At 51.1% G+C, this 274163-nt stretch overlaps 3 protein-coding genes and 2 long non-coding RNA genes across 11 annotated transcripts; 2 read left to right on the top strand and 3 right to left on the bottom strand.

Moving 5' to 3' along the window:
- The first annotated feature begins 305 nt into the window (after positions 1 to 305).
- Positions 306 to 13406, top strand: SHISA6 (shisa family member 6). Its single transcript, XM_039384064.1, has 2 exons — positions 306 to 934; positions 5615 to 13406. Exon 2 carries the CDS (start codon positions 7361 to 7363, stop codon positions 8027 to 8029), a length of 669 nt encoding a protein of 222 aa, XP_039239998.1. The 5' UTR covers positions 306 to 934; positions 5615 to 7360; the 3' UTR covers positions 8030 to 13406.
- Positions 13407 to 30634: 17228 nt separating this feature from the next.
- LOC120323756 lies at positions 30635 to 31071 on the bottom strand. Its single transcript, XR_005564571.1, has 2 exons — positions 30882 to 31071; positions 30635 to 30754 (listed from the first exon to the last, which is right to left on the bottom strand). It is a non-coding gene; the product is annotated as an uncharacterized LOC120323756 (long non-coding RNA).
- An 8338-nt stretch (positions 31072 to 39409) lies between these two features.
- Positions 39410 to 228801, bottom strand: DNAH9 (dynein axonemal heavy chain 9). 5 transcript variants are annotated; one of them, XM_039384055.1, is made up of 68 exons: positions 228599 to 228801; positions 227935 to 228093; positions 227084 to 227214; positions 226784 to 226995; positions 226359 to 226592; positions 224829 to 224996; positions 222681 to 222797; positions 221446 to 221596; positions 220438 to 220552; positions 219688 to 219756; positions 218374 to 218500; positions 215677 to 215932; positions 214266 to 214507; positions 213126 to 213261; positions 211891 to 212087; positions 211192 to 211610; positions 209048 to 209270; positions 206415 to 206581; positions 205212 to 206082; positions 202797 to 202927; positions 201352 to 201478; positions 198149 to 198301; positions 197091 to 197216; positions 196219 to 196458; positions 194849 to 195009; positions 192762 to 192918; positions 191513 to 191617; positions 188827 to 188984; positions 188382 to 188520; positions 186797 to 187084; positions 185849 to 186059; positions 183496 to 183623; positions 182335 to 182443; positions 181534 to 181681; positions 179425 to 179599; positions 174867 to 175040; positions 173291 to 173498; positions 168359 to 168524; positions 166607 to 166709; positions 165411 to 165650; positions 160987 to 161148; positions 160533 to 160729; positions 157194 to 157356; positions 154501 to 154624; positions 150703 to 150845; positions 150169 to 150330; positions 148671 to 148904; positions 142722 to 142982; positions 139635 to 140060; positions 135776 to 135895; positions 130382 to 130570; positions 128410 to 128645; positions 126417 to 126539; positions 123841 to 124045; positions 119157 to 119321; positions 116500 to 116640; positions 114149 to 114319; positions 111937 to 112059; positions 92539 to 92732; positions 86420 to 86568; positions 82230 to 82357; positions 64161 to 64388; positions 60366 to 60557; positions 59687 to 59878; positions 58591 to 58761; positions 55466 to 55648; positions 46994 to 47383; positions 39410 to 41669 (listed from the first exon to the last, which is right to left on the bottom strand). In XM_039384055.1, the coding sequence occupies exons 1-68, from the start codon at positions 228688 to 228690 to the stop codon at positions 41442 to 41444; spliced, it is 12933 nt and encodes a 4310-aa protein (XP_039239989.1). In that variant the 5' UTR covers positions 228691 to 228801; the 3' UTR covers positions 39410 to 41441. The 5 variants fall into 5 exon arrangements, with proteins under 5 accessions (XP_039239989.1, XP_039239990.1, XP_039239991.1 ...); XM_039384056.1 differs by lacking the exons at positions 213126 to 213261; positions 214266 to 214507; positions 215677 to 215932; ... (9 more) ...; positions 227935 to 228093; positions 228599 to 228801 and having other exon boundaries at positions 211192 to 211606; positions 211891 to 211974; XM_039384057.1 differs by lacking the exons at positions 205212 to 206082; positions 206415 to 206581; positions 209048 to 209270; ... (14 more) ...; positions 227935 to 228093; positions 228599 to 228801 and having other exon boundaries at positions 202786 to 202848.
- Positions 228802 to 233142: 4341 nt separating this feature from the next.
- On the bottom strand, positions 233143 to 246480 carry ELAC2 (elaC ribonuclease Z 2). Of its 3 annotated transcripts, none has more exons than XM_039384065.1 (24): positions 246174 to 246480; positions 245879 to 245929; positions 245730 to 245800; positions 245044 to 245108; positions 244360 to 244417; positions 243798 to 243866; positions 243161 to 243316; positions 242582 to 242640; positions 241677 to 241735; positions 241516 to 241588; positions 240574 to 240686; positions 239865 to 239963; positions 239538 to 239676; positions 239368 to 239453; positions 238286 to 238395; positions 237932 to 238028; positions 237441 to 237513; positions 236729 to 236767; positions 236459 to 236568; positions 235896 to 235995; positions 235696 to 235816; positions 235451 to 235529; positions 234612 to 234756; positions 233143 to 234001 (listed from the first exon to the last, which is right to left on the bottom strand). In XM_039384065.1, exons 1-24 carry the CDS (start codon positions 246362 to 246364, stop codon positions 233759 to 233761), a joined length of 2406 nt encoding a protein of 801 aa, XP_039239999.1. In that variant the 5' UTR covers positions 246365 to 246480; the 3' UTR covers positions 233143 to 233758. The 3 variants fall into 3 exon arrangements, with proteins under 3 accessions (XP_039239999.1, XP_027580159.1, XP_027580158.1); XM_027724358.2 differs by having other exon boundaries at positions 237375 to 237513; positions 246198 to 246480; XM_027724357.2 differs by having other exon boundaries at positions 237375 to 237513; positions 246174 to 246401.
- A 235-nt stretch (positions 246481 to 246715) lies between these two features.
- On the top strand, positions 246716 to 249366 carry LOC113989604. The gene is made up of 2 exons (XR_005564570.1): positions 246716 to 247330; positions 248244 to 249366. It is a non-coding gene; the product is annotated as an uncharacterized LOC113989604 (long non-coding RNA).
- Positions 249367 to 274163: the final 24797 nt, after the last annotated feature.

Here is a 274163-nt window from a genome sequence, read left to right as displayed (position 1 = left end):
GGTGTAATATCTGATACTGGAAACCCCTTGAAATCGTGGCACTGTAATATTACTGCTTCAAAATATCCCCGTTTTGAGGTGAGAATTTATTTTCATTTCTCAGCTGAAATAAAAATTTCCCAACACACGAAATATACCCCCTGGAGACACAGGAACAGGTTGCCCAGAGAAATTGTGGCTGCCCCATCCCTGGAAGTGTCCAAGGCCAGGTTGGACAGGGCTTGGAGCAACCTGGGCAAGTGGAAAGTGTCCCTGCCCATGGCAGGGGGTGGAACTGGATGAGCTTTAAGGTCCCTTGTAACCCAAACCATTCTGGAATTTTACAATATCATTCTATGGTTTCACAAACATTTGTCTAAAACGACAAAAGTTGTGTTAAGCTGCCAAGATTGAATGTTCTCAACAGTGTACTGAGCAGTCAGTGCTCCTCTCCTGAGCTTTTCCTGACTCTCTGGGCCATTCCTGTCCTTGTTACTGTTCACTGGATCCCTGAGAGTCAACATGAATCCAAGAACATCAGAGTTTGTCTTTGGCCATTGCCTTGAGTGGGGTTCAGTGACCCCCTTAAATATTCAGCACCATCGAGCCTAGAAGTGGAAACACCAACTATTCCCCCTCCAGGGCAGGTGTGGACAGAGCTCAGGGATCTTTGCAAGGCACCAACGCCTCCTCTTGCAGAGCACCTGGTAAATGCCAAACCAAGTGCTTGGCACTGTGTTTTTGAGTAACTAAATAGACAGTTTGGACTCTGAAAGTGCCAAGCACTCCCAGCTCCCACTGGGATTGAATACATTCAGCACCTCCAGAATCACTGAATCACTTTCTTACAGCTGCTCTACCCCAGAGCCAAAGGAAAACAGGCACAGAGCTCCCAGAACTTCCCTTGGAAAATACCAGCAATATAATTTTCTTATTCCATGTGAAGGAGCTAAAGGTAACACAAAGAATGTAATATTTAAATGCTGGAGTTTGAAAATTATTTATTAGGAGCTCATTGTTCATATTTAAAATTATTTCTTTCCAATGAACTCCCTGTTAGGGTTAAAAAAATAATAAAAAAAAAGTTAATGAAGAGCTCCTTAACAAATAAAATATTTCTGTTTAAGTAAAATAAAAGGCATTAGATACTTTTTAAATCTATGTTTCAGCTGTTGGTCTGCATTTCTTTGGGTTTGCCAGGCAGGTTAATGTTACTTATTTTCCTCCAGTTAGCAGAGACAGGTAGTGAAAGACAATTTCTGCCCAAGAATATTGAATAATCAATTAAGAAAAAAATAAAATTTAGTATCTCTTTGCCAGAGATAAGGACAGAGCTCAGCAATGGCACGGTCAGCTCCACCTCAGCCACCTTGGCCACAGAGCCATCAGGGATCCTGTGTCTGTTCAGTGCCGGGATCAGGGAAGGACAGTCCCCTGTGACCCCTCGGAGGGTCCCAGTGTCTCTGACACCAGAGCTACTCTCAGGGGCTGCCCAGCTCTTTGCTGGATAATAACCCCAGTTTACGATGCCCAGGGGGGCCAACCCAGTCCTGGGGGCATCAGGCCCAGCATGGCCAGGGAGGGGATTGTCCCGCTCTGCTCTGCCCTGGGGCGGCCTCACCTCAACATTGGGGCAGTTTGGGGGGACACAATGGAAGGAAGAGATTGAGCCATTAGAGAGTGTCCAAAGGAGGGAAGGAGGATGGGGAAGGGCCTTGATTTGAAGGTGTGTGAGGACACTGAGGGCACTTGGTGTGTTCAGCTGGAGCAGAGGAGACTGAGGGGAGACCTCAGTGCAGTTCCACCTTCCTGGGCAGGGGCAGAGGAGGGGCAGGGACTGAGCTCTGCTCTGGGGGGACCAGGGACAGCAGCCAGGGAAGGGCTGGAGCTGTGTCAGGGCAGGCTCAGGTTGGATCTCAGCCAAAGGTTCTTCCCCCAGAGGCTGGTTGGGCACTGCCCAGGCTCCCCAGGGCAGTGGGCACAGCCCCAAGGCTGCCAGAGCTCAGGAGGGTTTGGATGATCCTCTGGGGCACAGGGGGTGACTCTTGGGGATGGGCCTGTGCAGGGCTGAGGGTTGGACTGGAAGATCCTTGTGGGCCCAGCACATTCTGGACTCTGTGGGCTCCCTGCTGTGTCCCTGGGCAGTGGCACTGCACTGAGAAGGGAGCTTCCACCTCTGGGCACTCACCTCTCCTGCCACTGCACTGAGAAAGCAGCACCGTGGCTTCTCCTCCTTCCAAAGCAAAGGCTTGAAGGTGCCCCAGACCTTTTAGGAGCAGTAGGAACAGGTTGCTGACTGCATGGAAGCCACTCAGAACCAAGTCCCATGGGAGCTTTCTGCTTCCAGGGCTCTTTACTTCCCCAGCTCTTCCTTCAGGGCACAGACAACAGGAAACCCCACCCGGTGTTTGCTCCCAGAGGGAGGAAGGTCTCTGAGGGGCTGGGTACCCCCTCCATGGGAAGACCTACTCCAGCCCTGCCCTGGCAGCCCTGCAAGGTGGGAAAAGCAGTGGTGGGTGGGTGTGGGAACCCCTGCCTGAGCAAGAGCTGCCCTATTAATTCCATCCTGCCCAGAGCTCCAGGGAATTGCTCTTTCCAGCTAAGTGAGAAAGGTCAGTCAGGAAGGAAGGTGATATTTTCAGGCATATTAAACCACTTGGTTTTGGCTAAAGAATCTTCACAAATGACTAGGCAGCTTCAAAATGTTAAGGCCAATTAGAACAGGAGGTACAAGCCAGAAGAGAGAATATGTTGGAGCTGCAGAGAAAGAAAAACAGAGGAACTGCCTTTAAGAAAAGTAAAGGAATTACTCTAATGGCCTCACACACACACATACACACGTGCACCTACTTTCACCACGCTAACTACAACCACAGGAAGCAAAAATCCCCTTGGCTTTTCCATATTCTCTTCCCAGACCACCAAAAATATTCCTTGTTTCTCTAATTCCAGTGTCAGAGGAGCTGTGCTCTGCCTTAGACATATTGAAGTGTAATGTGTGAGTAAGAGCACTTAGAGAGCATTTATTTGGGGATTTCCCCACAAATGGGAGAAAAAAAAACCCAAAAAGCAGTCTAAGGGAAAATCAGTTTATCCTAAAATCAAGGCAGTTGAAGCACTCAAATATTCCTGAAATTTGGTGAGATCAGCCCTGGTCAATGTTCCTGAAACTGCCAAAGGAGGAAAGAAAGGGCAGGAAAAAACCCAATTAAAACCAATGAAAAAAGCCCAGAAAGTGTGCAGAAAACATGATTTCCAGTTTCAAATGTTTGCAAAACACAAGTGATGACCCAGAACAATGGGATTGACTTAAAAAAAAAGAGAAATTTTTGTCAATCAATACACCAGTGATTTCTTTTTGTCTGCTCATAATTTCTGGCCTTTTGGAATCCACTTTTTTGAATTTTTAAGCACATCCTTGATGGAGAAACATATGGGATTGTGCAGAGTCTCCATCTCCCTGATGGAGAAACATACTGGTAGTTTTATTTTGTCTGAAACTACAGTTGTCTGTTCTCATACCAATGACAAGATAAGGAGCAGTGGTATGAGAGCCTCAGTGTCCCAGTATAATGAGGATGAGATGGATCAGGCTGGAAGGTGACCCTGCCCGTGGTAGGGGGTGGAATGAGCTGATCTTTAAGGTCCCTTCCAATCCAAACCATTCTGTGATTCTGTGGTTTCTGTTCCCGGGGAGAATTTGGTTTTGGCCAACTATGAAACCAAACGTCTCCAGTTCCCGCCCCAATCCACTGGAGCCTCCAGTCTCCAAAGCCTGGGGCTGTGTTTGGTTCCTGGCTGTCCCTGGGTGCACAAACACTGTGGTTACAGAGCTGTGCTGAGCTTGTCTCTTGTCTCTTGGCACGTGTGTGCTGCAGAACCTTGGCCTCCTGTCAGGCTCCGTTCTCCACCACTGGCTCACACTGACACCACCTTTCAGAGGCAACAGCCTGGTAAAAGTCTGTCTGGTGCCTGCCTAAACCAGCTTGTTGTTCATGAGAAACTGCTGTTTCAGCTTTGATTCCTTTGAGGTGGAGATGTGAAGCTTGTCTACACCAGGAAACCTTCCCAGCGTAGCTGTGCCAACATCCACACATGTCCCTCAGCATCGTGGGGGGCACAGCCTGTGTGAGCTTAGAATAACCTTTGAAATGAAATCAGCTCCCTAAAAGGTTTAACCATGGCCAGCAAAAGGCTGTACAGAGTTGTACATGGGATGGGAGAGGGGAAAAAAGGATATTTTTAATGCTACTAATGGGAAAAACAAATTTAAGGTGTAGAAATGCTGGGGGTTTAATCTAAATTAGCAAGGAACAACTTCAAACCACTTTTCATCAGCTGATTCACCTCACTAAAGCAGCCTCAGACGCTGCAAACCTCACATAAGCTGGTTTAGCTCCTGCTGGCAATTACCACAGCCAGGTATGGGCATCCAAGCACATCTCCATTTGGGATGTTCTCTGCTTTAATTACATCTATTTAGAGCCACTTGGGCAAATCCAGTGGAACTCCTCTCATCCAGAGCAGAGGCCAAGTGCCAGAGTTGTAATTGCTTCATTTCTATTCTGCAGCCAGCCCCGAGCACCAGTACCAAGCCTGTGCACACAAAGTGGGGCATTTCTATAGAAATAAACTGTGGAATAAAAACGCCTACACTTACTGTGGCCATATGGAATTTCCCCAGTCCTTCTCAGGCTTCCTCAAGGGTGATTTTAAAGACACAAGTGTTTGAGACCAGGGGAGCTGCTGTCTGATATTTACCATGAGATATTCTTCCAAGAAGTTTTTGATTGCAAAAAACAAAGACTCATTCCTCCAACATGTGCTCTGGAGAGCAAATCCCAGCAGCAGGAAGTGTGCCAGAGCAGGAGAGCTGTGGGTGACCTCAGCCTTGGTGGTGTGTGGGCTGCAGAGAAGAGGTTGGCAGCAGTGATGGTGCCAACAGGCCCTTGCACGTGTTCTCAGCTTGTAAATTTGTGTGCTGAGATGGGAACCAACCACCCTGCTCACAGATCTTCTGGACTGTGCAAGGGCCCATGAGGAGCAGGGTCCAGGGAACAGTGAAGAGCATGTCTAGGAGAGGAGATGAGTGTCACACATAAGTGACATCATCCAGCACAGGGTGCTGACAGCTCTCCAGGGCTGGAGAAGACATTCAGGCACCATTGGGTAACTGTGGTCTTCTCTGTGGGGACCAGTGACAGGACCTGAGGGAGTACTCTGAAGTTGTGTCAGGGCAGGCTCAGGTTGGATCTCAGGCAAAGGTTCTTCCCCCAGAGGCTGGTTGGGCACTGCCCAGGCTCCCCAGGGCAGTGGGCACAGCCCCAAGGCTGCCAGAGCTCCAGGAGGGTTTGGCTGATCCTCTGGGGCACAGGGGGTGACTCTTGGGGATGGGCCTGTGCAGGGCTGAGGGTTGGACTGGATGATCCTTGTGGGTTCCCTCTAACTCAGCAGATTCTGTGATTTTTGTGAGCAAACTCTGGGATGGTGTCAGCACCCCCTGTGCCACCTGAGCTCTGCCTCATGGGACACCAGCCAACTGTCTTCAACTCTCAGCCAACGTGGTGCATCAAACCAACAGATTTATGGCTATTTCAGAGGAGAGAGGAAATTTCCACCTATATTTCACTTCTAGGCCTGTTGGATGCCTACAGAAAGTGGGACCACCTCCCTTACCCAATTCTGGATTGCCCAGACTGTCCTGCAGCAGAGCTTTGCTCTTTTTGTCACTCAAACAACGTTCAGAATCTCCATGCATGTGAAATTCTCCTCTTCTACCATCTGATACTTTCCCATCTCACATCACCTACTACAGAATGAAATATTGAGATGAGAAAATCAATGGTGTCCCTCTTTATTATCATTATCATATATCTTTATCATACTTGTCTTATAAGCAAAAGACTTTCCAAAGGAATTTCATGTCAGGTCCCAGGAGCTGGCCAAGGACGTGTAGGACAGGATGTCTTTGCCAATCAACACTTAGCTCAAGTTGGTAGGGAAAGTGCACACTGGGTCGTGTGGGTGTGTGTTCCCAGCTCTGTGATCTCCATCCCAAGATGCTCCTATGAGGTTACTTCTCAAGAAGATTGTTTCCTCTGGAAGGTGGAGAAACTTGCTGTACCTGTCCATGTGGTACCCCTTCCTACACACCAGTGAGGGTTGTGTTGTCTTCTCCAAGGAGAGGAGGGCTGCCTGCTAGGTGTCTGGGGTGGGGCTCACTCTAGGGTCTTCTGGAGCCAGAAAGGATGGAGGTGCTTCTGGACACACCAAGGAAACATCTCAGACAAAGAAATGAGGAAGGAGGCTCGTAGAGGTGATCAGTGTTGAGCATTAAACATTCTCCATCCCCTGACAGAGGCCAATGTTGTGCTCTTCTCCTTGTGACAGAGACCATTCTGGTGAGGGACTGATGTCCTGTGCTTTCATCTCTGCAGCCACAGGCACAGAGGGAAGTTCTCCCTCCCCTTAAGTACCTCTCACCTCCTGACCTTAATGACATTACCTTACAGGCTGCACTGGGCTTGAAGCCCAAGAACTGCTAAGCCTCCTTCCAGGTAAGTAATCCCAGTTTACAGCATATGAACATCAAAGGGGTTAACCAGGAAGTTTTTGTGTTTCTGTTGTTTAAAAAAAAAAAATCTGAAACAGTTGTGGAATTGCTTCTTTTAATCAAATGTTGGTTGAATCAGGTCATTCCAGCTATAGGATTTAAGTGACCTAACATGGTACAGCTGCAGGAGCCAACACTGAGTCTCTAGTGTTTCTCTGAAAGCCAAAGAGAGGAGGGTGAGTGTGTGGAGGGGGGTGATGAGTTTCTGAGCAAAAGAGATCATTTAAGATGCAGAAACAGCAAATTGAGCACGAAACATTCCATGGGATAAATTCTATCAAACGAAGGTGTCTGAGAAAATGGAAACTGAAACCTTAGGCAGGTGTTTCAGTTTCTCAGTGAGAACATCCAGTGACTACCAAACCTGTTTTGTGATCACGTTTACAACTATTCAAAAATGGTAATTAAAAATGTGATGATGTCACTCATGGACTCCAGGGAACATCCAGAGATGAGCTGTGCATTCCTTCAAATGGGGGACTGTCCTTCTCAGCTCACCTGCCCTGTACTTGCTTTAGAAGTGTATTGAGAAGGTGACATTTGCTACTTTCTCCATAACTCGCCTTTTGTGTAAATCACCTCATACCAAGTCTGGACTGGATGGCATGTGGGATCTGTTGTTTCATGGTGCAGGAAGGTGGGTGTTTGCACAGGGACTCCCCCCATCCCCATGCAATTCAAACTCCTTCCCCTGCCACAGGCCCGTGGTGACATGACCCACACGGGGCTGGGGTCTCTCTGACGGGCAGCTCCTGACGTGGGTGGTTGATGGTCCCTGAGGTGTCCCCAGGAGGCCGCTCCAGGGCTGTGTGCTGTGCACAGTTCCCTTTCCCCCTGTGGAACAGCACTGTGACATTCCTAAACCACTCCCTTTCCCTCCCCACAGCTGACAAGGAGGCTGACGAGTACTACATGAGGAGGAGGCACCTGCCCGACCTGGCGGCGCGGGGGACGCTCCCCATCAACGTCATCAAGATGTCCCAACAGACCAACCACCGGGACAGGCCCCGCCGCCCCATCCGGGCCATGTCCCAGGACAGGGTGCTGTCCCCTGAGAGGATCATGCCCGAGGAGTTCAGCATGTCCTACGAACGGATCCTCTCAGACGAGCAGCTGCTGTCGGCCGAGCGCCTGCACTCCCAGGACCCGCTGCTGTCCCCGGAGCGCTCGGGGTACCCCGAGCAGTCCATGTCCCGGGCACTGTCCCACACGGATGTCTTTGTGTCCACACCCGTCTTGGATCGCTACAGGATGTCAAAAATGCACTCCCATCCCAGTGCCTCAAATAACTTGTACAACACTCTGGGGATGACCCCCACCTCGGCCAAGCGCCAGGCCTTCGCCTCGCGCCGCCACAACACCGTGGAGCAACTGCATTACATCCCCGGCCACCACCACCACTATCGCACGGCCAGCAAGACTGAGGTGACTGTGTGATAGGACCTCGGGCCTTGTACATACTCTGTAAGGACTGGGGGTGGCCACAGCACCCCACACTGCAGTGGCCTTATAGGCCAAGGTAACCTCTACTAACTCAGTGTCTGCAAAGACTTCTCTGACAGTCCCATCCATGTTGTTTTTAAAGCCACCCCTCCATCGGTGACATGAGAAGAACCCAAGCAAGCCAACAGACAATAGTGAGGGATAATAGAGGAAATTTTCCTGATGTGCATCAGTTTCTGTCAAAGAAAGCCATAGTAATCGATGGCTCCTTCCAAGGGCTCACCTGCATCATCTCATTGTTCCCATGAATTTAGGACTTTTCCGTTGCTCCAGGTAGAAGCAGTCCCATGCAGCCCGAGGTAGAGAGGAGGAAACACAGCACCCCATCCTGTCAGGAAGGGGCTTGTCCTCATATTTGGTCTTTCTGTAGCAAGGAGGGAAGTTCTGGCTGCTGGGGGGTCACCCCCAGGCTGCTCGACACCAGTCAGCACCCACGCATCTGTTCCTTGTCACCCTTGGAGCAAGTTCAAGGGCAGACTTTCCTTGGGGACTGGCAGATCTAGGGACAAGAATAGCCTGGCTGAGAAATAAACTTTTAGTATATATTAAATATACTCATAAGATACAAACATACTAGTGCCTACAAATCGCCTGCTCTCTCAGTGTAGGAAGTAGTGGGGTTGATGTGTTCAATAAGCACAAATACGCTGAAATGCTTGTTTCCCTTTCCTCCACTCATCACTCTAATATCTTGGTGTCTCCAACATGTAAATAGGAAGGAGGAATAGGGTTTCTCTTCCTCCAGCTTCTTGCCACTGCTGAACCTAAAGCACCAGAGTTTGTTCAGCTTCACCCTGCTGAGCCGTGCTGGGGAGGTCCCAACTGCACCGAGAGCCCTGCAAGGCCAGGCTTCCACCCCTGCCCCCGAGCCTGGATCTCTCCTCAGAATCTTTTCCTGACAGCATTTTCCACTGGCCCAGGTCCCCTGTTTCTGAACACATTTTCTCCTCTCAGTTACAACCCAGAACTCCTTATGTAGCAAATCTTTCCCCAGCCCTCAGCAGAAGCACAAGACTGGGGGTGTCTCTGCCCAAAAGCAGGTCGGTAACTTTCCATGATTTTCTCTCCATGTGATGGCCTCCCAAGAAAACCTTCCAAATTCCAATTCCACTGAGTACCAATCCTAACCATGAAGACAGTTACATTTCATGCATATAAATTATATATCCAGCATAATTATAATTAATGGGCATGTTGTATATCTGATATAATGCTAATTAGATACTGTATATTTGTAAAATCTTTAAAACAGAGACTCGTGGGTCCAGAATTTGTGAGGGTTTTATCCTTGGCTTTCCAGCCAGATTGGGCTTTGCTTTGGTTTTTTTTTTGTTTTGGTTTTGGTTTGGTTTTGGTTTGTTGTTGTTGTTGGATTTGGGTTTGGTTTTGCTTTATTATTTTTTTCCCTTTTATTTGTGTTCCTATCAAATTCTGTAGAACTAACTCACATCAGAACACACTTCTGTGACCGGGAAAGGGTCTCAGAGGTTTGGAAGGCCAGCCAGACCCAGTGCTGTAACTCCTGGTGCTGGACCCTGTCCATGGTGTGCCCTGGGGGTCCCACCACATGCTGTCCACGCTGCCCGTCCCACCGGCAGCCACGCTCCCTCCTCTGGGTGACATGACTGATTCAGGCTGTAAGAACATTCCTGGACACTTCTCCTCATGTCCTACATTTCCAATTAAATCTTTTCCTACATTAAACCTCACTGAACTCAGCTCTGCCCTGGTCCCTCCCCTCAAATACCTCCCACCTCCCGGCCTTAATGATGCTCCCAGCTCCACATGCCAAGTCCTGTAGCAAACAATGACTGGGAGCTTGAGTCTCCTCTGGAGGTTTATGAGTCTCCTGTGGAGGTTTCTGATGCAGCACCAGGTTTGTCAGGGTAGGCAGGAGGAGCACATGTCCTTATCCCAGTGGGATTTAGAGGCAGGCCTTGGTGGGGTGGCCACATGGGCCTGTTGGTATGAGTTCCAGAGCTTTATTCTGCCCCATCAGATGGAGACCGTGCTGAGAAGGATCCATCAGTGAGAGGTGCTGGGGCTTTGTTTGACGGAAACTGAGCTGGGAAGGAATAAATAACAGTCTCCATGGTTCAGATTTGGCAAAATCATTCTGGGCAACAACCAGAACTGTCTGTGGATCAGAGTGGCAGTTCATGGCATGGGAGGGATGAGAGAGAAAAGGCTCACACCTCCTCTCCTGACCCTTCCCCTGAGGGACACCACTCTCCCCTGACTACCTCCAAGCTCCTCAGCTCAGTCACTGGATATTTCCTCCCAGAAGACAATCCCTGGGACAATATTGCCCTGTGCTGACCTTCCCACAGACCAGTTTGTGACTCTTGTGAGGGCAAGAGACACTAAGAGGGCTGATGGGGAGTCAGTCCCTGATTAGGTTCTGGGGCTCTTCCTTTCACTCTTGGCCTAAGAAAGGCCAGGATTTCCCCTTTTCAGGCAGGGAGACATGAACACTGTGGGAGAGGAGAGGCCACCCCAGAGTCTGCGGGAGCTGTGGTGGCAGAGCCAGAGGAGCAGAGGTGGCAGTGTGAGGCCATGGGTAGGTGAACACTCCTCTCTTTCCATTCCCATAGCTGTCTGTCTCAAGCTCTAGTCCTTGTCTAAATGTTCCATTTATGAGCTAAGAAGTTGCTGGACCAGATGCAGATTTGGGAATTTTTCCCTCAAGCAGCCCATGCAGATGCTGAACTGTGCCCGTGTCATTTGACCTCGGTGTCTTCTCTTATTCTGCTTGGCAAATATCACCAAGCCCTCTGCCAATTGTCCTATCTGGGCAACAACCCTCCAAAGAAAATTAAGCCCCATTTCCTTGTCTTTTCCACCCACTCAACTGTTTTAAGCAGATGTGTCCCACCCTTTTTGGGCTAAATCTCTTCAGGGACTCTGCCACCACCACAGAAAGTTTTCAGCAAATTTTCTTGGGAAGGAATAATGCCCTTGATACCAGTGGGGCACACTGTGCTCCCATGGCTTGCTTTGTGTGCTGGGCTGGGTTGGGAGATGGGGCAGTGATGTTCCAGCACACACAGGTGTTCTTTGGTTATTTTTTTTCCTTATTCCTCACTCTGGGAGTTTGTCACTGAACAAATACTTGCTCTGGGACCGGGTGTCGTGTCCCACAGCCTGATCCCAGCACTTCAGTTCCCTGTGATGATAATGGGAACACCTTCCAATTCCACAGAGGCTTCAGACCATGGTGTGAAGGGCTTTGAGACCCTCTCACAGCAGAAACTGTAGAGCAGCAAAGTGTTTTTATGACTATTGTTTGTCATTGTCCTGACACATCGTGTGTGATGTGTTACAATCCTGTCTGCCCAGAAAGGGAGTGCTGGGGTGGGCAGATGCCGCATCCCAGATTTCCCATTGCTCTCTTTCTGGCCAGGGTCCCTGGGAGGCACAGCTCCAAGGGGTGATGCCACCTGCACTGGGACCTCTCTGCTTTCTCCTCCTCATGTCTGAGTCACCACGACATCCTGCACTCAGGAGAAAGGCAGGAAGCAGCCACATTCCTCTGTACAGTGAAATAGAATCTGCCTTGATTAATCCAATATACTCTGAAGAATTGAGCTTTTTCTTCAACCCACAGGTGGAAACACCCCTGTGGAGTGTCCAGTTCCCTGAGTGCATGTGCAGGGACCAGGAGACGGGGTATAGAAAAGTTTATATTATTTCCTAAAAACTGATCATTATTTGCATTCCCTGAGCAGCAACAAAACCCAGTGCTCTGCACTGGGATTTATACACAATTCTCATGTGTGTGTATGTATATGGACACAAATATATATACACATACACACTGCAAAATGCAATCAGTAATTCTGACTGACCCTGTATCAATGTAAGCTTCAAACTACATCAAATCACTCTTTGAAATGTGGCAATCTACTTTTAATGAACGACACAGAGCACCACATGGAACAGAATTTTGACATAAAAAGTCTTCTAATGCCAGTGACTCATGTTTTAAGGAAAAATGAAATATTTTTCAATGTTTTAACGTTCCTTTTATAAATGATGATCTGTTATTTGGATATGGGAGTGGGTGGGAAGAAACAGGGACAGTTTTCTGGTAGTAAGCTCTCCTTTCCTGGCCTAGATTTCATTTCTGTCTGCTGTTCTGGAACCTGGCTGGCTACAAAGCTGGTCCCATGAACCTGGGCTTCCTGCATGCATCTTTCTGTTCCTGTATCCATCAGAGGCATTCCCACCAGGAATCTGCAAGAAACTGGTATGTTTTTTGTAAGAGATGGACAGTTCCTGGGAGCTGGGACATGTCTTCACCTTCTTCCACCACTGCAACCAAACTCATCATGAAACAGGGTAACTTTAATTGTGTTTGAAATATGTGTTCTACTTTGTGATCAATTTATCATCTTCAGTTCATGTGATGGAGAAACAGCTTGTGTTGGTTTTATTTCAGATTTAGTGTTCATGTGGAAGGAGGGACTCTGCTGAAATATATCTCACACGTACAGGTCTCGTGTCGGGGTATATTTCCAATGAGTGAAAAGTAAGGGGAATATGTGAGAAAGGGGCTGAAATATTTTCATACCAAGTGTTGTAGCAATAAGGCTGTGCTGGGGCTGCTCCTCAAAGAGCAGCCACTTTGTGCTGTCTGCCAACAGACGGGAGAAGGGATCATTCCCAGTTCCCAGAGTCGGCTCTTGGGGTGCCCTCACCAAAACCCAGCTGAGAAAGCCCCTGTGGCAGCCCAGGGGTGAGGGGAGAGCTGCAGGGTCCCTTTGGGGCGTGGTGGTGTCGATGTGAACGAGTTCTGTGCCCTCAGCACCCCCTGTCTCCATGGCCACACGATGTCCGGGAGGTCTCCATCCCACTGCCCCCCTGACCCTCTGCCCCCTGTGCCCCCCTGCCAACCCCTGAGACATTTTTGTAGCAAGAATTTCTTGGCTCTGAGAAAGACACTTCTTACTGTAATATTTTTAGTTTCGGGGGACAATATTTCCTAAGAGGGGTTAAGTGGATATTTTTGTGCTTTAGCCCAGTTTATGGATTCCATGTTTATTATACAGTAGTACTGAAGAGGAAGTACATTTGTATCTGTAATTTGCACAGACTCTTGGTTAACCATTAAACAAGCTTCAAGATGAGCAGTATTTGACTGTTTTTCTCTGTATTATTCTTGTTGTTATACTTACCTGTAAAAGCACATTCTGTATGTACTGTAAACAAAAATATTATCAGTTTAGTAAAATTTAGAGTCTTAAGGATTTTTCCACTTTTGTCAGTAACAAATATTTATGGATTAAAAAATAAAGGCAATTTCAACATAGAAGTTGTTTCTTTTTGATATCTATTGGGGGGAAATAAAAGCCATTTTCTTGGCGGCCTTCCCAATATTTGTAACCAGCGTTTGAAAGGTAGATATCTGTGATTCTGTGTGTAGTTAAATAGCATCTATTAAAATGAATGCTGCAAGGTCTGCAGGAGTCATTATTTTTATGTATTTATTTACTGCATTTAATCATCAAACCAGAAAAAGAAGCAGGGAAGAAACAAGACATTAGCATTTGCTGTAAAATTCTGTCTTGCAAGCCTTAAAGATTTTATTTTAAAGTTGCCCTTCTCTAAGTTTGCATCCATAAACTGTGATATTCTCTCCATCTTTGCCTTGAATTGCAAAGTTGGGACTTCTGGAATGTCTGGAGGCTTCGACATGGGCTTTACTTCACTTTTGAACACACAGGAGTTTCCCCATCTTTCTTCTGAGATGTGAAACGTGCTGAGGAGACATTTGTGTGTCTGACTGAACAGCCCCCCGTGCTACCAGAGGGTCAAACTGTATTTTAATTTCTCCCAGCTCTGAATTTGGGATTCCTTCCTATTCTGGCTGGCTGGGAAACCTGGTGGGGATTTTCTCTTGCCTTTTGTGAAGGAAGAGTAAAATTTCATATTTCCCTTTTCACATTCATTTGCCTTCAGCATCGTGAGGATTTGCTTACATGGAAAAATGGGAGAGTTGGGAATTGGGAAGGATTGCTGGAAATAAAACTGTTGAGACATCAGTGCCCTTTCCCAGCACAGCTCTGGGGTGCAGGGAGGGCACTGCTTCCCTCACAGCCCATCCTTGCACTGCAGGGCTTTGGGAGAAGCTCTTCTCACCCAGCTGTGCCACATCTCTGCCCCTGTCCCTTCCCTGCCACCTGGCAGCTCTGGCACTGAGGTTCAGAGGAATTCTGCTGCCATGTCATCCCAGGACTGACACACCACAGGTCCTTTCTGCTGCTGCCTTGGTGTGGTGCAGAGGTCCTCACTTCTCCACCACTCACCTACCAAGCCCCAAGCTCTGCTCTTTGCTCAGGGATAATGGGATTGTTTAGACTGGAAAAGAAAAGACTCCAGGATGACCTGATATCCAATACCTGAAGGGAGATGACAAGAAAGATGGGAGAAACTATTTACAAGGGCCTGGAGGGACAGGACAAGAGGAATGGCTTCAAACTCACAGAGGGCAGGGTTAGATGGGATACTGGGAAGAAATTCTCCCCTGTGAGGGTGGGGAGGCCCTGGCACAGGTTACCCAGAGAAGCTGTGGCTGCCTCATCCCTGGAAGTGTCCAAGGCCAGGTTGGATGGGGCTTGGAGCAACCTGGGCTGGTGGAAGGTGTCCCTGCCCATGGCAGGAGATGGGACTGGATGAGCTTTAAGGTCCCTTCCAACCCAAACCACTCTGTTATTCTCTATCTTTCTGTTGCTTTGCTGCTCAGCTTTAGTGGACTAAAGAAGCTTTGAGGAGGAATACCCCACAATCAACTTCCAGAGGAGGTCCAGTGGGAAGACAGGGCCCTTCTCTAGCCCTTTGGCCAAGCTTGTGGTCTCCTGTGTCTGTGTGAGCAGAGCTCAATCAGTGAGACACAACCAGCACTGCCTGAGAAACACATGAACCCGGCAGAGTTAATTAAAATGCATTTTTAAGGGAGAAGTTTCGTTTTGCCTGGCAGTTCTATTCATAATTACCCAATTCTTTGTGGCACTAATAAATCAGGATGGAGCAATGGGGAATTAGCTGATTTCTCCACTTCCCATAAAAGGCATTGAGGAGAACAGCAGAATTTGTGGTGTTGAGAGTCAGTGATGACTGAGATGAGGCTGGGACCAATTCTTACCTCAAAAGACAGTGAATCCCACTGTTTCCAATCCCTATAATAATTGATTTCAGTGCAAAGCTCACACTTTGGTGACCAGCCTTCACTCAAGCCATCCCCACTGGTCCCACTAAGTGAGCTCTGCAGCTTCTCTGCTGGTGGCCCAAGGTGGCTCAGGTGGCCTGGGCACCCTGGCCCCCTGAGGAGCCCCCTCCAGGCAGGGTATGACTCCCTTGCACGACTGGAGGGACACTTTGGTGGGTGTCACAGAAGAGGATGAGCCCCTGGCCCACCCCAGCACAGTGTGTCACCCCCAGTGCCTGTCCCTGGCTGGTGCAGCTGGGATTTCCCAGGCTGAGCTGGAACCAGGTCCAGCTCATCCCCACACTGCCTGGGGAAGATCCCACCTCACCCCTGGGGGCTCCAGGGCAGGCTGAGCAGGTCCCAGTGGATCCCCTGACTGGGGGAACAGAGCACAGAAAGGGCAAGGCCAGCTCTGGGCAGGGGCTCTGCAGAGGAAAGACCTTCCTGTGGAAGGACTGAAGGATGGGAATGGTGGTGTGGGTGTGGGGTCACCTGAGGAACACTGAGGCTGGATTTTGTCAGCCACTTCTCCTTGGTGGACACAGCTCAGCCACAGGTCCCAGAGCAGAGTCCTGGTGTCACCTCCCACAGCAGGGTCCTCCTGTCACCTGGTCACACCAGTGCTGGCACAGAGCCAGAGCTGCACAGGGCCAAACATTCCATTAGAAAAGCAGCAATTCCTCCTGCCGGGAAGGCTCAGGATCCTCACATGTGAAAACAGAGAGGATTGTGTTCACTCCTGGAAAGGCCAAATCCAGTAAAACTGCTGGGAGGCCCCAAGGATGCTGTCAAAGTCAATGACAGAAGTCAAAACTCCATCAATCACATCTTCCCAGCAGCTCTCCCACTCTCCCTGGGCTTCAGCAAAACACATAGGAATGTTTCCTAAACCCAAGGATTAGCACTGCTCCCAGCTGCCTTGGAAAGACATTGGAAAATGGTGAAGAATAAGAGGACTACAGGATAATTAACACCTTTCAGCAGGGGTTTAAAAAAAGCAGATGTTGTCAAACAACCCCAAATCAATTCTCTAACGTTCTTACAATTTGGGCTGCAGGATGATGGGTATGTGCAATGTGTTTTGCCTTTTCTACAGCACTAGATCATGTGCTGCTGGATAATCTGAGGGGGATTTGTGTCACTCCACGTCCTTGAGAGAGCTGGTGTTGAAGGGCTGCAGCAGAGGGGAACTGGCAGGGCTCAGGGTGGGTTTTACCCTCTCAAGAACCACTGCAAGTGATATCTGGCAGAACTTAGGACAAGGCCACGCACTTTAGAACACTGAGCTCAGTGATCCAGAAATAAGGATGAAATTGTCACTGCTGAAAGTTTCAGAACACAGAGGGTTTGGGATGTAAAAAGCAATAAAAGAGGGAAATTCTGAGTCAAGGGTGGGCTGGAGCCTTTGAACAGAAGGTGCCCTAATGCCACAAGTTCTGCCAGACCTGCAGGACCTGGAGCAGGGCTGCTGGGGTGGCTGTGGATCTCCTGGGGGAGAAGCAACCCAACTCCAAACCGAGTTGGGGAAATGTTTTTCAGTGACATTTTTACAGAGCTCAGCATTTCAGCTTGAAGTGAGAGGCTCTGAGGTGACGTGGTCACCAGGTATAAGCACTTTTAGGGGGTGAAAAGTGTGGGGTGTTAAAAAACTCTTTAATCCAGGCTTAGAAGGAGCAGCTGCTGAAAGATGAAGCCAGGTGAGTGTCCCCAGAACAAATTTCAAGGAGACACGAAATGGGGGCTATTTCCCACTGCAATAAATGCTGGATGGCTGCCAACATTAAGTCATATTGCCACAGTAATTCTCTTAACTGGAAACCACCTTTCTCTCAGCTATTTTCACAGTCAAAACCTACAGCTCAGTGAGTCCTTCTGTGGGTCGAAGTTCCCTTCAAACCTGGGAGTGTTTTCTGCCCACAGAGCAGAGATCTGTGTCCACAAGGCATTTCCTCCCAGGCTGTAACACACTTAAAGGCATTTGATAATGAATGGAGCTTGGAAGAGCTTCCAGGAGCATCACCATTCCCTGCAGAGCAGGGAGGACTTTGGAAGGAGAGACTTTTGGAAGTGACTCACCCCACTCACAGAGTGAGTCAGGAGTAGACTGGGAATAAGATGCAGTTTCCTATTTCCCTCCTTGTTGAAATGCCAGATAACAGCTCTTCTTTTCTGCCTCTAGGTTTGGGAAGCACTTTTTATTTATTCCAGTTTGAACTTTGGGCTGCCCACAAAGCTCAGCCTCTGCCAAGAGCACAGTGAACTCCAGCTTTGCAGGAACTCCCAGGGTGCTGTGGCACAGGGGCATCCAGGGCAGGGGAGAGGACAGATCTCACAGGTCACCTGCAGCATGTGCCCATTTCACCACCCAAAACCAGCCAGAAAGGTTTTGCTGCTCATCTTGTTGCCTCTTCTTGCTTGACACAAGACTACATCAGGTCAGAAGTCAACTCAGGGCTGCCTTAGTGTCGTTCAGATAATTTAGTGTCCCACTGCTGCCTAAGAGCTCCTTGGGAGCTGGCCCTGTCCAGTGATTCTGGAGGGTTATATGGCAGTGCCTGCAGTGATCAAAATTCTGCTTGGCTGTAGTAAAGCTCAGGAGCTGCCTGAGCCCTTCTGGGCCGGGATTCCTCTGTCCCTGCTTCCAGAGCTGACAGTCCAATATCTTGCTGCAGCTGTGCCAGGTGTCTAAGACCAATTGTCCTCTGGGGAGACCCGGAGAGGGATATTTTTTCTCAGTTGAGGCATCTAATTCTGACATATTTAAAAGGTGAATGACACTGCACTGTTCAAGCTTCCCCCAGCAGTCTCCCAGGCCTGCACTTTCTCTCCAGCTGGATGGATGGATCACCCAGTCACCCAGATCCCAGAGGTTTCCCCAGCAAGGAGTATTCTCCTGCTCCAGCTGCCCTGGACACGCTGGGCCTTGGGTTGCCTCTCACCCATGACTTCACCCCCCTGCTGTGAGCTGGGATATGAGTTGTGAGAACAGTTGTGTGGCCCCCTTTGGTCACCACTGCTCCTGCCACCACAAGCAGTGATGGAGCCCAGGGGAGCCCTTGGCTCAGCCAGACCTCTGGGATTGGCAGCCCTGGCCCTGCTGGGCAGGCAGGAGGGGGTGTGAAGGCTGCTCTGCCAGGAGGTGACACCCAGCACTGCTTCATTTGGAGAGTCCTCCAAGGACACCCAAATATCACACACAGGTTTCTATTCCAAGGCACAGTGGGAAATGGCAGAAGAAGAACTGGTGCAAGTTTTCAGGGCACTGAGGGTTGTGTCTCACCACACAAGCACCTAAAACCACTTTAAAGTCTCTTTGACCCTAGCAACCAACCTGCTGCTCCTGTGCTGGCCCCTGGTCCTGTGCACTGAGCATACCTGGATCACAGGCTCAGTCATGTGGTCTTCTCGGACTAATTAAATCCAGCATTCAGTTTTTTCTGCCTCATGACTGGCCTTTAACAAGAAGGGGACTACTCTGGTGCACAGAGCTTTCTGGGGCAGCAGGAGGGGTGTCACTGTGGGACTCAGACACTCTCACAGCACACAAGGCTGGCAGCTGGGCATTGACAAACCTTTCACCAGGGAAGCTGAGTGTCTCCCATACAAGACACAGTCACAGAATTATAGAATTGTTCAGGTTGGAAAGAGCCCCTGAGATCATCAAGTCCAACCGTTCCCTCAACGCTGCCAAGGCCACCACTGACTCATGTCCCCAGGTGCCACATCCACACTGCTTTTAACTCCCTCCAGGGATGGGGACTCTACCCCTGCACTGGGCAGCTGTGCCAGGGCTTGATCAGTCTTTACATAAAGAATTTTTTCCTAATATCCAACCTAAACCTTGGCTAATGCAAATTGAGGCCATTTCCTTTCATCCTGTCTCTTGTTCCCTGGGAGCAGAGCCTGACCTCCCCCAGCTCCCCCCTCCTGTCAGGGGGTTGCAGAGCCAGAAGGTCCCCCCTGAGCCTCCTTTGCTCCAGGCTGAGCCCCCCCAGCTCCCTCAGCTGCTCCTGCTGCTCCAGCCCCTTCCCAGCTCCGTTCCCTTCCCTGCACACGCTCCAGCCCCTCAATGTCTCTCTTGTCTGAGGGCCCAGAGCTGCCCCAGCACTGGAGGTGCCCCAGCAGTGCCAGCACAGGGACAGTCCCTGCCCTGGGGCTGTGACACACCATGGCTGGCACAGCCCAGGGGCCATTGGCCTCTTGCCCCCTGGGCTCACCTGGGCTCATGTCCAGCCACTGTCACCAGCACCACTCTTGGCTACAATCCCTTGTGATCCTGGTGCCTGGACTGTTCCTCTCACCCTCTGGGTGCCCTGTTGTGTCCATGGGCAGAGGCACATCTTGTAACCTAATAATGATGATGGTGACCATCTTTATCTAAAATAGTGGAAGCTTGTGCCTTCTGGGTAGAGGTCTCTGGGCTGATTTTCTGTCTCTGAAGTCCTGGGAAATAAACCCCTTGTTCCCCTCTGTCTTCTGCAGGTCCAGTGTCACTGTCTGTCCTGAACAGGTTCAGTGCTCTCTGATGGAGCAACACCATCCATTATTGTCCTTCTTACTGACCAGCCTGGCATTCACAGCAGATGAGAGACAAATTCCCAGCCCTGGCCCTGAGAGAGGATGCCTTTTCAACCCTCCACATTTCAGGGATGACTCACTTCCAGAAGCCTTTCCCATGGCATTCATCACCAGTACAGATGAGGCTGTGGGGAGCCAAGTTTATCTCCAGACACCCAGATGAAGGGCTGGTGTCATCCTCATTGTTCAGACATAGAGCTGTGGCCTTGGAAGGCAAGAGTGAGGGCTGAGTTTACAAAAGGAACAGATTTTTAGATGATTTACTATCATACAGCACCTTTGGGCTTAAAGGAAAAGCCTCAGCTGCAGATCTGGATTTGGAGTATTCCTGCAAATCAGGTGCCACCATATCCAGGAAATGAGGCCCAGGATCAGCAAGTCTGAGCACAGAGCTGAGCTCCCAGGCAGCATCGTGCCCATGATCCAACACCAGCCAGCAGCTCTTCCCTTTTCCACACCCAAAACTGCTCCTGGATTTGAGGCAGGGCTCTACAGCCAACAGTGTCCCTCCAGCCCAGGGAAGGTCTGTTTGTGCAGTGAGGAGATGGGGCCACAGCAAATGGGATCTGCACTCATGGAATGGATCCTCAGACTGCTGCAACAGGCTCCCCAGGGCAGTGGGCACAGCCCCAAGGCTGCCAGAGCTCCAGGAGGGTTTGGCTGATCCTCTGGGGCACAGGGGGTGACTCTTGTGTGCAGGGCCAGGAGTGGACTGGATGATCCTTGTGGGTCCCTTCCAGCTCAGCATCTTGTGCGATTCTGTGATTCTTTTTGGTATTCCCTAAATGTTTTGGAGCTCTGTGTAATCACAGGGAATCACATCAGTTCATTCTTTTTAATAAATCCTCCTTAAATGCAATCCCATCCTTACTCCCAATCCTCCTCTATTTTTCTCATGTCACCTCCCTGTTTTTCAGTTTGATGCAGAATCTTTCCTGAAAAATGTCACCCTAAGTAAGGTTTGGGTATAACCATGTGGAAAGAGTCTCTCCATGTAGGACATGCTGTCACACATCACCCAAATCCTGCCTGCCATGGCAACACCAGAGCACAACACAGGCAAAACAAGCACACAGACAAACTGAGGGACCTTGAAATTGTGGGATATGACTCTGTAGACCAGAATCTAATTAGTAACAAAAGTCCCACACTGCTCACTCAGTCACCATCCTACCAAGAAATTATTACTCTGTTCCAATTACTGTGGCCTCAATTATAGGATCTTCTGCAAGGAGCCTTCTAGTAAAACAAGCCACCTTTGATATGGGGCTGCTCTGCTCCACCTCCTTTGAAGCCCATTATAAATATTAACTTAGGATTCTTTGGATCCCTGATGCAGTTCTCTAACAGGCAGGATCTCAGGCAGGAGGCTGGGTTAGCCTGTTGTGTTGTGCTCAGGTCAGGGCTGGAGGCAAATTCACTCCTGCAGTTCATTCATCTATTCAGTAAAACCAAGCACTTCAGGAAAAGAGAAATGCAGTTATCACCAAGGTATAACTGTGCCTTTTTTGGTGTGTAGAGAGAGGCAGAGAAAATAGTTCAAGCAGCAGGATGACAGACAACAGGGATTGTCAGTGTAGCCCCTTGCCTGGCCTGTGAAAAGGATGCATGAAACTTTATATCCCTTATTTGTGAGATGGGATTAGAGCAGGCTGGGTGAGAACTCCAGCTGTTTTCTTATTTACAAGTGTTGATTTTTATACTTTGAGAAGGTTTTAGACCAACAAATATTATTTTTACTTGAGTGGAACTGACTTTAAGACCATCTGAAGATCCCAATGTGAACACCTCTGACCTGCACCAAGTGTTGTCTCTGAGCATTTCTCTGATTGTGTGAGTGGCCAAAAGCCTGCTCAGCTCAGCCCACACTCATTCCCAAGGCTGTGTCCATGGGGTCAATGATTGGATGCTGTCCTGGATTTGCAGAATGCCCAACAAAAGCTCCTCAAACACTCATTATCAATTCTCCAGGAACCTCTAGGCAGTGTCCCTGCAGGGATTGTCCGAAAGCTGATGGAAATCTTAAGCAAAGAGGGACAGATGCCTGTCCACCAGTATCCAGGGCCAGTGATTTTTTCTGCCACAGAAAACATGGGGCTGAGCTGCACCCCAAAACCTACTGCCCATCTGTGTAGGCTCCATGAAGGAAAGAGTTGCCAGTTCAGGGCCCCAGCTTGTCTCTCCACCCTGTGGCAACCTGTGCTCACCCATCAGTGCAGCTGCAGCAGCCAAATCCTGCCACTGGTGCTTCAAGCTGAAGGGGAACCCATTCCCCTGAGGAGAGAAACTTGAAGTCACAGAATCAGAGAATCCCAGAATGTGCTGAGCTGGAAGGGACCCACAAGGAACATCCAGTCCAACCCTCAGCCCTTGTCATGGTTTGAGATAGCCCCAACATCCAATTCCCTAGCTCCATTCCCCCTCCCACATCTCAACCTAATGTGAGATGGGTTTTTCCAGACAAAACACACCAGACTCAAAGTGGGGGAAAGGGAATATATTACAATGACTGTACAAATAAATACCATATCACATTATACACACGATCACAAACTATCTCTACCATGACATATGTATTTACAATAGATCAGATCTCTTCTCCCCTCCAAATAAAGGTCCAGGAGGGAAAGAAGGACAGATCCCTTCCAGTCTCTGAACAGCAGCATCTTCTAAGGCAGCAGGTTTCTTCTCACGCATGCAGCAGCTGTGGCTGGCTTTCTGCCAGCATCCACGAGGGAGGTATCCAAGCCCCTCTCTCGGCCCCATCGCCTCACAACCGAGGGGTCTTCCGTGGGCTTCGTAACCCCAGACAAGGTCGTATCACCACGTCATATCACGAAGACACAGGGGGGTCTTCGTGACGGTCTGGTATCTCTTGCAGGGCCTCTGTGCCCTGTCTCTCAGGCTGCCACCGTGGCAGCAGTGCAAGGGGGGGGAAAGCCAAGGTCAACTCCCCCTGCATTCCTCTCGGAGCTCTCTAGCTCCTTTCTACAGTGCATGTCGCACTTCAAGGCTCTTTCAAGTAAGAGTCCATCATCTTCCTCCTTCCAGGAGGTCTCAAAGGAGTTTTGGGGATCTGGTATCAGTCTTACCCCCAAGAACTCTGTAGCTCTCAGCTGCTGGCTCTCCTTTCCTCGACTCTCCTTCCAGGAGTCTCCTCTGCAGTGCTGCATGTTGCTTCTGCTGCTTCTTCAGTTCAGGTTCTTATCTCTGGCTCTCTGCCACCGTTTCTCTGGTCAGTGTCGGCTGCTGCTCTGTGCCCATGGAGAAAACATCTCCCGGCATAACTACAGGCACCTAGCCCAGCTTTATGCTGTTCCAGGTCCCTGCAGCCCCCAGCCAGGGGCTGGGAGGGGGCCAGAGGCCCCAAGGGGCTCAGAGCCCCTACCTCGTGGCTCTACAACATGGCCACCTCTCCTACAACAACCAAACTACAACTCTTCTTTTCCGGTCTGGTTGTGGTATGTTTACATTTCTGCAGGAGCGTCCATTGGGCAGAACTTCAAAACTTCCAGGGGTTTCCACCCCTTGGGGTCTACCACTTCTCTTAGCTTCTGGGGAGAACAAGGTTCAAACCACTACAGCCCTGCACAGGCCCATCCCCAAGAGTCACCCCCTGTGCCCCAGAGGATCAGCCAAACCCTCCTGGAGCTCTGGCAGCCTTGGGGCTGTGCCCACTGCCCTGGGGAGCCTGGGCAGTGCCCAACCAGCCTCTGGGGGAAGAACCTTTGCCTGAGATCCAACCTGAGCCTGCCCTGACACAGCTCCAGCCATTGCCTGGCTGCTGTCCCTGGTCCCCCCAGAGCAGAGCTCAGTCCCTGCCCCTCCTCTGCCCCTGCCCAGGAAGGTGGAACTGCACTGAGGTCTCCCCTCAGTCTCCTCTGCTCCAGCTGAACACACCAAGTGCCCTCAGTGTCCTCACACGCCTTCAAGGCCCTTCCCCATCCTCCTTCCCTCCTTTGGACACTCTCTAATGGCTTCAGATCCTCCTTATATTGTGGTGCCCCAAACTGCCCCAATATTCAATGTCCCCATGCCATGTCCTGGTTGCTGTGTCACATTCAGCCATTGACTGACCCCTTTATGCAGCGTGGCCTGGTCACAGTGTCCATCAGGAGCTGCCACTCAGGGTCTGCTGTGACACAGGCTGTTCCCTGGATATCCCAGCTGTTCCCTGGATATCCCAGCTCTCTGTGTGCAGCCAGTGAGTCCAGAGTAATTGCAGTGAGTGATGGCAGGAGAGTGTGTTCGTGCTCATTAGAGACAAATTGAGCTGCCTGCTGAGAGGGAAATAAAGAGGCATTTACCAGCCTTTCTCAGTGGCTGTGTTTGCACAGAAACATCCCTTCTATGGGCTTCAAGAGCTGCTTTTACTGGAGTCTCCAAGGAGTGAGTGGTAAACGAGGACTGCCTGGGAACGGTGGATGGGGATGAGGATGAGGTGGTCGCTCTGATCTGCCCATGTTTTAGACAGCTTGGCCTGGGGACATGCAGAGCTGGCTTTAAAAATATAGAGAATCAGCCAACCATGCTGGAAAAGCTTTACCACCAGGGGAATCTGGCTTGGGTTTTGGTTTAATCTCCTCCACTAACTCGGGCCCCTCAGGCTGTTTACATCAGTTTACTGCAGAGAGGTCACCCACTAAGCTCCCTCTGTCCCTCCAGGTTGGACTGGTTTCCACAGAGCACAAACCACTTGGTGCCACCTTTATGTGCAAGTTTGTTGGTAGGAAAAGAGCACATTTGTGCTTTGGATGAAGAGGGTGTAATAAATAAGAAATAGTAAAATTATTTGCTCATCAAATCCTATGTGCTTATTATGTAATATTGTAGTTAATGCTTAGCTAAGGCTGGGGAGCTGTGGGTTGCAGAATAGTTAACTGCCATGTTACTACTATAAGTTGGCTGTTCTGCAGTTGGTAGTTCTCTAGCTGGCAAAGATAAAGTATTATGCTTTGTTGAACACGTATGCTATATCCTGTTTTTCTAAAAGCATGTTGTCTAAGTGTACTCATTAGATGAAGAAGAAGAGAACAAGGATCAGGAGGTCAAGAACAAGGATGATAAAGAAGGGCCAGAACGGACATCTGGAGAGCAGTCCCCCACACCAGGCCTCAAGGACTCAGAACTAATTAAAGCTATCAATGGAAAGTACCTGGCAGCTGAAACGGACCTGCAAAAAGACCAACCAGAACCAAGTCTGCGAACTCAAGCCCAATGAAGAGCTAACAAGTGACTATGGGAGGGGAATTGATAAGAGTATAAAAGTTACTGTTTATACCCCTTGCGCTTGCGGGCCGTTGGTGGAGCGAGGGTCTCCCCAGGCCGCCCAGCGCTGTTGGGCTTATTTGCACTTTATATAAATCTTACAATAAATTTTGCTGCTATATTTCAATCTGGTTTATTTACCTATAACAAGGGAAAGGAACCAAAATATCTTAGGATCTAGTTGAGTTCAACTGCCTGTGGGACTGGCAGTTTCCAGTCTCTGCTCCCAGGGCACGGTGGTGCTGCAGCCATTGCAAAGCAGAGGCTGGACACAGAATCCCAGAATCCCAGGACATGCTGAGCTGGAAGGGACCCACAAGGATCATGGAGTCCAACCCTCAGCCCTGCACAGGCCCATCCCCTGTGCCCCAGAGGATCAGCCAAACCCTCCTGGAGCTCTGGCAGCCTTGGGGCTGTGCCCACTGCCCTGGGGAGCCTGGGCAGTGCCCAACCAGCCTCTGGGGGAAGAACCTTTGGCTGAGATCCAACCTAAACCTCCCCTACCGTTTGGGGGGAGTGTTGATTTACTGAAAACCCAGCCCTGCCTCTCACAGTGTCCTGTCCCTGCAGTCTGTGCAGTGAGTCCCATCCCAGCATCCCTACCCAGAGACTCCAGGATTATCTTTGATAGTCAAATGATTTTGCTGCTTGGTATTCAAGGCCAGCCCCCTGGAGCAGCCCTCTCCTGCACCTTCTCTTCTCTCACACCAGCAGGGAACAACTTCTAACCCAAGGAAGACAATTGGAGATATTTCGAGGCCAGGTTGGACGGGGCTTGGAGCAACCCAGGACCGTGGAAGGTGTCCCTGCCCATGGCAGGGGATGGAACAGGATGAGCTTTAAGGTCCCTTCCAACCCAAACCACTCTCTGGTTCTATGATTTGCCTGTCAGTGATGATGCAATGCAGACTGAACCAGAGAAAGGGGGCCAAGTGTTTCAGGTGTCTGCTGGCAGAGGGGCACAGGTTGCACATTTGGCTCTAGAGACAGAGCTCTTTGGCTGGACAGCTTGTCCAGGAGCCCTGCAGGGTGCTGGCCACATATGGCCTGGCTCTGTCCCCAAAGAGCTCTGACTGCAGGGCCTCTGCTCATTCACTCCAACCATTTGTAAGCGCTCAGGGATGCCCTGACTTTGTAAGGCACAGCTCTGTAAAGTCACGTAAATGGCTCCTTTTTGCTTCCTACTGGGACAGCATAAGCTGGGAGTGGCCTTCACCCATGTCCCTGCTCCTGGGCCCCTCTGTCACTTTGCCAGGAATTGTCCAAGGCCAGGTTGCTGTTCTGAGGTGGAACAAGATGAATTTTAAGGTCCATTTCAACCCAAATCAACCCATGATTCCATGATTCTAATAAATTCACTCACAACATAGTACACTTGGATTTACTCATTGCATGTGTATGTAGGGAATCCTCACACTGAAGGACCATTTTTGTGGAGATTGGGGTGTCCCCTGGAGCTGGATGGGACATGGCACTGCTGAGTGGCCTTCAGGAGCAGCAATTCCTCCTCCCCCAGCCAGGTCAGGGTGTGACAGACCTGTTGCCCCCCTTATTGGCCCAGCTGTGAGCACTGGGGGTGCTAATTCCTGATTTTCACCCGTCCCTGTTAGGTTTGAAGGTATTTTTCCAAGGCAGCCTGGTAGCTGGTAATTGGACGGATCAAAGAGTTCAAGGAAGGGATTTAGTCAAACGTTGGATTATCTGATTAATTGCCTTTCACTTCACGTATTTTTCCCAAGGTAAATTCAAATTAGCACCTGTTGAAGAGCCCATTAGTCACTGTCTGGGCTCTGGAGCACTGCAATTCAGAGGCTTTCTGGGTTGGAATTCAAAGGTTCTCAATGTAACACCAGACAATTCCTCATTGTCCCAAAAGCCAAGACCACCTTCTTGGGTTGTAGTGAACAAAACACTACATGGCCACAACACACAGCCACCACTTCCACACGTGTCCCCAGCCTGACCCGCCTGCCCTGCTCTCCAGGACATGATGGGCACATCTTCCCATCAGCCACACATGTGGTCCAGATAATTGGATCTCCAGGTAGGCACTGCTCTCACAGAAGGGCTGTGTTGAACAGAGTAGCCCTAAACAAAGGATGAAGGATTTTGGCACAGAATGGTGATGGTTGTGGGTATGGTCCTAACACCATGTGGAAGCTCAGGCTGTGATGAACACCTTCCTAAGCCCAGACCACCTGGGCACAGCTGGATCAGGTACAGCAGGTTTTCCCCAACTGCAGTGGAGGAGACAAGTTTTTTATCCTGGCTGATTTGTCCCGGGCTGTGACTCAGATTTCCAGGAGCACTCCAAAGCCCAGCTGTTCTGAAGCTCTCCAGAAAACGAAGTTTCTCATCCTGGGCAACCAGTGACAGGACAAGAGGAAACAGGCCTCAGGGGAGGTTCAGGTGGGACATCAGGAAGAATTTCTCCCTGCAAAGGGTGGTAAGGCCTTGGCAGGGGCTGCCCAGGGAGGTTTGGAGTCCCCACCCCTGGAGGTGTCCCAGGAAGGCCTGGCCGTGGCACTCAGTGCTCTGGGCTGGGGGACAAGGTGGGGATGGGGCACAGGGGGGACTCCACGGGCTGGGAGGGCTTTTCCAATCTTAATAATTCTGGGATTCTGTGTGGAAAGCCCTGGAGGGACATCACTGACAGGTTGCAGAACACAAACTCCTCCGAGTTGGTGTGTGTGGGGAGGTGGGACCCGGTGCTGAGGATGGCCCAGGAGATGTGGTGTCACCTCAAGGGCACACAGAGTGCAGCTGACAGGCTCTACAACAGCACCACAGCTGAGCAGACTGGTAACTCCCACCTCAGGGCAGCACACAGGGAGCTGGGCTGTTCCCCCAAAGGAACTGAAAGCTCTCCAGGTCTGTGATCATGGGAGCTCAGCACCCACGTGTTTGGAGTTGTTTGAGGACATGACTTCCCAGCACATCCCCTCACCTGGCAGTACAGAGAGAGTGTAGATCCAGTGCCTTCACTTTAGTTGAATGTGTCTTTAGAGCATTTGGTCTTCCTTGATTCCTGCCAAGCAAACCTACTAAGAGCCCTGCTGAGCAGGTTTGGGAAGAGCCAGTGGCATGTCCATGTTTGTGTGCACAAATCCTGCAGGAAAGCAACAGGGCAGATGTGCTGCAGGATCAGCTGGGACTGCTGAAGGGCACAGTGATAACCAAGGTGGGATAAAACCATGGAAAAGGCACCTTCTTTCCTTTTCCCAACCTGTAACCCTCCCACTCTGCTCTCCTTGGTGTGTTCAGCTGGACAAGAGGAGCCTGAGGGGAGACCTCACTGCAGTTCCAGCTGCCTGGGCAGGGGCAGAGGAGGGGCAGGGACTGAGCTCTGCTCTGGGGGGACCAGGGACAGCAGCCAGGGAAGGGCTGGAGCTGTGTCAGGGCAGGCTCAGGTTGGATCTCAGCCAAAGGTTCTTCCCCCAGAGGATGGGGGAAAGAATCTGGAAAAAATAGGCGAGGGCAGGATTGTCCCCCCTGTCCTGTGTCCTCTCTTTGGCTCCTGCCCCTGCAGCACAGCTCCACTCGGGGTGAGCAGAGCCCTGCTGGGAGCAGGGGGTGACTGGGCACTGCAGGGCTGTGACTGTGCTGGGGCTGTTGGGGTTTGTGTCCTCCTGCAGAAGGCAGGACACTGGAGGGAGGTGTGGGCATGGTGAGTGCTCTGCCCCACGCTCAGGACTGGCAGTGCCAGCCTCGGGGGAGCTGTTGGACACTCTGCTCTGCCAAACAGAGGGGTAACAGCACCCTGGAGCAAACCCAGAGCAACTGTTTTTAAGGTGATGAGCACAGGAAAGATCAATCTCCATCTCATACATATTTTTCTGTCTCAGTTCTGCTCCCTGGTGCTCTGGCAGAGGTCTAGCTTTGCAGCTGACGCAACTGTGCCCAAAGCTGATCCCAAAAGTGCCAACATTGCCCTGGATTTAGGGGTCAGAGGAACACAGGAACTCAATGTGACTCAGCAGCAGCAAAGCCAACACTACTCTGAGATGTTCCAAGAGCAGAGAGGGCCCAGGGCAGGGAGGTGACTCCAGCCCCTGGGGATGACTGGCTGAGACCAGCACATGCATTAGAGGGATGATAAAAAGTGAGAGAGTGCAAAAAAGAGCCATAAAAATGATTTGAGGGTAGGAGAGGACACTTTGAAGTGAAGGATTTAAAACCTCAACCTGTTTAGCTAATTGAGGAGACACTTGAAAGACAATGTGCTCACAACACAGAGCAGCCTAATGTGGAAAAACACCAAGTTCTGAAAGGCTCCTCAATAGACTGGGAGAGGTAACGGGGTCAGTGTCTGGGAGCTGGAGCCAGGCATGTTCAGCGTGGGGAAAATGTGCAGATCTTTACCAAGAAAGATGACAGAGGAATAAACACTCACTGAACTAATGAACTTTCCCTCTCTCAATTATTTAAAGGATTACTTTTGGATAAGATGTGTCCTTGGTCTGGTGTGATTCTACCCACCACATTCTCTCTGGAGCAGCCCAAACTCCAGTCTGTGACACCACCCAGACCTCAGGATGATTTTGAACCAGCAGCCTCAGCTCCCACACGGGTTTTGCAGAGAGACACGTTTGTGTTTCACCTCCAGCTGACCTGTGCCAAGAGTCTGTTCATGCAAACACACATTGTCCTGGCCACTCTTTGCAAGTGGAGGTAAAAAGTTGAGTTAATCTTCTGTGGAATCTAAAAGAATTGGATAACCAAGTGTTTGTGCGGCGATGACCTGGGGAAGCACCAAAAATCCTCCTTAGGGCTTTGCACATGGTCTTCACCCCCTTCCTGGCAGCTCTGCACCTCCAGAGGCTCTCTTGCTGAGCAGGACCTTCCTCTGGGTCTGTCAGCCAACACACACTCTGCTTCCTTCCAGTACAGATGGGTCTGTGCAAGGTCTCTCTGTGGACTGCCCTTTTCTTCCCGTCTTGCTGATCCACCTCTCTGAAATCCACATTCTTCTGCTACGGGTTTAACCAATAAAGCAACTTTCTTGCAAGACTAAAAGCCTTTCTGGCTGGCTTGTCTGAAGATGGGTGTGGGCAATGCACTGTCTCGGGCTGTTCTCTGCTACCAGCAAAGAACCGGATGCATCTTGATTTCCCAGTACAACCCTTTAGGCTGCCATGATGTCTTAGAAGCCATACATTGTTAAAATAATTATAAATATTTATTATGCATGCATCTTGTGTATAACACCATGGAGAGCTGCAAGGGTTTAGCACAGATTTGAGATGGGGCCTCAAGGAGTGTTTGGAGGAACCCTCCCTACTTGTCGTACTGTGATCAGCTCATCATAGGCAAAGGTGGGTGAGGAGTGTTGGCCAGGGTGAGGAGGAAGCTCTCTTGGTGTGTCTCACATCAATCTCAGCCTATTCTTTAGGCACAGACTTAACATCAAACCAGACAATTCACTGTGCACATGGAGGCTGAGGGGAAGAGGTGGCTCCCGACAAAGCACTTCTTCACTCTCCTCCTTTGCCAGTGTTAATAGAGGTTTTTTATTGTTGTCTGCATCAGTTCATCCCAATTGTCCCATTCTCCTGCCTGGCACTGCTCCCAGATGCAGAGGTCATCTGGAGTCGAGTCTATCCCAGCTGGCAACCAAATGTCTCATTAATTTGCCGCTCGTTCCCGTCCCCACTCTCTGTGCAGGAGCCCGACACTTGGCTCCAGGAGTCCTCAGACACATGCCCAGGTCCCTGTTTATCCTGTCCCACCAACCTGGCCTGGGTCAGCACCAGATGCTGTCACTGACTCAGCCCAGATGTCCCTGAACCAAACCAGCTGGGGACAAATGACTCCTGAGAGCCACAGAGGAGGGAGGTGGCCTGGATGGCACAAACAAAGGGAGGATCAAAGACCTGTGGGCAGGTAAACCAAACCCCTGGGCTGGCTGAACACCAGGCCCTGCTGTGTCCTCTGTGACCTCAGAGCAGAGCCAGGACTGGTTCTACAGTTACCCCTGGAAACACCTTCCCTGAGGAGTTAGTTCATCCCTTGGGCTACAGCAGAGGACCGTGAGTGAAGCACACCCAGCCCAGAGGGGACGGAGCTGTCCCTGGAAATTGCCCTGAGATGACTCATCTCCAAAGATGAGGAGCAGAAGCAAAGGCAATGGCTCCACTCTCCCCGTGACTGAGGGATGAGCAGCTCTCAGCTCTGCAGTTGGGCTGTTGACTGAACTCCATGGACTGTGGGGCAGCCCTGGGAGCAGGGCCCAGCACTCAGGAATCCCCATCAGGAAAAGAGCTGTTCCCAGGTCACTGCTGTGCTCTGAACACCTTTTTCCAGCTCCACCAGGCAGATGTGTTGCCAGCACTGGTCAGATCCCCTTCCCCTGCGAGAGAACAGCAGGACCATGGTCCCTGGCTGAGTGCTTCCTCCCGATCCCTGGGGAGCAGCCACCCCCACCCACTCACTGCATTCCCCAAATGAACATTTCATTGGCATATTATGCATTATTAACTGAAATGTCTCCTGTGGACTAAGCCCATTATGTCTCTGCAGTTTATGCAGTTACCTTTGTCAGCCCAACCTGTAATTGCATCATTTGTTTGCTTGACAAGACCCACATCCTCTAAAGGCCCAAAGCCTGGCATTTAATGCAGCCTTAGAGGGATTCCACGTGGCCTTTCATTCCTGTTCTCTCCTAAGCACCTCATCTCATTTGCTTGTCCCACGTGGCCTTTTCATGGAGGAGCTTTGGAAATTCCCAGATATTCAGGTGTGAACAGCACTGGATGAGCAATGGGCTGTGCTGCCTTGGGGAGCCATGGACATGTCACTGAGCCCAGGAGACATTCACACCTCCATCTGATGGTGGGATTCACTCCCTGCTTTAGGGAACACAGAAAAATGTTTCCCAACATGCAAAATTTGCATCAGGACCACCAGACTATGGTGCCCACCTGTCCAAAGCAGGGATCTGAGGACATGTCAGGGCTCCCTGGGGGTTTCCTCCAAAACAAACAGGAGTGGATAGAGGGAGGTACTTTGGATCTGTCTTGGTCATCCCTTGACACAGGGCCAGGATGTTTTTCCACATCTGATTCCAGAAATTACACCCAGTGCCACAGTTTGGATAAAGCCTGGAGGACTTGTGTCCACACAGTCCAGGGGCCAAGCCCATGTCACAGCTGAGCAGAACCATTAAGCTCCAGAAGTCCATTAAAGCCCAACAGACTCCATCTGCCTCACTCACTGCTGCCCTTCTGCATTCCCACCAGGAGTTTTCCCCACTCTTGGACGTGGGACCCGACCCACTGGGAAGGAATCCCATGACTGATTGTAATTTTGCGTGGTACAGCCTTTCTTCCACTGTTTTCAGCTTTCCTGAGCAATTTCCCACATCTTCCAGTTCTGCTTTGTGGAGAACTCTCTTTTCTCCTTTGCAGTTCTCCTGTGTTCAGCATTATCTGCAGTTGCCAACTCCATCCACCCTCCATGCTTTTAGGCAGAGCTGCCTCTCTGCTTGTGGCTTTTTTATTTCCCAATATCTTTCTTTAAAGAATTTTTTGTTTCTCCTTCCACAATTTTCTATTCATAATTCTCATTAGTTTGGAGAACTTAGTCCCTTTGGAGAATAGATAATTAATTTCCAGGTCTGGCATCTTTCTCCACTGCAATCAGCCCCACATCCACATTCCCTCCTTCCCTGTGTGCTGTCTTCTGTGCTGGGAAGTGAGAACTGGATCTCAGGAGGCTTTCAGCTCTCTGCTTGTGGCCCCCAGCATATCTCCTGGCAGCTCCTCTCCTCTCCTCTCCCTGTGCTTTGTGCATCCCGCAGTGGGAAATGCTCCCTGGATGGGAGGATCTCCCAGGGGTGTGAGGTTAGGGGGCAGCAGTGGCAAAGGGGTGCTGGACTCTCCCATTTTGGTAACAAATGGAAGGAAACTGCCAGCAATAAACTCGTTTAGTGGTGAATCATTGATAGGTCTCAAGCTCTCAGCGTGGTCCCAGCATGGACCAGACTAAGGTTGGACTTGATGATCTTGGAGGTCTTTTTAACCTCAGTAATTCTAAAAATAATAAAAATTCTCATTTGTTTCTATGGTCCCTTCCACCACACCTCTCCTTCTTTCCGGGGATATGAGCACATCCAGTGCCTGAATCCAGCTGTGTTCTGACCTCCCTATAGAGGAGTTCACTGCTACTCTTTATCCAGTTTTGCAGGCTGCTTCAAATACTGACCATTTTGAGTCTTTTTCCCCACAAATATTCACTTTTCTGTAGCCCTGCAACTTTTCAGCTAAAGGAAGATGATTGTACTTTCAAGAAATTGCAGCTTAAAACAAAGAAACAGAAACAGTAAAAAAATCCAATGCCATTTTCTATCAACAATTTCAAGCAGCTCTTTAACTCAAAAATGTAAATTCTGCTTAATCTGCATAATTCTATGATTCTATGAGCTAAACCTTTGAATGAATTCAAAGCAACCACACATTGTTGATCATGAACCTGTGCAATGTCACAGAAGGGTGACGTTGAAGGGTCACAGAGATGTTAAAGGAGGCACAGAGACAATGCCCTTGGTTTTTCCCAAAAAATGTACCTGGCAACATCAATGCCCTGAGCCTCAGGAGTCCCCAGCTCCTCCAAAAGTCAAGCTGAGCTGTGCATGGCAAACATCTCCCTCTTTAGGGCCTCCCCCTGCCCCTTGCAGAGCTGGCCCCCAGTCAGGGGCACTCAGGGAGGGTGGCTCAGACACCTGGTGCCAGGTGTGTTCCTGGTGGGATGGTGGTGGCACAGGGGAGGACTGGAAGAGTGAAAGGCTGTGATGCATTCAGAGAACCTGGGCAGCTCAGCCCCAAACAGCTTCACCTGGGATGGGACAGGAGGGGTTTTGGCACGTTGGTGTTGCTGCCACAGCCTGTGCTGGGCAGTCACAGAACCACAGAATGTGCTGAGCTGGAAGGGACCTACAAGGGTCATTGTGTTCAACCCCTGGCCCTGCACAGGCCCATCCCCAAGAGTCACCCCCTGTGCCCCAGAGCATCAGCCAAACCCTCCTGGAGCTCTGGCAGCCTTGGGGCTGTGCCCACTGCCCTGGGGAGCCTGGGCAGTGCCCAACCAGCCTCTGGGGGAAGAACCTTTGCCTGAGATCCAACCTGAGCCTGCCCTGACACAGCTCCAGCCATTCCCTGGGACAGAAATTACAATAATGAGCAGCTCAGGGCATTGATGTTGCTCCATCAGCAGCTCCAGTCATTCCTTTAAGGTCCATGGGCCAGGCATCTCCTGCCCATCCTTCCCCCTGGCACCTCCCAAGCCACTGTCCCAGGGCAGCCCTGGTTTCTCCAGGATCTGGGGGGGAGTAGAGAGAGGGACGTGGCTGGGGCAGGTCCCCCCCTGCACTCTTGAGCCCATGAGAACTTCCTCAGGTGGGTTAACCCCAGCTGAGAAGAGGTTTGGGGGAAATAGCCCCTCTGCTTCTGGCTGAACTTCTGCCAGTGCAAAGCACTGCTGCTCCATCGGCTCCCAGGGCTGCTGGCCAGGATTAGGGTAAACCTGTCAGGCACTGTCCTCAGGCAGCCCTGAGTCCCTGGGTCTGAGTCCCCACTGATATTTTGGCAGCTCACACCTTTGCCTTTGAGGCTCAGAGCCATGGTGACAGTGAACATGTAACCAGGCACACTCAGCTCCTCCCTCACAGCAAATCCCCCCCTCTGTATCTCACCTGCCTTCTGCTGACCCTCTGCTGTCACCCCTGTGGGCCTCAGTTTCCACAGTGTCCTGTTGCACCTAAGAGAGGACTGTGATACCATTTCTTTACTGAAGGAAATTGTTAAACATTGGCAGGGGCTGCCCAGGGAGGTTTGGAGTGCCCACCCTGGAGGTGTCCCAGGAAGGCCTGGCCGTGGCACTCAGTGCTCTGGGCTGGGGGACAGGGTGGGGATGGGGCACAGGGGGGACTCCATGGGCTGGGAGGGCTTTTCCAACCAAAATGATGCTGTGATTATCATACAAATGCCCTGAATTCCAAGGTCTCCAGGGCTGCTGACCTGGACAAAACTCCCATCATGGACATGAGCTGCTTTTCCTGTGTAGCTTTCATCAAAGCTCAATCCCACAAATATTGTGATTTTTCCAAGGTAGCATTTTCAACAGTGAGCCTGGAGAACCTGAAAGAGCCCTTCCCAGGAGCTGGAAGAGCTACAGGCCCTGGTCTATCCCAGCTGACATCTCCCCCCATCCCAGCTCCTGACAGACCCTTGGAAACATTAAACCAAGACACTGAATTGAGGCTCGGGGTTTTGCCTCACGGCTTTTAATCAAAATTAATGTTGTAAAAGTGAACTTGAAGTGAATCCTAAAGTTTGCACACGGGTAAGTGGCTTTCAAGCCCTTCAGACAGTGTGTTTACAGCCTCAAACCACCCTTCTGCACTTACAGCCACCCCAGCACTCCAATTACAAGGGCTGCTTATGACTCCATGAACAGCTTCCACAGTCCAAAACCTTTTAAAATGAGGTTCACAGCCATTAACAAGGTAAATACATTTGTAGATTGGTTTGGGCAATTACAGTCATTCAAAAAACAATGCATAATAACAGACATGAGTCTAATAAGCCATTGCTAATTAAATATATTAATGCTGCTTTATAAAGTGAACGCATCCAGCTGATACATTGCAGCAAGTTTTGTGCTGTAAATACTTGAGCAGTGACACAGGCAGAATTTGCACCCCTGGGCATCCCTAGTGCCCAATTATAGCTGTAATTACTTTGCTTCAGTGGGCCCAATCTACTGCCCATGAACCAGGCTCTGCTTTTATATGTCTACTCCTCATTTTCCTTTGCTCTGTGAGCAACAGCTGCAGCAGAATGGAGCTGCTTAACCCCCAAATATGGGACACCATTCCAAAGCATTTGTGAAGACTCTACTTTGAACTGTGCTCTTCTGTCAGTTATAATTTGCAGCAGGTAAAACACTCCCAGGCTGTGGAAAAGACACTTTTCTATCCCAGGAGAGTTCAGTCAATTTTCCCTGACATTAAGTGTCCAAGAGCACAGTTTTCCTTCTTTCATCTCTTTGGAAAATGTCACCAATCTGGAGTTGACTAGTTGCCCACAGACCTTTTGAGGAGTCAGGCCCAAAGCAACCCCGTGCAGATCCAGAAAGGCTGAGCCAGTCTGGAATCCCCTGGGCAGGGAGGGGCAGCTCCAATCTCTGCTCTCCAGCAGGGGAAGGCTAGGCTGGATTTTTGTAGGAAATGATTCTTCCCCCAGAGGGTGGTTGGGCACTGGCCTTAATTAGGTCACCCCAGAGCTTTTCTCCTCCAGGTTGAACAATCCCCACACTCTCAGCCTTTCCTCCCAGCAGAGCTGCTCCATCCTCTGGCCTCGCTCCAAGAGATCCATGTTTCCTGTGCTGGGGACCCCGGAGTTGGAGGCAGCACAACCTGACTCCCTGCCCTATTGCCCACCCTGTTGGCACAGCTCCCAGCACTGCCCAAACCCCTGCCCTGCTGCAGCCCAACCTCAGATGTGCCCCAAAGTGCTCAGTCCTCAGCACCAGCTGTGCCAGCTCCTGGGATGGGGCCCTGGCCAGTCTCTCCACTCCAGGCAGGGCAGGGTGGGCAGGAAGGTGCACACTGGCAATGCCAAGTGGGCAGCTGCTTCCAAGAGCTCAGGGACAGACAATGGTGACCTTTGCCAATGCACTGCTCCCAGTGACCAGCCTGGGCAGCTGGATTTAAAGGTCTGCTTTGGGCAGATATGGCTGAAATATCTCACACCTGTCAGATGTTTTTTTCACCCCCTAAAGCACCAAATTATTCACCATCCTCTTGTAGCATTTTGCAGCCAAGTCTCCTGTGATGATTTTCAAAGGATGAGGAATGAACACCCTGATGACATTTCTAGTATCTATAAATATCTCCTCACTCCCCTGCCTGCCCAACTGGTGAATTATGCAGGGAGATGTATATAATAAATAAAACAATCCGATTAATTTTGTTGTCAACAGCCCATTCTTGTTCAGCTGGCAAGAGAACAGCCCAGGCTGTGGCTCTGTAAAGAGCAGGGAGTGCCTGGGGAGTTACTGAGCTTCTCCTTTCCTGTAGGTCTGAGGGGCAACAGTGAGCAGAGAGAGGCCCTGGTGTGCTGGAAAAAGGAGGAAAGGTTTTGAAAGAGGCAGCCTGAAATTTATGATAGTAACACTCTCCAGAACGGCAGGAAATCCCACAAACAGAGCATTGAGGATCACAGAATCACACAGAGAATCCCTGAGGTTGGAAAAGCCCTTCCAGCCCATGGAGTCCCCCCTGTGCCTGATGCCCACCTTGTCCCCCAGCCCAGAGCACTGAGTGCCACGGCCAGGCCTTCCTGGGACACCTCCAGGGTGGGCACTCCAAACCTCCCTGGGCAGCCCCTGCCAGTGCCTGACCACCCTTTCTAGGGAGAAATTCCTCCTGATGTCCAACCTGACCATCCTCTGGTGCAATTTAAGTCCATTTCCTCTCGTCCTGTCCCTTGTTCCTGGGAAGCAGAGCTCGACCCACCCTGGCTCCCCCAGTCAGGTGGTTGTAGAGAGTGAGAAGGTCCCCCATGGTAAAGAAATATTCAAGAAATACCTAAGAAGGACTAATCCAGCAGGATGGATTATCTGGAGCACGATGCACTTACTCTACATTCTGGTTCTGCTTTTCTGTGTTTAATTCAACCGTGCTCTGTTTATGCAACTGAACCTCCTGAATGGTGAAATCCACGGAGAATTTAATGTGCCCAACTTTGCAAAGCCGTGGGAAGTGACCAGTGTACATTACACATCTAATTGGCAGGTTTTAATTCAAACTGTGAGGGATTTAATTTAATAGGATAGCTTTCCCCAGCTAACAGACCTCTTCTAGCCAGGTACTCATTAAGTGGGATAGTCCACAGACTCTCATTTACGGGTTAGAGGCATTTTAAAATAGGCAGCTTAAACCAGCTCTCCCCATTGCTTTAGATATTTGCAGATGGCTTTTGCTAAGCCACAACTAACTTCTTCATCATTAATTTTTGGGGCTGTACCTTGGAGACACTGCCTGGCAATTAAACAGAGTTCTTACCAGAGAGTTTTCCCACCTTCCCTTCATCCAGAACTTTGCCATTCTCCAGGACTGCAAACCCAAGGATTTTGTATCTTCTCATTCCTGCAGGAAGAGCTGCTGTGCTGCTCAGAGCAAGAGAGTTCCTGTGGACCTCCTACAAGGCCTGAGGACTTTACCCTCCTGCAGGACTCTCAGTGGGAGGGAAGTTGATACCCTGGACTGGCAGAGAGCTGACCATGTCTTCTCCAGAGTGTGCTGAGGCCATCCATGAAGCTGCTCAGTTTGATATGAAGCTCTGAGAGACCAAACCCTGCCCACAGACACACTGTCCTGGTTTAACCCCAGTAGCAGCCAAGCCCCACACAGTCCCTGGCTCCCTCCCTCCCACAGGGATGGAGTGAGGCAAAAGGGCAAAAGTATGAAAACTGGTGGGTTGAGATAAAGAAACTCGTGGGTTGAGGTAAAGGCAGTTTAACAGGTAAAACCATAAGTGGATGGAACTTCCAGGTGCTGCAAGAGATGGAGCACAGCAGAGCTCAGAGGGGACAAATTCCTCAGGAGGGGCAGAGGAGGGGCAGGGACTGAGCTCTGCTCTGGGGGGACCAGGGACAGCAGCCAGGGAAGGGCTGGAGCTGTGTCAGGGCAGGCTCAGGTTGGATCTCAGCCAAAGGTTCTTCCCCCAGAGGCTGGTTGGGCACTGCCCAGGCTCCCCAGGGCAGTGGGCACAGCCCCAAGGCTGCCAGAGCTCCAGGAGGGTTTGGTTGATCCTCTGGGGCACAGGGGGTGACTCTTGGGGATGGGCCTGTGCAGGGCTGAGGGTTGGGTTCAATGATCCTTCCAACCCAGCACATTCTGGGATTCTGTGATTCCCAACTCCCAGGGCTCAGCCCCTGCAGTCCAGAGCGATGCTCTGTGTGTCTGGCTCACTGCCATCTGCACACCCAGCTCTGCTCTGGGAACACATCAGTTCTCAGCCACCCAGTCAGGATTAAATACCCAGGCAGGTTTGTTCCTCCCACCTGACCTCCTGTTTGCTCTCTGTGCTGTAATTAAACACATGGCACAGGCCTACAGGCAACTTCTAGAGACTAGTCCGGGAATAATGACTTTTATTAGCATGGTGGGTTGACCTTGGCTGGATGCCTGGAGCCCACCCAGCCACTCTATCACTCCCCTTTCCAGCCGGACAGGGGAGAGAGTAAGGTGGAAAAACCACTCGTGGGTCAGGATCAGGCAGTTTATTTAAAGCCAAAATAAAGCAGAAGCTTGCACGCACTAAAGCAAAGCGAAAGATAACAGGGTTTATTCTCTACTTCCCGTGAGCATCCTCTACAGTTGGTGGATCTGTGTGTGGGTAATATAATGTTACCTGACTGTTAGAATGTGACTCAAGGGTGCTTTGAACCACCTTCCTCCACATGGCCATCGTGCAATGAATATCCTCTGGGTCTTTGGGGGTGTCATCCCTTCTTAGGTTACTACAAATGATTTCCAGCAGTGCTAATTCTCTCCGGTACTGGATACTTTCATCTGCAGTGGCCTCACTTTCTCGGGGAGCTCATTAGATCTTCCTTGAATGGATACCTTTCCCTCACGCTTGAGAGGAGCCGTCTCCAAACACTGCAAATTGTTCTCTCCTTTCCAATTCCTCTTTCAATTTGGTGATCTCTGGTAAGGGATCCCAGCTGGGCTTCATGACCTTCCAGTTGTTGACTATCAGCCCTGTTGTCCCAGCATCGAGGCAGCCAGGCAGGAATCTGTTCACCAGGCTGGCAGCTGGAATCTTTCCATAAGTCCCAGAGTTCTGATGAGGTCAGGGACCAGGTAACCTCGGTTTCCTGTTTGAGCTGTCTGACTTCCTTTGTTGAAGAACCAGCTTTCTTATCTGTCCTGTCTCCTCCTTCTACTCCTTCTCCTTCTTCTTCATCCTCCTCCTCTTCCTTTGCTAAACCCTGCTATGGCCCTGTAGCTTGCCTTATCCATTTCTTCCATATATGTACATATATATATATATATATATATATATATAACTGCCTTTATCTCATCCCACATTGGGCACCAGAAAGGACTGTGGAGGGTTCACCTTGGCTGAACACCTGGAACCCACCCAGCCACTCTATCATTCCCCTTCCCAGCGGGACAGGGGAGAGAGTAAGGTGGGAAAAAAAACAACTCATGGGTTGGGATAAGGCAGTTTATTTAAAGCCAAAAGTAAAGCAGAAGCTTGCACGTGTAAAAGCAAAAGATAACAGGGTTTATTCTCTACTTCCCATGAGCAGCGATGGGCAGCCCCTCCCCAGAAGCAGGGCTTGGGTACACATGATGATTCCTCAGCCATTGGACACAATGAATGCCCCCCTTCCTGCTCCTTGCCTCAGCTTTTATATCTGAGCTGACATCATGTGGTCTGGAATATCCCTTTGCTCAGTTTGGATCAGCTGGCCCGGCTGTGTCCCTTCCCAAGATCTTCCTTTCATTGAGGAGGGAATGTTACAGTGCTGGTGCTGTGCTCAGCAGCAGCCAAAACACTGGTGTGTTACCAACACCCTTCTGGCTACCAGTGCACAGCACAGCACTGGGAGGGCTGCTGTGGGGAAATGAGCTCCAGCTCAGCCAGACCCAGTAAGTCTCTATGACCACGAAAAATTCTCTTAAATAACGCCTGTGCTCTACTTTTACAGTTGATTCCATCAAGCACATTGGATATTACCACTATTTTCAGTGTTTCTAAAATTTAGAAAGTTAGCAAGAAACAGTTTATAACCACAACATCTGCTCACCTCCCAGCTTTCAACATCACACCCATGGGAAAGAAACACAGAGAAAAAAACAAGGTCTGGAGAATTTCACAAGTCACTGGACTATCTGAGTGTTTTGGAAAAGTCCACTGATTTTAAAACTACTTTGGAATATAAAATAGAAATAAAAACTAGATTTAGATTAAGATATTTCACACCTCTGAGTGTGGATTATCAGGCTGCAGGCTGGGATCTTCCAGTGCTCCAGTGCAGCAGGGTAGGAATTACAGGATCTGGGTTTAAAGCAGCCATGAGCCTGGTCCACGTGTCCCTCTGCACCTCTGTCACCTCTCAGGCTCTGTTATGGCCATGCCTCCAGTGCTCAGAGAGAGCCCTGGGGACTGAGTCCACTGGAGAGACGGAGCTTGGGCTAAACCTCAGCATTTAGTTGTTTAAATTGCCTGAGGAAGGCAATGTTGGGATTTGCAAATGAGAGGTGTGGGGGTGCCCCTAGACCTGCAGCAGCAGGGCCACACCAGCCAGCACCCACTTGGCAGGGTTGTCCTTGGTTTTAAGGTTGAAAGTCCACACGTAAGTTGGGCCTCTCTGGCGTGTTTTGTACAGAGGACATGGGTACATGGCCCTGGTGTCCTGTTTGTCAGCAGGGATGGCCCTGATGAACAGGACAGGCATGGCTGGGGTGAGCTCCTTGAGCCTGGCATCGGTGATCAGCCCGGCCTGCAAAGGAAAGGAGACAAAGCTCAGTTAGAGTTCCAAGGTGTCCATCAGCTGCTCCATCACAGCATCATCTTCTGTGATTTTTATACAGGTTGGTCTTACTGGGGAAGTGCAAACAGCTTTCCTGAGCTCAAGGGGCTGGATGAGTCTGAGGGAAGGAGGGTCTGGATCCAACACCTGCCCTGTCTCACCATGAGCCTCTCTCAGTGCCGGTTATCTCAAGGGTACAGAGCCTGCCTCCCATCAGGTGCTCAGACCCACACACACCTGAGCAGGACTTTGTGGGGGAACAACGTTCTTGGCTCTGTCCAGCCACATTATGGGCAAAGTCTTCACTTCTCTTGTTCTGGCTTCTACTGTGGTGCAGCTTGAGGCCATTTCCTCTTGTCCTATTGCCAGGCAACAAGGGACAGGATGAGAGGACACAGCCTCAGCTGTGCCAGGGGAGGGTCAGGCTGGATATCAGAAGGAATTTCTTCCTGCAAAGGGTGCTCAGGCACTGGCAGGGTCTGCCCAGGGAGGTTTGGAGTCCCCAGCCCCGGAGGTGTCCCAGGAAGGCCTGGCCGTGGCACTCAGTGCTCCGGGCTGGGGGACAAGGTGGGCATCGGGCACAGGGGGGACTCCATGGGCTGGGAGGGCTTTTCCAACCACAAGGGTTTTGGGATTCTGGGATTATTCTCATGCAACTCTTTCTCAAGGTTTTGCCAGACCAGACTCCCCTCGTGGGAAGTGTTGCTTGTGGCAGGAGCAATGGTGGGCACCTGAACGGGGCTGGGGATGGAGAACAACATCACTAAAAGTCACCAAGTGAGGTTCCATCCCACCACCAAAATCCGAGCACTTGGCTGGGAAATGAAACGCACACAGTGGTTTGTGTGGCCCCAAAAGGCACCACAGGCTGCTTTCCCCTCTCACAGGTGCTCACACCAACAAGGAGGATTCAACAGGTCTGTTCCTGAGGGGATATTGTCACTAAATATCCCCTTCAGAGCAATGGCCTGCCCAGGCTGCCCAACACAGGACAAAGACAGTGCTCTGCCAGGGCAAGAAATCAACAGCTTGTTTCTCTCATTTGGGTTTCTCTGGGATCTTCTGTCTCCCTTTCTGACAGTAAAATGCCCTACACATCAACCCATTTACAGGGAGCTGCAAAATTGTTAATGGAGGTTAGAGAGACCAAATGAAAACAAATAGAGAAACAGAAACAAAGCTTTTCAGTGCTAGAGAAACAGCCTCTCTCTGCAGCTGGCCCTCACATATCATTATTATTTCCAGTGCTCTTACATCAGGGCTGTGGAATGAGGTTCAGCCTCTCCAGTAGTTTATTTAGTTCTGCAAATGAGTGAAGAAAAATAATCCCTCTTGCCACACACCTCAGTTTAATGGTACTAATGCCATCTGTTATACTGAACTGTGATAAATCCAGCTCTCATTTAGGATTTTATATTTTCAACGTGCTGAACAAACATTAAATAATTCTTATAAAACCTTGCAAAGTAGCTATTTATTACACATTGTTATGCACTCTTTTGAAATCTACATCTTTCAGTTCTGAGACTGGATTTTGATCAATTCTCTTTTTTTTTTTAACTGCTGGGACTGCTTCAAATCAAATTTCCAAGAGATATTCTACCTGTTTCTGGGTTACCAAGAGTTGAAAACTTCCTGAGGTACCTCCATGTAACACATCATTTTGTTATGTCTGGGCTGATTTGCATTTGCATTTTTTATCGCTCTTATGATAAGAAATTAATTCTACTCTGAAAGCAATTTTTCCTGACTACTGGCACAGCTTTTCCTGGTGCAAAGCTCGGGGAGCTCAGGCCTCAGATCCTCACAAAGCCCTTTCTGCTTGTCCTGGCTTCCCAACAGGCCATTGAGAGGGAACATGTTGATGGGCCTGAAGACACAAACCAGCTGTCACGAGGCAGGGCTGGGGAATGATGGGCTCAACTCCAGACCCAGTGAGACAACACCCAACACCCCTCACACTCTGTGCACACTGAGTTCACCAGCACAGGGGCCCTCCCAGCACAGCCCACTGGGGTCAGTTGGCCCGAGGACCCCAGCACGGCTCGGCTGCCTTTGGGACACTGGAACCTGTTTGCAGGGAGGAGGGGTTGGTGACCAGCAGAGGAGCAGCAGAAACATCACCCCAAGGGGGTCCAGAGAGTGATGGGGTTTGTGGCTTCAACTGGACCAGGGGAATGAGAAGAAATTGTTCCCTGTGAGGGTGGTGGGGCCCTGGCACAGGTTGCCCAGAGGAGCTGTGGCTGCCCCATCCCTGGAAGTGTCCAAGGCCAGGTTGGACGGGGCTTGGAGCAACCTGGGATAATGGAAGGTGTCCCTGCCCATTAGATGAGCTTTAAGGTCCCTTCCAACCCAACCCATTCCATGACTCCATGGTTCCATGACAAGGGGCTGTGCTGTCTGCACCTGGCAAGGCTTCACTTGCCACATGTGGTGTAAAAGCCACCTCTCCCCTTGGGGAGTTGCAGGGCACATTCTTGGCATCAAACTGGCCATTGCTGGGAGCAGGAAAGCCAGGAATCAGTCAGAAAGGCTCCCCTGGCTTGAGATAAAACGTCTCAGAGTGTCCCCAGTGGAAGCATCTCTCACTGAGTGCCACTGACTTGAACAGGGCTGCAGCAACACATCATTTGCACCCAAAATAATCTGCTTAGTTTCATTTCATTTAATAGCTGCCTGCTGGTTTGTAATGAATGTTTTATAAATTTAAGACACCCAAGGGCAAATATAAATGTTTAAATAAATAGAAAAATGTGTGTAGCAGAACATAGAGGGACTTTTTCCTTTTTTTGGAGGCACAACCTAAATGTGAAATATTCTTTTAAGAGTGGAGGTGTTCCCCAGAGGATGCTTCTAAATAGGGCCTGCCATTTTTATCAGAGGATTAATTTGGAAGGAGTATACAACCCAAAAGAGCTGTGCACCTGTTTTAAAAGTCCTGCATCCATTAATATACTGGTGCTCACTGGATTATAGGTGAAATGAATAGTTCCACTCAGTGGAAATGATATTTCAGTGTGAGCAGCAACCCATGAAAATATCCTTTTCCTTTCTGAAATAAATTGAAGCATGATATCAGAGATTATGAATGGTTCCATAAAGGTATTTGCTCAGTATCTTTCAATCACAAGGAAAATGTAATCAGAAAAACACAGTTCCTGGGGCTGGGATGGTCCCTGCAGACAAAGCTCATTGCTGAATGCAATCACCTGGATGAGTTATTAGGGGAAGGCAGAGGGGAGAAGCCACATGTTTCCCAAAAGATTTCTGGCTTTGCACCACCAAAACTTTTCACTCTTCCCTTCCAGCCCTGACTGGCGCTGGGTAAAACCTGGGCAAAACCTGGGCAGAACTCAGTTCTAGTAATGATGGCAAGGATGGTAAAGGAAAATGTAACACCAGTCACTGGAATTGTTTTAAAAGGGTTATTTGATATGCACGACCAGGAATTTTTCTAAACTTTCTCTGTTGTGTTGTGTCCAGTTGGTTTGTACCTGTCAGATGTCAGGGTTTGAGGGCAGCTGAAATGCAGTGCTCCCTGTGGTGAGGGCTGTGATTCCAAGGGGCTGTGTGTGGCAGCCACACCACAGACTTAGAGAAGGGAATAGTCAGGGAACTGTGGGACCAGGGCTGGGAATCAGACTGGGCTGGTTGGTCCCTGTTCTGCTGCTGGGAGCTCTGCTGGGAGCAGAGCAAAACCATGGAGGGGATCTGACATGACACCCACACGAGACCTTCACTGCAATCCCCTGACAGAGCCTTCGCCCATGTTCCTGACTGCCTGTGGCTTTCCAGACCCAGTGTACATGTCAACCCATTTCCAGAGTGAAAAAGGGCCTGGAAGTTTGACCTTCCCAAGGATTTGTGATCAAATGCACTGGATGGCATCACTCAGTGAGGTCAAAGCTTTGCTTAATTTCCTGTCCTTCAAGGCAAACCATTGCAGAGAAGGAGATGACAAATAAGTAGTGAGTGTTGGACGTGAATTGCAAGGTCAGGCTGGGATTCAGGATCTAACACACTCCTCAGCAGCCGCCCACCAGGTCCCACAGCAGATAAAGTGGGATCTTTGAGGTTAAGACTTGGAGTCTCAAGAGCTGTCTCTGGGTAAAGAGCTGTGTCTGACATAAAAGCCTCTTCTTGTGAGAGGGTAAACTTGACACAGATCAGAAGGTTTTGGGTGACCCACTTTGGTCAGTGTTCTGTCTCTCACAGATCCCTGGCAGCAGCAGCAGAGCACAGGAGGAGCTGCAGGAACCACTGTCCTTGAATTCCCACGCACAGAACAAACTGGGAATCACAGCCTCACGGGCCAGGCAACTCACAGAACCAGACCCAGTGGGAATTGTCAGTCTGAGGGCTCTGGCTCTGCAGGCTGTGCTCCTGCAGCTGACAACTGTCAGAAGGACTCACAGGGAGTGCTGTGCTCCTTGGGATGCTGCTCCAAGAGGATGCCAGAGCTCCACAGGCAGGAACAGCAAGTGCCCAAGGGGTGGGTATGGTCCTCATCTTGGCTGCCTGAGGTTGTGCTCCAGCTGAAAAGTGTCCCTCTCACCCAGAGGGGGAAAGAAGAGCAAGGGACACTCACTGTGTTCTGCTTGTCCAGGGTCAGCCCACCCCCCATCCTGAGTCAACAGCCTGAGTCCACGTGGACTATCCCGGTTAGACCTTCATCAAGCTTTATTTAAGGGAATGGATAAAGAATATGATTAATTTTTGGTCACATCCTGCAGCACCTGACAATGGAAGCACAGTGCTCTGGGTGTGGCACATCCCATCCATCCAGCCCTGAGGATGTGAGCACGTAGGAAAGCAGAGTCCTCTCCTCTCTCCCCACTGCTGCCAAACAGGTAACAGAGCAGTGACCCCAAAAAATCTGTCACTTTTGGAGGCAGCAGTGAAATCACACCATATGGAGGTGTGGGGACAGTGCAGCTCTGCCAGGACCCCATGGTGTCTGTCTGTAGCAGGACCTCGAGTACTGAGCACAGTTCAGTCAGTGAGATTCACCTGGGACACACTGGATGTGTCAGTCCAAGCTGAGCACCCTGGACTCCCTTCACAGCCATGGAGCTGAGCTCCAAAGGGTGATTCCTCTGACCACCTTAGACTCCCACTCTGGGCCGCCCAGGAGTGGCCCAGATCTCCCATCTGTCCTTCCTGAAGAGGCAGCTCCGATGACTATTTCAGATGAGAGCCTGTCCAGGCTGAGAAGTTTCCTGAGTGCAGCACCAAGGAATAAGGACATGACATCCATGGCTTCCCTCCCAACCCAAGAGCCTTGGTGAGCTCACCTGTGCATCCCAGCGTGCTCCTTCCATGAACAGGCCATGGACATAGGCCCCTTCCCGAGGGGGGCTGGCAAAATCCTCTCTGCTCTTCTTTGTCACATCACACTGCAGGGCCATCCTGTCCAAAGGCCACTTGTTCTTCCTGGCCGTGGTCTGCATGATGGCTGTCAGGATGGACTGGGGGTTGAAGAACCCACCAAGCCACACCGTGCAGGGCAGGGAGAAGTCTCCAGTCCAGGTGTCCAGCTCGTTGATGCGAGCGAGGAGGTCAGTGAACCACGTGCCCAGGCTGGCTGTGGAAGGGTAGGACTTCCTTCCCCAGGACTCAGGCACCATGTCCAAGAAGAGGGCATTCTGCAGGCTCTCCATGTCACTGGTCATGGTCAGCTCTCCCTGTGTGAGAAAGGGCACAATTAGCACTGATAACTGCTCAGCAAAGGCTGTTCAAGCAGAAGCTGGGCTGGGACGTGAGGAACAGCAGCTCACCCCACACAGTCACTGGTGGTCATGGACTGTGAAGGGCTTCAAGAGTTTGGGGCTTTCCTGAACACCTTCTGTAGCACATTCCTGCATCCTCATCTTCCCTGCTGTAAACACACTACTGGGAGGAGAAGCTGTGGGACAGTGAAAGGGGTGTCCCTCAGTTGGCCCCTTTTTTCTTCTGTTTGGACTTGTGGACTGAAGATTTGTTAGAGCCAGTTTTCAAAGGCTCAAAGGTGTTCTCATTCACTGCCAGGGCAGACACTGGGTCTCTGATGATCTACTCCAAAACTGTCCAAATGTTTGTTAAGTCAAGTCCTCTCCCCTCCTCTCCTCCACTTCCTCTCCCTCCTCTCCTCATCTATTGCTTTGGCAGTGCAAGATTTTCTTTTTAACTTCACGTGTTGTCTGCAAATGTAATCACAGTTCCTTCCATAGCAGGGAAACACACAACAAAGTAAGATATGATTCAGCCAAGTGAGAAAAAGAGAAAGGTTTGACTTATCCTTTATGCAGCAAGTAATTAGTTTTAAAGCATTTAGAAACCTGGATCACTTTTGTTCAGGCAGAAGAGCTGGAACATCATTGCCTGGCCAAAGAGGGGTTCTGCACATCAACCACACATCCCTCTTGAACTCGTGGTGCTCTGCAGAGGGTTCCCATTAAGAAATTAAGAAAATTCTTGCTGTATTCAGATGAAATCTTATGAAATCTAGATGAGAGATGTCTGGATGTTACCAAGGCTAAAGGACAGCTGGGAGAGGCTGTTCAGAGTTGCAGCAGGTTGTGCGGCAGGTTGCACCAGGGGACACACAGATGGAGCTCACCAGGGTACAGGTGGGGTGGTGACACTCCACGAGTCATTGTCCCCACCTGGGGCAGCTGACTGGCACAGCAGAGGCTCAGCTCAGGCCAAGCTGCTGACAGGGGCTGTGCCTGGGACTGCAGGCAGTGCCTGGAGCCTCTCTGAGCCTGGGATAGGTTGGAGACCATGTCCTTGTCATGGCACTGGTGAGGCCACGTCTGCTGTGCTGGGACCAGTGCTGAGGATTGCTCAGCCCCAGGGAGAGGTGGCTCAGGGGGGTTCTCAATGCCTATGAACATCTGATGGCAGGAAGCAAAGAACATGGAGCCAGACTCTTCTCAGGGGTGTCCAGTGACAGGACATGAGGCAATGGGAACCATTTGAAATACAGGACATTCCATCAAAATACAGTGTCAGAGTGGCTGAACACTGGAACAGGTTATCCAGAGAGGCTCTGAGTCTCCATCCTTGGAAATTTCCAAACCCAACTGGAGTGGGTCCCAGATAACCTGTCCCTGTTTTGGGGATGGGGTTGGACTAGACAATATCCTGAACAACTAATCCGTGATTCTGCCCCACTCAAACCAAGCAAGGCTGCAAATAAAAAACCTGCAAACACAGGCTCAGCTTCTCCTGTATGGAATGATCAGATAATGATCAGGAATGATCACTGGTTTCCATTATAAAAACTTCCTTTTATCCTCTTATCATTTCACCAGAGTTTATGTGACTTACAGTTTCTCTTTGCCTCAGGCTGAGTGTTTTTGGAAAGATCAACTGAAATCAGTTGAGCCATTGCTGAGAACAAGGGTGAGGGAATTGGGTCAGTCTATTCACATTAAAAAATTCCAACTGTTCTTTCCCAGGATGTCAGTGCCTCCAGCCATGAGGTCAGCAGAGGTGCCCTGTACTGGGGCCACAAAAATCCAGAAAGCTTTAGCAAAAGTTGAAATCTGCTCGAAGCACCTCACCCCCACACACATTTAGCAATTCTTGGCAGACCCAGCAGTTCCAAATCTTTGCAGTTTGTTCCTGGGCTGACCATGCCCTGCAGGGCTCTGACCTGCAGGCACCACTGCCAGGCTCCAGAGGGACAAGGTCACAGCTGGACACCCCCCAGAGCTTGGGACACAGGAGGGTGCCCTGGGTGATGGAACGTGGTGCATCCAACACCAACAAGTGGAAGCTCTGCATGGGGTGATCGAGGCTTAGAACCACAGAATCATGGAATGGTTAAAGCTGGAAAAGACCTTTAAGATCACCAAGTCCAACCATCAACCCACCACCACCATGTTCACCACTAAACTACGTCCTCAAGTGCCACATCCACATGTTTTTTGAACACTCCCAGGGATGGTGACTCCACCACTGCCTTGGGCAGCTGTGCCAGGGCTTTACAACCCTTTCCATGAAGAAATTTTCCCTAATATTCAATCTAAACCTTCCCTGGTGCAGCTTGAGGCTGTTTCCTCTTGTCCTGTCCCTTGTTTGCTGGGAGAAGAACCTGATCCCCACCTCTCTCCAGCCTCTTTAGGGCAAACCAGGCTTGCTCTGGGGTCAGCAAGTCCTTCTACAAAGAGCCCAGAGCCTCCACCTTGGCAGACAAGTGTCCAGGACAGGAATGCCCTGAACCAACCACAGCCCTGGGAGCTGCTGGGTGACAACTTCAACAAGGGCTTTGGACACACACCTGCCCCATACACTGTTGTGTGGGAGCAAAGAGGGCTGTCAGCTGAATTCAGGCCTTGGAAATGTCCATTCAAGCACTTCCGGCTTTTTAGAACTTGACTTACAACCCTATTTTTTTCTCTTTTTTTTCCCCTCTTTTTCTTTTTCTTTTCTTCTTCTTCTCCTCCTTTCTCTTCCTCTTTTCTTCTCCTTCTTCATATTTTTCTTCTTCTTCTTATGCTGATTCTTTTCTTCTTCATCATTTTTTCTTCTTTTTCTTCTTCTCCTTCTTTTCTTCTCCTCCTTCTCTTCTTCTCCTTCTTCATCTTTTTATTCTTCTCCTTCATCTTCATCATTGTCTTCTTCTTCATATTTTTCTCATTATTTTTTTTTCTCTTTTTCTGTTCCTGTGAAAAATTCTAAACATCCACAATAAAATCCATCTTGTCTGGCAAAAAGCAAGGGCAGGACTTCAAGGGAAAGTCCCCAGCACCCACCAATTCCAATGAGAGCTCAGAGGACTTTTGCACTGCCCCATGCCTGGACGATGCTGCAGCCCTGGGATCTCAACTCAGATTCCTCCTCCCTCCCAAGGTCTGTGGATTTCCCTGGGAAATGTTCCTGTCTCATCAGGAGGGACTGGTACAAGGCATGATTAAACCTCTGCCACACCATCTGAACCTGCTGGGTTTCCCCAAGGAGAACAGATTATGGTGGATAGAGAAAACCATGAGTACAAAGAGTTTAAGGTCTTTGAAGCCAAAAGAAACAAATGAGGTTAAATGAAAAGGTGGAAGTAGGAATATTTGCAGTTAGTACTAAAACATGAGGAACAACTGCAACCACCTTTCAAAACACGCCTCACCTGTGCCATCCCAGGGGAGTCTCTGCCTCCTCATGATTTCTAATCAATGATTTTACAACTGTGGGGAATCTCGAAATGATGGATCATGTGGTCAAAGGGCTTTGAAGTCCTGGGTAACTCCAGGCATGAGGGTCCAACACAAATGAGAGATGGCTCGTGTTGGCACTTGCCATGAAGTGACAGACACACAAGGCAGTGCAAGCCCCAGGGGTCTCCTCTTGGGCACCTGTGTTTCATTTTCTCCATAACACACTCGGAGACAATTTCCTGATCCAACATCAAAGCTCAGCCTCCAGAAGATCAGAGGGGCTGGCAGGGACCTTCTCCAGCCTGTCAGGACGGCCTGACCCCATCAGGGCAGTTGTCATGACTTTGTTACTGAACACTGGCCACAAACCCTGAAGCACCATTGCAATTCCTTCTTTGTTCATACCCTGTGGGTCACCATCTCCCATCTTAGGAGAAATTGGACATGGAAAGGAAGTATCAATGGTCTACAGCCATGACAAGACCATAGAAGAACTAAAAATAGTCTGAGGAGCAAAGTCCTGCACTGGCCACAGCAGGACACTGAGACAGGAGAATTTTGCACTTCTGGAAGGGTTTTAACATGGGAAAAAATCTTGCAAAATGTGTGCAAGCAGTCAAATTGATTTAAAGACATAACCCCCTGATCATATATCATGTCTAGTTTTACTTTCAGGAAACAAATGAATTAGCAAATGTAATTCTCAGCAAGGCTTGAGAAAAGCAATTTTTAAAACCTGTGCATCCAAGCATAATGTCAGAGCCTCCTGTGAGGGTTCAAAGCATCTACAGCAGCAATCTCATGTAGTTGTCCAAACACAATTATGCATAAATTTGCATTTCAGATGCTGAATACTAAAGTGCATCTGAAATGATTCAAGTTACTTTTTTCATTTTATTTTTCCCAAATGCTGGGAGTAATTTTCATTAAAGACACCCTTGAAGGAAACCCTAATCAGCCTGCAGCCATTTCCTCCAGATGAGCACACTATTGTCACAAATTGTTTTCTCAGTTCAGGTTATTTTATTTTCACTTGATACAGTGAAATACCCCGTTAGCCTATCGAAATTTGGTCTAATTTTGTTATTTTAGAATATATATTATCCTCATTTTGGAGGCTTATCCTTCACCTAAATTGCAAAATAAAAGATCTGCTTGCAAAGATGAGGCTGGTACAGCATTAACATGCAAGTGTTTCAGCCCAGCCTCTGGTCCCACCCAAGTCAGCCAGAACAAAGGACTTTGAAGAGCAACATGCCAGTTATTTTTGATGGCCACCAGTCTATTGCAATTTCTCTTCCTCTTAATGGGATGTCTCCTATTTTTGGACCAAACAATCACTTTCCGCTACAAAGACACAATGAATTATTCAAAAAATTCAAATTAGGCCTGACATTTCCAAATCGCCTTCTTTTGGCAGATAGTCAGTTAAAACCAGTAAGATTTGCTTCCTCTGGGCTTTATTTATTCTCTGCTGAGCTCTGAGGCTCCTGGTTTATAAAGTCTCCTCCTCTGAGAGCTGTCAGTGCAGACCCCCAGCCCCAGGGATTAACGAGCTCCAGTGGCTCTCACAGGAGCTGCTTTGGGAAGGAACCTTTGGGAAGGAACAATTAAAGTAGGATTTCTCCCCCAAACTGAGTGTGAAGACCAGCTGTCAAGTCAGGGCAGCAGAAAGAGCCATCAGCATTCCCTGGCTGCTCGACGGGCCCCGTGGCATGGGGACATGGGCAATGCTGGGCAGTGCTGAGGGTCATGCATGACATCTCTCAGCTCTTCAGGGACCCACGAGTGCCTGCAGACACAGAACTGTGCCAGAGGAGGGCTAGATTGGATATTAGGAAAAATTTCTTCACAGTATGGGTTGTAAAGCACGGGAACACGCTGTGGTGGAGCTACCATCCCTGGAAGTGTTCAAAAAACACGAGGATATGGACATGGCTTAGTGGTGATCATGGTGTTGGTGCTGGGTTGACGGTTGGACTTGATGATCTTAAAGGTCTTTTCCAACCAGAAGGATTCCATGAATTGCCCATTGGTGGTCTATCAGGCCCTTCAAATATGTCTCTTCAGCCAACAGCAGATGAAGAAATGCTGACTCAGACTGATGGTGCTGCTCATCCCGTAGAAGAGATTCACAGATTCACAGAATCCTGAGCTGGAAGGGACCCCCAAGGATCATCCAGTCCAACTCCTGGCCCTGCACAGGCCCATCCCCAAGAGTCACCCCCTGTGCCCCAGAGCATCAGCCAAACCCTCCTGCAGCTCTGGCAGCCTTGGGGCTGTGCCCACTGCCCTGGGGAGCCTGGGCAGTGCCCAACCAGCCTCTGGGGGAAGAACCTTTGGCTGAGATCCAACCTGAGCCTGCCCTGACACAGCTTCAAACCGTTCCCTTGCAGTTCTCCTCCAGTCCTGCCCTTGGGTGCCTGAATCCCCCCTCAGGTGCTGAGGCTGCTCCAGTCATTAGAGGTTCCTTTTCTGCAGGTACCACCTCCTGCCCTGCTCTGATTTATGGCAGGGTTTTGGGAGAAGTTTGCACCCTCTATTGTTGATTCTCAGCGTTTATTTTGTCTGTGCTTTATTTAAGCTTGTGCATCCCCTCATTCCCCTATCAATAGTAAACAGCATATTCTTCCCCATATTAAATCTAATTGCCACACATTGTCCAAGTTGCAATTATATCTTGTTTGCTGCTCTGGGATTGAAACATTAAATCACTTCTGTTTACCTGTCTCAGAAAACAGAATTTTCAATTCCACTGCCTTATGCTAGAAAATAAGGGAAATCTGTTTGTAATAATTGACTACATAAATATCAACCTATTTTAAAGTGGACTGTCCACACTGGCCACCACAAAGTGACTGTGATATGTCTCTCTTTAATGAAGACAATAAGCAGCAGCAGCAAATGCATTGCAGACACATGTGCAGGATTCAGGGTACAGCTCTCACAGCTGGGATTTGGGAACAGCCCAGTCCCATCCCTGCAGAGCTGCTGCCCAAATCCCTGAGCCAACCCTGCCCCTCCCCATGCCCCTGCAGGGAGGGCCTTTGGAGATCTCTCTTCCAAGCTGCCCTCAGGAGGGGGCTAGGATGTCCTTCCATCTCAGAACAGGCCCTCCCTGCCCACCCAGCAGCTCTTCCTGCCAAGGGGTTGGGTCAAAGCCGCTGCAGATCCTTCAGGCAGATGGTTCCTACACTGTGCAAACTGGTTTTGGGAGCTGAGAATTTTGGTGAAATGGGATGACAACCTGTCATTCCAGAGATGATGGAGCAGGGAATGCCCAGCAACTGCTGCCCTTAACTGTTACTTCATCCCATGGAATCTCTGCTCTGGGGGGACCAGGGACAGCAGCCAGGGAAGGGCTGGAGCTGTGTCAGGGCAGGCTCAGGTTGGATCTCAGCCAAAGGTTCTTCCCCCAGAGGCTGGTTGGGCACTGCCCAGGCTCCCCAGGGCAGTGGGCACAGCCCCAAGGCTGCCAGAGCTCCAGGAGGGTTTGGCTGATCCTCTGGGGCACAGGGGGTGACTCTTGGGGATGGGCCTGTGCAGGGCCAGGAGTTGGACTGGATGATCCTTGTGGGTCCCTTCCAGCTCAGCACACTCTGTGACTCTGTGCCATCCCCCAGGGCTGTGTGTGGTGGTACAGGGAAGGCAGCAGGGCAGTGTTGAAGCCACCAGGTTTGTGCTGCCAGCTCCAGGCTGCATCCCTGTGCTGCACTTAGGCTTTCCCAAGGGATGTACAGCACCTGACTCTGGAGGGGAGTCTTTGGGGATGACAAGGGGAACAGGAAGTGTTGTTGCAGGGCACCAGGACAGCCAGGCAGGTCCTCACTCCCTGGCAGTGCAGCCTGATCCCGGCTGATTTATCCCCCAATGGGCAACCAGAGCTGTTATATTTTGTCCCACCAACTGCCTGGGAGGGGATGCAGAAGATGATTTCTACCAGTGGATCAATTACAGCCCTCCCTCCCACCCTGCTGAACCCAGAAATCTGCATCCCAACTAGTGTGGCCAAAGGCAGCACCCAGAGGGACACAGAATCACCCTCCTGGAGCAGAGTATTGTTTCCTACCAGGGTGGAGAAGCAGCTGTGGTGGAGCATCAGGGATGGTGTCTTCCTAGGGTAGGTCTGTCCTGGCCCTCCTCCATCAGCAGGTGACTCATACCCAGCAAGGGGAGTTGTACTTCTTCCAAAACTTGCATTTTTAGGCTTTTTCTCTTACAGTTCTGAACATTTTGTGTCCTCACACACAACCAATCTATGATTTCAGCCCAGCTTGTGCCTCTAAGACACTTTGTTCCAAGTTCCCCCATACCTGGACATTTTATGAAAAGTTGTGATTTTTGGCTCACATTTAAATAGGCCACGTCCCAATTTCTGAGTGACCTGCTGTTGCTGTGCCACAATATGGGGTGGCCAGAAGTGCTTGGTCTCTGTTCCTAAAGCACAGGCAGTGCTGTGTGTGTAACCCCTCCCCATGCCTGAGGGCACCGTGCCGTTTGAAATCCATCTGTGAGCCCTTCCCACGGAGCCAAGATGGGTTTGCAGCCAGCAGCATGTGAGCACTTTTATTCCCTGTGGCCTCTTTCATTCCCTGAGCACCATTCCCCAGGATTGTCCCACAGTCCCACCTTCAGGCCCAGCTCCAGCTCCAGCAGCGAGCGCTTGATCTCCCCGGTGAGGACGTTCATGCGCTCGCACTCCTGCAGGGCAACCACGGCGTAGGGTGTCCTCTGCTCCACCCTGGCCACCAGCTCTGCCATGTTAAACTCATCGCCCAGCTTCTGCAACATCTCTTCCAGAAGGTCTTTCACCTGTGTGCCAAAGGGAGGAGAGAGGGATGGGCACGAGTGACCCCAGAACCTCCTTAGCTCAGCAGCCTGAGTGTGGCAGGAGAACTTCACCTGCCAGGCAGTGTCCTCAGAACCACCCAGGTCACCTGCACTGGGCACAGCACCTTTTTTCTGGTGCAATTTTGGGCACCACTGTATAAGAAAGATCTGAAGCCATTAGAGAGTGTCCAAAGGAGGGAAGGAGGATGGGGAGGGGCCTTGATTTGAAGCCGTGTGAGGACACTGAGGGCACTTGGTGTGTTCAGCTGGAGAAGAAGAGACTGAGGAGAGACCTCACTGCAGTTCCACCTTCCTGGGCAGGGGCAGAGGAGGGGCAGGGACTGAGCTCTGCTCTGGGGGGACCAGGGACAGCAGCCAGGCAATGGCTGGAGCTGTGTCAGGGCAGGCTCAGGTTGGATCTCAGGCAAAGGTTCTTCCCCCAGAGGCTGGTTGGGCACTGCCCAGGCTCCCCAGGGCAGTGGGCACAGCCCCAAGGCTGCCAGAGCTCCAGGAGGGTTTGGCTGATCCTCTGGGGCACAGGGGGTGACTCTTGGGGATGGGCCTGTGCAGGGATGAGGGTTGGACTGGATGATCCTTGTGGGTCCCTTCAACTCAGCACATTCTGTGATTCTGTGACTGAGAGAGCTTGCCCCACCCTATTAAAATTCAGTTGCTTACAAAGTTAATGTCAGATGAGCAGCTTTCAAAATGATGGTTTAAAAACATCCCCATGACATGTAGCAGCCTCTTCTGTGCTTGGCTTTCAAGCTTCTCTTCTTATTTCTCCTTAAGTCAAACTCAACACAAGGAGACAAATGGGGCTGTAGCCTCAGCTGAGCTTCAGGACAATGGAGCTTATGAGCTGGTTTGCTCTGGTTTATTGATATAGGGAGGTGATTATAGAAAATTGAATTTTAAGCTGACTTTGGCATTCTGGACTAATGGAGCCGTGGAAGAAAAGCATAATGAAACAAGATTATTTTCTGGTCACCATCACAGCTCCTTTGGAACTCTAAGTACAAAACAGGGAAATCTCCAATGTAACAGGATGTTTCCAGTGTCTAAAGGATTAAATAAAATAGACAAACCCTTTTGTGGCTGACAGGGAGGCATGAAGCCCCTCATCTCCATGGGATCAGCTGTATTTCCCAGGTTTCTGTGGAACATTAGACATCTTGCTGTGGAAGTCTCACACATTTCTTTGCTTTACTGCTGTGCTGGAACCTGAGCAAGACTCCTGCTTCCTGGGGATTTTTCAGGAGCGCATAACACAGTTACAACTCAACAATCCAACGTCAGAAATCTGGTTTGTGGGGGCCAGTGCCAACTGCAGAGGCAGCCAGGGGCATTTCATTGCCATGACCACCACCAGTCCTATTTTGGACTCTGTACTCCAATTTCCTCCCGTTGCTGCTCCCCCAAACCCTCCCCACTCACGTCAGCAGCGCTGATGTGTGGGCTGTTGTTCCAACACACAGGTAGCTGAAGCAAAGCTCTGCTGGAAAAGCTCTTCAGCTGCAGCTCGGGTGCAGTACAGAAATATCCTCTAATTTGAAATTCCCCTGCAAATCCCTTTGGCTCTGATTCCTTCACAACAATTACGGCTCGTTTGCTGTAATGTGGCCTCAGAAACCTGTGGGAGTAACTGGACTTGTCAGAGCCTCAGGAAAACGACAGCTTCGCAGTTCCCCTGGAAGCTCCCTAAAATCCACCTCAGCCGAAGCAGGGGCTGGATATCCTCCAGGGGAGGAGCTGAGACAGCACAACTCCCTCTCATCCAAGGACCAGGTGGACACAGGCAGTGCAGTTACAGCTCAGATCATAACAGAGATCACCCTGGGAAGAAAATGAGCAGTGGGAACATCCCTCAGATACAACACGGGGCAGTGAGGCCACACTCTGGCTGCTCTCAGGCAGATTTTATTCCCAGACAGAGCCATGAGGACTCCTGTGCTCCTGTGAGGGTCTTCTTGAGTGTCACCAGGGGTTTGCAGAGTGGCCAGGCCCTGTGACAGCACTGCTGGGGCACTCACTGATCAGTTTGCTTCTGTGGCTGAGCAGTTTAACTGCATTTCAATAGCAAATGGAATGGGAGAACAGGCAGCCACATCTGCTACCTCTGAGCATCTCCTTTGGTTTTGCTACCTCTGGATTATTACTGTCCCCTCAAATTCCAGTATGAACCAAAAATTGAACATACTGGGCACTTCTAAGAGCCCCTCAGTGGAAGGCAGTCAGTTCCCCAGCCCCACACCAAGGCAAAAGAAAGATGTGTGAAACTACAGGCTTCATATAAGCTTCCCATTAACTACTCACAATTTGCAAAGCTTGAACACAGAGCTGGGGCCTTAAGACTTCAGAAATAAAAACCTGAGTGTGTTGGCTGATTTCCGATCCTGGTGGGAATGCTTGGGCCGTGTTTTGATGAGCTCTGAGTTTCCAGAGGAAGACCAGCCTGGTACATAGGCACAGCAAAGGGGTTCAGCCGGAAATAAGGAATTACAAGGTCCCTGGGAGCCTGGGAGCTGGGTGGGACATGGTGGCAGCAGTAAGAGTTGGGCTGAGCTCTGGGTGGCACATTTAAGTGGCAGACTGTGCACTCAGGAGCCTGTTATGCCAGACACACAGGGGTGCACAGAGACTGGTGGCTCAGAGATCAGTGGAGGCCACACAAGGTTTATTTGCACACCTTCAGAGGATGATAACGAAGGCACCGCAGTGCAAGGGGTAATTAAAAGCCACTGTCCTATTACTGCCAATACTCCAGTTACACCCCACTGTGGTGATGTCCTGCATAAAACGAGGCTTTAGGCTGGGTTTGTACCCAGCACAGGCAGAACACAGTCCAATGAGCAGCTGTGAGACAGCCTGAGCTGTGCAGAACTGAGGGATGGGACAGGGATGGGATCCTCTGCCCCTCTCACCGTTTCCTCCCTGGTGCCCACTCCTCCTTCTCCAGTGCTGCTGTCCCGGGGCTGCAGCTCCAACAGCGTGTGCAGGAGCTGCTCCGAGCTCTGTGCGAGGAAGCCAAGCTCAGCGTTGGGGTGGAGCCCATACAGGTACGGAGACTCTGCAGGCAGGGCTTCATCTATGTACTGCAGAGACACAGTCAGGTCCAGGTTAGACACAGAGCCAGTTAGGGTCAGGTGAGACACAGAGACAGTCAGGTCCAGGTTAGATACAGAGCCAACCAAGTTCAGATAAGATACAGAAATATTCAGGTCCAGGTTAAATACAGACACATTCAGGTTCATGTGAGATTCAGAGACATTCAGGTTCAGGTTGGATACAGAGCCCAGGGCACTTTGCCTGCAGAGCTCACAGCACTGGAATCATCTCCCCCAGGTCAGCCCAGACTGGGCAGCTCTGCTTGGGGCTGAAACACCAGTGAACTGATGGAGGAAGGAGAGTACGTTTGTTTACAGAACTGCTTCTACTCCTGCTGGCAAAATTCAGTAATTGCTGAAGTTTGGCTTGGCTCTATATCTCAGGCTGGAACTTCTCAAGCAATTATCTGCTGTGCACTTCAGCATCAGCATCCTGAGATCTCTTATGGCAATTTAGCTTCCAGTAGTTAAGTTTTATGAACAAACCCAGCCTAATACGTCTCTCTCTGCTACTGCATTTGTGTACAAAGAACAGATGAGATCAGTAAGCAGATCAACAAGAGCCATCAGTGATTCTCATCAAAACTGATGATAAAAGAAGCTTGAAGGGGCCATTTTAGCAAACAGTATGTGGATGTAATTTTCCAGGAGCCCTGCTCAAGTCTCAAGCACCAATACAGTTGCTCTATTCATGCATGAACAGAATGAGCCCATGATGAAGTGGCAAATTACCATTAGACTGGGTCATCCAAGGAAATGCTGAGACATCTACAGAAACAGAACATAATGGGAGATAACAAAGGTGTGCAGAAACACTGCAGCCCTGTTGCTGCCTCCTAAGGCAGATTATAGGGCAGTTATGGAACACATTACATTTAGGTGTGTAAATAATACCAGAAAACAAAGAGCTTACCTGGTGATAGCCATTGTAGTCCATGTTCCCTGGGAGGGGGAATCCTGGAGCAAGGAGAAGTTCTCCCTCCAGCATTTCTGGCTTAATAAATTCTTCCAAATAGGTTTTGCAAAGCCTCCTGTCCCAGTCATCTGTGATGTGACCCCCATACATGATCTCACCCACAAGGTAGCGCAGGTCGTCATAGGGCACCTGAGGATGAACAGGGAGGGCAGGAAGGACAGACAGATTCTCATTTTACGAAACATGCAGGAGGTCAGAGAGCCAGAGCTCCAGAGGCCAGTGCTGGGCTGCAGGTTCCAGCATTGACCTGCACACTCAGTGTTTCCACCTCACTGCTTCAGTTTTCTCAGTGAACAAACATCAGGTAGTAGTTAAACTCTGCCCAAGGAGAACTGGATCACAGCAGAGACTTCCTGCAATTCCCCGCTGAAATGCAAATTTACTCTAAGCTCTGTTAAACCAAAGAGCACTGTTCTTTTCAATTAATAAAGACCACAGGCACTGTTTGCTGTGATTTCTAAGCTTCTACAGGCTCGAGTGGCACCGAGGCCTCTCATCTCCCCACAAAGGCACAGCGAACCCAAAGATCCCAAGGAAATGGTATCTCAGGAGATTTCCCAGGAGCTTCAGCACAAGCCATATCCCTGGTGGTTCAGAGCCCCAGTGAAGCACCCACCTTGGAGCTGGCCTGCAGGTAGTTGTGCAGCACAGTCACAGAGATGGTCAGGTCCCCACTGCTGAAGGGGTACGGGCGGTTCCAGCCCTGGGCGCCGAACCTGCGCCGCTCGGCCACCACGGCATGGAAATAGCACAGGGCAAACAGGATGCTCCTGAACTCCTTCTCGTGGCTGCACATCTCCAGGGTGTCCTGCAATACAGGCAGAGCCACTGCTCTCAGCCTCAGGGCCTCCAAATACATCCAACTTTGGACAGGGATGAATCACAGAATCACTAAGATTGGAAAAGAACTCTGAGATCAAGTCCAACCTTTGACCAACACCCCCATGCCCACTAAACCACATCATGAAGTGCTACTACTTGAACATTCCCAGGGATGGTGACTCCACCACCTCCCTGCCCAGCTTGTTCCAATGTTTAACCATGTTTCCAGAGAAGAAATTTTTCCCAGTATCCAACCTGGACCTCCCTTGGTGCAGCTTGTTGCCATTTCCCTGGTCCTATGGCTTCCTACCTGAAAGAAGAGGCCAATCAATTTTTCCTCCAGTTCATATTTGCATAATACACACATGTGTTAATTTTTGAAGTCAGTGGATTTGCATTGCAAATTTATTGGCAAATTCTAATGAATATTTTTGGAATTAATATTTACTATTTCCAGCTCAGAGTGGCTTTGCACAGGAACACACATTAACAGTGGAGAAGGGAAGGACACGTGCACCCACTCAATGCCCCATCACCTGCATGTGCTCAACATCCCTCACCAGAGAGATGGAGAGAGAATCCCAGAATCCCAGAGTGGTTTGGGTTGGAAAGGACCTTTAAAGTTCATCTCATCCCACCCCCTGCCATGGGCAGGGACATCTTCCTGGTCACTAGACCAGTTTGCTCCAAGCCTCATCCAACCTGGCCTTGGACACTGGCCTCCCCACCCTCACAGGGAAGAATTTCTTCCCAATATCCCATCTAACCCTGCCCCCTGGCAGTTTGGAGCCATCCCTCCTTGTTCTATCACTGCATGCCCCTGCAAAAAATCCCCCTCCAGCTCTCTTGGAGACCCTTCAGGTACTGGAAGGCCACAATTAAGTCACTCTGGAGCCTTCTCTGCTCCACACTGAGCAATCCCAATTCTCTCAGCCTTTCCTCACAGCAGAGCTGCTCCAGCCCTTGGAGCATCTTGGTGGCCTCATCTGGACTCACTTGAAGAGCTCTGTGTCATCACACTGGGCAAGGGGGCCAGCACTGGGCCTGGGACTGTGGCACCTTGCCCAGGAGGTGGAAGGGCAGGAGCCTGAGTCATTTAATCACTGAAAATGAACACGGGAACTGCTTCAAATATGTGCAGAGCACTTCCTCATTTTAGGAACCATCCCCAGACATAAAGGGACACTGCCTGAATGAACACTGAGAATCCAGTTCAGTCTCATTCGGCCCCTCTTTAGTTTTGTATTTTTCTTCAGCTACAAAGCAGAACAATATCCCCCACACAGAATAAAGAGGCTCCTTTGTAGCTTTCAGCTGAAAGCTAAATTTGAACATCCATTTGTATAAAGCGGGGAAATGAGGTGTAAAAGGGACCCCACCCACTTGCTCCAGGATTTCTGATAAGAGATGCTTTATAATACTCCAGCAATTTAGAAAATGCTAATTACTGTCTGATTGAAATGAGCAAAGGCAGGATGAAAATGTTACTTGGGGTGAAGGTTCTCCCCTTCCTTGTTCTCTGGGACATTTTGTGGAGTTCAAGATGATGAATGACAGTAGACAAAAATGGAATAATCTCTCCTGACTAGGGACATTAATCCTGGCATGGTGCCTCCCATCCCCTGCTCAGCACAGTTAGCTGCTGCTCTTGAGATTCCCTCTACTCCAAGTGCAAAATCAGCTGAGAGCTGCCCCCATCTCCCTGCCCATGGACCCATGGGGTCCACAACAGACTGGGGTGTTCTTGCCTGGTTCCAAAAGACAAGAGAATCATTAGGATCAAAGAATGGTTTGAGTCAGAAGGGACCTTACACATCATCTTATTCCAGCCCCCTGCCATGGGCAGGGACACCTTCCACCAGCCCAGGTTGCTCCAAGCCCCATCCAACCTGGCCTTGGACACTTCCAGGGATGGGGCAGCCACAGCTTCTCTGGGCAACCTGTGCCAGGGCCTCCCCACCCTCACAGGGAACAATTTCTTCCCAATAGCCAATCTAGATCTACCCTCCTTCAATTTAAAACCATTCTCCCTTGTCCTATCCCTCCAGGCCCTTGTCCCAAGTCCCTCTCCAGCTCTCTTGGAGCCTCTTCAGGCACTGGAAGGGGCTCTAACGTCTCCCTGGAGCCTTCTCTTCTCCAGGCTGAACACCTCCAACTCTTTCAACCTGTCTCCTTAGCAGAGGTGCTCCAGCTCTGTGATCAATTTAGTGCCTCCTCTGGACTCATTCCAGCTGTGTTGGACTCAGCACTGCAGGTGGGGTTACAGAAGAGCAGAGACATTTCTCACAAGAGAAAACCATCCTGCCAGACCTGCCCTGTGTGTTCCTGGTGCAGCCATCAGCTGCAAGAACTTCAGCACTACTGTTTCAAAAAGGCACTTCAAGGGTTGAGGGCACCTTCAGACCCTCCTGGTTGCTCAAGGTTCACCAGATGGGGTCCTGCTGTGAGAGCTGCGTGTGCCAAGGCAAGGGCAGTGTGTGAATGAGGGCAATGAGTGTTCAGGGCAGCAGGAGGCTGTGTCTGTGTCTCCAGGACAGGAATCATCAGCAGTGTGAATGCTCAGCTCTCAGCCTTTGTGTTATGTGGTAAACGAGGTCAGCAGGAGCGTGGATGGCTCCAGCAGTGACACACACTGGCTCCAGCCTGCCCTGGCCAGGGGCTGTTCCCTGGGGAGCCCTGTTTGATCTGTGTCCTGCTGCTCCCAGAGCCTCCTGCCTGTGGTGCCAGAGCTGTCGAGAGAGGTCACAGAGCAGAGCTCACTTAATCACCACATACCAACGGCCCTGACACTGATCTAACCCTCTGGGGCACCAAGAATATTTTCCATCATTTCCACACAATTCAGTGTCGTGTCCCCTGCACAGGAGACTCAGCTGCAGTTCCATCAGCAGGTCCAGCATCACCAGGATGGGGATTGTCCTGCTCTGCTCTGCCCTGGGGCGGCCTCACCTCAACATTGGGGCAGTTTGGGGGGACACAATGGAAGGAAGAGATGGAGCCATTAGAGAGTGTCCAAAGGAGGGAAGGAGGATGGGGAAGGGCCTTGAAGGCGTGTGAGGACACTGAGGGCACTTGGTGTGTTCAGCTGGAGAAGAAGAGACTGAGGGGAGACCTCAGTGCAGTTCCACCTTCCTGGGCAGGGGCAGAGGAGGGGCAGGGACTGAGCTCTGCTCTGGGGGGACAGGGACAGCAGCCAGGGAAGGGCTGGAGCTGTGTCAGGGCAGGCTCAGGTTGGATCTCAGGCAAAGGTTCTTCCCCCAGAGGCTGGTTGGGCACTGCCCAGGCTCCCCAGGGCAGTGGGCACAGCCCCAAGGCTGCCAGAGCTCCAGGAGGGTTTGGCTGATCCTCTGGGGCACAGGGGGTGACTCTTGGGGATGGGCCTGTGCAGGGCCAGGAGTTGGACTGGATGATCCTTGTGGGTCCCTCCAACTCAGTACATTCTGTGACTCTGGGATACATGATGGGATGCAAAGGGACTCACTCAGCTGCTGCCTGGAAGGGCAATGCCTTCCCCCATCACGCTCCATGGGGTCTCCAGCAGCTCCAGCAGCTCCAAGCCAACCTGTCACTGGTGCCCCTGAGCTCCTACCTGGCTGAAGTTGTCGAGGGCTCCGTGCAGGTTTGCCTGCATCCCAGTGGGGGCCTCGTTGGTGATTTTGATGGAGTTCTCCAGGATGCCCTGGGGAATGATGTGGCTCTCGGGGGAAGGTGCTGGCTCTGCGCTGATGAAGACACGGAAGTCCTGGTGGCTGCCCTCGCTGTGCTGCTCCAGCTTCTTCTCCAGGGAACTCAGCCACTTGGCCACCAGGTGGATGTTCTGGCAGGGACAAAGGGGAGGCTTTATCATTCCCCCATTTACACCCTTGATTTCCTGAGTAGCACTAAATCCATCCCACCCATGAACAGCCAAGGCTGCTCTAGAATTGGGTACTCGCCCCAGGAGTGCCTGTGAGCAGTTCCCCAAATATCCACTTACATCAAGTACACTTTTAAATTCAAAATAATCAATACAAACCACCAGCAGTGCAGCAAAGTCACAGCTGGGCTGGTTGGGCTCTCAGTGCTCAGACTCTCGTCGTTACAGCAATACCAGCTGACAAGGCAGAGCAGTTCCACATCCACTGAGTTCAAATGAAAACATTTGTTCATTTTTAACAGAATAACAGTGAGGACCCTCAACAGCAAAGAAGTCAAGCAGGTGGTTCCACAAAGACCTTTCACATAAAGGATTTATTTATTCATGCAACTAATTAGATGTATCTCTCAGAAAATTAAGCAGCATCGTGGGGAGATGGTGAAATCCATAAAGACAAGCCTCAGTTTTTTCCCCTCAGAGTCCTATACAGTAGTTTTCAGGCAAGAAAACAGCTTTTTGTTATATTAGGGATGGGATTTGTGAGCTAAACTCCCCTTGTTTTAGTTGGGTGTGTAATCCAAACTGGCTGTGTTCACTGTGGTGATTTATCCCATCCAAAGAAAGGACAAGGAACTTGACAACCCTAAATTAAAAACAGCCTCCAGAAAGATGAACTGCTTGGAGGTGGCAAGGAAATTACATCAAGAAACCATCTCAGAGGCTAAGAATAAATATATATCACCTATAAATGGGGCCAGAAAGGAGCTCTCATGGTTAAATAGCAGAGTAATGGAGATTATTAGGAGAAAATTACATTCTTCCAAAAGTGGAAGTTTTGTCCAAATGAGAAAAACAGAAAAGAGCACAAAATCCAGTCACAGGAAGGCCAAAAAATGTTATAAGAAGCAATATTTCAAAAACATAAAAGCTAATAATAAAGCCTTTTGCAGAGACCAGGAACGTGCCAGAGAGTCTGTAAAAGGTGATCAAGGTCTACAGGGAGTGCCCATGGAAGGCCAGGCCACCCCAAAACAGCCCATCTTTGCAGGAATAGTCTCTGAGGAGCCTGGGGAGGCTCTCACAGCCTGTGTAACACAGTGGAATCACTCAATGCTGAGGCTCAGATGCTCCTGGAGATCATCCATCCCATCCTCCTGCTCCAAGTGGGACCAGTCAGAGCAGGTTGCTCACTGTGCCCAGTTGGGTTTTTGGATATCCTAAGGCTGAAATCTCCACAACCTGTCTGGCAACATGTGGCTAGTGTTCAACAATCCTCACAGTAAAAAAAACATAAAGATAATATAGTAGACTGTATATCTAGTCTAATAGAGGCAACGAAAAAGAAAGACCAGAACAACAACGACCAACGAGAACCGCCACGCAAAAGAACCAAAAACCAGCAACGACAAGAACCGAAAACCAAACAGAAAGAAAAGAAAAGAAAAGAAAAGAAAAGAAAAGAAAAGAACAGAAAAGAAAAGAAAAGAAAAGAAAAGAAAAGAAAAGAAAAGAAAAGAAAAGAAAAGAAAAGAAAAGAAAAGAAAAGAAAAGAGTTTAAGGGAAATCTGTGTCTCAGTTTGAGTCCAGTGTCTCTGTCTGACTCCATCTTCTGCACTTCCCCTGTCATAAGGGATTTAAACCCCTCTGAGCCAAACCCCAGCTTTTGGAGGTTAAAGAATCCCAGGTCTCTCAGCCTCTCCTCATGTAACAGATACTCCAATCCCTCAGTTGTTGGAAAAGATTCTTAAACAGAAGCAGCAGATGAAGAGTTTTTTGGAAAAATTGATAAGGTGAATAATAACAGGTTATAGGAGCTGACAGTGTCCACTTGGGAAAATCCCAGATGTGGAAGGTCTGCAGGACTCCCCAGGATGCACCAGGCACCAGTAAAGCAGGAGTTACACACAAACAGGATGAGTAGGAGAAGACCAGGAATCTGAAAGTTCCAAACCATTTTAGATGAGGGAACTGAGGATATCAAAATCTGAGCTTGTGGGCTGGGCTGGGGCAGAGCTGATGTTCCCCCCCAGCGGGTCTGGGCTGTGTTTGGGGCTGTGCTGGAGCAGTGCTGGGCACACTGGGATGGCTCAGTCCCTGTGACACAGCCAAGGGCTGCTCTGCTCCTCACACGGCCCTGCCAGGACCAGCCCGGGGGGCACAGGGAGCTGGGGGGGCACAGGTGGGACAGGGGAGCCCAACTGCCCCCAGGGGTGGCCCAGACCACGGGGAGTCACGCTCAGCACACAGAGCTGGGGGAAGGAGGAGGGGGATGTTCAGATGGATGGGGTTTGCCTTCCCCAGCCCCCAGCAGGTGGGAGGGAGCCCAGGGCAGCCCTGGGATGGCTGAGCCCACGGGAAGGGGGGAGTGAACTCTTCATTTTGCTTGTGTGACTTTTGCTTTCCCTTTTAAACTGGCTGTATCTCAACCCAAGTTTCCTCGCTTTTCCCCCCAGTTCTCTGCCCCCCGACCCTCATGCAGTGAGTGATGGTGTGTGGGGTTGAGTTACATCACAAACACAGAGGGTTGTCCCCAGGGAACACTTTTGCAGGTCCTGGAGAGGTGAATTCCAGCAGACAGGTCACACATTTGTGTCAAGCATTGCCTGCTCAGAGGAGGAGTTGCCTCCATGGGGCCGATGTGCCTCCAAGCTTGCATTTTCATCAGTATGAGCCATTTCTCTTCCAGTTCCCACTATCAGTGCAGGTAAGAGGGAAGGTCTCATAAGCTACCAACCAGTCAAAAGCCAGGTAACAGGGGTGGGGAGCTACTGATGGAGCTTTAACTTCTCACCATATTCAAAAACCACCTGAAAGAGTGAATGATTAATGAGTTGACAAAATTAGTTATAAGACAAAGTTATTTCAAGTCCTCAAAATAAATTCTTCACCTGGTGGTGAAGAATTGCAAGAGGGGCCATCATTCTAAGTGAGTGGCAGTGACATTTCAGAAGAAATCCAGTGGTGATAGATGCAAAGTAATGCACTCAGAAAAACAACAACTCTGATGAGTTCAGAATTAACTATTATCACCCAGGGAAGAGACCTCTAAGTCCTCACAGTTATTTCCTGCAAATAACAGTTCAATGCAAAAACAATCAAACAATGCAAAACCAACCAAATGCCTGCAAAGGAACAGAGAATAAAACTGCAAACATTATTTTGCACTCCATAAATTCATGGGGGGCCTTCATCTTGAAAACAGCATCCAGTTCTCACTCCTCTGTCCCCAGAAGGGTTTAACTCCCCCAAAAGGAGACACAAAATGGATATACACCTGCTGTTTGGAGAGAGCAGAGCTCGGGGGGGGAGGGAGGGGGTGAAATCCAGAGTGGAGGGTGGATAGAGCAGACTGCAAGCTTTGAAAGAACAAGTGCAAGGATATTTTCATATGACATACCTAAACTGCCAATTTACTGCCTCAGGGTGTTTTGTGAGTTGAGAGAATCACAGAGTGGAGCTGAGCTTAAAGTCCCAGAGAAAAATAGAGAATGACAGAATTGTTGAGGTTGGAAAAGACCTTTAAAATCCTCAAATTCAACCCCCAACCCAGCACCACCACCATATTCACACTAAACCACGTCCTCAAGTGTGGTATCCACATGGTTTGTGCTCAGTTCCAGGGATGGGGACTCCAGCACTGCCCTGGGCACCTGTGCCGACATCACTGCACACTGTTACTGTTTCTACACCTTTTCCCCCAGGTTGTGGCTGTGCCCATCTCAGGCAGAGAGCTGGGCTGGCAGCATCTCGGGTGCCCCAGTGCAGGGATTCTCCGTTCCTCAGAACACCAAGGGAGCTCTTCCTGGCAACACAGAAACCCTCTGCTGGCTTTTCTGTCGGAGGGCTCAGGTGCCCCTTGTGAGCTACATACGGAGACATCCCAGCTGGGGCTGGAGAAGAGGAGGAACACTGCAGAAAGGAAAAGCTGAGGTCCTTTAGGCACAGGCTGGGAGGGAACAGTGGCTGCTGTCACAGAATATTAGCAGTATTTGAAAAAGCTGGAGGGATGGGCAGCACTCAGAGATGAACCAAGGGATGTGAGTCAACAGAATTCTGTCTGGGAAAGCCATGGACACCTTCCTCCCTCCAGTTCTGTTGCCCCAAATCTGATTCAAATGTCTGGGAAAAATATTTGTTATTTAGAACTGCATAAATTCAGTCTCCACCCCTGAGATGACCCAGGGATGTGCTCTCAGTATATGGGTGAAATGGAGTTTGGGCTGTGAGATGAGGAGGAGATGCCTGAGCAGAGGGATCATGTTCTGGGGAAGTCTTGTTTTCTCATAAACGGGGACCATGTGAGGAGCAGTAAAGAAAATGCAATTATAGCTGAGCTCTGCTGCACCACTGCTGGGCTGATGCATTTAGGATTTCAGGAGATGAGGTTCTCCCCAGGGTCCAGCCAACCAGCTCTCCCTAAAAACACAAGTCCAATAATCAAGTAGGAGTGGACTGAAACCTGTAACCAAAGTGCTACAAACACCATGGAGATTTAGTAACACAGGGAGAGAGCTCAACAAAATACCAAAAGAAACTCTGTGCATTAAATATCAGTTTAATCATAGTCTGCATATCTGACCTTAAGTGTTCTCATCTCTAATTGGTAGTTCCTTCCTACATCTGCTTTTCTGGTGTTAGATGGCTCAAAAATAATTGCTTTTGCTTGTGTTGACATGACACCAGTGATCATTATTTGTCGGTATCACTGCCTGCTAACAGCCAGCTGAGGGAATATTTCCAGTCCAATGATAATTGAGTGCATTTATATACTGTCCTTTTGTGATAGAAGGGATGAGAAAGAGGAATATGTGCAGCAAAACAAGGGCTGCTACTAAGAATTCATGATTCAAGTGAATATATCTGCCCAAAGCAGATGGAGGTGTTGGGGAAGGGATCCACAGGATTGAAGGAAACCTTGCAAATGAATTCCCAGCAGTCAGATAACAAAACTTGAGAGAAAATGACTAATGCCAACACACACTATTGTCACAGTAATTGAGTGATGTGTCAATTATCCAGCACAGACAGCGCTGTGTTAATACCAATTGCAGCTGAGCAAAGAACCACCTTCTCCTGCTTGTTTTGGAACTCACCTCCCACCAATTCCATGGGCTGCCTCTAGACCTTACTCAGGAGAAACAGGGGTTAATCCAGCCTGTCCACCTCCTTTTGCTCACCCTACACTCTCCTCTACCTCCCTAAACCACCCCGGGCACTTTACACTGCAGCAGTCTCACATCCTCCTCATTCCATGAACCCCCTGAAGACACATTTATTTACCCAGGACACACCAAGGTGGTGCATTGCTTTAGTATAAATTTTCTTAGCCAGATGGTTAAGGCTGTGGATGTGGCCTCCCTGGTGTTTCCCAGGCCAGGTGGTGTTGCAGACAGGAACAGGCAGTGGTAAATTCATTACCTTGCTGTACAAATGGAGAGTGGGGGACAAATACTGCTGTAAAAAAGGCAAAAAAACAACCAGAAACACCTCCCCTGCACACATCCCCACAGCACCTCAGCCTGGGGTACTTCCCCAGTGACTGAGAGCAGGGACAGGACGAGGGGCTGTGGGAAGAGCTGGGCTGGGCTACACGTGTAGGAACAAGGGAACACCAGAGGCTTTTCTTTGGAAATTCACTTCCAAGCACCTCTGTGTGTTTGTACTTCACAAAGCAGAACATATATCACAGGATGCAATTGTTGCCATGGTAGCCATCAGAAATAGTACTACATATCCATAAAGCAGCACTGACTGCCCTCCCTGTGCTGGCAGTAGTGGGGACCCTGCCCATGTCCGAGAGTGCCCCTCTCCTCCCCTCCTGCTCACAAACCACCTCCTGGAGAAACGAGAATTGGCTGTTTTCTCAAAGTCTCATCCTCTTGTGGGATCTCTCAGGAAACAGGTACTGCTGTTCTATCCATCTGCCAGGCAGGTACAGCCCAGAGCCATCCCAGCACTCCCAGTGCCCACTGCATGTGTTGGGGGAAAAAAAGGGGCAGGATTGGGCACTGCAGAGCCTCTTCCTTGGCCACACTTACTGCTGATGGTGAGGTGAGCTCTCATCCATGAGAATCACAGAATATACCGAGTTAGAAGGGACCTATGAGGATCAGAGAGTCCAACACATCCTCAGAACAGCTCCATCCTGTGAATGCTGCCCCAGGACAGGCACAGACCCCTCCACCACACCTGGTGTCCACCTATTTCTGAGCAGCAAACCTGCTGCTGCCCCACGTGCAGAGAGGCCACCTCAGAGCTGTGGCAGCACCAGGAGCTTTGCCCGATGTCTGGTACATGCTTTGCCCTCACTGAGATGTTCCAGCAGCCAAAGGAGCCCCCGGGGCAGGAGGGAGGGTGGGATCACATCTTACCCATGGGAAGTCCTGGATTTCAGCAACAGCACCCTCAGGCTTTTTCTCACCTCACCCATGAGGCCTCCAAGACACACCTGATAGAGAAGGACACACCTGATCCTGGCAGTTAGCACTACCTGAGCCCTCAATCCCCAGTGAGCCTCTCCACACATGATCACATGTCATAGTTTGAAATTGGTTCCCCCTGAGAGGCTGGGGGGGCTCAGAGGTGCTTGGGTGCCAGGGCAGTGTCCCCTGGAGAGCCGATCACCACTCGTGTTGGTCGCTTCTGCTCAAAATCACATATCACAGCACGGGAAGCTGTTGGCAGTTCTGTCTGGGTTGTTGTGCTGTTGGTGTCTGCTGCGTGCAGGTGGACAAGGCCAGGGGGTGGCTGGGTTCCCTCTCTTCCCCTCGGGGGGAAAAGGGAGCCCTGCAACCCCCCAGCTCAGCCTTTGGCTAGAGTTAGAGGCAGCATTTGGAGTGTGTGCTGTGAAAGAAGAATTTCACAGCCCCTGAGGTAAGAGGGAGGGGGCCAGGCCTTCCTTCCCCCCCCCTGCAGCTGCGGGACGCTTGGGACAGTGCAGAACTGAACCGAGCTGCCTGTGGCCAAGGCTAGGGGGCTTTCCCCCCCACTGCATTTAGGCTGGTGGGGGGTGGATTTTGAGGCTCAGCACTTGAGCAGAGCCAAGTGGACGGGCTGATAAATCAGCTCGGTGCTTGGGAGAAGAATCCCAGGCAAAACTGGAGACGGGCCAAGAGAGGCTCGGGAGCTGCCTGCCGAAGCTGAGCGGGGGCAGCCAAAAACTGACTTAGGGGAATGAAGATTCCGGGACACGTACGCTTGATAAGCTGCACTGCAGCAGCCTACGGAGCGAGGTGGGACACCGAGAGGGAGAGATCACCAGCAGCACAGGAGCAAGGACTCAAAGCTATCTTCTTGGACTTTGTGAGGACAGAAACTGCAACAAGCAGCCGGAGCTTGGTGAGGGGGGAGCGTTCAGGCCCAGAACACTCCCACAAGAGGGACTGGTTACTTTCCAGCCTTGAAAGGCTTCTTTCTGGACTAAAGTTAAAGGGGCTAAAAGGACTGACAGAAATGTAAATATATATATATATATAGTTGCTTTTAGTTTGTACAGTATATTTATTTGTGTAAATAAATGTATATACTTCCCCCTTCCCCTACAGAAGCCTCTGGTCTGAAAGTTTCTCTCCGGTGTTAGGATAAATTGTGAGAAGGGGTGGGGGGAAGCCTGGAAATTGGATTTTGGATTTCTAATGTGGTTCAAACTGCCACATCACAGAATGGTTTGGGTTGGAAGGGACTTTAAAGATCATCTCATTCTACCCCCTGCCACAGGCAGGGACACCTTCCACTAGCCCAGGTTGCTCCAAGCCCCGTCCAACCTGGCCTTGGACACTCCCAGGGATGGGGCAGCCACAGCTTCTCTGGGCAACCTGTGCCTCTGAATAAACCATTTCCTACCATCTGCTCTACCCCTGTCCTTTGCCAGTTCCAAACTATGGCCCCTTGTCCTGTCACTGTCTGCCTGTATAAAAAGTCCCTGCCCCTCCCCAGTCAGGGGAAAGAACAGCACACAAGAGCAAGTAGAATTAACTGAGCCTTCACTTCTCCTCTGAACACACTCTCTGTTCCTCTTGTGCTACTGGGCCCCATGAAGTTCCTCATCATCTACTTGTGCTGGGCCAAACTAATTAGTGCTGCCACCTCCAAAAAGGGTCACTTCCCTGCTCACTACCTGAACCACCAAGCAATTAAAGCAGGATGCCTTAATTAAGAGCAGAGTGCCTCTGCCTTTTGTGTGCTAAAAACTATGACTCTATTCAGTGTGTTTCCTCCACAACTCCCCACGTGATTTCACCAGTAGGACCCAGCAGCAGCACTGGTGCAGCTGCACAGGCCCTGCTAATGCTGAGTGAAGTCACTACAGCATCACTGGGGCTTTACATCTCTATCAGACCTCAGGATCTTCCTGGGCCACCACTGGCCCCCCAGTAAGGCTGTGCTGTAGCAGCTTGTCTTGGTCATCCAAGAGGAGACTGTGGGCAGAGCTCCTTGGGGTCTGCAGCTCCTCCTGAGGGGCAGCTCCCTCTCTGCTCCATGTGAGCAGGGACAGCAGCCAGGGAATGGCTGGAGCTGTGTCAGGGCAGGCTCAGGTTGGATCTCAGGCAAAGGTTCTTCCCCCAGAGGCTGGTTGGGCACTGACCAGGCTCCCCAGGGCAGTGGGCACAGCCCCAAGGCTGCCAGAGCTCCAGGAGGGTTTGGCTGATCCTCTGGGGCACAGGGGGTGACTCTTGGGGATGGGTCTGTGCAGGGCTGAGGGTTGGACTCAGTGATCCTTGTGGGTCCCTTCCAGCTCAGGATGTTCTGATTCTAAGATTTCTGATTCTAAGCTCTGATTCTAAGATTTAAGTTCCCAGCTCCCAGGAGCTGTACACACCCACAGCTCTGCTGTCCCTCCCCCACAGCACAACCCAGCCCTCTCGGGCCAGAAATTGAGGCTGATCCAGGATTCTTTCAAGGCACACAGAAGGCAGATGCAAGTGGAGAAAGGGAACAGAAAACAAAACCCAAAGAGGCTGCTCTGAAGCCTTCACAGCCTTTAGAACAAGCACCTGACTGTTAAGACAAATTTTGGAATGAAGTAAATTATATTTTGCATATTCTTTTAGCACAGAAATACCTTAATGTTGGTGACAGTAAATGAAAAGTGTCCAGGACTATTCTTGGGCTACTTTCTTCACTATTTGAGATGTTTATTGGGGTGTTCTGGGGTAGCCAGGAGTTGGACTCAATGATTTTTGTGGGTCCCTTCCAACTCAGGATGTCCTATGATCGTAAAATTTAACTTCACTGCTCTCAGAATTTGTATATGGCCTTTCCTCACTCCTGAACTGCCAGGGAGAGCCAGACTTCTTCATCCAACACCAGGTGCTGACAATGAGACAGGACAGACACCTGAGGTCCAGCCCCACCTCATTTGTTTGAGTGCCAAGTACAGACACGGCCTGGGGATGATGGCAGAGAAAATTTAGGTACAAAGAGATTAAATGGTGCCTGACTGAGTGAACAGAGGAGGATGAGGAGCTAATGAGAGGCTGGTAAGACCCCGGAGAAACAGAAGGTCAGTGAACTTGGCAGTCAGACAGGACAGGGCAGTCAGAGAAGATGGAAGGAAATGGCCTTACACTGTGCCAGGGAGGTTTACATTAGATATTGGGGGGGGAAAAATCATTGAAAGAAAGGTCAGACATTGGAATAAGTTGCCCAGGGAGGTGGTAGAATCACTGTCTCTGGAAGTGTACAAGGGGAGTCTGGATATGGCACTTGGAGCCATGGTTTAGGGGTGACTATGATGGTGCTGGGTTGATGGTTGGGTTGGATGATTTTGAAGGTCTCTTTTGACATTAATGATTCTGTGATTCTGTGATCAGAGCATTTATCCAAAAATCATGAATGAGAACTGGAGGCAGAGTGTGTATTTCTCCTTTTAGACTGATCTAGAAATGTGGCTGGAAGGAAAATGAGTCTGGTTTTACTGAAGTAGAGGCTTGGTGCCAATTGCCTGTGTGTGCTTGGAATAGACAATGGATCTCACACAGGACACCAGAGCAGCACAGAATAACCCCAAGTTGGGGGGGCCCTGCTGGAGAACAGCTCTGACGAGAAGGGTCTGGGGGTCCTGGGGGACAACCAGCTGTTCCTGAGCCAGCAGTGAGCCCTGGGGGCCAAGAGGCCAGTGGGATCCTGCGGGGCTGGAGGAAGGGAGGGGATCCTGCCCCTCTGCTCTGCACCTGGAGTGCTGGGTCCAGTTCTGGGCTCCCCAGTTCTAGAAAGAAAAGGAACCACTGGAGAGGGTCCAGTGAGGGCTACAAAGATGATGAGGGGACTGGAGGATCTCTCTGCTGAGGAAAGGCTGAGGGAGCTGAAGTACTTGAGCCTGGAGAAGAGACCCCTGAGAACAGATCTTAGCAATGTGTACAAACACCTCAAGGGTGGGTGTCAAGAGGATGGACCAGACTGATTTCAGTGGTGCCCAGCAACAGGACAAGGGGCAACAGGCACAGACTGACACACAGGAGGATCCATCTGAACATGAGGAAAAACTTCTTTACTTGGAGAGTGCCAGAGCCCCAGAACAGCTGCCCAGAGAGGCTGTGGGGCCTCCTTCCCTGGGGATATTCCAAACCTACCTGGGTGTGATCCTGTGCAACCTGCTCCAGGTGACCCTGCTTGAGTAGAGGGGTTGGACCAGATGATCTCCAGAGGTCCTTTCCAAGCCCAACCACTCTGGGATTCTGTGATTTATGATTCAGTAAGAAGGGCCCTGTCAGTGTCTGAATCTCCCACAGTTTTGCTCCAGGAGCTCACTGTGATTCAATTTAGTCCACGAACCTGACTCAGTGAAGCAGCAACCTATGAAAATGGGAAGATGCTCAAGAATTAAATTAACTCGATCACAAAGAGAGGGAAGTGACATTTGGGCTAATGGATGAAGACTACAATTAAACTGGGAATATCTAACATCTGAAGTTCTCCCTGCATCAGTGCATCCAGACACGCATCTGTACATGTGTAAACACATCTCATCGTGTCTCTCCATTAGGCTGATAAACACCATTTGGGGACTGTGGTGGCCACTGGCTTAGCAAAAACCTCTGGAGTGTCACAGGGAGGGAAATGGGGCAGACAGAGCTTGTTCTAACTCACAGCTCAGTGTTCTCTGGTGTGCAAAACTCCTTCCTCCCTACACAGAGGAGACAACACACATCAGGGAAACCACATTGCTGACTAACTTGGCAGCGGGAAAGCAGAGATCACGGAATCCCTGGGGCTGGAGACACGTCTGAGATCACCCAGTGCTCACCCTCTGCTCAAAGCTGGGTCAGGCAGCACGGGAAGCCCAGCAACATGCTCAGGTGGGTTTTGGATGTCTCCAAGGATGAAGACTCCACAAACTCTCTGGGCAACTTCTTCCAATGTTGGACCATTCACACAGCAAAAAGGATTGTACTTATGTTTAAATGGAATTTCCTGTATTTCAAGTTGTCCCCATTGCCCTTGTCCTGTCACCAGACACCACTGAGAAGAGTCTGGTCTTCATTCCCTACCACCGGGTATGATGATGGTGAAATCCTCAAGTCATCTCTTCCTGAGGCTGAACAATCCCCAGACGTGTCTGCTCCACTTCCAGCTGCACAGGGCAGAGCCAAGCTGCCCCTCAGAGCAGCTCCAGCTGTGGGATCCCACTGTTCCTGCTTCCCAGGATACAGACTGGCCATGAGGAACAAAGGGGCACTTCCAAACTGAGTGGTACTCCTTGGAGTGAGTGGAAGGCTTGGGAGAGGAAGGAGGTGCCTGGAGTCTGCAGGAAACTCCCTGTCTGTGCCACACCTGTATTGCCCTGCCATCCTGTCCCAGGATAACATCGTGTTTCGGACAACTTCTCCATCAATCCATCCCCAAAGTTACAGCTGGGGAGTTGGACAACACAGAGGAACCAACAGAAGGCCCAAGACGTGATTGATCCACCCTGGAGAGCCCCAGGAGGTGCTGCTGAAGCTCTGAGGTGCTGGCATCAAACAGGGTGATCTGGTTGGACCTGCACAGGTCCTGTTCCTATCAGAGGTTGTGCTTCTGCAGCTCTTGGGCACCTCTCACACACATCTGAAAAATCCAAGTGATAAAACAGGTTTTAAATAGGTGTTCAGCCCAACTGCCAAGTCTCTTCCCCCTAGAATGTGCCTCCTGTGCAATGTCCTCAGGTTTCTGCACTTCAGCTGGAGATGCTCCTCGCTGAGATGCCAGAGCCTTTCTCTGCCCACCCACTGCTGGGAGAAGTGCCCATGTGAACCCACAGGACGGGAGGTGCTTCTCATCCCTGTAACTCCACCTCACATCTTGGAAAACAAGGGAAGTTTGACTGCTCAGGGCAAAAGGAATACAGAGCAATTGAAAATTCCTGAGAAGGAAATCTGGTTTCTGACTGAATGACTCCCAGAGAATCCCACAGCTGGGGACCTGACAGACCCCACAGTTCTCCCAAACTTTTCAAGGAGAATATAAAAACTGACCAAATTTTCCTTCTAACCTGAGAGAAACATCAAGGTGGGAGGAACGAGCTACTAAGACGTGCATTTGTTCCCATCTGCATTTTTTTCTGAAGCTCTTTGTGGATTCTCAGAGTGCCAAAGCACTGGGATTGCATATTGGACAAAACCTGCCAGAAAGGAAACTTTTAGGTCTGCTCTTCATCCCCATCCTTTTCTCATGAACATGGACACTTTGAACCGTTGTTAACAGTGGTTCAGGTGTGACACCATCAGAGACCAAACAGAGACATGGCCCATGCAGAGCACAATAAAGCTGTCCAAGACATTTCTGGTACATTTTGTCTTAGGCAGAAAATGCCAATTTGTCAAAGCTGAGACCCACAAGCCAAAGACTGGCTTCTGAAACTTAGAATCACACAATGGTTTGGATTGGAAGGGACCTGAAAGCTCATCCTGTCCCAACCTCCTGCCATGGGCAGGGACACCTTTTGCTAGACCAGATTACCAGGAAAAAACTTTCTTTTTCCTGTTTCTTTTTTCTTTTCTTTGAGATATTTTGGAACAGTCAAAGACTCTTCATTGATACTTGAAGCACGAAAAACAAAATTTTGCTGTTCCCACTGCAAAAAAACCCCAAAAAACCCAACAACCCTTTTTGCTAGAATTGTTAGTTAATGAGGGAAAAAATAAAGATTAAAAAATGAAAATGAAAAAGGACCAAAAGACAAGAAACACTGACTGGTGTAGAAGAGGGAAACTGGTCATGTAAGAGCTGTGATTCCTGGAGATATTTTGTGACTTGACTCCCACTCATGGGACTTTAACACTTTCAGGAGTGGGGATGGTCAGCAGCACCTTCCCCACGTTCCCTCATACCCTCAACCTGGTGGTAGATCCATGACTGCTGCTGGTTTGAATAAAGACTTGAAAACTCCTCTCACAGCTTCAGGGTCCACTTTTCCTGCTCTTTCTGTCTTGCAGTGATGAATCAACACAATAACCAGGTATGGAACTGCAGCTCCACAGCCCTGGGATCAGCTCTGCTGGGACACGTGTTGGGACCCTGCTGCTGAGGGGCACCAAAGGTGAGCCTTGGTCTGACCTGCTCTGGAACTGCTCTGCCACCAGGCATCTGTGTCACCACAATGGAAGGAAGATCTGAAGCCATTAGAGAGTGTCCAAAGGAGGGAAGGAGGATGGGGAAGGGCCTTGATTTGAAGCCGTGTGAGGACACTGAGGGCACTTGGTGTGTTCAGCTGGAGGAGACTGAGGGGAGACCTCAGTGCAGTTCCAGCTGCCTCGGGAGGGGCAGAGGAGGGGCAGGGACTGAGCTCTGCTCTGGGGGGACCAGGGACAGCAGCCAGGCAATGGCTGGAGCTGTGTCAGGGCAGGCTCAGGTTGGATCTCAGCCAAAGGTTCTTCCCCCAGAGGCTGGTTGGGCACTGCCCAGGCTCCCCAGGTCAGTGGGCACAGCCCCAAGGCTGCCAGAGCTCCAGGAGGGTTTGGCTGATCCTCTGGGGCACAGGGGGTGACTCTTGGGGATGGGCCTGTGCAGGGCCAGGGGTTGGACTCGATGATCCTTGTGGGTCCCTTCCAGCTCAGCACATTCTGGGCTTCTGTGAATCTTCAATCAGATTGTGAACACCACAGTCAGGAAAAGGATTTACCTAAAGGCAGGTCCAAATCCTCCTGGGAACAAAAAGGGTCTTGAGAAAAATATGATACTAAAATCTATGTAAAAGTTTCTTCAGCCTTCCAAGTTGTCATTTCATTGCTGTCCTACCTCCACAGTGACCCCTTCCCACCAGTCCTGACCAACACTTCAAACTACGTCTTACAGGTGACACTGGAAGCTCAATGCTGAGTGGTTGAATGGTGCACACACCTGAAGTGAAAGTATCAGACCCAAACTCTGTGCCCTTTTTATGGCCAAAAAACTCTGCTTTCCAGCCCTCCAAGCCTATGAACTGTTTCTAAGGAGACCCAGAGGCTGGACCTGCTATCAAATGGATTTTTGTGGAGCTCAAAGATCAGCCTCCTCTTCAATGCCAACAATTTAGGGGAGAGCAGCTGCTGGGCTTGGGCTGGGTTTGTCTCTGCAGCCCTTGAGTAACAAGTTCTCTGTTACACAACTGCACTTTTGCTCCTATTCTGCAGTTGGAACATCTGTATTTGTAGAGAATAATTTTAACTGTGGGCTTCATTTTCTCCTCACCTGTGTCATCCCCAGTGTGGAGGCTGTGACGGGCTCAGCAGAGCTCCAGCTAACACACAGGTACAACTCTGGTGCTGGTCAGGCTCTGCCAGTGTGACTGATGTTCTTCCCATGGAAATGAATGATTGGGTGGCTTTCTGCTGTTTTCTCTGATAAAATCAATCACTTATAAACATCTCCATTTTCAGAGTGAGCTGAGAAACTTCACAGTTCTCAGGGCAGACATGGATGCTCTTTTCTTTATTTTACCTCCTCCCATGTCAGGCAACTTGACTGAGAAGGAACTGGCCCTGGGACAGTAGCCCTTCCCAACGCACAGCAGTGATCCTGCTTCTATATCCAATAAGAACTTCCCAACTGCCTCAATATCCCTTAACAACCAATTCCCACAAACCTAATTCCCCAACTCGTTATTGCACTTGACTCTCATTATTTCTGGTTCCAATCAAGGGCCAGTAATGCCATGTGTGTGTAAGAGCCACCAGATGATCCTCTCAAGTGTTTGCGTTGGAGAACGTGTGTGAGGTGACAGCACAAAGCCAGTTCAGGGGCTGGAAGAGGAGCTCTGCTCCACATGAGCTGGGCTATTGTCCAAGGATAGCAAAATGCAGTTGCTTTTTGTCTGCTCAAAAACAAAGGGGAAGCCTGAATAAAACCGCCCTATGGGTGGGACACAGCCTCCAAATAATGAGTTTAATTAATCTGGGTAAAATTACCCTGAGTGCCTCTTGAGATCTGCCCTGTCCTCTCCTTTATTTTCAGTGCAATGATCCACAAATCCTGGGACATTTTTGTAAGTTGAGTTGTCTGTGTCCTTCCAGATCTTGTGCAAACAACCTTGAAACTGTTTGCAAGGTATTTGTCATCAAAGGCCTTGCAGGAAAGGTTTTGCCAAATAAACTACCTGTTGGCAAAGACTTGCTATGATCCACTTCTGACTGAGGTGGCAGGAGAATCCTCTGTGGGACCCTTCCCACTGAGTTCCACTGTGATAAGTTTGGATGCAAATTTTACCACAGGTCATTTTCTCACCCTTGAGAAAATGGTTTGTCCAACCTTCTAAAACAGTTTGCTCAGAGGGTGCTTTCCTGCCAGGTGGAAGTCTGCTGGTCATAAAGGAGTTTTGTAGACCAGAGGGGTCTTGTCCACCAGTGTAGGGGACACATGTCTGGCCCCTCAGGCTGCTCTCCCTCTTTCTCATACTCCATGAAGCTCCAGGCCTTGGAAGGAGATGGGAACACACAGTGAGATACAGAGCCAGGCTCTGGAGTTGGGCAGCTTGGCCAGTCTGGGTGACAATGAAGTGCCATTGCTTTGCTGTCTGTCCCTCTACGAGCCTGATCCAGTCACCAAATGCTGAAACTGGTGCTGCCAGCCCCAAACACCTGCTGGTGTGTCCAGGGCTGTCCTGAGATCACCAAGGCATGACCCCAGCTCCCCGTGGGGCCCTCACTGCCTGGGTTGCTCAGGAGGCCTGTGACTATAAAAACAAGGCAGAAAGAGCTCTGGGCTCTGTCTTGAGTCAGTCCTGCCTGTATCCCATTATTCCAAACCAAGCACAGCAAGAACTGGAATATTTGCATATTTTGTGACCACACCAGAGGAAATGCCAGATGTCTGACTGGCCCTGAAGAGACCCAGCACTGGCACCAGGCAACCTGTCCCCATGGCCATGTGTGAGTGCTGGGCTTGTCCCACACAGTTTCCATCAGAACCTGTTGGCAGCTGAGCTCCTCTCCAAGCTCAGGGGGAACCTGCTCTGAGCCACCAGAGACAGTCACACCTGGCAGGTGTTGCTGGAAAACCAGCCAGCTCAACCTCAACATTGTTCTCTTACAGAAATCTAATTTCTGCAGTTCTTCTGGTTTAATCATAGAATCATAAAATAGTTTGGGTTGAAAGGACCTTAAAGCTCATCCAGTTCCACCCCCTGCCATGGGCAGGGACATCTCCCACTAGCCCAGGTTGCTCCAAGCCCCGTCCAACCTGGCCTTGGACACTTCCAGGGATGGGGCAGCCACAGCTTCTCTGGGCAACCTGTGCCAGGGCCTCCCCACCCTCACAGACAAGAACTTCTTCCAGTTTAACCTTCAGTATCTTACTGATTGCTCTGACCACCAGAGAAGGTGGGAATGGATGAAATAAAGACCCTTCAGTCCCTCAGTGCTCATCTGTTAGCACTGAAACAACACATGGAGGCTGACACTGCTGATGGATCCTTCACAGCATCACACTGTCACTGGAGAAAAGAACCCTTCACTTTGCATTACTGAATGGAATAGGGCTCAAAAAGTGCATATTTCCTTGTTCACCACCTCAAAGCAGATGCCACTATTGCAGCTCTCTGCATGAAAAGCTCTCGAGAAGCTCAGCATTGTTTACCTTAGAGGGAGCTTGCAGAAAAAAAAAGCAAAAATTAAGATCAAAATATCAAAGGCATTTAATTTCAATTGAAACTCAGGCCTGCAGGCTCGGATCAGGGCTCCAAGCTTTGTCTTAATCTAATTTTATGCAGAAAATTCAGTGATAAGAGAAGTTTATATAATCCACATCAAGGAAATCAGAGGGGTTCCCAGGACCTATAATGAGAGCTGACATCACTGACTGCACATTACAAACCCAGGCACTCACTAAATAATTGTGGCTCCAGAGAGTACTTGACAGAGACAGAGCTCCCTCCACACCCTCCCAGGCTCTGAAGCATTTTGTTGAGCTGTGATAAGAGCTTCAAACATTCCTCTGGTTTGGGGTGCACCAAGGAAGCAGCCCCACTGCAGAGAGGCTCTGCCTTCCCTTCAGTGAGTGGGTCCTCAGCTCGCTACAATACAGGGTGGATTTTGAGCAGCAGGCAGAGAACGAGTCCAGCTCTGAAGGACAGAGCCCTTCATGTATTCATGAACCAAATCAAGGCAGAGGGAAGTGCAGCACAACCTCCCTCAGAGGCCTCCCCACAACTGCACACCCCAGAGAGGAAAACCAGACTGACAGTGCCTGGGGAAAGCAATGGATTGCAGCAGGACACAGGGAGAAGGGGCTGCTTTGGGCACACAGGAGACACCTTGGCTCATCTCCCCGAGCCAGGAATGATGTGCCCTCACGAAGGGATCAGCATGGGACAGCCTGGCAGGAGGGCAGGGCTGGCCAACAACCCCCTACCTGAAGGATGACCCAGTGCCCCTCTTTTGCAGCCAGATCCAGAGCTTGTTCAGCAACCACCTCTTGGCCTTGTCCAAGGGACACATTGTGGAGGTTCCTGTTGTTGAACGTAAAGCCAAGTTTCTTCCCTGAAAGAAATCAAGGAGTGAGTTGAGCACTGCTGCCCGGCAGGGCTAGGCAGAGCTCCCTGGCCCCAAAACCCTCCCAGAAGAGCCCTCACACTCCTGAGAACAGTTCTCTTGTCTCGTTCCCTTGGCTCTCACCCACTCCTTGCCCAAGTGCTCAAACAGCAGCAGCTTCTTCCAAACTCTTAATTACAGCACAGCATCAACACGAAGGTACCTTGTTACAAAGTGCTTCTTGTTTTAAGAACATTATTCCCCTGCAAGCTCGTGTAAAAACACCTTTCACAGTGATAAGAAATGAACATCTTTTCCTGCTGATGAAATGGATTTTGAACACCCCCAGCTGAGTGGGGAAAGGCCCTTGTGAGGTGGGTTGGGTGCAGCAGGGAGGCTGGGAACACCTTTAGTTTTGAGAAGGCAGGTGCATGAAATCTGTGTGAGCTTCCTGTGGCCTCAGGAAAGGCCTCCCAGGTGCCTTGGATATGGAGGACAGTCAGCCCTCCAGATTCCTCATGGAGCATCCTGGGTAGGTGTGTGGGAAGGCCCAGGGTCAGTGGAGAGCAGCAAAGTCCATGGGAAGGGGAGGTCCAGGAGACACTCAGACCATTTCCCACTGCCCTTCCTACATCCCTCTGCATGTGCAGGCTGGGAATCCCAAAATCCATGTCATTTACTACCCTGCCCTGGAGGAAGGATCTAGTTATTTAGATCTTTAGATCTTCCTTTAGACTGTGATGATTCTTCAGACTCCTCTGATTTCCCTGTAGCATCCCAGTGCCAGAGATCCTTTCAGTGATCCTGGCTGAAGATCAGGTTGGTTCTGTGTCTATCTGTCACCCAGAGATGGAGGATACCACTTGCTCTTCATCTCACAGGAAAAGCAACTGCCTGGATCCAGCTCTCTCTACTGGGTGTTCCTGAGAAGACAAGTCCAAATTCATGCTGCCAGGGGGAAGCAGCCCCATGAACATCCCCACAAACATCCCACACCATCACAGGATGGATTTGGCTCAGCCAGGGAGTCAGTTCACGTGTCCCCGTGTGCTGATCCCTTGGGATTGCCTCCACTTATCTCTGCATGCAGGTTTGCCTCCCTGCAGGCAGGGCACCCTTTATTCCTGATTTCTGCTCAAAGCAGACAAGCTTTATACTAACACAAGGAAAAGATTTGTCTTGCAAGACTTAGGAACCATCTCGTGCTACAACATTGGAAACAGATGGAAAACAACCATCCAAACTCAAGCTCTCTGCTGAGCCTTCCCACAGCCCCCTGGGACACAGCTCTCCTCATTTTTAGAGTTTCCACTTGTCTTTCCCACCATCTCTGATTGCTGCCAACTTTGAAAGCCTCTGATCTCCTCCTGTGCCTTCAAGACCCAGCCACTCAAGAGGGAACGGGGCAAATCACAGAAGGCAGGACACTCCCCCAAACTTGGGGATCAATAATAAGAAATACCAGTTGTTATTTCCACTTCCCAGATGGGAACAGGACTGAGAGGGATAACAGAGGGTCTGTGCTGGCTGCAGAGGAGGGGTCAGGCACCCAGGCTGCCCCAGGATGGGGGGAAGCTTTTTGAGGCCCCAGTGTTTGCTGCAGGACCCTCACCATGTTGTCAAGGAAAGGTGCTATGAGAAGCAGCATGTGGAAGAAGCCAACTTTCATTCCCAAGGATTATCTGGCCAGACCTGCACTTTAATAAAACCTAATGAAGGACAGAGGGAATATTAAGAGTCAACCCAGCCCAGCCCCAGCTGGGCAGTGAGGGCCAGTGCAGCTGCTCTGTAGCAATGATGTTATTTCACTACGGTTATTTTTTTCCACTTTTTCTTGCTGTAGCTGTTCTGGCTGACTAACCCCAGGTGCTCAGCTATACTCAGCTTTACAATTCCAATTAAGCCACTTGTGGTTGGATTTTAGTGCTTCATTTCCCAAACAAGAAAATAACACAGAGACAGGATCACCAACATGACCCAGGGAAAGGGAAGGGAAGCCAGGACCATGATAGGAGCTTCCTCGGGTCGGTGCCTTTAATTCCCAATAATGACATGTGGTTTGGGGGCAGAAAGAGCCTGAAACACAAGGCACAGCCCAGGAACTCCCCATGAGCTGAGGTGCACGTGGCTGAAGCTCTGACAGCTGCTCGTGGCCATGTGGGTAAAGACTGACTCAAATATTATTTTGGGATGACCCAGAAGGTGCATCATAGAGAGGAAAGAGAACCCACAGGTCAGCGTTCCCACACCAATCCCCTGGGCGATGGCTGAGTTCAGAGGGACTGGTCCCTGATAGGGCTGCCAGCGTGGATGGTGTTTAGTCCTGAGACCACCCCATTAAACAGCAGCTCTACTATGGCTGGGATGTGATTCACACAGTGCCAGGAGCATCGGGGCTGGAGACCAAGTCATGGGCTTGGATATATGTGGAGCACATTGCTGGGGAAGGAGAAAAGACACCCGATGAGCAGAATGGCAATGTGGGGCAGCCCAGTGTCCAAAGGCATCTCTCCCCTCTGCTTCAGAGGGATGTTCAGGCTGAAAACTGTACTTTTTCCACAGTGGAGCTGAGATGCAGAATAAATTCTCCACATTGTGAGCTTTAAGGCACAGGCAGTGGCTGCAGCTGGAGGTGCACAGGGGGGGTCACTGCCTTCACCAGGAAGTCATCCTGCTCTGCTCTGCTCTGCCCTGGGGCAGCTTCACCTGCAATACTGGGGCAGTCTGGGGGGACACAATGGAAGGAAGAGATGGAGCCATTAGAGAGTGTCCAAAGGAGGGAAGGAGGATGGAGAAGGGCCTTGATTTGAAGCCGTGGGAGGACACTGAGGGCACTTGGTGTGTTCAGCTGGAGAAGAGGAGACTGAGGGGAGACCTCAGTGCAGTTCCACCTTCCTGGGCAGGCAAAGAGGAGGGGCAGGGACTGAGCTCTGCTCTGGGGGGACCAGGGACAGCAGCCAGGCAATGGCTGGAGCTGTGTCAGGGCAGGCTCAGGTTGGATCTCAGCCAAAGGTTCTTCCTCCAGAGGCTGGTTGGGCACTGCCCAGGCTCCCCAGGGCAGTGGGCACAGCCCCAAGGCTGCCAGAGCTGCAGGAGGGTTTGGCTGATCCTCTGGGGCACAGGGGGTGACTCCTGGGGATGGGCCTGTGCAGGGCTGAGGGTTGGACTCAATGATCCTTGTGGGTTCCTTTCAACTCAGCATATCCTGGGATTCTAGGATCCCGTGAACAGTTTGGGTTAGAAGGGACCCTAAAGACCATCTTATTCAACCCTCTGTCATGAGCAGGGACGCCTTCCATGATTCCAGGTTGCTCCAAGTCCCGTCCAACCTGGCCTTGGATGCTTCCAGGGATGGGGCAGCCACAGCTTCTCTGGGCAACCTGTGCCAGGGCCTCCCCACCCTCAGGAAGATGATCATTCACCAAACTCCTTGACAGGAAACCATATTGCAGAACTCACATTCTACAATAAACAAATCTAAACATATTCCTGAATTACTTTTTTTCCCTAGAAAACACAAATCCTTTTGGCTTTGGAGGCAGCTGACAGCTCCATATCTGACCATCCACAATGAAACCAACTCAGGAAGGATGGGGATAAAAACTGAAAACTCTGCCACTAAGCACAGTCTGTTACAGGGAGCTGCTGCTTATTTTTAGTTCTCATAAAATTGTAGAAGAGTAGGGTGGAAGGGACCTCAAGGGTGCTCTGGTTCAACCTTTCTTGGCAACAAGCAGCTCTCTGACAGTGTGTTTGATATCTCTGACGTAAATCATGGCTTGTGTACAAACCCAGCCCAGTGATCGGTGCGGCGTGAACCACACTGGGAATCCAGGCAATGCAGGAAGGTGACAAGTTTAATTTAAACTTTAGATGAAAATCCAAAATACTTTAAGAAAAAAATTCAAAACAAACAAACCCCAAAAACCTATGTTCTCACAATTGTCTATTTTTAACAGATTACTTCATTATCTACAAAAAGATGAGGAAAAAAAGCCAAAACAAAAGAGAAGTGTCATGCAGCAGATAAAAAGCAATGCTGTGCTATGCCTAGAGACAGGATTTATTTACCATGTTTTTCCACATCCTTCAGTGGGTCCACTCCTGGGGACAGGATAAAAAACATTGGGGTTGCAGGTCCTGATTCCTCAAAGGTTGTTGCAAAATCCAGGGATCTCCCAGCCACATATTTACTGCCCAGCTTTTCTTCTACAAAATCTCTGCCAGAGAGAAAAAAGTTTTGCCATCTACTATTGTTCAGAAAAAGGCAGATTCCACTGCAAATAATCAGTTAATTATCACAGAATCACAGACTCACTAAGGTTTGAAAAGCCTTCAAAGATTATCATCACCCCAGCACCACCACCGTGTTCAGCAAGTGTCCTCATGTCATATCCATTTGTTTTTTTGAACACTTCCAGGGATGGTGACTCCATCACTTCTTAGGCAACCTGTGCCAGGGCTTGATGACCCTTTAATTCCCAATATCCAACCTAAACCTCTCCTGGGGCAATTTGAGGCCATTTTCTCTGGTCTCATCACTGGGAGCAGAGCCCGACCCCCCCCGGCTGCCCCCTCCTGCCAGGGAGTTGCAGAGAGTGAGAAGGTCTCCCCTGAGCCTCCTCCTCTCCAGGCTGAGCCCCCCCCGCTCCCTCAGCTGCTCCTCACACCACTTGTGCTTCAATTAGCTGTGATTTTGCTGATTCAAATAAATTAGAAACTACATTAGGAAAATGGGCATGAAATAATTGTAGAGGGGACCTGCAGGCTGGGCTTCCAGCGTTATCCCTCAGGAGCAATGCCTGGCACTGTGGGCATGGTGGAATGACACCTGGCACCCCAATTCCTGACAAAAGAAGGGAGGTGAGAAGGGAGAACAGTGGGAGTTGCCAGCCCAGGGCTGCACTGAGAAGTGCAATACCAGCAATGGATGATTCTGACTCAGGTATCTCAACAGAGAAGAAATAAGGTACAGGAACCTGCCAAGTGCTTTGCAATCCGAGCAGCCTTCCAGAGGAAGCACCAACTCACAACAAGTCCAGATGATTCACAAAATTACTTTGATCTGGAAAGCTAAAAGAGAAGATCTCCAAGAATACCTGGTGTGTGCAGCCTTGGCATGAGAGTCACAAGGAAAAACACAATGGAGTGAACAGGAAAAGGTTCAGCTCCACAGCAGCTGCCTGAACAGAAAACAGTGTACAGAGAACATTCCCCCAGAGTGAGCTTCCCACACCACTGCTTTAGCAAAAGAGGATACACTGAACATTCATTCAAAGGTAGGAATGTTGTATTCAAACCCCAGGAATGCTGCTGGAGAGTAGATACATGAGTCAGGCTTTTTGAAGGCAGCCAAATTCCTTCTAAGAGAGCTGAGAGCCTCCTTCAAGGACTGGTGAAAGGCAGCTAGAATAGAAATGCCTAAGGGATTGCAAAAGAAAAAGCTTCCACTTTTTTTGGTAGCTCTTTCAAGTAGATTTTTCTGTTCTGGGTCAAGATTTGCTAAATTGCTGCTGGAAAGCTCCAGTTCACAAAATTTAACAAAGTCCATTGGATCCCCAAGAATCACAACATCCTTGTTTGACATCTCTATGAAATGATGCCTTGGGGACTGGAAAACACAACTGAAGTTGAGTGGGAGGCCTTGAAGTGGGACCACATGTGCAGGAGAGGGAGGGCTGCCCTCACAGAGCAACAGAATGTGCTGAGCTGGAAGGGACCCACAAGGATCATCCAGTCCAACCCTCAGCCCTGCACAGACCCATCCCCAGGAGTCACCCCCTGTGCCCCAGAGGATCAGCCAAACCCTCCTGGAGCTCTGGCAGCCTTGGGGCTGTGCCCACTGCCCTGGGGAGCCTGGGCAGTGCCCAACCAGCCTCTGGGGGAAGAACCTTTGGCTGAGATCCAACCTGAGCCTGCCCTGACACAGCTCCAGCCATTCCCTGGCTGCTGTCCCTGGTCCCCCAGAGCAGAGCTCAGTCCCTGCCCCTCCTCTTTGCCTGCCCAGGAAGGTGGAACTGCACTGAGGTCTCCCCTCAGGCTCCTCCAGCTGAACACACCAAGTGCCCTCAGTGTCCTCACACACCTTCAAATCAAGGCCCTTCTCCATCCTCCTTCCCTCCTTTGGACCCCCTCTAATGGCTCAATCTCTTCCCTCAGACAGGGTTGGAGCAGTCCCCACATGTGGTGTCTTTCAAGCAATGTCTCCACAGGGCTGGGTCACTGTATCACCAACAGGATTTGGGAAATGGTGCCAGCAGTAAAAGCAAATATCCCAGACAAAGGGCTGGCTGTCAGCTCTCCCATGGTACACAAGCCCCAGCTGCCCACCATCCCATATCCCAGGAGTACCTGTCAGTGTGTTAACCACGGCTGGAGGCACCAGCTATCAGAGCCCTCAGTCCTGCTGCTCTGTTTCCAAGGTCTGTCCCTCCTAAGGCAGAAGTACCAGTGCCTTTGAAAGGACTTCACGATGACCAAGTCATACCTTGCCAGTGGCTGCTGGACTGGTCTGACCCCATCATGGATGTGGAAGAGGGGGAGCACAAGGTCTTGTAAGAGGCTTTTTGCTGACATTCTTCACTAAGATTGGGGGATGAAACACGTATTTACAGTGGAAAATCCTTCTTGAGGAAATGATGGTTCTTGGTGCAGTGCTGGCACCGAAGCTCTAAGGAATGAGGTAAGAGTGGTTTCTCCTGACGACTCCTTAGGCTCAGGGAAGGAAACAGACTCTGCAATATCCCAGGGATCTGCTGTGAAGGGAGGCTGAAAAACCCAACTTCCTAGGCAGAGAAATGTAAGAAGCCTGTACAGAGGTGGATCATTTTAAATCCCAAAGAACTTCCTACACTATCACCATGGAGCTGGCACATATGACATGGGACTTAGGGGGTCTTAAACCTTTATGAACAGCAGCTGAAAATGATGTAAGGCACCTAAAATATCTCTGTCCACATGTGTTTAGGTTACCAAGTTACTCCTTGACTCCTAAAATGCATTCGAGTACTTGTCAAGACCCCTGGAGAGACAGGAAGGTTTGGACTGTTCATGATGTTCATTGATCACCAGTGAGGCATTGAATGTTGGTAGATTGATATATTGATATACTGACTGATATAATTGATAACAGAAGGAAGAGATCTGCAAGTTGAGAATGGCAAAACACCCTCTGGGATCCAATGACACTGCAGGTTTCTAAACTCGATGAATTTATTAACACACATGGTCTTGAACCACCACTGGCTGCAGGAGTGATGTGGAGGGTGAAGTCATAGAATCATAGAATCATAGAATAATAGAATCAGCTGGGTTGGAAGGGACCTCTGAGATCATCAAGTCCAACCCTTGATCCAACCCCGCCGTGGTTCCCAGCCCATGGCACTGATGCCACATCCAGTCTGTCCTTAAACACCTCCAGGGATGGAGAATCCACCCCCTCCCTGGGCAGCCCATTCCAATGGCTCAGCACCCTCTCTGCAAAGAAATTCTTCCTGATATCCAACCTAAACCTCCCCTGGCACAGTTGAAGACCCAGCCCTCTTGTCTTGCTGATGGTTGCCTGGGAAAAGAGACCAACCCCCCCCGGCTCCCCCCTCCTGTCAGGGAGTTGCAGAGAGTGAGAAGCTGAGCCTCCTCTTCTGCAGGCTGAACAGCCCCAGCTCCCTCAGCCTCTCCTCACAGCACTTGTGCTCCAGACCCTTCCCCAGCCTCGTTGCCCTTCTCTGGACCTGCTCCAGCCCCTCCATGTCCTTCCTGAGCTGAGGGCCCAGAACTGGACACAGCACTCCAGGGGTGGCCTCACCAGCGCTGACTCCAGGGCAAGAATCACTTCCCTGGACCTGTTGACCACCCTGTTCCTGAGCCAGGCCAGGATCCATTGGCCCTCTTGGCCACCTGGACACACTCTGGCTCCTGTTCAGCTCCCTGTCCATCCCCACTCCCAGCTCCCTTCCTGCCTGGCTGCTCTCCAGCCACTCTGTCCCCAGCCCAGGGGGCTGCAGGGGGTTGTTGTGGCCAAAGTGCAGGACCCGGCACTTGGTCTGGTTGAACCTCATCCCCTTGGAATCAGCCCAACTCTCCCTCTGCAGAGCCCTCCTGCCTTCCAGCTGATCGACACTCCCTCCCAAATTAGTGTCGTCTGCAAATTTGCTGATGGTGGACTCAATCCCCTCACCTAAATCATCAATAAAGATATTTCAAGAAGAATTTTAGTCCCATTTCCCAAGTCTTGGGGAATGTGCTGTGAATTGTTCCTGTTTGCACATGTTTGTGTCCTCACTTACTCCTAGATAAGAAACAAAACATAAAACTCATCTAAATACTCGTGTGCAAAGAGAAAAGCTTGACGTGCCCAGATCCTAAAAACATCCAAGTTTTTGAACTGGATTCCCTTTTCATAAAAGAGAGATATGAAAGGGGCTGAAATTTGATGTTCCAGTTATTTCCGAGCTGTGTGAGTAAGAAGGAAATAAATTAAACTTGCTTAATTAAATATGCACTTAAAATTTTAGAAAAACATGAGCTTATTTTACCCAAGCTAAACAACAACAAGAAAACCAATATTTCCAGCTGAGAGACACATGGAGAATCCAGTCATAAGAGTAAGAAATGAAAAAGATGGCTCAGATTATTATGATTATGATAAATTATAGTATTTATGCTAGTAAAACATAATAACATTGACCATAGGGAGACTTCACTCAGTCTTGTCTGCATTTTCCTGTGAACTCTAAAGCACAAAGAGATCTATTTCATACACTGAGCAATAACCCTGCTACACTCCCATGCCATGTGGTGCAGTAATATAAACTATTTGAGAGGCAGGAGCATGAGAGACATCTGAGAAATGTCAAAACACTGACTACCAGGACAGAGGAAAAAACAGCTCCTACTGGAGTGAAAGACCTTTAGTTTCTCCTGGAACAAGTGTGTTGCTTTTGCATACCTTGGGGAAGTTTAGCCTTGCCTAGTTACCTCCACTACATAATTTACAGCTACAAGATTCAGAACCAGCAGCACATAAATTTTGCACTTTACAGGGAAAAAAAAAAAAACCAAGAGAGAAAACGTCTCTAAGACTTTCCTTTACTTCTACACTTTATTCTGGTGTCTAAGGCACAGCCAAAAAGGAACTAAAATCAATGTTATTGAACTCTAGACCATGTGTTGATCACCCAAAGACTCCAGTAGATGTGTAACACCTGTAAGGTGATGCTCATTTCTGACTTGGCCTCTCTGCTCCTCACCCACTGCCAGTGACACTGCCCCATCCTACTGCTGATCTGGAGGTGAGATCCCCTGAAAAAGAAATTCCAAATAAATGAAATGGTTGTTGATTGCCTTACGGAGTTCAGAGATCATGGAATCACAGAACAATTCTGAGTGTCCAAAGGAAGGAATGAAGATGGGGAAGGGCTTTGATCTGAAGCCGTGTGAGGACACTGAGGGCACTTGGTGTGTTCAGATGGAGGAGCCTGAGGGGAGACCTCACTGCAGTTCCACCTTCCTGGCAGGGGCAGAGGAGGGGCAGGGACTGAGCTCTGCTCTGGGGGGACCAGGGACAGCAGCCAGGGAATGGCTGGAGCTGTGTCAGGGCAGGCTCAGGTTGGATCTCAGCCAAAGGTTCTTCCCCCAGAGGCTGGTTGGGCACTGCCCAGGCTCCCCAGGGCAGTGGGCACAGCCCCAAGGCTGCCAGAGCTCCAGGAGGGTTTGGCTGATCCTCTGGGGCACAGGGAATGGGCCTGTGCATGGCCAGGAGTTGGACTGGATGATCCTTGTGGCTCTCTTCTAACTCAGCATATTCTGTGATTTTGGGATTCTGTGAACAGTTTGGGTTGGAAGGGATCTAAAAGCTCATCTTATTCCACTCCCTGCCAAGGGCAGGGACACCTTCCATTAGCCCAGGTTGCTCCAAGACCCATCAAACCTGGCCTTGAACACTTCCAGGGATGGGGCAGCCACAGCTTCTCTGGGCAACCTGTGCCAGGGCCTCCCCACCCTCAGGAAGATGATGCTCATTCACCAGACTCCTCGACAGGAATCATATTGCACAATCAACCATAATGCAAAACTCACATTCTACAATAAACAAACCTAAACATAGTCCTGAATTACTCCTGTTCCCCAGAAAGCAACAATCCCGAGTTTCCCTCCCCGGGCAGGGGGAGCCCGGGGCAGTGCTGTCCCACCTGAGGGCGCAGGTGACGCGGTCGGGCCGCAGGGCCCTCAGGATGCACAGGCGCTGCAGGGACGACTTGTTCTTCCACTCCTGGGGGAACTTCTCCCTCTCAGGACACTCAGATTCAATAAATTTCTTCCACCTTTTTGCAGACCCTTCAATATCCCGATCCAGGTTTCTGAATTCCTCCATGGATGAGAGAGCCTGGAAAAAATCAAGGGAGGTCAAGAAGAACAATCCTACTTGCCTCTAAATTGTTTTTCTAACATTAAGGACTGCTCATGTTTTCCTCCACCAGAAGGGTCAGAGCTGGAGTCTGGGAAGCACAATCAGAAACCCACCAGGACCCCAGAAGCACAGAATATGCTGAGTGGGAAGGAACCCACAAGGAGCTTCAAGCACAACTCTTAGCCCTGACCAGGACTATCCCCAAGAGTCCGTGCCTGAGACCAGACTTTGACCATTCTCCTTCTCCCAACTCTGTGGTCATCACACGATCAGAGGACCAGGAATAAACACAGCCCATTTGCAAGGCCACAGGACAGGAGGACTGAGGGCTTTTTCATTCTTGTAGAAGGCCTTCTCTCTAGGCTGCCCTCAGAACATCAGCTCTAAAGTCATGCAGTACCTAACATGGTCCTGCCTGGCGCCCTCACCCACATCTCTGCAGTGCCCCTCCCCAGCCAGGGCAGCCACACACATTATCCAGGCCCCTGCCTGGCACCACAGACATGGGTGCTTGGAAAGGACAGCACAGGAAAGGAGGAAACATTTTGGCATCAACCACCATGTAGTCCTCCATTTCCCAGAGAGCAAATAAATCTCCTCTTCTGTTTGGAAACCAGATCTGAAGAATCTCAGCTGACAAGCACTTCTGAGTGACTGTTATCCCAGAAATCCCTGATTTGGATGGGAGCTGGAAATTTAGAGCCCATGTCTGACAGAAGAGCATATTGCTGACATTCCTGTGAGCTGCACATCCACAATCTCCTCATTGCTTCCACAGAAACAAGGAGAATTGTGCAGCAAAATCCACAAGAGCTGATGGAAAATGTGCTTTGGTATCCAGGGTGCTCGGCATCCAAAGCTAAACAGACTCAAACATACCCAGCTCACCAAAACCATTTTTTTAAAGGATTTCACAGTTGGAATATTAATTATCTTTATAGAATCACAGAATGGTTTGGGTTGGAAGGGACCTTAAAGACCATCCCACTCCAACTCCCTGCCATGAGTCAGGTCATCTCTATCCGGTTGTTTTTCTCTCTCTGTTCCCCATGCACATCCCTCTCTATCTGCACAGTCTGGTGCACACACTCTGTGACACCAAGGCCTTCCCCACACAGTCCTGGTGACCACGGGGCCAGGAATCCCAACAAACACAGTGAAACCAAATCCTCTGGTTTATTTTTGCCAAACGCACACAGCGATTAAGTTACTCAGTGCTACAAGTCTGCAGCAGAAACAGGCAGCTGAAGAATGCCCCAAAAACCAGCTGAGCAAGGCAGTCAATAAATTATAAGTTATTACAACGAAAATTAGTTAGTTAGATTTTGAAGTTAGAAAGTGGCAACTATAAATGTTATGCAGAGAAGTACAGAATCCAACTCTCTCTCATACGAGTGGTGGCAGAACACACTGCACAGCTCAGAAGGTTCTTCTGGATTTCAAGTAAAATTCTCACTGAAACAAACATCTTCAGAGTGGTTTGCATAATCTGAAGCTGTGAGTGGTTGAACATGAAGTGGAGAAGACAAGTGAAGGACAAAAGACAGTGACTGAGCTGTTTTCTACAGGAACAGAAGGGCACAGTCGGAGAGAAGCAGAAGCTTCTCGATGGGCAGAGGTGTCCCACACCCCCAGTGCTCCAGCTCACAGCCCATACAGCTTCAGATGAGAGCTCCTGAAAAAATGCTGGTGTCACACCTTGCTCAGATCAACTGAACAACCACAGCCTTGCACAGGGCTCTGAAAGGCACCCAAGTGCCCTGGCAGAGGTGTGAGAGATGGCCTTGCATACGCTGCTCTTGCAAACCAGGCAGAACACACTGAAGGCCACCCTGCTTTAAAAAAACCCTGCTTTTTCTCTAGAAGAGGGTTCCCAATGAGAAGACAAGCACTGTAAAATTTGGTCTTTCTAACAGATTGAATTTAGTCACAGAAGAGTGAAGAGAGAGAAGGAAGAAGTCAGAAAAAGGGGCTTCTGATAACAAATGAGTTCATGTTTTTAGCAGTGAATTCATAGATTCACAAAATAGTTTGGGTTGGAAGGGACCTTCAAGATCATCTTGTTCCAATCCTCTACCAGAGACACCTTCCACTATCCCAGGTTGCTCCAAGCCCCGTCCAACCTGGCCTTGAACACTGCCAGGGATGGGGCAGCCACAGCTTCTCTGGGCAACCTGTTCCCAGGTAGAATGTCTGCAGACAAAGAGGTTGCAGAGCTGTTCCCAGTGGGTGCCATGGCCCAGGACATTTGCTGTATCTCCACTCACATCACCAGCAATGGTTGGAAGAAATCTCAGGAGGGGTCCAGGCCACGCTCATGCTCAGGCTGGGCCTGTGGCCAGTGATAGAGAGAGGGGCAGCCATGGCTTTGTCTACCAAAATGCTGCCCTCCAAGATGACATTGTCTCAGCCCCTCTGGATGCTCTGCTCTAGACCTGCACTGTCCTTACAGTGAAGAAGAGAATTCACCTTTTCATATGTTCAAGCAGAATCTCCCAACCTGCAGTTCGCCGTGGCTGACACCACTTTCACCATTAAACCACATCCTCAAGTGCCACATCCACATGTTTTTGAACCCTTCCAGGGATGGTGACTCCACCACGTCCCTGGGCAGCCTGTTCCAGGGCTTGATAATCCTCTAATTGATTTTTCCCCCCTTAATATCCAATATAAACCTCCCCTGGTGCAACTCTTGTCCTGTCACTTGTTACCTGGGAGAAGAGACTGACCCCCACCTGGCTACAACCATTATTACACTGCCTAGAACATGGAGAGTTTGGCTCTGTCCTCTCATAGTTGGACAAACCTCCCAACCTTTCCTCACTCCTGTGCTCCAGGGCCAGAGAAGAACTTGGAGGTATCACCAAAAATGCTTCTGCAACAAATCAAGCCTTGCCCAAAGGCACTATTCCATCAGTACCTCCACCAAAGGCACAGAGTGTTTGCAGTGCTACAGCTCAGACTGACTCAGCCTGGCACTGCCCATTCCCATGCCAAGCTCCCAGAGAACTGGAGAATGTAGTCAGGAAGAGTGTGGGAAAAGCAGTGATTCAACAGCTGTTTTTTCCAAGTGTGGATCAGCACTAGCATGGAGAAATGTCAGATGAACTTGCTCCAAATCTAGTGCCTTACCCTGCTTTCTGTGAAAAATCAGAAACCAGAGCACAGAACAGGAGAAACTGAAATCCCCAGGAATGATGGAATATTCTGATCTGCCAAACCCTGGTCCTTGCAGCAATAAATGTACTTGATGCACCTCTCAGAGCAGAGCACAACACAATGGTAAATGTTGAATTCAGTGGATTCTCAGTGCAAGTGCTTATATAAAACATCACTGTCGACTTTTGACGTGATTCATTTAAAATATCTCTTCAGAACTTTGGCTGCTGCTGCTTCGAGAAGTCTCTTGGTTGACGTTAACAAGGGAGACTCCAAAAAATTGCTTTTTTCTTATCAAATGACAGACATGTAATCAGGGATGATAGTATCCCTCTCTCCCTGAACAACACGTTGCAAAATCAAGAAAGCTCTAATTGCAAGTAAAAAGTCTGTATTATAGAAATTAACACTAAAATTGTCATTAGTCAACAATTTTAATTGCATTTATTAAGAGTGATGGTATTAATAAGAGATGCTGCTATTTAAAAGCCAGTGGAGTGAAAGCTATCTCAATCTGTGAATATTAATTGCTTTTCAATACCTCTGTTGGGAATTTTTCCAGGAGACTTAGTCCAACACTGACACATCACTGTTTCCAAGCAGGAATGGCACGTCGGGGCAGCAGATGGGAACCTGTGCAATGTGGCTATTTTTGTCCACATAATGAACAGTACATTTGTCACTTAGAGTTGTCATGGAAATTGAGAGAGACAAAAAACATTGGACAAAATGAAATATGATCCAAAGGGCTGGAGGACTCCACTCCTGCCTTTGCAACCCACTCCAAGATCATCTCTGATGGCTGGAAGCAGGAGGGGTTTGAGTTTATATCTCAAAATGAGACTTTGCCAGCAAAACAGGGCTCTTCACACCATCAGGGCAAGGAGCATTGTTTTCTCAGAGAAAATGGGTTTTCATTCATTGAATCACAGACAAGTTGCTTTGTCACTTCAGGTTTCCTTGACAGTTTCTCTCTGTCAGAACCAGTTAATGTGGAGCTGGGGTGGCAGCAGCTCTGTGGGTTCACACCTTCACACATGCAAAGTTCTCTCATTCTCCCACAGTTGGAGGGAACACAACATTGGCTTCGGGACAGGAATCCTGGTTTCCATCACAGAGCAACACAGGAGGGTCCCTGACACACAGCCCTGAGTCAGGGAAGGGCCACAGGGAACAGGGATCTTTGGAAAGACCTGGGGGGGACAAGGAGGAGATGAAACCCTCAGAACCCAGAGCATGGGCTGAGGCTTCAGAGAAAAGAACAACTCCAAGGTTGCTACTCCACACAAGTTATTTCCTTGTGCCAGACACAGCACAACAAGCTTTTGTAAATTTATTGGAAAAAAATGCTTGCTCTTGTCACTGAAGGGAACTGTTCTAAGGACACCATCTGGTCAAACTGGCCTCAAGTTAAGGTGTTGCATCATAATTTCCTAAAAAATCCAGATAAATAATTATATTATTTCCATATTTTCTTCTCTTTGGTTCTAAAGGAATTTATTCCTTAAAAAAAAAAAAGAAAACTTGCCTTGTATTTTACAATATATCCATAGTTCAAACCCTCTGCCCCAGAGCCATAGGACTGGAGAACAGCTCTGGGGCAAGGTAGGACAAAATCACCTCATTGCTGTGCCCTGAACAGCACACATGCACAAAGAGCATGGAAAATAATCCAGAGCAAGTAAAACCAGTGCTGCCAGAACACTCCTAACATCAACTTACTTCCTCAGCAGCCATAAGACTGGTTTTTAAAAGACGTAATGAAATCGAAATAAAGGAATGTGAGGGGGTTTGTAAAAGCTATCCTTAATTTTGAGGCTTCAGGTTATACCTGGTCTGTATTTTCGGTCTTGGTCCCTTGTATATCTTGCTTTTCTTTAAAAAAATTACCCCTCTATTTAAAAAAATGAGGTTTATATGGAACACGCTGAACATCAAATGTCCCCCTATAAAAATTACACAACACTGGAAAAAAATATATTTAATATTCTCACAGTTTTAATAATCTGTGAGATGATTAAATCCTGACAGTTATTCACTATTTCATTTGCACAACTAAGGAGCTGTAGTTTTATGAATTGTGTTACACAGTTTTTAAGCAGAGCAGTAGCCACAAATGAGAAGTTCACGGTGCTCTGGGCAACTGACTCTGAGATCAACTGACCCTGATCTTCTTCTGGAAGGGCGCTGGCACCTGCCCCGAGGGTTCCTGTGGGCAGGGGTGGCCCCAGAAGCCATGGGCACATAGTGGGGGATTGGGGCAGGATGTTCTACCCCATAAGACCTAAAATGCAGTCAGAGAATGCAAACAATGCCAGTTCTCTGTGTGGAGTTACTGGCAGTGCCAGGGTGTGGGTTTTGATGTTAAACTGTGCTAAAACCAGCCTGATTCACCAAATTACAAACACACCCCCTGCTTTCGGAAGCAGGATGTGACAGATAAGCTGGGAGCTGGCCTGCAAATCTCTGACTGGCAGTCAATCAATTTGTACTATAAAAGTCCAGTCCTCTTACATCCAGTTAGGTTCTTCTGACATAACCCTTCCTGGGGTCTGTGAGTGGAGATTCCCCCCTTGGCTGGGAATGTCCCCCAGGGTCACTCCTGGAGGTAGAAAGAAAGAGATCTCCTCAAGACAGTTGGTCTGGGCGAGTTACATCGATCTCTAATTAATAATTATTTCTTTTTGCCAGCTTTAATATAATTGCTTCAATAATCATAGAATCATAGAATCAACTGGGTTGGAAAAGACCTCTGAGATCATCAAGTCCAACCCTTGATCCAACACTGCCACGGTGACCAGATCATGGCACTGATGCCACATCCAGTCTCACCTTAAAACCTCCAAGGGACGGTGACTGCATCCCCTCCCTGGGCAGCCCATTCCAAGGGTTGATCACTCTCTGGAAAAAATTTTTTCCTAATATCCATCCTAAACCTCCCCTGGCACAGCTGAAGACCATGTCCTCTTGTCCTACTGCTGGTTCCTGGGAGCAGAGCCCGACCCCCCCCGGTTCCCCCCTCCTGTCAGGGAGTTGCAGAGAGTGAGAAGGTCTCCCCTGAGCCTCCTCCTCTCCAGGCTGAGCCCCCCCAGCTCCCTCAGCCTCTCCTCACAGCACTTGTGCTCCAGTCCCTTCCCCAGCCTCGTTGCCCTTCTCTGGACCTGCTCCAGCCCCTCCATGTCCTTCCTGAGCTGAGGGCCCAGAGCTGGACACAGCACTCCAGGGGTGGCCTCATCAGCGCTGAGTCCACGGCAAGAATCACTTCCCTGGTCCTGCTGTCACACTTGGAATCAGCCCATCTCTCCAGCCTGTCCAGGTCCCTCTGCAGAGCCCTCCTGCCTTCCAGCTGATCGACACTCCCCCCCAACTTGGTGTCATCTGCAAATTTGCTGATGGTGGACTCAATTCCCTGATCATCAATAAAGATATTAAATACAACTGGGCCCAGCACTCATCCCTGGGGACACCACTGGTGACCAGATCCCAGCTGGATGCAGTTCCATTCCCCACCACTCTCTGGGCCCGACCCTCCAGCCAGTCCCTAACCCAGCACAGAGTGCCCCTGTCCAAGCCTTTTCCAGGAGTGTGCCATGGGAGACGGTGTCCAAGGCTTTGCTGAAGTCCAGGCAGACACATCCACAGCCTTCCCCTCATCCACCAGGTGGGTCACCTGATCATAAAAGGAGATCAGGTTGGTCAGACAGGACCTGCCCCTCCCAAACCCCTGCTGGCTGGGTCTGATCCCTTGTCCATCCTGTAGCTGTTGTGAGATTGCAATCACTTCAGTGCAGTGGACTGTCCTATCTTACACTATACTACTGGTAGTTTTAACTTTTATATTGTGTAATAAATAATTCTGATTAAGATCTTTTCTCTGATCATCTGTAATAATAAATGATTCATTTTATATCAATGTTCTCAGTTTGCCATCATTAAAGCCTGCGGGACAAAGTGATTAAATAAAATTAACGGTTGACAAAATCTGGGGCTCAGATTGGACTCAGCCACCCCCAGGCTCCTCTCTGAGAAGATGATCCTTTCTGCACCTCATGACTAAACAGCAGGGCTTTAATAAACTTTGTCTAAAGGCCCCCACTCCCTCCCATGACAGGGATAGACCAGCTCTTGAAAAGCCAGGATCAGCCCTTGGAATGGGCTGCCCAGGGAGGGGGTGCAGTCCCCGTCCCTGGAGGGGTTTGAGCAGAGCCTGGATGTGGCATCAGTGCCATGGGCTGGGTGACAAGGTGGGGTTGGGTCACGGGTTGGACTGGATGATCTCAGAGATCTTTTCCAACCTGGTTGATTCTGTGATTCTGTAATCACCCCAGTAACACAAAGCATCTGAGCTCTGCCCTGTCCCCATGGCTTGGCTGTGTGTTCCAGAGCTTCCCCAGCCAGAGTGACACAGCTCCCAGGCACGTGTGGGAAGGTCCCACCACAGCCCAGCCCTGCAGCTTGAGGAGTCCATGGGCTTGAGGAGTTTGAAGCAGCTCTTGGATGAACTTTTGCCCCAGGGTTAAAGCAGAGCAGCTGCAGCAATGTCAAAGGCTTGGGGACAACCTCCTGCACAGCAATCTGAGAGGAGGTTGTGGGGAGGTGGGGTTGATGTCTTCTCCCAGGCAACCAGTGATAGGAGAGGGGGAAATGGCCTCAAGTTGTGCCAGGTGAGGTTCAGGTTGGATATTAGGAAAAATTTCTTCACTGGAAGAGTGGTTAAGCACTGGAAGGGCCTGCCCAGGGAGGTGGTGGAGTCACTATCCCTGGAGATGTTCAAAAAATGAGTGGATGTGGCACTTTGTTATATGGTTTAGTGGCCATGTGGTTGTTGGTCACAGGTTGGACTTGATGATCTTGGAGGTGTTTTCCAACCTTAAAGACTCTGTGATTCTATGATCTCCCAAACACTTTGTAAAAGGTTTCACACTATTTGCACTGCTCATAAAGGTTCCTGTGAATATTCATAACTTCTTCCCTTCATTTTCTGCAGCTGGACCAAAAGTCTTTAGGAAAACCAGCATCCCCACAGCTGGAGAGTGACAGCTCCTGGAGGAATGGGAAGCCAGACCTGCACCTGGCTTCCATTGATAGATTAGATCATTCAGGAAGGAGACATACAGGCAGATGAATTGCTCCATTTGAATACTACTGTTAACTAGAAGGATTAATGCAGCAGGTGATGGATTATTTGCCATCTCTCCCATCCTAGGTTTTGGGTTGTATTATTCATTCACTGAAGGTGTTATTTTCTGTTTAGCTGCACCACCTGAATAATTTAACTCATAAGAAAAATCTCCACCAAAGGTGAAAATAAAGATTTGATGGATTTGTCAAACGTCAATCACCTCTCAACGTAAAAATTTTTTTTTGACCCTCCTCATTTCTCTCATAAAAGTTGACTGACAAGCTCATGGCACTGAATGCCCCTGTCTCCCTTTGAACTCTTCCTTGCTGCTTCTGAATTCTACTGGGGTTCAAAGGTATGTAGTGCCACAACATGGCACTGTATACAAAAACACCCCGTTTATCTGCAGGATCCTTCCTAGAGCATCACAACATGCACACACCCTGTGGCTGGACACCAGAAACAGTCTCAGGAGTGATGGGTTGGATCTCACTACCTTTCCTTGGAAAATTTCCAGCAAAACCTATATCATAAATCAGAAAACAATGGCTTCAGTTCCCTCCTGCCAGTACAGGAAAGGTCAGGGACAGAAATGAGATTTAGTCATAATCTTTGTATTCTAGTTGTTTATAACCACTCACCAAATTTGCCTCATTTTACCTGAGATGATTCCCAGCCAGGTTCATGTTGGCATTTTCCCCACATTTTCTTTTCCCTGCAAGGGTTGTTCAAGTGGGTTTGAGAGTTGGCCTTGCAAAGTCAGGCTGTTCTCCCCAAGCCTCCATCTTTCCTCTTCACTCTTCCATGCTCCTCAGCAAACTGGGGATACACAACCAGAACCAGAAGCTGGACATGGATCCCCAATGACACTGAAAGGTGGTACTTGTGTATTCCTGAAAACTTCCCTGGATTTGGCTGTCATAAGTCCCAGTTGGGTCATCACCAATGAACAGCAAAACTGAAAATCAAAATATGTCTCATGGTCCAGAAGAACTCAACTGAAGTATCTGTTCCACATGTCACCTGCTGGAAAGCTCTCAAGGTTCTGTGTCCTGATATAAAAACACACATGGACTTGTCCCTTGAGGAGGCTCCTCACAGCTCTTCACGGCCATGGTCTCATCCAAAGTTTCATGGTGGCACTGCAGCAGAACCGGCCTCAGGAACAGTCAACCAGATTAGGAGAGGGAATAAGGTGCAGAGCTGCTTCTTTGAGAGCTGGTGCCCCCAGCCCTGCCATCTTCCCCTCACGTGGTCACAGACCTGCTCAAACAACCTCAGGAATGGAAGCTGCAGCAACCTGTGCCAGCCCCTCACTGTGTCACAGAGACTTCCCACCTGTCTGCTGGGAATCTTTCCCGTGGTACTTTGAGATGGACTTTATGCTCTGCCTTTTACTGATACAGAAACCAAACTGCTTTCTCTCCTCCTCAGGATGCTGTTGGAAGATGGTACTCTCCTGTCCCCTCAATCTTTACGCCCTCAGACATTCTTCTTCTCCCTATTCTCACTCTCTCCTCACAGTCACATTTTCAGCTGTCTGACACTTCTCACTGTTCCCCTCTATCCTGTCTCTGGAAGGTCCACATCTTTCTTAGAATGCAGCACTCAAAGATTAGACCAGGCTGCAGCAGAAGCTTGGCCAGCTCAGAGTGAAGGGCAAAGCCCAGGGCTCCTGTTCAGGTCCTGTGGTCCTGATGCACTGTGATCACACAGTGGGAATGATACACAGACCATGGGAGCCTCTATGAAAGGCCAACTCCTGTGCCCCAACACAGGAAGACCTCGGTGTTACCATAAGGATTCCAGAGATGGCTCCCAGTTGAAGTCTGCAACCCTCACAGCTGTTTGAGGAAACCACCACTGCCAGGGAAAGGACACAGCTCTGGGCTCTGCTACACTAAAACCATGAGGAGCTCCAACAGGCCCTTTACCACAGAGTCAGAGAACTGTTTAGGTTAGAAATGACCTCTAAATGACCAGCACCACCATGTTCTCGAGTGCCACATCCACATGGCTTTTAAATCCCTCCGGGGATGGGGACTCCACCACCTCCCTGGGCAGCCGCTTCCAAGGCCTGACCATCCTTTGTAGGAAGAAATTTTCCCAATATTCAATCTAAACCTCCCCTGGTGCAACTTCAGGTCATGTTCTCTCCTCCTGTCCCTTGTTCCCTGGGAGCAGAGCCCGACCCCCCCCAGCTCCCCCCTCCTGTCAGGGGGTTGCAGAGCCAGAAGGTCCCGCCTGAGCCTCCTTTGCTCCAGGCTGAGCCCCCCCAGCTCCCTCAGCTGCTCCTGCTGCTCCAGCCCCTTCCCAGCTCCGTTCCCTTCCCTGCACACGCTCCAGCCCCTCAATGTCTCTCTTGTCTGAGGGGCCCAGAGCTGCCCCAGCACTGGAGGTGCCCCAGCAGTGCCAGCACAGGGACAGTCCCTGCCCTGGGGCTGTGACACACCATGGCTGGCACAGCCCAGGGGCCATTGGCCTCTTGCCCCCTGGGCTCACCTGGGCTCATGTCCAGCCCCTGTCACCAGCACCCCCAGGGCCTTTCCCACCAGCAGCTTTCCAGCTGCTCTGCCCCAAACCTGGAGCTGCAGGGGGTGGTTGTGACCCACGGGCAGGATGAAGCCATTCCTTCCCTTTTCTTCCATTTAGAGGATGAAAAAAACTTTATATCCAACATGCCCAGCTGACAGCAGGCTTTGTGTCAGGGGGCCTTGAGAGTGAAAGGCAGAGGCTGGAGAGGCATCCAGGAAAATTCAGTTTCCACTCTGCAATCAAACCACCAAAGTGTGTCTCTAAATATTTGATGTGATCCCACTCTGCTGTATTTCAGATAAGCATCAGATCATTTGCCAGAAGGTTAAAAAGGGGGGGGGAAAAGGCAGAACGTTCTTAAGTAGTGTTTCTGTGAGACACTGGGAATATTTCTCTGAGACTTGATACAGAGGACAGAAGAATGTCCTTAGGAAACTTCTAGATGAGAGCAGATAAGTGTCCATTGAAGTGTCACAATCAATGTTTTCTATCAGAGATGCACTAAAAGGCTGTACATCTGAAGCAGGGAGTTAATGGAAGATATTTAATTAAGACTATGATTTTCTGGCATACTAATAATTCTGAATGTGGAAGGGAAGCTGTGAGTGAAGCCTTTGCTGTCTGACCAGCCTGATCAAAGGCTGTTGCTTGTGCACAGAGAGCACATTGTGTCCCAATGAATCTTGGAAAAGAATGAAAAATTCCTGCATCAAAAAAGTACAAAAAGTGAAAGTTAGAAGAGAGATTTCTGCTCTTTTGTCCAAAAAATCCTGTTTTCTTAAGGGTAAAATATCTGATTCGGTGTTTTATCTCCTAAGCCACACACGCAATCCTATCATCTGCATTCTGCAGGATTATAAATATGGAGTTAATATACGACTTTGTCTAGTGCTGTTCTCCTCCTCGAGAGCTGAATTCAGTGCTTAGAGCTCATTATTCCACATCACATTTATTAAACAATGCCCTTTCAGCAGCGTTTTCATATCTACATAATGAAAATTCTTCCTCTTCAGAAAAAGATGAGGGAAGTGATTGGGATGAAGGAGCAATCCGAGCTGGCCAGGTGTGTTCTTGCTGGGTATTAACTTGCTGCACTTATCCTACAGGACACATCTGCACCAGCAAGGAAGAGGAGCTGCAGGAAATGGCACAAAGGAAATCAGGCTGGAAATATGTATCCAAAGCAAAGAGCTCCAGCACTGCCTGTGCCCAGCCCATGGGAACAGCCTGGCACAGTGACAGCCACAGGCACCCCCAGGGATCAGGGAGCTGCAGGAGGCACAGGGTAACATGGACAGAGCTCCCCAGGGCATGGAGGGAGCTGGAGCATGGGAGAACCTGACAGCAGGGGTCACTGGGGGCACTGGGAATCCCACTGAGGGATTCTGGATCAGCTTTGCCTCAGGCTGGGGAAGGGTCTGGAGCACAAGTGCTGTGAGGAGCAGCTGAGGGAGCTGGGGGGGCTCAGCCTGGAGAGGAGGAGGCTCAGGGGAGACCTTCTCACTCTCTGCAACTCCCTGACAGGAGGGGGCAGCCGGGGGGGGTCGGGCTCTGCTCCCAGGAACCAGCAGTAGGACAAGAGGGCACAGCCTTGAGCTGCACCAGGGCAGGTTTAGGTTGGACATTGGGAAGTTCTTCCCAGAGAGAGGGATCAGCCCTTGGAATGGGCTGCCCAGGGAGGGGGTGCAGTCCCCGTCCCTGGAGGGGTTTGAGCAGAGCCTGGATGTGGCATCAGTGCCATGGTCTGGGTGACAAGGTGGGGTTGGGTCATAGGTTGGACTGGATGATCTCAGAGATCTTTTCCAACCTTGTTGATTCTGTGATTCTGTGATTCTGCAGCCACTTGTGGCACATTCAGTCCCTGTATGGGCCAGTCACTGAAGAGCTGGACTCCACGATCCTTGTGAGTCCCTTCCAGCTCAGAATATTCTGTGATTGTTTGATTCATCCCACCCCCAGCTAGTCTGTGTGGCCAGAGAAAAATCCTCACTTCTCAAAAAGACTGGATTTGTCCAGAGCAACCACACCAATTAAGGCCATGAGGGCACAGCCACTGGACTTATCCATAGTGGTGAAGTTCAGGATGAGCCCTCCTCCACTCTGGGTGGGTTCAGATGGTCTTTCCCAGGCACATAAAAAGTTCAGCTCTGCTGAACCCTTTGAGACACAAGCCTGGTCTGAACAGATGTGACTGTGCCTTGTGTGAGGCTTTGCCTAAGCCAACGAGCCCCACTGATGGGCACAGGGTGTTAGTTCAGGACTAAACCATGGTCATGCATCCACAAAGCTGCTCCTGAGTTAGGCTGTCTCAGACTCTGGGGAGAAGGAGTCTCAGACCAGCACACCTGTACAGGGAGAGGAGGACACACACTGTTCTATCACCTGCTGATCTGCCCCTGGGTCTGTGGCTACAGAAGATGTCCAGGCATGAGCTCACCAGGAGCCACACAATTTGCTGGTATCTTGCTGGCTCACATTTGACTTTGGGGAACTCTCCTGCTGTCAGGAAATGCCTGGACACAGCCCAGGGGTGGGACACTGCAGGGGCTGCCCACAGGAAACAGTAGATGAGGTCACTCTGGTTTGGGAGGTGAGGGCTGTGTGGATTCACGTGCTGCCAGGGCCAGGAAACCACTGCTGACCCTTTCACTTGCTGGTCTGGACATAGTCTGGAATACCAAACAACTCTAACCCCACAGATGTAATTTTTATATCCAAGCTCAGATCAGAACGATGCAGGAGCTGTCTGTTCTAGACCTGGGGATAACAGGCTCAACAGGCAGCCTGGACTGCACCCAGGGGTGAGGAGATCACAGGACATCAATTCAGAGAATACTCAGCTCCCATCTAGATATCAACACCTTCATCTGATGAGACTGGAGACCTTCCAGTGAGGGAAAGGAGAAAAAAAAAAAGAGGAAAAACCCTCCAGAGGCCAATATCTACATGGATTCCGTGTTAATTCAGTCACAAATGAGAATATTTAAATGGCCATTTGCACATGGCTGTGGCCTGAGGGCCTGGGCAGTTCCAGCAGCAACATCTCTGTGGTCTAAGGTGTGTCCACATATTTACTGGTAAGAAAACAACCAGGCAAGTCAGGAGACAGGGATAACCTTGCATGAATACAAAAGATGTTTTCAGCAGTACCAACAGAAATAAAAACTTCCCAGCCAGGCACTGGGAACACAGAGGGGGAGGGAGGCACAACAGGCTGTAATAAAGGAAATTGAAAAGAGACAGAAAACCTCATTTAGAGTAAAAGAACACTTTTGCCTTCTCCAGAGATCACTGCTAAGGACCTGAAATGACAGCCCTTAGCACTGGAATGACCAACTCTATTGAGCACTGAAGGCAGGGACTGGCAGAAGCACTACTCTCACTAAATGGCAGGACTGTGACCCTCCCTGCTCTTAACTGACCCTGCCTGACTCAGAGGCAGTATTTGCACGATGTTAATGGCTGTGCCCTTTGCCAACACCTCCCCTGCTCCAGAGCAGCTGATTTGCCTCCACAGGGACTCCCCAGGCACCATTTCCTCCAAACACCCAGACTGATGAACACAATCAAGCCAAGCCCAGAGCAGCTGCTCTCAACCTGTACAGCTCGAATTCAATTCCTGTTCAGGCTTAAAGAAGCATCAAAGAGCCTGAAATGTAACTGTTTTCCCCCAAGTCTATCAGCACATCTAATCAAAGCTGTTGCCTTTCCTTACAAACCTTCTGGACAGGTCCGTGGGGTTCTTCATTCACGGCTAAATATTGAGCTTCCCTGCACATAAAAAATTGCTCTGTGAAACTTCAGACTAAAGTTAAAAAAAAAGCTGGAAAACTAAATCATAAACTTGTGTCAGATGCTCCAGCACCACAAGCTGAAAACAGCAGCAGAACAACATGTTGGCCTATATATATAATTAATCAACAAAAAACAATAAATAATAAGCAAGTCAGACAAGGCCACTTGCATGCCCAGAGCCCTGAACATTTAATGAGGTTCCCTTTGAAGTTAATGTGCCCAAAATGGGAGGCTCAGAATGAGCCACAAATATCAATATTGATTTCTTTTGGCACTATCTTGGCCAGAACCCCCTGGCATGGAGAGGCCTTTGGGCTGGAGCATTTTCAGTGTTTCTGTGAAAAATTAGCAGAATGCTAAATTTCATTTTGAATTTGAAATATGAATCTGAAATGTACTTTGCTCAAGCTTTGTTGAAGAAACAATTTATTATAGCACTTAATCTCCTTGATGAAAGAAAAGGAGATTTTAGCCTGCTAATAAGCTGTGTAGAAGCCATGACTAATTAACCTAATTGTAGCAGCCTGTGACAAAATGTGATTGTACTAAACCCATGCCTCAAGTAACTAGAATTGTCAAAAACTCAAAGGCTAATAAACCAACAGACATTAACAGAACATAAACACTAATAAAGTTGACACCAACCATATTATTTGTAACAAAATCTATACTACAACCATCACAAGAGACAATCTGAAGGGTATTCAGTATCTGAGAATGTAGAATTCACCATCTGAAAATCTCAAAATGCATAAAATTAGTGCAGATCATTGGCAAGTGACGCAGCTCTTGGAGCTGTGCAGCTCATGGGGCCAGGCAGGCTGGGGCTGGAGACACCCTTCCATCCTGTCCTGTCAAAGTTCAGCAGAAGGGGAAATGCAGAGAAGCATTTCTGGGCATCACACAGTTTCCATCTCAATCACAAACCCCAAAGACTCAGTGGGGATGAGGAAGCTGAGTGGGAAGGGCTCATCTTGAAGAGAATCACCTGGGAAGGGACTTGAGGTGACAGCCCCCCCCTCAATTCCTGCCCACCTTGGAATAAGCCTCCACGTACTCCCCCAAGAGAATCACAGAACCAACCAGGTTGGAAAAGACCTCTGAGATCATCCAGTCCAACCCGTGACCCAACCCCACCTTGTCACCCAGCCCATGGCACTGATGCCACATCCAGGCTCTGCTCAAACACCTCCAGGGACGGGGACTGCACCCCCTCCCTGGGCAGCCCATTCCAAGGGCTGATCCCTCTCTCTGGGAAGAACTTCTTCCCAATGTCCAAGCTAAACCTGCCCTGGTGCAACTCAAGGCTGTGCCCTCTTGTCCTACTGCTGGTTCCTGGGAGCAGAGCCCGACCCCCCCCGGCTGCCCCCTCCTGTCAGGGAGTTGCAGAGAGTGAGAAGGTCTCCCCTGAGCCTCCTCCTCTCCAGGCTGAGCCCTCCCAGCTCCCTCAGCCTCTCCTCACAGCACTTGTGCTCCAGACCCTTCCCCAGCCTCGTTGCCCTTCTCTGAACCTGCTCCAGCCCCTCCATGTCCTTCCTGAGCTGAGGGCCCAGAGCTGGACACAGCACTCGAGGTGAGGCCTCAGCAGTGCCCAGTCCAGGGGCACAATCCCTGCCCTGCTCCTGCTGCCACACTGTTCCTGAGCCAGGCCAGGCTCCATTGGACTCTTGCCCCCCTGGGCCCCCCTGGCTCCTGTTCAGCTGCTGTCAGTCAGTCCCCCCAGGGCCCTTTCTGTCCCCCCACTCTGTCCCAGCCCGTGGGGCTGCCGGGGGTTGTTGTGGCCAAAGTGCAGGACCCGGCCTGTGGCCTTGTTGAACCTCACCCCGTTGGATCCTTCCTATCTCTCCAGCCTGGCCAGGTCCCTCTGTAGAGCCCTCCTGCCTTCCATGAAATGACCACCTGATAAATACCCCCCACTGTCAGTTTGAGATGGCCCAGGGGGGATGGAGGGCAGGCTGCTGTGGGGATGGGGCTGGGGAACAGCTGATGGAAGGGATGAAGCCTTTGTTCAGTGATAACAGTCTGAGCTCTGAGGAGCAGCTCCCTGCTGGTCCCACAATGGGGGTGTGCTCAGGCACTCTGGGCACAGAGGGCCTCTTCTCCTGGGTGTGTCAGGTATCACAGAATCATGGAATAATCTGAGCTGGAAGGGACCCACAAGGATCATCCAGTCCAACTCCTGGCCCTGCACAGACTCCCCAACAATCCCACTCTGTCCTTGAAAGCGTTGTCCAAACCCTCCTGGAGCTCTGGCAGCCTTGGGGCTGTGCCCACTGCCCTGGGGAGCCTGGGCAGTGCCCAACCAGCCTCTGGGGGAAGAACCTTTGCCTGAGATCCAACCTGAGCCTGCCCTGACACAGCTCCAGCCATTCCCTGAGTCCTGTCACTGGTCACACAGAGCAGAGATGGAGCTGCCCCTCTGGGCAGGAGTGATACAACAATAAATCCTGAGGAATGAATGACTGGGAATATATGACTATTAATAATTATTTAATGACTATTCCTTCTGGTGTAGATGCCCCTGAGCTGGCACTGGACCAACTTCAGCACAGCAGTGAGGCAATGGCAAAAATCATGGTGAAGCACAAGGGGAACACAAAAGGCCATTTCACCCTCCCTGAACAGGACTGGCAGCACAGGAGGGGGCACCTCACAAAGAATACTCACTGCAAACCCAGAGGGTGTTTGCTTGGAGAAAGTACCACCTGAGGGCAGGAGGCAAAGGCACCCTGGGGCACTACAAGTGTAATAGAGAATCACAGAATCATTAAGGTTAGAAAAGACCTCTAAGATCACCAAGTCCAACCATCATCAACTCAGCACCACCACTAAACCATGTCCTCAGTGCCAAAAACCATATTTGTTTCCTAAGATGCATTAAAGGATCTCCAAAATGAGAGTCAGAGCCTGAAATCTTGAAAACCCATTGTGGAAGGAAGTTCACATTCCAGAGGAAACTCCAAGGACTGTAGTAGAGAGAAGCTTTGCTGCGCAGAACCTCCAAAGCAGTGCAGAAATCCAACCCAGAGGGGCCCAGAGAACTGAAATGCTCCATTCACCCCCTGTATTCCCAGGCTGAACATAGGCAGGGACAGAGTAGAGCTGAGAAAACCCATGATTTCAAGCAATAATATGGATGTACATCCTCACTCCACACAGCCCAAAGACACAATATGCTGTTGCAAAGCCTGTATTTCATGGGCTTGATGGTTGAGTCTTCCTGATTATGTGCATTGACCCTAAATGTCCATTTAATTTGTCTTCGAAGAAGGAACAAAAGTAAAGCTGCTGCTGTCTGAAAAAAAGATGATTAAGGAAAGGGTGTAGGATTTTTTTTAATTCCTTCATTATTATGGAAATATGCCTTTTAGAGGCTGAACAGAGCTGGTTCAGTGAGAAGTTCCAAGCTTATTTTATGGCTGAAAATGTGACTGTGACATTTAATATGAGGTAGGTCAGACAGAATGAGGCAGAGGCCGTGTCCCCAGTGCCAGTGATGAGACAGGGATGATAACTCCTGGTCAGGGCAGCCAGGAATTGTTCCATGTGGAATCACTATGGGTCACCTGTGTTAGAAATATCAACTTTATTCGACTCTTGAGCTTCACTGTGCAGCCGAACTCTATGTTACCTGAAGGACAGTGTTTGCCCAGTTAAGCCCAGCCCAGCCCAGGCTTGCCTAGAAGGCCATGTGGCACCTTATACCAGGGTTCCTGCAAGACTCTGGAGAGCCTCCAGAAACAATATAAACAGGCAAAGAATTTCAGACATGTCTTGGGCCTGGATGCAGATTTTCTGCTTGGTCATCCTGCAGGAACCACGTACATCCTCTATGCAGAATGGTGGGAGGGAGAGAAAGGGAAAAAACAATGTCCCATGCGAAAATTTGGGAACTGTCCCAATGAAACTGAGATGTCTTCACTCCCTACTTCACAGCACAGGGAAAATATCCCACAAAGGCAGCACAATGTAAATAAAACTGATCCTTAAATCAGCCCAGGTGCCAAACACTGATCAGAAGCCACGATCAAACAAGAGACACAACCTCAGCTCCAGCAAGGTGTGAATGAACATGCAAAACTTGGAGAATATTTTAACTGCTTCCAGAAAACAAATCCCACCCTGATGAACCAGGTCCAAACCCAGCACAATTCACATCTGTGGGCAAACAGGAGCAGAGATGGGATAACTCACGTCTCCTTGGGATGCTCTTCCTCCCCTCTCACTCCAAATCCATGGCAGGTGTTGGACCTGCTTATTGCCACGGCAGCGTTTTCTTGCAGATCTGGGAGCTCTCCCACCCCAGCACAGCTCTGCAGATGGTCTTATCAACCTTAAAAACTACTGTGGCATCTCCATGTCCTTTACAAACCATAACCACAAACCTCAGAGGGTGTTCTCATTCTAGAGGAGCCCCCCAAGGCAGTACCTGCAGAACTCTCTGTGTCTGTGGCCTTTCTCCTCATGTATGGTCAGAACTTTGTTTACCAAGTGCCACAAGAACCCACCTGAAGGGCAGAAAGGCTTTTAGAGGAGGTAAGGGGTGGTGATTTCCCATGGTTCAGGTACCTTGATTCCTCCCCAGGAATGGTCAGACAGGAACTCCACAGGGCTCATGACTCCAGGCTGTGTTGGGTATCTCAGTAGGAAATCCAGCTCTGCTGGGTTGATTTCTTTATTCATCAGGAGTATCTGTAATTCCAAACAGACAAGCTATCCTCGAGCAGCAACAGAATCCATCAGATTAATTGTTCAAACCAGGCACCTGCCAAATGTGTGGCTAAAATGTACTCAGAGCCCCATGTTGGAGAGGTGTGATGGACACACCATGTAGGTGCTTGGGGTCTCCCCAAAACAGGAACGGGAATGAGGATGGAGATTGGCAACAAAAGAGGAACAAAACTGGGAAAACTACGTGGCAAGTGCTATGATCCAGGTGGATGGGAGCACCCTGAGGAGCAGTCCCTGCCAGGGTGTGCTGCAGGTCCCTGGGCTGGGATCCACAGCTGGAGAGCAGAGAAATTCCTGGAGAGGAACCAGAGCATCCTTAGGGAATGCCACCAGGGGGTTGGCCATCTCTCACTGTCTTGTTCAATTTATAAACCAACTGGAGACACACTGAGAGTGCTGGGAAAAATAAACAACAAACAAACAGCAACAACAATAAAACCCAAACCAAAATCCTCACCACCCTCATGGCTCCTGCAGCAAGAGAATAAGCAGGTCCATGAGGTCTCAAATACTGAAGAGCACCTGGGACATTCCAATGTTTTTAGTACCAGTGGTGGCTTTCAGGAATAAATGGAGTAAGACTGCCAGAGCCATGGCTGAGGTCATTCTGGAAAGCCCAGCTGGGGCCACTGCTCCAGGTGCAATGCCAGAATTCTGAAATCCCAGACTCCGAAAAAATCCCCTCCAAACACCAGTTCTGGGAGGGGGGAAAACCAGTGCAGGGAGTGTGTGGTTTCCTTGTCACAGATCCTGGTTTGTATCCCAATGATGTCAAAAGGGCAGTGGCACTTAAGGTGTGCCTGGCACCTCTCCTGCCACTGAGGGCACGAGGGACTCAGCTAAAGAGCCAACTGTTTTTTTCTATGGGAGCACCTGTGCCCATCACCCAAGTGCCTCCACACACTGACACTGGGGCTGCTGCTTTTCCTGACACATAAAGGGACCCATTAATTATTTTCAGTGTTTATTGTAGTTACAAGCACCATGTGTGCTACTGAAACACTTTATTTAGAGATATATGCTAAAAAATGTATGTGTCCCGTGGGTCAGAATTATGGCTGACATTGAAAAATATAACCTGACTTTTTACACACAATTTATTAACAAAATATCCTGTTAGAGTCCATTTTTTTTCACATATACACTTTCCCTTTTACATAAAGTATTTTGTTATGTAGAATTAAAAGAAGTCTTGGCCATCCCTGGATCAAGGTTAACCAGCCCTGCAGTGTTTCAGCAGTTGGATCTTGGTTCAGATCTGCATTCTTGGAGGTATTTTCCAAACTTATTTAGTCTGTGATTCCACATGTCAGGGCATTTCCACAGTCATTCACCGCACAAACTTCATATCAACTTCACAACATCGTTCCAAGCACTATTTATTGATTAGATATACAAACGTCTCCTTGCTCAGATCATGGACTAAAAATTATACAAAATACTGGACATGGCAGAGCAGCTGTGTAGGAAGAATTTCTTCGGGATAAAAGCAATAAACCCTTCCAGGCCAGTTTGCTTTGCCCTGTTTTCCAGGTCCTGCCAGCAGGTATTACTGTCTCAAACAACCTTTGCCATCACAATTCAAATCCAACTCAGCATCTATGCCTGTTATTGGTGAGAGTCAGTCCTATAAGGAGCAGCTGAGGGAGCTGGGGGGGCTCAGCCTGGAGCAAAGGAGGCTCAGGGGGGACCTTCTGGCTCTGCAACCCCCTGACAGGAGGAGGGAGCCGGGGGGGGGGTCGGGCTCTGCTGCCAGGGAACAAGGGACAGGAGGAGATGGAACGGCCTCCAGCTGTGCCAGGGGAGGGGCAGGAGGAATTTCTTCCTGGAAAGGGTGGTCAGGCCTTGGAGGGGCTGCCCAGGGAGGTTTGGAGTGCCCACCCTGGAGGTGTCCCAGGAAGGCCTGGCCGTGGCACTCAGTGCTCTGGGCTGGGGGACAAGGTGGGCATCGGGCACAGGGGGGATTCCATGGGCTGGGAGGGCTTTTCCAACCTCAGGGATTGTGGGATTCTGAACCTTGCTCACAGAGTGCCACCCCTGGTGGTGTTACCTGGAAGGTGAGCTGGGCAGTGTAGGTCAGCCTGTCCCCCTCGAACAGCCCCCGGGCCGTGCACTGGCACACGCAGAAGGTGATGCTGTCGCTGAGGCTCCTCACGCGCTCCGTGAGCCCCTCGGCGGGAGCCGCCCTCTCCATGGCTCTCTGGAACACCTTCTGGAATGCCTGGGGGGGACACACAGTGGGACATGTGACTCTGAGATCCCCTTTGCATGGTACCCCCTGAACTGCCACAGTGAGAGATGCCAATCTCTAGGGCCACCTGGAACATGTAGAGAGCAGCCCCTGCATCTGCCTGTAGCTGCTCTTCAGGAACACAGAGTCTGGCAGTGGTGACATCCCCTGTGACACTGAGCTCTCCGGAGCCCAAGGGAGCAGCAAAGAGACAGGCAGAGGGAACTCAGACACTGGGAATACAAGAAATGATCTCTTACCAATGTGCTCCCACAGGGAGGACATGGGACACTTGCTCTGCAAATGTTGAGCCAGAAGAGAGTGGAGATCCCAGAGGACACATGGAATCACACACTGGTTTGGGTTGAAAGGGACCTAAAAGCTTATCCAGTCCCACCCCTTGCCATGGGCAGGGACACCTTCCACCAGCTCAGGTTGCTCCAAGCCCCATCCAACCTGGCCTTGGACACTCCCAGGGATGGGGCAGCCACAGGTTCTCTGGGCAACCTGTGCCAGGGCCCCACCACCCTCACAGGGAAGGATTCCTTCCCAATATCCCACCTGAATCTGCCCTCTGGCAGTGGGAAGCCATTCCCACTGGTCCTGTCCCTCCATCCCTTGTCCTCAGTCCCTCTCCAGCTCTCTTGGAGCCCCTTTGGGCACTGGAAGGGGCTCTAAGGTCTCTGTGGAGCCTTCTCTTCTCCAGTGGAACACCCCCAGCTCTCCCAGCCTGGCTCCAGAGCAGAGGGGCTCCAGCCCCGTGATCATCTCTGTGGCCTCCTCTGGACCTGCTCTAACAGATCCACATCTTTGCTGTGCTGGGGACCCCACAGCTGGACACAATATTCCATGTGGGATGTCACAACAGTGGAGCAGAGGAGGAGAACACAACTCCCACTGTGCAAATGTTTCAACTCAGAGAAAAGCAATTGCTCTAAATAATAACAATTTCAAGAAGTCTCATGAGCACTTTACTGTCTGGATCCAGACAAGGACTGGCTGAGAAGAGCAGGGAGCAGCACTGGTGGGATGGAGCAGCCAGTGAAGTCCCCTGGGGATGGGGACCTGCATCGAGAACAACCCTCTTATATAAGAGAATAAAGATTCTTGCAACAACATTTCTGATTTGAATGAGAAAAGACATAAAACTTTCAGAGCCATTCGAAGAAAAAACATTTGCAAATTATCAAATGCAACTGGAAAAAGAAAATGGAAAAGAAAATAAAACCCAAGTCCTGCTTAGCAATGCAAAGGCTCTGTAAGCTGGGCCCAGCTAAAGGAAATAACCATGGATGGCACAGACTGACCAAGGCCTGACTGTGTTGGCAGCATTATTTTAGGGGTTCTACAAAGGAAAAATGATGCCTCAACAAATTAAAGTAACATTGATACCCAATGCATTATTAATAATTGCAGAATGCATTTTCCTGCTTAACATTTCTTTAAATTCTGTTCAAACATGCTGGAGAGCAGCACATAAATCTTTGTGTTCTAATTTATAATGGGTTCCCAGCTGTGTGGCAAGTATTCTGAAATTATTTCTGTGCATCTTTACACAATGTTTTATGATCTGTCATCAAAATTTATTAGATAAAAACATTTCACCCAATAATTTTTCATGTATTTAGACACACTGCTAATATTAACTGGAAAACATAAAACAAACTAACTCTGGAAGATGCAGATTAAAGGTGAAGCCTCAGGAACCCCTGTATCTATTATGGATGTGTAGGGAATGAATCTTTCAAAAGGCACAAAAGATATTCTGTACATTTTTCTGATAAAATTACTCCAACAAACGAGTCGTGGATATAAAAAAGAAAAGCTTCTTTGGGGATCAGGCTCAACACATTGTAGTCTCTCCTCAATTCCTTTTTCCAGGTCACTCGTCAAGGTAAGAAATCGTTTGGAAGAAGTCCTAGGCTAGGACTCCAACTCATTTAACCCTCCAGCCCCCAAAGTACCTTTCTTGTGATAAAAAAAGGTCTTCCATTTATTAAAGCATTAAACTGGAACTCTTTCTAGATGGTTGGAGCAACCTGGGCTAGTGGAAGGTGCCCCTGCCCATGGCAGGGGGTGGGACCGGATGAGCTTTAAGGTCCCTTCCCACCCCAACCAGTGTGTGATTCTGTGAACCTCAGTGAGAGAGAGCAGCTCTGAGGGCACAGCACCTTCAGGGAGAACTGGTACATGGGGTGGATGTTGTGGAGCTCGTTCATGGTGAAGTAGAGCAGGGAGGCCCTCGCGGCCGCGGGCCTGTAGTGCTCCCTGGCCTCGTTAATCTTGGCTTCCGTCACCTTGAAGTCCTGCACCTGCAGGGAAACACAGGACAGGATTCATGTGGGAACACCCCTGTGCAGTGAGTGCAGCCCAGGGAAGGTGGACATGGGCCACAAAGTCCTCAGGGCAGCAGTGGGCAACCCACACATGAGCACCACAGGGAGCAGCCCCTGCCCCCAAGACACGGTGCAGCCAGGCTTGAGCTGCCCCTCCAGCATCCCCCCACTCTGGAACCTTCCCATTTAACTGCATTTCCCATTCAGTTGTCCAATCCTCCATTTTCCTGAGTCCCCTCCAGACTCCTCCCTGGATTCCCTGCTCTCCACTAACTGGAACTGTTTTTCTCAACAATGAGTTTCTCCTGCTAATTGCAGGTCATCAACAGCACAGGGCTGGACAGCCCCAGTTCTCCTCTCAGGCAGCTTCCCCAGGGCTGGGAGGTGTTCATTTATCCCAGCTCTTTGTTGCCTTTCCTCAGCAGCACTGAACACACCCCACCTTGCTGCTCAGGGCTGCAGCTGCTGTGATGGACATGTGGAAATCGTTTTTGGCAGAAACACCAGCCCATCATCGTCTCAGTTTGTTCTTTCATTCCACTTCAGCAGCACAAAGTGACGTCCTCGAGCCCCTCAGGGGTTATTTCAGGCTCTGTTTGTGCACAGACATGTCTTGTACATGGCCAGGAGCTGCTGAGCCAGAGCTGATCCAGCCAGCTCAGCAAACCATGCTGTGGGATCATAAAACCATGGAATGGTTTGTGTTGGAAGGGACCTTAAAGCCCATCCCCCATGGGAAGGGACATCTTCCACTAGCCCAGGCTGATCCAAGTCCCGTCCAACCTGGCCTTGGACACTTCCAGGGATGGGGCAGCCACTCTGGGCAACCTGTGCCAGGACCTCCCCACTCTCACAGGGAAGGATTTCTTTCTAATCTCCAACCTAAGCCTACTCATTTTCAGGTTAAAGCCATTCCCTGTTGTCCTGTCACTGCAGAAGGTCCCTCTCTGTCCCTCTCGTTGGCTTTCTGTGGCAGAGCAGGGCTCAGCAGGGCATCACACAGCCCCTGAAACACAGGCCATGGGGTCCCCTGGGCTGTCCCTGAGCTGGTGTGAGCACATCTGGCTGGGGCACCAAGCCTTCCCAAGGCAGCACAGACTGAGCCTTAATCTGCTGTGTGCAAACATCACCACACCTCAGCACCCCACAGCATCTGGGGGCTGAGCCTTTCTGCATGTGCCCATGAGCAGAGCTGGGCTGATTCATAATTCCAGTCAAATAAAAGCCGGGGGGGGCAGGCAATTGCTTTCCATAGACAGATCAGAGAGGAACTTCCATAGGAAGGAAAATGCTGCATGAACATTTTTTTTTGGTATACAGACCAAAAACAGAGCAGCAAACCTCTGACAGGGCTCTGCAAACTCCAAAACTCAACCCTGTTGGTACAGAGCTCGCACTGACCATCTGTATAACCACAGCTGGTTTAGGAGCTGGAGCCCTTCAAGAACACCCAATTCAAGAGGGAGATGCCAAGCTGGCAGGTCAAAACATCTCTTCAACATCTCCTTTGGGGGTTCAAGCAAACCCTCCTCAGACAGTAAAATACATCTGATGCACCACAAATGGCTCCCAGAAATAATTCTGATTTTTAAGGTGCAGGGAGGATCTCTTAGTTTCTTGGTCACTGAGGCTCCAACACAGGGAGGTGAAAGGCAGTTCCAGCCCAACCCCATCACGTGGGTGACTCACCCCCAGCCAGTGGGCAGGGGGAGGGCAAGTGTGGGCTGTGAAGTTGGGAGGTGGTGGAGTCCCCACCCCTGGACATGCCTAAGGAACAACTGGCCGTGACACTCAGTGCTCTGGGCTGGGTGACAAGGTGGGCATCAGGCACAGGGTGGACTCGGTGGTCTTGGAGGTCTTTTCCAGCCTAAATGATTCTGTGACTGTGGCTGCAGAGGGAAGCAGCTGACTGGCCATACCAGAGTCCTGGCACAATCCTGGCATGAGAACCACAATTCCCAAGTTCCCTCAGTGGCAGGAAAAACCACAGTGCATCTAGCTGAGCCCAGCCAGCCAGCCAGGGGAACTGGGCAGTGCTGACACTCACAGCTCATACCAACACTGATTTATACTCTAAAGAATGGAAAGGTATGAAATGCCCAAGTTCCTGCAGATTTACTCGAGATCACAAACTCACCAGACGCCAGTCCCTGGTCAGCACTAAAATCCAGCTTAGTTGAGGCAGTGTGATGTACTCAGGATTAGGCTGGCACCGTTTAAAGCTGCCTTGATACAGTGTGTAAATTTTATTGTCTTTACATCAGACACTGATGTTTTCACTTGGTCTTAAATAGGTCATTTAACACACAAAAGCTGCAAAGCACCAAATGGCCTGAAGCTCTCCAGAGTGGAGAGCACTGTAGTTTATACCCATTTCTCTTTGCTGAGCAGAAGGAGCAGAGATGGGCAGAGCAGAGGTGACATTCCACCCAGAAATCCTCAAAGATAACATCACACACACAGTTTTCTCCAGGCTATCACTGTCTTTGTACCTTCTCCTCGATTTCTGCAGCTGTCTGTTTAGTGATCTCCAAGTTCTCCACCAAGGCTGTGTCTCCCAGGAAATTCCCAGATGCTGATGACAGCCGAGAGAGCAAGTTGTCCTCTAATGTTTTCAAGGTGATCTTGAATCCATTCTGCTGCTTTGTGAGATCTGACTGCAAATGAGAAATTCAGAAAGTTTTAGCCACCAAACATGTGGTAAAGGAAGGATTAACCAACTTCCCATGGGAACAGGCTTCTCACTGAAAGCTGACATAGTCCAGTAGTGCTTATTCCTGCTCTCTGCAACTCCTGGGAGTGGGTGGAGCTCTAGGATCACTCCATATCCAACAAGCCATCAACTCAGAGAAACCTTGAACAGCACAGAAAGCACCAGGAAAGCTGAACCCTTTCACTAGGAATGTATGAAAATGCTGGGGATGAAAAAGGAACCTTTATCCCCATCTCAAACATATCTCCTATATCTTTGTTCCTGATTCAAGTCAGACTGGACAGTCCCCCCTCCTGATGAACTTGCCCCTCCACACCCCACCAGTCACACCAGCAATGGGGCCACAGGGATAAAACCTGGTGGCAAATCCAGCAGCAAAGTCCCTCAGGCCCTGAGAAGAACACGAGATGCACCTCAGGCTCAGGACTGAGGGCAAAGCTGAGGCCTCATCTATTGCTGCTCCTGTTTGTATCCTGGCCTTGAAGTCCCACAGGGACCAGTGGCTTACTGGGCTAAAGCTGTACATGCACAGAGTCCTCCTGCCAAAGGATTTGCAAACTCAGCACAAGAAGGCCAAGCAGATACAGCCCAGTACAACCATCCTGCCTCAGGGGCACATTTCTGAATCACAGAGCAAATCCTTCCCATTTCTCTGGTCCCATCTCCCTCTCCCCTGTAGAAGCACCATCATTAATGCTGTTCATGGTGGAAACAAAGACTCTCATCCATCTCCTTTCTGAACTGCTCCTCCAGAACAGGCTTTATCCCATGAAATGTGATTGCCTTATTCTATGTGTTGGCTCAGAGAAACTGCATCTCTCCTGGATTCAGGTATGTTATTCCACGATATGGCTCTATCGTGAATACCTATTTTTAGAGTTACCACAGAAAACATCCTGTGGGAAGGCTGTGCCTCTGATTGGGATGCTGCTGAAGAGCTAAGCCTGGTGACTATTCTCTGCATCAATGAAGTCAGTCACTACCACCCTGCTACATAAAGCACTACTGGGTGACAGTTTAAATCCTCAGACTGTGGTTAAGTGGCACAACCAAGAAATTCAAGTAACTTTGTGTTTTATAGCCCTGCAACCATCCAGCTCTGTAGTACAGCAGACGTGGGACACGTGGAATTGAAACAAGTTCTGAGCAACTGGCTCGTGACAGATTCAGTGTCATAAACCAAGTGATCCAAGGCTCCAAAGACAGTTTTGGGAAAACATGTCCCCCTGTAGGGTCTGGAATGAGAAATGTGACCCTTTGCCTCTCCCAGCCCCACCACGCAGGATGGAGCCTGCTCTGCTGGCAGAGGTTGCCCAGCAGATGAACTGACTGTCATTAATAACTCATCTCTCAACATTTGGGCTGAAGTTTCCTGTACTTGCTGTGCACACACTCATTCCATGTTCATGGCAATTCAGGTGCTCAGCAGGATGGGCACTGCAGTGTGTTGGTTGTTGGTATTTCAGCCGGAAAAGGCTGTTTTGAAGACTTGTTCCTGGCTTTCCACCCAGGAATTGGCCTGTGGTGGTAAATATTTTACAAGTCTTGAACCAGAAAATGAACAGAGCAAATTTTGTGTGTTTCTGCCATTCAAGCATAGCAAGCCTTGAAAAATGACATCTGCAAGCTATTATTCAACCCCTTGGATTATGAGCCTGGAGTTATTAATGAGGAGGGGGTGGATTTTTGCTCCAATAGCTTGTAATCCCCACCCAATTCTGGAAGCACCCTCAGAAGTGCAGACAGCTCTGGGTCCCCCCAGCACCTGCAGCTTTATCCTGCCATGGTTTGAAGCCGCAACAAGGTCATGGTTCCTCATTTCTGCAGTGGAGCTCATTATCTATTATTTCACAGCTGATATATAACAGTGCTACTTCTGAGAAACAGGTTATTCCCAGAGCCTTCCCCTGCCAACCCCTTCCAAGCTCAGCCAGAGCAGCCACCTTTCCTTTTCCTTTCTGTTGGTTTTGTTGTTTTATTTTAACATCACAAACCAGAGGGGAAAAATTCCCTGTGTTTTCATAGAATCACAGAATGGTTTGGGTGGGAAGGGACCTCAAAGACCATCCAGTCCCACCCCCTGCCATGGGCAGGGACACCTTCCACCAGCCCAGGTTGCTCCAAGCCCCGTCCAACCTGGCCTTGAACACTTCCAGGGATGGGGCAGCCACAGCTTCTCTGGGCAACCTGTGCCAGGGCCTCCCCACCCTCACAGGGAAGAATTCCCTCCCGATATCTAATCCTGCAGAGCACCTGAGGAAGAATCCCAACACTGTCCATCACAGCCTGGCTGTGCAAGGATTTCACACACACCGTAACCAGTGACGTCTGGAGCTGATGGGAGACACCTGAAACCAGCCCTGGTGACACAACTGGAGCAGGGCAGTGCCACCAGCACATGGAGCAGAGTCATCCCCACCAAAGGGAATTGCAGATATGACCAGATAAAGGCCAGAGGGTTTGGACTGACCTGAGAGGGAAGGTCTTGGGATTTGGCTTTGCTTGCCTTGGCCTAAACTGGTTTGAGCTTCTCTGAGCTGTGACCATCTCACAGTCAGGTCCTGCTGCCTCACCCTCGGCCAGCCTGGTTCTAATGTCCAGTGAGAGCATGGAGTTGTCCTGGACAGACTGATCTGTCCCCAGAACCACCACAGGGCAGAGTCTCAGGCTCTGCCACAGGAGTGCAACCCTGGGAAGATGGCAGAGCTTCAAAGTAAGGAGGGACAGAAAGATGGATAACTGGGAATCAATGAAGACAGAGATTATTGGATATAGGCTGTGCTGAGGAAACATTTTAAAAAGGTTGGTGTTATTGGAATTGAATCAATAATAGCTGTTTGATGGATTTGGATCAGGTTATTAACAAAAAATCCTGGGCTCCACGTATAAGGTGTGCTCTGAGATCAGTAACTGTTGTGCAGTGTTGTAGGAATCACTTCCATCTGCCCTTGAGCCAGAGCCTCAAACCTTCCCAGGACACTAACCTCTGTCCCTTTAGTCCCAGGGTGGAGAGGATGGACTAACACACAGAGAGGTGACCTCTCCTTTGGGGAACCCAAACATCCCAATCTGAGCCTCCAAGGAGCTCCCCAGTGATCAGATCCAGCCCTGGGGCAGAAGGTGCTGAGCCCCTGCCCAGCTCACCCCCAGGTCAGGGCCAGTGCCAGTCCCTCCCATGTCCAGGAGACACAGCTCTGCCTTTAGCCCAGCAGGGAAGAGATTGTCTGACTGACTGTTCACCATCCAGCAGAACATCTGGAACACCAGGCTGCCTTTCTCCTCCCTGATCCTGACCTCCCTGGGGCAGCAGGGCTGGAGCAGGATGGGAGCAGATGAGGGAGAGGAGAGATGGTAAACTCTGGTGTTATCTTGTTGTGGGGATAGAGAAAAATAGATCTTAAATATTCTTAAATATAAGGAAAATGCCATCCCACACCAACTGTGTCAGCCCAGCACAGAGCCCTCAGACCAAGGGCTTTGTGTCCTTCGTGTCCCCAGAGAGACAGTCATGGCTCACACATTAAATTTGTTTATTATGTGTTTTTGAGGCCATCTTTTGGCTCATTAGCACATGAGCCTGGTCCAAACTCAATGCATCATTAAGGCTACCCAGCTAAAGCACTTCAGAACCTCATTAAATGGAAAGATTATTACAAAACCGGCCTGGCCTGACTGAACATGTGCAGTAAATTTATTCCCACTCTCAGAAAATATTTAGTATTATACATGTTTGTTAGATGGTTATATGTGCCATTAGAACAGGGGATTTTCTTTATAAAATTATCTTGGAATTGAAGCCATACTTATTAAAAGAGAGAGAGAGAATATTTTGGCCGATTATAAAGAAGTGGGAGGAAGAACCAGGAAAGGAAAATGTCGTTACCAACTTCACAATATTTACACAGAGAATCCTATACCATAAATGCTGAAAACTGAGATTAATCCTGCCTCCAAAATTAAATCTGTGAAATCCAGAAAAACCTGATATAATGAGAATCTCAGTTTCCAGTCACAGGAGGAGGAGGAAAATAAAGTGACTCGTACCCAAATTTTGGGAGAAAAAACTTGAAATTGCAATACAAATTTTGCCAAAATACCTAGAAAACAAAAGAGTGAAGGAAAAAAACCTTCAATTCGAGGGAAATCTCCTGATTTTATGATGAGCTTAGCAATCTCGGTAACCTTCCAGGTGAAATGTTTTCTTTACATTACAATAACAATAACAATGATGATGAAGATTATAATAACAATAACAACAATAATAATAAGGAGAAGGAGAAGCAGCAGCAGAAGTAGCAGCAGCAGAAGAAGAAGAAGTGGAAGAATCAGAAACAGCAGCAGCAGAAGAAGCAGAAGAAGGAGATAATAACAATAACAATAACAATAACAATAATAATAATAATAATAATAATAATAATAATAATAATTTATTCTTGCTCCCAGTGTAAACTGCAGCTCCTGACCTTGAGCTCCTCCAGGTCAGGCCTCTCCATGCTGACCACGGCTGCCAGCAGCTGCTCCTCCAGCCCGTCCCTGGTGACAGTGAAGTTGATGAGGGTGCACTGGGCCTGCAGCTCGGGTGGGAAGTGGGGGTTTGCCAGCTTCGTGTGCAGGATGAGGCGGAAAGCAGGGCTGAACTCACACTCTTTGTCCCCAATCTTGATGTACCTGCAATTAGAAGATGGGCCAGGAGGTGGTTCACCCCAGGGTGGTTCACCCGAGGACAAATGGAGGTCTCGGTCAGTGGCACCTGCCAGGACTTGGCACTCGACACACAAATCACTATTAGAGCAAAAGTATTAAAAATTGGCAGTGCCACCTGAGTCACTTCTGATCTAGGAGAAAAGTCCCAGAAAGCTGCCCCTGCATCTTGGATTCTGTTTGAGAAGGCTCACATTTTCCAGCAGCAGCATGGCCACTCCAACCATGAACCCTCCTGGCTATTGAGAGAGGCTGAATTCTACCTTGAAGTTGGAGTTACAGGGAGGAAAAGCCTCTCAGCAATGAGGTCACGGGTTTGATACTCATATGGGCCATTCACTTAAGAGCTGGACTCAATGATCCTTGTGGGTGCCTCCCAATCCAGAATACTCTGTGATAAATCTGTGGCAACTTTTCATTGGTCACATCTAGAATTGCCCAGTCTGTTGGCTCTGATCAGGCCAACTCTGCAGTTGCACTGAGCTTGAGCAGCGAAGCCACATTTGGAGAGCAACTGGTGGGCATTCAAAGGAGGTAACATCTCCCAGGAAAACCCAATCTCCTCCTGTTTTGCACTTCTGACATGAAGACTAAAGCTCACAGCAACATGATCTGAACCCAAGTTTAACCCAGCCCAGAAAGCCAAACAAATCCTGGGCTGCACCAAAAGCAGTGTGGGCAGCAGGTCAAGGGAGGGGATTCTCCCCCTCTACTGCCCTGGTGAGACCCCACCTGAAGCACGGGGTACAGTGTTCCCGGCATGAAAACGACACAAAACTGTTGGAGTCCAGGGGAAACCATGAAGTTGATAAGAGGACTGGACACCTCCCCTGCAGAGACAGGCTGAGAGAGTTGGGGCTCTTCAGCCTGGAAGAGAGAAGGTTTTGTGAAGACCTAATTGTGTCCTTCCAGCATCTTAAAGGGCTACAGGGAAGGTGGAGAGGGACTGTTCATCAGGAACTGGAGTGACAGAATAAGGGAGAATGGTTTCAAACTAAAAGAGAGCGGGGTTAGATGGATAATAGGAGGAAATTCTTCCCTGTGAGGGTGGTGAGGCCCTGGCACAGGTTGCCCAGAGAAGCTGTGGCTGCCCCATCCCTGGAAGTGTCCAAGGCCAGGTTGGACAGAGCTTGGAGCAACCTGGGCTGGTGGAAAGTGTCCCTGCCCATGGCAGGGGGTGGGCCTGGATCATCTTTAAGATCCCTTCCAACCCAAACCATTCCGTAATTCATTTGATTAACAAAGCCCATGGGAACCAGAGACCCAAGAGAAACTAGAAATGTTTTCAGGGCTGCACTGGGACTGCTGCAGGAATGGTGATGTTGTCAGGGGAGTTTGAACACTCTTCCCAGCCAAACATCACTCACTCAGTGTCCTCTTGGCCCCTCAGTTACTTTTACAGCTGTGAAACAGAGGCAGAGAGAAACCCCCCAGTACGGGAACCACAGGGATGGTGGGACTGACAGTGTCTGTCCATGGGGTCTGGGCTCATGGCCTGGGAACACGAATCCCATGGACTTCCTATGTGATTCATAATTCATTTCCCCTTTCTTAGGAAGCACATGATCCCACAGGGAGTTCTGAGAGCAGACACATACAGCCCCAAAAGGTGTTTCCCTGGAGGGGGGATGAGGATTGGCACCCTCACTGCTGTACTCCCAACTCAACATTCTTCAGCATTTCAATCCCTTCCCTGGGACTGATTTTCCCCCTCCATCCTGCAGCCAAACCCACACTCAGCCATCCTTCTCATGGTGTTTTCCCCTGCACAGTTTGCAGACAGTTTGCCTTGCCCAGCAGTTTACAACATCCTGGGGTATTTTAGGCAAGTAAGGAAATAATCCTTAAGAACGTAAGGACAAAGGGTTGCCCCTGTCTCTGACCTCCTCTGGCTGGAGGGGCCCAGAGCTGCCACGGAGAACTTGACCTCATTAAGAAACACTTTATATCCTTAATGCTCAAACCTGGAGCTGTATTCCTGAACTCTGTGCAGTGTTTGCTAAAATTCAAGGCTACTTTTACTCCACAACAGCAAGAGCTATTTTGGTAATAATTTAGTGTCAGGGCAGTGGTCACTACACAGGGAGACAATTACAGGTCTCTCTTTTCATGTGAGGTTTGAATGACACCGTGCAATGAAATGAGAAATCCAGGTTGATTTTCAAGCCATCCTGTGTCTGAATTACCTGTGATTGCCCGATTTAAAAAGCCTTCACCCCTGAAGGCAGGATGTCACTGCTGCTGGATCTGAATAGCCACGATCTGAGGTGAGGAACAGAGAGCACAACACCCCCAGCCCCCACCCACATGTACCACCAACCCCTCCTCCCCAGCTCACCTGCCTTTCTTGATTGTTTCTCGCCCCAGTAATGGTCCCAACACTGGATCCACAGATTCCTCCAGGTTTTCAATCAAAACCAGTTCTCCTGCAGCCAGAGCTCGCTCCAGTGTGTCCAGGTACCTGTGGGGAGCAGCACTGGTAGGTACCTCCTGCAGTAGAGCAGGGTGTGACACTGTTATTGAGGAGGATCTGGGGACAGAGAGGGGTCCACACAGCTACAGGCACGTGGCAACATTTGGGGGGAGGAAGAGGGGTAAGAGGGGGTCAAGGCCTGATGCAGAAAGTGGCACTTACAGAGTCTGGGCTGTCCAAAAAAGAGAATGAGGTCTCAGAGCTCCAAGAGCAAGCAGTGATCACTATGACTTTCCCAAGAAGAGTCTGGGCATCAGTGAGCAAAGCTGGAGTTGTTTTTAGCAAATACCTTGTTTCCCCCAGAATCCATTGGTGCAGTTCACCTTATTTTGATCCCAGATCAGATCCAGTAACTCATTATTTTCTAGGAGGAAAACTGAGGAGGCACCAGCAAAACAACCTGGGCAACCACAGAGGAGGCACCGGTGAAACATGGGCAACCCCAAGGCATCTCCAAATCTACATGAATTTTCAAGCATCAGGCTTGGGCCACTCTTGGCTGTTGCCAGAGCTTTCCTCTGTATTCAAAACCAACCTCAGTGCTCGGACATCTCAGCAGGGTTTTGACTCTGGGGCTCCTCACTACTGGGCAGAGATGGGTGCAAGCTGATACAGCAAGAGAGCAGTCTGAGGGCTGACTGGAGATAAGAGCCAGGAGTGGAAAAGCCTTCCCATGAAAGATTTATCTGGATCAATGCAGGGGTGCTGCAATGAGAAAGTCCAGCTGGTGCCAAGTGGGAGCAGCATCAGCCCAGCTGGTCTGCAGGGCATGGTGACCCTCCTGGCAGCTTGGTTGTCCATGCCAAGCCCTCTCTCTCTTTCCAAGAGGTAGGAAGCCCTGCTCACCCTCCTGGATGAGACTAAACCAGGACATGACATCTACAATAAACCCGATGGAGGACACCACAGGCCTGTTGCCCAGAGGAGCTGTGGCTGCCCCACCCCTGGAAGTATTCAAGGTCAGGTTGGATGGGGCTTGGAGCAACCTGGTCTAGTGGAAGATGACCCTGACCATGGCAGGGGGTTGGAATGAGTTGAGTTTTAAGGTCCCTTCCAACCCAATCTATCCTGGGATTCTGTGCCACACAGAGCTCTCCTCAGCACACAGCACACTCCATCCTCACTTTCAGAGGAGTTTCTATGGTAACTGAGCCAAGCTCTAAACAGACCCCTTGTTTAATGAGAAATCTCCATCATTTTGGTAATGAATAGCAGATAGTTTTCTAGTGCTGTGTCCAGCTCTGGGCCCTCAGTTCAGGAAGGACATGGAGGGGCTGGAGCAGGTCCAGAGAAGGGCAACGAGGCTGGGGAAGGGTCTGGAGCAAAAGTGCTGTGAGGAGCAGCTGAGGGAGCTGGGGGGGCTCAGCCTGGAGAGGAGGAGGCTCAGGGGAGACCTTCTCACTCTCTGCAACTCCCTGACAGGAGGGGGCAGCCGGGGGGGGGTCGGGCTCTGCTCCCAGGAACCAGCAGTAGGACAAGAGGGCACAGCCTTGAGCTGCACCAGGGCAGGTTTAGGTTGGACATTGGGAAGAAGTTCTTCCCAGAGAGAGGGATCAGCCCTTGGAATGGGCTGCCCAGGGAGGGGGTGCAGTCCCCGTCCCTGGAGGTGTTTGAGCAGAGCCTGGATGTGGCATCAGTGCCATGGTCTGGGTGACAAGGTGGGGTTGGGTCATGGGTTGGACTGGATGATCTCAGAGGTCTTTTCCAACCTGGTTGCTTCTGTGATTCTGTGATAATATGAGCAAATCCAGAGTTGGATTTGCCTCAGTGTCACTGGCTCTGACAGCTCAGTCAAAGGGTCAAGCAAACACCCCAGGCAGCCCATCCCCAGTGTCACTGTGTGACGAGGCTGCTTTACCCCTTGTTCCCAGCCCGGAGCACTCGGAGCCCTGGGCCATATCTTGCTTTGATCCATTGGATGCCCTGGAGCTGGGGGTCCACCAGGAGGGGCCAGCGCTCGCAGGTGCTCAGGATGGTGGCGTTCTCGGCAGAGGTGCGGTCGGCCGGGAGCCCCTCGTTGTGCCAGCCCGCCACGGCCGCCTCGTCCGCCAGCATGGCCAGGGGGTCCAGGCACGGGCTCACAGGGATGGGCACCTGGGGGGAGAGGACAGAGGCTTCTAGTGGGTTATTTCGCAGAAAGTTAGCTTAATTAAAGACTGATAAAGCAGATTTATCAGCATCACCAGCAGCGTGAGCAGGTTGAGGGAGGGCATTTTCCCCACCTACTCCGCTTTGATGAGACCCCACGTGCAGAGCTGCCTTCAGCTCTGAAGGAACCAACATCAGAAGGATGTGGAGCAGCTGGAGAGAGTCCAAAGGAGACCATGAAGACACTCCGAGGGCTGGAGCCCCTCTGCCCTGGAGACAGGTTGGAACAGCTGGGGAAGAGAAGGCTGCAGGGAGACCTGGGAGCCCCTTCAAGGGCCTAAAGGGGCTCCAGGAGAGCTGGAGAGAGACTCTGGTCAAGGGCCTGGAGGGACAGAACAAGGGGGAATGGCTTCAAGACAGAGGGCAGGGTTAGATGGGTTACTGGGAAGAAATTCTTCCCTGTGAGGGTGGGGAGGCCCTGGCACAGGTTGCCCAGAGAAGCTGTGGCTGCCCCATCCCTGGGAGTGTCCAAGGCCAGGTTGGATGGGACTTGGAGCAACCTGGGATGGTGGAAGGTGTCCCTGCCCATGGTAGGGGTTTGGAATGAGATGTCTTTAGGGTCCCTTCCAACATAAACCATTCTATGATTCCATGATTTATCACTGGTTTTCCATTCTACAGGGTCCTTTTGATCTAGTTTTCTTTCCCTCAATCCTGTTTTAAACCAACACAAACTGTACAAGCAGTCCAAGGTTTTTGCCTGCAGAGCCCTAAACCAGCCCAAGCTCCAGATCACACTCCTCCCTGTCCCTCTCTCTGAGACAGCCTGGAAGGACATCACTAACCCCCTCATAAGGCAGCTGTTCTGCTGCAAAACAGCATTAGGAGGCCCAGAAATGCTTCTCTGACAGGGGAGGCCATTGCTGGGTGTGACAGCCAGAGTTACCTGTGCCAGATGTCTGAGCAGAGTGGGCCTTTCATTTCCTATTAGAATTTGAGGCATATCCTTGAAATTTCTAAGCACAGAGTCGGGTCATTTTTGGAACAATACTGCATTTCTTAACTAAGTTTCTGGTTTAGTATTAAAAAATGCAGAATGAATTTTTTCCTCTCTCAGGCTAAGGAACTGGCTGATTTTGTCAGCCCTTTGATTTGGCCATCACTGCCCCACTGTGATCTTACTTAAAAGATTCTTGGCATTATTTCCTGATGTATGAGAGGAACCTGCTAAAAATTAGCAAAATATTAAATGAGTTTGCAGCATGATGATCTCCATCTGGTCCTAACAGCAAGACATGGATACAACCAGCTGAGAGGCACGGCCAGCACGAACAGAGCTTGTGTCCAGCATTAAAAAAACACCTGGAGCTTTTCCAAGCCTACCAGTGAGCTGGCAGTGAGCTCTGCCTGCTCCAAGCAATTCCTTCTCCATGCAAGTCCTTCCTTCCAGGCTGTCCCTGATGGCTGGTCAGAACTGCAGAGTATCATCCTGGGCTCCAGGCTTGGAATTTTTCTCTACACGTGGAGGAATCAAGACAATTTCATGGAGCAAGGACACCACAACTGCCCCACAGAGGCATAAATCACACCTGGCTACGTCCTGCTCCCTAACCCAACTCAGCAGGGACACAGGGCTGCCCCTCATTTGAGAGATCCTCTCCCTTGGGGATCCTTGTGGACATCAGAATTCATGGCCATGTTAATCCCAGGAACAGCAGCTTTTCAGAGGAATCAGGACTTACTTTGAGCTGGTGCAGATATGGTTTCCAGACACCCTCCAGGAGGTCCTGGCGGTATTTCCTGGTGAAGTAGCCCAGGTAGGACACGAAGGCCGTGATCAGCAGGACATCCCCACACAAGGTGCTCTGCTGCTCTTTGAAGGCCTTCACAGCCTCAGCCCATCTCACGTTCTCAGAGGCCAGGCCCCCAACCTGCAAATGCCCAAATCAAATTAAACATTCATAGACCCATGGAATGGGTTGGAAGGGTGAAGGCTCATCTCATTCCACCCAATTCCACTGGCAGGGACACCTTCCACCATCCCGGGTTGCTCCAAGCCCCATCCAACCTGGCCTTGGACACTCCCAGGGATGGGGCAGCCACAGCTTCTCTGGGCAACCTGTGCCAGGGCCTCACCACCCTCACAGGGAAGAATTCCTTCCTAATATTTAACCTAATCCTGCCTTGTCAGTTAAAAGCCATTTCTGCAAACCTATTTTAATGGAAAAAAAATAACACTATTTAGGCAAGATAGTCTGGGAGATTGGGGCAGGAGGGAGGGAAGTGTTAAGAGGGATGATGGCACATGGTGTGACTCTTGGGGATGATCCTGTGCAGGGCTGAGGGTTGAATTCAGTGATCCTTGTGGGTCCCTTCCATCTCAGCACATTCTGTGACTGATCTTTGTGCTCAACAGCCACTGATGATTTTTCCCTTCATGACTGAGCCAAAGCTGCTGTGGATACCAACCAAACTTTTGGCATCTACAGCACCCTGTGGGCAGCAGATGCACAGTTCAGCTGTGCTTCCTGTAAAAAAGTACATCTCTGACGTGCTGCCTGAACTTTTCAACTGATAAAACCTGTTGGTCCAGTGGAAAACCAGTGGAACGATCCTGCTGGCACCAGCTTCTCTGCACTACTCAGTATTCCAAGCCCTCAGTACCCCTCTGCTGTCTCCTTTGGAGTTGAAGAGCTTTAGCCTCTTCAGTAATTCCTCACTCAGAAGCAGCCTTTTCATTTTCCTTGCAATCTTTATCCGTACAGAATGATGCAATCTTTATTATCCAGTTTCTTTTATTGTTCCTGTCTCTGCACCATTTCCATTCTCCTCCAGCCTTTGAGGTGCAGCAGAGGGGGCGGTGGGAATGCTGCACATTCAAGATTTATTTAGAATGTATTCATACAGAGATGGGGATTTTTCTCTGTTTTGTTCTCTCTTCTTTTCCTAATAAACCCTAACATCCAGTTTCAGATTGGTTTGGGGTTTGGTGAGGGTTTTTTGCCTCTGGGAGCACAGAGCTCACACACTCACAGAACTCTTAGCTCCAGCCTTTCATTCCAGACTGATAATAACCTGCTCAGCACCACTTACAGGGCATGCAAAGTAAAACTTGATTTTTCCAATATACACTACATTACATTTATCTACCTGATGTTTCATATCTGCATCACTTGGGATCATTTTCACAATTCTTTATAGACTGTCTACATCATCACTGTGAAACCGTGCGCCCACGCACCAGCTCATCCCGCTCGACTGTGATTCAGAGAATCACAGAATCTCAGAATGGTTTGGGTTGGAAGGGACCTTAAACCATCTCATCCCACCCCCTGCCATGGGCAGGGACACCTTCCACTAGCCCAGGTTGCTCAGGGCTCCATCCAGCCTGGCCTTGGACACTTCCAGGGATGGGGCAGCCACAGCTTCTCTGGGCAACCAGAGTGGTGAACCCAAGAACGAACACCTCTGATGGCCCTTCTGCCTTGCCAAAGCTGCCTCTTTGAATCATGGAAGACTGTCCCCTGGGCAGTCTGGCTCCTCCCAGGAACAAAAAGAGCAGCCCCAGGTTTTCGGTGCCCCATCTGACCTCAGAGCTGCTCCTAAACCTGCCCCAGCTGAGCTGCTCTGTCACAAACATGAACCACCACCCTCCTCACAGAGCTGCAGAGGTTCCCCAGTGCCTTTTGCTGATCTCAGACGGTGTCGTTGTCCCATTACCCTTGCTAGAAAGCTACTTGTGATAGGATTAGAAGCACATCTGCCTTTCTTAGGGCTACATGACAGGTAGGGCAAAGCCTGATCAAACACAATGGTCCTCACTGGTTTCTGCAATGGGCTCCTGGCTCAGAGATGAACAATCTGCTATAAATCCATAGTTACATCTGCAACTTATATCACTGAATTTCAGCCCATTCTTGTGGTTCCATATTGAGACCATCCAGTTATTTTACCTCCAGCAGTGCTTTCTCTTCATCTGGGGGAATTTCCATTTTTATGTTCTCAGTCTTATAAGGTTGTCTTACCTTGTAAATCCACATTCCTTACAGTGGAGCATATGAAGGCTGGAAAATAGCAGGGATCGGGAGCACAGCCTATACCTGCCCTGATCCTGCTCTGTTCTGGGCATTTTCTGGAGTCCACCTGAAGCTGGACAGACCCTAGTCTCAGCCCACATATCAGTCCTTACCTTATCCTGCTTGTTGAAAAAGGAGCAAAACACTACTTTTAGGCTATTGGTTAATTTTAAGGATCATACCTTAATCTCAACTACAGTTACAGTGCAGAGTCCAGTTCTTCCATCTTTCCTTTGTAGTTTTTACAGATGAAGCATCTCAAGTTCTTCCCTCCAGCCTCCTTGAGGTCAAATCCCATACTACTCCCAGAGCATCTCTAAGACCAAGAAGTCTTTATTGATCTGATTTTCCTAATTCTTGTAGAGTGGTTACATACTCCTAATTAATTTCTTCAGGTTACTTTTTATCCACTTTGGTCCTCCAGGTCTTTTCTTCTCCCTTGCTTGAATCACACACTACTGCCAGTTTTAATACGTTCCAGACATCCCAGATATCTTCCACCTCAGATCCTAGAAGTCATTGGAGTTCTTTTAATTTAGCAAGCAGCAAATTAAAAGCTACTCATGGGATTCCCTTTAGCCTTTGATAATGAGGGATAGTGAACACCCACTCCCCATTCACCTTCTGCACACCAGTCATGACTTTAGAGGCTTCTCTCACATCCATCCCCTCTACACCTTTTCCAGAACGAAGAGTCCTAATCTGTTTCCTCTCTTCTTACACAGAAGTGGTTCTATACTTGGCTGTAGCTCTTCTAAGTTGTCCCCAGCCTCCTGAGCTGGGTTAACCCCCTGCTCAGGCATGTGGGATGGAGGCACTGACAACCTGATACAATGATGTTTAACTTCTGCTTCCTGAGGTTTTTTCTACTAATTACTAATATTAAGTTTGTCTTTCTTCCTCCAGTCAAGTGCCACGTTGCTGTTCCTGAGAACTCATTTCAGCCACTCCAAGAGCTCTTCAGTGAGTGATAATAGTGCAATTAGGCCCCATCCATGTAACTGCATGATTACAGTTTGTTTTCCCTGCACACATTATTTTGCATTTGTCATCACTAAATGTCATATGCTGCATTAGCAACACCCACTCACAAACTCCAACACCAGCCAGCCTCCCTCTCTGGTGCACAGATCACTGCTCCCTGTCCCTTGGATCCTGGAGCATCTTCCTTAGGTCACGTGAAGTTCAGGAGATGCCAATCTGGCACTGTCAGGGTTGGGATTGCCTTCAGCCCCCAGGTTCATTTGTTATTCCAAAGCATCATTCTCTGTTCAGTTCTATTCTTCAGACAACCTCAAATGTGTTTATTCCAAAGTCTGGGAACTTATTTCTGCCCACAACCACACAGGTGACACATCCTGAATGTCAAATGAACTGCACAGCAGTGAGGGCTGTCAGGAGCTATTCCTAGATCAAAGCCAGGACACCACAGGAGATGGTGTGCAGTGCACAGCAGGAGGTTGGGATGAAGGTAGTTCCCTGCCTACTCTGCAAAATGATGAATTTCATCAATTCAGTATAGAATCATGGAATCGTTAAGGTTGGAAGCTGTTCCCAGGTCATGGGGTGAGGAAGAAATGGAACCAGCATGGTCTGGGATGTGGTGTCATAGAATCATAGAATGGTTTGGGTTGGAAGAGACCTTAAAGACCACCTAATTCCACCCCGTCCTATGAGCAGCAACACCTTCCACCAGCCCAGGTTGCTCCAAGCCCCGTCCAACCTGGCCTTGGACACTTCCAGGGATGGGGCAGCCACAGCTTCTCTGGGTAACCTGTGCCAGGGCCTCACAGGGAAAAATTCCTTTCATATATTGAACCTAAATTTGCCCTCTTTCAGTTTGTACCCACTCCCCCTTGTCCTGTCACTCCAGTTACTGATGAACAGCCCCCCTCCAGCTTCTCTGTAGCCCCTTCAGATCCTGAAAGGTGCTCTGAGGTCTCCACACAACCTTCTCTTCTCCAGGCTGAACACCTCCAGCTCTTCCAGCCTGTCAAATTTGGAAAGCTTCACGAATTTGTGTGTCTGGTATATTGGAAGGTGTCCTTGCCCATGGGAGGGGATTGGAATGAGATGGTGTTTAAAGTCCCTTCCAGCCCAGCCCACTCTATGGTTCTGTGAGTCTATCAAGGTTTCCAGGTGTTCTGCACCCCTCGGGTGTCTCCAGCCTCAGCTGCACCTGCTGGCCCCATGAGCTGTACAGCTCCAAGAGCTGCATCACTGGCCAATAACCTGCACTTCCCACCCCAGAGCTGCAGCAGGAGCTGTGTGGGAGTGCAGAGCCCTCAGAGAGGTCTGAACCACCACCTGCATCCTCCCTGCAGGCACAGGGGGTCAGGGAGGTCAAAGAACAGACTGGCTGGGCTCTGTTGTGCTGGGGATGAGCCTGAGCCAGCAGAGCCAGCTGCTGGAACCAGCTCCTTCCCCTCACCCCCAGGGCAGAGCTCAGCACAGACCAGGCTCCTGCAGCCCCATCCCCCTGCTTGGAGAAGAAACTGGCTCCACGTTAACAGCCAGTGCAGAGGCCAAAATATGAAGCACTGGGGGCATTTGCAGCACTGGGTGTGAGCTGGGGCTCCAGCTGATGGGGCAGTGAGGGCAGCAGACATTGCCTCCCAGCCTCTGACATCTCTTCAGTCTTGCTCTGCAGAGGATGGGGGGCTGCAGACACCACAGACTGGGTTTCTGGGTAACAGGGACAGGTGCTGCTTTTAGAGAGCTTTTCACTCTAACTTTTCTCATTTCAAAACCTGCAAAGCTGCAAGTTCCCACTTTTGTTTTTATAGCCATATAGTTTTGGCCCCTCTGTACTTGATGACACATTTAAAGCACAAAACAGGAGGTGAGAGCTGTGAAGAGAGCAGAGCCAGTCCCTTTAAAGAGCTCAGCTGCCCTGATGGATGAAAACAGCCAGTGCAAAAGCATTTTCATTACTGAAACTTGCTGCAGTGCAGGAATGTATTCCCAACAAAGGAGGGGATGGAACTGCTGTGTGCACGTGGTTCACCTCAGCACCTGGTCCCTCCCTGCGGTGCCCCCAGCTGCAGCTGTGACACTCACCAGCCGGTTGGCCAGGGCGATGGTTCTCGCTGTCGCTGCAGCCTCTTGCTGACACCTGAGCTTGTCTGAAGTGGCTTCCTCAAACTGGGCCCTGAGCCTGCCCAGGTTCTGGTCGAGGCGCTGCATGGGAAACACAGGAGAAAGCAACAGCACAGCTTGAACAACACGAGGAGGATGTGGAGCTCTTGGAGCAAGTCCAGAGGAGGCCACGAAGACACACTGAGAGCTGGAGCACCTCTGCCATGGGGAAAGGCTCAGAGAGATGGGGGTGTTCAGCCTGGGGAAGAGAAGGCTCTGGGAAGAACTTAGAGCCACTTCCAGTGCCTAAAGGCACTCCAAGAGAGCTGGAGAGGAACCTGGGGCAAGGGCCTTGAGAGAGAACAAGGAGCAGTGGCTTCAGATTGAAAGATTGGATATTAGAAGGAAATTCTTCCCTGTGAGGGTGGGGAGGCCCTGGCACAGGTTGCCCAGAGAAGCTGTGGCTGCCCCATCCCTGGAAGTGTCCAAGGCCAGGTTGGATGGGGCTTGGAGCAACCTGGGCTGGTGGAAGGTGTCCCTGCCCATGGCAGGGGGTGGAAGGAGATGAACTGTGAGGTCCCTTCAACCCAAACCATTCCAGGATTCTGTGATGCTCAGGCAAACAGAGCTGCCTGGCCCTGTGGCAGGACTGGCCAAGCCCAGCTCACCCACCCTGGCTGGCATTACGAGCCAGCACAGAGCAGGGCTGGGCTGTGTTCCTGCTGGAACTCACACCCTCAGTGCAAGGCAGAGGCAAAGGACACCCAAAACTAAGTTATTTGGGGCTCAGCCCTGGTGTGAATTTAAACTGGGTAAGGCCAGGGGTCCTTATGGCCAAGCCCCCAGGACAATGCTATGGCTGAGCAACAAGCAGGCAGCTGAGGAAATCAAATCTGATACATCCTGATGCTGCAGTCCCTTGATCTCAGAGCAGTCCTTGAGGCTCTGCTGCCTCCCCAAGCTGTGCTTAAATCCCCAAGGGGCTCCTGGAGCAGCTGGAGGCACAGCTGAACCACATCCAAGCCATACCCTCACCCTGTTTCGAGAAGGGAATATCACAAGGAAGTCAGTAAAATTGTGCTGCTCTAAAAGTTGCCGAAACCTGTACCAGGAGCCCCCAGAGAGGTGGGACCACCTCCCATGGACATCAGTGCTGGAGCTTCAGGGCTGGGAAGGGACAGAAGGGGACCAAAGCACCTGGAGAAAAAGCTGAAGAACCCTTTGCTTGGACAGAGCTGTTCACACTCTGATCTAAAACAAATCAACAGCTCCCACGAGTACTTGGAGCATTTCAGTTCTGATAAGAGAAGTAATAATTGATTTTATCTGCACCCAGTGCAGACTGCTTAAGGCTAAACTGCTTGTAAATCACTTTAACACAGAGATACACACTAGAAACAAACCTGAAAATGAAAAAGGATTATATTAGGGATCTCTTCAGCCGTCCTGGATACTGGCAAACACAAAGCAGTCTCTCCTTGACCTATGTTTGGAACTAATAACACAAAAAGTTTCTGTCCCTGTGTGCATATGGATGTATGTGCCTACAAAGCCTCATAGATCAAATCCCATTATTCAAGCACAATCTGATAATTGAGTATCTATAGAATACACACATACATCTGGTCTGAAGAACAGGCCAGACCTGCAGGACCCCACCAGACACACTCCAGAGTAACACACAAATACAGCTGTGAACACACCTCTGGCTTCTACCTCCACCCTCCCCAGGGCCACAGATCTTATTTCCCAGGCAGGCAAAGGAGAGGGAAAGGTATTTAGTGTTTCAGACAATCAGAATAGTCTCATTTATTACTAAAAATGGGTATGTGACATCTTGGGGCCCAGCTGTGAGCAGGTATGAATCAGCCCCACAGCAGTGAAGCTGCTCAAGATATCCCAGCTCGACAAGCAAGGATGTACCTCCACATCCATCCCACGCTGAGCAGCATCATTACCCATCTGCAGAGGGGAAAATGCACCTAAACCAGGCAGTTTTGTAAGTGCATGCCAGAGAGGTACCAGTAATCTCCCCAAAGATTGCAATTTGCTTTAACAAAATCCCACTCCTTTAAAAAAGAAGAAAAAAGAAAAAAGAAAAGCCCAGGCATTAAAAGCTTTTGAAAAGAGAAGCATAAAGGGATGAAAAAAGTTCCCCAGCAGTGTATTGCACATCTGAGGTGGGAGAATTAGACACTAATGCCCACTGAATCCATCCCTGCTCCTTTCATCTGCAGCAGGAAGGGGCGACCGGAGAGCTCAGCACTGGGTTTCTGTATTTCCAGGTAAAAAGTGTAGTAAGCATTTTAAGAATAATAAGCCATCAGAAACATCAAAAGAGTGATGTGTTTTCTGAGAGGAAGATGTGCTGGTGGAAAACATGAGTGCAGGGACCTGCTGCCCCTGGTAGGGCCCCTCAGGCACTCCCCAGCTGCAGTTCCAGCCATGGAGGGGATCCCACTCCCAAAGAGGGATCCCAGAGCCAAAGCAGCCTAAAACCAGGCAGGTTCTGGAGAAGCTCCTTCCCACACTCTGTTCTTAGCAGGTATCAGCCTGGAGGGACCACAGAGGAAAGCAGCATAAAGCAGGATGTGTTTTTACATAGAGATGATTTTCTGAAGGAATGATTTTCTAAAGGCCTGAAGCCACACTCTGTGGAAATGTACTTTTAATCACGCTGGAATTTCTTCTATTCAGAGAAGTTTTTTTATTTATTTATTAAGTAGGAAAAACCCAAATAAGGTACAAGATGTGCTGCCAGGAAGCTGTGCTGGGACAAATGAGGCTCCTACCAGAGCAGTTGTGATCCTGCAAATCCTGCCCATCCCCAGGGCCTGAGCACAGGGCCAGCCCAGCTCTGAATCAGCCTCCAGTGCCTCCCCTCTGCCCTGTGCACACACTGGGTACACACTTGTTTGAGATAAGGAGTTTCCTGAGGATCCATGAGAAGAAGTAAATTACGTTACAAAAATTAGGTGGGAGTAATAAAAATTCATAATTAACCTTCCTCTTCAGGTTCAAGGTTGGAGAATAATCAATGGAATTTAGAAAGCAGTCATATCCTATCATACAGTTAGAGAATCCCAGAATGGTTTGGGTAGAAAGGGAACTTAAAGACTGTCTCATTCCACCCCCTGCCATGGGCAGTGACACCTTCCATTATCCAAGGTTGCTCCAAGCCCTGTCCAACCTGGCTTTGGACACTTCCAAGCATGGGGCAGCCACAGCTTCTCTGGGCAACCTGTGCCAGGGCCTCCTCATCCTCACAGGGAAGAATTTCCTTCTAATATCCAATCTAACCTACTCTTTATCAGTTTGAAGCCACTCCCCCTTGTCCTGTCCCTCCAGGCCCTTGTCCAAAGTCCCTTTCCAGCTCTCCTGGAGCCCCTTTAGGCACTGGAAGTGGCTCCAAGTGGCTCCCTGGAACCTTCTCCTCCCCATGCTGAACACCCCCAGCTCTCCCAGTCTGTCTCCAGGGCAGGGGGGCTCCAAACCTCAGAGAGCCTTTGTGACCCCCTGGATTCATTCCAGCAGCTTCACATCCTTCTTATGTTGGTTGTCCCAGAGCTGGAGGCAGCACTGCAGGTGTGGTCTTACCAGAGTGGTGCAGAGGGGTAGAATTCCCCCCTCACCCTGCTGCCCACTCTTCCTGTGCTGCAGCCCAGGACACAGCTGCATTTCTGGGCTTCAGTGAAACACAAGGGATAGAAAACCCCACAATGGCCCAAACCTTTGGATCTCCAACCTGCCCTTAAAAAACCCACAAGTGCAGAGAAGCAGCTTTCTCCACAGCAGGGGATTTCTCCCCAGGCAGTGACGGGTCCCACCACAGGGCACTTACAGCAATTTTGGCCTTGATGGTGCCCAGCTTGTCCTGGGCTGCTGCCAGCTCGGTGTTGGCCCTGCTCAGGGCCTGCCTCTTGGGCTGCACCTCACAGAACACGCCGTGGAAGCGCACGATGTTCACCACCCAGGAGCACAGCCCGGCCGCCGCCGCCGACTTGGTGGCCACGAACTCGGGGTTGAACTTGGGGTCTTGTAAATAGGGTTGGAGGGCTTTGAGGCAGTTCTCGTGGATGTTCTCCTTGTTGAACTTGATCAGGGAGTCCAGGAAGCCATCCACCCTGGCCATGGCCACTCTGGCTGCTTTCCAGCTCCTGTCCTTGGGGATCTTCCCTCCCGGGGCCATCAGCACCATCACGGCCGCAGTGACGTTGCTGACGGCAGAAGGGGGTGACCCAAAGGATCTCAGCTCTGTCAGGTTGGTCTGGAAAGAGGAAAACAAGATTGTCAGATAAAAATGAATGGGCTTGCTTTGCACTCTGCACTAATGGAGTCAGGCTCCCAAGCCATCAGTCTGATAAACTGGGCTCCTCTCAGCCCCCACAGTGCTGCCTTTAGAGCACTGCTCTGCATCTTCCCAGCACACCTGCTCCACTCCCTGCATCCAGCTCCTGACGTCCCACCTGGCACCAGCTCAGCACACTGCTCCTCCCCACACTCCCTGCTGCCTGGGGGAGCTGGATGTTTCCTGCTCTCTCAGATGACTGGGATAAGGAAGAAAGAAATGTTTCCAAATAATAACCTCTAGAAATATCCCTCAGCCCCTCTAGAACAGCCTTCGGAGCTTCCCTTCATGCTCCCCTTCATGCTCCCTCCTCCCCAAGCTGAGATGATGATGCCAAAACACCAGATCCACTGGGTCCCATGTCCTGCTATCCTCAGGGCCCAGGGAATGCAGCTACTGGTGCTTGCCCAGGCACCCTCGCAGGGCAAGCAGCCAAACTGCACTGGAGGAGCTAAAAGGGCATTTTTGTCTCTAAACATTGATTTCTCACATTTTCAAACTCGCTAACACATCTGGGTGTGCATTTTTTTTTTCTATTGCAGGTGCTCTGCACTGCATCTCTCACAACCCATCATAGTCCATAGAATAACTACCTTAATTATCTTACAGTATATACTTTAATGAGATAGTTTTATATATATATATAATATATAAAAATTATCTCATTTATGTATATACTTATCTCTCCCTAAGTATAGCCTCTCAATTTGCCTCAGTCACTCTCACTGCCACCAACCCCTGCAAAAGGCACTAACACTAAAGCAGGGGCAGAGGGGCTGCAGAAGGTCCCCCTGGCACAGCCAAAGCTGGGCTGACTCAGTCCAGGGTCACTCTTGGCTTACACGGAAAAAAAGGAAAAGGAAAGTTTAAACTGTAAGGAACAGAATGAGAGCTAAACCCTGCCATAGGCTAAGCCTGGCCAGCCCTCCTGAGAGCAGGGTGGGTACAGAGGATTCTGAGGGCACCAAAGGGAACTATTTAAAGCATCTGAAAGATAATCCTCCCACCACAAACAAAGGAGCAGAAATCAAGCTGGGTTCAAGTTGCGGCCCATGAGCAGGTAACGCTCATGGTGTGACCCCTTCACCTACTCACACACATCCAGGGAAGTACATATGCCTGAGGGAACAGCCTGGAGCTGTGTCAGGGCAGGCTCAGGTTGGATCTCAGCCAAAGGTTCTTCCCCCAGAGGCTGGTTGGGCACTGCCCAGGCTCCCCAGGGCAGTGGGCACAGCCCCAAGGCTGCCAGAGCTCCAGGAGGGTTTGGCTGATCCTCTGGGGCACAGGGGGTGACTCCTGGGGATGGGCCTGTGCAGGGCTGAGGGTTGGACTGATGATCTTCATGGGCCCCTTCCAATTCAGCATATTCCATGATTCTGTGCTCCTTCCCCTGGATTAGTGCAAAGGCATCTGCTCTCCCCCCCTCTTCACACACTCTGCACAAGACACACATCCCTACGGCCATGGCTGCTCTTCTTTTGCACTGGCAGGTGACAGTGTCACAGGACTGTCCACAAATCCACATCCTCACTGAGCTCCCTGGGAGCTGACTATATCTGTATTACTGGATTCTCCTCACCAGCTTTGCTCACTGTTTTCCCTATTAATGTTGCATATAACTGTGCTGTCCAAGTAAGACACCTGAGATAACTGGGGAGAAACTAAATATACACACATAAACATTTCTGATTATTCATGTCAGAGAGCAGGTCAGGCTCTCTGATGCATTTCCAATCAGCAGATAAAGGAGGCCATGGCTTCCAGTGCTCTGCTACTGCTGCTTTACAGGTCCTGGAGAGAATCCCAGAAATGTCCCCACCTTTGTCTAATGAGATACTCCACAGCTCCAGCACAAAACCAAAACCAATGAGAGACAAACACCTTCCTTTTGTACAGTCCTTTGCCTTCCAGGAACCAAAGCCAAAGCACATGTCTCTGCAGCAAAACCCAAAATCCCATCTTTCCCAAAATCTAATCCAACAGAACCCCGATTCTGGATGGCTCAGAGTCACCTTCCTGCCTCCCAACAGGACTGTGACTGAGCCATGGTCTGAGGGAGGACTGTGCCATTGCTTGATGTGATCATGGCAATAACAACCCTGGATTTTCCAGCTCCTGGATTTTCCCTGTGCTTTGTGTGCAGTGGGAGTTTGGTTCTCCAGGATGCTGCATGAACTGCAGATCAAAAGAAATTGCAGGTACGTGTCTGTTGGGCTCCAAATGGGAACCCCTGGAGCAGCCTTGGAGGACAAACCTTCCAAGGTACCAAAAGTCTTTCCTAAATCAGTCAGTTGGTCTCCTGCAATCAGAGCAGTCCTTATTTCCTGGTTATACATTTCCCCAGTGGCACCTTCCTTTGGACTGGTTTTGTCTGCTCCTTTCCATGGACATGAGTAAAGGGGAACACGGTGCAGCCTCGTGGCTGCTCCGAGTTACACCAGGAACGCAGTGTGAACCAGCTGGGAAGAACCTGGAGGAGGGACAATACAATGCCCAGAAACTTGGGCCATCAGATGACACAGCCCCATTCCCCCAACACTGAAGAAAGATACTGGATCCCCCTGGAAATCCTCACCTTACCTTGTTGAGGGTGTTGAGAGCAGCCTGGGCAGCTGCCAGGGCAGGCTCAGCCTTGGCCAGATCCTCCTCACAGTCCTTCTGCTTCTGCTCCACCTCCTGGGTGATCAGTGCCACCTTCCTCTCCTCCTCGTCGGCCACGGCCTTTTTCCTGCTCACCTTCTCCGTCTCCACCCCCACCACCTGGATCAGCTTGTCAGCATCCTCACTCTTCTGCTTCAGCTCCACCTCCTGGGCTGCCAGCTTGGCCTTCAGCTCATCCACCTGGAGGGAAGACACGTGTGGAAGCAGGACAGTCCCCAGCAGCCCTGAGTGGGACTCAAAGGCAGGGAGGGCTGGTGTGTGAGGCAGAGCCCTGGGAAGCAACATTTCCAGCTGTGGAAGGACACTCCTGCTCTCCTTTGCTGCACCAAGCGGCCTGGCAGCACTGAGGAGCCCCATGAGGAACCCAGCTGGGGAGATCCCAGCACCAGCAGGATGCACTGCTATGGGAATTGTCCCACCCCTGCTCCCTGCCTCTGCTTAGAGACTGGACAGAGGGACTAAGGCAACGTGGACACTGCTTTGGGCAGGATCCAATGGGAAGTAGGAGGAAGCATTTCAGATATTCTTGGGGTGATCTTTATGCAACCCAGGAGCCCCATCACGGACCAGGCACTTGCAGGAAGCTTCTGTCATTGTAAAACCAAATACACCAGCTTTGAACATGAGCTCTGATGTCACATCTCCCCTGTCTGGAGGTCTGCAGGTGCTGTGGGCAAGTGTTTTGTGGGAGAGATGACCTGGGATACAATTCTAGAACCATAGAATCTCCAGAGTTGGAAGGGACCCACAAATATCATCACAGTCCAACTCCTGGCCCTGCCACAGGCCCATCCCCAACAATCCCACCCTTTCCCTGAGAGCGTTGTCCAAACCCTCCTGGAGCTCTGGCAGCCTTGGGGCTGTGCCCACTGCCCTGGGGAGCCTGGGCAGTGCCCAACCAGCCTCTGGGGGAAGAACCTTTTTCTAATCTCCAACCTAACCCTCCCCTGACACAGCTCCAGACATTCTCTTGGGTCCTGTCACTGGTCACCAGAGAGCAGAAATCAGTGCCTGCCCCTCCATTTTTTGTTTCACTTCTGAACCTGACACCAGCAGGATTGAGCACATGGTGGTTTTGAGGAAGACCTGTGCACCAGGAACCACAGAGTCGCAGAATCACAGAATGGTTTGGATTGGAAGGGATCTTAAAGATCATCCAGTTCCATCCCCTGCCATGGGCAGGGACACCTTCCACCAGCCCAGGTTGCTCCAAGCCTTGTCCAACCTGGCCTTGGACACTTCCAGGGATGGGGCAGCCACAGCTTCTCTGGGCAACCTGTGCCAGGGCCTCCCCACCCTCACAGGGAACAATTTCTTTCTAACATAATTTTTCACCCAGAAAGATTACAATTGGGATCTGCTGACAGGTCCAACTCCAAGGCTCAAGGGGCTTTGAATGTGATGTCAGATGAGCCTGAGAAGGGATGTCCCACTGAGCTGGTCCCCAAGAGGCACAGCCGTGGTGGCAGCTCCTCACACACTGCTCCACTGAGCAGCTGCTCCCTCCCAGGAGTGTTTGCATGGTGGGGAGGTCACACAGGCTCCCACTTGCACACAGAAAATCTCTTTCTAAAATCTCCCATGTCAGTGAAATTACCCAGGCTCTGGGCAGACCACGGAGGTTTTCACAGTCCTGATCTTCAGGCTCCTAAAGGATCATTAAGAGTTCCTGGGACACATCTTTACCTACACAGAAATATTCCCTAGAAGGGAAGTCAGACCCTTGTTTTTGGTGAGATCCATTTTGACACCAGAAGGGAGAGCACAAGTTGCAATCTCCAAACTGCAGCTGTTGACTTTGGCGTCGGCCTCACGTGGAGAGCAGTTCCTCAGGAGTCTCTGCATGCCCTTCATCCATCACCATCCCCTGCTGCTGGCACTGTGGGGCTGCTTTCACCAGGACAAAGGTAGGGTTGTAAATCCAGGCTTACAGGAGCACTTAATCCCCTCATTTGACAAACTCGGCGGCAGCTCCTTGTTCAGCTCCGGCTCTTGGGGGATTGCAGGGAATTGAAGGGGGCTTTGCTGATGGCAGATACAGCCTGGGACCTGCTGCCTGAAACCCAGCCTTTGTGTGCTGGATATACACACAAACAGCAGCTTCAGGGTTTTACATGACCAGGAAAAACAAGCAGGGGATTAAAATCCACGGGCACTCAACAGCTTTACAAAGGCAGCAGGTGTCAGCTGAGCCCAGCACAGCCCGGGGGGAACAGGCAGGGATGGAAGGGGAGATCACTGGCTACAACGTTGTCAGCATTTAAAAAATGCAGGAAGGCTGAGGAGGGACTATTTACAAGGGCCTGCACTGACGGGACATGGGATGGCTTCAAACTGAAAGAGGGGAAATTTAGGTTAAATATAGAGAAGAAATTCTTCTCTGTGAGGGAGGAGAGGCCCTGGCACAGGTTGCCCAGAGAAGCTGTGGCTGCCCCATCCCTGGAAGTATTCAAGGCCACGTTGGATGGGGTTTGGAGTAACCTGGGCTGGTGGAAGGTGTCCCTGCCCATGGAAGGTGGCTGGAATGAGATGATCCTTAAGGTCCTTCCAAACACAGCCATTCTGTGGTTCTGTGATTCTGTGATTTTATGAGAAACCTGTGAGCAGCTTCCTGAGTGCAGAACAATCAGATAAGCAATTAGTAATGGGAGGTGGAAAGGGAAAGAGCAAAGCAAATGAGAGATTCAAGGGTAATGTGCTGTGACTTCAGCAGGGGAGGGAAGGGAGAAGCAGTTGCCTACCACCAGGACAGCATGAGAAAAATTATTAAAGAACAGAAAACCTGGAGGGCAGGCTCCCAGAAGACTCATTTTATCTGATTGTCCCTGCCTGGTTTCAAGAACACAAAATACATCACAAAGGTCAGCGATTAATTGATAGCACAAGCCAGATTCAAATCGGGAATGCAGTGATGCAATATTAACCAAAGGCATCCTCAGAATTACTCAGCAGTGGGCTCTGATCTCAGTGCTGACCTCTCCATGGCAAACAGCACTCTGAAAAACAAATGACTCATCCCACACATCTTCCCGATCCATTATGTCCTAATAGGAAGGAGGCTTCTGCTTTTCTGAGTGCTGAGGACACCGCTGTCTGCAGGGAGAGAGGGCTGTAAGCTGATGGAAAGTGTTTCTGTAGAAGCAACAATACAAAGATGTACAAATCTCAGAAGAAAAAAAAAACTGGGGGGAGAGAAGAGTTAAAGGAGGCAGAGAGATTAATTTGAAACTGGAGCAGCCAAGTCAAAAAGTATCTGCAGCTCCTGGCACAACAGTCCCTCGTGCTGAGGCCACACTGCACAGTCTATAGAAACACATAAACTCATCATTAATTGTCATGCCATCCAAGCTGCAGGACTCTGGAGGACGGTGCTGGTGAGCACCAGTGCTCAGGCCCAGGGCACAACCAGGTCATACCCAGGTATCAAAACCCTCCTCCCCCCAGTGGATCAACTCCAAGCACCACCAGCACACCCGTGGATGACACACCTGAGTGAGAGTCACTTCCTCAGCCCCAAGACTGAGCATTTGGATGGGTGAATGTAAAGTTCAGGCTTTTAAATCCATATTCAAGATGGAACATACTGGCATGATTTCCAGTAGTGCTGAATATCCACACTCTGGTTTCAAATCAGGAGCACTTTAACTATTGCGCACATCTGATAATTAAGGTGTTTAATTTTAGGTCCCCAGTGCTAATTTTAGATTCAAATTTGACATATTTGTCCTCACTGCTCTGCATCTTAATCAACTTCACCATCAGGCACCTCTCCCCCCAAGCCTCACTCCAGCCAGACACAAACTTTGTGCCCTTTCACCCTTTCTGCAACAGTAAAATCTCCCAGACCTCCTGGTGCTGTGGTTTCCCATCCTTCCCACTGCCTCCCCAGTCCTCCACCACTGTCTCAGCACCTGCTGTGTGAGAACCCTGCCAGCACAGCAACCACTGAAGAGAGGCCTGAAGAACACACAAAAGACACTACAGGGACTTGTTCTCCAAAGATAAGGTTCAGATCAGTTGCTCCCAATAAAAAAGATCATCTTGTCCTCTACTGGGGAATCATCAACAACAGCAGCACCTCACGGGTCAGCAGAGCTTTGGCCTCCATGGGTGAGGGGAGGTGAGAGGGCATGTTCTCATTGCCCAGGCGGGTGTCACTGCTCTCACTGCTCTCACTGCTCTCTGCTCCTGCCTCTTCAACCTCAGCTGCTTCCAACCATGGGAAGTTCAACAAGGGGAAGTGCTGGATTCTGCCCCTGGGATGGGGCAACCCCGGATGGACAGACAGACTGGGAATGAGATGCTGGAAAGCAGAGCTGGGAAAGGGCTCTGGGGGTCCTGGTGGTGCCAGTTGTCCTGAGTCAGCAGTGCCCTGGCAGCCGGGGGGGCAACCCTGTCCTGGGGCATCAGGGAGGGGATTGTCCTGCTCTGCTCTGCCCTGGGGCAACATTCTGCACCTGCAACATTGGGACCTGAAGTTCTGTCAGGGGAGATTTAGGTTTAATATTACACAGAGTCACAGAATATTCTGAGTTAGAAAGGACACACGGGGATCATCGAATCCAGCTCTTAAGTGAATGGCCCATACAGGGGATTGAATCCATGACCTTGGCATTATTGGCAGAAAGTTTTAATCAAAGGTTCTTCCCCCAGATGCTGGTTGGGCACTGACCAGGCTCCCCAGGGCAGTGGGCACAGCCCCAAGGCTGCCAGAGCTCCAGGAGGGTTTGGCTGATCCTCTGGGGCACAGGGGGTGACTCTTGGGGATGGGCCTGTGCAGGGTCAGGAGTTGGACTGGATGATCCTTGTGGGTCCCTTCCAGCTCAGCACATTCTGTGACTCTGCAAGATGCTGAAACCTGCAAAGGGGACATGACATATGGTCCCTCCTCCTGTGTCCTCACAGACCTGTCCTGCACCATGACAAAAGCAACTGTTTGAAGTGAGATGGAAATGTCAGCACTGAGAGGCACCAGCACAGCCCATCCATCACCCTCCAGACAGGCCTGTGTCCCATGGAGTGTGACAGACATGATTTATGCCCCCAGCACTATCCAGGGCAGATATATGGAATGGAATGGACCAGCCAGTACTTCATTCACATTAGCCCCTGCTTTCCTTCAGAGAAGCTTCAGGAGAGGTGCATTTACCACTGTAGAAGTTTGTATGTTTACCATTTGTAAGAGATAATAGAATATGAAATGGAGAGAAAAATGGGAGGTGAGCAACAGATGTAAAGAGCAAAGCACTGAGAGGCAGTTTGTGTCTCTGCAGAGGTTTGGGAAATACTCAGAAAAACTTCTACTCATTACCAGGGGACAGTGCCAGTGTGGCTTTTTAGCAGGGGCATTTTGGGATGACTAATCTATATTTCAGACATGCATTAGTTTTCCTTAAAGACGGACAACACAATGCAAGGGAAAATGAACATCAGCCTTATTTTAACAGCATGCACTATTTAGTTTGAAGGAGTCTTGCTGAAGTTATTGTGGATTTCCTGGATGCAACTCTAAAAATCACTGATTGTCCCTGTATTTTATGAGCTATTTTGTCACCATAGATTAAATTTAACCATTAAAGGACGGTGACACAGCCAGCTGGATTCCAATCTCATTTTACCTACTGTGATCTTTCAGTTACCAACTAAACAGCAGAGACTGGACACACATCTCTCCATTCTCCTTTCCAGGACAGAGCATCACTTCTGCTCCTCCAGGAACCCAAAGCCAGACTAGAGCCAGGATCCAGCACCATGTTTTTTTCCCTGTACAGTCTCAGCCTGTAAAATTGTCCTTCAAACCAGGATGCAGAGATGTCTCTGACAGAGAAACAGGAAAACCATCCCCTCGGAGCCCTCAGGGGTTGTTACCTGTGCAGAGGTGCTGTTGAGCTTCTCCAGGCCGTTCTCCAGCCGCTCCGTTTTTGCCTTTAAATCCTCGTCCTTTTTCAGCAGCAGGTTCTGGTAGAGTTTGATTTGCTCCAGGAAGGACTTTGGGGTGGTGTAGTTGTAGCGGCGCTCGTTGCTCAGGTACAGCCGGGACATCTCGTTGACACTGACGTGGACATGGGCCATGAATTTGCTTATTGAATCTTTCACTGAATCCTACAGGCAAGATGAGAAGACAAGGAGAAACTATTTTAAATAGAAAACTATATATAACACAAGGCTGTGCTGAATATAAAGGAATTTGGTAACTTTTCTTTCTACTGCAGCACAGTAACACCTAAGCTGATCCCTTTTCACTGTTATCTCTAAAATAACTTTGTCTGCTTATGTACTTTATACCTCTTTTTATATCTTTTTATCTCACATATTATCTTATTCCAAGCAATTTTTCTAGCACTCAGCTCTACAAAATAACAGCCTTTTAAGTATAAATTTGGGCTTTTCTTCTGTACAAATGGGAAAAGTGCACACTCCTAAAAAGAAACATTGTAGACTTTATTCTTCCCAAATCCTTCCCAGAAAAAGTAAATAAACAGAAATTAATCTCCCTTAATCCAGTAGCATGTTGCCATCAATGAGAACTTGATATATTTTTGCCCTTGATAATTCCAGAGGCTCAGACACATGTGGGGAGAGCAGAGTGTGTGTTCCCTGCAGTGATCAGGAGCATCAGGTTATTTTCTGTGCTGGGTTGGAGCTGCCTTTGTGCTGGCAGAGCAGTCCTTCCCTGGCAATGCCATCAGTGCCCAGGAGCATGGTGCCCATGGCACTGCTGCCAACGTCCATGTCCCTCTCTGAAAAACCTGGACCTTGTTTCAAGGATAGTTTGGTTGAGTTTGATGCACTTGAGTGTTACCAGCAGTGCCCCTCTGGACAGACACCCAGGTGTCCTGGCTCTGTGTCGCAGGCCCCACCTGCAACATTGGGGCAGTTTGGGGGGACACAATGGAAGGGAGAGATGGAGCCATTAGAGAGTGTCCAAAGGAGGGAAGGAGGATGGGGAAGGGCCTTGATTTGAAGGTGTGTGAGGACACTGAGGGCACTTGGTGTGTTCAGCTGGAGGAGACTGAGGGGAGACCTCAGTGCAGTTCCACCTTCCTGGGCAGGCAAAGAGGAGGGGCAGGGACTGAGCTCTGCTCTAGGGGACCAGGGACAGCAGCCAGGGAATGGCTGGAGCTGTGTCAGGGCAGGCTCAGGTTGGATCTCAGCCAAAGGTTCTTCCCCCAGAGGCTGGTTGGGCACTGCCCAGGCTCCCCAGGGCAGTGGGCACAGCCCCAAGGCTGCCAGAGCTCCAGGAGGGTTTGGCTGATCCTCTGGGGCACGGGGGGTGACTCCTGGGGATGGGCCTGTGCAGGGCTGAGGGTTGGACTCAGTGATCCTTGTGGGTCCCTTCCAGCTCAGTAGATTGTGTGACTCTCACCTCCACAGCCCCCATGTCTCTCAGGAAGCAGAGGCTGACGGACTCCAGGGCCTCCCGTGGCCACTCCTGGAACCAGTCGATGGTGGTGCAGCTGACGAGGGCCGGGAACCTCCTGCTGCGGAGCCGCAGTTTGGAGCCGACGGGGGAAAAACACAGAGCAACCTGTGGAGCCCAGTGGAGGATCCCACAGTTACCACCCAAACAGCAGAGACTGGACACACATCTCTCCATTCTACTTGCCAGGATAGAGCATCTCTTCTGCTCCTCCGGGAACCCAGCTCAGTCCAGGTCAAACCAAGGGAGCGGCAAGCTCTGTCCTGGAGCCCTTTGAGCTTTCTAAAGGCCCAGAAGTGATGACAACAGACAGCACCCCCCACGCTTTGGAGCACTTTGCTGGGAGAATCCCAGCTCATATCATGCCCTGGCAGCAAAGCCTTTCAGGCTGCAGCCCCACGGGGCAGCCCAAGGCATCTCCACCCCACACATCTGCCCCAAGGGGGATGGGAAGGATCTGGCCTCCCCCATCCCTCTCACCTTGAGCTGCCGCCGAGCCCGCTCTGTAAAAAACTTCCAGCAGGTCTCCCTGGAGCCCACCAACCCCCGGCCTTTGACTTCATTCCTCACGCTGCTTATGATGTTCTCAACTTCCTCATCAGGGAAGAGATCTGGTATTTCCCCTAAGAGAAGAGTTTGGGGTTACTGGGTTGGGTGTTTTTGCACTCTTAGAGCAAAGGGAAGCAGCTGCCTCCCTCTCCTGGGGCCCAGGGAAATCCCTTCCTCAGGTAAAAACAGGTGCCAACAGGCCCCAGCAGCAGCAAAGGGGCACAGAAGGTCATTCTTCTAAAAAAGAAACACTTAAGAAAGCAAACTTCCTTAAAAAGCACAGGGGAGAGGGACATAAAATAGAGTCAGAGCACAGAAAGTCCATTTTTTTTAGTTCTACAGAGCTAATTAGATTACAATAAAATAATCAAATCCCTAATATGCTGTACAAGATATAAAATCATTTTAGTTCGGCAAGTGCATTAATTATATGTACAATTTCTGCAGCTGTTCAGGGCCATTTCCAGCATGGTCAAAAAATTCCCAGATCACCATAACATTTTAAAAGCTAGAAATCTAGTAAACATTTTTAAAATTTAATAGTTAAGCAATTGATTGCCAAAAATGCACCCAACCAGATATTTTTTTTAGTGCTTCTTTAATTTGTCACCTACTCGCTTCCTTTCTGGCTTCTGATTTGATTAAAATCCCCTTTATTGAGTCAGATACTATCAATATGAGCACTAATCACTTAAGAAAATACATTAATTCAGAAATCTCCTCATTTATAAGAGTGACTAAAAGCTATATTCTGTTCTGGCTTTCTAGATGATGATAAGAAGTGAAACAAGTAAGAAAACAGAGGCTGCAGAGCAGGGAGCAGCCAGAGCCATCAGCCAGCCCCCCTTGGGCAGCTCTGGCTCACCTCATGGGGAGTCTCAGTCTTCCATGTTGCCTCCCCGACCCTGGAAGGGGACCTTTGATCTGTCCCCACAGCCCCCAGAGCAACCACAGGAAAACCTGATGCCTTTCAAAGCCACCATAAGCCACAAGCTGCCAAAGGCCACCACAAAGCCAGGATGCTCAGTCCACCCCTCACTGCAGGACAAGGAATCCCAGAATCCTAGAACGCTTTGGGGTGGGAGGGACCTAAAAGCTCATCTCCTTCCACCCCCTCTCACAGGCAAGAACACCTTCCACTAGCCCAGGTTCCTCCAAGCCCCATCCAACCTGGCCTTGGACACTTCCAGAGATCCAGGGGCAGCCACAGCTTCTCTGGGCAACCTGTGCCAGGGCCTCCCCACCCTCACAGGGAACAATTCCTTCCCAGTATCCCCCCTAACCCTGCTGTCTGGCAGTGCGAAGCCATTCCCCTTGTCCTGTCCCTCCAGGTCCTTGTCCAAAGTCCCTCTCCAGCTCTCTTGGAGCTCCTTTAGGGACTAGAAGGGGCTCCCTGGACCTTCTCTTCTCCAGGTGAACACCCCCAGCTCTCTCACCTGAGCTTCACCTTCACTCATCAGGTGTTTGTGCATTTACACCAGGAGCTGGTGGGAGCTACTCCCTGCCCTCCACAACAACCCTTGTCCTTGCTCCTGGTTACAAATTCATCACAGGCAGCATTTGCTTGATGCTGAAACCATCTGGCCACCAATTTACAGCCACAAATGTCACCTCTGGAGTTATTCACAAATAACTATCAGTTGTGCTGCTGACTCCTGCTCCCTCCCCATCCCTGGAGGGCACCTGAACCAGCTGGTACCTCCCTAAGCCTGGCTCATAAACAAGGCCACAAGTGGCAGGCAGTGATTTCCCAGGGAGTGCGGGGAACATGCCCACTCTGGTTGTCCCCCACAGTCTCAGTGATGATGCCTCAAAATCTACGTTAAATAAGTTTTAATATAGCTTGCTAGTACCTTTGTACAAAATTCCTAAAAATGCTGTTTAACATTCTTTGTGGAGAATTTCAAAGACAAGGGATTTTAACAAGGTGAAGATTTCTCTCTCTGTAAAAACATACTGAGAAAGAGACATAGCACCTGATATAACCAATCAAAGCTATTCAGAACCCTGGAAACCATTCCAGAGGGCATGACAGTGTGCCAAAGACCAAGGGAAAAGATGAGGAAGATGAAGACAGAAGGGTCTTCCAGACCTCTGACTCAAATTCGGGAGGTGTGTCAGGGGTGGGACGAAGGTGGGTGTAACAGCATTAGGTAATGCTTTGAACTGTTAATTAGGTAACTAAATAAAAGCAAGAGGCTTTTGTAACTCTGGGTGCGTGCTTTGGAAGGTAAGACTCACTGATTGAGTCTTAGGGCTTTTATCTGGAGCCGGTTTTAGGCACCAGTGACACAACCTGCACTCCTAGGGAGCTGCAGCACACCCGGCACAGTGGGTGCTCACCACACATCTGTGCCACCTCCTGCAGAGAAGAAGAGTACTGGCATGGACACTGATTGCTCTGCAATGGTTTTGGTGAGCAACAACCCAGAAGCATCTGGAAAAACAAGAGAGGAAGGACTGGAATGGGCTAAGCAGCCATGTGATGCACACAGACATGGTCATCATGGCTTTGCATCATCCCCAGCTCACAGATACTCCACGGAGGAGGATACTCTGCCTTGATAGGTCTTACCTGCCTTGGGCCTCAAATCCAGTCAGAGAATCCAAACAACGTGCTGAGCTACCACTGGTGCCATGGTGCTGTTTTGGTGTGGAATTGTGCTAAAACCAGCCTGGTTCACCAGACTGCAAACACCCCCCCTGCTTTTTGAAGCAGCATTTGACAGAAAAGCTGCTGGCTGGCCTGGGAGTATGTGACTGGCAGTCAATCACTTTATAACTATAAAAGCCCAGTCCAACTTTCATATGGCAGACTCTTCCACTGGCTTTCTTGGAGTGTGTGGAGCTTCCCCTGTGAAGCAGCGACGCCTCTTCATGGTCACACCCCAGGGGCTGAGTGAAAGCGAGAGATCTGCCCAGGATCCTGGTGTGGTGAGTTACATCAATCTCTACTTAATGACTGTTTCCTTTTGCCAGCTTTGATACAATTGCTTTGATAGAACTGCTTTGATACAGTGCACTTGCCTATCTTATACTGTATCACGAGTAGTTTTTAGCTTTTATACTGTGTAGTAAATAATTCTGAGTAAGATCTTTCATCTGTTCATTTGTCTGTTCATTTCTCATAATAAATAATTCCCTTTACATAAATATATCTGATTTGACATCATTAAAACCTGTGGGACAAAGTGATTCAATCATAACTCTGTAATTCCTTAAACTGTGGACAAAATCTGAGGCTGATATTGGATCCAGCCACCCAGGCTCCTCTCTGATGAGTTTAGAAAGCTAGGGGGTCCTTTCTACACCTTGTAGCTCAATGAAGGGACTTTTCTAATAAATTTTGTCTAAGCCTTTCGCTCCCCCCAACACTCCAGTAAATTCTTCTAGCCAGGAACAACCTGCATCAGGTGGATGCATGGGATCCACAGGTGAAACTCCTCACCTGGTGATACATCCTTCAGCTGCAATATCCCAACAGACGCATCATATAACTATGTGCAGTATTCTATGATGTATGGAAAAACGGGTACAAGATATGAGGGAAAGTGAAGAAATCTCCCAGCTGATGGAGCTGCTCCCCAGGGAGGCCCCAGCACGGCTTTTACTCAAGGGCTTAAGCCATGTAACTTCCAGCTTATTCCATTCTTGCCCTTCTGTAGATTCTAGAACTCCAGGTGCTCCACTGAAGGGGGGAGAGGAGAAATCAAAGCAGGAGGGATGTACCTGATGCCAAGAAGTCATTGACCAGCACCAGGAACTGCTCGTCCGCCACCTGCACGTCCGTCAGCAGGAACACAGTGCCCGTGTTCTTCACACCAGCCTTCAGGTACAGGTTTGCCAGGTCTGCCTGGAGGTTGGAAAGCAAGAGAGGTTGTCCCTCTGCAAAGCATAGGCAGGGTATCAGAGCTACCAGCGGGATAACTCAGAACCTTCCCATGCACTGAGAACAAAGCAATTGCAATTAATTAGTGTGAAACTGCACTTGGGCCACTCTGCACCTTCCTGTCCAAGCCTTCCAGGTCCCTGTGCAGCCCATCATTGTCAGGCATTAACAGGTAAGGCTTGACATCATGTCCAGGTCTGTTTAACACAGAACTTAGAAGAAGGTCCTGGCCAGCTCTGCCAGACCAGGGCAATGCCTGTGGCTGAAACACTGACAGGTCAATGAGATGTGGCTGAAGGCACCAGTGCAACCCCTGGCTGTGGAGATTGTGATTGTTCATGTTTTCCTGCCTGCTCCCATGGAATAGCAGTTTTATTTCAAAGGGAACAGCATCCACCATCTTTGTGAAATCCAAATTTTTCATGAGTTGAATCATCACAGAATAGCTTGGGTTGGAAGAAGATGTTCATCCAGTTGAACCTCCTTCCTACCCCTCCAAGCAGGGTACCAGATGTGAGGGATCCTGAAGGACTGTGCACTGGACAAAGGTTCAGAAACTCTCTTAGAAATTCAGCAAACACACATGGTTTTTCCAAAAAAAAACCAATTTGCTTCTTTGATCACTGGAAATTTGGATTAGACGGATGATAACAGTGGGAAGGGCCAATGGCAGATGGGGGAGCTGTCATCATCTTGCTCTTCTATAGCTGAGAAAAAAAAATTACACTATATTTCACCTTAGGAAGAAATTCCTGACTGTGAGGGTGGGGAGGCCCTGGCACAGGTTGCCCAGAGATGCTGTGGCTGCCCCATCCCTGGGAGTGTCCAAGGCCAGGTTGGACGGGGCTTGGAGCAACCTGGGCTAGTGGAAGGTGTCCCTGTCCCTGGCAGAAGGGGGGACTGGGTGGTCTTTAAGATCTCTTCCAACCCAAACCAGTCTGTGATTCATAAATTTTTTGAAGATGAATACAGAGTGAAGGGAACATCAAATTATCTCCCACCTCCAGAGGCAGAGAAGCAAAGAGATGCTTTGAAACAAGTTGATTAAAGCTGGTATTGAGCTCTATTCCCAGCTGGGGGCTCAGGCTGCCACAGGAAATGGGAGGTAGGAGCTGGAAAATCCCAGGAGTTGGGCTGAAAACATAGGAGAGCTGAAAATATCCAGTGGATGGTGGGACAGGCTTGTGTGACATGATGGAAACAACCTGGACACAAACATAGGTCATCAGGCTGTGCCACTGATGGGGAAGGAACCCGGAGTCATTGGCTGTTGCATCTCCCAGCAGAAGGGAGTGAAGTTACTGTGGTGGTGGTTTTCACAACATTTGTAATGCAAATCATTTTGCCAGCAGCTATAAAACCTTAAAAACCTTCCAATGACATCCCAAAATGTTAATTTATAACTCCTAAGCTCACTGGCCTGTGCATAAATACAAGCAGGTCTTTAGTGAACCATCCACAATCCACTCAGTCCCTTCCACACAGAAAATACCAGAGGAGGAAATGGATCTGATTTGGGATTGGGATTTTCTGCTTGCTCCTTTTCCACCTCCAAATCACTCCACAACGGGCACCTCACAGATGAGCTAATTACCACACCCTGGTTTAACTAGAAATATCTAGGGTTCATTAGCCCAGCTCAGAGCTGACACTCAAGGCTGGTCTGGAATGTTCTCGGGCCTGGCCAGCTCGGAGCACTGGCAGAAGACACCAGGGGGCTGCACCCTGTGCAGACACACTTCAGCAAGGCATTAGGAGCAGCATTGCTCCTCCCCACAGGACTCTGCCTGGAGTGTTCCAGTACCTCAGGATCACAGAACCATTCAGGTTGGAAAAGCCCTCTAAGTTCATCATATCCAACTGTTCCCCCCACACTCAAGGCCACCACTGACCCACGTCCCCAAGTGCCACATTCACACGACTTTTAAATCCCTCCAGAGATGGGGACTCCACCACCTCCCTGGGCAGCTGTGCCAGGGCTGGAGAGCCCTTTCCATGAAGAATTTTTCCCCAACACCCAACCTGACCCTCCCCACAGCAGCTTGAGGCCATTTCCTCTCCTCCTGTCCCTTGTTCCCTTCAAGCAAAGCTTGACTTCCTCCCGGTTCCCCCCTCCTGTCAGGGGGTTACAGAGCCAGAAGGTCCCCCCTGAGCCTCCTTTGCCCCAGGCTGAGCCCCCCCAGCTCCCTCAGCTGCTCCTGCTGCTCCAGCCCCTTCCCAGCTCCGTTCCCTTCCCTGCACACGCTCCAGCCCCTCAATGTCTCTCTTGTCTGAGGGCCCAGAGCTGCCCCAGCACTGGAGGTGCCCCAGCAGTGCCAGCACAGGGCCAGTCCCTGCCCTGGGGCTGTGACACACCATGGCTGGCACAGCCCAGGGGCCATTGGCCTCTTGCCCCCCTGGGCTCACCTGGGCTCATGTCCAGCCCCTGTCATCTCCACAGTGCTGTTTTTCAACATTCAACAAGACAAAGTTTTCAGGGCAAGCTCTGCTCTTTATTTCCTTCCCCTCCAGCTCAGCCTTAAAAGCCACCTACCTTCAGGTTAGGGATGCCATACCCCTTCCTCAGGGTGATCTGGAAGACCTCCAGGGAGCTCAGGAATGCTGCCAGCCGGGTCAGGCTCTGCTTCCCACTGCCTCCCACGCCCACCAGGAGCGCGTTCCCTCGGGGGGACTCCAGGATGCGGTTGATGCGGCAGCTGAATTGAGGGACACAAAATCTCTCATTAATAGAAGTATTTTTCTATTTCTCTGCCCCGTGCTTTTCAATACATATTTTATTCACTAAGAAATTGTATTCTGAGTGGGATGAAAAATGTCAATCTCGAGCCATGTCAGCAATCGATCCCCAGCTCTGTTGAGACCCGCAGAGGACATTGCTGATGAAAAAACCCCAGTGTGGTGGCAATTCAGACTGTGCCCAATTTTTTTCCACCTGCCAAGTCCTGCTGGACAGAACTGTGTCAAAGTGAAGGTCTGGATATCTTTGCAGGGAGGGCAAGGGGAGAAAGGACAATCCATTGACATGCAACACCTGAGAACAGAAGTCAAAGCTCTGATACAGCTCCCCTGGAAAGGCCTCTCTTCTCCAGGCATTTGTGGTTTGTGCTTGGTGAGGAGTCCTGCTGTGCATTACAGAATATTCACATGTGCCTGGAATGGCACAAAACCTTGCTGGACAACACAGTCCTTGTTCCTTAGTTAGGCAAACCACCACTACTTCAGAGTGACATTTTCTTATTCTTAAAATGAACTTGCTGTTATTTTCTGGGTCTGGTCACTTGTCCTGCCTGAGTGTCACACAGTGAACTCTGTCTGCCTCCCTTTGGTGCTCTTTAAGCAAATTCTGACACTGCCACGTGTCAATACACCCCAGGTGAGGAGGGTCCAGAGGAATTTAGTTGTGGAACCCTCACTGTTCTGTGTCTGAAACTCAAGGACTGTTCCCCTCTTTTATTTCTGCCTTTATTCAGCACTGTCTTTATTCAGCTCTCTTCACTATTTCCCTATACTAATATAATTATTTTTCAAATAAGACTGTGAGAAACACTACATTGCTTTATTACAGCTCAAGTATTTTATGATCTATGCACAGACTCCAAATGATTTTTTTATAATTTTATAATTATAATTTAATAATATCTGTGAAATTATTCCCCTAAAAGCAATCCAACCTGTGAGGAGAGCTTTAGCATTCCTGCTCTCAATTCCCCAGGCCAGCTCTGCCCAAGGATGCCACCGTGGTCCCTGGGGTGACTCACAGGTATCTCCCATGTCCCTACACAGATAAAGTCCTCAAAATTCCTTTTTTCTTCTTTTTTTTCTCTCAACTGAAAACCTTCAGCAAATTCAAGCTGACATTCTGAAGCAGTTTGAGATGGAAGAAGTTGTGTATTTCAGCCAAATGCAACTTCCAAATGCAATTAATGGAATTCCCTGCCTCCAGTGAAATCCTGCTGGATACTCAACCCTTGCCTTCATGATTATCCCCAGAATTAACTGGAGGGATAGTGCAGTGTTTTGTGACAAATTCTAATTTATGTAAAATGCAAGAGGAGCACAGGGCTAATATTCCTGTGAGCTATCTGCAAGCAATGCAAGGGGACATCAGGGTGCATGTGACCCATTAATGCAGAAGAGTGAATGAAGGCCCAGAGTGCCAGGGAAAAGGTGCCCCAGGCCATTGGAGAAAGGGACAAGTTGGGAGCTTTGGGAACAGACATGGGTAAGCAGTTTGTTAACAGGAGTAGCACATATATAAATATATATATATGTATATATATATTTAATTTGCATGACAGCAGCCACATTAGGCTGCCAGGTCCAATGAGAACTGAACCCCCCCTCCCGGGTGTGCAGCAGGACGCTGCCTTCCCTCCAGCTTAGAGTCCCAAATCTGCACCTCTTGGGCCAATGTTTTCATACAAAATCAGTTACAACTCTGATTGTCAGGGTAGGTCCATGTTCTGAAGTGATGCAAGACCAGCTCTGCATTTCAGCACCCAGAAATGACTCTGTCTCTGCTGGGATTCCCACAGGCTGTGTTTGAAAGCTGGGGGTGCACCTCACTATACCCCAGGTATGGAAACACCTTCCTAATGATCAACAGGAGGCTTGTTATTTTCACACAGTCCCACATGCCCAATTTCCAACAGGAATCCATCTGCACCTCCAGGCACCTAAATGCAAGTGGGTTTACCAAAAGATCAAAGCAGTTTAAATGCCTCCACCCTTTCAAACTAGTAGCCTGAATGCACATAATCATACTTTATATTCATAGGAAAATCCCACTAAGAACCTGTGTAAACATGGCTCTAAACCAGTTGTCAAAGCACTTGGGGAAATCCCAGTACAACCAGTTCTGTGCTGGGTGTCAAGGGAAGACAATAAAGCCCTTGAAGGTTGTCATGTGTGATAAATGTTTGTGCCATATCAGAGCATCAAGGGCCAAAGATTCCATCACACCACACGGGCAGGTGAAGCTTCATCACACCTCCAGCTCCATCAGCTGTAATCATCACAGAATCATGGAATTGATAAGGTTGGAAAACACCTTTAAGATCATCAAGACCAACTGTCCACCCAGCACCACCACATGTTCACCACTAAACCATGTCCTCAAGTGTCATAGTCACATGTTTTTTGAACACTTCCAGAGATGGTGACTCCACCACTCCATGGGCAGCCTGTGAGAGGGCTTGACAATCCTTTCAGTGAAGAAATATTCCTTGATATCCCATCTTAACCTCTCCTGGCATAACTTGAGGCCACTTCCTCTCCTCCTGTCCCTTGTTCCCTGGGAGCAGAGCCCGACCCCCCCCGGTTCCCCCCTCCTGTCAGGGGGTTGCAGAGCCAGAAGGTCCCCCCTGAGCCTCCTTTGCCCCAGGCTGAGCCCCCCCAGCTCCCTCAGCTGCTCCTGCTGCTCCAGCCCCTTCCCAGCTCCATTCCCTTCCCTGCACACGCTCCAGCCCCTCAATGTCTCTCTTGTCTGAGGGCCCAGAGCTGCCCCAGCACTGGAGGTGCCCCAGCAGTGCCAGCACAGGGACAGTCCCTGCCCTGGGGCTGTGACACACCATGGCTGGCACAGCCCAGGGGCCATTGGCCTCTTGCCCCCCTGGGCTCACCTGGGCTCATGTCCAGCCCCTGTCACCAGCACCCCCAGGGCCTTTCCCACTAGCAGCTTTCCAGCTGCTCTGCCCCAAGCCTGGAGCATTCCATGGGGTTGTTGTGAGGACCTGGCTCTTGGGCTTGTTGAACCCCATATCATTGGCCTTGGCCCATCGATCCATCTCCCTCCATCCTCCAGGAAACTCCACGAAACAATCTGCACACACAAATGCTATGGCAAGACCATAAAGCCAGAAAATCCCCTTACACATGGCACATGGCATCCTCAAACAGCACCAGGTTCATGGCAGCGTTGACTTCATTGTAGTTATCCAAGGCTTCCACGAGGATCTGGTTCAGCTCCTCCCAGGTTGGGATTGGCCTGTACCCAGGTTCCCCAGTGCCTTTAGCAAAATGGCAAAAAATATTCATGTGCTTGGTCTGCTCTAAAGTTTCTTCCATGTCCTGTAAAAGAGAGAAAAAAATGTGTATATGAAGTATAGAAACCCCAGTGCAGCTCTGTGCCCCCTGCCAAGGGAAGTATGGCATTCCAGCCTTTCCATGTCCATACAGTTGCACCTGCAACTATAGTCTGCAAAGAGGAAAGAGGGACAAGAGAGAAAGGGGGGGGAAGGAAAATCCCTAATAGTGACTTCCTTTCAAATAAACCCATCCTGTGGTTCTATGACATGTTATCATCAGAGTTACACCTCAACACTTACATCATAGAATTTCTTCACCATCTCCCTCTGGATTTTATCAAAGGTACCATAATCGTTTGCTTCAACCATCTTATCCCGGTACACCCGGTTGGACTCGTGCAGGTAGAGCTTCACCAGGTCCTGGGGTTCCTTCAGACATCCAGGGGTAGAGAACAGGAGGCCCTGTAGAGAGCAAAGACAGTCAGGAAACCCAAGCTTGACCCAAGGGACCTCACCCATCGAGCTGGAGTGTGGCTGAGTCACCCTCACAGCAACCTGCAACTGAGCTCCCGAGTGAACAGCCTCTGGAAAACGTGCCCTTTGGTACCCAAAATCTCCCAAAGCCAATTATCATGGAATCCCAGAATGGTTTGGGTTGGAAGGGACATTAAAGATCATCCTGTCCCACTCCCTGCCGTGGGCAGGGACACCTTCCACCAGCCCAGGTTGCTCCAAGCCCCATCCAGCCTGGCCTTGGACACTTCCAGGGATGGGGCAGCCACAGCTTCTCTGGGCAACCTGTGCCAGGGCCTCCCCACCCTCACAGCCAAGAATTTCTTCCCAATATCCCATCTAACCCTGCTGTCTTTCAGTTAAAGGCCATTCCTCCTTGTTCTATCACTACACGCCCTTGTGCAAAGTCCCTCTCCATTCAGGCACTGGAAGGCTGCACCCTGTCTCCCTGGAGCCTTCTCTTCTCCAGGCTGAACAATCCTAATTCTCTCAGCCTTTCCTCACAGCAGAGCTGTTCCAGCCCTCTGATCATCTTTGTGGCCTCCTCCAGACTGGCTGCAACAGTTTTAGGTCCTTCCCATGCTGGGGACCCCAGAGCTGGACACAGTGCAACAGGTGGGGTCTTACAAAAGCAGAGGAGAGGGGTAGAATCACCTTCCTCACCTGCTGCCCACACTGTGGGGGTGCCTATTCCCCACATTCTTTTGAATATTTATACTCATCACACCCATTTTGACCCTCCTCCCAACCTCCTCCTGGCTGGGCTGGGGGTCCTGCTCTCAGCACAGGGACCATCCAAGGTCAGGCCCAGCCCAGACATGCAGCTTTTTCATCCTGACCCCACACCATGGGTGCTTTGTCAAGAAGGAAAAATAGTTTGGAAATGATAGTGGTGGTGTTTTTTTTAAATCAATTAATTTTAATTAGGTGCATTCTGCCTGCAGGAAATATCAGTTGCTGTCTGCTTAGCACAGTATGTTTACTATGAACTCTATTAAAATGCATAGAAGAATTATATTTCAAAGAGGTGTTGCCTATACTAAGCCTATTAACAGCACACAGGGTTTTCAATGGCATCAATTAAACAGACAGTTTTTATTCCTAACATCTAATTATTTTTACATTAAATATAAAATGCATTGAAAGCAATGTAAAGCAGGTCCTCTCAGCTCACTGGTCCATGGCTCAGATTGTTTGGGTTTCACATCTGTCATTACAGTTGCCAAAGTATTCTATTTATTTCAGAAAAAAAAATAGTGAGAAGAGCTGACAAATAAAAGGGAGGAAGGAGAAAACCATTGAGCCTTAAACTGGTTAAAATAAAAATTAAAATCACTCAGTCCCTCTAGAGTCCCTCTAAAGGGACTGAGTCTGAAGACCCCCCATGCCACAAAAGCTGTTGTGTTTTTGATGCAAGCACGTGTAAGGCTTCAGGGGCAAGAAAATCCACACCTCCTAAATCTGAAATCACTTACTCACTGAACATCTCCCCTTTTCTCACTCTGCAAACCCACCCTCCTCACTCCTCAACAGTGACCAGGCTCTTCCACCAACACAACCAGCTGCATCCCCTCGGAGCAATGGGGTCTTCCATGGGTGGTGAGCTTCCAGGAGAAGCCATAACATCTATGTCTGGGATGCACGAGGGACACATGGCCATGGGCCACTGCATCTGGGACGGATGTGGTGCCAACATTAAAAAGAAAACAAAGAAAAAGAGAGGGTGGAGAATCCCTTGTCCTGTGCCACGTCAGTCCAGTTATCCTGCTGCCTGGAGAGTCCTCAGGTTGCATTTCAGCCAAATCTCTCAGCTTTCAGCTTCTCCTCCTCGCCAGGAAGGCCAGAAACTGGTTACAAAGTCCTCTCTGCTGTGCTGAGGCTTCTTGAGACAATAATATCAAATATCACAGAATTCCAGAATATGCTGAGCTGGAAGGGACCCACAAGGATCATCCAGTCCAACCCCTGGCCCTGCACAGGCCCATCCCCAAGAGTCACCCCCTGTGCCCCAGAGGATCAACCAAACCCTCCTGCAGCTCTGGCAGCCTTGGGGCTGTGCCCACTGCCCTGGGGAGCCTGGGCAGTGCCCAACCAGCCTCTGGGGGAAGAATCTTTTGCTGAGATCCAACCTGCCCCTGCCCTGACACAGCTCCAGCCATTCCCTGGCTGCTGTCCCTGGTCCCCCCAGAGCAGAGCTCAGTCCCTGCCCCTCCTCTGCCCCTGCCCAGGAAGGTGGAACTGCACTGAGGTCTCCCCTCAGTCTCTTCTTCTCCAGCTGAACACACCAAGTGCCCTCAGTGTCCTCACACGCCTTCAAGGCCCTTCCCCATCCTCCTTCCCTCCTTTGGACACTCTCTAATGGCTCCATCTCTTCCTTCCATTGTGTCCCCCCAAACTGCCCCAATGTTGAGGTGAGGCCGCCCCAGGGCAGAGCAGAGCAGGACAATCCCCTCCCTGATGCCCCAGGACAGGGTTGGCCCTCCTGGCTGCCAGGGCACTGCTGACTCAGGGACAACTGGCACCACCAGGATCTGTCCCTGGTGATGACAAAGGACTCTGCAGCAGGGCCACTGTGGCTGTTGGGGTGTGGGGGGTCACACCAGGCTCTGGGAACCACCAGCCTCCACCTGGGACTCACCAGCTCTGGATTCCCTGCAGGGTAATGCTGAGTGATGGTTCCTCAGAGGCTGAACAGACACCCCAGGAGATGAGGACTATTTGGCACAGAACAGGGAATATGCTCATCATCCCAGCAGGACCCACTTGCCCTGTCACTGTCACCCATCCCTGTGCCACCAGGGACAGGCTGTGGTGGCTCTGGTAGGGCAGGACCTGACCTCAGCCTGGTTTTTTCCCATAATCTCCATGAAAAGCAGTAGAATGAGGAGCAATTCCTGTCACTGCTCCTTCTCTCTGGCGCAGCCCCAGGATCTGGCAGGACATTTTCTAACACCCCATAACCTTGGCTTCTTTCAAGCAGACAACAGTTCAGATTAAAGCTTCCCATTGAAATGCTTCTGTTCCCTCTCTGTGCCTTTCAAAGCCCAGATTAACTGGAAGCCAGGATTTAACATGACCCACATCTCACATCAGGGCTGCTGTTCAGCTGAGCACAAGTGACAGGTCTGATTCCTTTCTGACACAGTGGAGTTATTAACTTGTTCAAGGTCCTGTTCTTGGATTTCCCATGTCCTGTCATTCTTTCAGCTCTTGTCTGATGGACCAGACACAAGGCATTGAACTTCCAGCACCTGCTTTGTAAAACAGATGTTAACAAGGATAGTGACAAATTACCAGCTGGGGGTTTAGAACAGGTTATGGTGTTTCAAATCCCTTGATTTGGCTGCTGAGAAATTTCTGTAATTTCGTTAATCAGCCTGAAATTCTGAAAGGTTTTTTGAGCACTAACATCTACTGCTTCAATGCATGAGATTGCTGGGGAAAACACAAAACCAGGATCTCTCCAGTGATGGAAGAAAACATTTCTAAAGCTGGACAACTTCCCTTTGGTACAGTGGTTGGTAATTCAGTTTCAGTGATTAAGTCAAAGCTGGTTTGGAGTGATTTATCAGCTCTTTAAATGCCATCCTGCACATACAATGCTGAGCACTTGAGAGGACATGACAGTACAGGCCACCAAGCTGTCCTGGCTCTGGCAGAGCAGCTGAAGCAGACACTGCTCTCCTCTCTTCAGGGCCAGCAGCCCACAAAGTAGGCGCTGGCTGCTCCACACAGTAAATGATGTCCCTGTGTGGTGGAGAGGTGCCATTGATCCCACACTCACATGAGTGGAGCTGAGACTAACAAAGACAAGCCCAGCTCCATCACACTCACCAACAGCCACTGCATGAAGGGCTGAGACTGGGAGCCCAAAGCTCCCTCCAGATGGTTCCTTCTCCAGCCAGAGAACACTTCAACCCCCCCTAAAACCCACACCTCCCTCTGGAACTGTGCATCCCTGTCCATTGACCAGAGGAGGCTGGAAAGCAAATAAGCTTTTAACTGATGTTCCTCGAAGTCATGGGTGGTGGCTCTGGAACCCACTCAAAACCAAGCAGGAATTAGGGAACGGCCCAAGGTCATCCCTTTTACTCAGAAATTGCTGGGTGGGACACTGTGCTTTGTTCACCAAGGGCCAGAGGGACACAGGTCCACAGCCTCCCGTGGCATTGGAACAAGCTCCAAGTGCCACAGACAGGGACTGCACTTACTTGGAAGATGTTGGAGAAGTCTCTCAGATTGAAAACGTAGTGGAACTTGACAGCTGTTGGCAGGAAGGTGGCAGCCACCCTCCTGTGCAGCCCCAGGGCGAGGGCAATCAGCTGCTGGGCTGATTTTTGCACAGCCTCCGAGAAATTCCCACTGGTCAGATGCTGCACTAAAATGGTGCTGTAGATCCTGGTCAAGGCATCCTGGTCAGGGTTGGAGAGAGCGAAGACACAGAAGTGACGCTGAGGAGGAGAAAGGGAGACACGGAAAGGTCAGAGAGATGGGCAGTGAGCTCCCAACTCAAATGCCTTGTGAGGACTTGATGTGCTTGGACACAGTGCTGGATAAACTACTCCAGGCTCCACTTCCCAGGCAAGGTTGGCCCAGATGATCTTTCGAGGTCCCTTCCAACCTGGGATGCTCTATGATCCCACCAGAACTATCTCCCCCTTCCAGTTTCCCAGCAGAGGACAGTTGACAAGTGACACCTTTTGCTCACTGAACAATGAATTTCCAATGGCATTTCACAATGGCTACACTGCAAGCTCAGTCCAGTGAAGAGCTGAAAGGTCTGAAGGTCCCACTGACCCCTGATGAAGCCCAGTCTTGTCTCTGGTAGGAGCAGCCCCTGGAAGGTGCCACCTCTCAGAAGACCCTTTATTGATTTGGAACTTACAAAGAGCAAGGAGATTATAGAATCATTAATGTTGGAAAAGACCTCCAAGATCATTAAGTTCAACCTTGGACCAACTCCCAAATCCCCACTGAACCATACGGTGAAGGGCCACGTCTACTCATCTTTGGACACTTCCAGGGATGGTGACCCCATTCCCCTGGGTAGCCAGTTCCAGTGCCTGACCACCAAAAAGCTTTAATGAATTATGGCCCAGAGGTACATATCACCTTAATGAAGGTAGAATGTGCCTGTCTGAATCAGAAGGCTTCCTGAGAGTGGGTGTGGCTGGCCAGGAACCTGGGACTTCTTCCTCCCACTGAGCAGCAGAATGAGAGGAAACACAAAGAAGAGAAAAAGGCAGCAAGTTTGCTGCCTCTCCATCAGGAGTTAGTCGCTCAACAAATCCAGCATGTTTCTACTGATGAAATCACATCAGGATCTGCCAGAGGTTCTCCCTGAGCCTCATCTTGAACACTCCACCCAAAGCCAACCCCAGGGTAGTGCCATCGTGCGGGGCTTTACCTGCAGCCTGGGGTTGATGGTGAAGCTCCCTGCAGTGGGGTTCATGCAGGACACGTACTGCACATTGGTGATCTCCTTCAGGGACAGCCTGGTCCGGTCATACCTTTGGGCAAAGCAAAAGCCATGGATGGTGACCATTGCTGCCACCCCCTGGAGCTTGCTTGTGGGCTCCCAGTGTCCCCGTGGCTTCAGGGGACACATTCAGGGGAGTCACATCCTGTCCCTCACCAGGGCGGGGCCCAGAGCTGCTGCATTTCTGCACACAGAGTCACAGAATCGTGGAATATGCTGAGTTGAGGGATCCACAAGGATCATCCAGTCCAACTCCTGGCCCTGCACAGGCCCATCCCCAAGAGTCACCCCCTGTGCCCCAGAGGATCAGCCAAACCCTCCTGCAGCTCTGGCAGCCTTGGGGCTGTGCCCACTGCCCTGGGGAGCCTGGGCAGTGCCCAACCAGCCTCTGGGGGAAGAACCTTTGGCTGAGATCCAACCTGAGCCTGCCCTGACACAGCTCCAGCCATTGCCTGGCTGCTGTCCCTGGTCCCCCCAGAGCAGAGCTCAGTCCCTGCCCCTCCTCTTTGCCTGCCCAGGAAGGTGGAACTGCACTGAGGTCTCCCCTCAGTTCTGCTCTTGGAGGATATCCTGTAGCTGGTATTTCCATCAGCTGGTAACAACCACTGAGCAAAGCCCTCAGGTCAGACCCATCACTGGTGTGGAAATTGTGGGAAATCCCAGGAGTGCCTCCGGTTTGGGCCAGCCTGGGATGGGGTAGAAGGGCTGCCCAGCGCTGCCCATGGGGAAGGATGGGGGGGCTGCTGGAAGAGCTGGGGTACAGCCCCCAGAGCAGAGCTCAGGGTCACTGCTGGGCCAGGTCAGCCCAAGAGCACAGGGAGCTGTGCCCCTCTCCTTGCTCACCACCCTGGGTGAGCTGCACCCTGATGGGCTGTGAGTGGGACCACCGAGGGGGCAACACCTGAGGGGCACTGCCAAGAGGGGTTAGAGAGCTCGGGAGAGCCTGGGAGGGACAAGGGGGCACAGGGTGTCCCCCACTTGTCAGTGCTCCCATACACCCCCTAAGCTCTCTTTCTGCCCAACCTTCCCAACACCCACAACCCCAAATTTCTGCCTCCACCCCACTGTCCCTGTACTTGGGAAGCTTTTGGCCAAGGTCAGGCACACACGCAGCTGAGGAGACTTGGAATTGCTCCAAGTCCTTGCCCTGTATTCTCTGTGGGAGAGCTAGGAGTATCCCTGTCCCACACAGCACTGCTGGCTGAGGTGTCAAACGCACCAATCTCCTTCCAAAGCACTGTCAGTGGTTTTCCTTCACATTACCTGTGCCTGGAAAATGCCTGTTTGCTGCTGCCTAACTGAAAACAGCCTCAGGTGATCACAGCAGGGGTGGGTCATTCCAGCTGAGGCCAATCCATGTCCTTCCCCCACTCTCAGCACGGCAGGGCTCAGGCTGAGCCTTGCAGGCTTTGCACTGGGATCAGTCACGAGACTGAGCAGCAGTGGAGTGAAGCTCCCTCAGCCAGGCAGGGAGTGTCTTTGCTGGGGACAGGGGACACCCTGAGGGTGCACAATGGCCTGTTCACCCAGAGCCTCCCAGCAAGCTCCAGCCCAGCCCAGCCCAGCCAGATGCCGTGGCCAACATGGGATGGGAAGAGGGATACACACTGTGACTTCCTCTCAAACTCCATCCCCAACAGCAGAGCTGGATGAAAAGGTCTTGGCCCCCAAGCCTCCTACCAGTGTCCATAGTCCAGGTGCTGCCTGAGCAGGGTGTGGGGCTGCACTGTCCCATACGTGTCCACCTGGGGCATGTTGAGGTCGTCGATGAAGTACACGAGCCTCTTGGTGCCCGGGGGGCCGTAGGTCCTGCCAGCCTTCTTGTCCAGAGGCTTCTCCAGCACACCTGTTGGGCAGAGGGAAATAGAAATGATTCCTCAGCCCAGTGTGAGCAGCTCCAGCAGGAGCCCAGCTCTCTGAGGGCAGGCAGGGTCCGGGTGGGCAGAGCGGGAAGCCTGTGGCCCCCTCGGATCCATCTAGGCTGTTCGGTGCTCTCTGGGGAGGAAGAGCTGGTCTTGGCACAGGACAGTGGCTGTCCCCAGGCTGTGCTTATGGAGCACCTAGGAGCCCTTCAAGGGGCTGGCAGGATGGTGGCTGTCCCCAGACTGTGGCTGGCAGGGACCCTCAGGCAGATTTTTGTCTGACTCAACCCAAATCACAAAGTTTTCAGTTCCTCCTTGCAAACAAAACACAGCAAACGCTCTGCTACAAGCCTGGTTTACTTCAGAGCAAACAAAGCTTTTCATGCAAGATAAAGCCTTTTGAATCCCTTCTGCCCATTTTTTTAAACTCAATCCTGCTTTGTGAGTTTATTCTGATCCACAACACGGAGGCAGTGTGTCCCCTCCACTGCCCTGCCCCAGATGTACCACAGACACCCCCTGAGCCCAGGCAGAAGTGACTGGGCACTAGGATAGAACCAAGAAGGTGCTGGGGCACGAAGCCCAGGAGCAAAGCTGATTTTGTGAATGAAAATGCACTTCTTATGCTTGTTAGACAAAGGAAATGGGTGTTTTCAGGGCTAAAATCCTGAACAACTTTAGAACAATCAAAATAATATTATTTATTTGAATGTACCAGATATAATCACAGAATCACAGGATGGTTTGGGTTGGAAAGGACCTTAAAGATCATCTAGTTCCAACCCCCTGCCAAGGGCAGGGACACATTGCACTATCCCAGGTTGCTCCAAGCCTCGTCCAACCTGGCCTGGGACACTCCCAGGGATGGGACATTACATGCTCTTCTCCCAAGTCCCTCTTCAGCTCTCCTGAAGTCCCTTTAGGCACTGGAAGGTGCTAGAAGGTCTCCCTGGAGCCTTCTCTCCTCCAGGCTGAACAACCCCAAATACCAATCAGTTCTCTGATCCCCTCCCCAGCATTACCCAAACCTCCAGAAAATGCAACAAGACTCAATTGCAAAATGAGCTGTCACATTCCCACCCAGTTTTCAGTCAGGTCACCCATGAGCAAAGGACAGCGTGGAGAGAAAACTTCTCATTTCGAAGCTCTGAAAGATTTTCCTTTGTTTAGCAGAAGGCTGAGGTTATATGTTGCTCTAGACAATAACATATGGGGAATATTTATGATGCTGGGCTGATATTTAATGCAAATCACCCCACACTGCTGCACATAATATTTTACAGCTTATTGATTCCTTTCACTGCAGCCCAAAGAACCTTTCCTGCCTCAGTAAGTGGCAAAGCACATAGCAGCAACTCTCCTCTGCCCAGATCCTGGGATGATTTTCCTGCCAAGGAGCTTTCTTGGACATCAGGGAGCTCTCAGGGGCTCCCTGCTCTCCTGGGGATGGAGACAGAACTTGTTGCATTGGCTCAGTTTGGGGTTAAGCAGCATGACAAGGAACACTTTGTAATTAGGGATGACTAGGAATTTCAATAAAAATCTCCTTGTGCAAATGTTCACTTCAGCCATTGCTTACCAAGGGCCAGAGATATTTTTAAAAAAATTATATTCTGGCTTTTTGATGACAAATCTTTTAACCCCCCCACTTTTTCCCTGCAGACAGTCTGGCTTGCCCACTGCTCAGAATTCAGCTGTTTTCTTGCCATAGACACTTGCTACAAAAAGGCATGAATTGTGCTCAGAAAGATGATGGATTTTTCCTCAGCAGAGTCTCTCTCCCCCTTCAATAAAACCACAATATTTGAAATTTCTGGTGGCAAGTCAAATTAAGTGTTTCAAATAAGCATTTAATTTAAATTTAATTAAGCCTTAATTAACATATAAAATCAGCCCTTTTCGAGGTTAAACAAGGATGCAGGAGATTCATCATAGTGAAATGCAATTACTGGGGATGAAGTGACATGTTTGTGGAAGTTGCATTTTAATTCAGAGCCATATCCCACAATAATTCTGGAGGGTCCCTGTTGCTGCCTCTGAGCTCCTGACACACCCCCAGCAGCCCCTGAATGGAACACTCAGTGCACACCAGACTTGGCCAGTGTGGCTCCTCTTGCCTGCTGGCTGATGGTCAAGGGGATAAAAAATACTCATCCCCCAAAAAACAACATTTATTGTCATTTTCTTAAGGCAGATCTGGAGTGGGAAGGTGTGGAATGATATCAGGGTAGGGCTAATGGAGCAGTGAGGAGGAGCAGAGGTCCAAAAGGGCACAAAGCAGCAGATCAGGGGCCACAGAACGTGGTATTTGGTCACAATACACCAAAGAAAATCCCTAAACTGGTCCCAGGTTTGGGCACAGAGAGATTCGGGCTCCTTTTAACCTTTATGCATGTGAAATTCTGTAAGCCATAGGCCTGCAGTTATGGTTTGAATGACAACTCTGTGCTCCCCCTGAAGGATGCAGCTCTGCACCTTAAAAATCTCTGTCCCAGCAGGCACTTTGTCTAAGAATTCCTGGCTTTCAAGCTCTTTTTAAAGTAAATAAAAATAAAAAATCCCAAACTGCTTTGTATGCACATTTTACAAATCTAAAGAGGCACCTGCTCGAGCAACAAAAAAGCAGCCAACTGACAAACTCCAACAAAAGGGAAAAATTAACTCTAAAAAATGAGCGGTAGGGAAGGAGGCCAAGCTGTGTAAATCACACTTCCCAGAGCAGATCTCCCAGCCACATCTTCATCCCCGTGATGTCCTCTGCTGTGCTCTGCAGAGGAAGTCACGGGTTCAGCCCAGAGCTCAGAGCAAACAGGGACACCCAGCCAGCTCTGCCCCTATCAGCCCCCTCCCCTGCACACACCCACCTGGCCAGAGGGGCACCCACAGCACAGGTGCCCCCCAGGCAGCTCAGCCCACCCACCAACCCAAGGGCATTTCCCAGACACCCCACGCTGGGAGGAAAGGACAGGCCTGAACCCAGAGGCTGGTTGGGCACTACCCAGGCTCCCCAGGGCAGTGGGCACAGCCCCAAGGCTGCCAGAGCTCCAGGAGGGTTTGGCTGATCCTCTCAGGCAGGGCCAGGAGCTGGTCTGGATGATTCTTGTAGGTCCCTTCCAACTCAGCATATTCTGGGATTCTGTGATAACCATCACACTCCCAGGGCTGCAAGACTGGCCAAAAGGGGAGGCTTTACCCAGTTTTTGTCTTGAAGGACAAGTAAGCCAAATAATTTGCCTTCTCACTGTGTGCAGAGGCACAGACACTGCCCTGTGGGGTGATGAGCTCAGGCAGGAGGCTCCAGCAAGCCCAGAAATCCTCCCAACCTGCCCCAGGAAGCAGCTGTGGCCCCACAACACTCAGTTGGTCAGAGCATGGTGCCAATAACACCAAGGTCATGTTTGATCCCTGTATGGGCCATTCACTTAAGAGCTGGACTTGATCCTTGTGGGTCCCTTCCAACTCAGAATGTTCTGTGATTCTGCCACATGGTCCCAGCCCACAGAGCATGGGCTGGGCCTGTGTTGTCACCTCTCTACAAAACCTTTCCCAGGATGTTTGCAGTGTTGGGAGCCTGGCAGAGCAGGGACGAAGCCCAGGACACTCCCTGCCTTCAGCTCTGACCCTGGCTGGGAGGTGTCCCCACCTGGCACCCTCAGCTGGGAACAACCAAACAGGGAAGGTTAATCCTTGGTCTGCCTGGTGCTTCACATGTCATCAGAGAATCACAGAACTGTTTGGGTTGGAAGGGACTTTAAAGCTCATCTCACTCCAACCCCTGCCATGGGCAGGGACTCCTTCCACTATCCCAGGTTGCTCCAAGCCCTGTCCAGCCTGGCTTTGGACACTTCCAGGAATGGGGCAGCCACAGCTTCTCTGGGGAAGTAGAAGGATTTCAGGACTTTTGAGTCAAACCAAGCTGAATAGAGGAAGCAGTGTTATATACAGTGACTCACTGCTGTTGTTCAGCTCAAACCAGGTTGATTCATTACTGGTTAGTAAATACATGTAAAATTATTTATTTCTCTTGGGACACCATTTCGAAATGAGCCACTTTTCCAGAACTACATCCTTTCTCTTCATCTCTGAAGAGACTGCACAGCAAAACTGACCTTATCTTGGGATCAAACTTAATATTTCACTGATTTGCCAAAATCCCGATCAGAGATATCCTTATGGACATTCCCTGGGGCTCTGGATCCCCCCAGTCAGCAAGCCCTGTGCCCCTGGGGAGGGGGTGATGTGAGACCTGCTCTGTCAGGCTGCAGCAGGATGGGAGGACAGCCCCAGGATCCAGCCGTGGCTTACAGCCTGCACTTATCCATTAGCACCATCCTCTGCTTAATTGGGATGCAATTCCCATCATTGCATCCTGAGGACAGTTTGGATCCTTGTCAAGAAACTTATCCTATTCAGCATGGGCTTAAATTCCAGGACATTAAAGACACACTTCAGGTTAAGTACAAGCCATAAAAACTGCAGCAGAATGAAGCCTGTGTTTGGCACAGCCCTCAGGGTGAGGGGTTCAGGATTCAAATCCTCATGTTGGAAAACAACATCTTCCACAAAACCAGGGCTCTGCTGACCAGAGAGTTTCATTGTGGGATTTAAGGGTCTGCAGGTGCCAGTGCAGTGCCCACAAACCACACGGGCAGCCCACCTACAGGTCGACCCCTGAACTCTCCAAACCCCTATGGCTGCCCCGGGAATTCGGGAAGGTGCCAGGAGAGCTGTGACTCAGTCAGAGCCTTACCTTGCAGCATGGCAGAGGTGGTGTAGTAGTTAAACGGGACCTTCTTCACCACATACGTGTCTGTGTCCAGAGAGGAGAGTTTGTCCCCCACCAGCACAGACTTCCCTGTGCCCGCACTGCCCACCAGCATCACGGGGCGCCGGCGCTCCAGGAGCCTGTCCAGGAGGTACCGCACACGCACTGTCTCAGGGGTGGACACCAGGCAAGCCTGAGGGGCAGAAAGAGCAGGTGATTGTCCCCATCACTGCCACCACCTCACAGCCATGTCATAGACTCACAGAGTCTCAGAATGTGCTGAGCTGGAAGGGACCCACAAGGATCATCGAGTCCAACCCCTGGCCCTGCACAGGCCCATCCCCAAGAGTCACCCCCTGTGCCCCAGAGGATCAGCCAAACCCTCCTGGAGCTCTGGCAGCCTTGGGGCTGTGCCCACTGCCCTGGGGAGCCTGGGCAGTGCCCAACCAGCCTCTGGGGGAAGAACCTTTGGCTGAGATCCAACCTGAGCCTGCCCTGACACAGCTCCAGCCATTCCCTGGCTGCTGTCCCTGGTCCCCCAGAGCAGAGCTCAGTCCCTGCCCCTCCTCTGCCCCTGCCCAGGAAGGTGGAACTGCACTGAGGTCTCCCCTCAGTCTCCTCTTCTCCAGCTGAACACACCAAGTGCCCTCAGTGTCCTCACACACCTTCAAATCAAGGCCCTTCCCCATCCTCCTTCCCTCCTTTGGACACTCTCTAATGGCTCCATCTCTTCCTTCCATTGTGTCCCCCCAAACTGCCCCAATGTTGAGGTGAGGCCGCCCCAGGGCAGAGCAGAGCAGGACAATCCCCTCCCTGATGCCCCAGGACAGGGTTGCCCCCCCGGCTGCCAGGGCACTGCTGACTCAGGGACAACTGGCACCACCAGGACCCCCAGGGCCCTTTCCTGGCACTGCTCTCCAGCATCTCATTCCCAGTCTGTACAAACATGACCTGAGGAAAAGTAAAACTGGGAGAGCCAGGAATGAGTGTGGTAATCCCAGTTTCCAGGCTGCACTAGGAAGGGAAGGACACGCTGCTGCCAGCCATTAAAATCAATCTTTGCAGGTGGAACCCTGATGGCTGGTGCTGTGAGCAGCAGCTGGATCTGTCCATGAGCACACACTTTGCTAAAGCAGTGACAGTTTTTATAAGTCATCTGCTCACTGTGGCACTTCTGGAAGGACAGGGAAGCACAGCTGGCAACCCTTTTTTTGGCCAAAACATAAACCCATCTCTATTTCCAGCCAGGCAGAATGATGAGATGTTGTCTCAGGGGCTTTGTCCCTACTCTGTCTCACATCCCTTCTCTCTGCAGGCCAGTTTCCCCCATTCTGCACCCGGGGCACACCAGTTCCTGGGTCCTTGGGGTGGCCTGTCCCTGCCCTTCCTGTACATAACTCAGATTTGGGAGACAGTCAAAGCACAGTACAGAGGATGGGTAATTTAGCTGTATCCATCCTTAGTGTGCAGTGCCTGACTTTTCACCAGACTTCATTGAAACACCCCCGCGCAGTCACTAAAACACGTCCTCCCAGCCAAACAAACACCTGGGGTCACCTACCTGTAATGGCACCTCTGGATCAAATTCAAACTGGGGAATAAGTTTAGACCAAGGCTCAAACTTCTTTGTTTCTGGATCAATGTAAAAGTCAAAGACTGTGCCCTGAGAGGGAAACTTGATTGTCTTGAATTCTGCCACCCACCACTTGCTGAACTCCACTCTGTAGTCCACAAGCTGCAAGACAAAGACAGGAGAAAATATGCTAATCTGGAGAAATTCATTAGTGATGGAGAATGTTATCTATCCCTGTCCAACAGAGTGGGATTAGTCCCCAAAATATATTCCACAAGATAATGATCTTATCCTTTTTCCTATTATTAAGCCTAATTTTTCAATTTCTTCATTTCTTCTCATCACTCCTATTTATTCCCCTAAATAATTCATCCTCTGTGTTGATCACTCCTAGTCTGTCTGAGATGAAATAGATGGATCAATTTGAAAAAGAGAAATACGTGCCTATGCCTAAACAGACACTTGATTGATTCTTGGTGCCTACTTCTTCCAACAGACAAGGACACCACATCCATCTCCATCTGTGGCCATGGACAGTCAGAGCATGCATACCAAAGCCCTTCCTCATAAATCACACCACTCTGCAAACACTTGGTTGTTGTTTTCTGGCCTCTTTTCAAGCAGGAGCAGCAGCACTGCAGACACCAGTGTAACAAAGCCCTGGAGAGGGACCGTGCTCCTGTGGCTGTTTCCGTGCCTGAGAAGCACCTGCTTTCCTGCTTTTTGCCATCCTATCTTCCGCACAGAGATTTTGGAGCATCTGAATTCTTGTCAAGAGCTAGGGTGACAGTTTTGGCTTTAGATGTTGAGTCAGGACTGGCAAATTATGCTTAGTCCCCTCTCCTGCCCCAAGTTTCCTCTGTGACACTGGGCCAGTCGCTCCACCTTCCCACACAGACCATAGGGACTGCAACCTTCAGCCCTGGGTAGAAGTGGAGGAGGGAGGGGAAAAGTGCTGCTAAAAACATGTCTGTGAATGACCAGATGCATAACTGAGCCAGTTTTAGCAGCACAGGTGCTCTCCTCCCCACAGCCACCCCATGGGCCAGCACACATGGATTGCTCAGCCGCTATCAGCAATCCTGGGTTTGAACTGAGTACCCTCTGCGAAGTCCCCCGAGCCACTATCCCTCAAAAGACCAGAGGACTTGCAAAACACATTATTAGTATCCAGGATTTTGCAGTCTTGTGCTACCCAGAGGGACAATATGACTGTAATCTCCATTCTCCCGTTGTCACAACCCCCTGGCCTGGCAGTGGAGCAGCAGAGAGGGACGGGCAGCATTGCTAAAAGCTTTCTCTCAGTGCTGCCCTTACCCTGCCTGCAGAGCAGTGGGATGGGCTGCCTGCCTCCCTGAGCCCTTAAGTGGAGCAGTTCCAGCCCCAGCTCTACTGCCAGAACAGTGTCAAGCTCAAACTGCTTCCTTAACAAAAACCCCATATGGATTTCTGTTCATTTCAGAGCCTGGAAATGGCAAATCTATCATCTGTTTTTATCCAGGGCCCCTCTCCCCACCCCCAAACAGAGCAACAGGAAGCCTTCCAGCCTGTTTGTCCTGACATTTCAGCAGCAAAAGGTCAGCACGAAGGGCCCCCTCAGTGGGGAGCAATAAACAGCTTTTATATTGGCTCATTTTTCAGGAGGCTGCCCCTCTCTGGGCCGTGGTGCTGTGCTCTCCTTGCTGACATTTACAGAGCGGCACAGCGGCAGCGCCCGGCCCAGCCTCCCAGCCCAGCACCCTCCTGAGGGATGCTGTGCCTGCACGCTGTGCCACCCACCCAGCTGTGCCACGGCCTTGCTCCTGGGGAGCCAGCACAGCCAGGGACTGACTGCCATGGCGTGGGAACGCTGTGCCCATGTGCCACCCGCCCCCGCTCCAGGGAACTCAGCCCAGGAGCTGGAAGCCCCTCTGAGGAGACAGCAGCTTGTACTGCTGGTCAGGGACCAGGCGTGCTCTCCAGGTTTGGTTTGTTGGCTTTTCAACTCATCCTGCACTGACAACACTAAGGCTGAGTTTTTCCCAGCTGGCACACAGGGAATGGAGGGTTAAATCCTCCACAAGACCCAAGAAAGCTGGACTCATACAGGTCATTCCATGGCCATGAGGTGTGATGGCACCAAGGGAGCACCATGCTGAGCTTGACCAATGTTTATCCCTCCCTGAAATATCTGCTCCTTGGCTGGAAGCAAACAAAAGGAGTCCAGCAGATGTTGTTGGTTTAGCACTGAGGAACATGGACAAAACACACTGGGACCCCAGTGAGCACCTGAGCATCCCCTGAGAACAGCAGGGGGAACATCTCTGGTGTCAGGTTCATGGAGAGACCTCCACATATTCCAGACAACATGCAGCCTACCAGACACCAGGTTCGGCTCTCTGAGCCCTTGACAGCAGTGTCCTGCCACTGGGCAGACCCATAGGCAGGACAACAGGCTTTATCCTCTGACCAGGAGATGTGACCACACAGCAGGCCCCAGCAGGGACCAGGCAGGACCAGAGTGAGCAGCTCCAGCCGATGCCAAACGTGCCTCCAGCAGCAGTTTTGCAGACATTGCCACTGATCCTGTGCCACCTGCTGAAAGCCTGGGACTCCAAATCCAGGTCTTCACATACCACACGTGCCCTCAGATCCCTCTACAAGCGCTTCAGGTTTCTCCTGCCTGCCCTGAACCAATTACGTGAAAAATCTCCAGCCTTCCTAGCCATCAGTGTGGAAACAGCAATGCAAGGGAGGTTGGGAAGGCATCCTGCAAGCACAGGCAAGTACACAGCCCACTGCCCTCTTGTCTGTTATCACTGCTAACAGCTGGGAGCTATGAAACAGCAGCAGCTTTTCCAATTGCTTGGAAATCAAGAGACAGCCCTGCTGTGTCGAGGCCACGTGGCCAGAAAACAGGGCAGAATGGGACATGGGCAAAAGGAGATGCCCACTTCCCTCCTGCTTACAAGGCATCAGGGCAGAGACAGAGGCAGCAAAACAACCCTGCCTCCCCCAGGCAAGCCTAAATCTTTCCCAAGATCCCTGTTGTTCATGTGCTCCAGCTCCCACAAGGCAGCTGTGTTTCAGCCCAGCTGGGATTGCTTGTGCTTCTCCCACGTTTGAAGGACCAGGAGCTGGGAGGGGGCTGGAAACGTGCAGTATCCAGTGCTGCCTCCCAGGGATACCTCCCTGGCAGAGATCACGCCCACCTCCTCTAATGAGGACAGATGGATTCTGGGCTGACAGCTGCAATCAATCCATGGGATGGATGTGCTATGGGAAGCAGCAAGGACAGGAGGGCCCTGTTTCCCTCTGCCCCGTGGCCAAGAGAGTGCTTTGAACGTCAGAGGTGCCGCTAATGAACCACAGGCTGATTAATCCTCACAGCCCAAGAGGAGCTTGATCTCTGGATTGTGCCCTCCAGAACTCCTTTGTATCTGGACTGTGCCCTCCTGGGCTATGGGCATCCATCCACTGTTGCAGTCCAAAACTCGGATACCCGCAGAAAAAGAACTGTTAGGGTCTGTGCGGTAAACCTGGGGCAACAGAAGCTGAGAGAAATCACTTAATCTGAAGGACTTGACCTTCCTCACAAGACCTGTTGATGTACAACCATGTGGATTAACCTGGCTCCTGCAGCAGGATAAGGAAGGACTTTGAGATGAAGTTATCAAACCGTGTTGAAACCCCTTTGTTTTCTTCCCCCTCATGTAATCCTGGTTAAGGGAAATATTAAGCAATTGTGTAACTGTAGCAGAAACCTGTGTAATCCTCTAGTTAATGTAAAGCCATCCCCTAATTAACACAACTCGTCCTCCTCATTAACATGTCCAGCCCCCAAGACCCTTAAATTGCACTCGCTTGTTCAATGAAGTATTCTAGTTTTTGCCCCCATATCGGGGATCATCTTAGCTTTCTGGACCCTTATAATCCACCAACACCCCAACCAAGCCCAGCTCCTCACTGCAGAGACCCCCAACAGCTGCTCACCCAGACGGGAGGTCAACCTGAGAGCTCCAACCACCCACCTCAGCCTCACCAGCACACTCAGCCAAGGGTGTTCCACTTCAGGGGGAGCACAAAGCCCATTCTGCTCTGCCCCACTGACCACCCCTTTCTTGTGTAATTCTACCAGAAACTGAGGGCAGCCAACTCTCAGCATCCATCTAATAAGGCAGAAACAGGTTTGTGCTATACCTGCACATTTCCCTGCACAGTCAGGTGGGTGGATAAGGCTCCACTGACAGATTCATCTGATCAGTCCCTCTTAATTTGATCACATTATGCACATCCACACACCGCTATAAATTAACCGGATGTTTCTTCCCAGTGAAATGTTTCTTCATAAGCAAACATCCCCCCACCTCCATCCCATGACCCCCTAGACATTCTTTGGTGTTACCCCCTGGATAACAAGGCCTTTAGTAAAAGGGATTGTTCAGTTGAGGTTTCTGGGTCAAACACCATCACTGACACAGCATTGGGTCTAGGAAAGTAGGAAAAAAAGAAAAAAAGAAAAAAGAGATCTGTATGAAAGATGCTGATGTGGCACCTCCCTTCTTACCTGGTCCTGAAACATGGATCCACCAAAGGCCCAGACAGCAGCAAAGACAAAGTAAAGCTCATAGAGCTCCTTGGGACAGTCAGAAGGTGTGTTCTCCTCAGTCAGGAGGCATTCCAGGAGGTAACACAGCATCTGAACCATGCTCTGCTCAGGAATGGGAATAATCTTCTTAAATCTAAGGGATGAAAATTGAGAGCATGGGGAATACAACTGGGTGAAACACCAGGGTTGCTTCAGCCCAAGAAGGCAAGGCAGGAATGCTTTGTCAGAACATCCGTATTTTCCTCGTCAGCAGTGTGGGTCTCATTCCCTTTTCCTTGTCTCATTCCCCGGAACAGCACTAAGGAGAACATCCATCCCTTCCCTCTGGCACTGGCACACACACACATAATAACAGTAATCAGAAGTTTCAAGCATTTTAAAACTTTGATCCTCTTGAAAGAAGTAAAATGGAAGAGTTGCTGAAGGCAATGATTTCCTGGGAACACGAGGAGTTGAAAAGCGGTCAAATAGAGGAGTAATAAAATCAAACCTTTCATCTTGCCATTTTACATTCGTTTAAGCTACACTTACAGAATTCCAAACTAATACTGTAGCAGCACTGAAGTCCTCCATAAAGTAATTACAGCTATTTGAAAGGTTGGTTCTACAATTTCTGAATTAAGCAAGCTACCAAAATGCTCTGCTCAGGGCTGCTGCAGCTAATCCTGGGATTTCATGGGCTGACACAATGATCAGCAAAGAGGGTGGAAGGTGTCAGATGGACTTTGCTGCCAATGGCTACAGCAGCTTGGGCACCCAGAGAGCAGCTCCCTAGCAAGATTCCCAGCTCCCACTCCCAAGGAGCACTGCCTGCACTAAAGCAGCTCCTCCTGACCCCTCCCCGTTGGGGCTGACAACTGAGTTGTACTTTGACTTTTCTTCTTTTTTTACATTTTTAATGCAAATGCAGCTATGGGGAACAAGCAGAAGATGGGAGAATCATACAATCATAGACTGGATTGGGTTGGAAAGGACCTTTTAAAGGTCATCTAGTCCACCCCTCTGCTATGGGCAGGGACACCTTCCACTAGCCCAGGTTGCTCCAAACCCCGTCCGCCCTGGCCTTGAACACTTCCAGGGATGGGGCAGCCACAGCTTCTCTGGGCAACCTGTGCCAGGGCCTCACTACCCTCACAGCCAAGAATTTCTTCCTAATACCTAATCTAAATATCCTTTCTTTCAGTTTAAAACCATCACTCCTTGTCCTATTGCAACAGGCCCTGCCAAAAGGTTTGTTCCCTTCTCTCTCACAGGCCCCCTCCAAGTACCAGCTCCCTCCCTCAAGGTTTTTGGATCTCTCCTTTGGCCAGTCCTCACCACTGTGTGGGTCAGAGAGCTGTGTCCCATCATGACAAGCAAGAACTGTGGTCTTGCCCAACTTCTCTGTGGGCACTACTTTGAGTGTAACTCAAGCCAAGGAGCACCAGGACCCCTTCAAATATCCAAGATCTTCATGTTCATCAGTCTGGTGTCCAGCCAGGAAACATGCCCAGCTGGATGCTCACACAGACTGACTTGATTGTGTTCAAATGCATCAGGAAAGAAATTCAAGAGAAGACTGCCTGGAGAGCAATCCACCCTCTTCTACAAACACCAGCTTCCTTCTCATCCCCAAGGGGCAGGAAAATACATGTGGCAAGAAAAGAAGTGGGGAGAGGATAAAAGAGGACCTCTCCATCTTCCACACTGCACATGGAAAAATTCCCTTCAGCAGTGGTCTAAATCTGCTCTGCTGAAAAATAACTTGTGGAGTTAACTCGGGTCTGGGCTGACACATCAGGAGACTGGAAAGACTTCCTCTTTAGGATCTCCTGGATTAACTTTCCAAGAGATACAGAACCGATACAAGCACAGAATCAAGTCACTATCCAGTGAGGAACAGATGTGCCCAGACAAGGATGGGCAGGAGTGTCAGCTGCCCCCTCCCCCTGATGTTCCTCTGAGCTGAAGTCAACACCACTCAGGGCCCTGGGGACCAGGAGAACACTGGGCACACATTACACAGAGCACAGGCCCAGCACAGCTGGTCTGGAAAGTGGTGAGTGAGCCCCTGCCTCCAGGTGGTACCTTGTCCTGAGGGTGTCCAGGCAGACTGGCAGGTACTTGTCAAACAGGATGGTCAGGTTGGCTCTCTCAGACTCGATCTCTCGCCGGTCAATCCAGCTGCTCACCGGGGGATTCCAGCCCAGGTCCGATGGGTTGATGTACAGGATCCCTTCAGGCCCAGAGGAAGAGAGAACATACAGTGAGGACACAGTAGAGACCACAATTTCCCAGCAGAATTTCTCAGCTACTTTCACACAACTAAAACCCTGCCAGACACACCTGGTGCCCCATTACCTGCTCCCTCCTCCTGCCCCACTGCAGAGTAGAAACATTAAGAGTGAAGAGATGGAACTCAGGAAACCAGAACACTTTTCATGACTCTGCTCCAAATTTTGAGCATGATCTTGTCTGAGGCTGGTTATTGCTCTGGGCCCCAGACATGAGGAGACACCTTCATTCCCTTCTCCCATGAACCTCTCCAACGATCAGGAGCATTTTGGGATAGAGACTGGCCCTCTCCTCATCCATCAGAGCTGTGCAGGAGCACTGTCTCAGCAGTGCTGGAGCCATGGTCACACATCAGCAGTCAGAGCACTCTGGGTACATTCCCAGCATGGTGACAGGTCCCCACGTGGATCCAGGGTCAGGATCCTCAGTTTGTCCATGTGCTTCAGGAAGCGACCCTGCACACCAAGGGCAGCTGTGCTCCCAGGCTGGGAGCTTTCAGGAGGGACCAAGTTGGCCAACAAAAGGCTGACTAACAGCACTAGATTCTGCTTGCTCCGTGCAGAATCCCAGGGTGGGACTCACGCCGGGACTCACCCGCCCTGGACACGGTGGCCGGGGTGGCCGAGCGCAGGTGGCTGATCTCAAAGAGCAACCTCATCGTCGGGTTCAGAGGGATCCTCTCATTGCTGGCCAGGGTCAGCACCTGCATGTGGCACACAGACAGACAGACAGACAGACAGACTGAAGCTCGCCCAGGAACAGCCATGAAGAGCATTCAGCCCTTGGCTGCTCAGCCCAGCTTCCCGAGGAGCTCTTTGGCAAAGGGCTGCAATCCCAACACTGTGACCAGCACTTCAAGGGAGGGGATTCTGCCCCTCTGCTCTGCTCTGATGACACCCCACCTGCAGAGCTGCCTCCAGCCCTGGGGGCCCAGCACAGGAAGGACATGGAGCTGTTGGAGTGAGTCCAGAGCAGGCATCAAAATGTTCCAAGGGCTGGAGCACCACTGCTATGGGGAAAGGTTGAGAGAATTGGGGTTGTTCAACCTGGAGAAGTCTCTGGGGTGACATAATTGTGGCCTTTCAGTACTTGAAGGGGCTCCAAGAGAGCTGGAGGGGGACTTCAGACAAGGATCTGGAGTGACAGAACAAGAGGGAACAGCTTCAAACTCAAAGAGTAGGTTTGCATTAGATATTAAGAAGAAATTCTTCCCTGTGAGGGTAAGGAGGCCCTGGCACAGGTTGCCCAGAGAAGCTGTGGCTGCCCCATCCCTGGAAGTGTCCAAGGCCAGGCTGGACGGGGCTTGGAGTAACCTGGGATGGTGGAAGGTGTCCCTGCCCATGGCAGGGGGATGGAGCAAGACGAGCTTTAAGGTTTCTTCCAACTCAAACCATTCTGTGAGTCTATGATATGATTTCTAACAGGCAGTAGAATGACCCTTCTCCCTCAACCCAGAATCCACAGCACTCCCTCGGGGTCTAGAATTATGCCCCTAGTCTATTTTTAAGGGGCCTGAAGTCATGATCAGGACATTCGTTATTACTCACAAGCAACTCTCCAGAAAAGGGAAATTCCAATGAAAACAAACTCTGAGCTATTTCCCTCATGCACCATTTCCTTTATGCAATATTGTTTGGTCTACCTGAAGGAACACAATTGCATTATTCCATGAGGTGTTATTTCAGCACCTGCATTTCTCCTGGGCTGAATCACACCCGACAAGGAATACCTGCTGCTTTACCTTGTATCCATTACCTTATTGTCATCCATCACAGTATTAAGAGATTCAATCCACATTGGATCAATATCTCCATCCAGTACCATCCACTTGGGACCATCATGTGTGAGGTTGGCCAGCTCTCGCATGATTGATGAGAACAGTCCTGGGAAGGTGACAGAATATGTTGATGAACACTGAAGTTGTCACCTCCTTTAAAAGTTTTTCTAAGAAGTTACTAAAAATTATGCCTTCCTCTTAAGCTTTCATAACTCTTTACATCTGTACATAAATAATACTATATCAAGATATCTTCTTTGAAGAAAAAAGCCATTATCAGTTATTATCACTGAAAATGACTGCAGACCTACACAGGCTTCATTCCCACTGCAAATCATAAGGGATAAGAAAAATGAAGAGCAGATATTCAGAGACAAAAGAAGGCATGAATTACACAATGCAGAGAAAACCATCTGAATATGCCTTGGAAATTCTTATAATTTATTTCTTTTTTGTGATTTGAAGTGTATCAGGGAAATCAAGATGCATTAAATGCTGGGTCATGGCTTTAGTGAGATTGAGGGGAGAACAAGCACAGACTGACATTGAGTGACAGAACAAAATGTCAGTGAAATCAAGGAGACAGAGAGGATACAGTGTCTCAAGGGGAGTAAATAATGAATGTCAAGAAGAGCAAGAAGCTGGGAATAGAGCAGCAGCACTACAGGGCAAATGAGAGCTCCACAAAACCAGCCCTGACCTCCACAGGAGGAAATACCTGGGGAAAGGCTGGGCTGCATGAAGGAACAGCAGGCAAACACTAAGAACAGCCTCTCTGATGGTGAATTGTGACAAGCCCTCTCTTTTTTTTCTCCAGGACAAGCTATTCCCTTGTGATCCAGGTCAGGAATGGCCGGTGGTGTTACATGACTGAGACAAAGCTTGCGTATAACAAATGCAGAACAGCTCAGCAGACACAGGTACCTGATTCTGAGAGCAGGTCAAAAAATAACACTTCCCTGGCTCTGCCTTGACTCCATTCCTCACATTGGACACGACTTGGCAAACACTCCAACACCATTAGTGTCAGAACAGCTCCTGTCTCAGAGTATCAGTGCTTCCCTCATGGACACCACGATGGCAGTGGGGAGGGAAGTGCCCCTCTCCCAACCTTGTGCATCCACACCACAGAGTGGTCTCGGGATTTAAAAGGAGAGTTTGGTTCTACAAAAAACACTTTTAAGATTCCCTCGTGGGACCTTTTCCCACCTAACATGTACAGACTCTCCAACTGCTGGCAATGAAACGAGTGACAGGATGAACCGGGGAAGAGGAAAAGGAGGGGCTGACTCATAAGGGAACACATCCTCTTGTCAGGCTGTGGTGAAAATGGCCTGGCTGGTCTTTGACATCAAGAAACAACATTTTCAGGAATGGTTAATGCAGACAGTATGTGCCTTGAGCCCTCAGGGAGGAGTCCTGTGAGTTCTCTTGAAACATTAGAGGCTTGAGACCACTGGGCACCCACCTGCCCATGTCCCTCCTGCTTTCCAGTGACACCCACAGTCCCTGACCCTCATTCCCCAATGCAGCCCTTCTGCAGGGCTCTGTATCCCACACTTCCCTCTGTCACTTTGATTTAGGGTCCCCAGTAACAACTAAAAAGAAATTAACCCTGGCACTGGAGGAAAGCAGGGGGCAGGAGGGGCTGTGGCAGGGCCTGGGGAGGTGGTGGCAGCTCATCTCCTGGCACAGCTCTGGCCTAGGATGATTTATGGTGACATCCTCCCACCTCTCCCCCCGCCACGTCCCAAACCAGCCACATGTGGAATCAAAGCTGCCTTTCCAGATTAGTCACAACCCAACGTTTTCACTCCAGAGCTCTGTAATCTTTCAGCAGGTTTTAAATGCTCCACTTGTCCTCCTCAGGAGCAATCAGGATCAACAGCCTGGCAAATGCCATGTGCTAGAGATCAGACAGTGATAGTGCAAAAACACCACTCAAAGGTCTGTGAGCGTGCTATCGGGTGTGGAAATGTGGGGATGGCACATTTTGGGGGGCCCCAGTGCACACCATAGGGTAGGAGGGAACTCTCTTCCATCACCAGCCCAGTCCTGAAAACCAACCTGCCCCAGTTAGGAACTGGGAAGTGCTGGTGTTAATGGACAGGATAATTATCCTTATGGCAAAAGGATAAATTCCCATTTGATAACCAAAAAGCTAAACCACCCTACATGTCCTTTCAACAGCAACCCCTCACATGGTTGGAGCAGCACACAGGCCCCTGCGCTGTCAGACCTGGGTACAGAGGCCTGGCCATCCTGCTGGACTCAGAAGGTCCATTAAAAACATCCTTTTTATCCCCAGATTCAGCATGAAAAGACATTTACCATCTTTCCACTCTCTTGTTGCTGGGTTAATGATGCCAAAAAGCTCATCGTTGGTGACTGCCTTGGGGTTGAGGTCTGTCCACACAGGACGTCTCTTCATTATCTGGTGGGTCCTGTGCAGGGATCTCATCACCTGGGACTTGCCCGTGCCTGCGTTTCCCACCACGAACACGGAGTGTCGGACCATCAGCAGCTCCTCCAGCTGCACCACCTGGGAAAACACACTCCCACAGCTTAGACAAAGATGCCAAACTGAAGTTCAGATCTACAAAACCTGGTCTAGTGGAAGGTGTCCCTGCCCATGGCAGGGGGTTGGAATGAGATATCCTTGAAGGTCCCTTCCAACCCAAACTATTTGGTCTTTCTGTGATTCTACGAAATGGGCTCTCATTGGGCCTCTCCTTCAGAAAGCTGTGACCCAGAGACATAAATGGACTTGATACTGAGTTTGTTTTGCTCTGGGCACTCTAACTATGATGTGTGAAATCCTCAGTGGGCAGACAAACCTCCTGGAAATACCATCTGACAGCCATCAGCTGAGGAGCCTCTGCTCTCCAGGGTGCTCTCCACATGTGCATGAGCCTACAAGAGTCAGTTCCTTGGCCAACTCAGGGACGAGGCAGTGCTGGTTTTAGGGGCAGCTGCAACTGCATTAAACCCAGCATAGCTGACTCTGTCCTCCCTCAGGGTCTATCTGCAAGGGGAATATTGTGGCTGCTCTAACCCTGGAAGTGTTCAAGGCCAGGTGGGACAGGGCCTGGAGCAACCTGTGTCCCTGACCATGGCACGGGGGTGGGACTGGATGATCTTTAAGATCCCTTCCAACCCATCCCTTCCAAACTCTGGGATTCTGTGACTGTGCAGAGCCTTCTTTGTAGAAGCAAAGAGTGTTGAGAAAACCCAACTGATTTGGTGCTGGTGTAGGCAGAGAACATCACTTGGTCTCACTTTGAGCACAAAGTTGTCCTCAGGCTGCAGCCGCAGCTCCAGCACAGCCTGTCTCACCAACGCCTCGAAATCCAGGTCACGCTTCCGAGGCACACCCAGGGCAGGGAACAGATCCCCAATGAGCCCCATGAACACGGGCACATCGTCTGTCACGATCTTGGGGATGTTGAAGTCACGCAGGGAGCGCATCAGAACCTGCTCCTCGGGGCGCTCGGGGTCGGCGCGTTTGAGGGACCCGGCGACCACCAGCACGGACTTGATGGCACGGAGACCCCAGTCGTAGTGATCCTGCAGGGGGAAGGGAGAAATCAATTAAAAAGAGTTTATGAGCACCATGCAAGTGAGGAACCAGCAGCTCCCAGCTGCCAGACCACTCAGCTACAGAAATACTGAAAGTCAAACACACAGTCACAGAATATTCTGAGTTGGAAGGGACTCACAAGGATCTTCAAGTCCAACTCTTCAGTGAATTGCCCCTCCAGGGATTGAACCCACAACCTTGGCATTATTTGCACCAGGCTCTAACCAACTGAGCTCATCTCAGGGTTATCTGTGTTGTGGCCAGAGACCTCCACCAGCCTGAGTTACCTGATCGCCATTTAAGCAGGTGAGCTTCCCATCAGGGGCAGTATTAAAGAGTCAAATAATTCAGTTGTTCATGCCATGCCATGGGCTCAGAGCTGGCACTAAGTCAGCAGTAGGATTTGCATTCCAGAGACCTAAGCAATTTTTTTCCCCCTAGATCACAAAGCAGTTTGCTTGGCCTTTATGCAGCTTAGGCAAGGCCAGCCAGAGCCCTGGATCTGCAGGAGCTACTGAGCAGAAAGGCTTGTTAGTCCATTCTGAGGCCCCAGACACCCAAGGTTCTCCATCCTCCCCATCACGAGGCTACGAGGCACATTTGGTCCTGGGGAAAGTCCGCCAAGCAGACACTGCTCAAAAGGAATCCCAAAGGGGTCTGAGAGGAACTCAGGCCAACAAGCAACCCTTTTTATTTCTGCTCTGTTAAGACCTGCAGAGCCCAGCCTGACAGCTGAAAGCTTTGTGTAGGAGGCCATGGCTCCCATCAAGGCCTCCAGGGCACAGCACAAAGTTTCTGTGACAAGGCATCCCTCACCCAAGCTCATGCTGCAACAGCCAAGATCAGGTTTTCCGTCTGGAATCCTGATTCAAATCATTACTGGACCCAGATTTGATCTGTGCAAGGAAAAATCTGATTAGAGTTTTGCACTGCAAATGACCCTGTTATCAACACCTGACATGACAGGGAAGTGTTAGGTTGGACTCAGAGAGGGATAGTCACCATAAACCCCTTGCGGCAGGAAAATCAATAGGAGCCAAGAGCCTGGAAAGCACTGAATATCACCCCAACCATGGTGCCATTTGGGCCCTTTGAGAAATCTCTCCCACTAATGTAGTTGGTCAAGTGCTTTTGTCCCTGCAGATCCTCCAGGAAAGCAGCTTGAAGATCTGATGACCACAAACCTTCCCTTCTCCCAGCAGCTGCCACCAATGCAGTCAGTAAATCGAAGCTGTGATTCCTGATTTTGGGAATGCATAGGCCCAGGTACAGCAGTGAGCTCACCTGCTTGGACAGGAGCTCTTTGCAGAGCTGGTAGAGAGTGATGAATTTCCTGGCCAACACCCGGGCCTCGATGAACCCCTCGGCCACCAACATAATCTCACAGATCAGCTCAAAGTCTGGCACAACCATGGCACAGGGCCTGGGGAGACAGGCAACAAGAGACTGCAGAGCAAGTACTGACAACACATCTTAAGGGCAGTGGGTCTGGAGCTTTATCTTCCAGGTCTTCTCCAGGGAGGCAGGTCACACACTGCCTGTCCCAGGCACAGAGCTCCTTTGCCCTCCCCGTGTGTTCCCAGAGCCAGGCTTGGTGCACAAAGTTGAAACTATCTGTAAATCCCCAATGCAAGTGAATGTCCCAAGAAAACAAAGCCAAACCTGGATGTTCCAAAGGACAATTTCTGCCACTCTTATAACACAGGTAACAAACTTGATCTCGACTCACCTGAATAGAGCTTTCAAATTCTCAGGTAGTTCAGTTCGTCCTGCATAACCAGGGTTCATGGTGATGAAAATGCCTACTGAGGGGACCAAGTTAATGTCTTCTCCAAGAAAATTGAAGGATTTCTTCTTCTCCCGTATGGCATCCTGCACACTCTTCACCTGGGAACCAAGGCAGTGCTTAGTGCTGCTGTTCAGTTATGAAACCCCCCCAGACTGTTGTCCCTCCCGTTGGCCCATGACAACTGGGGATTATCACTGCTCTGGTTTGGTTGTTTACTGACCAAATAAAGCTTTATACACTGTTTAGAGCAAATTTGTGTGGCAATATCAGTCTCCCATCACCATCATCTCCATCAGCACATCTCATAGCAAAAACACGCCCAAAGGCTAAACCAGCTCTTCCAACTTCCCAGTGTAGCAGGAGGCCAGAGCAGAGGAGGAGATGCAGGGCTGTGCAGGCACCCACAGCACAGCCAACTCCAAATGTCACCCCAAGAGTCTCACACAACACAGTCCCTGATTCCCTCACCCACCTTCACCCCTCCCCACACTGCTCCTCATGACAGCCCAAACCCTCCTCTGCCTGCTCTGTTCCTTGAGCAGGCCCAGAAAAGGAGCTGCATTTCCCACGAAACTTGGCCACAGCTCAATTGCAAGCAGATCACTTGATATTGCTTTTAACGGCTTTGGGACATCAGATGCCTAATTTAAAACCAAACCCACAAGGCAGAAGCTGGAAGACCTCCCCTGACACCTTCGCTCACTAATATTGGCTGGTCTGCTCTATTTGCCTGATGGCAGTTTTGTTCTTCTCACTCCCCACTTTCCAAGGGAGCAAATTCACTACAGCCAGACCATCTCATTCCTCACCTTCCACTCCAATGAGAGCAAGTCCATCACAGCCAGATCACTTCATTCCCCACCTTCCAGCAGGAGAGTCCATCACAGCCAGATCACCTTGCAAACAGCACTTGAGCGAGGGAGGACTCCCTCTGTTCACTGCTCTCACCTCACTGCTGTTTGCCATCTTACAGTTAAGCAATTAATGGAGTCTCTCTGTAAGGCCCCACATGGACATTAAGCTGCATGACTAAGACAGCCAATTAACCATCTCCATGGTTACCCTCCTAAGAGCAGGCAGGAGAGGAATGATGGAATGACAGCCATGCCTCCGACACAGCTCCAGCCAGGAGCCAGGGCATCATTAGCAGTTGAGTCATATCTGGGCTTCTTTTGTTCAGCTTCCCTTTTTATTTTAAGATCCTCAAAGACGTTTTTCAATGACAACTTTAAACTAGAACCTGATGGAGGGGAAATGGAGAGGGAATGACACACAAACTCATGTACCCGCCGGGGACTTCTTTGGGACATCATGTGGGCTACAATGATGAGAGGAAGAGATGAGAGGAGTATGGAGTTCATGGAGGGGTTCAGAACAACTTCTTTGACCAAAACACAGAAGTTTAGAAACTTCTGGGTTCTAGATCTTTCTCTCTTCAGTGAGAGGGAGTCTAGGAAAAATTCATAACCCAAAACCTGCACTCAGCTAACACTTGGGTCCAGAAGAACTTGGATTCTTCACACCTCAATTTTCAGCACTGAAGTCCCCCAAGGCTCAAAACCTTCAGTTCTGCCCATGTAGGAGCTGTCTGAGTCTGGACAGTGCAGTTGCCATTACAACTCCTCTGGCAGCTGATTTATCTGGCATTTTCAGCAGATTCCCATGAGATTCAGGATCTGGACAAATCCCAGATCCAGTTCTCCTTCAAAACATGAGCCAGAAGTTGCAGCAGGGCCTGCTCTCATCCTGCTGCCCCGTGGTCATACCTGGGCTGCCCAGATTTCAGCTCCTGCCAGGAGCGACTCACACCCATGGGGCTTTCCTTGGTGCCCCCTCCTCATTTCCTGGACAGGGGAGTTTCCTCCCATAGTTCTTTCCCCTCTGTAAAACATTACCAGATTTCCCAATGGGCCAGTGAGGGGAAGGGAAGGAAGGGAATGGAAGGAAGGGAAGGAATGGAAGGAAGGGTAGGAAGGGAAGGAAAAGAAAGAAGGAAGGAAGGGAAGGAAGGGGAGGAAGGGGAGGAAGGAATGGAAGGAAGGAAGGAAGAAAGGAAGGAAAGAAGGGAGTTCCACACCCTGGGGACAAGTAAGCACTAAGAAAATGACTCTTGAGTGTATTCCTGTTTGCTGAACATGACCCACAGCCTGTACCTGACTGGAGGCAATAAGTAACCCCCAGAAGTCCAGGAGCCCATGGATCTGCCCCAAACACCATCCTCCCCTTCACAGAAACGGTTCCCCAGGTGGCATTTGCAGCAGCCATGAGTCAGGGCAGATCTCCTCCCTGCAGTGATACACTGAGATTATCCCCCAGCACATCAATGTCATGAGTGTCATGCTCAGGAGGAGCAGGTAGAGACATGGTGGGCGCTGATCTGGGGGAAAAAGCTGTAAAGAATTGCCTCCACACAAATGCTGTGACTGGAGGAAGAAAAGAAATGGCAAAAATGCTTGCAGCACATCACTGCTGCATTTTGTCCATGCTGTGACATTCATGGGATTAATCTCAGGGTATATCCCTCAGCTGCCCTCACAAACTGAGACTGGCAACAGGCACTTGCCATATTTACCCTCATGCCAAAGGCTGCAGCACAGCTCTGCCTAATTTGTATTTATTCACTTACCTGGACAGCAACCACCGAAAGCACCTCAACTGAGATCCTGTTAAATTCATCAAAACAGCCCCAAGCTCCCGTCTGGGCAAGGCCTTTGTAAATATTCCCACAAGACTGAAAAGAAAAAAAATAAAATAAAATTACAAGAGTAAAATCACAAGTGGAATCAACTCCAGCAAAAAATATATTTTATTTCCCAGCCTGTTTATTTATAGCAATTTACAGCCTATTGTGGGTATTTAGGAAAGTGCATGGGAGCAGCAGGCACAACTCAATTACAATATTTATAGCTCTGCACAGTTTGCCTCTTGATTTTCTAATTGCCCTCTCTGACATCTCTGTGTTCCAGTTCCATTTAAAGGTCAGTGGGCTGAGTTACTGATGGCCCCCCTTCAGGAGAGACCTGAGCTGGATAAAATACGATTCAAAGCCACAAACCCACTGCACCGTGGCAGAGCACAGGGCTCAGCCCCACAAACCCAGGTCAAGGTTCAGCACACTTTGGCCCTATCCCAGGAGAGGATCCTGGGAAAACCAGGAGAGGTCCTTCCCCAATGGCAGCCTGGAGTGTGCTGAGAGGAAATAGCCGGGATGGTCTCAACTGAACAGGTCAAAATTTTCAAAGCATTTCACATGGACTCTACCTCCAGAAAGGAAGGGAAGGGAGCTCAGCTTGAGTCTCTACCTCCTGAAGAATCTTGTGTAAGTCTTAGAGGAGAAAAGGGAGGAGGAGAAAAAGGTGTTTAGCAGAAAGGAACATAGCAGGGATCTGAGGAGAGAATCAATCTAAGCAAACTCAGCTGGATTACCCTCATCCTTCAGGTTTCATCAAGCCCTGAGCGCCTCCAGCCCCACATATTCAGCCTGGAGGAGACTGAGGGGAGACCTCAGTGCAGTTCCACCTTCCTGGGCAGGCAAAGAGGAGGGGCAGGGACTGAGCTCTGCTCTGGGGGGACCAGGGACAGCAGCCAGGCAATGGCTGGAGCTGTGTCAGGGCAGGCTCAGGTTGGATCTCAGCCAAAGGTTCTTCCCCCAGAGGCTGGTTGGGCACTGCCCAGGCTCCCCAGGGCAGTGGGCACAGCCCCAAGGCTGCCAGAGCTCCAGGAGGGTTTGGCTGATCCTCTGGGGCACAGGGGGTGACTCTTGAGGATGGGCCTGTGCAGGGCTGAGGGCTGGACTGATGATTCTTGTGGGTCCCTTCCAGCTCAGCACACTCTGTGACTCTGTGACACAGCCCTGTGGCCCAGGGCAGCAGTACCTGGTGGTCCATCTGCTCGGAGCAGTTGAACACGTACACCATCATGCCCAGGGCTCGGCCCAAATCCTTCGTTGTCTCCGTCTTGCCGGTGCCCGCAGGGCCCGCGGGGGCTCCGCTCATGGTCAGGTGCAGGGCCTGGGTCAGGGTGATGTAACACCTTCCAGGGTGAAGGAGGAAGGAAAAGGGAAAGAGACTGAGACTGGGTCCCACAGGTCACTGCTGGGCTGCAGGGCACTTGGGCAATGAGCTCCAGAGAGCCCTGAGCCCTTCTTGGGAAAGCTCTGCATGAGCAGGGCCCATGTACAAGCTGAAAGTCCTCTTAGGCATTAACAACCACCTCTGCCCTGCTGTGATTTCCCCACAGAATCATGGAATGGTCAAGGTTGGAAAAGCCCTCTAAGGTCGCCAAGTGCAACCATCAACCCATCATCACCACTCTGTGCAGCACTAAACCATGTCCTCAAGTGCCACATCCATGTGTTTTTTGAAACCCTTCCAGGGATGGCGATTCCACCTGTTCCAATGCTTAACAGCCCTTTCAGTGAGGAATTTTTTTCCTAAAATCCAATCTACAATTCCCACAATGCAACTTGAGGCCATTTCCTTTCATCCTTGTTACCGGGGAGAAAAGCCTGACCCCCACCTCATTACAACTTTTTTTCAGGGAATTGTAGAGAGTGAAAAGGTCCCTCCTGAGTCTCCTTTCCTTCAGGCTAAACAATCCTAGTTCCCTCAACTGTTCCTTAAATCCAAGAAATACTCATCTTCCACTGGGGTCTGCCCAACCTCTTCACCTCCAGGCTGTGCTTTCTTTGGATCCTCACACCACTCATTGACATTGGGTATGTCCCAGATAGTATAAGGAAAGATCAGCTTTCCCGAAAGACCTTTCTCTTGCTGCCCAGTGCTCTTCAGCCCAAAGGATCCCACTCCCCACTATGGTTAAATGCCTGCTCTGATGGCCTACAAATGTTCCCATCCAAGGCTGCATCAGGTCCCAAAGCTACTCTATCGGGCTGATGATGGACCCCAGAGAGGTGCCCACATGTGGGTGTCTGCACCCTCTGTACAAGCCACAGAACTGTGGTCACCATGGCCAACAAAACCTGAGAGTGCACGGGGGCTTGGTTTAGCTGACTAACGTGGGGTCTAGAGCCACCTGAGATGCTCATGGCTCCTGAAACATCACAGAGAGTGGAAAGATATGACAAGGGATCCACAGGAGACTTGCACACATCCAGACTGGCAGCTGAAATCCAGGTGGGACAACTCAGAGCATGTCACATCATCCCAGGTATCCCCACTGAGACAGGTGAACCAAGTGGTAAATGTCTCCTCAGGATGAGATGAAAGCTTCTGGACTTCACCAATCCTGCAGGGTGTGGACACCTTGCCCAGGCAGACACCCACAGTGAGCATCTGGGAGTCTAATCCCACCCTGGGATCTGAGGCACAGACATCCCAGGGGGCAACACCATAAAATCCCAAACCAGGTGTCCGGAGAAGGGCAACGAGGCTGGGGAAGGGTCTGGAGCACAAGTGCTGTGAGGAGCAGCTGAGGGAGCTGGGGGGGCTCAGCCTGGAGAGGAGGAGGCTCAGGGGAGACCTTCTCACTCTCTGCAACTCCCTGACAGGAGGGGGCAGCCGGGGGGGGTCGGGCTCTGCTCCCAGGAACCAGCAGTAGGACAAGAGGGCACAGCCTTGAGTTGCACCAGGGTAGGTTTAGGTTGGACATTGGGAAGTTCTTCCCAGAGAGAGGGATCAGCCCTTGGAATGGGCTGCCCAGGGAGGGGGTGCAGTCCCCGTCCCTGGACGTGTTTGAGCAGAGCCTGGATGTGGCATCAGTGCCATGGTCTGGGTGACAAGGTGGGGTTGGGTCATGGGTTGGACTCGATCTCAGAAGTCTTTTCCAGAATCTGGTTGATTCTGTGATTCTGTAACAACAGGTGAGAGTTGGAGCTCTGCCACAGGATTGCAGGGACACAGACAAAGAACCAGAGGGGTGTGGGTGTCCAAAATAAACCCCTCTTTAGCTGGCAGCTCTTCCTCCAGCCACGTGGCTGTGCTGGTGTTTCCCAAGGACTCACCTGTCGGTCAGGGGGGTGATCACGAGCCGAGGGGTGTTGCCAAGGTACTCATAGGAGTACAGGAACTGGGCATCACAGATGTTGGCAAAGCAGTGCTGCTCCTCGTCTGACCAGCGGTGCCGGAGCTGCGACAGCCACACGAATGCCTGGGCATTGTCCACCTGCAACGAGCCCACAGGCACCATCAGGGGGGCCACACACAGCTCAGGGACTGCAATGGAGCTGTCACTGGGGATGGACTGGTCACTGCAAAGGCAGGGGGGTGAGCAATGTCACCTCCCCACTTCCCATCAGCAGAGGGCAGGACCAAATTAGCAAGCACATCCATGGGAGAGGAAAAAGTGAATGTCCAAGAGAAAGAGCAGCACCAAGAGTCCTGGAGAGGAGATTTAAGAAGCAGCATGGCATGAAGAGGCTTCAGCAATGCAGGGTGAGCAAAGGGGACAGAGGCTGCTTAGCCAGGGAAGGGGCCTCAGACAGCACCAGGGGACAGGGGACAAGAAGCCATGGCCAGCACTCTGCACGACCAGCAGCAGCCCTGCAGGTGGACAGACAGACACCTGCATCCCAAACTGGGCCAAGGCACCATCAAGGCCAGCTGTGCCTTGAAGCTGCCTCTGGGAGGACACAAAGGAGGGTACAGCCACAACCCAGCACACCCAGGGCACCTTCCCACCCACCTGCAGAGCTGGACATGAAACAGTGTCAGGGACATTGGGATTAGATGGATGGAGCACCTCTGCTATGAGAAAAGGTTGAGAGAGTTGGGACTGTTCAGCCTGGAGAAGAGAAGGCTCCTGGGTGACCTAATTGGGGCCTTTTTGTGCCCGAAGGGGTTCCAAGGAGAGATGGAGAGAGATTTTGGACAGGGCATGTCACGTGACAGGACAGAGTGACAGGACAAGGAAGAATGGCTTCACATTGACAGAGGGCAGGGTTAGGGATATTGGGAAGAAGTTCTTCCCTGTGAGAGTGGGGAGGTCCTGGCACAGGTTGCCCAGAGAAGCTGTGGCTGCCCCATCCCTGGAAGTGTCCAAGGCCAGGTTGGACGGGGCTTGGAGCAACCTGGGCTAGTGGAAGGTGTCCCTGCCCGTGGCAGGGGATGGAATGAGAAGAGCTTTAAGGTCCTTTCCAAGCCAAATGATTCCATGATTCTCTGATGACAGGGCAGTGGGCGGGGGGAGAGCAGTGACAGACAAGGGAGTCCCAAAGGGGTCCCTCTGGCCCCACACCAGAGCAAGGGAGCTATAAAAAGAAGAGCCATGTGCCTCCCACTGTGTCAGGCAGTGATCTGTCTGTACCTGCTCTACCCCTCCATAATCCCCACTCCAATGCCCAGCACGGGACCAGCCTGAGCTGTGAACACCAACCTTCTGGGCAATCATCTTTGCCACCACATCCCGAGCGTGCACGTCGATGGTGCAGATGGTCATGATCTTCTGCCTGTCGCCCTTGGAGAGCTGCCCCAGCAGCATGGTCACCAGGCTGTTCAGCTGGGCCACCTGCTTCTTGTGGTACTCCTTCATGGCCTTCTCGTAGCCTTCCTTCATCCTGGCAAAGGCAATCCCCACCTCGGTTGTCCACCAGATCTGGGTGCAGGAGAGAGCCACCTGGAAAAATAGTCTGCCTCAGTATCAGGGAAACACCAGAGCTTCCTCACATTTGAGTCTCTGATCCACAGGGAGATCAAGGATGAAGCATCTATGACATAAGATTAAGTATTTTGTCCCACAGTGTCACAGCACACAGGACAGGGGGGGACCTGCCCCATGACATCCATTTAACACCCTGTCAGGGGCAGACACATTTAGCAGCTGCTCCTCAGGAAGTGAGTCCCTTTCCCATGTCTGACAACATGGGAGGCTGAACTGGAGACCATGAGGCTGTCAGAGGGGCATCCAAGGGGCTCTTTCCTCTCATCAGGCTTCATCCTTTGTTCTTCTGTGGCACCTCTCACCTCTCCGGGTGTACGGGCTTCCCATGACCCCCAGGATGCAGCAGCCACTGCCCAAGTCCCGGGACTGCATCCTGCCTGGAGCTCCAATCAGAGCACAGAGCTCAGCCTGGGAATCCATCAAGGGATTGCCAGGAGAAAGGAGAACTCGCCCTTCCTCCTTCCTGGACAGCACAGCAGAGGCCAGAAACATCCCCAGCCATAGCCAGAGGCCACGACTGAAAGCAGGGAAGGGCAGGATGGAAGGGGAAGCCACACCCCACCTTTCCCAGGAGCGCTGGCAGGTACCTGGGCAGGGTAGTCAAAGAGCCATTGCTCCCTCGGCTTCTCCTCGTAGGCCGTGACAGCCGCCGTCATCTCGTCCCTCACCGTGGCCCTCATGGTGTCCAGCAGGTGATTGAGCCACACCTCGACCTGCAGGAGACACGAAACCTCGGGAACAGGTTTGCTCCTCCTGGGTCATGAGTGGCCCAGAGAATGGGAGCAGCAGCTCAGCTCTGCAGTCCAACATGCCTCTGTCCTCCTTTGGACTGCAGGACTCAGCCAGTTCTGCTCCTGCAGGATCAGCATCTCTTTCCAGACACTAAGGGGACACGGTAGGTTTTGTGGAACTCCAGCTTTAGGAGGAACCAAAATGAACTCCACTGAGGAGCAATTTAGTTCAGCATGTTCCAGCTCCAGGCCATGACAGAGTCACTCGTGGGACTGAGCACAATCTGCCAGCAGCAAGAGAGAGCCTGGGAACACAATTCCTGCTGAATTTAGTATTTCACAGGCAAAGCCCTCGCTGAGAGGACAGTTTAAATGCCAAGCTCCATCACCAGGGAGCTCAGAGCTGGTATTACATACTTTAGCTTCTTATAATAGTCCATGGAGAAAAGTGCAACTACAGGGACAGAAAAGCTGAGCAGTAGTTTGATTCTTAAATTTTGCACTTCATCCTAAGAAAGAAGAAAGATCTGGAAAATGGGAAAAAACCCTTCTCTTTCCAAAGGTAGCCGTGCAGAGGCACTATGGAATAGCTTAATCTGTTTTCAATATGCTTCCCTTTTCCAACTGAGAGGGTAAGAGTAACTCTCAAAACATCTTATAACAATTAGAATAGAAAACCCCTCCTTTGCACTGTGGGCTGGGCCACCTCTGCCCCACTTAGTGAGGATCCATCCAGAGTGGGCCTAGAGCTGTGGTGTAAGGAGGGATTAAAGTTACACAGCACCTCTTCCAGATTTTCTCATTCATAATGGAAGAGCAGTGAAGCTCTACAGTGTCTTGGCCACTGATGCCACCCAAGGGGTAGAAAAGCAGATTCCACAGAGAGTTTGAACGCACAAGGCCCTCGCTCTCACCTGCCCACTGCAGTCACAGGGTTCACTGAAGGGGACATATTCCTCCTCTCTGCTGTACATTCCCAGGCCAACCTTCATTGCCTTTTGCTCAGAGTCCACTTGGAATTTCACCTTGGCCAAGCTGTCAAAAAGTTTGGAAAGATGACGTTGCACCTGCAAAAAGAATTGTATAAATAAAGTCACAGAGACAGGACAAGCAGAACTGAGGTCACCCTGCATGTGACAGACACAGCCACGTTCACAAAGCAAGGACTTGGAACAGCACTTGCCAGCACCACATCTCCTCACTCATTGCCATTATGCTGCAGTACAAGCCTCTTGCTGTCTCTCTCAGTACCTCCACCTATTTCTACCTCATTTAGATAGACATGCCTTAACAAATCCTGAAACTTCCCCCACAGGAGAAAAGCTCAGAAACCATTCAAACATCACAAAATTCTCTAGTCCCAATTTCCCTTCATGTAGTGCAGAGAGATCTCCATCCATTGCTCCACCTCAACCTGTTCTCAGCACACTGTGGAGTTTTCATTAAGAATCTTTCTGCTTTTTCCCTCCTAGAAATCAATTTTGCACTGAAGAAAAGCCCTGGATTTTCCTTCATGGAGAAACCAGATTTCTATTTCTGCGTAAGACATAGGATAAACAGCTCAACATCCCACACAAAACCCCCACCTTGACCAAAAGCACTTTTCCAGAAGGAACAGAATGATTCAGTCCTGTCCTGTTCACACCTGGATGAGTTTGCAAAGCCAAGGGGGAGACACCAGAAGTGCTGCTGAGGCTCCCAACACCAGCAGAGCAGGTCACTGGTGCTTCTTCTAGAGCAGGACATCACACCCAGCTGAATCCCTGTGTGTTACACACCACTGCAGCAAAGGCAGGTTTCTCCAGGACTGGTGTTCCCATGGGAAGGGTAGGTCCCAGAGCTGTCCCAGCCAGGTGAAGGGCCTTGATTTGAAGGCGTGTGAGGACACTGAGGGCACTTGGTGTGTTCAGCTGGAGAAGAGGAGACTGAGGGGAGAGCTCAGTGCAGTTCCACCTTCCTGGGCAGGCAAAGAGGAGGGGCAGGGACTGAGCTCTGCTCTGGGGGGACCAGGGACAGCAGCCAGGGAATGGCTGGAGCTGTGTCAGGGCAGGCTCAGGTTGGATCTCAGCCAAAGGTTCTTCCCCCAGAGGCTGGTTGGGCACTGCCCAGGCTCCCCAGGGCAGTGGGCACAGCCCCAAGGCTGCCAGAGCTCCAGGAGGGTTTGGACAACACTCTCAAGGACAGGGTGGGATTGTTGGAGTGCCCTGTGCAGGGCCAGGAATTGGACTCAATGATTCTTGTGGGTCCCTTCCAGCTCAGGTTGTTTTATGATTCTGTGACTTGTTTGTTCAATTCTCACTCACTGAGCCCCAGAGGATTCCAACCTTCCTCATGAGGTGGACACAGCTCATCAATCTTCTTACCTGTGATCAAGCAGGGCCCAATCCTGGAAGATGCAGAGTGGATCAAGAAGCAACAGGCACTCAGCCTCCTCCCAGATAAGCACATCTGCTTTCAAATCTCACATAAACCATAGAAACCTTTTCCTACATCTGGAAGTTTCTGCTCAGCAATTCCCAGTGTCCACTGCTAGCCCCTGGCCAGTCTCAGGGCTTTGGCTGTGCTCCAGTATTCGGAGCATTCCTGCCACTGGAGCCTGGAATACCCCTGACTCTGCCCCAGCTCAATATCCAGTTCAAGCGGATAAATATCATTGTGTATTTAATCCTCCTTTAGGAATTATCAGGCTTTAAAACTACAGTGAAAAGGCTGAGAGTGTATCCAGGTATGATCCCACTTGACATTTGCTTTGATTTTACTGCATATAGTTTTGAATAACAGAAAGTGCCAGGAATTTCTTCTTACTCCACAGAGCATTTCAGCACAGTAGTTTTCCTCTGCTTCCTGTGTTTTCTTTCTCTCCATTTAAAGTATCAATCAGCTGTGTATTTATGACACTCTGTGGGCTGAAATCACCCAGCAGCAGAAAACAGATCCAAGCAAAGTTAAAGTTTAGTGGCAACAACAGCATTTTTAAACCTGCCCCATTCACGTGCTCATATGAACACAGAAAATGAGGAAAAGCTTAAAGAAGGAGAGATTACTCACTACTGAAAGGTGGAATAAGGAATTGATTCCTTATCCAACAGTCTCCATTTGCTGTGAACATGTTGATTGGGTTTACACACCAATGATGCCTCCCAAACCAGGCAAGTCAGGGCACAGCATTGCCAAGAGAAGCAGCTGAGGATTCCTGGCACAGCTCCAGCAGCACCAATAACCTACCCCAACACTGCCATGCTCCATATGGAAAAGCACCCACAGGACTGAATCCTCTGAGCTCTGCCCATGGGGGATAGAGGTGCCTGACCCTTGGGAACAGCAGGAAGCCACTTCCTACAACAGGAAGGTTCCTACCAGTTCCTCCCCAGGATGGCCCAGCAATCCTCCCAAGACAGCAGCTGGAATGGTGTGTTTGGAGTGATTCCCCCCACCCGGCATTCAGGCACCATCCCAGGAGCCCAGCCTGGAGCAGAGGAGCCTGCTCAGTCAGTGGTGCAGAGGGTCAGACACACAGCCTGGCCCTGAGCCACAGCCACTGTCTGACCAGCACGTGCTTCACCCCCTCCAGGTGCTGTGCTTCCCTGCCCCTACGAGCAGGACACCCCAAAGCCCTTCGCAAGGGGGAAGGAAGAAGCAGTTACTAGCAAATGCCTTTTCTGCCCTAAGAAAGGGACCTTTCCAAGCCACCAGTGATCAACACTTCCACATTGGAATGACCAGTCTGTGGCTCTTCCAACAGCAGATGCTGTTTAGTGGCATCCCAGGTTGGGATTCAAGTTTTGGATGAGACCTTCAAGGTGGTTTCCTCCCACCTTGCTGTGTCCCAGCAGAAACAAACCCCCAGTTTTTATGGCACCAAAACCACAGCTCTGCTCAGTGCAGAGCTCCCAGAACCTTCCACAAGCAGCACCAGAGTTAGATCAGAAAACACCCAGGGCACGTGCTGCCTGTCCAGAATGACAGATGAAGATGAGCTGTGAAAGAATTGTTAATCCACATCAAGGTGGGAGAAAAAGTCCTCCAGAAAGGACACTGCAGAGTCTCAAGACTGCATTTTCCACTGTGACGCTCTTGACAGCTGCAAAATGCAAAGCTGATGCACTCCAAGGCTTACCGAGTGTGGGTTAGTGCCGTTGGAAAGAATATCCAATAAATCTGTGGAAGAAATGAAGTAAAATCTGGGAAAGGCCAACCTCTTCATGTCCAGATATTCAGCCAAAGCCTTCTCACACAGAGACAACCTGTGGAGACAAAGCAGATGAACAGAGCCCAGGACAGGGGGCTAAAGATCTTTCCATGCTTCGTGCTGCCCTTTGGCTTATCAAGCAGCTTCTCCCCACCATGGGGAAATCCAAGGCACGAGCTGAGCCTGCAGCTGCCCTCCAGTATTCCTGAACAGATCAACACAGCACTAAGTAACTCACAGTTCACTCTCTACTCCGGGGTCAAACACCCAAGAGCCAGGGCAGCCTCATAAAAAAGCAGAAACAGAGGTGGAAGAAGAGGTTGGAAAGATTTGCAGTCTGACCTACTGTTTTAGACAAGCTCTAAACTGCCACAGGTGGTTTCACACGGGGATGAGCATTTCCAGAACGGCTTTTATTCTAATGAGCCACATTTTAAAGTCTGATTCCAACCAACTCAGCTTTTTGTGTTTGCAAAGCATGAAAGGAAACCAGTTTGCTCCGATCTGCAAAATGAATCTTGCAGTGTTCACATGCTAAACTGCTGCTGAGCTTACAAAGTTCCTAAATAACATTCTCTGTGAGGAACATTGGCCTTATCCGATTGAAAATAAAATCCAATCTTTATTTGAAATGGAGAGCTGTTACTGCCAGAACAGCTCCACGGGAACTTTGAAGTGTGTTTCAGGTGCATTCATATGTTAAGTGAGCAGTGTCTCCGTCTCAGGACACTCAGGTCTTTCCCAGGGAGCTGTTACACCTTGTGTCACACACAGGGATAATTTTGTAAATTAAAGAACATGGGCTCAGCTCTGCTGCAGATATCATGGAATCATGGAATGGTTTGGGTTGGAAGGGACCTCAAAATCCATCCAGTCCCACCCCTTGCCATGGGCAGGGACACCTTCCACCAGCCCAGGTTGCTCCAAGCCCCGTCCAACCTGGCCTTGGACACTTGCAGGGATGGGGCAGCCACAGCTTCTCTGGGCAACCTGTGCCAGGGCCTCCCCACCCTCAGAGGCAGGATTTCTTCCCATTATCCAAACTAGATCCTCTTCTCACACCCTTATACAGCTATTTCAGACACTGTGTTTGGGTGGCAGTGAGGCCATGAGCTGTTCAAACCACCTGGATGGCCCTTAACGTGTGCAAATCAATAGTCAGGATGAGAATTTGCCCCTACACAAAGCCAAACTCCACTCAGGAGTTTCAGGGTGATGGGTCACAAGTAAAAAGACTTGAGAAAGGTCAGAAAGGCTGAGATTTGTGAATGCAGATAATGCACAGCCTCAGAAACAGCCTTGGAGCACAATATCAACCAACTTCTTAGAGCTGATTCCCTCTGACAAAATCCTGGGACTGACCTTCTACCTACCTCCTCTGAATGTCCTCCAGCTGTTGGGACAGACCTGGTTTATTGGTGGCCTCAACTACATTTGGGGTTTTCTGAACTTCATAGGCCAGTTCTTTAAAATCCACATCAATCCCTTCAAAGCACTTGGAGTCCTAAAAAGGGACACAAAGGACACAGTCACAGTGACACACAAATTGTGTGCTGAGGGATCCCATCCTCTGAATGTGGCTTTGGGATGAGGGAAAGCTCCTCTGCAGAGAGCCTTCTGGCCAGTGCAGAGGGGACCCCTCCTCCACTCTCCAAGGGCTCTCCCACCCATGTGCCTGGAACAAGTTCCCAATCAGGCCTTTGCCTTGTCATTGTATCCCACAGGAGCTGTGGATAAAGTGATCTGTGCAGAAGCCAATCCCTAGGACCACTCATTCCTACAGGATTGAATTCCCCTTTGAATAGTTCCTCCTGACTCTTCATCTCCCATTTTCCTGATCACAGCAGGGGAGATGCTCCCATATGGGGGAAAGGCCACCAACCTCATGGGTGTTCTGCTGCCCCCTTACGCCACACCGCCCATCCTGATGTGGGTGTGGTGGCTGGAAGAGCAGAGCCCTTCCTTGCCCTGAGTAGGGCCATGGAACCCCAGACCACCAGCAGAGGAGCTCCCTGACACCCAACAGAGACCATGAATTTCTGAAGCTAAATAGTGAAAAATAGATAAGTTATGTTCAAAATGTCCCTGCTCCCCCTTTCTTCCCAAGCTGAGCTTCCTGAGTGAGATAGGACACTGCATAAAAGTGCTCCCAGCTTTCCTGGGAACACTTCCACGCTAACCTGTGTTAAGCCCCTGTAGCAAGGCTGTGGCTGAAGTCATTCATGGAATCATAGAATAAAAGAATGGTTTGGGTTAGAAGGGATCTTAAAGATTATCCAGATCCCCCTGCCTTCACTAAACCAGGTTGCTCCAAGTCCGGTCTGGTCTTGGACACTTCCAGGGATGAGAATTCCACAACCTCTCTGGGCAACCTGTGCCAGTGCCTCAACATCCTCACAGGGAAGAATTTCTTCCCTAATATCAAAACTAAACTCGCCCTCTGTCAGTTTGAAGCCATTTCCCCTTGTCCTGTCCCTCCATCCCTTGTTCCAAGTCCCTCTCCAGCTCTCCTGGAGCTCCTTTAGGCACTGGAAGGGGCTCTAAGGTCTCCCCTGAGGTTTCACTTCTCCAGGCTGAACACCCCCAGCTCTCCCAGCCTGTCAGCCAGCTCCAGATGTGCATCCTGGCCCTGTCAGCACAGACTCCCCAGCCCTGGATGCATCCCAAGGAGGTTCAGCCTCCAGAGGATCTGAGCTTCATCCTCTGCTATGGAAGGGAACTGGCTACTGGTTCGTGGCACCTGCTGGGTGGGTGCTGAGGTGCAGAACCCTGTGAGATGCAGGTTAAACCATGCTGTGGTTTCTGACCCACCCCCAGAGAGCTGCTGGATGTCACATTATGCTGGCACACAGGACAACCCTTGGGGCTCTGGGACCAGCCCCTGGACACACAGTTTGGGAAGCCAGGTGTGCCCAGCACTCACCAGAGCAGAGGAGGAACAGCCTAAGCAGCCCAGAGGGAAGGGATGGGGACAGGGTGGGCAACTGTCAGGTGCACACCCTGTCTGGGGGCCAGTCCCCCCTCAGTGACACTGCACAGGTACAGGGACAGTGGGGACACTGCACCTACAGCTCACTCCTCAGTGAGCTCCTCCTCAGCACGGCTGCCAGGCTGGAATAACTCTGGAAGCTGGACTCAAAGCCAACCTGAGAGGTTCACCAACGACAACTCTGCTCCATTTCCCAAAGCAGGAGAGGGAGAAGAGCTGCCCTCCCCCTGCACCAGCACTGAAGGCCAGGGAGGGGATGCTGCCAGAGCTGCCTGGGCCAGCTCTGGTTTGATAAGTGGGCACAGCCCCAAGGCTGTCAGAGCTCCAGGAGGGTTTGGCTGATCCTCTGGGGCACAGGGGGTGACTCTTGGGGATGGGCCTGTGCAGGGCTGAGGGTTGGACTCGATGACCCTTGTGGGTCCCTTCCAACTCAGCACATTCTGTGATTGTGGGATTTGCAGTGCCTGAATAATTCTCCTGGTGCTCTCCCCTCCGAGGGAAGAGGGAACACACCTGCAGCACTGAAGGAACCAGCAGCCTCCTGCCCAGCCCCAGCAACTCTGTATTTGCTATGCAGCAGTGGAGGGAAGAAAATCAGCCTCTCAGCACAGCTCAGGTACAACCTGCGGCACAAAAACATCCCGTGGAACTACCACAGCACTAAGGGAGCCTCCAGGGAGAGAAGCAGCGGGAGAAAAGCCCTGCTTGGGGTAACTTGGCACTATAGATAACTCTATTTAATAATAGAGGCTCTTCTTCAATGCTTTCCAAAGAGGAAGCAGGATTTGAGGTTTCCCACCTGGGGCAGCTGTGCCCGGATATCCTCTGAGCCTATGAAGATGCCCTCCAGGTGAGACCACGTGCGCTGCACCTCGAACCAGAGGGAAAGGACAGAGTCGGCAGTGGAGAGTTGCCTCTGCCAGGCAGACACCTCCTCCAGGAAGAAAGCAATATATTTGGATGACATCAAATTCTGCAGCTGCACCTGGTTGTCTTCCAAAGTTTCAATGAGCTCCTCATCTGACTTCAGCAAGGGGATGCTGGTGCGGGAGTGAGGCTCGTACTGGAACTCCCTGGTGCTCCAAGTCGCTCTCAGCTCCTTCAGCACTTTCTCCATGCTCATTTCTCGTACTGCTTTGTCCACAATTCCATGGACCTCACCCTCAAATTTATGCAGGTTGAGCCTGAGGAGGTCAGCCAGCGTGGTGTCTGAGTCCATCACAAACCTCACACCCGTCACCTGCATCAGCTGGTTCCAGTGCCTTTCTCTGATGGCAGGGTTTTGAAGTTCTGCCACCGCCTTCAGGGCCGTCAGCATGTTCTTCACCTTGCTGTCCAGTCCAGTGAAAGCATCCCATGCCCTCATTTCTTTATCCAGATTCCGAATCTCTCTTGCAAACTTTTTACACTCCAGATCCATGTTTTCCACATTAATATCCACCCATTTGGTGGTCTGCCAGTCACTGAGGCTGGTGTTCACCAGGGAGATCATATCCCAGAGCTCTTTGAGAAGACACAGCTCCTTCCTGCACTGCTTCAGTTGTTTATATTCTGGCACCGTGACTTCAAACAGACCAGCTGATTCAGAAATCGAGGTCATGGCTGACTCCATCTGTTTAATCTCCACGTGCTTTGCATCCAGCAGTTGATAAGGCTTTTCGGTGTCAAACCTATAAATAAATGTTTGTTATTCATAAGTGATATTGTAACAACTTCTGAAGAAAACATAAACTAAACAGTGCCTCTGAGAGACATGGGAGAGATGAAAGGTCTGTAGTACACCTTGATGGTACTACATGGCACTACCGATGCCACCTTAAAGCAACGATGTGCCCTCAGCATCCAAACCACTAACACTGGACAGTGTTCCCAGGGACACCACACCCCAGGCACAGCACTGGGAGCAGGTATGGAAGGGCTCTGCATCCTCAGGACACGCAGAGATGAGCACATAGAGCTTTTTTTCCCTCAGGGCTGCCCTGATGGTATAACCTGTCCATACCTGAAGGGAGCTTCTCTCCCAAACCTCTCCCTGAAGTGGAGCTGTTGGGCGTCGAAGGCGGCGCAGCTCTGGCGCAGGGCGGTCATCTCGTTGGCCTGGAGAGGAGCCACGTGCTGCCTCACAGCCAGGGCCAGCTTCTTCACGTGGTTCCACTTCTCTGGCAGCTCCTGTGGGCAAAACAGAACTGCTGGGAGGCAGGACTTGCTGTTCAGTGTAAGATGTGCCTGGTCTGGTCATGGGTAACCACAGAACAGGAAAAGCAACAGATTCCGTGTCTAAGACTGTAAGAAAGTTTTGTTGGGCCGCCTCAAGTTGTGCCTGGGGAGGTTCAGATTGGATATTAGGAAAAAAACTCACAGAAAGGGTTGCAAAGCATTGGCACAGGCTGACCAGGGCAGTAGTGGAGTCCCCATCCCTGGAAGTATGCAAAAAATGTGTGGATGTGGCACTTGAGGACATGGTTTAGTGGTGAACATGGTGGTGGTGCTGGGGTGAGATCTTAAAGATCTTTTCCAACTTCAACAATTCTGTGATTCTATGGAAGGCTAAAGACACAATTTGGGATAAATATTCCCACTTATTCAAAATTTTGAACACTAATGAAGACCAAGACCCTACAACTGACTGTTCTGATTGTAAAAATATGTTCATAACCACTGAAGAAGATCCCAGACTCAATCCTGGGCTCACGGGATGGTTCAGTGCTCAAGAGAGAACAGTGATTCTGACATCAAGCCCATCAGGGCCTGGAACCTGCTGGGAGCAGCTGAAGGCAGGAGAATGGATGTGAATGCAAACTCCTCTGGCTTCCCAGAGCTAAAGGAACAGAGCCTGGGACGTTTACTGCCAGGAGATGTTACACTGGGAGGACTCCAGAAAGCCCTACAGGGCAAATCCCTCCAGGATGTATATACAGTATCAGTACCAAATGAGACTGGGTTCTTTCTCAGCTCTGCATCCAACTGTGAGTGCACAGCACTGCTGACAATCCCCCCTCCAGACCTGGCATTTTCTTCAGAAAGGGATTTTATTTCTCCTCACTGGGCCTCTCCAGCCATACTCTCAGCCCAGGCACTGACACCAAGGGCTCTGCTGTCCCCAAGCCCCAGTGCTGTGCTCTCCCCACTTCCCCATGTACTGTCCAAGCCTACAGGAAAGATTTTGGGTTTCTTTTCAGCCCAGTTCACATATCTGGGGAGATTAATGGAGACCCACCACCACTATGAAAAGAAGGGAAATAACTGAAGGCAGCTCTGAGGCAGCAGAGGTGACCAGAGTGGGGCTCCTGAAGGGTCTCTCCCTGGCACATCTCATTCCAAATAGAAATCACTATCCAGGACCACAGCAGGGCACACATGGAGCTGCTTCCTTTTCTCCTACTGACTACCAGCTCCACGCCCATCCATCTCCACAGCCACAGGAGCAGTACCTACAGGAACTACTGGTTTTCCCACCCTATACAGGAGCAAATCAACCATACACACACGTGTTGCTGCCACTTGCCAGAAAGGATAAGTGTTTTTTGTTATCTCCTGCATCTGCAGGGCTGCCCCACATCCTCATTTCTTCTATGAGGAAAATAAATCAGTTGTTTGAATGTACTTGCACAAACAGACACCACAGCAGCAGCTCTTGGGCAGAGGGATTAGCAGAGTCAGGTTCCAGCTTCATGCTGGACCAAGGATGCTGCAGCAGCCAGAACACCCATGCAATGCAGCCCTGCTGGTGTTCAGAGGTCTGCAGGACCCTGGGTATCTTTAGGACTCTTAACTCTTCCAGATTTGGTGACCGACCCCCCACAGATCAGGCTGCACAAGCAGAAAACCCAGGGATTGCTAACCCCCCTTCGGCTCCATCTGAGCCTGCAGCAGGGAACAGGGGCCTCTGCAAGGCAGGAACTCCTCCCCAGCGGCTCCTGCTTTAACCCTGTGCCCTGCACAGACCCCCTGCCCACAGGGGTCCACAGGGCACCCATCAGCAGGCAGCCACACACTTCTCCACTGCATCCCCTTGGCTGCTGCCAGTGCTGTCCCCAAAGCTGGTTGGGCACTTCACCATCATTACTAACCTTCATCTCACAGTCCCCTTTCCAGAAATGAAAGGAATTCCCAAAAGAAAACTTACTCATCATAGCCACATGTGAAAAGGTGCCAAAATACTTTCATAACCTGCTCTCAGTGATGCCCTCTGTGTAGGGCAGATCTGGTGGTTCAGACACAGTGGAGGTCTGAAGTCCTGTGAGAAGGCAACTGCTCTGCCAACATTATCCTTCCCATCTCCATCGTTGCTAAGAACCAGCTTATTTAAAAATAATTATAATTGAACCTAATTAACAGATGTATTTGAAAATGCATTAATTTTGTTCAAGAGTAATCGCTGGGAGTTGGAGCAGGCAATTCTATGTTTTTCATACATAACAAAAGGCTTAATCTCTGCTTTAAAAGAAAAATCTCAATATAACTCCAAAATTTAGAGCTATTAAGGCACATCCTGCAATAGCAAAATACTATCCACTGAGGCCCTCTAATGACAGGGAGCAGGGCCTTAAATATTCCTGCGATGCTCTTCGGCTCCTGCTGCCTTTGCCATCTGCTCCTTGGCAAACTGTGTGTCCACCACAAGTTCTCACCCACCTCCAGTTGCTGGTGGACTTCCCCTGGCACCTGCTGCTCGTAGGCCCTCAGCAGGTCAATGGTTTCCCTCAGGGGCTCAAACATGGCGTCGGTGGCACCGTGTCGCTCCTTCACGGCCAGGAGGTGTCCCATGACCTCCACGAGGCCGTTGTAATCCCCCTTCTCGACCTTCCTGCTCAGCCCTTTCTCAGCAGTTTGGATGAACTCCTCAAGGTCAGCCAAGCTGTGGAGCACAAAGCAGGGAGGCACAGAATCAGAGCAGTTCCTGTGGAATTAATATCCAGCCTTCCACAGGCAGCTGGGCTGGCAGGGACGGGGGCGGCCTGGCTCTCCTTGCCCACTGCATGCTAAGGGCAGCAGGACTGCAATTCATGCTCAAAAGGATCCCTGGATGTGGTACAGCTTCCTGCAAGGAACACAAAGACAGGTTGGGACTTCCCAGGTTGGGGACAGGGGAGCTGAGCAGGAGTGTCACAAAGACAGTGAGCTCAGGGGGGCTCTGGAGAGGTGCCTTTGAGAGGACAGTCTGTGCTGTGAGGGTGGCCCTGGCACAGGTTGCCCAGAGAAGCTGTGGCTGCCCCATCCCTGGAAGTGTCCAAGGCCAGGTTGGACGGGGCTTGGAGCAACGTGGGACAGTGGAAGGTGTCCCTGCCCATGGCAGGGGTGGAACTGGATGATGTCTAAGGTCTCTTCCAAACCAAACCATTCTATGATTCTGTGACAGTTTTCACCCCTTCTCTTCCAACAGAAGAATCCATTCTTCCCAGATGAACCCACCAGATTGCAAAGCTCCAACAAACAGGGATTCTCTTTCATACACTGCCTCACCTGACAAGGCAACTCCCTCCCTGCAGGCAGAGGGTGCAGGTGATACAAATTCACAGCAGTTCAGAAAAGCAACTAGACATTTGTGAGAGAGAAAAAATCCATCCAGGTCTTTAAAAACAAAGGTATGATCCCTGTCTCTCAAAGTCCTTGAGCCATAAATCATCAGAGACAAGGAGAGTGTTTGGAGGATGTTTCCATACCTGCTTACCCTGTTCTTAACCTCACCAGCTACTGGGTACTTTTAGCAGAGGCAGAATGGGCTCCCGTCTCTCTGGTCCTTCCCAGCACATCCACTGTCCACCTCTCAAAGCACTTACTTTTTAAGTGCCCACTTAAATTCTGTGGATGCAGTTGGGCCTAAATGCATCCTTAAATACTTCACCTAATAAACTGCTGAGTCAGGGACTCTCAATAACAACTCCTAAATGCTCCTTCACAGCTACACAAAAACCTCTTCGCACAGAAATTATCTAACAGAATTATGGTGCTGGAAAGACAAAGGAGATCATATCACCACCCCACGCAGCTGCCTCCTCTACAGATGTCTGTGAACACTTCTCTGGGAACAGCCAAGACCTGGGACACCCTTCACAACTACACTGAAGTTGTGACCAGTAAATCAGCTGGGGCATCATCCTACACAGCCCTGGTGGCTGAGCAGCTCTTCAGAGCAGGGAATGTGTTCTTTCTAAACTTTCAGCCCAAACTCCTCCTTTTTGTAGCCTGGAGCTACCTCCTCATGACAGGCTGCCTGAATTTCAATGCCTTCAGAAACAGAGCAAGTACCCCATGGCACTAATGCAGCTTTACTGATGGCCAACATCTAATCCTACAAAGCAGGCCCAGAGCCCCAGCAGAGATGGGATTATTTGCCTCAGGTTAAGCAGGCAAACGCATGCCCTGTTTAATGGTACATAGCAGGTCCCAGGGCCACTGCCTCAGGGATGTCAGTGGTACCAAGTCCACATCACTGATCCCAGTTTACGCGCCAGCAGAGACCAGGGGATGGAAGACACAGGGATGTGATGGAGCTGGCACGAACCATGGACCCTTCTCCTCTATTAGCTATCGTAGTGGTCACAGGCCCAGGGCTGCCAGAGATCAAGAAGCATTTGGACAACACTCTCAGACACATGGTGGGATTGTTGGGGTGTCCTGTGTAGGGCCAGGAGTTGGACTCGATGGTCCTTGTGGGTCCCTTCCAGCTCAGGGTATTCTATGACTCAACTGGTTATCAGTGTAAAACAATAAAGCCCAGTCAAGACAAGAGGAATCCCAGGGCAGGTCCCAGGAGCAGAGGCAGGAGCAGCCCTCACCTGTGTGTGACGTGCTCCAGGAGATGCTGCTTGAACACCAAGCTCCACCTTTTAATCTCATTCAGCAAGGCCGCCTTGAAAGGCCGAGCATCGACCCTCACCCAGCCCTGGAAGGTGCTGAGGGGCTCCATGTGAGTCACCTCCTCGTAGAGCCTCTCGTAGGAGTCGATGTGCTCCCTGAACTGCTGCAGCGTGGGCGGCGCCTCAGGGACCACGTCCTGGGCCTCGAGCTCTGCGGCCGTGAGGACGCGCCCGTAGAACAGGAACTGCCGGCTCAGCTCCCGCCGGTCCTCCCCGTACACATGGGAATAGCGCCCCAGGGAACCCCGGAACTCACAGCACGAGGACACCACGGCCTGGACACGGCACAGCAGCTCCTGGCGCAGCTCAGCCAGGCCAGACATGTCCTCCAGGTCTGCCTGGAGAGAGGAGAGAGCAGGGCAGGGGAGAGGAGGGAAGCAGGAGGGAGGAGGGGAGGGGAGGAAAAGGGAAAGAGGGGAGAGGAGAGAAGGGAAAAAGGGGGAAAAGGAGAGGGAAAATAGGGGAGAGGGGAGAAGTGAGAGGGGAAAGGAGAGACGAGAAGGAAGAGGGGAAAAGGGAGAGGGGTAGGACAGGAGGGGAGAGGAGAGCACAGTGAGGTGGGAGCAGTGGGCACCTTCTCACTGCCACACAGCACGAGGGAGGGCCATGGCCACAGACCTGGTAGTGGGGGAAGCCGCTGTGTGTGGCCAGCCGGGGCACCAACGAGGAGATGTGGTAGATGCTGTTCAGGAGACTTTCCACCATGTCAGAGAAGCCATCATGTGTGCCAGGGTCCAGGGATGGGTGAAATACCAAATCTGGGATCACCAAATCCAGCTGCACCTCAAACAGGGGAGCAAGCCCTGCCTTGGGATCTGGCAGGGAGGAACCAGGATCTTTCTCAAGGGGAGAAAAGGCATCTTGAGCCACCACTAACATCCTACCAGGAGATGCACACAGGGCAGCAGGGACAGCAGGCAGGTGGGAGGGAAACACTCACTCACAGAGTCCAGGGCTGTTGTGTCTGCACAACATGAGGAAATGCTGGCAAAGCAGCTGGTGTGGTGGTACCCACTAAAGACAGTGGGGAACCAATGAGACACAAGTGATTTAAGGACTGGAAAACATGGTGAGGAAAGCTTCAAAGAGACCAGGCTCTTCAGCTACTCCAAAGGGAGTCTGAGAGCTGAACAATTACAGCAAGTAAGTACTTGCAGACGAGAAAAACAACGGGAACCAAGAGGCTCTTTAATTTAGTGGAGAAAGGGATGAAAAAAAAACCCAGCAACCAGAAACTGAAGCCAGATGCAAATGTGACAATATGTGCAAGTTTTTAACAAGATGGTGAAGAACTGGATGCAATTCTCCAACTCAGTGTGCCAGGAGGGAGGCATTCCTGGAGATGTGCTTTAGTTGGACACAAGCTGCTCTCAGCAGAGGGGGTGAACCTCCCTGGCGGTCTTAGGCAGGATGTCTGATCTAGTGGCTGCTGAGCCCAGCTCGTCTCTTCACAGGACTTATGCTCAGGGACTGAGGTTTTTTGTTCATGACTTTCACGAGCAGAACCAGCTCTTGAGACTGCCCACAAATGAAAGATTGTGTCACCTTGATGCTTTGGGCATGGGAGGGTGGAAGATTGCTGAAGCCCAAGCCCAGACTTGGGAGGATGTCTCAATTTTGTCTACCCATTAATCCCTGCAAGTGATGAACATTCATCTCTATCCCTCCCCCCGAGGAATCCAGTGATGGAGTCACCCTCCCTGTCTGGAGGCTCCCCCAGAGACAGAGAAGACACCCAGTGGAAAGCCAGGAAGGAGAGAACAACTTGTGGGCATGAGGAAGAGCACAACAGGAGACCTTCCTTTGGAGAAGCTGAGCAGCCACCATGACCAGGGGACAGGAACCAGTGTCACCTGTGTTCTCCAGGAGGTACTTGAGCGAGCACTCAATGGCAGTGAAGAATCCATCCAGGACTATCTCATCCACATAATCCACATAGGCCTTCCAGGAGTCAGATGTTGGGTCTGCAAGTAAGAAGCTCTGGTTTTCCTGGAAGAAAAAGAAGTTGCCTTCAAACACAGCAGGGCTGAGTCTGTTCTCCAAGAGAGCTGCCCACAGTTAAGGACTGATGCCAGTGAGCCCACGGGAACCAGCCTCCTGGAGGGATGGGATAGATGGATGTTGCTATTGGTGGTATGGCCACAACTTGCTCCTGTCAAGGGCTGCTTTGTCACCTGGAACAACTCAAGGGGAAAATGGAGTGCAGAAGAGCCTTGGCAGCTCTGCCACTTGTTCTTCTCCCTCTTCTCTGAGGACACAGGACTCAAGACTGCTTTGCAGCCCTGGGGAAGGGAGCACTGCGGGTCTCAAAGGCTCATCCTGAGGCATGAAGACCCAGCCAGTTCTCTTCAGAGTCCAAGGCCAGACAGTGACCCTCGGGAGAGGGCTGGACATAAAACCATCTCCCTCCAGGCCAAGGGCTGTCCCTGACATGCATAACACCTGGCACCAGGCAGGTGAGGAGCTGAGCTTTGGGCCTCTACAGAGGACTCTGAGCTCTGTCAAAGATGCTGGAAAGCACCAAAGTTTGGGACAGCAGCTTTTCTCTTGTCTCTCAGCTTCTCCCTGGGCTGGCAGCATCACCTCCTGCTCCAAAGAGGGACAAGGAGTCTGAAACCGAAGGGTCAGCCCCAGCCAGCTGCCTCTGTTGGCAGGTAAGTATCTCGGAGCATATTTTTCCTTGGAGCAGGATCCCAAACCCGATGCACCACTCCCCTCTAGTGGCTCCAGCAGCCAGGGCTGCAGCCAGACCCTTCCCTGGGCTGCAGCTGCTCCCAGTCCTGTCACCAGCTGGTGCTCAGCAATGCCAGACCACAGCCCTACATCCCCAGTCCAGCTCACCCATCAGAGCCACCATTAATTAACACTGGGTAAGATTTTCAAATGACTTAAGGGAGCTCATTTAAGGTGCAGCAGCTCTGGACATTTTCACTGGCACAGGGACACACAGAGCCTGTGAGGAGCCAACAAACCCCAGGGAAGGTCCCCCTCACCTTCAGCAGGGAGTGGATCCTCTGCCCGGCCTCTCTGACAAGGCTGTAGCGCTTTTCCAGGTGATTCTGACAGTCCTCCAGGCTCAGCACTGAGTCCCTTTTACCATCCTTCCTCTCCAGGATGGGAGATGCCCACGAGCCCACAATGCTCTGGATCAACTCAACATTGTCCTTGGCTTTCTGCAGCCTCTGCTCGAGGTCATGGACACCTTCCATGACCCCAGAGATGTGATCCCACACACCTGGGGAGAAATGAGACCATTGACTCCCTGTTTTCAGAGCTGCTGGGCCAAGCTCTGGTGCATCTCCCTTCAGAGCAGCCTCTGGCTGTTTCCCCAAGGTCTCATGTATCTCTCACCCATCCTTAAGGGAAGAGACTCACCTGGACCAGCACAGCCACTTCTACCTCCCTCCTTCCCCCACAAGCCACAGTTCAGACCAGCACAGCCTCCTTCCGGCCAGGAGCACCCCCACCATGGGGATGCCTGACAGCTCCTGCTCCCCTGTACCCAGGATGATCTCCTAGTGACTGACCCCAGAGGGAAAAGTGTGGGGAGAGTGGGAACAGCAGGCTGAGTGTCCCTGCCCTCACCACCAGAGCAGGGCCCCCCAACCCCAGGCTGTGCCAGCCCCAGGTGCATTCAGGTGCGGGGAACTTAGGGTTCATCTGCAGCAAAATCCAACTTTATTGTACAGTGGAGAAAGAGTTTTTGAGCCTGAGGATTTTCTGCTTTACATGTTCCCCAGGGATTCACTTGGTCCTGCTCATACCACAAGCCTGAGGACAGAAACACACATTCCCCCCATGAGCAGTTTGCTCTCACCAAGAGGCTCCCTCTGCTCTGCTTTGCAGCTAAAGCTGCTCAAGGAAGAACTTGGTTAAATCACCCTGATGTCCCAGTGCACAAACACACCTCCAGCTGCACTATTCCATCCTGCTGGAAAAGCTAATGAGGTGGCCTGGGATGAGTTGTTCCCAGTGCCAGATGGCTGGGCCAAAGGGTTCCCACTCCCTGCACAGCTGGGTGAGGAAACAGTGACTGAGTGGCATCACTTGGGCTGGCAAGGGGGGCAGCAAGGCAGGGAGCAGATGCTTCAACCCCAGCCTTGCCAGGTCCTGCAAACCCAAATGCTGCCATTTCACTGCTCACAGGGCAGCCTCTCCTGCCCAGAGCCCAGGCTGAACCTGAGGGTAGCAGGATCCTGTCCACAACCCCAGCAGATCAAGGGAATGTGGAAAGAAGCAAGAAAGCTGGGGGCTGCTCCTCATCTCTCCAGTGCCTTCTCTGCTGGAGAGTCCTCTGTCCAACTGGGAACTGCCATTGGGAACCAGAGGACAGAGGTTGGGCACAGGGAGGAATCTGCTGAGACACAGTTCTGTGCTCTGTCCCCTCCCCCAGTACCAGCTCACCCTCCATCTTCCAGGTCAGGGTTTCTTCTGCCTCTTTCAGCTTCACATCGACCTCCTGCAGCTGCCCCTGCACCAGGGGATATTCCACCTCCAGCACTGTTCTCAGGACCTTGTTGTACCTGTTCCCCATCAGCTCCAGGCTGGCCACCAGCTGCCGGTAGGATTCCCTGGAGGAGTAGATTCCTGCTGCCGTGGGTGGGATGGCTCCTGCCCGGCTGCCCGACAGGTAACTCACCTCCCTGAGCACCGAGACCAGCTGGGGACACAAGGCACAGAGCTGAGCACGGGACAACCCTCCCCACGTCCTGGCAGACACCCTCCAACCAACCCTGAGCACCCTGGGGGCTTCCTGCTGCTTTATTCCCAACGCAGCACACTGGAAAGGGTCTGGATCCCTCCTGATCTGTACTACCTATCTCCCTTTCATCTTTGACTCTGGTTTTCTTCCCAGCCAAAGGCACAGAGCTCTGTTAACTACCCAGCCAGCAAATTCCATCCAGACTCTGGTCCTCTCAGTCATCCTCATCCATGTGGATCATCCCTCAGATGATGAGGGACTCACATCACCAGTCTCTCAGCAACACTGTTCCTGCAAACAGAGTTTGACCCTTATCTAATTGAAAGAGAAGATGCTCCAGTTCTCTTGGTTTACTGGGCTGACTGGCTTAAAAGTATAAGAAAATTAAAAAAAAGTAATACCATGGCCCCAAGCCTGGTGACTTATCTCATCCTGTGCCCACCTTCCACCAAAGACATCCAGAGGCTTCTCCTGTCCCAACCAAAGCACTCAGTGCTAGTGCATGTTTGAGGTGTGATGGGACAGGATTGAGGGAGACTATTAAATTACAAATCCAAGTATAAACAACTCCCTGCAACAAAGGGAGCAGCAGGGTCTGCCAGTGTGATACATCCCCTCTGAGACTAAAAGCCTTTGTTCAGTCCAGTGCCCAGTGAGTGGCAAAATGCTCCTGGGGTTATGCTGGCAGGGTGACAGAAACTCAGTCCATTGTGTGGGCAATGGGGGGGTGAGGAGCTCTCCTGGCTGCAGATGAGCTTGAAGTGCAGCTCCCAGAAAGTCACCTTTCCCTTAGGTTAGCAGAATGTGTTATTCCTTCCTGTGAAGGTATGGGGCAGAACTCTGTCTGATCCCATCCCACCCACACCCTCTGGTCCCAGTTTCCTGCCCCTCTTTTCCATAGGAGAACTGGAATCTGCAGGTGTGACCATAAGCAGGTGAAGCCACAAGCACAGGAACTGCATGGCCAGGAGCCTTGTCACTGCCCTGGGTGACAGGCAGGGGTGACTGAAACCTCTCCACCACTGCCTGATGTCAGCTAAACCCCAATGTCCTGCAGAACTGGCCAAGGCCCCCGGAAGCACACCCCCTCTGAAGGAATGGCACAGGGGGGATCAGGCAGTGCCTGTCAGGAGAGTCAGTCGTGATGCACTCAGAGTGTGTCAGTGAAGACAAAGATAAGAAAGAAATAAAGAAACAACGGGTGAAGAGGAGTGCAGGAGGCAGTCTGGAAAGGTGGAAGAAGTAGGATGTGGTGGGAGGAAAAGGGAAAACCAGGGGCTGAGGAAACAAGAGGGCAAATGAGGTAGAACCGAGCTCCACTCCCTTCTCTGCACTGCAATGTCTGGACACCCCCACCATGGGCTGGGGGGGTCTTCCCCTCTCTCCCCTCCTCCATGGAAGGTGACCTCTGGAATGCATTTCCATGCTTAAGAGTTGCAAGTACATCCTCCCTTCCAAGCAAAACCAGGTGCTCCTGTCTATTTTGGAGGGAACTAAGGGGTTGCTGAGCAGGCCCTGGGGGACATCAGACTGTCCTCAGTGTGCTCAGAGAAGAGCAGCAGCACTCACAGACTGGAGCTGAGGACAGGCACACTCAGCATATGCCAGGCTCCAAATCCCATCACCAGTGGGAAGGGTAGGAAACATCCCCTGGGGCCAGTTGGCTCCCAACTTAGCAAGGAGCTTTCAAGGAGATGGACAAGTCCTTTGACTGAGGGGCAAGCTGGAATGAGATTTAAAACCTAAACCCTTTCCTTGGACAGTAGCAAGCCGCAGGGATAGGGGAAGCTTGGGATGCCAGCGTTTCCAAGGCCACTGTAACTCCTCCCCTTCCCAGCAAAGGGCATTTTTACAGCCAACAGACCCTGGCTCCCACCAGGGCCCAGAAGCTCTCAGCCCATCTGTGCTCACTGCTGGCTCAGACCCTGCTCCTGCTCCAGGGGACCCAGAACAGAACTTAAATCTATCATCAGCCTCATGCTCTGCAGTGAAGGAAACACTGGAGTCACAAAACAAACCTTTGCTGGGTGTTTTACACCCTCTCAGAAGCTCAGGTTTCAGGTACACATAACATAAACCCACCTCTGGAGATGATGTCCCAACACTCCTCACACCAGTATTGACACTGGTCTAGATGGGCTGACACGTTACACACCTGGCTCCTCAGGGACTTTCTGCCACTGGTTCTGACTAGAATTTGCTCTGCTAAAACTGTGATCCTGGTATTTCTCCAGGAAACAGAGCCCATGAAGAGGATGGCAAATCCATGTCACCCACCACAGAAAGGGTCCCACAGACCTCAGAGAACAGACCTGGTACCAACCCCACCAGACCTCTGCACAGTGGGGCACAGCCTGGGGACATGCCATGAGAGGCAGGAGAGTGGCAGCAGTTCTTACCTGGGGATCAAAGTTGACAGTGATCAGTTTGGTTTCTGGGTCTCGCCGGATGAGCGGCTGAGTCAGGTTGTACTGGGATTTTTCTGAGACTGTCTGGGACCAGTCTAAATACAGTTTTTCCTGATACCTGACAGAAAAGAGAAACATCACCATGTGGTTACCAAGACAGCAGACCATGGTACGTAACTGAATGGAAGCCCTGTCCAATCTGAGGATTAAAACCATGAAGGAATATTAAAAACCCATCCATGCCATCTTCCTAAAAATCACGGCTTCCAAGACAAACACCCAAAGACCAGTGACGGCATCAAGGTAGGAGGACAAAGCTCTCTCAAGTACCAGTTTTAGCAGAGGATTCGGATTTGGAGACAGACTTTCCAAAGCATTTAAAAAGTGACAGATCAGCAGCTGATGGGCATTTCCGAAGTGTTTAAGCAGGGTGGGTGCCACAAACCCACAGGGATGCTGGGGGTGGCTGCAGCTGCCCTCACTTCTCTCAGTCAGTACAGAGAGACCTTGACACCACTGGGATAGGAACACAGAGGGCAGAACAGGGGCCTGGTACCTCACATGTCATGGACAGTCCCAACCACCCAAGTAACAAAGTCTCTTCTGAATCAAGTTGTCATCTGAGCACCTTGGTTGGGAAATGTCACCAAAAACCAGCACCTCTGTTGGGTCACCCAGACCCTCTTTGGGGCTGCTCCCTTCTGAAGGGCTGTGCTAAATTATCCATTATCCAGCCTTTGTTCTGGTACTGGGGCACAGGGCTCCCTCCATCCACCCTGCAGGACCCAGCAGCCTGGGGCCTCAGCTGCCTTCACTGCTGACAGGGATGAGGCCCTGCAGGGACCTCCTCCCTGGGGAAGAGGCTCCCCTGAAGGGTCAGCCCAGAGCAACCAGTTCAGGTTTAACACGAAACATTGAGATGCCAAGTCATGGGCAATGTCTCCCACTCCAAATTGCGGAATATAAACATTACAGCCACTGCAAACACCGTCGGTGAGTGGGCACGAGCGGGCAAAGAATTCTGCCCAGCCCAGGCCTTCTACCACAGCAGCTCCTACATCCCACAGCAGCTTTTTCCAAAGTTTCTTTGGGCTGCACAGCCCCTGTTCCTCCCATGCAGAATTCTCCTTTCAAGTCACCCCAGGAAGTCTGTGGTGCACAGTGACAGGATCCCTCCTCCTCTCCCAGCAGAAAACTCCCTCTAGCTTAGGAAGAGACATTCCCAGGGCCTGGGCTGGTAGAAGTGCTGGAAGGTAGCTTAGAGGAGGAGAAGGTTTTCTCACACAGGGCCTGAGCCCCACTTACCTGTCAAGCAGCTGGACCATTTCCTCATACTTCTGTACCACCCTCCTTCCTTGGGCAGACTCCAAGCTCCTGGAGACACAAGGGACCAGCTCAGTGCTATGTTTAGTCCTGACGGGCTGCAATCTCTATTTACCCCTTCCCAAGAAACCCCACCAGACTGCAGGCAGATCACTGCTGGGTGAATGACTGTTGGGTGATGAGAATTCCAGCACTGGTTCATTTTCTGGATCTTGGGAGACTAATGCTGAGAAAGTTGACTTCTGTCAGTACCCAAGGGTTGGGCTGCTCCCAGGGAGGTCCTGGAGACCAGGCTGAGTGGGACTGCAGTGAGAAAGATTCTCACAAAATCACAGAATATTCTGAGTTGGAAGGCACCCACAGGGATCAAGTCCAACTCTAAAATGAATGGCCCATACATCAGACCCATGACCTTGGTGTTATCAGCATCATGTTCTCATTCCAATACTTCTTTCAGTTGCAACCTAGGACTGGGTCTAAAAGCTGAAGTGCCCATCTACTACCCCACTGTGCCTCTTACCCACTTCAAAACAAACCCAATTAATGAGTTTCTTTAAAAAAAAAGATGGTAGGGAAGCAAACAGCACCAGTGCACTCACTTCACACCTCTTCCACTGAGGATTGTTCGAGCTGTAACCACTGGGTAACGTTCAACTCAGAAAGAATATTGGATTGATTGGAGACAAGATTTCAAGATGGTCATAAAGCAACTTATCTGGAGCAGACACTCACAGGTGTGGGATTTGCCTGAGGTGATCAAAAGGCCTCTGGATCCGCGCTCGCAGCTCCCGAGCCCAGCCCAGTGCTCCAGCCACGGGGGGCATGTTCTTGTGCAGGGGGGGAGACCCTGGGGGGATCATAGAGACAGCATTTCACTGAACACAGCATTGTAACCCCAAAGATAAACCAACAGGCTCTGGAACCCCAAAGATACACCAAAGATACACCAACAGGCACTGTAATCCCAAAGAGACACCAACAGGAATCCATCTGCACAAAGTGCCCTGGTTTCCCAGCTTCTTCCCTGAAATCAATCCAATGTCTGCTACATGATGTAGGTCTGGGACAAATCCCCCTGTGCCCCTGGACCCTAAATGAGGGATCACAGGAGAAGCCCAGCGTGTGGTAGAACCAGAGCTGATCGAGGCATCCTGTGCCTGGGGTGCATTCCCTGCTCCCCACAAACACCAGGGGAGGGATTTCTACCCAGGAGCTCCTTGTGACCATCCCATCTAACCCCCACAGAACAACACTCTCCAAATCCACAGCAAATTCTGGACTCATTCTCCTTTGTTAACCTGCACTGGTTCCAGCAGTGCTGCCTCTCCAGGATTTGCCTGGTTCCAGAACAGTCTTCCTGAGGCAAGGAAAAGGGCTGCTGCTCAAAAAGACACACTAATCCTCATAATCTGACAGGAGTCTCCCCATTCCCTCCTGTGCCAAAACCCTTAATTCCCAAGTCCCCCTTCCATACTCAGCATTACAAGGGAGAAGCTCAGCACATGCCCTCATTCCCACTCACACATACACCTTTAAAAAAGGATATTTCAACAGATTATTTGCTTTAATGCCAAGAACAGAGCATTCCCAGACATTTCCATTTCCACAGGAAATAGAGGCTGAAAACCTTTGCAATTTGGGAAGTCCTGATTTCCTTAGCAAAAGCAAATTATTTTCCCCCAAAATTAATGGAAATCCAATTTTCTGTAAAGTCAGTTTTCCTCAGCACAGGGCACCCACCGAGCTCGAGCCCTGCCTGGGTGTGCCTGGAGTAGATGAGCCTGGTCTGGTCCAGGGCAGTGCTGAACATGCTGATGAGAAGAGGCCATTTGTCAGCAGCAACTGCAGCGATCACCGGACGCTCCAAAAGGCTCTGGAACATGGTCAGCAACTGAGGAGGGGGAAAGAAATGGGGAAATAGTCACACCTCTGCAAAGAGACCCACTGGGATTTTCCTCACTGACCCAGATGCTTCATCTTCCTCAGTAGCCCAAAAGTCTGCACTGATGGGCACTTTGGCAAAGGGAATTTTTTTCCCCTGCTTTTCCAAGTAGTTCCTCCCTTTCATAGAATCATTAAGGTGAGAAAAGACCTCCAAGACCATTAGGTCCAACCTTTGACCGAATCCCACCGTGCCCACTAAACCACACCATGGAGAATATCTTTATGAGAGATGCTCAGACTTTCTCTGGGGGAGAACCATATTCCCACTGTCATTCTTCAAATGCTTCAAAATTTATTATTAAAAAAAAAAACCTCAGAAATATAAATACTAGCACTTCTATAACTTTCTACAGTCTTTTCTACAATTATATTGAAATTTTTCAGAAAAAACATTTACTTTCTCTGCAGCATGGATTCATTGGTAAACAAACCAGCCTTGTTTCTAAAAAAACCTCAGTTTTCAAAGTCGAAATGCATCCATATGTTAACTAAAACAACAAACTGATATTAACAATGATCATCTGGGTTCAACAGCAGTTCTCACCAGGAAATCAGAGAATCACAGAATGGTTTAGGTTGGAAGGGATTTTAAGGATCATCTCATTCCACCCCAATGACATGGGCAGGGACACCTTCCACTAGATCAGGTTACTTCAAGCCCTGTCGAACCAGGCCTTGAAAATCCTGGACAAAGCATCATTTCCTCCAGCTCACAGAGAGACCAGTAAAACTTCTGGCATCCCAAAGCCTGATTTGAGTAATTCCTTTGACTACTCTTCCTCAAACTGAGTAAAGGTCTGCTCTGTTTGTGTCTTAATGGGAAGAGCAGGAACGCTCCCAAGGTTTCCACAGCCACCCAGCTGCACAGCTCATGAGGGACCCACAGGCCTGAGCATCACTCACCAAGTCCAGCCCAGCAGCTCCAAGTGTCACTGTGCCCCTGTCCAGCCCCATGTGCCTCCAGCACTGCCTGGGACAGGCCAGTTGTCACTCCCCAAGGCAAACTGGGACAAGGGAGGGGACACACCAACCTTGAAGATGTGCTCCAAGTCCAGGGTGTCATCGAAGGCCTGGGTGAACACAGTGCCCAGCCGATGGTCGATGTCTTCTACTTTCTGCTGGAAACCCAAGGCATCCTGCTCAAACTCCTGGGGGAAGGGGGACAGTGAGCTGTGAGACACAGGGACCAGCGAGATATTTCTTCTTATTATTCACCAAGAATTAAACCGCTCCTCTGGCCAACCTCCAGCCAAGTCCCACGGAGTTGAGACACTCCTGTCCCATGGTTGGACCAGGGCCCTCCAGGATGGATCCACAGTCCAATGGGTACTAGCTTCAACCTAGATGCAAGACAGACCTTTTTCCACACTCTCTTACCCTGCACTTGATCTGAAGACCACACCATCATCCAAAAAACCCAGAGATGCACTTGCTGAGCTGCAAATCCCATCTACTTTCAAGCCAAAACATCCCCATGGTTCTGTTAGTCAGGTGACTCCAAGTGGGGCAACAACAAAGGTAGTTCCAAACCACTTGGCATGGGCTGCCCAAGGAGGCTGTGGAGTTCCCCCTCTTGGACACTTTCAGCCTTGGAGTTATTGATCTGGTTCCAGCCCTGCTCCAGCTGTGTCTGTTTGGAGCAGGGAGGTGGACCAGGTGATCTCCAGAGGTCCTCTCCAACCTCAGCAGTTCTGTGTTCCTGTGATTCCCATCAGCCTCTGGCACTGCTCTTCTTGCCCCAGTTGGAATAAATCCTTTGAAGCTCAAATGTAAAATCTAGGTTTGTTTTCCTGCAGGTAAAATAGTCCAAATCAAAGTGTGAACCTGACAAATGGGGAGACTTCAGGGCTTCTGCCCTGCCTTGGTCAAAGCCACCAAAAATGAGGCCATGTGCCTTTTTTCTGGAAGGAGAGAGCATAAGGCAACAGCTTTTGCTGGTATCACTGCTCAGCTCCAGCACCAACAGATGCCACGTTTGAGCTGAAAAAGAGGCTCTAGAGAGTAACAGAGGGTACAAAACTCAACTACTGAGAGAACAAGCACAGCTCAGAGTCACACAATACATCATAGGTTCACTGGAACCAAACCAGGTCCTGCAGAGCCACTGTCACACTGTCACCCTCCTTCAGAGCCCTCCCTCCTGAAGGAGAGGGAACATGGAGCAAGGGGCTTTCCAGCAGGATTGTCCCAGGCAGCACCAGGGATGTGGCACCCACTGCAGAGGTGGACCAGGAGCTACAGGGAGCAAAGCACGAGCCACCCATTCCCACAGCAGACAGGTCCCACCACCAAAGGAAAGACTCCCAGCCCCAGGTCCCACCCCAGCCCAGCCCCCCCTCAGCTGCCCCAGTGTAACCTGGAGCCCCTCACACAGAGCTGCCCTCAGACCACCCCAGCTCTGTCCCTCCCTCCTCCAGGTGTGGGACAGGCCTGACCATGTCCTGCTCACCAGCCACAGCAAACTGACCCCAGGGCAAACGGGGAAGCAGCAGAGGAAATCAGAGATCCTCTGAGATCCCACACAACTGTGGGACACGGATCCCTTGGGAAATGCCATTCCCACCCTTCCTGCACAGCTTCCTGCTGGTGTCACAGCCTGGGACAGGAGCTCTGAGCAGTCTGGCTGTCCATGGCACGTTGGCTTTGCCCTGTGTGTGCCACACAAGTATCTGTGACCCCCATGGCCATGAAGCCATGACCCACAGGGCAGGGAATATTCCTTTAATTAAAGCACTACTGATAATCAAACACGGAGTCCTTGAATTCTGAGAGCTGAGATGCCACATGTTTATCCAGACAGGTGCAACACATCCCCAGGGACTGTGGAGCTGGCCCACATCACAAAACCAGGCACCAAAGCAGGAAAGCAGGAAAGCAAAGGGATGAGGATGCTGGCACAGGTCAGACACACCAGCAGGGAAAGCTGGGGAAAGGCAGGGGAATTCAGGTTCCCCATCTGCACTGGTCTAAGGTCCTGAACCAGCAAGGTATACCAGACATGGAGCTGCAAGAACTCCCAAATCTCTGCAGGAAGGGCCCTGTTCCCTTCAGGGACAAATCAGATCACAAGGAATGAGCTGGGAAGGAGCCAGTAGGAGCCAGGGCTCCATCACAGAGGGAGCTGCTGCTCTGGGAACATAGATGTCCTGCTGGTGCCTCTGCAGGCTGGTCCCACCTACCGTGTTGGCCAGGTCGAGGCAGTCGTAGCTTCGCTCTGCAAACACCTTGTAGGTCTCCTGGAACTCCTCATACATGTCCAGCACCTGCTGGCCCAGGGCCCTCCCTCTAATCCCGCTGAACTCCATCTTCTCCAGCTTTGTCAGGTCCAAGGCCGTGGTCAGGAGACCCTGCAGAGCCAGAGGGGGCACACACAGGGTCAGGTGGAGACAGAGAAGATGACAACAGTTGTCACAACACTGTGCTGTGTCTGCTGCCCTGCTGAAGGACCTCCCCAGGCACACCACAGGGGAGGGACACAACTGGGAATGGGGAGCCAGGTCCCACCTGTCCTGGGCCAAGCCCTGCTCACAGCACACCCCTCCCCAGAGGGCCATGTGCTGCCACCAGCAATACACCTTCAATTGTTTTTAAGGGTGTTTAGAGGACTGAAACAAAGCAACTTGTGAGACCCTGAGACATCATCCAGCACAGCTAAGAATCCCAGTTTTAGGAATATTAACCAAGAAGGGGCCTCTGATATTTACAGGTACTTGAACTGCCCAAGGCTCCTGCTCAGCCACAGCTCCCTGTGCCCACACAGGTGTCACTGCCCCTGCCTAGATGGCCTTGTCTGCTGAAAGGAGGACACAGGTCCTTCCTTCCCAACCTCAGGCGGCAGGGGAGCAGGGCAGGGCCTGGTCCCACAGTGCCAGCTCTCAGGAGGTGCCCCACTGACCCAGCTGTGGCAGCTCTGTCCCCCACACCCCATCCATTCCTTTTGCTCAGGCTAAACAAGGTCTGCTTTCCCAGAGGAGCAGGAGAAATGCTCTGATCTCCAGCACAGGAATGTCCTGCTGGCTGTCCAGCTTGCTGTGAGCTCGGGGACAACCCCAAAAGCTGAGCTGAGCAGGTATGGAGCTTCACCCCCAGGCAGACAGCACTTGGACAGCACCTCCCAGACAGGGGCTGCCAAAGGGGTCCCAGTACAGGACACAGCTGCCCCTGTGACCACAGATACTACTCTCTGCACCAGCCAGCACAGTTTGGTTACCTACACACCAAATCCTATTGGAAACCATCAATTCCAGAGAGTTGGGATTGTTCAGCCTCAAGAAAAGAATGCTCTGGGGAGACCTTAGAGACCAAGTGGTGCCTGGGCTCAAGGGGAGCATGTGGCCTCTCCAAGTCAGACAAGACCCAGCCCTAGAGTGTCTCTGAAGGCCACAAGAGGCCCAGGAGTTTGTACTGGCTTATTTACAGCCCCAAAGTCCCCATGCCCTGCTCAACAGGAGCACGGAGTCCAAGAGGACTCTTGGGAGCACTGACCAACCTGAGCAGAAGGACACAGCAGTTTATCTGACAAATGCACTGAGCAAGACCTGGTCAAACAAGGTCCTGGCCTTGATGCAATGGGAGATGGGACAGTGCAAAGAGCAGCCCCATTCCCTGCCATCAGGGGAGGCCACAGGGAGGGAAGATACCAGCGAATGAGTTCATGGCTACAGAGTTCTCCTGATGGCTTGCAATACTCTTCAAGACCAGAGTCTCACCTTCACCACCTCCAGCCTCTCCAGGAAGCTGTCCAGCCTTGCAAACACCATCCAGGAGTGGAAGTCCCACTTCCTCACTTCCTGGCCTGGCTCATAATACATGTGCAGATTTTCCCGCCTCTCCTCAAACACCCCTTTGAAGTCATTCAGGATGTCAAGCACTGTTTGCACCTTGCCCAGGCTCTCTTCCATCTCTCCTTTCAGAAGGTCTTCTGGAGACAGGTACACCACGGCCTGGAAGAGCAAAATCACACCTGAGAGGTCACTTTGCCAGCACAGCAAACAGTGACTTCTTGCACTGAACATGTCTGACCCTGCCTCTGAAATTCAGAATCACTCTGCCAGGGAAGGATGGAGGAAAGGAGGAAAGAAGAGACTTTCATAAAGAACTTCCTGTGGCAAACACAGGTGCCACAGACACACACCTGCTGGATGAGCAGGTTGCAGATTTCCTGGAGCAGAACTATGATCCTCACAGCCACGTTGTAGTGCTTGGAAGTGACCCAGATCCAACACACCATGTGGAGCAGAGGGACCAGGAAAGGCTTCACCTTGCTGAACTCAACAGCCTCTATGTCCTCCAAGGGGCCCTGGAGGGGTGTCAGGTGCAGGTGGATGTCCTGAGCTTCGGCCAGAGCTGTGGGAAGAGATGGGAGAAGTGGTGAGAGCTGCTGAGCTGTGGGGTCAGCAGTCAGCATCATGGTGAAGCTGTCCCATCATCTCACCTGCCTCAACATCCCTGAGCATGGTTTTGAAGGCTGGGACATAGATGCTCTTCACTCTCTCCAGCACCTCCATCATGTTCCTGACCTTCCTGGATTTCAGCTGGTCATAAATGCATTCCAGCTCATCACACCTGCAGCAGCCAAGACAGGTCACCACCCATGCTGGGGTAGCACCAGCTGTCCCTCCACACCACCCACTTCCCCTGGGCCTGATCCAGGATCTCCTCCAGCTACACATGGACTGAGTCCCAGCGGTGACAGGGAACAGGACCCACCCTGCAGGACAGCCAGGGGTGCTGGGAGTGAGCATGAGAGCTGCTCTGCTGGGGGCAGGGCTCTGCTGGAAGAAGCCATGTGATGCTTCTGCAGGCACCAGTGACAGCTCTGCAGCAGGCAGGGCTTTGTCGCGGGTCAGCCTGAGCCAACATGGCACAAAGGTTTCCAAAGGGCAGGATCAAATTCCAATCCCTGGCTCATCTAACCCCACTCTGGCACCAACAGCCCAGCAGCAGCCAGCTGAGGGCACAGAAGGTGTCCATCAGCTCCACTCTGGGGCTGGTTCCCAGTAAACAGTGACGGAAAGAGCATTTCCAAAAAGCTTCCCTTATGGTGTAGCCCTGAGCTGTGCTGGGGCCCAGTTAAACCCAGCCAGCTGCCCAGCAGTTCCCAGGCACCTTGAGATCATCATTATTTCATGTGTGGGAGCAGTTTTCCTCAGCTCAGGTCTCTGCATGACCCCGAGCAGCTGCTCTCCTCAGCTCACAGCAGCAGCAGCTCTGTCTGCACCAGCAGGTCCCTCCACCCAACCCAGCACAGTGCCCACCGTGCCCTGGGCAGGGCCCACAGGGTACCTGTTCTTCCAGAATTCCAGTTCCACCTTTGGGTTCGGGTTGCTGCCTTGTAGGAGAGGCTCTGAGGACTCTTTCTTCAGGGCTCTCTGGATCTGGTGGCTCCAGTCAATGATGGCTGACTCGGTGGCATGGACGAGGGATTTATCAATCAGCTCCAGGCTGCACAAAACAAACCTCATGAATCACTTGGCTTTCCACTCATCCATGTGGATCCAGCTCAAACAACCCCTTGGGCAGCTGGATTTTGCAGTGACAGCCTAGATTCATGTTTCAAAACCACAAAACAATCAAACCCATAAGATCTTGTCTTTGTTTTAAACAGGAATTACAGCCTGAAGGAAATGGATGAAGCTCCACAGCAGAGTGGGCAACAACACACTGGTCATTAAGTGAATCCCCACAAAGAGCCAGCTGCCACCCCTGCACAGCCAGTCACTGTCACAGCAGATCCCTTTGGGTTCAGGGTCTGACCTGCAGAGCTGTACCCTCAGCAAGTCTCTCTCTTCCCACTCTGTTCTCCCTGAATCTATTCTACCTTCCCACTTGCTTAATTCATAGAGAAAGGACACAGAGTGGGAGAGGTCAGGTCACCCCCCTGCCTTGGAAGCAGTAACTCCCCATTCTATCCGGCTCAGGAGATAAAACCACACAGGGTCATACTCACAATCTCTCGTTTTCCGGATCAATGTCCTCAATTCCCTCCGAGCCAGCTGGAAGAGGCAGCAAGGTCCTGCCCTTTACTTGGCCAACAACCATGAAAACAGTTTTTTTTAGGTTGTGGACATGACGGATGATGTCCTGTGACACCACTCGTGGCCAGCCCTGGTGGTTCTTCCGGTTGGTCAGGATGGGCACAATCACCTACAGCAGGAGTCATGGAAGAGCAATGGAGAGGAGCTGAAGGAGGGCAGGGTTAGTTTGGATAGTAGGAAGAAATTCTTCCCTGTGAGGGGGTTGAGGCCCTGGCACAGGTTGCCCAGAGAAGCTGTGGCTGTCCCATCCCTGGAAGTGTCCAAGGCCAGGTTGGACAGGGCTTGGGGCAACCTGAGACAGTGGAAGGTGTCAGAACCATGGCAGAGTGTCAGAACTGGATGATATTTAAGGTCCCTTCCCAGCCAAACCATGCTGTGATTGGATGATTCTTTGAGAAAAAGTGCTGCAGAAGACAGACAGGCCACCAGGCCCCACAGTCCTGACTTGGCCAAGCCTGGAGATCCATATTCATCACTGTCCCAAGCAGTTCCCTGCCTTTAAGAAACAAGGGCAGGTGGACCTCCAGCCCACACTGTTCCTGGTGAACCCTCTCCTCTGAATCCAGGCAGCTGAGAAGGGTGGAAAGTGAGCTGACCCATCCTCAGGCTCTCCCAGCCTCTCAAACCTGCAACTACAGACAGCTCTGTGGGGTCTTGTGCTCTTCCCACATCTCCCCGTGCTGACCCCCAACCCAAGGGCTGTCCCTGCACAGAACCCCCCTGTGTGCAGAGATGGAAGGTCTTCTGGTACCTCCTGGGATCTACTGCTGCTGAGGGTTCCTCCATCCCCACCCCAACCACACTGCCAGCCTTGAGCACAGCCACTCTTTAGGTTATTTTCTGAGGTTGCAGCCCACTAAATATGATTTCTGTCTCTATCAGTGAAGTTGCAGGGTCTGCACTGACCCAGCACCATGCAGACTCATGGCTGGGCTGGGCTTGCCTGGACCTGAGCTGCTTCTGGCTTGTTTGTGATGGCAACAGTGCCTGTCACCCCCCTGGGCTGGCTCCGAGGCTGGAGTCAGGTTGTCCCTGGTGACAAACAGCCTCTGTGTGACCAGGCTTCAGGGAGGCTAAAGATATAAAACCAGATACAAATGGACATAGAATTAAAAAGGAACAAAGCAGCCCAGCACCACCAGGTGCCATCCCAGGGTGCTGAAGATTCTTTGCCTCATGCCTGAGGAAGATCAGCAGCAGCAACCACAGGGAGCCTTGGGAAGGGGAGGCACAACCCCAGGGCACACAGGCAGACCCAGAGAGCTCCCCTTCAACGGCTTCAGCTGCACTTCTAGCAGGATTTGACCCTATTACTCAAATCACGTGGACTGCTAATGAGAGTAATGTCATAACCAATCAAATAAGCTGTTCATTTTCTTTTGGATTGTTAAAATGACAACTTGGCCCGCAGTGAACCCCCAGCCCCACAGCACCAACGTGTGTCCCCTGCAGCCATCACAAGGGGTAGGTGTCACAAGCAGATGAGGTGGCCCCAGCTGTGACCCACAGACATGGTTTGGCAGGTCAGTTCCTGGTGCCTCAAACAACTCACAGATAGTTTGACACAAAATGTTTATTTCACTGAAAAATTCTTCTAAGACTGTCCTAAAAACTTGTGACAAAAGCTTCTTTCACATAGACCCACCCCAGCCCCTGGCCTGACACCATCATTCTGTTAACCATGAAAAATGAGAACAAATCCAGGCACAATCTGCTCCCTATGGAAATACCACATCTGCCTGCACAGGGGAGGGACCAAAGCCTGCAGATGCAGCTGGGATGTGCAAAACCAGGTGCTGAGGGCAGCCAGAAAGCAGCATCTAAGACCTGGGGAGTGTTCCTACCCCAGCACCTCCCTGTAGCAGATGGTGTTTGCAGTGCCCACAGTGGCTCCCAGCAGCGCCCACAGATAGAGCAGAAACTGCTGCTTGAGCCAGCTTTCCAAAACCCAGGGCTCATCCAACACCCTGGAAGAAGGGCTCCCCATGTACATAATGTGTTTACCTACAAAACCCTGAGAGCCAGCCTGGCAGCCTGCTCTTGGGAATCCAGTATCAGTCACCATCCCAATATACCAACAGCATCATCTGAGCTTTGCAAAGCAAGCAGTTCCTCTGCTATCCTGTTACAGCCTCCTGCTGGGACTTCTCCAGGCCAGGGGCCATCAGGAATAAATTCAGACAGTGCTGTCTGGGTCAGGCTACTAACACAGGAAAGAGAAAGTTCTTCAACTTCCTGAAGATCCCTTTGGAGAAACATCAGCCCACCTGAGGTAATTGTGCACTGAACAGCAGAAGGCTCTTTTGAACATCAGGGAACACTTTCTGATGGTGAGGGTGACCAGGTGCTGGCAGAGGCTGCCCAGAGACTGTGAAGTCTCCATCTGTGGAGATACTTGAAAACCACCTGGATGTGGTCCTGGGCAACTGGTTCTGGGTGGCCTGGCTTGAGGAGGGGCTTGGACCAGATGGCGCTGAGATGTCCCTTCCAACACTGACTGTCAGAACGGTTGGGTTGGAAGGGACCTTAAAGACCATCTCGTTCCACCCCCTGCCACGGGCAGGGACACCTTCCACTAGCCCAGGTTGCTCCAAGCCCCGTCCAACCTGGCCTTGAACATTTCTAGGGATGGGGCAGCCACAGCTTCTCGGATTCTCAGGAATCCATCCCGTGATTCTGTATCGCGGGTCAGTCCCACACGGACACCGCCTGGAAGCGCCGCGGGTCCGGATTTAGGGGTTTCTTTTAGGGGGCTCTACAGCCCCCGGCGCTGCCTCAGCCCCCCTTACCTCCTCCAGGAGGGCGGCGAAGTGCGCCAGGGGGTCGGCGGGCAGGTCCCCGCAGAGCAGCTCCGCGGGGCCGGCGCCGGGCGGGCGGAGGAAGAAGACGGCCTTGCTGGCGGCGGGGGGCGGCGGGGGCGGCCCGGGGCGCAGCCCCAGCTCCCCTCCGGGGCCGCGCCAGGCGAGCAGCGCCGGCCCCGCCGCGCCCCGCACGAACCCGCGCAGCGCCCGCGCCGCCCCCGCGCCGCGCTCGGCCCGCACCGCCAGCGCCCGCACCGCGCCCCGCCACAGCAGCTCGCACACGGGCTCCAGGGGCTCCGGGGGCCCCGAGGGCTCCGGCCCCCCCGCACCGGGGTCCTCCGAGGGTTCCAAGGGCTCCGGCCCCACGACCCCGCGCTCCCCGCCGGGCTCCGCCGCCTCCATCCCGCCCGCACCGCCGAGTGTTTGCGGGAGGAGCCGCCGTCGCCCGGGCAACTCCCGGGAGCGCTCCCGTGTCCCGCCGGGAAGCAGGGGCGGTCCCAGCCGCCTCCCTCCTCCTCCTCCTCCGGCCCCTTTCCCTCACCGTATCCCCGCCGCAGCCCCAGCGGTTCCCCAGCCGGGCTCGCTCCGCGGGCAGCTCAGAGCGCAGCCCGGGCAGTTTTTCCACACCGGGCACAGACAGGTCCCGTCCGTCACCCCCCGTGCTGCTCCCCGACCCCACTGGACAAACATCGACCACCTGGAGCTGGATCCCGCCTGCTGTGGGCCCTTGCCACTGCTGGATTTGCATTTTATTAATACCCAATGTGACAAGTATTTCATTGTTTTCCAAATAAAAGACCTTTCTTTCCATGAAAAGCAGCACAGGGATCCTGTGCAGGCCCAGGGCTGCTTGTCTCAGCCCAGCAGTAACCAGACCCTCTCCTGGGCACCCCAACCCACTCCTACAAAAAACCTGCCCAGTAACAGGTCCTTGCTCAGTCTTTCCCCAATCCCTGAGGGCTATTCCTAAAAGCCCAGCAGAGTTTTTCTGCAGGACCCAGCTGTCAGTTACCGTCTCTGCTTCAGACAAGCAGAATATTAAAGCTCAGCTCATCAAAAAAAAAAGGGGTTGCTTCCAGTTTGTTTCTTAATTTCACACACCTTAAAATGAAGTCTTAAGTCTTTACTATGTGCTGGCATCACTTGCTGAGCAGGGCCTGGGGGCTGTGTGACTTCAAGTTGCCTCCAAAAATGAACTCCTTAATTCAAGCAGCACAGAGGTCCCCTCCTGCTTCCAAATACAGGCAGTTGCAGCAGTGGGAAGGGAAGGAGAGGTGATCCACAGAAAACCTCAGAAAACTCCTCTTAACCACAGTCCTCCCCCCTCTCTGCCTGCTTTGCCAGCTTTCCTGTTCCCTGCACCCAGAACTGGAATCTGCTCGAGGAAACTCCCAGTCTGATCCAGTCATTCAAAAGCCACCAGTCATTGGGAACAGCTTAGGCTGACAAGCAAAGCTCCTGTTTACAGGGTAAAAGAGGCAGAGAGGATTGTTCTGGCACAAAACACAGGCATGATGCTCCAGCATGATCCAGACCTGACAGGCAAGATCTTGGTCTTTATCCCAATGCTGTAATGCAAAATCAGACAGACAAAGTCACTCTCTGGAGCAACCCAGGTGTTTGTTTCTTCGTTAGTGATCCAGATACAACACAGCTTCCTGGAGGACAGTGAGGGCTTTATTCAGACTCTAAATAAAGGGTTTGGAAAACTGATCTTTTGAAAAAAAAATCAGTGGAGAAAACCAAAATAAAATGGGAACACAGATGTATCGTCACTCCTAATTTAACCTAAAAAGTAACTGGATTCCATTTTACTGTCAATTTTCCTCCTGTCACCTGGGTTCTGATACCTGGTTACATCCCCTATCACTGAGACCTGCCCATTGTCTTCTGGCAAATCCGTGGCCCCTCAGGGCCTCTCACACCTGATCTCTTGCAAAGGTCACACCTGCTGCTGTTACATTATCAATAGCTTTTAGCATAAACCTCAAAATCAAAACAGCTCAGAGAGAAGAACTTCAGGCTGAAAGAAGAATGCCACATGGCCCGGTGAGCCCCTGGAACAGGAGCTGTGTGGCAGATCCTGTCTCCACAAGGACTGGCACTGCTGGCAGACGCTGGAGCTGCAGTCCAGGGAGGTCCATGATGACCAAGCAAGCCCAGAACCAAGGCCAGCCCCTTTCCTGCTGTGCCGGCGGCACCGCATGCTCCCGAGGCCTGTGGAGAGCAAGGAATCTCTCTCAGAGCAGAGCATTCCCAGCCGTGTCTCTCTCAGTTTACTGTTTTAAGCTTCTTGTCTGGTACTTCCTGGTGGTTCTTGGCCTGTTTGCGTTTCTGGCACGCTGCCCCCGTGTTCTCCCCCCCAGTCAGTCTGTCCAGGACCAGGGCCGTCTCCTTCAGGAGCCGCATCTCCCGCTTCTCCTTGCGTTCCTCCATTTCCACGATGTCATCTGCAAACAGAGCTTTCAGCGGCGGGATCAGCTTCGGGATGGTTGGAAAGTCACCGAAACGTACCTAACACACGAGCACAAGAGCACCTGCATGAGAACTGCTTTTTGTTTCCCTTCCTGCCCCTTGCCCGTGGCCTGTGCAGACGGCAGGACACTGCCCCTCCCTGTGTGCACACCCGCACCCAGCAGCCCTGGCTCGACAAGTTATTCACATTTTCTTCACAGAAATATCGTGAATCAGTACAAGTTCTGATTGACAGGGAGCTGCCCTCACTGCCACAACTGCCTGCAGCCCAACGGTAGCAACTTTTGCCTCCCAGATGTCTGCTGCAGAAAGCCATTGAAGCAGCACATAAATTGAGAAGGGAATCGGGATGGAAGCAAAATTAGGTTTTTGGCTGGGAGTAGCAAGCACAGACTTAAGGTGCGTGAGGGAATTACCCAGTCAGTGTGTTAAGAGTTGGATTCAAGAGCCATCAGCACCTGCCTCACCCTGTGCCACCCTTTCCCCATACTGGTGATGTCTGCTGTCAGCAGTTAAAGGAGCTGTTTCACAGGAGACTGCTCTTCAGGAGATGGAATATCGATACAACCGGAGAATTTAAATCACGAACAGCCATCCTAAAGTAACACTGCAACCTCTCCCGTGGCCTGGCCCCAAGCTCCCAACTCACCCTCATGTGGTCGAAGGCAATTCCAACCTTGTCGCTGAAGTCCTCGCTGAAGAGCGGGATCTTGGCGTACCTCTGGCTGAAGTGGTTGAGCATGATGAACTCTGCATTCATCTTCATCCCAGTCTGGATTGCCTGGGAGGTCGTGCTGCAAGGGAAGCAGGAGCACTCTCTGGTCACACACAGGCAGGGCAGGGTGCTCTGCACACAGGTCACATCACACCAAGTGACCTCACCCCTGCTGGGCCCAAGGGTCCCCACAGGCACACCTTGCTCCTTTCCCTGGGGCAGCCTGCCCTGGGGCAAGTTTCTGACTTCCAAAGGGCAGGAAAACAGGAGGTCTGTATTTAAGAGCTCCACAAGTCCCTAGGGACAGGGACTTTTTCAAACACTTGTCCCAGAGGTGCCAGCACGCCCAGCTCTCTTGCACTGTGACTTGCAGGTAATTCCATGCAGCTGCTCTCAGGTTTCCCCCTGTTTGCTGGGGGCAGGGTGAGGAATTCCTGGCTGCAGAACTCACTGGAATTGCACATTTAGTTACAAGGGCAGGATGACCCTTCTATCCCCTAAGCTTAGGTCCAAGATGTAATCAAGCAGGGGGTACTCTATCTGTAGAGTTACTACTATCTACTTGACAGCTTTCCCCATTTATTTTGAGGGATGTTGAGAGGAGCTGCAACGGTTACAGAGCTGCTGCAATTAGCAACACACCGTTTTTAGCGTGGAAAAGCTCTACACCAGAACCTTCTACAGGACTTGGGCCCTTCACCCTAGCTGCAAGAAAACACCCAGCTCAGCACATTTCCCTTCTTAACAGGGACAGACAGCAGAACACACCCCACCTGTGGGTCTTCTCTATAGCCTCTTTTTCCAGGCCATCTTCCAGCGTGGCTTCATGGATCAGCAGGGTGGCATCTTTACCTGTGTAAACCATCATATATTCAATTTTCAGTTGAAGACTGACTAGTTCAACTGCCTACATGAGCTCTCCTTGCATTGCATGGCAGGCATAGCACCAAGGGTTTGGGGTTGCCCATGTCAGATACTTTTCCAAGAGATTCTTCAAGCAGAAGGTTCTGTCACCTACCCATTCGCACTAAGGCCATGCAGGGCATTGTGTCCCCAGAGTAGACTACTTTCCAGCCAGATTTGTGGATCAATGAACATGCAAAAGCATTTTTACAGTGCTGGACTTCACAGGTCTGAAACTGAACACAGATACAAGTGTTAGAGCCCAGGTCCTCTCCTGCCCCTTGCAGCCATGGAGCCCCCAGCTCAGGAACTTACCTCAGCCAGGTCGTAGCTCTCTAACAGAGAGCTCACAAACTCCTTGGCTTTAGGTCTGATGTTCTCACAGCCTTTCACAAGAGACTGAGAAGGAATCATTCTGTGAGGGAGAGAAGAAGAGAGAACTAAGGAGAGGCACAAAGTAAAACCTGATCTAATTTTTACGTGGCTGATTTTTCCCGTTTCTCCTCCTCCGTTCAGCACCTTACAAACAAGGAAGGGTAAGGTGTGCTTTGGTGCATCTGTCTGTCATTCCTCCTGCTTTCACTGGTGCCCCAGTAACTATCCCAACCACCTCTTCCCCACTGTCAAATGCTCTCTCTCCCACTTGCCCAGCTGTCTTTTCCCACAGAGAAGGGAAGCCTGCCTGTAAGCCTCTATTAAGCAGCACAGCCGAGTAACAAACCATATCCTGCCCTCTGCAAACTGCACATCCTCATTCTACAGGCAGTGGAAGGACTCAGAGTCACCTCCAGTGAAGGGGCTGGGGAATGGATGATGGGTTTTGCCTTAAATAAGGACCCAGCAAGGACTTTTCTCCGCACACCACACAGAACACTCACCTGATGTCTCCGAGAATCTCTTCACAGTGGTTGTGGTACTCGTGTAGCCAAGGCATGATCTGCTCAGGTGCTACCAGAAACAGAGGGCTGAAAGCCTGACCAAGGGCTGCCTGGAAGAGTAAAGGTGGGGGAAAATATCAGTACTAGGTGTACACCAAATCAGAGAGAAGAAATATCTAGGGAAGTGCTGGTGCTTCTCCACTACTCAGAAGTTCCTCTCCCCTCACCCCAAGCCAAGTTCAGGAGCAGTGGAACACCAGGGCTACTCACAAAAGCTCTCCTTCGCTCCATCAGGATGTGCACCAGCCCCTGCAAAGGGAACAAACAGGACACAGGCTGCAGTCAGAAATGCCTGGGGAGGGAATGGCAACAGCGCTACCACAGCTCAGCAAGCCTGGAGTCAGAACAAACCTGCAGTCAGAAATCCTTGATTACTGCTTTTCAATAACTGCAACTTGCTGAGCTGCTGTGACACTGACGCTGCTTATGCCCCAAGCTGGTGGCCAGAAGCCCCCAGGGCCCTCAACCCTTTCCAGAAGGGTGGAGAGCAGTAAGCAGTAAGTCCCTATCCAGCTCCTCAGTGGCCAGTGTGATGGCCAGAGAACAGAGCAGCACACACCATGTCCTGCTCAGGCCCAGTCTAGAACAGATCAGCTGGTCCATCTCTGACTCTGTACTGCAAACAGTAGAGGGGGGTGGGTTGGACACTGCTAAAAAATTACAACTCTGGATGATTCCAGGGACTCCAAACGGGGAGGGAGAGGGAATTAGAAACACAGGCAGATGGAGCAGTGCCTGGGGAAGGAATGCGGAGAGAAATGCAGAGCAGGGCAGCCCACACTCATCAGCTGGAGCTCCAGCTGACCCCAAAGAGCAGAGCACACGTGCACAGAGCCCCCTCCCACACTGAACCCACCGAGTGATGGTCCGTGTGCATGTGGGACACAAACACAGCCATGAGGTTACACAGCACTTGGTCAACCTGCTCTCCATAGTGACGGCACAGCTGCCCAAAGGTTCCTTCTCCACAGTCCAGGAGCAGGGATCGGGTAGCACTGGGGAGACAAGTGACAGGGACATCTGGCAGCCACTGTATGAGCTCTGAGCAGGGCCATGCTGGGAAGGGGGATCTTTTGGGTTGGAAAACAGAGATCCCAGTGCTCTACACCCCACAGTGCTGCTCCAGCCCCACAAGCCAAGGCTTTAGAGACTGTTCTGTCTGCACACCTCACTCTGGTCTTGTGCAGATGCCGAGCACGCCCTTGGGGCAGATGGTAAAATGGAGACATTAAATGCTTGGCTTTACAGGTGGCTCTTGACTCTTCCCCACCTACAGAGAGACTGGTGCCTGAAAGTGCAGGCTCCAGGATAGGGCACTCACCCCGTGTCACCAGCACTGTTTAGATCAGCCCTTGGGCAGCACCCCCGAGACATTGAGCCTCCTCAGGCAGAATGCAGGGCACTGGGATTTACCTGGTATTCACCAGTGTGGAACTGACATTTCGGATCTTCATTGGAATTGCAGATCCTGTTCCCAGGAACACAATTTCAGGATAAGCATCCGCATTTGCTAGAGAAAACAGACAACAAGGATCTGTAAGTGTTATCCACATACTGCCCAGTCAGACACCATTCAGTTCACCAGCCCAGTAACTCCAGAGCCAACATGCCCAGCACAGTCAGTTTTCCCTCCCTCAGCAGCAGGTTTACAAGGGAAGGCAAAACAAGCACCACCACTTCACAGCTTTGTCTGGGCTCTAAAGCAGTGGGGCACCAAAAGCTCCTACTTCCCATTGCACTGATCCAAGCCAGGTTCCTGATCCACACCTGGTACAGCAGACAGGCTCTCTTTGCACTCCTTCACACGGGTCTGGAAGTCAGGGAGGTCCAAGGCTTCACTAACAAAGGTGTTGTGATCACAGACAGTCACAGCATCTCTGCAAGAACAGGCCACATATCAGAATGGGGCAGAGCAGGCACTGAAACACCCCTTCCTGTGCCACAACAGCCTTACAACAAGGGGGCAAACACTCTTTCCAAGTTCCGAGGAGAAGACATGTCCACAAGTGTGGTGTGTCCCAAAAAGGCCTAGTTGGGCTGAGCCAACCACAGTAATGATCGTTCCACCAAACTGGAGAAGCTCCTGGAATACAACCATGTCCTGATCCAGGGCTGCCAGGCACTAGAGGGCACTGCAAGGCAGCATGGAGGGTCCTGGAAGAGGAGCAGCCACCCAAAAGGGCTCCAGGCTCCACTGAAAAGCGTTAAGACACTTGTGCCCTGGGCCTGCATCAAAGCACACGCAGTACTACAGGCCTTCAGACACCTTGAGCAGAGAAACTTAAACTCTTCTTGGCACCTGGGCCCTCCTGTTCTGCCCAACAGAGCCAGAAATCTGAGCCTGGAATCCTCTTGCACCATGTGGTCCCTGGCCCTTAAGGTTCTCACTGAGCAGCTTCACCCACTTGCCCACAAGGCCAGCACAAGCAAAGCTGACAACTGTTTAACCACCTGGAGCTTTCAGCTCTGACATCAGGCTTTCTGGATCTTCAGACATTGTCTTTCACTGGGCTCCCCAAAAACTCTCTCCTTGCCCCTGTCTGCTCTGCCACAGCCACGGTTGGGTGCACAGCATGAGTCAAAGCAACGGACAGAGGACCATGAGGCTACAGGAGCGAGGGACAGAAACAACACTCCAAACCACTGGTCAGGTGTTGTTTTCAGTGGTTCACTCATCCATGCCCTACACCTTGTCCAAGACTTTCAGGGACAGGGACACAGCCCTCCAGACACAGTTGGCAGCCTGGCAGAAAGGATCTGCAAAGGATGCTGACACAGTGTCCTCCCTCACTGAAAAGCCGCTTCAAGACAAAACCCAAAAACCTGGGAAGTCAGAGATTCCCACTGACCTCTGCCACTCCTGCTGTGGCCTGAAGTGGTACTTGAGGAGGCACTCCCCTCGCACGATGGGCACCCAGCACTCGGCCTCTGCTTCCTGCGGGGAGGAGGGGACATGGAAGGGCACATGGAACACGGGCTGTGCTCAGGGCACAGGGCACATGGGCAGGGCCTGGCCTACCTTGCTCTGGTAGGTGGTGAGCAGAGGGAAGATCTCAGGGTGGATGAGGTTCAGCTGAGTTTGGATCTTGTAGCTGCGCGGGTTGTGCACGGCCGAGGAGTTTTCATTGAGCACCAGATGCTGAGTCCCGGGGCCAAATCTGTCAGAGGACAAGAACATGCACAACAGCTTCAGCCCCACATTGCGCACACGTGCACACCCGAGCTAAAGATCTCACCTGAGCCAGCAGAGACCTGCTGCCAGCCAACAGCTCTTTGTACTTCAGGAAAAACAAGAACAGGCTGCTGCCAACAGAGTCACAAACCCGGTAACCAGAGGACCACATACCTCTGCATCCACTGCTGGTAGCGGCTGTCTTGGAGCACTGACTCAGGAGTTATGTGAATAACCAAGGCCACCTGGTTCTCAGGAAGCCCCTCTTGGTACCTGGGCACATTCAAACACAGGAAAAATACCTGTGCTTCAGTCCATTCCTTGGTATACTCTCCCCTCTCACCCTGGTGCCCCCAGAGATGCCCCTCGCGGACAGAGCACAGACCTTCAGAGCACAGCCCAGGAGCTCCAGGCTCCACAGCACCAACGCACAAGGCTCAGACCCATCATCTGCTGACACCTCCACCGTCCCCACAGGCCAACTCCTCTCCTCCATCAGCAACAACATCTGCAGGGCCTCCATGAGCCCAACATGCCCCAGCACAAGCCCTACAGACTTGTTATGTGCAGTCCAGGCTTCCAGCACCCAGGGAAGCAGCAACCACCACTGCTCCCCAGCCAGACACCAGTGCACATTCCTGCTCTGGGGGCCCCTGAGGGAAGACAGGTCTATGACAGTCACAGATTCCCACAGATCCTGCCTTTCCTAAAAGCCTCAAAATGCACCACCAGTCCTTTCTTGCATATGTTGAGCTCCTTAACAGTGCCAAAGAGCTCAGCCATCAGCCATGAGAACCAGCACATCCAGACCAGGACAAGAGCTCCTCTTTGGCAGAGCTCAGCACAGGGCTCCTTCCCCAAAGCCTGCAGGTGACCCCCCTACCTGCGGAAGGTCTCGTTCTCACACACAGCATCCACAAAGCCCTCGTGGGGACACTCCAGCACCAGGAACACAGGGCCAGGATCCGTGGGGGTGCACAGCTCCTCAGGGAATAGCTGCAGGAGATACACAATGGTCACACCACAAACAATGTCTGCACACAGCCCTTCCTGCACTGCTCTGTCAGCAGTTGTTCCACCAGGCAGCCCCCCAGCAGCCCCTCTCAATGCTCAGCAAACCCAGACAGGGCAGTTCTTGTTCCCCTTCTGCTCTCATGGCACACTGTGGAACAACAAATCCCCACCCAGATCCCAGGGCAAACCACAATCAAATTTAAGGAAAGGAATTTTAGTAGCTTTTAGATTCCCATGGCAGATTCAGGAGGTAGAAAAAGCATGTTCAAGTAAAAAAAAGGCTCTGTGAAATTCTTGTGACACAAAGATATGTCAATCCTCTCTCCCAGATCAGGATCTTCATTTGAAGATCACCTGGGCCATGGCCAGAGCTGGCTCTGCCTCTCACTCCAGTGTTTGAGAGATTCAGACCCTGCACCCAGGAACCACTGAACTTCTTTTGATATAAGAAATGCAAATACAGTAAGGAGGGAGTTATGGCTACACAGGCATTCAATCCCCAGATTTAAAAAATGCAGGGATTAACTCCACTAGCTTGCTCCTAGATCTGCATCAGCTTTGGGAAGGTGAGGGGAAGAAGCTCTGCCAAACAGCAAACATCCAGCCATACCCACAAAGGTATTTATTTTGGAGTGTACTTCCTTAATCATAACTCCAACTGCCCCAGACACGCACATTCACCAACAATCCAGAGATGGAACAATCCCAGTACCTACTGGTAGGAAAACCATTCTGCACAAAAGCTTGTCACTGGGAGCCCAGTGAAGGAGGGAGGGTGGCAAAGCCACAGCAGAAGTACAGACAATCTTACCTCTTTGCCTTCAAAAGTGATGCTCTCCCCATTTTTGAGAGCTGTAATTATGGGAAGGATGGCTGGAGTTCCCCTGAAAACAAGGCCATACAAAGATTTAGCTGGACAACACCCAAGTGCCTGCTGTTGCCCTGTGCCCCAGGCTGGGATCTCCTACTCACACTGGCAGCCCCATCTCCTGGGCTTTAGCTACCAGGAATTTCCCCTTCTTTGGGTGAATCTGAAAAGAGAAAAACAGAATTATCAGCCAAATAAAGAGGGCCAGGAAACACGATCCACGTACTCCCAGTTTAAGTCTTTCCCCACAAGCCAAGGAATTTTTTTTTTTTTTCCTTTTCAGTTCCACAGCCACTGCTCTAATTTAACCCAAAAACCTTTGACCAGACTGTCTGCTTTCCAAGATCAGGCTGCTGCTTCTTGCTCCCTCCTTTAGCCAAGCGAGCAGGACAGCCTGTCCTGCTGGGAGGGTTGAGGAAGAATGGAACCTCCACACTCTTAACAGCTGCTCCACAAAGAACACATGTAAAAAACCATCTCCAATTTTACACAGTCCTACTCCTGCTACAGCAACTCCAACATCGGAAAAGCAGAAACACATTGTAGCTGCAAAGTACTACTTGAAAATGCTGCCTCCAGTTCCATCTGTCCAGCAACATGAAATGTCCTCATGGCATCAGGGAGCATCTCCTTACAGAGAGGGAGGTCAAACACTGCAACAGGCTTCCCCAAGAGGTGGTCAATACCCCAAGCCTGACAGTGTTTAAGAGATGCCCTCAATAATATGCTTTCAATTTTGAGCAGCCCAAAGTGCTCGGGCACTTGGACTGGATGGTTCAACCCTGGAAGTGTCCAAGGCCAAGTTGGACAAGGCTTGGAGCAACCTGGGCTAGTGGAAGGTGTCCCTGCCCATGGCAGGGGGGTTACAACTAGATTATCCTCAAGATCCCTTCCAACCCAAACCATTCTGGGATTTCAGGTGATCATTGTAGGGCCCTTCCCACAGAAATGCTGTTCTATTCTCCAATGTGTTCTGTGTTGGTTTAGAGACCTCTGTGCCCAAGCTTACTTTACAAAGAAAAGCCATCACCAGGTCAGTATTTCTACTTGCACACTTCCGCTCATCACCTGCAAAAGAAAGCAAAACTACTCAAAATCATCACTCACTGTCACTTTCCTTAAAACCAAAATGTGCCAATATTTGCTAAAGCATTAACAGGAGCAACACAGGAACATCATCCGCCCAACTTGGAATCCAGCAGCAAAACGTACGAGCACACAAGGCCAGAGAGCCCATGGCTTCAGCTACAAGAAACCAAACTAAAGCCAAGACTGAAAAACAATCAGCCCAACATACAGCTGTAATTAAATTACAAAGGCTGGAGCACACACCCCAGCTAGAAGCAAACTACTACAGGGACTAATCACACCCCAGCAGGAATCAAGCCCAGTTTCTAGGCCTCATGAGGTCCCTTATGAGTTCTGTGTCAGGTTCCAAAGCACAGAACACATTCTGATTCATCGAATCCTCCAGCTGAGCTTCTCTACAGACCTCCCTTCCAGACAGCAAATGGCTCGGAGGACAAATGCATACCCTTAATTCAGCTTGATCTCATTAAAGTTTAAAAGGCCATTCCATGTTTTTCACCTGTTTGCTTTGGGCTTTCATTTCCTTTGCTCTCTTCCAAGCTTTGCTGTGCAGCTCTCGGGGATCCAGGCCCTGTGTCCCCTTTAGGGCTGTTTTCACCTTGGGTTGATGCTCCAGGACTCTGGGGCGATTTACTTTCAGCAGCCAGTGGTTTTTCTGTCCCAAATCCAGTGAAAGCAGACAAAGATCACTCAATCAAAAAGGACAGACAAGAAAACCGGGAGTAGCATTTCACCTTCCATGACAGGGATGTTTAAATTGCACCAAAATACAGACCTCCAGCCCTCCAGTCACTTATTTTGGGAGCCATCCCTCATACAAGTCCTCCTCCCCAAACTGTTAAACTCTGTCAAGTCTGTGCTGCACTCGCAGTATCACAATTTTCAGCAGTAAGAACTCAGCTGGCTGAGACAGCCAAACCCAGGGATTTGGCTTTGACATCATTCCACCCACCCACACCTAAAGGAACAAGCCAAGGCCTTGACTCAGCAGGTCTTGTTTCTTTGAACAACATCCTTCTCCTTAGAAAAACACACAAATTAATGAACTTCTGCTTACTCAGGATGGCAAACAAAAGCTGCTCCTTGAACCACTTTAACTGTGCTTGCCCTGTGTCAGTGCAGCATCAGGTGCTCACCTGTCAGAGGTATCTGGTAGACTGTCATTGTCTCATCCTTGTACTCGGGCTCTGTGTGCAACTGCACAGCTAAGAAGAGATCAAACACAGCATTAACACCTTCATAAGCAGAGACTCACACTCTACAACAATGCAAATCAGAAAAGTGTCTTTTTCTTTCTTAAACACAACCTGCTGAACCTTCCCCTTGCCTTTCTCTGCCTAACTTCAAACCCCAATGAATATTTGAAGTTTTAAAAGCCCACCATCCTCAGGGAGTTGTCCATGATACCAGTGAGCAAACTCACTGGCAGACTCTGGAAGCAAATTGCCTTCACAGAGTTTTAAAACCAAATGCTGTGTGGATCAGTCAGCCTGGCAGCCCCCCAGCAGGGACAGAGCTGGAGACACTGTTGTGAGGGGTTTGAACAGTGTAGCAGAGCAAAACAGGTGTTTAAAACTTTCTCTGAGTGGATCCAAACCAGAGGCATTTACTCTGAAGTTGTTACTGTTCAATGTAACTGTGATTACAGATGAAACAAGATCTTACAAGTTCACTTGCTCACACCCCTGACCTACATACCTAAATCCATCCTTTTGAGAGGCCCCGGAAAGAGGCGAATGGCCTTCAAGTAGTTTTGCTGGAAAAGAGACAGTGTATCAGGAGGTGGCACAAGCAGTGCCAGGACAAGCACCGCTTCCAGCACCTACAGGTACTTCCAGAGAAGGGAAAGGCTCAGCGCCCAGTCAGACAAATCTGGGCAGAACCCAGGCAGCTCTGGGTAGGGGTCCCACCTCCAGCGGGCACAGCGTGTTTGGAAAGAGAAAGGATAACAAAGAACCACTGTCCCCACCCCTTCCATCTATAGAATTAGTCAGCAGAAACTGCATGGAAATAAAACAATGCTGAGGATTGCAAATTTTCAGTCCAGACGTTGCATCAGGCTGGCAAGGACCTCCTCAAGCAGGAGATCAGACTGAGTTTCTATTGACATAAAACCCAGAGGGAGCAGACAAGGGAACAAAGAACTCACTTCTCTCAAAAGATGATTTATCAGGATACAAGGTGACAGGACAGTTTTAAGGAGCAGAAGTCTTACACTGTCCTGTGATTTGGATTTTGAAGGCAGCCCTCCTGGCTGACACTTACTCACACCAGCATTTTACACCTGCACAAAGATTCACTTTGCCACCACCTCTCCCAATTACAGTGTGAACTTTAACATTTCAAGGGTTTGCTCTCCCTTCTGCACCTTCCCCTACTTACCAGCTTTGGTGGCCCCAGGAACATACATCTCTGAAGCCCTATAGCCTTTAAGGTGAGAATCATACCTAAAAACAAGCAGGGAAACAGCTTTATCACAGCCCCAGTTACTGCTGGGAGATCCCAGAAGAAAGATCCCTCTCAGTGTGCAGGAGTGCTGGACCTCAGCCTGAACTGAGCTCAGATGCAAAGTCAATTTTGCCTCAGCTTTGTCACTTACCTCTGCAGAGAAAGAAAATATCTACACATCTGGGTAGCCATCATTTGGAGCAAGGTATCTGAACATATTGTAACATCCTCTTTTCTTGGAGATTTCCAGAATTTTAATGGACAAGATCCTAAGCCATCTGTTCTAACCTCCTCCTGCTTTAAGGACAGTGGTGGCCACAAACCTTTGTCATTCCTTTGGACTCAAACCAGCCTAACTCATCAGCAGCTCCCTGCTGGCAACACAACAGTGGTAACACCTTCTGCTCTGGGAGATTTTGGGAAGATAAAGCCCTGCAGGATCGGCAGGCAAGGCCTGTCCCACCATGTGTCTGCACTGTCACAGAGCCCCACGTGCATCCCAGGCCCTGTGACTGCACCATCCCTGGTCCTGCCAGGACCTATAAAAACCCCAACCTCACCAAGCGACCACCCTCGGCCCGCAGAGCCGCCCCCGTGGCCGTGCCAGCCCCCCCGCTCACCTGGCAGCCCCCCAACATTGGCCCAGGCCACCCTGCTGAGGAAGATGCTGTCCAGGTGGGAGATCTTCAGCCTGCGAGGGGACACAGCGTGCGCGGGAGTCAGAGGGGCCGATCCAGCCTTGGGGCGTCCCCCCGGTGTCCCCACTTACTTGTGCTCCTGCATGGCCCGCTGGGTGCCCTCGCCGCAGTTGAAAAGGTACCTGGGGGGAAAAGGGGCGTCAGGGCGGGCCCGGGACGGGCGACCGGTCCCGACCCCAGGCCCATCCCCGGCCCCTACACCGGTCCCGGTTCAGGTCCCGACTCCAGCCCCATTCCCTGCCCCATCCCCATCCCCCTCTCCATCTCCATCTCCCTTCCCAGCCCCAGCCCGATTCCCTGCCCCAGACACCACACCGGTCCCCGTCCCAGTCCCGATCCCATGCCCACTCCCGGCCCGGGACTGACCGGTTGAACTCGGAGAACACGTACACGGCTGCCCCCGCGTCCCGCGTCCCGGCCGCCACCACCTGCACGTACACGGTGTTGGGCCCGGCCAGGCTCCCGCCCGCGCTGCGCCGCCGCTCGCGGGCCCACACGTGCCGCGGTACGTCCTTGGGCCGCCGAGCGGGCCGCGCCGCCGAGGGGCCCTCGGACATGGCCCAGCCGCGGGACCCGGCCCTGACGATCCCGATCCTGGCCCCGATCCCGATCCCGGCCCCGATCCCGGCCCCACTCCCCGCCCGCCCCCACACGAGCGCGCGGCCCGGCGACAGTGCCCGCACCAGCGCCCACATCCGCGCGCACCCGCCCCCGGCCAATCGCCCGCGCCGGCGTCCACGCCGCGCCGCCATGAGGGGCGGAACAGCCAATGAGAGACGAGGAATGCCCCGGCCGGCCCGCCTTCTCGCGCCACGTGATGGAGGTGAACCAATGGAGAGAGAGACTCTGCCCGGCCGCCCCGCCTCCTCAGTCGCCAGGGCCCTGCCCGGCCGTGTCACGTGGCCGCGCCGGAGCGGGGCGGGGGCCTTGGGGGCGTTCCGGGTCCTGCCACCCACGGTCCCGCCGTTCCCGGCCCTGCCATTCCACATCCTCTGCCGTCACATGCCCAGGGCCAGGCACTGTCGCTGCCGGGCCCGGACCCGGACCCGTTCGCAGCGGCGGCTCCAGTGCCCGCCGGGCCCCGCCGGACTCCTCACACCCCGCACTCCCACAGCCGGGCGCGGGTTCCTCGCCGGTCCCACCCCAGCATTCTAATGGGTGACCCGTTCCATAGAGCCACTGATTCCGGCGCAGTAACACAGCAATACCCCGAAGCCGGCGCCTCCGCGAGGAGACCCCAGCAATGAACCGCTCGCTTTTCTCCCCTCACACTCCCTCCAACCCCGCCGTGTGTCCCGGTGTCCCTCCTCGGGCTGTGCCGCCGCTCTGCTCTGCCGTGCCAAGGGTGGGCAGCTCACGGTTACCCCAGAGCTCACCCTGCCCCCGTTCACCGGCCCCGGCGGGTCCCGCTGCCTCCGCAGCCCGTCCCTGCACGGAGGAGGACGAGAAGCACATTTTGGTCAAGTGCAGGTTTCCTCGAGAACCTCTCCAGGAAATCGGTCCAGTGTTCGACCTCCCTCTCGGTAAGGAAATGCTGAGCGGAAGTGTGCAAGTAGGAATACTGACCTGGTGATGGCTTTTCTTTGTAAAGTAAGCTTGGGCACAGAGGTCTCTAAACCAACACAGAACACATTGGAGAATAGAACAGCATTTCTGTGGGAAGGGCCCTACAATGATCACCTGAAATCCCAGAATGGTTTGGGTTGGAAGGGATCTTGAGGATAATCTAGTTGTAACCCCCCTGCCATGGGCAGGGACACCTTCCACTAGCCCAGGTTGCTCCAAGCCTTGTCCAACTTGGCCTTGGACACTTCCAGGGTTGAACCATCCAGTCCAAGTGCCCGAGCACTTTGGGCTGCTCAAAATTGAAAGCATATTATTGAGGGCATCTCTTAAACACTGTCAGGCTTGGGGTATTGACCACCTCTTGGGGAAGCCTGTTGCAGTGTTTGACCTCCCTCTCTGTAAGGAGATGCTCCCTGATGCCATGAGGACATTTCATGTTGCTGGACAGATGGAACTGGAGGCAGCATTTTCAAGTAGTACTTTGCAGCTACAATGTGTTTCTGCTTTTCCGATGTTGGAGTTGCTGTAGCAGGAGTAGGACTGTGTAAAATTGGAGATGGTTTTTTACATGTGTTCTTTGTGGAGCAGCTGTTAAGAGTGTGGAGGTTCCATTCTTCCTCAACCCTCCCAGCAGGACAGGCTGTCCTGCTCGCTTGGCTAAAGGAGGGAGCAAGAAGCAGCAGCCTGATCTTGGAAAGCAGACAGTCTGGTCAAAGGTTTTTGGGTTAAATTAGAGCAGTGGCTGTGGAACTGAAAAGGAAAAAAAAAAAAATTTCCTTGGCTTGTGGGGAAAGACTTAAACTGGGAGTACGTGGATCGTGTTTCCTGGCCCTCTTTATTTGGCTGATAATTCTGTTTTTCTCTTTTCAGATTCACCCAAAGAAGGGGAAATTCCTGGTAGCTAAAGCCCAGGAGATGGGGCTGCCAGTGTGAGTAGGAGATCCCAGCCTGGGGCACAGGGCAACAGCAGGCACTTGGGTGTTGTCCAGCTAAATCTTTGTATGGCCTTGTTTTCAGGGGAACTCCAGCCATCCTTCCCATAATTACAGCTCTTAGAAGCAGGCAGAGCTGCACTGGGGCAGGCACAGGCATACACACAGCTGGGCAGTCCCTTCCTCTCCTTGGCTGCCAGGCCCAGGCTGGACACAGCCCTGAGGCCCCTGGTCTGACCTCCAGGAGCAGGTTGGACCTCTCAAGGCCCCCTCCAAGCTCCAGTCCCCCTGTGATTCTCCAGGCCTACCATTCCCTTCTGCTCCTCTCCCACAGGAGCCTGTTCAGGGCCTGTGTACAAACACCAGGCTGCAGCTCTGTTTATTTTCCAGCTCTCCAAACCCAGTGTGAGCTCTCAGGCTTTCTGTTTGCTTCAAAAAGAGCCACTAATGTTACTGTAACCAGAGTACCCCAACATAAACAGTACTGACCATCAATATCCCTTGTCTTCCTGAGTTCCAAAGGCAAACCTTATCTTTCCCAGTGCTTTGCTTTCCAAACACTATCTCCCTTTATTCTTAGTGCCAATGTTCTTCCCTTTGTCTTCCAGTGATCCAAACAGCCTTTTGAGTGAGGACCTCTCTAGACCTCCAGATCTTGTCATGGCTGTTTACAGCTGTTCTGTTAGACTTCCTTCAGACCTATAATACATCTAACATTTATCCTTCTGATTCCCATCTCTTCACACAACAGCTCAAAGTAGCACAGTAGTTTTCCCTGGGTATTCCCACTTCTGGGTTAAAGAAAAGGTTTGTTTGTTACTTTGAATGGCAAACTCTTTGTTCACACACATTTTCCACATTACAGTGCTGCAGCCTTGGCACTTGGCTCTGCACCCTGTAGCCACATGAGAAGGGAAACATCAGCTTAGATCTTAAACTCTTGTTGGGGTGTCCTGTGCAGGGCCAGGAGCTGGAGTCGATGATCCTTGTGGGTCCCTTCACTCTGTGATTCTGTGATTTTTAGAATGCTTCCCAATAAAAGCTGGAGTTTCCAAAGGCAAGTGTTCTGTCTGTGCGTTCCTGCCTGACTTCTGTATCATTCCCTCCCCCTGGAAATGTTTTTCTGCTCAGGTGAATTAGGAGGTATGAAAATACCTTTTTTTGTGTTTAATGCATTTTTTAAATACTTTGGGAGCACAAGAGTTTTCTTAGGGCTCTGACCAGCTGGCATGGGGGCTCCAGCCAGTGTTTCTTTAGTGGGTGAAGTAACTAAGGCAGTGTGTGGTATTTTTCATCGTATGAATCTTGGCAGTTCTGTCCAACCTTGCTGGCTTGGCTTTGCGTGCACAGGCAAGTGTGGAGAGCTGTGACTGCATTTCTGCCATGTGACAGAACTGCCTGTAATATCTCACTAGTCTTATGGAGATTTCACTGGAAGTACATAAGACTCTGAGCCTGATAGGAGGCTTATGCTTGATGTCAGCACGTGAGTGCCCTTGGCTGTTTGGGCTGCAGGGTGATCTGGCACCTCTCACAGGGGGAGGAATTTCAAAGACTGGATCACTGTTTAGGAGGAAATGTCTTTTGTTTCGCAGTTTGGTCCTTGTCTGGGGTGAGGGGGTCCCAGTTGAACAGATCAGTTGGTGGAGAAGTGGGGACATCCCAGAGTTCAGTCCCTGCAGCAGCTGTAAAGTGAATGACTGGGAGGGGCTCCTGCTGGTCCAGCTGGGAGGGACCATTCTGCAGCAAAGCAGCTGCTGCAACACTCTGAAGGTCCCTCCAGCTCTGGAGTCCCAGCACAGGAAGGACATGGAGCTTCTGGAGAGAGTCCAAAGGAGGCACCAAGATGGTCAGAAGGATGGAGAACCTCTGCTGTGAGGAAAGGGGAGAGAATTGGGATTGTTCAGCCTGGAGAAGAGAAGCTTCAGGGTGCCCTAATTGCAGCCTTCCAGCACCTGAAGAGAGCAAAGGGAAGATGGAGAGGGACTATTTACAGGGGCATGGAATGACAGGACAAGGGGCAATAGTTTGAAACTGAAAGAGAGCAGGGTTAAGTGGGTTATTGGGAAAAAATTCTTGGCTGTGAGAGTGGGGAGGCCCTGGCACAGGTTGCCCAGAGAAGCTGTGGCTGCCCCATCCCTGGAAGTGTCCAAGGCCAGGTTGGATGAGGCTTGGAGCAACCTGGTCTAGTGGAAGGTGTCCCTGCCCATGGCCGGGGGTTGGAACTGGATGAATCCCTTCCCACCCCAGCCATTGTGGGATTCTGTGGCACTGTCTCCTGGAACAGATCTCCCGGCCCTTTGATAGTAAATGCTAAATTACAGTCTGATTTCCTCAAATCCTCCCTCACCTTCACAGTGATCACACACAAGGATCACTCCCATCTTGGAGAGTCACCATAAACCCAGCACTGCCTCAGGGCTGTGAGGAAACACTCCCCATGTGGCCCAATAATGCTCCAATAACACAGAGTAATGCAGAGTTTGGGTAACTAACCCAGCTGCAGCAATAGCATCAGCTGTGCCACAAGGGAGATTGAAAAGTAATATCCCAACAGACCCCAGGAACAGACAAGGGAGGATCCTTATCTTTGGGACTTTCCCAAGATGATACTGATGTTTCCATTTGTTTGCTAAGAGGGACTGTGTATTATACTGATTATCATCATCCCCTGGAGTCTGGGGTTTATTAGAAGAGCAGGTTTATGTGTAGATTAAAGACAGCACAGGACAATATGAAGAGTTTATGGGGTCAGTGGCTCGTAAAGATAACCAGTCTGGTCGTGATAAGAAACAAAATTAGGGGAAAGTCGAAGACCTTGAGGGCAAAGCAATAACCAGGAAATACTGATCCCAGGCAAAAGGATTCCCACAGAGACAGCAGGGAATAGGGGAGGACACTGAGGAACAGGTCTACGAGCTGCCTGAGACTGCTCAGGGCTGCTCAGAGGTGGGGAGGTCACCCTGGGACAGGAGGCACTGGGACATGAGCACATGCAGCTGGGTACCCAGACTCGGTGCACGCTCCCTCTGTGTGGAACTGGGATAGCACTGCAGAGCATGAACAGGTCCCAGCCTCTCCCCTAAGGTGCCTCAAGGCCTGGCCCAGCACCAGAGAGGACTCTGCCACTGCAGAGTGAAAAGGATGGCCAGGAGCATCACCTCAAGAGGTGAAGGACTTCCCTGGAGTACCCGTGCCCCAGAGTGACCTTGGGGAATGGGTACTCCAGAAGGAGGCTGTCCCAGACCCCCTTTCCCACTGCCCTTTGAGCCAGACACACTCCTGCCCACTCTTCCAGCCCCTCAGAGGCAAGTCCAGCTCATGGAAACTGCACAAATTGAATCCCAAACAGACTAGTGGCTGGAATATCGTGCCCAAGCCGATCACAAGGGGTGATCCAGGAACTTGTGTGAGTGTCCCTGAACCTTTCCTCAGAGCAAGCTGTCTGCCCAGAAGGGCATGATAATATCCAATTACCCCTACAGCTTCTATTCTAACATCCCTTGTCTGGGAATTACATGTGAGCAAAGGTTCATGAGTGAGCCTTGCTTCCCATAAAACTTCCCAAACTCCCTTCCAAGCAACCAGTGTCAAAATCCCCAGTTTCCCCGATGGGTTGTGCCCCCTGCAAAAAGGGCTGCACAGGGCAGTGGCACACAGGAGGGTCTCACAGAGGTCCCCTCTTGCTCAGCAGTGCAATGTGCAGCTTCAAAAGCTCAAAGGATTTACCTTTAAATCCTGCTGAGTTTGGCTCTGCAGAGCCACAGGGGTGGGCTCACTCTGCAAACCTATTTTTCCTGAGAGATATAGTAACTGCAGTTACCAATCATATCAAGTAATCAGGAACAGACAAGGAATCCAGGAGGAGAAATCAATTTGACAATGCTGCTTTTGCCATAAATAGAAGATCTGAATGGAGGTTAGGGATAGGATTACTTTAGGAGCTGAGCTTTTGGGTGGTTTTATCCCTCAGATTAGTGGTATTTTGCTAAAAAACTCCTGTTTCTCAGTGACAAATAATGACAATACTTGACAGAGGAGTGGGGAAATTCTCACAAAGTGGCACAGGACATGACAGAGGGTGCCTTAGTAAAACAGTCAAAAAAATCCAGAAAATAATTAGACAAATAAATAGGCAGCTAATGGGAAAAGAGAAATAAACTCATTAGGCCACAGAAATACTTGAATTTAGAATGATTTCAGGGAGCCAACAGCAAGGTGTAACCCAGGGAACTTCATTAAAGAGCAGTTTACACTTCTCATCTGCAATCTCCCCCAGCCCCTCGATCCTGTGCCTGCCAGAAGAGCAGATGTGTGGACAGGCCTGGCCCCTGCAGAGCCTGGTCTCCCTCTCCCAGTCCTCCCAGTCCGGGGATATTGCTTTCTGCTCTTTCAATAAAAGGAAGGTAAACACCCTGCACCCAGCTGAGGGGCTTGTGATTGTATTCAATCTTGGCTGTCAAAGTATAAATTAAATCAATTTCTAGTGGTTCAAGAAGGATCAGGGTCCTTCTCCCTCTAATTTGCTATTTTTTCGCTGTCTGTGGCTCACAAAAACCCAGCCAGTGTCATCCAGCTGAATGTCACTGTTTTGAGGTGGGTTCAGTGAGGGACACAAAGCTTCCCCTTCCACAGTGGGACCTGGGGCAGCTCAGGTGAATGAACTGGGGCTTTTCCCAACTGCAACTGCGTGGCTGAGACGTGGGAGAGGGGGAGAGCATGAAGCACTGGAGAAACAACATTCTCAGGGCACGTGGTGTGTCACAGTCATGTCTTTTAGCTCAACATGTGCACTGGGAAGTGCCTTGTGTTCTCTGCTTTTCCAGGTCAAATTTGCATTAAACTGAACAGCACAGGCTGCAGCACAGAGGGAAAGTCTTAGAGGGGCTGATGGTAGAAATCAGGATGAGACCAGGAAGTTTACTGTGGAATCGATGCTGAGGAAATTCAAACACCTGGAAATACAACACCCAGGCAGGACATGCAGGCAGCCTCAGCTTTGGCTTCAGCAGACCCTCCACCTCTAGATCCTTGCTGTCCAGTCCATCACCACCAGGCTGTCCTGGGGCTCCGTGTGCCCAGGTCCAGCCCTTCCTTCGATAGCTTTTCCCTGGACAGCCAGGATATGGCAAACTGCCAGCACATAGAAACCAGCCCATGTCTCTGTTTCAGGAGGATTTATTGCCATGCTCTGCTTCTCTCTTCTCAAGGCACATCTGTACTCATTCCTGTGTGACCCAGGAGCTTGGTATCATCCCACCAGAGGACTGATCTGGGCCTGATCACCCTGTGCACAACCAGTGCTGTGCCTATGTGATTCGATTCCAGTCCCAGGACAGCCCTCATCAAACTGAAGCCAAACTGAGGGGCACTTCAGGGCCTGGTTTCAAATAGTGGATGAGGCTCCGTCTGCTCTGGAGGTAGTGAGGAGAAAGCCACAGCTGCATGGGCTGGGAGACTGCCTGATCTGCCCCAGGACAGGCAGGAGGTGTCACAGCACGGGGGGCCATAGGCCAGTCACTGCACTGTCATCAACACCAGTGAGCTCCTGGGAGACAGTCTGGGGACACTGACCTAAGACCTGACATACGTACCCTTGGCTTAGACGCCAAGAGTCAAGAAAGGCCCAGCTGTGCTCTGGAGCTTTTTGCCAGACCCACATTGCAGGGCAGGACAAACTCTGAGCGCTGGGACCCGCTGCCCCATCACCCACCCAGGACTAACTCAGGACCGGCCCCGTGGGGGTGCACAGGAGGAGGCGGCTCCGTCTGCTCCTGGGGACCGCACCCTCAGCCCTCGGGCCCCTCGGGCGCTGCCGGGCAGCGCTGGGCACAGTGGCCGGGACGCAGCTCCGCACGTTGCCCGAGAGGCCCCGCGGGCACCCCCGTCTGCGGCCCGGGACCCGGGTGCGGTTCGGCCCCCCGGTGTCGGGGGTCGGCTCGTGTCGAGTCCCCGCCTGTCCCCGCTGTCCCGCGGCGGCTCAGCGCGGCCCGTCACCTCCCCCGGCCCCGGGTCCACGGTGACTGCTCCCCCCGGGAGCGACGGGCCCCGCTCCGAGCTGCGCTCTGGCGTTCGGCACGGAGGGAGCGGGGGAATGCGGTGTAAGGACACGGTCCCGCCCAGTCCCGCGGCCCCGGGACCACCCGCAGAGGCAGCCGCGGCTCCACAGCCTCTTCCCGCAGCCCCGCAGTCCTATCCTGCAGCCCCATCCCGCACCCCCGGCACTGCAGCAGCCCGCACTCGGCCCTAGATGGCACCGCGATCCCGCAGCTCCGCCGCGGCCGCCTCCTCCTCTCCGGGGCGGAGCGGGGGGGCCCGGCGGGGCCGCGGGGGCGAGAACGGGGCGGCCCCTGCGAGTCCCTCCGCGTCCCTCCACCCACCCCGTGCTGCCCCGCTGCCCCTTGTGCAGCCCCGTGCCGCCCTGCTCCCTCCCAGGCTGTCCTGCTGCACCTTGCGCTGCCCCATCCCCTCCGTGCTGCCCCTCCTCGCACCCCGCGCTGCCTCCGCCCTGCCCGGCTTCCCTCCGGGCTGCCCCATGTCCCTGCCCAGCCCTTGCTGCTGCTCCGGGCTCAGCCCCGGACACTCCGGACCCTCCCCCCAGCCTGCAGCACAGAGCTCTCACCCTCTGCTCATCACTTGCCCTCTGTGCCACTTCTGGCACCCCCAGCACAAATTCTGACGCAGGGCCAGGCTTCCAGGAGTCGCCTGCCCAGCGAAGCAGAGCCAGCCCCAGCAGCTGTACAGGCAGGGCCTCTGCCCCAGGGGATGCCCTGTCCTCCTCCAGTGCAGCCATGGCACTGCAGTCCAGCAGTCTGGAACATGGGACCCTGCCCTGCCAAGGATGGCACAACACCCAGGACTAGCCCCACTTCCCACCCTCACCCCTGGGCCAGCTCCAGCTCCAGCTTGGATAGTCCAGAACCCCAAATTGCTGCTGGATTTTCACCATCTCATCCATCACAGGACTCTCACTACAGGGCCTTGAAGCTGGTGCTTGTCATGGGCAATCTCTGATAGTTAAAGTGGGCCATGAAGCATCCATGGAAAGCAACCCCCTTTTCATCCCCAGGGACTGATCCCCAAGGAGGAGCAGTGGGTTTTCCTCTACTTTGGGTCCACCTTGCTCCAGTCCTGCTCCCTATCCCGCTGCTCATGTGGATTGTGTGCTGCAGGAGAAGATTCCTGCAGGATCTAATGGCCAGGACCTCTCTGGTTGTTACAGGGATGACCCACCATATCACCTTCTCCAGAAATCAGACTCAGGATTTACGCTGGGATTTCATCAACAGATGAGATGTGCCTGGAGAGCGGTGCAGGGAGAGTGAGACAGCCCAGAGCAGGTCTGTCCCAGCAGAACCAGCCCCTCTTACTTCCAGGTGGGCTCAGTGGTCCTGGACCTGTGTGTAGAGAGGGATGCCAGGATCCCACCTCTGCTCAGAGCAGTTCCAAGGTACAAAGCTGCTTCCCCGCACTCCCAGTCATCCCATGAAACATGCTGGGTAGAGAACACACTTCAGTAGGAGCTTGATGGTTCTCTCTTTGACACAGAGCTCGTTTAACTCTGTCCCCCTCCTCATTTATTTATGAGCCTTCATCGTGTCGTGGCCTCACCCTGATGGACGGTGTTTGCACATGTCCTTCTTATCCAGAACATGGGGCTTTGCAGCCACTTCTCTATTTACTGTAATTTTTAGCTCAGACACAACCAGAACTCCCACCCTGTCTGGGCGTCTCAGTGCAAAAAACAAGACTAAACTATTTTGGGATGTTTTTCCCTTTTTCTCATACTTGGGTGCTTTCCCATGTGGCTAAGTCTTTGGAGCCTCGGGGAGGGTGAACCTGTTTCGCACACCCCGGGAGCTGCCTCTGACTCCTGTACATTTAACCCTCCTCTGACCACAGGCACCTCCCACACAAGGCAGTTTCATGCTTCACTTTTTTTCCAAGCTAGAAATTGTATCCAGTGTCAGGGATGAGCTTGAGTGCAGTGGATGGGAACGAGCCTCTCAGGCTCCATCCACACCATCCTCCTTGTCACCTTGTCTGGTCACACCTTTCCAGGGTGCCCAGAACACTCTGTGCTGCTGCCCCAAGGCAGAGCGGGGATATGGGTTTGGCCCTGTTTGTTTGGCACATGTGGAAAAGAGCCTGGAAAATGCTTCTTTGCCTCCATCACTCCCGTTTTATCCCCATTGCGTGGCATCCGCGAGGGAAAGGCCGGCACGGAGCCGAAGCGATGTGCAAACCTTCCCCTTTCCTGCCTCTGTCACAGCCAAGGGTCTCTCCATTGAAGTTTACTTTAAGGTCTAATAAAATTTTCAAACTGGAAAAATCTTTATGCAGAGGGTTCTCTTTGTTTAGAGGAAGAGGACCATAAAGATAAAGCCCTGCCTGCCCGCTGCTCCCCTCCCGCTGCCTGGGCAGGGGCCACGCCACAGCCCTTCCCTCCCAGCCTGGCTGGGGCTGGAGGAAGAGCTTGTTTTCCTAACGAGAAGTTTGAAGATTAAAAGGGGGGAAAAATCAGCCATTTGGAATCCTCTACTGATGCTGCAAATACCCTCGTTAATAGATATGTCTCGTTTTGTTACCTCATTTTAATTAATCATTAAACAAAGACAGCTGCCAAATTTTGGCTCTGGCTTTGAGCCTACAACTGACTTGGAGCCCTTGAAAAATAGACTATTTATGGTGCCTGGGCTTAAAGCTTAAATTTCTTGTATAAACTTTACCCTTCCTAAGAATAGCGTGGGGTGGGGAGTGCAGTGCCGGCCACATCCCAGTGCCCATGCCCCCGGTCCCCAGCCTGGCGTGGGAGGGATCGGGGTCCCTCAGGCTCCAGCAGCCTCATCTTGCACAGAGGAGTGGCTGCACTGGTTCCAGGGTGTCCTGCAGACAAGTGCTGCCCCTGGCCCTGTTGTCTGTACATGGGCAGGTGCCTTCAACATGGGAGGTGCCCGATTCCCAGTGCCAAGTGAGAGTTATCCCTGCAGCATCCTGCAGCAGGAGAGCTTCCCTGCATCCCCAGGGTTGACTGAGTGCCTAAGGGAGGTATTACTACCCCAGAAAAGACAGGATCTGGGGTGAAGAGCCTGTTACATGTGTTAGGGCATGACTGCTGCATCCAGCCCTGCCACTGCTCCCTTGGGACTGGGGCTCCTGTGTCTCCTCCACGCAGACCCTTGAGACCAGAGCTGCTCAGGCTGCCCACAACAGGGACACAAGATTTCTGTGTCTTCCCTTGGATACTGGTTTGGGGTTCCACAGACTCTGAAAGGGCATTTTTACTCCTTTATACAATTTTTGTTTCTGTTCAGAGTATTGTGGGGACAGGCAGCCTGTCCTCAGATCATAGGAAGGGAAGGAGCTTTCCTGGGGGACTGTGGCTCAGCACAGCTCAGCAGGAGCTCCATAGCAGCACTGGAGGAGCAACCCCAGCACAGACTTTTGGCTGGTGGATCATCCTGTGCCAGGTGAGGCTCAGGAGGTGGATAGGTTGAAGCAGGGACTGTGGTCCTTGGGTTGTGGGTGCCCTGGCATGCTGCTCACAGGGCATCATGCTACAGAGCTCACTGTGCCCTGTGCTCCTGGCCTTGTGTGTCTACACACCCCTGCACCTATTCCACAGGTTCACAACACAGAATTCAGTGCAGATCAATTCATCACCTTCTGTGGTGTCACACACTCAGTGTCACCCTGAGACCCCCCCTAAGACTTCCCTGAGAGCTCCCTGAGAGCTCCCTCCTTGCACACAGGCAGGGCTGAAATACCTGCCCTCCCAGCCCCGGGGCTGAGCCAACTCTGCCCCACATTCAAAACACCCCTGCTGTTACGTGAGCACCCACACCCCTCACACCCCTCACATCCTTCACACCCCTCACACCCCTCACATTCCTCACACCTCTCACACCCTTCACATCCCTCACATCCATCACATCCCTCACACCCTTCACACTCCTCACACCAGTGACCTGGCTTTGGGTAGTTCCCCTGCAGCAGCTCTGGCAGGCCCTGTGCTTTGTCAGTGGGGTCACCCCATGGCCCCCGAGCCCTTTGTGGGATCCTGACGCTGGAGAGCTCCCCGGCTGCCGGGCTGGGTTGTGAGTGTGAATGAGGGGATGTGCCGAGGTGATCAATGAACCAGGTGCCTGCAGCGAGCATCTGCCAGTGCTCAGGGCGCAGAATCTGGCCAGGTGCTGGGCAGAGGACATTTGACCCTTCCAGCACTTCAGGAGCAGCTGTGAGGAAAAATCACCCTGCACGGCTGCTGGTGGCATCCCGGAGCCAGGCAGGGAGCACGGACCCCGCGAGGGAGGTGTTTCCCACAGAGCAGCCCCATGGCTGAGCGTGACCAGGGCTGAGCCCCACGGTCCGGGGCTGTCCCGCTGGCCGGTGTCCGTCCCTCCCTGCTCGCGGTGCTGCGGCCGCACACAGGCACTGCAGGCTCCGCACCGGCTCCCGCCGACCTGCCCCTCCTGCCCCGGGGAGGGAACGGGGCCGGGCTGCAGGATGAGCTCCTCCAGCTGCAGCCGGGAACCCGCAGCTCGTATTTCACCCCGCCAGCAGGTCTCCCACTCGGGTGACACCAAACGCGTGTCACACGCGCTGGAGGCACGGGCTGCCGGCCCCCGCCCGCCCACACAGCCTCGGACCGGATCTTCCAGCCGCCTCCTGCCTCGAGGGCTAAAATAAACTGTCTGACACACAGCCGGCGCGGGGCTGCGGGGCTGAGGCTGCATGGAAATCCAGCCACGCACGGGCAGGGACAGACACCCCAGGTCACTTCCCCAGCACCTGCCTGGATCGGGGGTGCTGCCAGATCCAAACTCTGCATCCTGCTTCCCACTGTCAGCTCTCCAGGACACCCCTGGACCCCCCATCCTGAGCAAAGTATGAGTACCCACGAGTGTGCACAGCAGCACAGCCACACCAACGCCACACTGCCACCACCTGTGGAGCACCGTGGCATTCACGGGCAGCCAGGAAGGGCGGCTGTGTGGCACGGGCAGCAAGTGACACCGTGCTCCTGTGCCGGCTGCTCCAGTGGGATTGCCAGGGAGCACGTCCATGCCACCTCCGTGTGCCACCCATTGGTAGCCCTGTGCCATCAACCCGCCTGTTGTCCTGGGCTGCAGAGCTTGGAGGACGGAGCCGAGACCCTCTGCTGAGGGTGCTCTCAGCTCACAGCACTGCTGGGATAAACTCACCATGTGGGAGCTGGCAGGGATGGGATTCCCCTCTCTGACCTGGGGTGTTATCCAGCTGCTGGCACACAGGGCTCCCTCTGAAAACTCCTGTGAAAAGGATCCATCACCTCCAGAGCTCCCTTTCCTCCTCACCTTGGCCTGGCTGTCAGCACTGGGCCATGGCTCTGGTGTTGCTGCAGAATGGTCCTGCTCCACTTGAACTCTTGTGGCAAAACTGTCCTGAAGACCTTCTAGTGCAAGGATCTTCTGACAAAAACTCAGATGTCCCCCGTGGGCAGGAGCAGTGTGGACAGCAGACGGATTGGACGAAAGCGGAGAGAAGTGTGAGTTGTTCCACTGCCCAGTGTGGCCTGTTAACTCTGAACCCTAAGGATGCCAGCCTCAATAACAACACAGGTATTGTATTAGTACAGAAACTCATTAATACAGAAACTCTCACCTCTCCACCTCATAAATGTCACTATTTCCCCTTGTGTGCTGTCCTAAAACCCTCCTGCTTCTGAAGGACATTTTGTATGGACTGTAGCTCTGCCCTGTGCAAACTTACCCTGATCAGACCTCTCCCAGGCACAAGGCCTGGATGTGACATTAAAGTGCCTTCCACAGGGACCATTGTGCCTGTTTCATTGTTGGTGTGGGCTCTTTTGGGGCTCCGGCTCAGATCTCTGCTCGACCAGGAGCTGCTCTGCCAAAAGGACTTCACTTACAAGCTGCTGTGTAAACAAACCCAGTGGAAGCCGGGGATTTATGGAAGAGCTGGAGAAGGGCTGGGGGAGATCCCTCTGTTACATGTGCCTGCCCAGCCAGCGACTGCTGCGAGACCAAAGGGACTGTTAGTGTGAGCAGCAGGTTCGCCGGCGGGTGAGTTTACAGCGAGATGGATATAAATAAATAGAGGAAAAAGGACTTTCCCTGCCTGAGGAGCGGCGTCCTGCCTGCCTGACTGGGGAGGGCTGCCCTTGGCCTGGATGCCACTCAGAAGAGGGATTTGCTTCAAGGGATCTCCCTGCTGGTGTCAGAAAACCTATAGGGATTTTTTTTTTTTTCAGAAGGGTGAAAGTCGTGGAGGGGAGGATGGGACTGCCACCAGCACTGTCCCCAGTGCACAGCACCATGATGGCACCAGGGGCAGGGGCGGGAGGACAACATTCTGCTTGTTATCAGTGAGGAGAAAGCACTGGGGAGGGGATGTGCAGGGCAGAGGAGGTGTAGGGAGCATGGGCAGGGAGCTTTCAGGGCTCGGGGTTAATGAGGGGAGCTGAGCTGATCCAGGCTGAGCAGAGGTTTCAGCTGCCTCCTGGGCTGCTCCTGTGTTCAGGGAACACTGGGGAGCCCAGGTGGTGAGGACAGCACCTGTTCCCTTCCCAACAACAAGAGCCTGCAAACCTTCAGGGCTTCAACTGAGATCAAAAGGGAAAGGGTTGATTTAAGGGACAGGCTGCACTGGCAGAGCTCAGCCCAGCTCAGCCCAGTGGGATGGCCAAGCCCTAAAAAGGTGTTTATAGGTGGGAGAGTGATGTTTTTAGGGATTTGATGCATAAGTGAAGTCAAAGGGCACTCAACAGCAGCTCATTCTTCACTCCCAAGGAGTGAAGAATCCCAAGTTTGGAGAAATCAAGTCCTTTGGGACCTGCTCGCACAGCAAACATGATAAAGAGCAGCTCCATTCCCCAGGTGAGGCTGTGTCCCCAGAATGCAGGAGAGCAGGGTCTGTGAGCTCCTCCTTTCCCTTTCCATTCCCCATCCCTTCCCCCTTCCCCAGCCAGTGCTGCTCCCCAAAACAGTTGACCACAGCCTGGTGCTTCTGTGGGCATGGGAACACGTGTCTCACACCTGCCAGGGCAACAGTGAATGTACCCCAAAGGAAAGTAAAGGAGGACTGTCCTTGGGGTTCTCAGTGCACTGGACCTGCCTGTCAGGAGAGCTCTTGGAGCGCAGTTCTGCCCTCCACCACCCATATCGTGGGTTTCACAGCTGGGACATGCCATGCTGGCTTGGTGAGCCTGTGAGAGGGACTGCTCTGCTCAAGGTGACAGCACCTCTGGGAACACTGGGCTAAGCTGAATAAACCCTCCAGTGTCTCTCTAGGGAGAGACCTTCTGGTCCTTGAGTCCAGACTTTGGAGGAGAGCAGGATGCCAGGACTTGAGCCACCTCCTCCAGCCAACCATTGGAAATCAACTGCTCGTAGCAGGCTGAGAGAGGTTGAGAAGAGAAGGCTCCAGGGAGACCTCAGGGCCCCTTCCAGTGCTTGAAATGGGCTCCAAGAGAGATGGAGAGGGACTTTGGGCAGAGGCCTGCAGTGACAGACCAAGGGGGAATTGCTTCACGCTGACAGAGGGTAGGGTTAGATGGGATATTAGGAATAAATTGTTCCCTGTGAGGCTGGTAGAGCCCTGGCACAGGTTGCCCAGAGCTGTGGCTGCCCCATCCCTGGAAGTGTCCAAGGTCAGGTTGGACAGGGCTTGGAGCAACCTGGTCTAGTGGAAGGTGTCCCTGCCCATGGCAGGGGGTGGAATGAGATGGGCTTCCAACCCAAAACATTCTATGTTTCCATGTGCCCTCTCCTCCAGTGGGCCACAGCCAGCACACCCTGTTTCTTCTAAGCACAGGAACTTTGCAGTGCCAAGGAAACCTGTTCCTGCTCTCCCAGACTGGCCTCCTCGGGCAGAGGGAGATGCCCAAGGGACACTGTGAGGCAGTGAGTCTGGCAGGGATTGACCCATAACTCGAACGCCCTGGCTGGGATCCTGCCCCGCTCCCCTACCAGAGCAGGACCCCCTCCAGGTGCCTCTGCTCTCCTCTACCAGCACAGACACTTTATGAGGTGCAGAGAGACTGGGGGGGCCAGGGCTGCCACTCCCCCTCCCCACGCAGCCCCAGGCCCCCGGGTGGGACAGTGGTAGCCCTGGGGCTATGTCGGGAAGGGGACAGCAGCGGCAGAGGCGCTCGGGCAGCTCTCCCGGGAGGCCCCGTCCCCCGCCCCTGCTCCGCGGGCTGCAAGAAGTTAATTTATTTTTGGAAAAGCAGCTCGCGGAGTTTGTCTAATTCCACCCGCACCAGCTCCGTTCACTCTATTTTAAACCAGTTCTTACTGTGCTTCAAGTTTATAAAACACAATCAGTGCTCCCTGGTCAAGGCAGCCCCAATCCGCGGAGCAGACGAGGAGTGGCAGAGCAGCATCTCCTCCAGGACACTGTAGCTCAGCTGAAAAGCCCACAGGTAATTTATGTTTCCTACTTCATGTCCTTCTGTTCTCTGGCCGCTTTCTCCCGTGCGGGTTTGGTTGTGGTGACACATGGCACCGGCGTGTTGGGACAGCTTTAGGGAGACAAGCACAGCCAGAGCTGCCTGCTGCTGCTCCCAGGCTGGTGTGGGACCTTGGTGGCACCCAGCAGGTCGTGGACTACACACAGATGTCTGTGGAGTGTGGCACTTCTTTGGGAACAGGCACAAAGTGCATTTGGCAAGTCAGGAGCTGGCCTTGCTGGAGGCTGGCAGGGAGAGGGAGATGTGGTGAGGACACAGTGACTGGCTGTCCACAGGGAGGATGGTGGCGAAGGGCCACTGCGGTTCCTAAAGGTTCTTGCTTTGCTGCAGCCCTTTGGAGGCTGCTCTGATGGTTTCTCTGGTCCCCCCACCCCTGCTGGCACAGAGGGTTCCCCCTCAGCAGATCAGGCTGTGTGGTGGCACCCTGCTTTTACTCCTCTTGCTTTGCCAAGACTGCCACGGCTCCCTTAACTGTAGAGGGTCGTTCTGGCTGCAGCAAATGCTCGGAGTTTAACACAACTTCTCCATGACTCACCAGGGCAACCCACAAAAACTGTTTAGAAGAAGCTCCCGGCGTCGCTCACACGCAGAAATCCAGGGCATTTATGGAGCGCTTTGTTTCTGTTACATGAACACATTGCAAAGCACTGCCCGTCAGGAACCACTGATGTCATTTGCTGAGCACTGGAGCACTCGGGGGAGGTTTGTCAGCCTCGTGCTGGGCTCTCTGGTGTTTCGGGGGTAAAGTTTTCGAAAGCACCACCTTGGCAGCCGCAGCCGTGACATTTCCAGCACGGATGGTTCGACTGCGCGGAGCGGGAAGGGCGGCGGCACTGCCAGGACAAGGCTGTGCTCGGTGCCTCTCCTTCTCATAGGCTGCCTGACCCAGTGCTGCATGTAGGAAACCTCTCTCCCGACCAGAGCAGCTCTCAAGGCATGTACAAGTGTTTGTGGAAAAGGGGTGAAGGTTCAGGTTTTAGCTCTGTGCATTACAGCTGCTGCTTCACTGAGCTCCATCTGCATCCTGCTTCACTTTCCTTTATTGCCTGTTGATGAAACACACATAATTTCAGCTCTGAATGGGAGAAAAACACCACCCCTAAAGGCTTAAAAATCGAAGTGTTTTTTTTAGGATTGCATGACCCAATCTCTCCTATAAATGTCATCTGTGAGATGGCCCCAGGGACAGCAGCAGGCAGTGACCCCAGGTCCCTCTCTCCGGTGCTGCCTGTGCATTCTGGTGGTCCAGCTTGCAGGGGAAGGGAAATGCGGTTGTTGTGTGGAGTGTATGGGCTAAAAATAATTTCCTTCTCGTGCTCCATCTGAATGGGCAGCCACATATGACTGTACATGGATTTGTCTGATAGTCCCGTTTCAGTGTAAGAGACAAAATATCTTAGTTATGGCTTTGTTCTTCAGCTAACAATGGGTAGCTAAAAATATCCGACTTTGTTCCACTCAATAAAGTTCTCTCAAGGGGAGACACTAACGTTACATTTTTGCCAAATCCACGCAGAACACAGCCAAAGAAAATGCACATTTTTGCCAACAACTTTTCATAAACCATGTAACTAGCAGAAAACTCCATACTGTTCTGTGAGCAGGGTTGTGCTGTCTGCTGTGCAGCATCCTGGGGCTCCTGGCTGCGCCGCTCCCCCGGAGCATCCGAGGGGGGTGAGGCACATGACTTCCTCCCATCCCCATCCTCCTCCTCCTCCTCCTCCTCCTCCTCTGTGCACACTCCAGCTGTGCCATGGCCTGCCATGAATTTGGGCTTGGTGGGCACAGGAGGATGTGCTGCTGCCTGCTCGTGCCTGGCACAGGGTGATTGTCCCATCGCTGCCAGTGGCGGCTGGTCGGTGGTCACTGTGGTCTCGCTCCAATTCCCTTATTTCCCATTTTCTGGCAGCCAGGGCTGGAGGGCGGCCAGGCTGTCCCAGCCCCGCTGTGCGAGCGCTGCGCTCGCGTTTGTGAGAAGCCTGGCACGGCTGCAGTGCAATCACAGCCTGACAGCCAAGAGGAAACCAGCAGAGACCTCACTGAGCTGGCGCAGGCCCCATGGGGAGGAAGGAGATGGGCCCTCCTGTGCTCACCCCCATCTCCACACTGAATCTCTCTCTCCCACTGCTGCTGCCAGGTTCCCGGTGCCTTCCTTCCAGCTGCAGCCCTGTACGGCTGGAACCTGCTCCCAGAAAGGCTCAGGGAGGCAGGAGAACCAGTCCTACCCTTTCTGTCTGTGAAGACCAGCCTGCTGCATGGGTGACACTCCCTCCTCACTGTGCTGCCTTGCAGCCCTGGGCAGGGCAGAGCCGGGTGAGCCCAGCCGAGGAAGCCCCTCTTTCCATGTCAAGGCTGCACCAGATGAGTGAGCAGCTACACTGTTTGCAACAGGTACTTTGTTTTCCTGTTGCAAGTGTTCCAAATCAACTGGAGCCCAGTTTGATTTGGGCTACAGAGCTGCTCAGCAGGTGCTGGCTGAGTGGGACCAAGTTTTACTTCTGCTCAGCATTGGGAAAAGAGGTTGCAATTCTGCCTTCCATGGCACTGCAGTTTTCCAGCCTACCAATCATTCCTGTAGCTCTTCTCTGAACCCATTCCCATTTTCCAGCATCCCTCCTCTTGTGTAGGCACAATGACCAGCAGTAAACTCCCTGGTTCTGGTGTCTGACTCTGTGCTGTATTTGCTCTCCAAGCCACAGTGCCAGGTCCAGAGCTCTGGCTCCATCAATGTGCCCCTTCCTGCAGCCTTGTCCCCTTACTGTTTTTCTTCAGGGCCACTTTGTTTTGCGTGTGGCCACCTTAAACCCCACTGGAATTCAGAGAGAGACATTTCAGAGGAGCAGGGAAGGTCTGGTGGTTGTGGCAGAAGCCAGTCCCCTGTGCCAAGCCCTGTGGAGCTGTTTTGGTGCTGGTGAGCAGCTGAGGGTGCTGATGGAGGAGGGACGCAGCCCAGGGGATGCTGTGTGGCTCTTCCACGTGTCATGGCTGAATCAAAGCCTCCCTCTGCCTGGTGGTCACCGTGCTCCTTTCACCACCCCTGGTGTGGAGAACCTGTGTCCTGCTGGAAAGGCTGAGCTCCAAAGGTGGGCTGCCCACACCAGCTGGACGCGCATGTGTCGGGAAGGAGCCGCAGCATGACGTGATTCATGTAGTGTTTGCTGCTGCAGCATTCCTGGAATGTACCTGCTTTATTTCTTGGCCTTCTTGCCTGTTATCAGAGAGGAGCTAAATTAATGCACTGGGGTTCAGATGACAAAGAGATCCAGCCCTGCTCTTGGGCCCAGGGAATCATGCACCCATGAACCTGGAGGGCTTGGACCAGGATGAAGGCCCCCAAACAGGAGGGCAGGGCTTTGCTGGGATGTTGCACTGTCAGACGTGACACATTTGTGATAGGGCTATGTGTCACCTCCCCACCTGCCTTTGAGGCCCTGGCAGGCTGGCTGTGTGTGTCCTCCACCACAGGCTGCCTCTTGGGTTTGCAGATTGTCCCCTGTCCTGAGGTGATCAGTGATGTCCCATAGTGCAAGGCTGGGGCATCGCTTGTGGTGCCCCCTCTCCTGTGGGCCCACCAGAACAGCTCCACTGGAGGATGGTTCAGAGGTGCAGCACAGACCTGGCACCCATCAGAGCAGAGGCAGGAGGCACCAGGGAAGAGGTTCTGCTGGCCTTTTACCCCTACTCCTCCATGGAGCACCTTGGCCCCATCAGCTCAGCTGAGTGCCCTACAGGAGCAGTCAGTCCTTGCTCTTCCCTGCACTTCCCTGGCTGCCAGAGGGTACACACAGCATAGACGATGTGTTTTGGGAATTCCTCAAAGCCCACCTCCCCTGCCAGCCTCCTTCCCAGGCTCTCCTCAAGGACCCATTCTCACCCTTGGGATGGGGAGCCAGTGGTGGCCTTGGATTCAGGCATCAGATATGGAGTCTGTGTCCAACCTCGAGACCCTGTTTGGGAAGTCCAGTGAGCAGCAGTGAGCAGATAGCTGGGAAAGGGGAAAAAGACCACACTGGATCATGGTGTCCAGGTCCTTGCTCTTGGGGAGACTTGCAATAGCACTGTTGTGGTGAGTTAAGGCAGAACCTTTCTGGAAGGAGACAGGAAGCAAGTTCATAATTTTTTTGGCTGAAGTGATACAAGGATGTCAGATTTCCCTGCTAAGTGCAGAGCCTGAGCCTTCAACCACCATCTGTGCACTCTCTAGAAGCACCTCTGTTTTGGGACTACCCTTATTGTACGTGAGCTGCGAGGATAGCACAGGCACTGAAGTCCAGGATTATGACCCTAAATACCCCTCCCAGGTCACTGTGACTCCAGGTGTCTGCTGCCAGCCTCATGGCCCGGAGACAGGGCTATGGCTGTCTCTGTGTGACCCATCTGTCATTCACCTGTCCCTCAGTGGTGCTGGATCTCTCTTAACCTGCACCTTCCATTCCACTTCCCATGTGAGTTGTTTCATCTGATGCTTTCCCTGAAGCAGGGATGGATATTCAGCAACCAGGAGTTCCAGTTTCATGAGGCAGGCAGGGAGAGGGACCCCCATATTTGTCCTTCCTTCTGAGCCAGCTCCCAGCTGGTTTCCAGTCCCAAAGACAGCAGTGCCAGATGTGGTCAGGGCAGGTGAGGGAAGGGGCCGTGGCCATGTTCAAGCACTGATATGAGGGTTGGGAACAGTCTGGCTGTGCTGACCCTCCCCACTCCACACCTACAGCCAGGACATGGGGGGTTCTAACTTGCAGGAAGGGGTAACTGAAGACAGAGGCATCACACATGGGAACGGTTCCTCCAGCCATCAGAGGATACTTCTTTGGGATCTTCCAAGCTATGTGTTTGTGTCTGCATGGCCCCAAGGTGGGATCTCATGACTAAGGGTTTATGCACAGGCCCTTGCCGTGACCTGCTGTGGTTGTCTCCCATCCTACCAGCTGATGCTGCTCATCAGGTTTAGTTTCAACTGTGAGGTAATTTCTGAGACTCTTTGATGGGACCGTGTTACCTTTGTCTTCCAGGTCATGCTGTGTGTGTGGTACACGTGGCTTCCTGGCCAGCACACCCTTCTCCTTGGGTTCATGGAGCACATGGGTAATCCTGCTCTCAGGATTGTCCCCTTGCACACATTGGTGCTTCGCATGCGGCCCTGAAGCCAGAACAGCCAGTGCAGTGACTTCATGAATCTCCGACCACTGCACCCGAGCCCTGCCTATGTCCATCATGCAAAGTGCCCAAGGCACATGGCAGCCACCAGCTTGGGGCTTTTGACAGTGTCCTGGAGAAGGCACCAGGGCAGGGGTTGTACCGTCAGGGGCCATTTCTGACTCACATTGATTTATGTCCCAACCTCAAGCCAAAATACACCCTGCTTGCACAGGCACTGTTGGAACAGATGCAGAGGCTTATCAGCTGTCTCCAGGGACTTCCTGGCTCTGGACCTCACCATGGGGATGTGGCAGCCACGAGCAGCCTCAGGAACAGGGCCATGTCCCCCCTCACAGCACTGGGGTTTGAGCTCTGCTGCCTCTCTGCAGGGATGGCAGCGAGACTCTGGGCCTGGAGGTGCTGTGTGCTGTGGGTGAAGTGTGACCCCTCCAGACAGCACCTGCAGTGTTTCACTCTGGATGGCTTTGGTTTGGTGTTCCCACCTTCACCAGGGATGTGCCTACAGTGCCAGCCACAGTGACCCAAAGGCTCTCCCTGAGCCCTTGGAGCTGTCACTTGAGGGCAGCAGATAACACCCAGCATCTGTCTCCCTGGACCAGTCCTCAGCATTTTATTCTCTCCTTACAGTCTTCCAATCCCTTTAACTACAGCACTGGTTTTATCCTTTATGTGATTTTTTGGGCCTCTCCAGGCCAATTTGTCCTCATGTGCTGCTGAAGCCACTGCAGGGGAAAAACACTGTTGGCTATTGCGAGTGACAGTCTGGTGTGCTCTCACTTTCAAAGGCTTCTCTGTGCTTAAGGTGAATTTGTGAGATGATACTGCTCCCATGATGTGTTACACGTGTGCTCTCACGATGTGCAGTGACTGAGTTTTGCAACTTTCCTGCATTTCTAGAAGCTGAATTGCTGCTGAGGTAATGCAAAGGATGAGGAAATAGGGCTCAGCCTCTCACTGTAGGAGCTGGTTCTGAGGCATTCCTCCAGGGCCTTGCTGAGATCAGAGGGACCTGGGGAAGGAGGAGCTGGAGGGAGCAGGAGGGCCCCGCTGGGTGTGATGCAGCCCCAGCACACGTGTGTGCGTGTGTTCCCTGTCTGCAGGGCAGGCTGGGCAGTAAATCACAGCGTATCACTGGGGAAGGGCTGCCGGAGCAGGTCATTCCACAGGGCTCTGACAGGGCCCAGCAGCTGCCGGACGGGGCAGATGGAGTTTGTTTAACTCCCAGCAGTGGCAGGACTGCCTTGGTCCAACAGCTTATTTGCAGTGTGAGCAACAATAACATGCCTTTGCTGTTGAAGGAGAGTTGCAATGCCATGTGGGATTTGCTCCCAGCCCAGGAAATGTTCCTGGGAAAGTCTTTCCCCTCCCAGTGTTAGCAGAAGAGGCACGAGTCCCCTCTGAAGTGGGACGATGAACAACAACTCCCCAGAGATGCGGCAAACGCTGCGGAACAGCCTCGCAAGGCCGCGAGCTCCGGCGCGAAGGATCCCACTGCGTTCTGTCCCTGGAAAACTCGCAGGGCCCCACAAACAGCACGTAGGCACCTCCCCGTGGACTGTCATCGGCCCCGAGGAGCTGTCCCAGCACAGCGCCGAGCCCCGGCCCGGGGCTGACAGGCTGCTCCTGCCGGGATCTCTGCATCCCTGTGCCACACGGGCTTCCCCTGCCGGGCACTGCTCTGGGGGCTGGCAAAGGGCAGGGCTGGGTGCCCATAAGTCATGGAGTGCTGTCAGCACAGCCAGCCCTGCTACTCCCTGTTCTGGTGTCAGCAATGGTCCTTCAGGTGTTTTTTTCAGCTTGGTAAACTCCTCGTGCCGTTACTCACACATCCCATGTCGCTGCTCTGGGCTCTCTCTCTTCCTCCAGGCTCCAACATCAAGCCCTGTAGAGCAGACACAGCTCCTGGGGCTGTGGGTATCCACATCCCCCTGCAGTCCTTCCCTGCAAGAAAAAGAGCCTTCTCTTTAGCAGCACAATCAAAACTGACATTTACCCCATCAGTGCAGCAGTGTCAGGGCCCTCCTGGCAGGGACTGTCTCATGTCCACATGACACCCAGTCCTGTGGAGCTTCCAGGGCCCAAGAGGTTGGATAATGTTGCTGCACAGGACTGTCCCCATCATCACAGAGCTCTGTCCTGATGTCAGGCTTCATCTTCAGGGATGTGTGTTAGCGAAACAGGATGACACAGCCCTTCAGAAGGGTTCCTAAACGCACTAGTTCAGCTTGAACAATAAGGAGACCAAAAATATTTATCTCAAGTGGTAGTGCCGGCATTGGTTTCCTCCCAAGGAAACTGCTGCTCCAGACCCTGCTCCAGGTCTGCAGAGCCATGGAGAACAGCAGAGGCAGAGGGCTGAGGGGCATTGGGGGCCAACAGCTGCTGCCTGAAGATGGACCTGCTGTGTCCCACCTGAGACACCTCCCACCGATCTTGACTTGGATAAGGCATCAGCAGGCACCTAAATCCAAGCCTCTGGCTCATGTGTGCTGAGCACAAGGAGCAGGCAAGGTTGAAGAGAGGAGAGATCCCAGGCAAAGCATGATCAGGGCACCTGGGAAAAGGGAGAGGATTGTCATTTGGGACCACAGTAGATGGTGTCCTTGAAGGGGAGGATGTTTGGCTCAGCCCCGGGTGCCACAGACCTGCTGCTGTTACTGGAGTACAAGGGACTGGATCTGGGACATCAAGAGTGCACTGAGGAGTGGAGCTCACAGCAGTTAACCCATAACACACAGCCAGGCCTGGAGAAAGAGATAAGGGATGTCTAAGCCTGGAGTGGGAGGCAGCAGCTCTTTGGAGAATCGTGGGATGTGCCAAGAGCCCTGTTTTGTGCTCTGTAGCTGTACAGCAGTTTGACACAGAGCCCGTGCCGGCTGTGCCGCTGGGGATTCTCCCCCGTGCAGTGCCCTCGGGGGATCTGCTCCCCTGCCTGCCTCCTCCAGGGCTGTGTGACTGCAGCACGCTCTGCCTGCCCAGCTCCACAGCCATTTGTCACTGAGAAATTTAACTTTCTGAAGTCTGCAAGCTTGCTAAGAATAAACTTAATAAATTAGTGAGCATATTTAAAGTGCAGCGCTGCTCGCTGATCTGGCATTTTAATCTACTCGTGAAGCTATCCAGAGTGTTTGCTCAGCGTGTGGCCAAGTTCTGAAATATTTGCATGCTTCTATTGTCAGTACATCTTCTGACCCTCTGCAAAAGGATGGCAGGAGGAGTGAATTTATAAGAATCTTCCACTGGTGAAGGTAGAGGAGTGGTTCCTGCTCACACACTCTGGAGTTATCTCCCTGGGATCATCTGCGCCTGCTGTTCCGATCCAGGGGATGAGGTACTTTTAAAAAATGCAGCTGTGCTTTATGTTCTCCAGGGCTACATATCCTCTGCAGTGACACACATTCCTTGCAGGTCAGTTGTAAAACATGTTTGCTGTTGGCACACAGGCAGCTGGAGCCACTCTCTCCCCTTGGCAATGGCCAATAGCTGCAGGTTGGAGTGGCCTCTGCCCCATTAAGGCAAAGCACTGCCCTGCCCATCTCCTTCCTGCTGCTTCCCAGCAGCTCCAGGCAGGTGGACAGTGGAAAGAGGGGACTCGTGCAAGCCAGATGAGGAATAAGGAGCTGTGTGCAGGGCTCCAGGAGCTGGTTCTCCTCCCCTAATCCTCTGCCTTATTGCACCAGTGTGGGTAGTGGCCTCTCCACGGGGTGACTTTTCTGTAAGCTGCCTTCTTCCAGCAGCTCATGAGGATTCACAGAGCTCTGATGAACTGGAGCAAGAAGCCCTTGGCTCTCTGTAGCCATGGCTGTGCTTCTTTCTGTGACTATCCCCATGCTCTGTGTGAGGTGCAGGCTCTGGCTCCGCAGTCCTCACACACCTCTCGGAGTGCCTTCGCTGTGAGCAGAGAGCAGACTTCCAGCTCTAAGGCACTGGAAAGATTTCAGAGTTTCTCAGGGAACCCGGGGGAAACTGGGCACTGTTGGCATTTTTATGTAATGGATTAGCTGCTCTTATTTATCCATCTACTGAGTGCAGGCTGAATTCCTTCCCAAATGCCACTGACTATGAAGGCTGCACCTCTCACCCAGGTGGGGAGAGGGACAGAGAAGTCTGGCCCCAGAACAGGATGCCTCCCATCCTTAGCAGTTTTGAAAGGTCAGAGTTTCTGGAAAATATTTTTGGGAACAATTCCTGATATGTCAAGGAATACAGATGACAGCAGGTCCTGCCATGCTTGGGGGCCCAGCAGAGCCTTCCCAGCCTGGCCAGGCGACAGGTCAGTGCCCTGAACATGATGTTGGGACAACAGCTTGGTGGGTGCAGATGAAGAAACAAACCTGACAAGAACGTGAGGGAGGGAGAGAGGAAGGCAGGGAGGGAGGAAAGAAGCAGGTTGGAGATCTCAGTTGGCCAGTTCTCTCCAGGGGCCCAGCACAGGAAGGACATGGAGCTGTTGGAGCCAGACCAGAGGAGGCACCAAGATGATCAGAGGGATGGAGCAGCTCTGCTGGGAGGAAAGGGGAGAGAGTTGGGATTGTGCAGCCTGGAGAAGAGAAGCTTCAGGGTGACCTAACTGGGGCCTTTAAGGACCTAAAGGGAGCCCACAAGAAAGATGGAAAGAGACTATTTACAAGGGCCTGGAGGGACAGGACGAGGAGGAATGGCTTCACACTGACAGAGAGTAGGTTTACATTAGACATGGGGAAGAAATTCTCCCCTGTGAGGGTGGGGAGGCCCTGGCACAGGTTACCCAGAGAAACTGTGGCTGCCCCATCCCTGGAAGTGTCCAAGGCCAGGCTGGACAGGGCTTGGAGCAACCTGGGCTAGTGGAAGGTGTCCCTGCCCATGGCAGGGGATTAGATGAGATAATCTTTAAGGTCCCTTCTGACCCAAACCATTCTGTGATTCTCTGAAGTTAATAGCTGATTTGGGTCACTGTGATTCAGGTGTGTTCCTGCCTGAACATGTAAAGAGAATAAGACATACAGTTTGACATGTAGGATTAGGGGAAGTTAGAACTTAGGTAGGAGTAGACAGAGCCAAGTTTTTTGAAGAAGCTCGGTTTTCAGTTAATCTGGGATAAAAAAACCCCAAACAATCTAAGACCTTGCAATCTTGTAATGAAATAAAAACCTTACTTTTTTAGAAAATAATTAGTAAAAAAATAATTTTGAGGTGGATAGAAAAGGGGAGTAATGAAAGAAGAAAAGAGAGGAATTAGAGCTGCAAAGGGCAAGGTAAGGTGTAAGCCACAAATGCCCTGGTGTGACATGTCAGCAGGGGAAGGAAGTCACAAGGGGTGCCCAGTGCTCTGTAGAAGGTGCAGCTGGGCCGCTGTCCTTCCCTGCCCAGATTCACAGCACATCACCCTTCAGACTGTTTGTCCCCTCTAAAATTGACCATAATTGACTCTTCCTGTTAGGGACCTGCTCAGCAGCCTTTCCAGTAAGTGACACAGCCCCACCAGAGGACCACATGTCTGCATCGAGTTCAAGCCCCTGTGGTTCACAGGCTGCCAGGGCATGGAGGTCCTGAGGAGCAGGTCTTGGAGGGAGGAGAGATTGCTTCAGCCACACCCCACGATTTAACAAAGCTGCTGTGGTAATTCACCTCTTTTGCTCTCTAGAATCACTGCAATTCTAAGAAATGGCCATAGCTGGTTTTTTTGGAGCAACTTATCCCCAGGAAAAATGCCCCCATTGAAGGTTTTGCTGTCAATGAGGCAAGATTGGACCTGGCCACTGCCTCTTAAGCACAAGCAGAGACAGCAAGAGCAGTGATGGTTTCATTTGCAGAACTCCTTTCCATCACCGTTTGGACCAAGAGGCCTTCAGATACCTTTGTGACTGTCTAGTCTGGGTACCAGGTACAGTCTGAGCCCAGACTATCTCTGCATGAACCAGAGATCAACCAAGCCTGATGTAACTTTTGCCAGTGATGAAGATTCCCACACTGCCTTAGTAAATGCTTCCAGTGACTGATTACCTTGCTGGTACACCAGCAGGCATCACACCATACTACTGGTTTCAGTTTCCCAGGCATTGGACCATTCTAGAACTCTGAGAGGCTGGAGAGTCTTCCATGAGGGAATACATGTCATCTAGATAGACCAGAACCTGCTCTTTGTGAAGCAGAATCAATTGAGCTCTGGAGGACCTTCACTGCAGGGTTTCTCTTTAATCATCTGCAGCTTTTCCCCAGTCTCTCAAACATTCTGGTGATGAGCACCAG

The sequence above is a fragment of the Pipra filicauda genome, unplaced genomic scaffold (assembly GCF_003945595.2).
Source record: "Pipra filicauda isolate LSUMZ 115617 unplaced genomic scaffold, ASM394559v2 scaffold337_size785800_pilon, whole genome shotgun sequence".
In the NCBI taxonomy this organism is placed as follows: Eukaryota; Metazoa; Chordata; class Aves; order Passeriformes; family Pipridae; genus Pipra; species Pipra filicauda.
The sequence above is the reverse complement of the archived record's forward strand: the minus strand, read 5'-3'. Positions and strand labels throughout refer to the sequence as shown.

Coding starts and splice junctions, on each gene's coding strand:
- SHISA6 (XM_039384064.1), top strand. CDS start 7,361: ATGGTCCCTGAGGTGTCCCCAGGAGGCCGCTCCAGGGCTGTGTGCTGT.
- DNAH9 (XM_039384055.1), bottom strand. CDS start 228,690: ATGGTTGTTGGCCAAGTAAAGGGCAGGACCTTGCTGCCTCTTCCAGCT. Junction 227,215..227,934: donor CTGGAATTCTGGAAGAACAG/GTACCCTGTGGG, acceptor TGGCTGCTGCAG/GTGTGATGAGCTGGAATGCA. Junction 173,499..174,866: donor ATCCAGAGGTGCCATTACAG/GTAGGTGACCCC, acceptor TCTGCCCCTCAG/GCTTGCCTGGTGTCCACCCC.
- ELAC2 (XM_027724357.2), bottom strand. CDS start 246,364: ATGTCCGAGGGCCCCTCGGCGGCGCGGCCCGCTCGGCGGCCCAAGGAC. Junction 238,396..239,367: donor CCACAGCAGGAGTGGCAGAG/GTCAGTGGGAAT, acceptor CTGTTCTTGCAG/AGATGCTGTGACTGTCTGTG. Junction 237,514..237,931: donor TCCACACTGGTGAATACCAG/GTAAATCCCAGT, acceptor TTGTCTCCCCAG/TGCTACCCGATCCCTGCTCC.